We start from the raw sequence: 226,416 nt of genomic DNA, 5'->3' as shown, positions 1-226,416 counted from the left end.
GCTGCATGCCAGTTCTGTGACTGAAAAAATGACGAAATCTTTATTTGTGTTTAAATAACTTGGCAGCAAGAACCCATGTTTACATATGATTCAAAACTAGGGCAGATATTTCAGAGCAACACAAACAGTCTGGTCAAAGGATAACAAACCTGAAAAGATACACAGACACAATATTGTGCCACATTCCATATTGCTTGACAAGTTAATCTCATTTACTGAGGCCAATAAAGCTCACCTTTTTTATATGAACCAGAATGCTGGACTTTTTTTGAGGAGGAATGTCATTGTTAGTGTGCAAGAAGTCGAATATATAGGGACCAACATGATGAGCCATGTTTACAGTGCAGTGTTTGCTGCAGTGCACAACAAGTTATCAAGGACTTCATACATTAACAGAACTTATAACAGAACCCATAGCTACTGAAATAAAAACACAATTTTACCATTTGTTTTCAGAAATAGGTCGAGAATCCTACAATACTGAAATTGACTTCATGTTCTTACTTACACATTTTCACTTTTACATTTTTAACCATCTCTGATCTTATAATCCTCAGACTGAGAATTAAGACAATGTCAGGCTTGTTTCCAGCCCTGTGGCACAAAAAGCTGCTGCTGAAACATGCCAAATCAACTGAAGGCTTAGGAGGACGGCAATATCTTAATGCCAGTTATAAATAGGTTCACATGCTATTGTAAACATTGTAGTAAACCTCAGACTGAACCGAGCCTCGGCTGACCTATGCTGTGTCTGCAGTTTCAAAAAGTGCAATTTTGTTTTGTCCTCTTATCATTTCCGACAGATGCAGAGTTGGTTTAATCTCTCTGAGGTCAGACTGTGTCAGGAGTTTGTGATTCTAGGCAGGAAACAAAAAAATGACACGAAAGCTGAGGTGCAGCTTTACATGCATAAATCAGTGAAGAAGAGTCCTGTGTGACAATTAATACAATTACTATGCATATGTGCATAAAGTGAAATACATTATATCTATAACCGAGTGCAGCCTATTGGGTAAAATCATCGATGGGCTATAGTAAACACCCATCCTCACTGTAGCCTCTGGATGTGACCTGTAGGTGGCAAAAACACGGGGAATCTTCCTCTGTCATGATTTGTTCCTCTTCATCTTATTAAACGTGTCTCTCTTTGGGGTGTGCGCACCTGTTGTAGCGTCCTTAAAGCCACGCACAGAGCCTGTGTGCGCTGTCCAACACGTCGTCTCTCTGTTTGACACCAGCTGAGGCTGCATCCTCACCGGACACCACCACAACAAAGGCTTGTTGTTGTGTAACAATTTGAAGGCTTCATTGTTGCGGTGGACAAATGCGCATTAAGGGTTACGGTTTGTGTGGTTATGTTCATTAAGACATTCCTGCGCGGATTAGAGCGCCAGAAAAGAGAGGGGCTTTACATAATAAAGCGCATACTTTCCCCGTGAAATGCCCCTTTAAAAACGGGCTCTCTACAGTCACACTGAGGCACGTCGTAAAGGAACGGACAGCGAGGAGTGAAAAGTCTGTGACAGAGCTCTGCACTTTGTTTTGTCAAATCGGCTTCAGGATGGTGTCGTCGTACCCGTTACCAGAGGGCTTCTCCGATTTCGATGTGTTTTCCCTGGGATCTTGTCTGCTGGTGGAGGGTGAGTGTTCTGGGTTGGAATTCGGCCAGATACGAGGGCTGTGCCTGCTGTGTGCAGCATTAACCTATGACAGGACCTGGTCAAGCTTCGTTAGGAGATGAGCTGTTGTTGCTTTTCTATTTGAAGTCGCAGATTTTTAACATTTACGCATGGCACAGGAATAAACGCGATATATTTGTTGACATATGAGGGCTGCGACAAAAAGCAAGCACCGCTGCCTGTGCGCACTGACTCCAAACCGCCTCCACTCCAGATTGTAACAATTTTTTTTATTATTTGTGTCCCACTAAAGGTCTGCTGGGCTTCTTTCTAAACGGATTGACAATCGTATCTTTCCTCAAAGTGAGAGAGCTGAGGACTCCCAGCAATTTCCTAGTGTTCAGTTTAGCCATGGCTGATATTGGCATCTCCATGAATGCCACGATCGCTGCTTTCTCCAGCTTTCTGAGGTGAGTGATGTAACTGGCCCCTTTCATAACTATATTAAAACAAATGAGAAAAACAATGGCAATGACAAATGTGGCCTTCTGAACAATCCTTACCGAGATGTGTAATCAATGATAATTAAGGTCAATAGTGCGCAAAAGCAGAGGGAATCATGCTATTTTCAACCCATTGGATGAAATAACAGTTTTTACTTTAAACATGTGTATTGATCCAGCTCTCCATGCTGCTTTAATGGTCTCACTTTGAATGTTTGTATGCATGTTATACTCATGATTAAACATCACCTGCCTTCAGGTACTGGCCTTATGGCTCCGATGGATGCCAGACTCACGGTTTCCAGGGATTTTTGACAGCACTTGCCAGCATCCACTTCTTAGCCGCCATCGCCTGGGACAGATATCACCAGTACTGCACCAGTAAGTGGACACCTGAGAGGGAAGAGAAAACAAACAAAAACAGTAACAAAACCAGATGCTTTACACGTTTCCTCCCGCTCACCACACCTGACCATGAAGCACTGGCTCAGACACATGACCTCAGGCAGCCAGCTGAACAACAAGTGGTCTGTTGTCTTTACATTTATGAGCGCTCTGGTCATTCTGGTAGTAAATAGTTCTTTTAAGGAGAGTTAAAACTGCTACCCATGAGGTACCCATGAGGTGTTAATAAAAACCCTTCTTCTCCAGCACTGAGAAATAAAAGTCTATTTTTAGGCAATCTTTACAGCAGGGTATGACGGGGAGGAAACGACCTGCTGGTCATAAATCATTAAGACAGCTAGTTACCAGCTGTCTGAACATTACTGAGGGTGTGTGAAATAGTCCTGATGAATCTCCTCAGGAACAAAGCTGCAGTGGAGCAGTGCCATCTGCCTGGTTGCATTTGTCTGGCTCTTCACTGCCTTCTGGTCCGCCATGCCCCTCATTGGTTGGGGAGAATACGACTACGAACCCCTCAGGACCTGCTGCACACTGGACATCACCAAGGGAGACAGGTACAGCACACACACAATGAATACACATCACATCCCTCTGCAGGAGCACATTTTTATAGCCTTCTGTGCGTGCTTCTCCATAGAAACTACGTGTCCTACTTGATCCCAATGAGCATCTTCAACATGGGTATCCAGGTGTTCGTTGTCATGTCGTCCTACCAGTCCATTTCACAAAAGTTCAAGAAGACCGGAAACCCCAGGGTGAGTAGAGATGTGTCCAATAATATGATGGGTCTGCCTACAGAAGATGTATGCATGTAAACACAAACACATATTTCAGATACAGTCATTTACATATTTGCACACATCCAACTCAGTTTATCTAAAAACCAAATATGCTGCAGGAACATTATTCTGAAGAGGCTGACAGCAGCACACAGTCCACATACAGTAAGAGACTTTTCTTGCTTTCAAGTCACCCACCGGAAGGAATCAGAGGGATTCTTCTCTCACATGGCCTTTATTCAGAGCAACAAAACAGACAGTGAATGAGGAGCGTGCACTCTGTGTCATATGTAGGTCAATGCCACTGGGGGAAGACAGGATGCTTTAGTAAATTCAAGGGACGAGAACAATGTATATCTGTGATTGTCCAGTGGAGTAGTAGACTTGGCGGAATCGCGTGTTGCATAAGACTATTACTTCCAGTCATCTAGGTCAGATGGAGTGAAGAAGCTTCCCACCAGAACAATGCAATTATATAATAATCCAAAAGCATCTCATTTTTGTTGAAAAACAGAGATCCCATAAACATTTCCATGGCCTGGATAACATTCCTGGCTTTAGGAGGTTAATATAATTTCCTTCACATTTGTTTTAATTCAAAAAGCTACATTAAAAGTTTCAATGAACAAGTGGTATAAAAAAACAAATATGAGAGGAAGAAAATGGTGTAAATATGTGTTATGATGTTGACTGTTGCTTCTTGTATCGGCCTCAGAATAACTCTGACCTTTGCATTACAGAAGGCTGCCCCTCACTGTTCCTAGCTTAGCATTAAGGACTTTAGCACAGATACTCTCTTTCTCTCAGACATTATTCCAGGCATGTGACCTGCCACTGTGTAGAAAACCTCATGACACAAAGCATATTTGTCTGCTTCACTCTTCCGGTCGATGCCTAATCGGTCCGTCTTCTGATCCTATTTTTTTCCTCCCCAGCTCTCATTCCTTCACATATTTATGCTTTCTCCTCTGTAGTTCAACCCCAGCACTCCTCTTAAGGCTATGCTGGGCTGTTGGGGACCATACGGCATCTTGGCCTACTATGCTGCTGTGGAGAATGCCAACCTGGTCTCACCAAAGCTCAGAATGGTGAGAATACTTATACTGCATATTTTCACACAGATCCACTCCAATATGACTTTATCACATTTTGTAATACAGCTCATGTAAGCCGTTTGTTTGTAGATATGGTACATACAGGTAAAGGCTCGGGTTGTAAGATTTCTGTGTTTTTATTGTGTGTTGATCATGTGTGAATGGGTTGTACTGCAGCTTTTAAAAAAATAAGACCTTTCCTAACTTTTTAGGTTGTTTATAAAAGCTTATGTGAAGGTCCTGTTACACTAATACACCAGCATAATCCATGATACAAATTTCTAGGAACAAAAGTGTGGAATTACCCAACAATAAATTATATAACGGCACAAATGTGTAACACTAATGCATGGAAGACAAGTGGTTTGCTAGCTGTAATACTGTCCAACAACAGTAGAATCAAATCGGTGCTCAGGCAGTTTGCTCACTCTACATCACCATTCTCTAACAGAAGTATCAGATATTTCTCCAAAGACATGCACCATCTGACCAATTTAAACAAAGTACTGACATCCACATTATCTCTTCCAGATCGCTCCAATCCTGGCAAAGACATCTCCCACTATTAACCCCTTCCTGTACGCTTTGGGGAATGAAAACTACAGAGGAGGCATCTGGCAGTTCGTAACCGGGGAAAAGATTGATGTGCCTCAAATTGAGAATAAGTCCAAATAAACTGAGCATGCAATAGTCACACACACACTTACTGTCCTGGTGGTTTCTCACAGGTACCTCTGTGTTTGTGTCTGTGAGTGTTTGTGCATGACTGTGTTGTGTATTGAACAGTGGTAGCCATTTCCCCCTGTGCAGTAGACATCTGTCCTCAAGTTGCTCTTTAAATGTTTCTGTAGAATTCGGATATTAAAGGAGAATATTGTGTAATAACTTGTAGTGATCAAAGGGGCCAGTGAGAGCAGGTCCACTCTACCATATAGAAAAACTTTGGACTTGGCTACTTCTGTAACATGTGATTTCTTTGCTTTATCAATTTTAATGTAATTTATTTATTAAATAGAGGGTGACTTTCATTTTAAGTTCAACTTAAGAATTGCTGACTGCAAACGGATGTCTTTCATGTTGGTCAAATATCCTATTCACTTATAATTCCCTTTAAAAAAAAAGTCTGAACACTGTGAAGCTTAAACCAAAATATTTGAAGCGTGACACAGTTAAGCAATCAGCATGTCTGCAGCTGAGAGACCAGCACCTGGGCCCTGTCAATCTTTTTTTAAAAAAAATCTTACTTTGATTCTTTGTTTCCTCAGACATAGACCCAAATAATGAGGAAACAGCCTCTGAATAAATTAATGTAGCTAAAAAAATGGACAATCAGGACGACACTCTTCATTGATCACTGCTGCCAGTGAAAGTGTGCACATGCCACTGATCTCATCATGCTCTGCGAGGGGTGTGAGTGATCCATGTATCCAGGGTACCGCTGCATTAATCCTCTAAACAAGAGGACCATTCTTCAGCACACAGCCCCCACCAGAACTTAGAGATTAGTCGGTGGCTGTAGATTAACTGAACATGCTTCTCGCCTCCAGACTCGTGTTTCATATGAAGATGGGAGTCCATAAAACATAATTAAACTAAGAGCGCAGGTTTATTTCTTGTGTTGAATATTTTGATGATGCTTTTAAATGCCTTCTATTACTGAGCCTTTACCTATTAAACTTTTTCATATCATTATTAATATGTTGTCCAAACCTTAATAATTTCTTCAGAATGTATTGTCTAACCACAGTGTTAAACAATAAACAATAAACTGGTTATTATATAATCACTATTCTTGCAGTAGGTTTCAAAAACCAGTCCACCCTTTTAGATTGAATGCATAATTTACAATAAAGGAATACTCTCAAGACACACGACAGATTTATTTCTAGTTTTCATGTCAGCTGGCCCACACACACCCTGACTCTTCTTATGTAGTCCTTTGAAATTGTTCCTATTTTACAGAAAGCTAAAAAGACATTTGATACTAGAAGCCCGGATGATGATGATCGTTTCTTTACAATGTAAGTAGATATATAGTAGGCTTTGTGTAGTGATAGGTGCCAATGAATTCCTGTAAACACTGTTTAGAAGTGGATTTTGTGTCAAGCCCATTTGATGTATGTAATTTGCAGAAAGTAATAGAAATGTAGATACCCAGAGGTTTTGAAGTATTTGTGTGAAGTCTAATCTAATGCCTCTTCCCAGGCGGATTTAATGCAGCATCATTTTGGTTGGTACAGGCCATGAAAAGACAAAAGTTGAGTACTATGCAGGTATCTCGTGACAGATTGTTATTGTAAATTCCTTTGGCAAATGATAATTGTGTAGTGAAAACCTAGTGGTGTGTAACCAGCTGTGAAAGCAGTATGTTTTTATTATACTGTGGTATTACAGCACAACTGTAGTTCAGCGCTGGTTGTGTGTCAGTGCAATTACAGCAAAGTGTGTCTTCTACTAGCATGATGAAGACAACACTCAGAGGATGTAACATACAGTAGAAACCCCCAGTTGGAGGGTTTCTAAGCAGATTAATTGATGACAGTCTGTCACAGCAGAGCTGGTTGTTGCATAATAATGTGATAATGTTGAGTGATCAGTCAGGAAAATGTGTAGATTAGGCTCTTCAGATATGGAATTACATTATTATTTTTTCCACAAGAGCTGCACAGATTATTTTCCTTAAAATCAATGCCAAAGTTGCACCAGAACCTTGATGAGGTTTTTATTAGATTCCCTACACACTGATGAACATATGGAGTCGTCATCTGGTGGGAAGCATTACTTTGACCCCACTTCCTAAACCGCCACAGACCTTTAACATGAACGGACTGTTGAAGCTCGTCTAGCACCATTTTTAAAATCTTTTTTCTATCACTGTTCTAAGGATCAATACAGAAGTGAATCACTGACTCAGCAAATCAGATGTAATATTAAACATTAGGGAAATAAAAACATGTAACATAATTGTGCTGGATTACTTCAGATCTTAATGTCTGGCTGGAAAGCACAGTTAGCTTTTCCCCCCTCTCTATCAGCTTCCCCTCTCCTACAATCAAACATATTCAGGTACTTAGAGTTCACTGAGGATTATGTCTGGTCAACCAATGAATTTTCCATATGGGCTTTTGGAGAGGATTACACAAGTGCAGGAGAGCAGGAAAATCACAGAGAGTGGTCAAGAAAGAAACATGAATCAGCAGTGAGGGAGAGGAAAACAAATGCAAGGGATGATGGTTGTGAGACAGCCCCCCACCCCCCAATCCCAATCAACATAAAGCTGCACATCATGTGATCCACATAGATCGCATTGTGTGGCTTCCTCAGTCTTGTGAAGCTCAGATAAGAAAAGGAACTTACTGCTGATGAGCTGCTAGAGGAGGAGGCTGGTTTCTATTAGAGACAGAAAAAAGGAAACAGAATAAATGTAATGTATCAATCAGATTCACTATCAGAGCAACACTAGATTATACAGTGCATCTGAAACTGTCAATCATGCCAACAATAACCTCAGACAGACAACAGAAATGAAATCGATGTTCATGCTACAGTTTTACCGAGGTCAGACACACGCAGCAACAGATACTGCTGCCATCTTAGAGTCGTTTTTCCTCTTGGTGCATACTTTTGTCTTATCACTGTCGCTTTGACTTGATTGAATGAGGCAGCGATAACAACACCTCATGACTGACCTCAAGCCAGCCAGGCGAGAAAACAAGGTGAAATGTCTGCTGCCTCAGGTCGACCACACTGTCAGATGTGAAGCCGATTATATAACCCTGACATCATAAGACTACACACACACACGCTCTTGTTGAGGAACCACAGGACAATCAATGGTAATGCTAAAAACGGCTGCTCTTCCAATCAATTCAACCATACCGTTTGTATGCAGCATGATTTACATGACACCAGCTGATATATAGCAACACTGTAAGTCTCTTTAAACCATAAGATAACAATAACCACCTAACACGCTGCATATTAGAAAAACATATTTGTTTTGAAGAAACAGTATTTTTACAGGATTACTGCCTCAGTGTAATCTGGATTAAAGTGGAGCTGTGCGTCACTGCCCTTTAGAAATCACTGTTTTAAATCATTAAACCTCACACACTTTGACCAATAAGGGGTGGACACTTTCACACTATTCACACCCTGACTTACATCAACACACATGCTCACATCTCCTGATGAGAAGTGAACTCTCTGCTGTCACGAGCACAATGTTAAAATCATTTTAGGCTTCATAAATGTTCTGCGGGTGCTGCTTTGATTCCACGTGAACACCTGGAATAGGTCCACTCACTCTCTCCTTTAGTCTTACCCAAGTGCATCAGAATTCTTTGCAGTAGCCTGATGGTGCCAAACAGTGTCAGACATGTTCAAATCCACCATGTTCAAGTCCTCCTTCCTGTTTGATAGAATGTTGTCCTGCTGTCCTCTAAGTTTCAGCCACACACATAAATCTTAATTTTCTGCGATAGCTGTCTTAAAGTTCAGTGTAGGTGACCCAAATATTGTGATACTTTTACTGGCAACCCACCAGCATGACTCACTTTGTATCCCAGACAACTGGACTTTCTTTGGAGTGACAGGGTCTCAATCATGGTTACAGATTGCTGGTGAAATCTCTTAGGCTCTGCATCAAAATGGCAGATTGTCTGATTTCCTGTAGTGCAGGCCCAGTGACCAGCTGTCTCCTGTGTGAGGACAGGGGTGAGGTCAGCCTTCTAGGACAGAGGTCATGCTCCGGGCTCTCTATCCGCCATATTTGTATTCAACAGTCCACCTCTCAATACACTGTAGGAAGGATCACCCTGTGTGAACCACACTTGCATGTGCTTAGTACTGTGTGACTTTTCTCCAAGCCAGTCCCTGTACTCTATATTAATTATGCAGTTCTCTTCTTCATTGACATTATGTAAGGCCACAGATAGCATGAGCAGCAGACATGCTTTGATTAAATGAATGGATTTCACACATAGGGATGATGCTGCTTTTAATCCTCTCAGCTTCATGGATTATGCTACCAATCAACTTTTCTTGTTTTTCAGATGCTGTACCAGCTAAAGGATGTTTATTTCATTTTTTATTGCTCTCCATTTCCATCTGTGCACAAAACACACTTACATTAACAAATCTATTATTCCACTCACATGGTGTTAGCCACGTAGTCAGACCTAGCTGCAGTCCTGAGTAAGTGAGGCTCACCGCTGGTTCCCTTCAGGCGCCCTTCATTATTCAGCAGCTGATTGGCAGCAGTTGGCCTGTGGTTGTTCATTTCAATGATTCATCTTTTAATAATTTCTTCTTTCAAACCCTGAAATTTCTCAGGCAAGCATCAGACTATCAATTATTATTTCTCAACCTGCTTCAACAGCTGGAATGCAAACAGTCTGAACTCTGATAGAATAAAATTTGTTTTTGTTGGATGTCGGTTCCACTAAAATAGCAGGCAACTTAGTTATGGAGCCTTTTTATATTACATGTGACTGTAGTTACAATTTTAAGAGAAGATAGTTTTGCTAATTTTCTGAGCAAGCCTTACAAACAAAACAAACATAGAATTTGTTACATGTATGATGTGTAATATATTTTTGTCCTATTTGTCCTGTCTTCCTTCTTCCTGCCTCCTGCATTTTCTATTATAGAAAATCCCTTTCCCTATCAATAAGCATGTTTATTTTGCACTGTCAGTGTTTGCTTACATTTTACTGATGTGAAACAGGAATGGATGTCTGTTATCGGTAGTTAAATATGTGGATATTGTGGGATTTTTGCCTATTTAGACAGGATTTCAGCGCAGCTCCCACCACTGCAGGCTCCACAAAGAATTCAACCCCTTCAAACTCTGATAGCCTTTCTAAATGACCAGGCAACTTGTGCAACCAGTCCACTCACACTCACAAATGATGCATTTACACAATCCAGTCTATTAAAAACCCTATGCTGTAACTGTTCAGCTGCTACAGGGTTATATTTGACGTTGATACTGTGTGCTTTAGGTTGCAGTGGATTGGGATTTTGTACAGCTGCTAGAAATTAATACTTTGGCAACCGCTCAAGATTACGTGGTGATCTTGAATCTCCTGAGCTAGTTTCAAATCAGATCAGAGCAGAATCGGCAGACACAAATGTTGATCCTCTAACACAGCCAATGCAGTTATGAGGATGCTGCTGCTGGCTCCGCCTTCAAAAAAAAGGACAGAGAATTAAAACTGAAGGGTGAAGAAATGTGTGTACACTGGCTGTGTGTGTTTATCTGTAACTTTTCCTGTGTCACAGGCTCTGCACATACTGGTGTGTGTGTGTGTTTGTGAGAGAGAGAGAGAGAGAGAGAGCGAGAGAGAGAGAGAGAGAGAGAGAAGCTCAGCAGTCTCTTGGGTGAACCAGAAGCCAGCACCGGGTTCCGGCCTACATGACTCTGCTTAAGCTTCCCAGCTACAGTATGTTCACGGAGGGAAATAAATGTGATTATCAAAGCTGTTCTCTCAATAATGTGATGTAACATTGAGTCTAAAAATATAACAGAAACATTTTGAGCTCCCCTTTGGTCAGATTCCTAACATTTATTAGCTGGATTTAACCTTCTACGTCAAATAAAGCTCTGGGGATCAACGACAGTCTGCATTTCTCTGATTTGTTTCACACACTGGAAATGAGCAGTGTGTTTGAAGCTGAAGTCAGAGTATTAAACTATTGAACCACTTCAGAATATTTGTCTTCGCTATTATGTCTGTTATTCTGAGAAGTAAAAAAAAACCCACAGAATTACATTTATTATGCGTGCTGTCTTAGTATACAATTTCATTTAGACATAACCATTTTTCACATTTTCTTAAAATGCATGTTTACGCATTTTAAAGGTTTGTTTTGTTGTTTAAACTTGGCCTTCGCATGTTGCTGTATCAGAGCTGATAAATGAAGTTTGTAGTATACATGCAGTAATGGCTACATCACATATGTGATGCAGCTGTTACTGTGAAAAGGTAACCATGGTCTATTCTCTGGAAATATATTGGGACATGAGGACACCTACTGGTTGAGCATTGACACATGATGCACAAACAGCAAATCCCCCCAAAGACAATTGTTAGACATGTCTATCAAACTGAGATGTCAACACTCAAATCTCTACTTAAAAATCTCAAAAATATTCATATTCATTCATTCGCTGCATGCTCACATACAACACGAACTCAGAAATACCAGTTAAATCCTGCCATCTAACATTAAACCCACAGATTCTTATCATTCTGTGTTCAGACCCATAAGGGATCAAGTAGAGCTCAGCTCTCAGGTTCCTTCACCAACTCCTGCTTCCTCCACTAGATGTCAGTGCTGCTCTGTCTCATGTTTCTGATCTACCTTCCATCTACAAACCGGAGCTCCTAAAACAAAAGGACCAAAACAAAAAGAAGAAAATACTTCTTATGGAAGTTAAATCAAACTTACTAATTTCTGATTTAACTTCAGTTTGTTTTAAAAGTCACATTTTTTCATGTTTTAAGAGACACCACTGTGAATTTCTTTAAAGAGGCTGATATCTAATATCCTTTAAAAATGACTGACTACAACACATACTTGTGACAGCTGCTGTAGCCGGTCTGTACCGGTAGATGGCAGTGTCCAGCAGAGTTTAAAACCCAGGCTCATCTATGGTCTGCAGGTTTTAAGCGAAGTGTTTTCTTTAGAAACACTCGTGAAATCAAGCTGTATTTGCATAGAACAATTTATCTCTAGGAGATTCAACATGCGTTACAAAACAATACAGCAAATAAAAGGACATCAACAGAGACAGATTCGTTCCTTAAAAACAAGATTAAACAATAGGTATAAAAAAAACAACAGAAAGGTTTAATAAACCATTGTGGAAAAAGAAAACTTTTTAAAACTTGGACCTAAATCTTGCAGGTCGTTCTTGGCTCTTGGGTGTTTCAAAATTGAGGTTGGAGCCAGGGTCAGTGCTGCTGAAAGCTTTTCTGTTAGGGGATGAAACTACAGCAGAAGTAAATTATTACTTCTCTATCTGTTCAATGACGGTTTCAGGGAGTGAGCCTCTGAAGGTGGGACACACATTCCACAGAAAAAAAGAAAGTGCAATAAGAGCTTTATCGATTTAGGTATTTTACTTAGCTCAGTCAAATAAAACTAAAAATCTAATGTTGATTTCAAAATGAGGAGGTTAATTAAAGATAAACTGAAACAAACATCTTCTCTGCTTTGAAGCAAGTGACTGGACAGCAGTGTGCACTCGGGATTTTGTGTTTAATTAGCATAAAAGATCTGGTGGAAAGCAGCAGGACCGTGCGTCACAGCCATCGCCGATGATGGGAGGGGGGAAGGGGGGATACCTATGGGAGTAAGCAAACTGCAGTATGCATTCCCTCCACGGCCGACAAAAAGCAGTCCGGCTGCTGTGAAATGATGACTTAGCTCGCAGCGATACAGGTGACTGGAGACAGCTGGGAGCGTGTGGGAGCCAGAGGGGTGCAGCAGACGGACCTTCAGCGAGAGCGCGGGTGGACGCCGGTGGCACTGCGAGCGGTGGGTGATTCCCTCTAGCCTGTGATCGCTGTCCAGGACAAGCACGTCACCTGAATGACGGGATATGAGACAATGAAGCAACGAGGGACGGCGGGGATAAAACGAGTCCAAGTCACGAGAGCGGAAAAGCGCGTACGATGACGGACAGCGCAGGGGAGAGGTAAAGCAGAGGAAAGTTCTAGTCTAGTTATTCAGGGCTCCCACGGTGCTGGATAAGAAAATAAAACCCAGATGTGCCAAGCGTGCGTAATTCTATAGACAAACTGGGGGAAGTGGAAGTTTATTTTTCTTAAGACAACACTTGAGCCAGAGAGGGAGGAAGTCATGGAGCAGCCAGAGGGACAAGCCCCTAACATGGCACAGTCTGCCGCCTCCAAATTGTCCCAGATAGGCGAAAGAACTAAACAACTGGGCAACGCAATCCAAGACCCAGAGCGGCAGAAACGGATTATTCTAGTAATAGTCTGTATTGCACTTTTTTTAGACAATATGCTTTACATGGTAATTGTGCCAATTATACCCGACTACCTTGAAGGGCTACAGAAAGCAGCGGATCATGCCCAGGCAGCTGCAGTGCACACCAACTCCACCAACAGCACCACCCACAAAGTAGAGAAGGGCAACTTCGACCTACAGATAGGCGTTCTTTTTGCCTCCAAGGCCATCCTGCAGCTGCTGGTGAACCCGCTAAGCGGTACTTTTATAGACAGGGTCGGCTATGATATCCCACTCTTCATCGGACTCAATGTCATGTTTCTTTCCACTCTTATATTTGCCTTCGCTGACAACTACGCCACTCTGTTCCTGGCGCGCAGCATGCAGGGCCTCGGCTCTGCGTTCGCGGACACTTCAGGGATCGCTATGATCGCAGACAAGTACTCAGAGGAGAAAGAGAGGAGCAAAGCGCTGGGTATTGCCTTGGCTTTCATTTCTTTTGGGAGTCTGGTGGCGCCCCCCTTTGGAGGGGTCCTCTATGAGTTCGCAGGGAAGCGGGTGCCCTTCCTGATCTTGGCCTGCATCTGCCTCACTGATGGCATTCTGTGCCTATGTGTGCTCAAGCCCTTCTCCAACAAGGAGAGGGAAAACATGCCGGTGGGCACCCCCATTTATAAACTGATGCTGGATCCTTACATAGCTGTAGTGGCTGGTGCTCTGACCATTTGTAACATCCCTCTCGCTTTCCTCGAGCCAACTATTGCCAACTGGATGGAGGAAAACATGCACTCCAGCCAGTGGGAGATCGGTATGACATGGTTCCCTGCATTCTTCCCTCATGTCCTGGGTGTGTATCTTACTGTCAAACTTGCAGCCAAGTACCCTCACCTGCAGTGGTTTTACGGGGCTATAGGTATGGTGTTTATAGGCGCCAGCTCCTGCACGGTCCCGGCCTGTAAAAACTTTGGACAGCTCATGATCCCGCTGTGCGGCATCTGCTTTGGCATCGCCTTCGTGGACACGGCACTTCTGCCCACACTGGGGTTCCTGGTGGATGTGCGGCACGTGTCAGTGTATGGCAGCGTGTACGCCATAGCAGACATCTCCTACTGCGTGGCGTATGCCCTGGGGCCCGTGGTGGCTGGACAGATAGTGCACGACCTGGGCTTTGTCCAGCTCAACTTGGGCATGGGGCTGGCCAATGTGCTTTACGCACCGGCGCTCCTTCTGCTGAAGAACGTGACGCAGATGAAGCCTTCTTTCTCCGAGAGAAATATGCTCCTGGAGGACGGCCCGACGGGACTGTACGACACCATCAAGATGGAGCAGAGAGAGAAAAAGAGGAAGGGGTTGTGCACAACGATTGATGAGAATGGCATTGAGACTTTTGCTCAACGGTCGTACTCAGAGGAGGAATCCTCAGGAGGAGAGTACGCGTAAAAAACCCTCTAAAACTGTGTGTAAAACTATCAAAGTGCCCATGTCGAGTTGTGTGTATCCTGTCCGATTGAAATCAATTGCATAACATGATTAGGACTGTGTAACGACATCAATTATTCACGGCTTCTGGTGATAATTCCTCTGGGTTTTGTCAAATCAAAGTTGCTTCACAGCTTTTGCAGTAGAAAGACGCGCGCTGGCGTTTTTTAAACTTTAAAGTGAGTTTTGTGGAACATATGCTGAAATAAATGTCTATTCATTAACAGTATTTATCAGACTTCTAACGTATTCAGGGATCGTGTGTAAATGTATAATAACGAATCGTTTGCGTCTTTCAGCGTGATCTGTGTTTATTTTGCTGCTGAACTCAATATGCAACATATGTGACGGGGCAGTTTTAGAAAAGGTGGAAATCTGTGTGTTGTTGTTTGTTTCGTTTGTTTTTGGATGATGTATTTTTGGAATGCATAGCCTTGTATGATCTGCGACTGTACATACATGTATATTCATGTACATAAATAAATCAATATTATGTGAAAGCGATGGTTTATTGAAATCATTTCTTTGGGTCATAAATGTTATTATTTATTGCGGCTTATGGTATTTTGTTTTGTTTTATCCACAAAAAAAGTATAATAAAAATATATTTTTCACATTAATGAACCCATCTAATATAAACTAATTAAGAGCTTAACGCGTGACGTTTTGAGATCTTTAAGGGTAATAAAAAAAAGGAAATGCTCCAATTAAATGAGAGCAAAAAAAACAATCATTTAATATAAGATCCTGTGCTGTCATAAGGATTGTCTTCGCAAATCTTTGCAAATATTAATAACCATCCAACGCCTATATTATCCGTCAGGTAAAAGAAATCTATGAACCCATCTAACAAAAACTCTCAGACACAGAAGAAGACAAATCCGTGTTCTGTAAAACTGGGTCCTAATTGTTCTGCTGCTCAAGCATGTGTATCAGCGTCAGGCGCGCTCAGCCCGGCGTCTATATAATAAGGTGGGGTTGTACATGTGAAGTGCCAAATAAACTTCTCGGCGAATAGCAGGACTTCTGGGAGGAGCCTCACTTGGAGGCTGAGGTACCCTTCTCAGCATCTCTCTTGAGCCAGCTAAGGGAGTTGTGCTCGTGCCACGCAGGGGGGAGAGAAAGATGCGTAAAATGATAAAAGATCCAAGAAGCCAAATCTTAAAGGAATTCGGCCAGAAATGGATTCAAGGGAAGATGGACCAACCTGAACGACTTGTTTGAGAACCAGGACGAGAGGACAGTTTCCCCCTTCTGCCATCTGAGTAAGACATTTTATTTTTATCGCTCTTTTTTCTTTTTCTTATTTTTTTTACTTATGAGAGCATGTTCAAATTTATGATGAGAATGGAAAAAGAATGCTACAGATTAAAACCTCACAAGGTGCGCATGCAATCTTTTTAATAGTTTTAATCCAATTCACCATTTCCACTTAAATTTTAGAAAGTATCAACGACTGATTTCATTTCATATACGTACGTACATATATTCTTATTCTCATTCTTATTATTACAGTATTATCTGTGGACACAGGCGCTGTGCCACATCAACCTGCCTGGCTGACTGTCCCTCTGCGCCGCCAACATGCCAGTCCTGGACCGAGAGCCCTCCAAAGATTTAGGGGGCGAAGATGTAAATATCTTCTGAATTATATCTGAATTATTATGCATTTTTGTTATCATGGTATCTTTTTTATTTATAACTGCATGAGAGAAGTCAGTTTTTACATATTTTAGTCAGACCAATGAAATCCATGTAAGTGATTAAATTATGAGAATGAAGCGAAACATTTAGTTGTTCTTATGTTAAAAGCGCAAGTTTGATCAGATGTTTATAATATTGTTGATTTTAGTGTTGATACATAATGCCTGCATATAGGGAGACTTGGATGTTAAAAGTTTTTCCTCACTGTTCAGGATCTCCCAAAGCTGCCGCTCCCCAGCCTCACAGACACTATGGAAATGTACCTGAAGTGTATGAAGCACCTGCTCACAGAGGAACAATTCAACAAGACGCAAAATATAGTGAAGCAGTTTGGAGCCCCTGGAGGAGTGGGGGAGCTACTACAGAGCAAACTCGAGGAGAGGAGAGAGAGAAAAGCAAACTGGGTATTTAAACACTAATCAAAGGAATTAAAGTGACTTAATTCATGTTAGTTCAGTTTAACATTAGGCAGACATGCATATTTGTCTGTTTATTAACTGAGATTCAAAAAGTCTTTTTACAAACATTAAAGTACAGACTGTAACAGTGATCTCTATCTCTTCCTATGGATGTCACAGGTGTACAACTACTGGCTGAATGACATGTACCTGAACAACAGACTGGCCCTACCTGTCAATTCCAGTCCAGCGATGGTCTTCCCTCTCCAGAACTTCAGGGCCCCCATTGACTGGTTAAGGTGTGAGACACTGCACACACAGAGACAGATGAATGACATGTTACAGAGTGAAAGAATAAGACAGGACAGATGAACACCCTGGAAGGGATCCTTCATCCCACAACATTTGTCAACACTCATCTTCAACAACAGACACCACAACAATAAGCAGTAAAAATCTTCAGGCTGCATGGAAATTTGAGAGGTGATTGTTCATCTTTGCTTGATTATTGCAACTTGAACACTTCCTTGCTGACGGATAGGGTCATTACCCAGAAAGACCTCGAGGGCTCAGAGGCCAGGCCGGGTTACTAGAGGCGAGGGTAATGGACGGTGAGAGGTTTGGTAAAATGGTATTGATCTGAAGTGGCTCCTTAACCAGATGATTTACATAAAGCACTTATGTTGTTAAGTGAGACAAAGCCACACACTAAATCAAACACCAAGTACAATGTGGGTGTCTTGTGAGCACTAACCAGAGTTATGTTCTCCTGTAGGTTTGCTGCACACTTGATTTCAGGAGTTTTGGAGTACAAGACCCTTGTTGATGCGTAAGTTAATTCAAACACAATCACATCTTCACCTGGTCCATGTGCAATCAAAAGGCATAACAAAGCTGTGTCTGTTTGTGTAGTCGAGCTCTGCCTGTGGACTATGCCCGAGGCCAGCTGGCTGGAACCCCTCTCTGTATGGAGCAGTACTATCGCCTTTTCACTTCCTACCGCCTGCCGGGACCTGAGAGAGACACACTCGTGGCCCAGGAGAGCAGCGTGATGCCAGAACCTGAACACATCATTGTGGCTTTTAAAAACCAGGTCAGAAAAACAAATCTTAACTAACCAGCCTGATTCCATTACCCCCTTCACTCAGGGCTTCTACCACACTACACTTTATCTGTAGCTGATATAGGTTGTCAGTTGACATGTGAGCTCATAGTGCTTATATTTCCAATCTGCAAATACAAATCTGACACATTATCTGAAATATTGGTGAAAAATTAACAGTTATTTTTTTATATTCACAGCCTCTAAAAAACATAAGCAATTTCAGATCTCACCACCTCGAATAAAAATGCAGTGTCAAAGATTAAAAACTAATTTTGACCTGAAGTGATAGTTCTTTAAACACAATGCTTCCACTGCAACTGTCTGACTGGCCAAGAAACAAAAAGACAATCATGCAAGCTTTAAAGTTTAGATAATAAAAATGACAACTTTGTTTTTTTTTTTAGATCAGATTCTTCCCTGAAAACTGTTTGTGTCCAATCTGAACTTTTGTCCAGTTCTTTGTGCTGGATGTGGTCATCAACTTCCGTAAACTAAATGAGCGAGACCTGCTGACTCAGCTGGAGAAGATTGTCAAGATGGCCGACAGCGAGGAAGAGCAGCACCCACCTATAGGTCTACTCACGTCAGATGGACGGACAGAGTGGGCTGCATCTCGCAGTGTACTAATGAGAGGTGCATATTTTTTTAAACAGAACTCTCTTTAAGTCAGGATTTTCTACCAGACTAACCGTCTTTTCCTGTAGAGTCCACCAACAGGGACTCCCTGGACATGATTGAGCGGTGTCTGTGTCTGGTCTGTCTGGACGACCCCAGTGGTCCTGAGCTGAGTGACACAACTCGTGCCATGTTGATGCTGCACGGAGGTGGAGTGGCCAAGAACGGAGGCAACCGCTGGTATGACAAGCCTATGCAGGTCAGTGAGCGCAGGAAATAACACAGTGTGCTGTTCAATAGTAGCTATTGACTAATAATAGATTCATCATAGATAATTGTCAGATAATGTTGTTCTAGGGAACTAACTGACTGAATAAATTCATGTTCATCCCTCACAGTGGGTGTTATAAGACAATCCCATGTCAGATTAAAAACATTTAAATGAAGCTAATTAATGTACATGCATTACTTTGTGTAACTAGAGATTAACTGGATCTTAACTAATCTAAGAATGCGCTTCAAAACCATGTTTCTGTGTCAGTTCGTCATAGGAGCAGATGGCTGCTGTGGAGTTGTGTGTGAACACTCACCCTTTGAAGGGATTGTCCTTGTACAGTGTACAGAATATCTCCTCAAATACATGTGAGAGCAACACAGATTCTGGAAATATTTACTAGTGTATACACATTTGCTAAATTCAACTCTATTTCCTGCATTTGATACCAGGATCGGCAGTCCATCAAAGCTGGTCAGAGCTGCGAGTGTGAGTGAGCTGCCTGCACCGCGCAGACTTCGCTGGAAATGCACTCCTGAGATTCACAAACTCCTCAGCTCGTCTGCCGACAAACTGCAGAGGTCTTTACAGTACTTTTTTGTACAATCAAAGAAGAAATGCTTTCTGCTCATGCAAAATTGTGCTCTTCGGTTTAGGTTGGTGAGAAATCTGGACATGAATGTGCATAAGTTCTACAATTATGGAAAAGAGTTCATCAAGAAGCAGAAAATGAGCCCAGATGCCTACATCCAGGTCGCTCTTCAGTTAGCCTACTACAGGTAAGAAAGACACGAGTATTACAGGACAGACTCAACAAGTTTGTTTCTGGTAATTTAAAATTGCATGTCAAAGCTGAAGACAAACAAAGCAGACAATATCCTCTCCCTCAGTCGCAAGGACTTATCACCCAAGGAGATCCATGAGGACATTGTAGCAACACTCAGGGCGTCCATAGTCAAGAGGTGCTGCTGAATTCAAGTGTGGCAGAGAGACGCTGGAAGATGACCATTGTGCTTGAAAGCCGCCCACAGAGACCATAGACAAGATCCATGACAGATGAACAGTACATTGCCACAGAGCTCAGTATCTCCCACAGGAGCAGAGGCAGTTTTCTGAGACATTTCTCGATGGGTTTCTAACCGTGGATCAGGCTTCACCATATTCAACAGGAGACGAACCAAAACCTACTCTAAGTCTCCAGCTCCCAAGAAAGACAAAGCAGTGAGGCAAGGGAACGGTCTGTTCTATGGGATGCAAAGGGAATGCTTTTCTCTTGAGTGTAGGAAGCTGACAAAAATGACATTGCTGCAGCTCAGAGTGGGATGGCTGCCACCTGTGTGTACTTAAATTCCTACAACAATATTCACCTTATGTGGCACCTCAAACTGCTCCCACCTTCCCAACATGACTCGGTGACTGGCATTATGACAGCGACGATGGTACCGGATCCATATGAAACACGACTCCTTAATGATTTGTGTACATATAGGACCACATAGTGCTGAGAAACAAATGTGCAATGATTTTTAAATTTGACTGCTTTTACCCGGACTATGAGATACCAGGCTGTGTGTCTTTGTGCATTACTGCAGGTGTCATGGTAGACCAGTGGCGACCTATGAGAGTGCTTCTATACGTCGTTTCAAGGAAGGCCGAGTAGATAACATTCGCTCAGCCACACCTGAGGCCCTGGCATTTGTCAAAGCGATGACTGATGGGAAAAACAGCACAAGTGTAAGATGTTTACTGGACATAAAGTCCTGCTTTTAAACAATTAGTCTGAACACTGAAACGATCGATTGAGTTGATCACCTCATATTGTCTGTTTTTACATCCGCAGGACATGGAGAAGATGGAGTTGTTACGGGGTGCTACAGCTGCACAGACAAAGTTTACAATTCTGGTAAACAATCTCTTTTTTTTAAGATTATGGTGTTTTTTTATATTAAATAAAAATACAATAACAAACTTGATGTTTCTCAGGCTATTACAGGGATGGCAATAGACAATCACTTACTAGGACTACGTGAGATTGCACAGGAAATGAAGATGGAGAAGCCAGAAATATTCAAAGATGAGGCCTATCTCATTAGTAACCAATTCATTCTGTCTACAAGTCAGGTATGTTTAACTCTGTCAGCCCAATGGTTTTTATAACTTAAGAAACATTGATATTAGACCCTTGAAATTACTGTACTGGTACATCATCACATCATCAAACTGAATGATCTACACTAGTTAAACTGTCAGCATTTACTCTTCCCTCAGGTCCCTACTACAGTTGAGATGTTCTGCTGCTATGGTCCTGTGGTTCCAAACGGATACGGCGCTTGCTACAACCCTCAGTCAGACCACATTATCTTCTCTGTGTCCAGTTTCCGTGAGAGCCCTCAGACATGTTCAGCGGACTTTGTGAAATGCTTGGTGCAGGGACTGCTGGACATGAGGGACCTCTGCAACTCTAAAACCAACAACGGCTCAGCTTCGACTGAGCAGAGACAGGGGGAGATGCTGGAGACACACACGCAAACGGAAACAAACTGGCAGAACAAAACACCTCAGAGTCCATCTGACTTGATCAAGAATCAGCACACCGTTCCCCAGGTTCTGGTGAAGACGCCGGAGCAGACTACAGTGGAGGCCCAGACACAGACTGCCTCACAGGTAGAGGCTCAGGCGTGGAAGAATGGCAGTAAATCATAGTGGTGATTTTAAATGTGTGGTTTTGTGTTGCTATAATGTCAGTCATTAGATATACTATATAAATGTGATACAAATTTACTGTTGTGGTGTATAACATATGAAGTCCTGACAACAATGAACTATTATTAGAGAATATTTATGGTTTTAAATAATATATTTTTGGTTGAGAAGAATTAGAGCCAGATCTCTACTGTTGATAGTTATATTATAAACACAGAAAATGAAAAGATAAATACATATATATAGTATATATCTAGGCTATATAGAGATTGTATTGTTGGACAGCCAGTGCAAAAGCTTAGATTACCCTCTAGATGAATTCAGATTTCCACATCTTCATTACTTTGTCTATGACATCTGTCTATCAGACTGTCATTTATGATAAATGGTGACCGTTGTCCGATTGTGACGCAACTGCAGACCGCATGCTGCCATCTAATGCTTGTGCAGTCTTCTATGCAAATGTCTGTTTGTTTATGTGGAGTTATTGCAGCACCCGCTCTAAAAGTATCCTTTTATAAAATCCTTAACCAGAGTGTTCTGTACTGTTCTCCATATACTGGGACTCACACTGTGCTTGTGTACATAATAAATAAAATGTAATTGTGTAAGATTTTAAAAGGATACTTTTCAGTCAAACAATGTATGTGTGTAAAAAAACTGTGTTTGTACAGGGTAAAATATAAGTATTAAGTTATTTATTTTTTTATGATATGATCTAATGTTACAGGGACTATGTTTAAAAAAAATCACTTACCAGAAGTGATCTCTGACTGTGTGACTGTGTGGTGGTATTTATATTGTGGATGATTAAAAGATATGTGCCAAAATCAAATTAAGGTCACCTGGTGTTCTCTCAGTCAGCTTCATGAGGTTGTCACCTGGTTTTCCAACAGTCTTGAAGGAGTTCTTAGGGTTGTTGAGCGCTTGTTGGCTGCTTTGCCTTCACTCTGCAGTCTAACTCATACCAAACCATCTCAATTGGCTTAAGTCATGTAAATGTGGAGGGCAGATCACCTGACACAGCACGCTACCACTCTCCTTCTTGGTCCAACAGTTCTTAGCCTGGAAGAGTGTTTATGGTCATTGGTTCCACTAAGCACAATCAGATGTGATGGCATGTTGCTGCAGAATGTCTGTGGTAGCCATACGGATTACATAAATACACGAAGCACCCCTACATCATCACATCTGACCACCACTTCTGTTACTGGAAGGAACCAAAAATCTCACATTTAGAGTTAGTAGACCAAAGAACAGGTTTCTATTGGTCTAAAGTTGACTCAAGTTGGCCCAAGCAGTTCTCTTCTTGTTGTTCTTTCTCTTCAGTTTCTTTTTTTGCAGCAATTTAACCATAAACCATGACTTCTGAACAGCTGATGTTGAGATGTGTCTGCTTCTGGGCTCTGATCTGAGGTGCTGTTAATTTGCAGATTCTGAGGCTGGTGACTAACTTCTTTTCTATAAAATAGGAAGGCGCTTCCAAATGTTGGGAGAGACATCATGTTTGTTTCTGTAGTTTAACCCTTAAATAATGTTTAAACTTTAAAATACACTACAAATATCTTATACACTACAAATAAATAAATAAATAAATAAATAAATAAATAATATATAAACTCTACCTCCATCCTCAGCCTTTAAAATTTTCACCCATTTGTGATGTCAGAATGTGACGCAGTGTGTGACAGTCACCCAAGTGACCATTGTTCAATGTGCACAACAAACCAACAATGCCAGCCAATGCGCGGGTGACACTTTGCTACGGACCGTATGAATCCAGCGGAGTGGTGCAGCACAGGACCTTCCGCCTGCAGGGCCTCCAAGGTACGTTACGTCCCCAGTCAGATCGCTGTTTGTCCGGCTTCAAATGTCAGTCTGTCATCTTTACCGTCCAACATGTCCCCAGCTGCTCTAAGAGCGCGCGGCCACCGCTGCGTCCTGGAGGAAACGCACGAGTGGAACATGGTGGAGCTGGTGGTCAGCGGGGAGGTCGTGTTCAGCTGTGAAATAAAGGAGCTGGAGTTTGGTGAGTTCAAGTATAGCGGAGCTGCGTGTTACCTCATGGTGATGCCAGTCAGTCAAGTCAGGTAACCTGGTGTTTGTCCTCAAAGGTGGAGATGGAAAACTGGATCCTGTCTGCAAAGAGGCTGTTGCTGCTGTGGAGAACGCTTACTGAAGACATCAGAGCAGGAAACAAATAATAAAAAAAAACCTGTTTGCAGCATGAATATAGAACGAATGAAAGCTGAATGTTTTGTACATATTTTATTTTTAATAGTTTATTTAATGATCCGTTAATAGGATGGAATAAAAGTATGTGAAAACTGTTAATACATACCCTCACTCATTATAAAATTTACATTACATGTGACGCTCCAACACAGCTTAGAGGATATTTCCCCTCATATTGCATATTTATTTATTTTTTGTGCAAATCTATCAAGTTGTGCATAAGTTTCATTGGATTTGTGGCTGTATTTTCCATTTTAATAAACTACTATACATAAACCCTTTGAATATGTAAAATTATGTTTGTGCACTTATGGTTAAACCTCCCAGCTGCAAGTGGAGGCTGAGTTACAACACAGCCAAATAGGAATCATCATTTCATGGAGCTTTTCTAAACACAGTGGTAACTAATAACAAGTCTCTTACATACCTGGAGATTTTACAGTGACAACCAAGCATCAGTAATGCTCTCAGAGCATCTAGGGCTGTGCTGTGTTTGTGTGTCTCTCTCTTGTGTGTGTGTGTGTGTGTGTGTGTGTGTGTGTGTGTGTGTGTGTCCCTTAGTTTCCAAGGAGGAAGTTGAGCCTTATGTCCTAAGCAGAGAATGTAGCTGCAAGTCTCTGTGCCAGCTGGCTCATGTCGTCTGGTGAAGTGAGGTGTGACAATAAATATACTCTCCTTCACTAACAGCTAAGGTAGCCCAGGCAAACACAGGCACTAAACCTACTGATGTGGTAAATTTTAAAACTGTTTCATACCTGTGATATGTGATTCATATTCATTGTTTTTTTTCTTTGTGCGTCTGATAGCATCTAATCTAAAGCTATCACTGATTGTCACAAATGAATATTTTCTGGAGATCTACCACAGAGCAGTCATTGTTAAAGTGACCAGTGAGTGGCTCAGTGATAATGCTTTCATATTGTAACTGAGGAACTTTGAGATGTTGCTGCCTGCACAGTCTGTATTTAAATTAAAGCTAGAACTTGCATTGTGTTTTTTTTACTGATAATTACCACTGATGTGCAGATTGTCACAAGTCTAAATGAAGCAGTGCCACACTGAAACCATCGGATTTGGGGGAAAGTTCACCTCCGGCTTGCTTTGTTTCAGATTTCTATTACAAATCTCTCTCCTGGAAGGCGCTCAGGTTGAAAGCAGTGTCCATGAACCTCTTCAGCTCATTGACGTGGGTGGATTTGTTCCCAGTGGCAGGTGCAGCTGCCGGGTCCCTTCCCACATACCTGAAATGAAAGACAGTTTCACAACAGCGACGGAAGTTTGAATGCTTCCTCTGCTGACATATTAACAGAAAGCCTTCTTACCAAATGGGTTTCTTGTTGGCGACCACAGTGAGAACCCGTGGCCGGACATAATCAAAGTAACCCATGTTCTTGTGCTCCTCCTGACACCAGACCAGCTCCGCATTGGAGTATTTGTCAACCTCTTCTCTGACCAGGTCGAATGGGAAAGGAGAGATCTGAGGGTGGGAAAACACAGAATGAAGAAGAAAAACTGCACCGATCAACTTCTAAATTTATCAGTCAGGGGATATGGATGAAAAACCTGTTCGAGTCTGATGATGGCAATATCTTTCTCCATGTTTTGCTGTTTCCTCTCTTTAGCCAGTTCATAGTAGACTTTGCCAGTGCAGAAGATGACCCTCTTCACCTGGCCTGGGCTTTGACTTGCAGGGCCCACATCCAGAATCAATCTCTTGAATTTTGTGCCTGCAAACATTGAATATATGTACATTTAAAACCTCTGTACATGACATATTCTTACTTTAAATCTTATGGAGATGAAATAATGTTTTAACCTTTGGCGAGGTCGTCGAAACTTGACCTCGCATCAGGGTGCCTCAGCAGAGACTTTGGAGTGAAGATGATCAGCTGTTTGAAAACAGAAGTTTCTGTCAGTAACAAACAACAGATTGATCCTGTCATCCGTATCTTGAATGTGCGCACTGAAAAAAAAAACTCCAGAGATAAAAGTTTTTATCTCCTTTCACGCTAATTTGTTGCCAACATATATCATGCAACAACAGCACTGGGAAAACAAAACATTTCTTTAACAATCAAATAAATAAACCCCTTTGTGCTCAGTCAACCAAGTCCAGAATTTCAGAGGCTTTTATATAAAAAACAACAATATTATCCCCTGATGGCCCCCCTCACTAATTTGCTCAGGAAGTCATTTTCTCATGCTTCGCAAAGCATTGCATTTATGTGCGACAGGGGATCAGTTAAGACATTCACTGTGGCTGAAAACTGTGAGACAGAAAGAAGAGCAAAAAAAGAAGAAGACTGTTTTATACACTGTAACTTTGAACCATAGTTCTACTTTAGGGGTTCAAATGGGGTTAATAACATACAGATCACAGCTGTACTCTGAACCAAGACACTGTGTAAACTGTGTAATATGAATGCAGGCTATTTAAAATGTAACGGCAATCATCACAACAAAGAACATAATTGAAAAAAAATAAAGAAGACAGAAAGAAATTGCAGCACTGATGATGCTACACTTTACCGGTTTTCTGAATGGCAGCAGAATCTGTCGTCTGAGCACGTGACAGTAGTTAGCAGGGGTGGAGCAGTTGACCACAATCCAGTTGCAGTCATTCAGCTGCTGGACTTCGAAATCTCCACTGAACTCCTTCATAAAATAAATCACACAAATTAGACTGATTATAAATGATAATGGCTACAAAAACAGAAATACACCAGTGCTGGTTGTAGCCAATGTTTTTCTTCCTCTAATTGAGCAGAAGATATAGAACATAAATGTGTCAATGAGCTGCATCTCACTCTCTCTCACTTACATTTACACACACACACACACACACAGAGACAGAGGACAGAGAATGTAATCCTTCGGTATACTCCCACTAATAGTTTGATCAATACCCATTTGAAGATGAATCTGGCAAGCATCTGCTGATACAGCTCAAAGTGATTTGCTCCTTAAATGTTCCCTGATACCAGCTGACCCGTGGGGATATATGAGTTACTGCTGAATACTAACACTTTCAGGCCATAATGAAGAGACTTCTCAGCTCTAGAGACACAGACAATCATCACTTAAGTGTCATGACATCAGCATGGCCAATAAAACAGCAAGCTTGATGTTAACTGCACTACAGTGTGAAATGAACTGTGCGATCTTTTAGAGTACCTTGACAAACTCTCTCTTTGATAAAAGTATTGTAACCATGTGAGCCATAATGTAATTATACAAGTGGACATACAGGGAAGTGATCTGGGTCATCTTTGCTCATTTGCAGGAAGCGCTCAGGTCGAGCCGATGAATGTTCTGGACCCTAAGGAGACACATAATGACACAATGGAAGACGGATTCCAAAAAAATAATAAAACCCTGGATTGAAATTGATTTTTCCTTCTCACCATTCCTTCCATTCCATGTGGCAGCAGTAGGATGATGCCATTGTTGCGTACCCACTTAGCCTGGCCTGAGCTGATGAACTGGTCAATGATACACTGGGCTGTGTTGTGAAAATCTCCAAACTGGGCCTCCCAGAGGATGAGAGCATTCGGACTGGCCATGGCAAAGCCCAGTTCAAAACCTGTAGGCACAGTGGTCATTGTACAGAGGAGAAAGGTGACTTACTGTTGCAGGCAGTGCAGCTGGAGCGGATTCAGTCTTACCCAGAACTCCGTACTCTGACAAGGAGCTGTTACAGACGGTGTACAGAGCCTGGTTCTGCCACAGGTGGTTCATGGGAACACAGATACGTTTGTCTACTTCTTGGTCATGCAGGACATGGTGACGGTGACTGCAAAAAGAAAAGACAGTAAAACTTAACATCGGGACAGGATTACGATTACTAGCACTGCTACCATTTTTAATATGTTATTGCTGGACACAATGGCGCTGTCCGGTGCTGAAGTCTTTCTCCTCTTTCAGCACCGCCTTGTGGTTGCTTGTATAAAGCTACATTTTTAATTAAATTTATATTAAAAGATTGGTGTGTGACTAATTAAAAAAATGACAACATTCTAATCAAGTCACTAGAGACACAGCCATGCTTTAAGCCAAATGCTAAAATCAATGAGAGAAAATACTCTCACACTAGTGTTGTTTACCATGTTCATTCACTATATCAATCTACCATGCTAACATGACCACCAAAGTCACAGAGAGCCATCCTCAAGGGACCATGCTAGCCTGGTAGCTGTCTAATAGCTGTGAATGTGTTTCAGTCTGGGCCAAAGTGACTGACTGGTAAACATACCAGAGCCACACTGTTCCCCAGAGCCACACTGCTAGCACTGCAAAAAGCATGTGGCAAGTCATTCAATTGTGTATGGTGCTTAAAGTGATTGTGGAGTATAATTGCATCTATTACTAAGACAGTATCTGTATCACATTTAGCTAAAATATATGGATCAAGTGCAATGATAGAAAAGAGAAAACAATGAGTTAGGTATAATTACTGTAAAACAATCCTGCCACAAAGGGAATCTATTCTAAGGGGTTTTTTTAAGAATCTAAGCCCACACTGCAGTCCAAGAAGGCACTCCATGAAGAGTCCTCTCCTCCCTTGTGATCTTCAGTCAGTATGAGGCTCAACAAGAGTTGATGTGAGCAAAGAGCCAAGTGTTAACAAGCTCTGCCAGCCCACTCACTTCCAGGAAGGAATCAGCCTTCAAAACCAGCACGATCAGACAATCACTTAAACCCCTTTAACATCACTTTAATGACATCTACACGCAGACATATATATCATACACACACACACACACACGCAGTGCTGGAGGTTATATAACAGTCAGGCAGAAGAACTGCTGGAAAAATACCAAAATTATCTTGAATTTGATAAATTTCCCAGCTTGGGATGAATTAAGTATTTCTGTTGTATTCTGTTCTATTCTAACCTAGGAGACAAGACTATCATGATATAGTCGTTTGAACAGTATCTGTAATTATGGACTAATGAGGGCACATAATGTGCAGCATAACTGTTCTGTTTGATCCTTGATCTACATTTGCATCATACATATTTTCTCTTCCAGAAAGCCTTTAATGAGTGAACAAAACTGAGAGCGTCAAGCGTTAATTGGGGAGACACACCTAATTTCATTTTCACATCCACCTGCTTACGGTCCAAACAGGACCAAAAAACGAATGAGAAAAAGGTCTTTCTCTTGGATTGCCTCATAAACTGCGTGCCCACCTCTATTCACTTTCACATATACACACAAAAAATACACACACATACGCACACACACACTTCCTCTGCCTGGGGGCCCCATTAGTCAAGGAAAGGGGTGCACAGCGCAGCACATGCAACCCATCCAAACACGACGACTGAATCCATTAGTCCACGCTGTTACGTACATCACAGAGACGCAAGCAGGGCCACTCAACTGTAACATGCCAATATGCTCAGCTCCTAAGAACTATGAAGCAGAGTAGTGGGGGATGAATGAAGTGAAAGGGGGAAGAAGAAAAAAAAGCACAGAGGGTAAGAAACAGGGTTAAAATGCCACTGAATATCAAGACAAAGAAGGTAAACACAACACTAAAACATGTACTTGCAACTGACACCACAGGGATTAAAATGAACAGGTGAGACGAGAGTGAATGTTTGACTGCTGTCATTTGTTTTTAGGTGGGCAAATTACCCTGCTGAAAGGGACAGCGGAAGGGCAGAAGTAGATGTCACTGGTAAATGCAAGTCAAAGAAAAAGCCCTGCAGCCTCTGCTTAGTTAGTGTGATGTATGTCGCTGTAAGCTGAGAGGGGGGTTGTTGTCAGTGAAGATGGGCTGGTGGAGAAATGATAGGGGACAGATGAGACAGGCACAGTAAAAGGGAGGCTGGTTTTGTTCATGTGTCACTCGTTCCCTCCATACCATGACAACACCATGTGGGCTTCACAGTTCCCAGGAGACTGTGCTGACGTCTTCTGTCTGTCAAGATCACTTTGACACTCTCTCCGCACCCCAAGTTACTCAATTCAGTATCTTTAGGAGAGTGCCATTTACCCTTTAAGCCTGGCCAGATATGCTGACACTGAGATACTCAACAATATAATCTCAAAATAAACTTGAGTCAGTAGCACTCTGAGTTAATATAAGGCCGGGTGGCATAGGTAAATAGTTGTAAGCATAAATTACAATCTGTCAAATCAGATCGCGAGTTATCCCAGACTTACCTAAAGGTTCCTCGTTCAACATCTTGCCCGCTGAGCCGTACATGTATGCCGTCTTTTAGAAGGGAGCCGAAGGCCATGTACTCTCCTAGAGCCCAGTCCAACTGACGATTCTTCACCAGGTCAGCTCGCCCACGCAGGATACGGGACACACCTGGAGATCACCCATACACACATGCAGAAGAATAAAAATGAAACTTCTCTGGTCTTCTTAGGATAGCACAGGGGAGACCCATTTACAACAGTACACTGTGGCTTTCTGTGGAGCTCAAATTTTGTAAAATACACTAAAAGATGTAGCATTATTTATTATGTCTTATTACTAATTGACTTAACCAATGTAAAAAAATGATAACAATACTCAGGAGTATGTGTGCCTTATATGCTTTCCTGTGATACAGCTTAGATTACACAAAAAAAGCATCACTGTTATCATGACTGCTTCGTTCTTTGGCACAAACTCACCAGGGTGGATCTTAAAGTCTTCCAGAGGCACAGAGCTGGCCGTTGTGCCAATGTGCTGGAGAACATCCTCGTCCAGTCCTGTGGGGAGGCAGCTCATGCTCCTGGGCTCCCCCTCTGCTGTGAAAAAGCCTACACAGAGACAGAAATTACTTACAGAAAAAGCACAGAGTCTGGGTTGCATTACATTATATTGTTGTGTATAAATGAGGTATAGTTTTATAGTAACAGCACAATTTACCTGGCCAGGGTGAGTCAAGCCAGTGTCTAATGTGAAGAATTTTTTCATCCTTGGAGCTGGTGTATGCTTCCTCACATATCTTGTCATATTTGGCAACTTCCTCCTGTAAACACATTTTCAAACAGCTTGACATATAATTTGTTTAAATCAATTAAACAGACTTCAGCTGACTAACGTAGACTGTGTGTGCTGAGTCAGAGAGAGACTGAGAATATTAGAGGAGACTCCAGTGCTTCACCCTTTAGTGTATTACAAACAATGTCCATCAAAAGCCGGGACACAGCACAACAGAGAGGTGCTGCGGCATTTCTCTGGCATGTGGGATGAAAAAATGTTCACAGTGGATGTTATGCTCTAGGTTTCTGTTTTGGATGAAGAACCTCAGCAATTCCACTGAATGGCAACCAAATCTGAGATATACTTCAACTTCATTGAGCAATATAAATTCTCTATATGAGGGATTGTAAGGCTAGGTGATTGAACTGAGGCAGTAAATTGAAACTCAAACACAGCAGTGCTGGCACAACATATTTACTCGAGGGCTATGGGTAATATCTAAGTGTGATTTAATGCTCACAGCCCAGCAGATGGTGATATACCAAATAAAACAGCATACAGTAGCAGCAGGCACTATACAGTCTATTTAACAAGAAAAAACAGCATTAGATCAACAACAACAAACCTCAAATTCCTGCAGCGTCACCACTCCCTCAGCAATAAGCTTGTCAGAGTACTTTTTCAGCACGTGCTCCTGCCGGCGGATCTGTTTGTACATCAGCGGCTGGGTGAACATTGGCTCGTCCATTTCATTGTGGCCAAACCGCCTGTAACACACCTGTAAAAAGACACATACCATAACAGGATATGCAGCGCAAACAGCTGTTAATCTATTAATATGTTTGAGTATGACTTACCAGATCAATGACAACATCCTTGTTGAAGGTGGTCCTCCACTCTGCAGCCACCTGGCACACATACATGACAGCTTCAGGATCATCAGCATTCACATGGAAGATGGGTGCATTGACAACTCGCGCCACATCGGTGGGGTACGGAGAGGACCGAGCCACCCGAGGATCTGTAGTAAAGCCAATCTGAGGGGCACAAACCACAGGACGAAACTAAATCAACAATCAAAAATGCACTCTACCTTTATGAATGGTATGTGTAAAATAATTTTGTAGTTTCAGTTTTCCCTCTCAAATACCTGGTTGTTGACCACCACATGGATTGTTCCATATGTGGTGTAGGAGGGGAGCTCACTCAGGTGGAAGGTTTCATACACAACCCCTTGTCCAGCAAACGCAGCATCACCGTGCATCAAGATGGACATCACCTTAGAAAATAATTACACTAGACTCAATAAGACGAAGCATCTTTCCATCATGTTTTGAAACATCTGGCTGAGTAGTGGTCACCTTCTTTCCCTCGGAGTCTCCTCTGTAGAACTGCTCAGCTTTGGTCTTTCCCTGAACCACTGGATCCACGGCCTCCAGGTGGGAGGGGTTCGCCATGAGTGACAGCGTGATGTTCTTGTCTGTCCCACGGTTAATTCTCTCATGGTACATCCCCAGGTGGTATTTGACATCACCTGAACCCTACATGTGCATAAACACAGTGAAAACAAAGTGTCATCTGAATAAGCAGAATGCTTGTCTCAGGTTCTCTTTCCATCACCTCATCAGCAGCCTCTAACTTGGGGTCAAACTGACAGAAGATCTGATCCAGGTCCTTACGGATCACATTGGCCAAGACATTAAGTCGACCCCTGCAAGTAGAGTTGAAAAAGTCTCTATCAGACATGGAAAATGAAGGCATCAGCTGTAGCAAGGGACTGAAGAGAGAAACAGGCTTAAGCACTTTACCGATGAGGCATCCCCATGATCACACTGTCGATGCCTGCAGTGCTCGACTTGTCAATGATGGTTTTAAGAGCAGGAATGAGAACTTCACAGCCTTCTAGACCGAAACGTTTCTCTGACGACCACTTCCTGGCCAGGAAGTCCTCAAATCTAGATGGAGTAACAATCTACGTTTAGGTACATTAACTATTTCATCTTGACTGCATACATTTCTTTCAATTTAATTCCCAAAATGATATGACAGCACAAAACAGTGCAAAAGAAGGATGTCCACATAAAAACAGACCACTTCCTCCCGACATCAGAGATCATTTATCAACGATGAATAGGAGCTTACACAAATAGCAGGGTGTGTTAATTTCCAAATATATGTGTGTAAGTCCCTGACGCAGGCTATAATTAAATGTGAGGCATTGTGCTGTCACCAGAGTGAAAGTGTTTATTCATTGCTGACCGTGTAGATCTGATCAGACGGGCCAGCAAAGTTCTCTTCTCAGCATTAGTGAACTGCATAATTCCTGGAGTTTCAAATTTCTGTCGAATCCACTGACACTGGTCCACATTGTTGATGAACATGAATTCAACGCCTATGTGGCCGCAGTATGACATCTAAAAAAAAAAGAAAGAAAGAAAGGATACAAATGTAAATATTATGGTAAAGTGTTGTTTTAAATAAATGTACTAAGACAAACATTTCACCTCGAGTCTGCGTATGATTTCTCTGAGGGGAAGAGTAGGCTCTTGTCCGCCAATAAAGGTGGTAGGGGGCAGCTGGAAGCTCCTGTCCAAGTCAGACTCATCAAGACCATAAAAACCTACAACAATGGCAGACATCATAGGAACCATAGCTAGCAGTTTGAAAAGTAATTAGAGACATTTTTAAACCTTAAATGTATTAGTAAGCAATTCTGCCAATTGATTTAAGCTGGTAATCAAGCATACATCTCTAAGATAACCAACTTCTAAAAAGTGACTATTTGTAAATTTTATGTGTATAATGTCATTCTAAATAGACTTTTAAATTAAATAGCAATCAGGCAAAAGAAATCCTTTGCTCTCCTGGGAATTGCGATACACATTTTTCACATTTTATAGACTAAGAGATTGATTGATCTCTCAAGATATAATAACCAAAAGATTAATTGATAAAGAAAATGATCATTAGTTGCCCTAAATGAGACTGTAGTGCTCAGAGCACGGGCTGCAATGAATTAACTGACAAAATTCTGATCGATTGTTTTGACAGAAAAACTAAAAAAATAAAGCCTTTAAGCTAATATAAAGATGTGCCTATTTATTAATGCCTCATCAGTCTAAGCAGAGCCATATACAGGTAAGTCTCTGTGTTGACTAAGCCCACCTGACAGAGCTGGTCAAGCTCAAGATTGCTGGCAACATAAGAGGAGACAGGTGCAAATCATATTAGGAACACAGCAAAGACAAAGGGGGCCAGGAATAGACTCATACGCTATCAGCTGACCAAATAAGGGAACATGGAGGCCATCATTAGCTTTCATTAGAGAGCTATACTCCCGGTGACAATACATAATGCGATGCTATGTCCTGACACACACTGATCACAGATAACAGCATCCAACAGAGACTCCATCTCTCTCTCTCTCTCTCCCTTTGCTCTTTACTCGCTATTACTGTAGACTTCGATCGCTTTCTGTGGCCATCCCGCATCCTCCAAGCCCGGCCTACTAAATGAAATGGAGAATGACAAGAACTAGGCATGAGATTAATGGCAGCATTAGGCTGACCAACCAGTATACGCACTTGCTGGAGAATGTGATGGGGCCCTTTATACTGAAAAACCATTTCCACTCTGATGAGTTATGCAACCCTGGATTGGAGATATACGTATGCATAGCTGCACTGGAATCTACTGTTAAACCCTCAAAGGGATACAACAGTGCTACTGACATAATGTGAGAGAAAAACACAAATTACATAATTTGATGATGAAAACGCTAAAGCTTTTGAAGTAAGCCTGCCGGTAAGACTGAACCACAAGAATCCGCAGAGTTAATTAGAAGAAAGGACTTCTATAGTAGGAATCTCATCAGCATATATAAACTGCCAGTGGCCATTAGATGGGATAGGGGTGAGTTCCAGATCCCTTCTCTACACCAGACAATAACAGAAATTGCTGCAGCTCACCTAATTTATCGACAGTGGTGATCAGGTCAGAGGGAACAAAGGAGTCTAGGTCAGCTTCCAGGATTCCCAGTGGGTCTAACTGGGCAACATGGTGACCACGAATCTGTCAGACAGGAACATAAAGGGAGGGAAGAAAAACACACACATGACAGGGAAGAATTAATAAGAAACAACTGGGCTTCACGATGATGTTCATGAACAGATGGAGAATAAGCTAACACTCAGTTACAGATCAACCTTTCTGAGAGAAAAAAAAGAGACTCTTGGGAGTGCTTTTATGTCTTCGTGTACACACACACACAGACTTCCACCAGGACTGCAAGCTGGGAATAAAAATGACGCCTTTGCCAAAAGACAGAATTTAATAAATCCCTCGGATAGTTCCTCGAATTAATTTGAGGGCAAGGGAAAATGTTACCACCTGTTTTGTTTAAGTAGTCTCTTTGATATTTCCCCTTTCAAAAAGCAGCCAGGGTAAGTAGGTTAGAGTTAATCTTGCAATTTGCATAACCTCATGCAGTGACAAACAAATTGCGTATTCCTTTTAATATCAGGACACACTGCACAACAGCTTTCTTTGCCAGTTGCGTCTCTCTTGGCAAAGTCTGAGAGGATTTTGTTTGATAGATTTTACATGTAAACATCAGAAATACAAATAGTCAGTCAGCTGTGACATCTTAATTCTGTACACAGGCGCTGTTTATGATTTAAATGGATGGCTATGTAATGAATAGTTGAATTAGTGAATATCATTATGATGCGTGTGCATGCCCCTGTGTGTGTGTGTGCCCATCACAGGGAGACTGTGGGGTACCTGGTAGGCTCTAATGAGGGTGTGCACAGCCAGGTGGTCCTCCACCACTTTCTGTGCCATGTCATGGGAGTGGGACAGCACTCGACCCTGGAGCAGAGCGGAGGGCCGTCTCTCACCCACCTCACCAGATGGACTGGAGGCCTGGATGTTACGGAAGAATCCATCCCAAGACTATGGAACACAGAGAAGGTCTATGATGAACACGCATCCCTGCAGCACACTGACACTGACAGGATACTGAAAATAGTGGACAGGAATCGAGGAAAGTGCAGCAACAGCATATTTGTACATGCTCCAGGCAACAGAACTATTAATAACACAACTTAAATCTAATATAATTTATTAAGTTTCCTCTGGCCAGACATAAGGCAGCACTGGCAACAGCTAAGTGTAATTTCACTTCTACAAATTTCTTTCTGACGTGGGAAGACATGTGACATGTGGCACTCCGTTACCTCGTGGACGTTTTTATGGTCCTCCAGCCAGGCACAATACATCTCCTCCACATAGCTGGAGCTGCTCACCATCGCAGGGAGACGCGGCTCAGCGCTGGAGGAGCAGCCTCTCCAGCATCGCCTGGAGGTCAGGCCTCCCCCATAACCTCGAAGAAACTGGCTGCCTCCAACGCACCCACCCTTCAGGACACCTGCGAGCACCCGAAACTGACTCATGTCTGGAGTAAAAGTAAAAGTGTGTGAAAGGACACTGAGTGCAAGGAGGAAATCACACATAGTCGCAGTTTTATTTTTGCACATCGAGCATTAATTTCAGCGACTGGAACTGACCCGGTTTGGGGATAAAAGGCGCATGTGGCTTTTAGCGGAACTGATTGGTCTTTACAGCTATAACCTACATTTTAAATGTAACCTACACTGGTTTTAACAGCATACCAACTATGAATTTGTAAATAGGCCTGTGCGTCCGTTCTGCGCAAAATATCTGCAGCTGTAAACAGCGCGCAAACGCGAACGTCCCTTGCAGGCTGCAGCCTGTGACGGTCTGCTGCACCGCTGCGTCTTGCTCACCTTCTCCCGCAGAGTACTTCACGGTCTCCTTCACACTAGAGCGCCGACATCAACTCCAAAACGTTGCCCATGTCATTCTGCATCCTTTCTATCTGGACCTCTAATCCCTCAACGTCAACATAAATCCTCATAATCTTCCCTAGGCTCTGTCATTACAAAAGCGCACCGTCACGGGGAGAAGCAAAGCTGCAGTTTAAAGTGTAAACTATGCGCCTTTATCTCTGTAAAATTACATTTACCTTAGAGTGCACCGCTTTTTTGCATTACTGTCATCGCCCGATAGGTGCAAGTAGGACAGGTACCAGTGAAGGTGACACGGATCCGAGCGCAGCCATGACTTTGGGCGCGCCCCCACCGCGCCTGTCAGGTGGTGTTTCCTCTGCACAGCCACAGGGCAGCCCGCTGCGCACAAAGGTGCCTGTGGAAACTTAACCTGCTTGGGCACAGAAATGGAAAGACAAACACTAAAACAAAACCACAAACAAAACATATGAAATCATCTAAATGTTTGTTGTGTTTGTTAGATACCAGCACTTTTGTACTTACTTGAATCCTGCCTGGGTACACACACTCCTCAACCTGACAGGCCATTTTTCCTCTGAAGATACATCACACATATGTCTTTGCCTTCAGTGTTAATTATATGAGCCAATTAAACTTTTATAAAGGCTGAAATGAGTCACTGGTACAAGTGCTTTCAGATTGATGGGCTTCTACCTTGAGTGGGTTAAACAATTAGATAATTGGCCCTCCAGCCTCTCCTTCCCCCCATCTCCAATTCTGCCCTCCTCCTCATTTGGATTTCCATCATTCATACTTGCTGGCACAGAAGGAACAATATTATCAATCATGACAAACACACCACTGAGAATTGGAAAATAGAGTGGGCACAGGGTGAGAAGAGAATGTACCAGACAGAGCAGGGCATAGGTCGAAATTTTAGAGCACCACCAATCACAGTCATAAAAAAATACAAAAATATAATAATTTACATTAAGCTGCCGCACCATGGATAAATTATTCTTAAAAAGAAGGCTCTGCATTCCCTGAAGAAGAAAAACTGTTCTCCATTATTTGCATTTGCACAGCATGTGTTTGCTGCTGCTCTCACGCTGACCTGGAGAACGTAGGGTCAGGCAATTATGAACTGAAATGCCATTTTGTTGCAGTGACTTTGCCGCCTGACAGAGATGGAGTGAAGACCGGTAGCTTTCTGACGTTTTATTAACAATGTTCATCGATGAAAAGACTTGTGCCGCCGGGAAACACATTGCAGGCTTTGTGTTAAATAACATCCTGTTTAGAATAATTATATCACAGTATTGGATAAAACTAGACCAGCTGCTGAGCATTTGCAACATTCCAGGTGTATCGGGAAATTTCTGGTGACATATTAAAGAGCAAACGTCAATCTAAAGATGACATCAATATTGCAGAATGTTGTTTATAGGATCTGCTTGCCACATTTCAGTGTTCAGCCTCTACATAAGTCTGTTATTTAACCCAGCAGGCACAAGTAACCTAAGTAAAGTTCACATCCAGGTAACAGAGGCTCACAACACACAGGTCTGCCAAAGCAAAGTGTCTTTGTACAGAAGCCCACAGCTCATTTGGTCAATGCAGAGCTCAGTACAAAGAGCGGGACGGGCAGATAATGTGTAATCCACTTATCCTAGCCAAGCCTACACACCATTTATGGAAGTCCACGTCATGAGGTTATTTAGAAACACTAATTCATCTAATAAAGCATGTTTGAAGGCGGAATTAAATTTGTCTGAAAACCCTGGATACACGTGCTATCTCAAGATTAAATAATGTAAGATTTCATAAAATTAACTGACAAAATTGCAGTGCTGGGGAACTTGGAGACGAAAAGAGGCTGCAGTAAAATCTGTTATTTCTGAGGGTCTCCAAAAAAATAAATTAAACTTGATGTCAAGAAACCTTTTTGGTTCATGCTTAAAAAATCCAATTAACCTTTTCTGTCATCTTTTGGTTTGAATCCATAAACAGCATGGATCTAAGCAAGAAATAATGCAACCTTATCAGGATATATTTTAATAGTAAAACCTAAAAACCTAAAGTACAGTACAATGCAATACATTTTCAACCTATTTATCTACTCCTGAACCCATAACTCAATGTCAATCAGAAAACACAGAGAATAACTGAAAAACCATAACCTCTGAATAAATGTGAGCAAAAACATTAACAAAAATATGTTTCGTGCAATTTTTTTTCTGTCCCCTGTTTTATTCATATGTACAATATGAATACTTTGCTCAATGCTTGATAAATTTGAAAATGAAGAGTATAGTCAATGGTCCTAGATGACCATGCCTTGGATCTGTCATCCATAGTAAAATAAGCCTTAAGGACTATGTGTATATGTTGAACTTCAACATCATAAAGGATATAAAAGAGCAGCATATAGTAGTTGTAGAGTATTTGATAAATAAATGTAACCCATGCATAGACTACAGTATGGCATCTCATCATCTCTCTGCATTCAGGAACCTCACCACAGCCTCAGTATGGTAAATAGAGATCCAAAGTAGCAAACACAATATAAGACCAAAAAACCAGGTGGGATTAAGTCCTGGTTGTCAGTAGTGAAAAGTGAACCACAACCATGCATATGTATAATATTTGGCCATATTTGTAATAGAAAAAGAATACCACGATACATTTAGACTAAAGAAAGGCCTAACAGCAACCAGGATTTACTATTGCTATAAGTCTCTGAAACATTTCACCACATTTGGTGCCGTACTACAGGGCTCCTATAACACCACCAGTGAGAAAGGCAAAACCGTGTTTTGGTAGTTTGTGTTGGGATCACAAACTTAAAGGGAGAGTGTGTGTGAGAGAGAGAAAAGGTGATTGTAAGCACAAGACTGAGAGCACACTGAAATTTCGGAACCTGGAGTCTCTTTCACAAAGGGAGGTTAAGTTACAGTCCTCCCCCGTGTTGACAGAGAGTCTGACGTCACAGGAGACATCCCAGAATCCTTAGCTGAGTCCAAGGTGTCAGTGGTTGTAGGGGAGGAGACTTTCTCATAGATGAATCTGTAGAGAGTGATGTCAGGCCGAGCCGTGTGGCAGTTCTTGCACGCCACGTTGAAGTACTGGTTCAAAAGGCTGTAAAGCTTTCCTGTGGGAGAAAAGAATGCGGAGACAGGAGAAGGAGGAGAGAAGGAGGGTCGAGAGGATAGACAAACATGGCAGATATTTAGAGAGGTACACAAAAAGGACTTAGCATCAAGAACATCAAGAAGAGAGACTGAAACTACAGCAGAAAAAAAAGAAAAATGAAAGTATGTTTGGGCTCATTTAGAAATCAAGCGCACATACACTTGCGTGAGCTTTTTTTTCCCTCCATAGCTCCACTTTAGGAAATGGATGGCTGGAGGGGAATTTCTTTGAAAGGCTTCAATAAATGTCAGCAGAAGAAAAATGAAAAGAGGGGGAGGGGAGAGGCTGGGGTCAGTTCAAGCAGTAATCCACTCTGCAGCTGAGGTTGAATGGATTGGCTGCAGAACAAGAGATGGCCCATAAGGTGGAATACTTTAACACACAGATGGACTGCCAGCAAGGACGACCTCTGCATGGAGCTTCATGAGCCCCGCAGACTCAACAGTGGCTGCTACGGTACCCAGTCTTGCTCATTATATATTCTGCTGTAAGAGCTCAACAGAGGCAGGGCTAATGATATAACTGTACACCACCTAAAAACAACAATAGCACAAACTTTTTTTTTGTGATGAATCTTACCAACAGTGACGTGGTTCTCTGTGAGAAAAGAGTGCATTTCATTGACGTCTCTCATAAGCTGAACATCTCCAAATGTGAAGTATGCCACGTCTCTCCCGGCCTCTGCTGCTGCCATACACTGAATCAGCGCTGGGAAAAAAAGCAGAATGCTGTTCAGGCAACAATATTACATTGTACTATTACATTGTATTAGTTTCAGAATTAAATCAGAAAGGTGTAATGGACCACTGAAAGTGATTGGTAAATAAGTCTGCTATAGTTAAACCCTGACAAGGTATGGCTTCTGGGAGAAAATCTAAGTGACAGGGGCAATTTGTATCAGAAGAGTAAATAATCCTCATCAACAGCACTCAATCTTTGAGCCAATGCAAATGAGGTGTAAAGACTTTAAATATTTAACACAATGGTTATAGATTTCAGATTAATGAACACATCAAACAACACATCAACATAAGAGCTTATGTAACTACCACATCTCTAGTCAGCTTGGGGACTCTAACATGAATTATAGTTATTGGCTTATAAAACAGCTATGCTAATTATAATGGGCGGGCCCCGGAAAGCAAATATAATCCTCAGGGACTTACTAAGGTCCTATCTATTCATATGCTGTGGAAGAACAGCTCGTTTTAAATTTTAACTGTACAAAAACACACCCATGTGAAACCAGGCACAACACAGCAGGTGCTCTGTTGGTAGCTTGCAACATAACAGCCACATATGAATTTAAAAAGATTACCGAGCTACACAACTGGGCAAAATACTGTAGCCTGGTGTACTCAAACAGACAGTAAATGGGCCTCTGCTTATGAAGAGTGATGTTGTGTGAGCCCACAGAGACCAGCATCAGCCTGGATTTATGGTGTCCCTTTCTTGTAATCAATCGCCCTTTTAATGGAAAACATAAATGTGTGTCAGCTGATCAATAAAGGAGGGGAAGGAACCGCAGAGTGACACCATGGGAGAGCTACTAATTGACTAGAGGGGTCTGAGAGAGACCAGCTTCTGTGAGCTTCAGTGCTGTACAGTATATGCTGAACGAATGATGCAGAATGTCCTACAGCTGGGGCCCGATAGCTGGGGAAAAAGCAGCACAGATTAAAGGCTGAGCTACTCATATTTACCTACTGCTTGAGTTTAAATCTTTACGCAGGTAATGTGATACATCTTAACTGCTGTGTTTTCAGACAATTGTACCTTTCAGCCGTGTGTCTCCGCCAAAAGCTCCACAGCCCCAGTTGCCTGTGGCTATTGCAGAGAGGTGCTTGGTGTTAGCATTGTTTCGATAGAATCCACAGTATGCCTGTATGTGATCAATGCACAGGGAGCACAGAAAAAACCCACAATGTTAGATATTATAATTAAGTTACAAATGTATGTAAAAACCTTCAAGCTGTTTCATAGAACGTATATAAAAAAAGCTTTTCTTCAGTGTGTGCAGGTGTATATTTTATTTCTTCTTTTTATTTCTGCTTGTGCTGGTTGGTAGTGTTAGTAGCCCTTTAGTTAAATTCAATGGTGATGCAGAGTTCACCACCCTAAGCTTTTTATCAAAACACTATGATATCATGTCCTGTCTACTTCTGACAATAACCTAATCTGAAAAATGATTAGGCGTCTTGCCTTTCACAAAGGTGGCTATATTTTCCCTCACCTTGTTGAGCTCTCTGGTCATCTTTTCAGGAAAGAACTGCTCAAGGAAGTGCCGATATTTAAGAGCATCAATGGCGACAATCTCCGTGCATCGTCTCTGCCAGTCATCCCTAGGAAGAACAAAAATGCCACCTTTCTTCCTTTCTCTTCTTACAAATTTAAATTTCCAGAGCAATGATTCTTAACATAACAATAGAAACCAATACCTGGGCGTCTCATCTTTGTAGCTGCCCTCCCATTTATAACTCTCAGCGTATCCAGAATATTTACTGTACTGTTCAGTTCCTGGAAGAAAAAAAAACAAGGTATAAACGACATTATTCAAGGCTCGGCAGTCAGAGCACACAGTGGGCCTAAATCTGTTTCAGCGCCTTATTTCTTAAATCAAATTTACTGCCTTCTATGGTCCCAATGTGAATACGCAGCATGTGTTTGTATTGGACTGTCATAAATAAAACCTACTTATTTGATAAGTAATCTAATTTGGTTTTTGAAATTAAAAGCAGGGAGATGGTTAGAAGAGTAGAAGGTAACCCTGGTTACATGTGAATAATACATGCAAAAAATTAAACATTACTGTATCATTCATTCATAACATCTACTGTGCTCAGGGTTAAAGTTCGAAAAATTTCATCCTCCATTATTTCAATTGAGCTGTGCTCATTTCAGGAAATGATGCCTATTAAAGGCTCCATACATTATGCATTAGGTATGAGGTGGTTAACAGCACTTCAGTGGTGAACAGGAGTTAACGTCAAGGTTTAACTGCATGTACTAGTACAGTAAAATATGTGAGTAGAGTGAGGGAGATTATAGAGAAACCAATGTTACATGTCCCTTTTAAGCATTTACCAATATTGTCTCCTATGTACTTTTTCTCTGATAAAGTATGATATAAGTTAATTGTCTGGATCTAGAAAACAACGGTGTACAATAGTGCAAATTACATTTCTGTGTCTATGCAGTCTGTGGTCACATAAAGGAAGAGAGCCAGTCGAAGTTCTACAACACTAGCGACTCCTAACGTCAAAAAAATGACCACCCCTATCACTTCGTCCATCAACAGTTGTCCTCTTCCTCCTTCACCTTGAACCTATTTAGCCTGGCAATCACCCATGACAGCATCCTGCCATATAAGCATCCATCACAAGATTACAGCATGGGTCTCTGATTCCTGATATAAAACCCCCCTGTACTGCTTAGACTTTGGTTTTGTTTTACTAGTGACACTATGCACTTGAGGAATCATGTTAGGACACCTCTTTTCAAGGAATATGATTATCCTGACAACAGAGAAAACAGAAATAGCCAGAGAGACAAGAGAAGAGAGTCCAGAAACAGAGACGAGACTTTAAGAGCAAACACTGCATGCGTGCAAGGAATATTCCGAAGGTTTTAATGAATCTATGGCGTAACTGGTCCATTCCATTAGTGGAGCAATGACCTTAGTTGGGCTATAAATTCCTTTCTGTCCAAATGTAATAACGTTAAGTGGAGAGGAGGAGAAGGAGGAGGAGGGAGAAAGAATGATATGAGGCAGGGAGGGGGGCGGTGACTAACAACTGAAGGTCACTTGGGAGAGATGGGAGTTTTAAAGAAGACAACATGGCGCCACAGCGAACAGGCGACACTGGGCTTGTCGATTTTTAGACTGTGTGTGTATTTTGTGGCATTACCAGCATGGTTCAGAGACTCCAACACACACTGTTTTACTGTTGTTTCGCAGTTTTGATCGCAACTGCACAACAACATACTGTTAAGCAGTATTTATTTAAAAATCTACTGACTTCTAGCTTTTGTCTCCAGAAGGGTATATTTAGTGCTCGTTCCAGGTAAACTGTTTTAGTAATGTAATGTGTCGGACAAAAAAAGCAAAGATGGCAGGAGGAGTTATCATAGTCACATAAAATCAAATCCTGAAGTCTAGGAATAATAATCAGCATTTACGTGCATGTGACTGATCACCTGTGATGATGAGGCATTCATTGTGTTCCAGTGCTTCAGTGAAGAGGCGAGAGACAATGAGCTCAGGGTTAATGAGAAACCTGATCTCTTCCTGCACCAGTCCATGTCCTGTGACTCCACCTCCTACAAGCCTGTTTGCAAAGTCCACCTAGAGAAATACAAGGAAAGTTCACAAACATCAGTCAACCCCACCGTCTACTCACTGTGTTCATTTTGGGTCATTCCTTAAACTATGGGATGTTCATTATTTTTTTCCATCAGCACTTTGTTTGACCCTGGCAGACATGATAACTATAAGTAAGTATAAGTTTCCACTGAATTTGAAGAAACAACTCTATTAGTTTCTAATTATCTGTCCACCACTGAGTTATTTACTCATTTAATGCAGACAAATGTCTAAGCACAAAAGCACTGTTTCCTGCATGGGAATAATGAGATCAGGAAATCGGACAACATGGCTGTACTAACTTTTGAAAATGACTGCAAGTCCCAAAATTCTGTTTATTGCCTAACATTAAATGGAGCGAAAGACAATAAAGTACTGACTGTGTGTGCTCATTTCTCTGGATACTGAAGCCTCGTGCTATGTAAGCTCATGCCTTGTTTTTGTGGCACAGAGAAAAGAACAGCCCATTCAATCACAATGCTGATATTTAAACAGCCTGTCAGGGGTGAAGGTTCTGCTCAGTGGCCCACAGCTACGTCAATCTTTGTGACAGTGTGTTTGTGTGCACATGTGTATGTTTTTGAACCAGTCGCTCAACTCCTCACCTTCACTGGTTGAGCCCTAACCTCAACCCTCCCTCCCCCACACCCTTCAATATCACCTCCTGACAGGATGACAGCCCACTCTGCCCTATCAAAACTCAACATACAGCCACTGCCCAGCCTGCTGAGGTAGCCATCAATCCACCAGTAGGACACCAGGCCCACTGGGTCACCCCAGTGAGATGGCTCATCCTCTTTTTCTCCATGTGCTTTCCCTCATGCCCCACCCATGGGTTTTCTCCTCCTCTCGTGCCACTCTGAGCTACTCATGTGTATACATCAACTGTCACCTAAAGTGCAAAATAAAGCAGCTGCCCAGGAATACAGATACATCTATCTGAGAGAGATCAGAGGATAAAGTGAATTATTGCAGAGAGACCCAAGAACCTTGGTTATTGAACTAAATTATTTTACTAATATCAAGCTGAAGGTAGTCGCATTTAGAGCAAGAACAAGGTGGTTTATTATTATTATTACACAAGAAAGAGTGTCTTACAGTTACTGAGGGACAATGACTGACATTTATTACGTTTAATAGCCAGTACTTGGCATTAGATGCTGTAGAGAAAGTCCTACCTGCAGCATTCCGTATCCATCATTTTCAATGGTTCCTTCATAAGTGATATGTAAGCGTGTCAGCTGAGTCTGAGAGCTTGTTGACAAAGAGAGAATGCAAACATTTCACTGTTTATAGACTGCAAAGACCATCTACAATGCATGAATGCAATTTCTAAAACTGTCAAATATTTACTGCAAATTGTATTTAAAAAATCATTCTAGTTACCATTCCTTTAATTTACAGTGTTTGTGAACTGTGGCATGTGTTAATATTTGGCTAACTTAGAAATCACTTTTGACATGACTTTTATTTGTAGTTGATGTAAATTTCACAAATGTTCTACCTTTCCCAGTTTGGAGGATTGTTCAATGCTTGTCTTGTGAATGTAACCAGGCCTTTGGGCTCTTGAAAAAAAAACAGAGGGAAAAAAAATCATATGAAATGTTCATCAAAACAAAGCCAGCATTAAACAAACAACATCGTTGGTGCTTACTGGTTTGTGTTACTCTCCTGAAGTAACACAGCAGTGTTTTCAACTTCTCAATTTTTCTTGGTGAAGATCCTTCAAAAAACCTGAAAGGGAAAGGAATTAATCTCATTTAGTACAAGTAAAGACCAGAACATTTTAATGATGTGTTACACCTTAGCAGATGAGAAGTATTAATGTTTTCACTCAGTCATTAACGCTAGCTCACTGCACAACCATGCTACAGCAACATGAGAGAGGTCAGGCTTTCAAACTGACATGATGTCTCTCCCATCTACCTACATCGTTCATACAATGACACTGCCTGAGGCCCCTTCTCTGCTCTTCAGAGTTAGGATTGAAACTAGGGTAGGGGAATGGGGAGCTTAAATCATCTCATACTAGTACCCTCCCTCCATTTAATCTAAGCCGATGACTAATCACAGTTGAGCATTCATCTTTTCCCCCACTGAGCTCTGCCCATGAAACAAAAAATGCAGTAAAAGTCATTCAAAGAATAAAAAAGACTAATCTGTTACAGATTATTTCTACATATTAAGTGCCTCACTACACTAACTGCTTCCATTCCTTTTGTCAGTGTCAATTTAGCATTACGTACCCTGGAGGACAACATGTCTATGTGACAGTGTGAAGGGAAACACTGTGGATAAGGCTGAAATTGTTTCTAGTATAGCCTCGCTGAAGAGGGAAGGGCAACTAATTATGAAGGATTTAGTTACAAGATATACTGCAGCAGTTTAAGGATTAGTCACATCAATTAGTTGGCTCTTCTCCACTAAAACCATTTCCATATATAAAGTGGACATTTTTCTGACAGTTTCACATTACTGGTTATATCATTTTCTTAAAAATTAGATAAGCTGTCTCATATTGACAACACAAACACTACAAGAGAAGGGTTTATTTCTTGGTAATGAGCTTTCATGGTTGACCACACTGTTAAACAAGTTCCCAATGTCATTTTCTTCTTAAACAGAAAAACACAAACTAAAGAGATGAGTCCTCTGCCTTCTCTCCTCCCACTTGAATCTATCCATCACTTAGGAGAGGACAAACCTTGACAGTTCTGCCAAAACAGCAATCAGCAGATTGCTTGCTGCCCTGCTTGTCCAAGACAGAGCACTACTGTAGCCGATAAGCAAAGTGACGGACACTCCCTCAATTACAGCGAGAAAGGGAGGGCTAGTAACGATCCAGGGCCCATTTTAAGCTGCAGTGGTTGTCTTGTCTTGTCTCATCTTCTCAGAAACACCAAGCGTTTTTTTTCCTCCTGCGTTTTGCTGCAGGCATAATTGCTGATAGCTAAGGGAGACCAGTTCTCAACAGCCAACTTTACATCTGAATCAATGCTAACATTATTACAGCACTCATACAGATGACACATAGACGATGGTGCACGTACGTTTAGGGTTTAGATAAAATGCTGGAGCTGAAGGTCTGGGGAGGAGGTGGAGCATCTGGACCCAATACCCACAGATAATCAATAAGACCATAAAATGTAAATAATACTACTAAACCCTGAAAGGACAGCATATAGCTAATTAGATATTGGTCAACAATAAGAGATCATGTCAAAATAATATAGTACGAAGCCAGCACTACTTCATCATCATAATCATAACAAGGAGCATCTCCAGTACGTCAGGGACCAAGCAGAAGTTACTGCAAAATACACTAATGAGGAGAAGGTTGCCTCACTAAAATTGGCTAAAATTGAGTTGAGGTGATATCTGGACAATGTTCAGGTTACACGGAGGCATTTACTGTCCAAAATACAATTCTAAGGCAAGGTAACAAAATCTGCTACCATCCCCTCCTTACTTATAAACAACATCTCTACAGGCCAGGTACCAAGAAAAAAATACTTGAAAACATCCCAGCAGATTTCATTAGCAGCCTGCCAAAGTCTTCATGTCATTAATTTCAAGTATGCTGCACATTTGAACACTCAAATAGGGTTACTTATGCTAGTCTTTAAAGAGATTTCAGTGTAAGTGACAGGAAGAAAAAAAAAATCAAGGGACTATCTTACTGAGTTACTGTCTTGTTAGAGCAAAATTCTCTCTTTGTGTCAACGTCACTCTACTTCAAATCTGCAGGCAAATGCTGGATACTGGAAGTTTTATACTTAAAACAATGCAGCTATTGAAGATATCTACTTGAAAGTCATAAACTCCAAATAAACTTCTGAAACAGTGAAAAAAACAAGTGTAAAGTAGCAGGAATCATGCATGCACCCAGAGTTATACTGAAGCCATCTCACAAGTTTACCTTTCTTCCAAACAAAATGACACATCAACATTATGAGGGAAAAAAAGACAAAAAGGCAAGTGTGCACAGCCTATCAACACAATTTGTTTCAATTAGCTACTCCAACCTTTCTTAGCGGACCAATAGTTTTGAGTGGGTAGAAACAGAGAAAACCAATTTAACACACCAACTCTGATGACCCTCCTACACAAACACAACAAAAACATCTGCCCACAGCGCCATCCTGAAGCCACTCCAGTGAGAGGGGCAGTTAAAGCACACACACTGTGCAACTTTTAAAAAAGCTCAACCATGTGTGAACAAATGAGACTTTACACAGTATTACTAGTGCATATTGTGATCCAACTGCATACAAGCCAAAAAGGAAACTTCAGCAGCGCATTTACAAAATGAGCCGAGTAATAACATTTATTCATCTATTAAGGCAGTAGTGCCCCCTGATGGAAATCCGTTTATTAAACTACAAACTGACCCACTCAATTAACCACAGCATTGTAATAGATCTTTCATTATATATACATCTGAATGTTTTTAGGCTCCAGAAACACTAATAAAAACACATTTTATGATGCCTTCAAAATCTGAAACACTCAAATAGGAAGCAACAGACTCGGTAGAGTACAGCATCTACCTATTCTCCTGCTCCAAGTAATGGCTGACAGAGGGACTCAATGACAAAATCTCATTTTATGAAGGAAAATGATAACAGCCCACTCAATTACTCACTACTGAGCTACTGATTATTATGTGCCTTCCTAGATTTCTCTCATGGGCAATATGTCTTTACCTGTTGAAGTTGATCTCAGGATAATTGCAGTACTCAGACTTGCGAGAGTTGCGTCGGGGGAATGTGCAGAAGAAGGCATTGGCCAGCAGACAGGCTATTTGATCCTGAGACAAAGTGAGGGAATGGTTCATCCTTGACTTTAGGAGAGGAATTGGCTAGAAAAATAAAAAAAAATGTCTCATATCAAAACAGTGTAAATGTGTAGTGTCAAAGTACAGAGACACGGGAACACAGAAACAAGGACAGATGCTGAAATGACATACAAGTGTATGTGGGTGCAGTGGTGTAGGTTGGACGATAATGAGGGTAGATAATTAGTTTAGCAATCGAGCAAGCAGAGGAGACACACAGAGTTCCATTAGGTAAATGGGTGGTAGTAATTAAGGTCCTGGTTTTCTTGATCTCCCCCAGGTTCGTTCAGTCAGACACACGGGGGTTATCCATCTTCAGTGATTAGCGCTAAAGAGCCTCCCAAGGCTGCCCAGTTAGCAGATCAATACCAGCTCTAATAACACACACATAAACATTAGCCTTGACGCTAAACTGCAAAACGAAGCAGAGGGAGTCAGAATGCTTCATTAACAAACTGCTACAAAAATAGCAGTTAGTGGAGATAACTATGCCAGAAATACATTTCTTAAAGAAGAGCATCCTGCCCACTGGTTTCTGTCTCCAGCGGGGGTGAATTTATTTTATTCGATTAGACTCTGAATCGTAATGTGATTACAAAAAATACCAATCTTGTAATTCTTGAATTACAATAACTGATGACAGAGGATGAAAACAGAGACGAATGGAGATGACATTTAAGAAGATCCATGACATGGATAAGCTCTATTTCAGAGAGGCCTATTAAGGTTCTATGTGGCTGATATCAGACCAGGTTCAGCTCACAGGAGAGGGAAGCTTAAAGAAACTGTCTATTTTTATCATTTTAAAATGCAGTCGATGCTTAGTGCACCGAATGCAAAAAGTAAGAGGAGTTTCCTCAAGTGCACAGGCATGACACATGAAGTTGGCGACAGGCATGACATGGACCTCTCCTCTGTGGGCCTTCTTTGCTAATGAAGCAGCTCTTGGACCTAAAACGGGGCATTCATTATATACCAGTCATAACTCATGAGTCGATCTGTCCTCCTTGCAGCAGTCACTTGCATGCTTCCTCCTATATACCTGTCATTTTAACAACTACTGATGCCTTTCTACAAAGAAACCCCTAATCATAGTATGTGTATCATACATGTTGATAAATAATAACACTTACCATAGTGCACAGACGAGTAGCGCTGAGTGCCAGGTCTACCATGGAAGGTAATACAACCTCAAACAGGTGCTGTACTTCACAATGCTCAAGATACTGGGGAGGGAAAGAAAAACATACAAGCTGAAGTATTGTTAAATGGGATATCTCTGTGGAGCTGACTGCCTACTTAGGCAGGCAGTTACTCGGAGCCAGCAGTCAGGGTGACTGATTATATCTGAAGTGACATATTGTTTTTTTTTTTTTTTAACAGCACTGGTTTTTCCAACTGAAATGTTAGGCAAAATGAATAAATTAAGGAAGTGAAAATGTATGCTATTATTATTATTATTATTTGTTTAATTCAGTGATACATATTTATATTTAATAATATTTATAAAAAAGTTACAAGATGTGTATCTCGGTTTTGAAATGTGAAATTTAACCACGCCAAATGATTTCCACCTGTACCTGTGCAGTAATGAAGTCTAGTGTTATCTTAAGACAAAGAAACAGGATGGCACTGAAAAATACAAGGAGCTGCCAACAACTCAATAACAAGTTGAAACTGTCAAATAACGACTGTCTGAGGTTATAACCTATTACCAGCAGCCAATATCTAAGGAGGGCTTTCTCATTTCTGACGTGAAAACTTTCAATGAAGGAACCACAGGGTTATTGTTGTTACAGGGTGAATTCCTGCTCCATGGATATCAATAATCCCAGGACTACAGAGATGAAAAAAGAAACAGAAATCCTGCAGAGCCACTCACAGCAGAAAAAACCACCATCAATCTGAAAAGAAGCCCAGCACGGCCGAGACACCCATACTTCAGCCTGTAGCTTACCTCAGCATCCATCTGCAATTCCCTCTAAAATAAACACCCAGTTATTCCATCATACACCTAGATTTACAACGCAATCATTTATAAGTGTATTGGCTTCGAATGTCACTGTCATCAATCACTTGCCTTATTCTATCAAGGTAAGCAGGGGAGCTAGTGCTGATTAAATGGACCTTCTGTAGCAAATGCAAATGGCCAATTGTGGAGACAGTGGCAGGGTGGCTTGATTTTCCGCGGGAAATCTTTGGTGGTTGATTTGGCCAGCGGCATTTATATGGCTGCAGAGCAGGTCTGACTAAACGCTGTCAGAAGTAATGAGCTGGCAGGCATCATAAACCGCTCCTGTGGGACTAATAGATGGTAGTGGGTGATGCGGCAGGATGGGGGCAGAAAGATGATTCGTCCACCCCCAACTCACATCCCCACCCCGAGCTTTTCCACATCTACAGCAGTGGGCCACAGGGTTAAGCAACACACATAAACTATACATTTCCCACCCATAAATATGACAAACTGAGTTCCTTTAGGACAGTAGAGATTCAGTGCTGCATACACTAATCATTGATTACACATTGATCTGCTATCCATTCAGGTCTTATTATAGCTACAGTTTAATTTAGAAATCTTCTAAGAATGTATTTGTAGTGTATTTTGTGTCAAACTCTATGATACTTTTTCACTACACCGCACAAAACTAAGAGGAATAGAGTGTGCTGTTGTCTTGGTGTACTCCTGGAGCCTCAGCTGTACTTATTCCTGCACTGCTTTCCTGCTCTGCCTTCAGACATTCATCAGAAACTGACACAGTGACAGTTTCATTTGCCGGGGGAGAAATACTAAGACAATTTACAGACAAGCCGTAATTTGGATAACCCTTTTTTTTTTTTTGCTCCTATGGCTATTACACATTGAGCGGAGTGTCAGTCACCGTACCTCTTGACAATTACCCCAGTGCTACAAAAATGTTGCTCTAGATTTAATTAGGTGTTCCTGGCTGAGGAGAGTGACAGTAAGCATTCAAACTCACCATAAATGGAAGGAAATAGGAGTATGTTCTTAAGAAAAAGGTATGATGTGTGCACTTGTTACTCACCTGAGCTGCCAACTATCACAGAATATTATTTTAACTGCACTGGACTGTGCATGTATAAATAAGAAAATATAACAAACTTCAAATGGTGAATATCTGATAATCTTTCCTCTGTCAATCCTGTCTTTTCAAGTCCTGCATATTGTTCTTCATATTTAATCATCCACCACCATCACTAGATATTCTAAATCTGTACACTGAGAGTACAGTGTGCACTACAGCACAGTGTACCTCTCACATTCTCAAATCCTGGATTTAACTTTTAACTTGTGACGTTCAAACATTGAATCATCATCCTTCTCCTAAAAGTGTCACTCTCCACTGCAAAATGCCTCAACAGGAAAGAAATGAAAAAAGTCGAGGGAATACTGTGTTCAGGGCAGTGAATAGACAGTTGAGTAGCTGATGCAATACGTTCCTGGAAGAGCGTCTTTCTTCCTGGCCTTACTTAGCATCCTTACAGATTTAATGGGCCCTTTTAATTAAATTGGATTAAGCTATAAAAAGGCTTAGGTGGTTATTGATCTTTGGAGCACTCCGACTTACTCTGAGAAATTATTTCAGGGAGGAGAAAAAAAAGGCCATTTCGGAATTGTCTGAATTTTGCTGAGTAATTCACAATAGGAAGGATGACGTTCTAATACCTGGCATTACATGCAGGGGCAGAGGCATCGTTTCAGAAGGGGGACTGGTTGTTTAGGCGTAGGGCAATTTCAATCAAATGACTGAGACAAGCTCTTTCGCTTTCCTTAGTGAAAAAGAAGGAAACTAAACAATCAACACATGAAAACTGGGGGAGGGTCATTGTCTGCAGTTGGAAGCCACACCACAAATGTAAACAACTTTAGCTACAAATGAACAACAATGTGAAAAGATGTTTTTTTCTAAAATTTAGAGTAGACATTTGAAGAACAGTTCAGTTAATGAATGAGTGAGTTCATTTCTAACATGAAACTAGCTAAAAAGTAAGTCATCTAACCTTTGTAGCTTATATGCTTATTAACTGAGCATCTAAATTATTTGATGTTATTACACTCATTTTATTAAAACCTGTTCACCTCAACTCACACTGAAAATAGCGTCTTGCTGGCTAGTGTGCTGCACAGTGGTTGCAGCAATTAATTTCTGCACATAATAATAATTGGCTACTTCTCAGCTCACATCTTTCCTCCTAAGCGCTTACAGCAGCATCCCAGGAAGTGCACGTCTCTACCATGATTTAAAAAACAAACAAACACAAACAGCATATAACATGCTTACTCTGGCCACGGTGCATTCCAGACAACTGAACTCTATAGCTGGGACAGAGGGGACAGATACAAAAAGGATGCGGGACACATCCCACACATATCCTGCATCCACTATTTTGTTTTTAAAATCCAATTTTAAAAGCAATCTTGTTATACTGAAAATCAGGTAATATTCAGCCCACATGGAAAGAAGCGGCATGTAATTATAGTCCCTAACCGATTGCACAAAGGATAAGAAGTGTTAAATTAAAGAAGAAGCACAGAAAAAAAGGAAGAGATTCCCTTGGTTCACCTGCAACATCTGCTGCTGCTATGCTCTGTGCTCATCTGTCCTAACTGTGTGCTGCTCCCCTGAGACTCCCAGGTACCAAGAGGGGGTGACTCACACTGATGGGCTTACAGCCAAATAAATTAAGGCAGATTTTTTCTGTGATGACAACTAATTCACTATCTTTATAAATACAACCATGGAGAGTAAAACAAACACTTCCAACATGTGGGAGATTACCTCGAATGGCCCATTACATTAAAAAATGTCACCCATCGAAAATAATTCTATTTAGAATTTATTAAAATTTACTTTTATTCATTTGAATTGAATTCCATGACCATAAAGATCATCTTGTTTGGAAGCACGTACCTCTGTGCAAAGAAGGTTCAGGGCAGTGAAGTCCCATTTCTTTACATGGGCTGTGTTATACCTCAATATTGCATCCTGAGGGAAGGAATAAGAGGCTTATTTAATTATAGTAGATTAAAATTATATACAATTAGATTACCAAAAAACAAAGCACATAAACAATAACAATTACAGATTATAGGTCTAGTTACATGTCATAAAATACAATTGTTGTAAACTCTGCCACCTTGTGGTCATTTATGGAATAACTTTTGGAAAATGAAAGGCGTGTTTCTCCTCACTCAAAAAAGAAAACACAAATATCAGAGGACAGACAGTGAGAGTATAGTAAGAAAATGAAGGCAATACACTTCCTAAGTTGCTCACCCTCACATCCAGGCAACTTTTGAACCCTCCACGCAAGGCAGAGTGGATTAGCTCCCACCGACTTTGGACTCTATCCTACAATACGTAAAACATGATAAAATTACATAATTTGAACTACAATTTTTCCACTCAAAACCTTGTTTTGTTGAAATGATGCCCTGATACAGCCAAAGAGCTATAATTAGTATACCTCAGTTTCTGTAGGAAGTGTGTTCTTCTCAGAACAGGGCATCTTCACTGACACGTCATCCCATGCATCTTTGAACTTTGTGGGGTATGGGACAGGGAGCTCTCCCTCCCGGAGGAGATCTGTCTGTAACAGAGACATGAAAACACAGAGAGAACAACATATCCTTACAGGTTACTGATGTTTTTAATGATTTTCTCTGGTAATTAACAGGTATGCTGAAGGTTCTTGTCATCTTACATCTAAAGGCATAGAAAACGAGCTTGACTTGTGACATTTGTCATACATTACATTGCTAGTTGACTGCATTTAAACACAGAAATCCAAACTGTGTTTAAATGCAGACGTCTTATATTAATCCAACAGAAGTAATTAGTGATTAGGTGTGTAGAGTTAAGTTTCTACGGTTGTGGTCGTTGATGTTAAAGACAGTTGTAGCTACATAGCAGCACTGACAATGTTCCCGTGGGACTAGCAGTGGAAGAGAGCCTGATACGACCTTTACTGACAAGAGGCCCTGAGGGGATCATGGAGAATGGCTTTACTCGGCCCAGCACCATCTCCCGTTTTACCATTTAGGCTTCTCTCTCAGGCTTTCCTCTTAATAAAACACAAAGTGAAGTCCTATCATGCAATGCCCTGTCACATCTGCATGCACAGCCTTGTTATGACTGCAGTCTTCTTCGCCACACACACACAAAGAGAGCCACCAAGGACAAATGGCTGTTGACTCACCCTGACTGTCACAGTGTGACTAGGCACTACTTTCAGGTGAGACAGAGGAGGGGCACACTGGGGTATTCTGTTCAGCTCTTCTATGGGTGTCCCCAACCATCTTCTGTCCATGTTTTGCAATCCAAATGAAACAAAGGTCAGAACAAAAACAGAACATGTCAATGTATTATCATGTTATGAATGACACAGAAAGTATATTAGAAGAAACGTACCTTCTAAAATGAGGGTTTGTTTGGCTTTCAATTATATCTTGGCTCATATTACAGGGGCCATTGCACTCTGTTATCTGAACATCCTCAGCTCCTGTGGCAACTAGATGGACTCTTTCTTTAGACAAACTTCCACAATCAGAGTCTTTGAAACTCTTCTGCAATTCCATCAAGTGAGCCTTTGTAAAGCCAAAGTCTTCTGGACAAGAACTGCCATCACAATCATTGCCTGCAGAGTTGTTGGTCATCATGGATTTACAGACTGGACTGTCAGGGCTTAACATCTCCACGTCGCTGGATGTAGTTGCAACCTTTCTGGGGCTATTACTAAGACAGATGGTGAGTTTTGAATTTGAAGTGAGTGCAGAAACACATGTTGTTTTAACAGGGTGTGGGCCAGGTGAACTGGGCCTCTTAGATTTCTGCACACTAGAGCAGAGAGTGTGAGCTGTGCCACCTCTGCTGCCTGCAGGAACAGATTCACTCATGTCACCTGCAAGTCCAAAGTCCATCCATCCATCCACAGAATTTTGAGACTCATTGTCACCCTGTGTTTTCTCTGTTAGTACAGAGTCTTTTGAAGTTCCACAAAAGAGTTCATCTCTTTGATCAGTTCGGGTATTTTGTTCATGATCAGTCTTTAAATCATCAGGCTGGACTTCACCAATCAAACTGCAGCAGAATAGAAGCAAAGTGAGAGAAGTTTGTTTGGACATGTTCTAAACATAATTAGCAAGTCATGAAAGGCACAGACAGGTGCTCTGAGCAGTTAACCTGATGTTTGCTTTACCTTCTTTGAGAATCCATCACTTCATCCATCTTTCAGGTTTTATTCAGGAGGACCCTAAAGGGACTAAATAAGACAAATAATGATACTTCTATCACCTATGTCCTAAGCATACATCATACATTTTAACAGCTCCTCTTCATACAAATCTCTGCTAATGTCTACTCTTGTTCAGATGATACATTCAGCAAGGAAAACTTTGTGATTTCGCTACACTCTTTCCATAATATGGCGCGATGCAAACGCTGGGATGAGTTTTAGTACAGAGCTGCAAGTGACAGTTTACCCTCTTGCTCGTGTTTTCTTTTCTGTTTTGTACACATTAACATGCTTGGCGAAAATATCTGCTTCTGTCAGGTACTACGAAGCTTTAGTAAGCTAGCTAACTAACTGTATAGGTTACTGTTGATATTACCTTCGCGTTCAAACACAGCAAATAGGTAGCATAAATAATAGTCCGAGGATTTGACATAGCTTAGACCGCAGCACATCTCGCGGCCCTTAAAAACAAGTCAGCTTGAGTTAACACAGCTTTTATCGAACCGTTAGCTTTTATTCGTTAGCTTCGATTAATGTGGGCTCCACAGACGTATTCCTGCCTGGCCATGCTAACACTGCAGTCTCAATCACAAGAAAAAGAGATACGTCACGACTTACAGGCATGTCCGTCTACATGTAAGACTTCTGACTGCAATGCCTTCCACAGTTATTTATTTATCATGTATAAACTATTTGCTCTCTCACTCTACATCACTCCAAATGTTACCGTTCGGTTATTGGTTTACGTTCACTTGTTTATTGCAGCTGCTACAGCTTGACGGCAGGAAAAATCTGACCAATCAAAACACTTTTCAGGGGACGTAGAGGCGGGACTTCGATTTGGTATCCTAGCAACTAGGACAAAAAGCAGTTTACTGTCGTAAACAATATTGAATTATGAAAGATGCTTGAACTGTGTGTACACTTTTAGCAAGAAAGTCTATTTCAAATTAGTTTATCTCTTACTTATTCATGTGAACCCTGTAGTTACTTTTGTTTTATCTGAAAACAATTTCTGTTTTATAACTCAACAAAAGAAAAGTACTACCTGGATTGTATTTTGTCTTGGAATTGAAGTACAAATATTAATCTAATCATTGCATCTTCTTAGTGTTGACAATACTAGCTTAAATTAGATGTACTGATGTGGGTTTTAGTTGAACCAATCTTAAAACAGAATACCAAACAATATAATGATTTTTTTTAACTGGACTTTTTATTTAACTGGAGTTTTCTTATATCAACATAAACATAATTATTGATTTATATACGAAACCAATAAAACAGACAAAACAATAGATACCTCTGATTATGTGAATTATGTGTTGTTACTGAAAATATTAGTATCAGCCTGCTATAGCATCAGCATAGAAAGTTATTTCATATTTATGAGTAGTGACAATGTCTGTAGAATTTGCAGCAGTTTGATACATAGAGGTTCCACAGTTCTTCTCAGGAGAAAGGCTTCACAATCTTCATTGAGATGTAATTCTGTGGATTAAAAAACAGAATTGTTTTAGATCAAATATGTTTTATGTAAATCAGTTATTGAGCTTTTGGTAAAACAAAAAAAAGAAAATATTTGCAAACTGAAGGGTCTTACAGGTAGGGAGTAGAACAAGATCCCAAGGAACAAGACAACCAGCAGAAGTAGAATCACCCCGATGAAGATCCACTTGAATCTGCGCCACACTATGAATTTCATGGTCTTACATGGATTTGTAAACCAGAAGAATGAAGTGTCCGGACGACTGTTAAATGGAGATAGATAGCAACATTAATATTAAAAGTAAAAACATATAGTTTTATCTTTGACAGCTATATTCATACTTAGGTGGCTCCAGTTTGGGGTTCATGTTGGGCTCATCTCTGCCCTTTCCAGCAGGTCTTTCCTCCATTTCCTTCTCCTCTACTATTTCTAGTGTCATCTCCACCTTCCCCTGTAACATTTTGAAACTCAGCTTCAAACAAGAAATCAAAAAAAAAAACATTATACAAATGTTTGTGCCAAGAACATACACCAAGCATGGGTTTTCCATCCTGCTCAATTGCACATGGCCACCAGCCTCGCACAGACTTCTGGAAGAAGAGTGAGTTGGGTTGTGGTTTTTTAGCTGAATTGGATCCCGGCATTCCTGGCAGCATCTTCAGGGTGCACTTTTCTGGGGTTTTAGCAGGAGGGATCAGATTGAGTAGATCCAGCTCAACTGAACCTGTGTGCAAAATATGTTTAAGTATTTCTGTTCCACACATGCCATACATGGCATAAATAGGTGTGAACAACAACACTGTTTCACCTAAGTAGTCATCCAAGGAGAATTTGTCATTGTCCCATATCTGGATGATCAGTTTAGGAGGAATCCTAAATTCAGTTTTGTCCAGATTCCAAAAATGCTCCTGCAAAAAAAGTTTAAATCCTTACCTGTGAAACTAATGTCATTACAAAGGCCAATACTTTGCTTCTAGTTAGTAACCTTACTTACCTTCCTTGAGACAACGCACAGCTGTTCTGCAGGCAAGTACTCAAACCCAAAGATGAACCTCCAGTTGAAATTTCCATCTCCATCCAGGGATCTGTAGTGAACATCAGTCTTCTGTTTGTTCTCCTCCATTCCTGGCATCCATCTGAAAAAAATAATAGTGTTTTAAATGAGGTATATAGGAGCCCATACATACATATGTTGTAAGTACAGAGCACTATGTACCCTTTAACATAGATATCGCTCATGTTTTCTCCAGTGATGCTTGTTTCGTCCAGAGTGACATCAGTTGTGTTCCAGATGATGGCCCGCAAGGAGAACCTGTGTTAAACACACTGTTATACTGCTTATCCTTCAGTGCATCATGTTAGGACATAACTATTGTGTCATGTCATACTTCTTGGCTTTGCGTGGAGTGATATCACAAGGAGGTCCAGGCAGGCCAAGGCTCTTGGGAAAGATGTCCACCCACATTTGAATTCGTCCCTGTGTTAGAGGAAAAAAGAAATGGAAAGATATTCACTATATTTCCAGAGTTCTTATTGTAAATCTACAGCTTCTAAATGTATTCTGCAATTTAACCTGGGACAGATTTGGTTGGTGTGAGCTGTACAGGGTTCTGGTCTCCACGTGTTCCGGCACCAAGCCTTGGTTTCTGAGGACATCCAGGGCCAGTCTCTCTCTTGCTGGGCCCAAGTGTGGGTGGACTACAGAGCTTGACTCCAGGTTGTATTGTTTTCCTGAGAAAAACAATGAGCTGCCATCTCCATCTATTTGTGGAGGAGAGACTCCCCTCACTTTGGCTACATTTTGGAGGATCTGTGAAGGTTTCAGTTGATCTCTCCACTTATTGATCCCGGAGCTGCAAGAAAATGGACCCAATAAAGCCTTGGACATCTCATTTTACCACAGCAAATTAGCAATTAGTGTGTTCGTTCCACCCAGGTTGGGTGTTAAAGTTCAAATCAAACAAGTCAATGGACTTTTCCAGCATGTTAGCTGTGTTTTTGTTTTCCTGTTCATTCTTCACGTGCACAAAAAGTACATACTTACACACAGTAGGACTGCGGCAGGCCACAGCAGGGTCTGAAACGTGACAGAAGTCTGTTCTCCAAATCGATGACAGTCTCACCCACTTTTTCATCGCGGCTCAGTAAGTCATAGTCATACACAGAGATCTTGAGATCCTTGTCTTGAGGCAAGAAGCAGGACAGCTCAAACATCCTGGACATCAATGGAGGAAAGCATTTTGAGTATTTCTTTCACTGTATGTTCCTAGATAATGAAAAACAACCAACTCACCTCCCAAACTCTGGATTAAGGGTGTTTGGTTTGTAGTTATCTCTGTCATCCAGTGTTTTCCTCCCCAGTGCAATCTTAATATATGGGTCACACTGTCAAGAGAAGTAGAAAGATACTTACTTCAGAATCATCAGTTACTTCTTAATCATAATCTTCTTGATGCTACAAAACAGCTGCAGGGGTCAAACTCACCATCCCATTTGTGTCTTTGGGCTGCAGGTCGATGCAGCGCACCACATATATTCTGATCAGGCACTCTTGTGGTCCACTCTCAGGAAGCTCTGTGAACTGGCGAGGTGGAGCTGGCATCCCAGGGTCATCAGGCAGTGGATAAATCTTGAAAGAGCCCTGGCGCACACCAAATCAAAATGATCATTTATTTAGTATCAGACGCATATAAAACAAGAGGTGATTAAAGATTTAGTAACATAACTACCACATTGTTTGCAAATCATCCCTTCAAAGGCTGTAGCATTTTGTAGCTGCCTAATTACATTCACTCCATTTAATTGAAATTCTTGAAATATCCACAAGATGGCAGAAACAGACAGGGAAGGAAAGAGAGCTGTTGCTTTTACCATAGTGCAGCTACTATGGAAAGCTGCAGTGACAACAGTGACAGTCACACCTTACCTTGAACTCTCCCACCACTGTGGGATCATCTTCATCATCTTCGTTCTTTCCTCGCCGAAGTTTAAAAGTGCTGCAGAAATCAGTCAGTCCCTGGAACTCTTCGAGCTCTTCTAATTCAGAGTTAAACACCTAAAAACAATCACAAAACAGGGGCTAGAAAATTTCACAGAAAACATTGCATTTTTTTCTTTCTTGTTTTCTTTATTTATTTTTTAGAACAGACTACTAAAACGTCTTTAAAACTGCTCATGGCAAATTGTTTTTGTCGCAGCCTGGTCTGAAAGTTATAGCCAACAGACAAGAACAGATTATATCAGTTTGTTTTTTGTGGTGGGTACATGTTGTCACCTGCAACTTGTCGTATCCCTTTTGTAGATAAGGTCCACATTTTTCCTGCTCTCCAACAGAGGCATAAAACTTACTCCACCAGTCTACAGCCTCCACCTCCTACACAAGAGAAAATAACGACAAACTTAATATTTTCAGAGGTGGGATCTATCAGCAGAAACACTGTAAAAGGAGAGAATCTCACCTTTTCTGTTTGAAGCTGCAAATAGGTAAGAGAAAAGGGAATTCTTATCAATACAAAGAAGTAGATGTTAAAATCTGGCCACAGTACTTTTGTGTCTGTTTTGTATTTACCTCAGTTTTCATGATGGGTCTCTCATCAATCTCTATAACAACATCTCCCTGGGCAGCAGTTATCATTGCCACTGTAAAGATTTTGGAGGAGAATAATAAACCTCCACTCCACTGTATGAAGCGATGTGTCTATAAAACTAATGCTTATGTATGAATACCTCTTGCAGACATGCAGGCTTCATTGCTGAGACGAAACGGGTCACAGCGGTATTTCTCCAGACAGTCAATGGTGCACTGACCCACAACAGGTTTCCTTCCAAACGGTCTGTGGTCGATTACCTTCAGCACAATGGGAGGGGTGTACATCTCCTCTTTGGGAAGCGGCTAGGCGAGCGAGCAGGTAAACAGGCCGTGTCAGCAATAATTCAATTAAATCTGTGTGTATAGCAAGTTTAGAAAGTTCAAGGCTTAGTACCACTTTGAGGAGAAGCACAGATCCGGGAAAGTTGGGGTTCTTTTTGAAGTTTTTGATTAGACCAGTTTGAACGATCTCACCACCACATTCCACTATCAAACTGGGAGAGGAGACTGTGGCCAACTGGTAGGTCTTCATGTTCCTCAAACCCCAAGTCAAGACCTGGGGTCAAATAAAAACATTAACACAGCATTGGCATTAAAGGACTACTATGAGTTAAGTTAAAGGAAGGGATCTTGGGTTGGGCTGATCATGTCTGATCATGCCATGGGTGCAGTAAGTATTTAAAGGAGCTGAAAGCTTGAAAGTGTACCTCAATCGCAGTGTGCTGCACTACTGGCCTGATTCCCTGAGGAACCATGTAGAGTTTCTCCCCACGTCGGGGAGGCACCAGAGGCAGATCCCCTTCATTTGCCTTTAGGGTAAAGGGAATACAGTTATTGTGTTGTCTATGAGGCTTCACTACACCATATCTGCTTCCTTTCAGTGTCTTCTGTACCTTGTCCTTGAGAAGAAGCTCAGCAGCAAGCAGTACCTCTCCTGCATTGCGACCTTTTTTGGTGACAGGGAACCACAGCAGCTTAGGACTGAGAGCCACACCAGGGTTCAGTTTGACCATGGGGGAGCACGTGCAGCGACCCATGGGCTCATCTTTACCCTAATAGATAAAGCATACAGCTTACAGCAACACAAACTCGACTCCCAGTTTATTTTCTGTCTGTGATTATGTGATTTATCAGACATTTGGTAAAGTGAACACACCACTTGATCACTGTCATACAGCTCCAGCACCACATCAGGGGGGTTTTGGGCAATGGTCCGCGGGTCTCCGTAGATTTCAATGTCCTCAAAAATGAGAGTCTGATCCCATGTGGGGTTCAGTGTAGCCCTTATGACCTCTGTGGTCTTACTCATATGCAGAAATGACACATGGGCATAGGGATCTGGAGAGGAAAAGAGAAAAAAAGATTGATTTCTTCTGAGTGGGGTTTGTCTGCTCATATTGAGACTTTAATCGTTTACCTGAGAAGCTGTCTTTGTCCATTGCACAGAGGTTTCTTGCCTGATAAATGTACACTCTCAGATGGTAAATGTAAGACCCTGCAGGAAAATCATTTGTATCAACATGTCAAACCTCAACTCATATGACACCTGATAAGCCATGTATTTTTCTGATTTTTGCAGACCTCCAGATATCAATGTTATCTTGCACTAAGAGCAGCCAGGAAGTAGGGTTTAAAGACCAGGAATTAATTTTATCAGACCCAGCTACTTACGGTTAAAGTGGCAGGAAACAGTGGGTGTGTTGGCACCAAATAGTTTGGCTGCATCCGTTTTGCAGGCCTTCTCATCAACATCAACACCCTATTGAAAAATGCAGAACTGAAATAAACTTCCTGAGTTCTGTGTCAACAGCTGACATGAACAACAGGGAATATAATGACAGGATGTGGCCTTAAATGGCATAGAGTACTGTTGCCATGACAACTGCTTTTTGGGGGCACACTGAAGATACATATTTAGCAAAATTACTCAGAGTTGTTAAGCAAGACTCACTAATGCCCCCTCTAGTTTGAAGATGGCTGAGGCCCCGATGCAGTCAGATGGGACCATCTTCCTCCTCCAGCGGCGGCGGCGGAATGTGTCTGAGGAGCGCTCCTTCCTGTGGAACTTCCAGCCAATCAGGGAAGAGTATTCCCAGCCTTCCCCTGGTTCTCGTCTCTGAAGCAAAAGCAAGGACATGAAAACAATGACATGCTGTGCCAAAATCTACTGTTTTGACTCAACCCAGTCGCTGTTCCTTACCTCAGCAGAAGCCGCTTTATCAGATGTCTTCCTTCTCGGTCTTATGAGTCTCTTTCTGCGGTGGATGTGATACATCTTCTCTGCTGCAACCCAGGATTTGGGTTTATCATCGGGGGGAATGGTAACTCCATATTCCCAACCTTAGTGCAAAAATACACACATGTTAAAATAAGCACAGTATTTCAGACATAAAAGTATAATGAAGATTGTGATGTCATATTTCACTTGTTACCTTTCTCATCTACAGCTCTGTTGCTGTCAAAGCTCCAGTCATCCTCCCAGCTCCATCCAGGTGGACACTCAAACTCTCCTGGACTTAGAGCTTTTTCACCATTCTATGCAACACACACAGACACACAGGCATTCATAAATTTAGTGATACACTGATTGATTATTATAGTAAATAATTATGTAATGTAGGTGAAAGTAGCACATCGTACCACATCTGTGTATGGCTCTGCAGCAGCTTTCCACTCGCCACCAGGAAAACGTGTTTCATTTTGAAAGACTTCATCTGTGAACTCGGTGTGGCCGGCATCTGCTTCTGTCAACAGACTTTAGAAAGCAGCAGCACAGCATACAGGTGAGTCAAACAGGAGCTATGTGGGACCACTATAAACAAACCAGAGCAGCCAAGGCTTCAGGGACTTAAGTATTTACATGAGTCTCGGTGGGAGAATGTAAGCACTTCAATATTAGGAGCCACAAAGGGAGGGAAAGAAACCTCCTTAAACCAAACATTGACAGTTGCCAAAATTCCATTCCAATTCCCTTCATTTCCTGTAATTGTGTTAATGATAAATCTCTAAACGGTGCCTGGCACATTTATGGTAAATACCTAAAAGTTGTGCTTTAACAGGCTTCATGATGAAAACTAAAATTTGATTTTAAATCATATTTATGTGAATGTGTGTAAATTTAAGGGCCAAAATAAGGTTAAAGATGTTAAAGCTGGAATCCCATATCTGCAGAAGAATGAGGGGGTCTATGACCGAGGTGGATAAATGAAGTTTATATGGTGACAGGGTGCAATTTTTATGCATTTTTATAAATGCAGTCACAGCAGAATTTGTTCTCTCTAATTTGGTGAGATCCTCTTTGGTTAAGATGGTGGAACTTATAGAAGAAATGGAAGATACTTAAATATAAACAAAAATCTCAATCCATCCTCCTATCCATCTATAACAGTTAAGTCTCTTAAACTCACCATCGCTCTGGGTCAACAAACCAGTCTTCCTCCCAATCCCACCCACGTGGTGGCAGAAAGCGCTCCTGTTTGAGTTTCACCTTTCCAGTCACGTCTGAGAATTTGTGGCGACCAACCAGGCCGGTGGTTCCCCACTTCCCAAATACCTGAGCCTGGTTCTCATACTGCAGAAGGAGAATCAGAAATGTGTATTTTTATTCATTTATGTATTTTTTTACAGAGTGAAGTGTTTGTGTAGATACCCTACCATTTCTGCATACACGCTAAAGTTTCCCTCTGAGAAGCTGTTGAATTTCTTTTCATGGGCAGAGAGGCAGAGCCACATGTTGACACGCAGCTGAACGGGGATCTTCACACTTCTCTGTTTGTCCATGGGGTACTGACAGACCAATAAAGACGTGAGTGAGATAACCATAAAAATGACTACTTTGATTGTAGGTTGTTTGGTCTCATACCTGCATGAAGATGGTCTGGGTCTTTCCACAGTGTTTGCCACAAGCCTGTTCACTGAAGTCAGAGAACAGGATCTGGTTGGCTGGCACCCGTGCATAAGCCACCCTCTTCTCCCCTCTCAGCATCCATATAATCACATCTGGCATGCTGTTCTGAGGCTGATGAAGACATTTCAGATACTTACTTATTTTTTTCAGCTACATAACGAGATATCATCCAGTAAACAATATAATGTTCCTGACCTCTTCTGCCAGCTGTTTAATTCTCTCCAACCAGTCTTCAATGTCACTGATGGTTGCCTTGACATCTGTGGCCTCTTCTTTCATGCGACTGGCCATCTGTAGGATACTGCCCACAGCAGCATCACGCAGATTCTTCATTTGGAGGTCTAGTGCTGTGATGTTGGAATGACCCTCCAGTGTTGGAAGCTGGAGACTGTCACAGTGTAAAACTACAATTTAGCATCTTGTGGTAATATGCCTATGCTAAACAAGTCAGGTTTACAGTCACACCTGCCCAGACATATATTATATGTAATGAAGACTGTTCTTCTAAAACAAGTAGATATACAATATACAATGTCACCACTTGATTTTTATTATGTATCCATATAGAATTTTGTGTACATTTCTTCCATAATTTACTCAACTTTCAGCTTTAGTCACAATGACTCTTGACCATCAAATTGTGAGGAATGGCACAAACATGATCAGAGATCATAACCTTTGACCCACAGAGTATAATCTGTTTATGCTTGAGTCCAAGGGTACATTTAAAATTATGTCAAAAAATTCTTAATATTCAAGAACCACAAAAGCAGATGGACAACCAAAAAACATAATGTATCTGGTGACAGAAAGCAACTGAACAATCTGAAAATAAAGCTGACCTCACACCAATGCATCCCACAGGTCTTTATGGTATTACCTGTTTAGGTCCTCTATCATGTGGTTGATGAGTTTGAGCCAAATCTCTAACAGGCGTGTCTCAGGCATTTTGGCTAGGATGGCTGTTTTCAGAGATGTAAGATGAGACTCCTACAATAAATTACAAAGACATGAAATAAATTAGCAGCACAGCCTGTGTAGACATGTGCAACACTAAAGAACAAGTTGCACTAATGTTCCACTGTGACCTATTCTCACCAGTCTGTCAGCAACGAAGAGGAGGACATTGACAGAGTCCAGGCGGTGGCTGATGTCTTCCCAGTATGACGTGAGAATTACTACAGGCTTAGTGTCAGCCCAGGGTAGGTAATAGTAGTGATTACCTGTGGAATACACACACACTATTGGTTTAAACACATGCTGTGGAGCTGACCACAGACTATCGGGGCACAGACTTAGTGTGGCAAGATAATACTGACAACATTATTTCATACCATCAAACACAGCAAAGCTGTACTGGGTGGTGGATGCCAGGGGCTTGCAGGTGGAGTCCAGCTTGTTACCGTAGTTACCAATGCTGACCTCAAACTGGATGGGCTCTCCTGGCTCTTGGAGCATGCAGGCACTGTGGAAAACAGCGCATAGCGAGTACCTTCTCCTACGCTGATATTTCTGGATGGATGGAGGATGCAACAGTATTAGAAGTTAGGAACCAAAGACTTGTTGTTTTTTTGTTTTTTAACTTACAGTAAGTTTACAGCAGTTAATTCATACCTGTGCCACAAGGATGTCATCACTGGAGATGTCATCCACATTCTTATCAACCTTTCCATCCAACTGAGTGGACAGCTCAACGAGAACCCTCCCTCTGTATGCAACCCCTTCTCCCTGGAAAAGATCAAAATGAATAAAAGAAATCATATATAAAAATGTAACAAAACAATGCATCCACACTCTTATAATACCAAACTGATGGGATGTCTTACTTTGCCAAAGTTTAGATCCTCATATGGGTCTGGTAGGCCAGTGAATTCTCTTGGGCTACCATACAGGTTGACATAGCAGGGCCCAAAGGCAGGGAGGAAACCGACCTCTGATGCTGCAGTGCTCACTGTAACACACAGGGCCTCCATTTAAAAACCAAGATACTGTGTAAAATGATGTAATGACAATAGCTCAGAAGCAGACAGTTAACACTCCCTACAGTGCAGAACACAATATTAGTGCAGAACACAAATGAGGAATGCTGATTTTGTACGTACATTCAGAGACAGCACTGGAATTTTCAGCTTGTGCGTCTGTTTTAAATAAAAAAAAAACACATATAGGGGTGAGAAAAAAGACGGGACAATTTTTCTGTTTTTAATAGAGCTTGTTCATTAAAAGGAGGCACATCCCAGACTAACTAGATTCACTAGATTCACTAAGAGGTGAAGGGAGACACACCACAACATGGAACAGCTAACACAACACACAGTTAACATATAATGAACATAGAAATGGTTAGTATAAGCAGTAAACATGGAAATACAACACACAACAAAAATCACCTTCAATCTCTCCACCAGAGGAAGACATTTTGCTCAGATTCAGAAATGTGGTTCCTATGGCATCATTCTTAGTCAAACGATCCCTGATGAAAACAAATACGTGTCAAATATTGAAGGAGAAAGTTTCACCAGTGCCGCTGTCTGTGAGTGAATATCAGCTCTTACCAGTCATACATGGTCAACTTGATGCTTTCACACATGGATGGGAACTACAGACACAGAGGTCATTTGTTACAATGTTGTTTGAATTTTAAATGTAATTACATTTAATTTAATTATATGTAACTTTCTTACTTTGACTTGAAGATTGATGAGCTGATTCCACTCTGGATTAGCGTTTTTCTCAATTATTTTGGTGTGCAGCTAAAACAGGAAAATGAGAAATATTCACACACAAGTAACAACTAAAATGTTTATGTTTAAATAAACATGTAATACAAAATACCTTCCTCCCAGCAAAGCTGACTTCCAGAAATGGATCCACCAAGTTTTTCCTGTCTCCATCCCCTCCAAAGACTTGCTTGACCGTCTGAATGAAGGCATCATCCACTGCAACACAAAGCCCTCTTTAAATAAAGTTTTCTTGAACAGACTTGAGACAGAAGAGGCTGCACTTACTCTGTGGCAGGTCTTCAGCACGATAGACTTTCAGGTTCAGAGTGGCCCAACGCATGGTGACACCAGCCGGCACTAACAGATTACTCTCTATGTCATCCTGCTCATCACTTACGTCTCTTCTCTCAGTCTGTATGAGAGGAGAGGAGAGGAGAGGAGAGGAGAGGAGAGGAGAGGAGAGGAGAGGAGAGGAGAGGAGAGTTTGTCCCTGTTGTTGTTTTAACAGAAAGAAATTATCTTGTAGGTCAGGAGGTTTTCGTACTGGTGGCTCATCTCCAGTGCCCACAATAATTATGCTGACTTTCAGGTAACCTCTTGCCCCCAAGTTGGTGTCATCTGGATCACTTAGGAGGAGCCATTTTCTCATTATGGCATGACCAGGTTCTTCATAGATGTAGCCAATATCCACCTAGATTTTTCCAGGAAAAAACAATCAAATGTGAAGATGAAATTACACCAAGGTTAGACTAAAAATAGTTGACTGTGCAGACCTTGAACTCTCCCATTAGACTATCAGCTCTGAGGGAAAATGAGTCATACACCTGTGAAGAAAAATATATACAATTTGAATGTAACTTTATTTCAACATATGGTAGTTTCATTTTCCCAGAAACAACAAGCAGTATACATACCCGCAGACTAATGCTCTCATCAAACAGTTCAGAGGGGAGCATGTTGACATTGTAGAAAAACATCTGAGGAGTAGAAGAGATGAGATTAAATAAGCCTGTGGTCACTGGATACATTAGGTATCAGCACTTGTAGTAATTATGGAACTTACACAAGTTTCTAGAGATAGATTCTTGATGCATTAAGAGGATAAGGTGCAAGCAAAAGCTGTGAGTGTCAATCTGCAAAGAAGGCCACTGAAGCTCAAAGGGATTACATGGCTAAGAAAGAATATAAGAGTGTTAAAAGAGACAAGCAAGGCAAACCCCATTTCTGAACAAGCGGAGTACTTTTGCGTGCTGACGGCCTCTTTACCTCATCAAAGAATGGGTTGTTTCCTCGTCTAATTCTTGTCCTGTGTGTCTGTCCACATACGTTCACTTTAACTACTGGTTTGATGTTGTTGCCAGGCAGCTGTCGACCCTCGATGACTCGGACTCGAATCTGGTCATTGCAATTAACAAGACAGCTGAACAAACAGTGACACAATTTACCTGGGTCTTTTCTGAAAAGGTGCCATTGACTCAATACCAACTTAATCAGTGGTCACACAAGCCTGCTCAAATACATTTCCCGTAGAGAGATTAATGTTTTGATACACAGTCTATATGGTGATGCCTGTACTTGTTGCTGTAGGAGCAGAGTTTATAAAGAATACCTGAAAATCCTGAGGCTTGTGGGCCAGGGCTCTGTGCTTCTTGCGGCTGAGACGGAGTGGCTTATGGCTGGGCTTCCTGGGCTGGTTTGGTAAAGCTGGACTTCCCCCTTGACCTCCTCCCTCGATGTCTGCCTCTCCTTCATCACCCTCCTCACTCACTGCTGTGATGAAAAGCCAGATAATTACCTAAAATCAATACTCCAACTTTCCAACTCTTTACTGGAACAAGTTAACTGTAGGCTTATTACCACCATCCACAGGAGGCATGTCTCCTTCAGACTGATCATTGAGGTTTGGAGCAGAGTTGGCAGGTGGCTCATATCCAATGAGTAAATTGATGGTTGCCTGCAAAGTAACACATTAATAATTAGCTATAGTCTCTAGATGTAAGTGATGATTCTACAACTGTAAATAATTCATATGTATGTGCATGCAATTGATTCTGTATTTGTATGTATCACCCCAATAGGCTGTTGTTTCACATTGATCAGTGGCACATTCTTAGATGGGAGGGACTTCACTTGACCACTGGCAAGGTCCCTCAATGAGATTTTTGCAGAGCCAATAAATCTGAAAAGCAAAAGAATGTTATGGAGTTATACATCCTGCGATGGTAACAGTAACCATGAATGACTGTAACTGGACTTCCCCGTTTCATTTCTTCACTTTTGAAAAACCCAACTCCACCTACATTGTCCCCATGCATATAAAAGAGAAGTGATTAACCTGGGATTAACGGTTCAAAATGTCACAAAATGTCACAAATTATAATGTGCCGCCATCATTCCAGTTATTAAAAGATGTCACAGGGGTTCAATACAGGTATTCTGTAAATATTCTAAATTGAATGGCTCCTGTTGTGTTTTCTATGTGCACAAATATGTGGCAAGGACAAGCTGGTTCAAAAGAGGTTTAAAAAGTACAAGAGGAAAACCTATAAAGATGGAACTTATTAACATGTACCACAGCTATGCACCCAGTTTAAATATAGAGCCAAAGATTCAGGAAAACAGGCCTTGAGAAAGCAACATGAGAACAGACCCAGTCATCTTCAGGCTCTCTTTCTTTTCTTTCTAAGTATCTCTTGCAGAATCAATGGAGTAGTGAAAGATAGCATGTTTTTTTTCTTTGCACAGTTTTGAGTAATTAGTTTTTGGTTTCTAAACATAGCTGAATTTAAAAAAATAAAGGAAGTAAAATGTCAACACTGCCAGCCGAGGGGCTGATTACAGTTCATCTTGATTATGCCACAGAATAGATATTCCTCTTTCTCTGTCTTAGTCACGTCTTGTTCTTGAGGTGTGTTGGCAGCAAACGGTGTGAATTTCCATTCTGTCTCATTTTGTGTGCAGAAGGCTGTTACAGGCACATCGCTGATGTGTCAATGACAAGCCAGCGCAAGCTCTCTTATTCAGACTCACGTGTTTGCAGGGAGGGATCACGAAAAAAGAAATAGTTAAGTGGCTGAGGTAGACAACCACCTCCCACCTCCCATGCCTTTGTCAGAGAAATGTATACTCTAAACAATCAGTCACTGCAGTGATTCAGAGGAAATGTTATGACTCTAAAGGTTAAGATAAAAGAAGCTTGCATTGTTTTTAAGTGTGACCAAATTAAATCAAGCAAAGGCAATAAATCACACAGTATAAGTCTGAGAAAGCTTTTTTTTCCCTTTTAAGGCAGCATTCCTTCACAGAGCAGGAGCTTTATTGTGAGAGAGATAAAGCACCTTCTGTACAGCAAGTTCAAACACAGTCACGGTGTCTGCTGCACATGTACAGCTCACAAATGTTACAACATGCTGCTCTGCTCCTTAGGAAAAGATCATAATAACACTGTTTTAAGCAGGAGTCATCAAAGTATAACTGCTGTGAAGCACAGTCACTGTTTCTAATCACAGAGGACGAGCTGACCAGGGCGGAGGTTTTTTCCCTTTCAGTCACCACCATCAGTCTTTACCACAACAATACAAATACAGACTTATACAGCTGTGGACACGTCCTTATACATACTTGTCTTTTCCGATTGTTTCATAGTCTTTCACAATCACGTCAATGAATGAAGATTCATCCAAAGCAGAGCCCTTCAGGTCAAACTCAAGGACCTGTGATCACAGGGAGGGGCACAATACATGTCAGGTCACAAGATACTTTAGATAAAAATAAAAAAAAAACATACAGATAACTTTAATCACTCACTTCATTCCAAACTGGATTCAATTCGTTGTCAACTGCTTTGGTTTTCTTCTTTTCTCCTGTAAGGACAATAAATATTTTTTTAAAAAAGCAGTCTCAAACAAAAACTAAATCATTGAATCCTCTAAAAAAACAGAGTAAAGCATCTAGAAATAAACACAGCTCATGCCTTGTGGGTATGATATGCTGTTCTTTGGAGATGCTGTTATCTTGACCATATAAGGATGACCTGTCTGATATATGAATCACTGCCAAAATATTCACCTCAGACTCTGGGAAACGTGATAACCGAAATAAAAAAGACAACAATGAAGATGAAATTGAAAAACAAAGTGCATGAGTGATCAGACTACAAAGATATATATATAGCTAGAGGAAGAGGGAAAGAAAAACCAAAGTAATAAAGACACCCCTCACCTCTAAAGACAACTGCAGCTATTGGATCTGGGTTTCCAAGTTTCTTTTTGGGGATCCCGTTCGCGGACTCAACAATGATCCGCAGCATATTGAAAAAGTGCAGATTTATTCAGAGGAGCGTCTCATGTTCCGTCGTGGAAGCCCTCAAAAAAGGGAAATGAAGCAGATCTGAGGAAGAGATGAGGGTGTACCACTCAGACCCATTCATGAGACACACCCAGCCTGCGCTTGCTTAAAAAAAAAAAACACGTAAAAGTGATCTGTGAGTGACTGAGTTCCTCTTCACACCGTCAAAAGGCTTCATAACTTTACATTTTTGACAGGTAGTCTTTCTTTCTCCATCTCTCGCTTGCTTTTATCCCCATTCATATCGCGGCTGCGCACAATGCAGTGTGAACCACCTGCAGGATATTGACAATTTGGTTAGTCATGCACTTCAAATAACCGTGTACAAGTAGTTGTTGGAAATGCTGGTGCACTATAATAAACAGAGACCTGTATTACAAGCTCACAAGTAGCCTATCTTTAGACATTTTACAATGCCTGAAGCTTAAACTTTTATTTACTAGGCCTATGTTAACAAAGACCAGTGAACCGATGACTTTTTTAAAGCCATGGAAATAAAGGTTAAAAGGATGAAAAAAAGCTGCTGCTCAGAAACAACTTGCGTTTGAGAAGATCTTGGAACATGCATGTGATGCATGTGTAATTGATCAGAAGGGCTTTGGTGCCCTCTTGTGGTGAAACGATGACACTGCTATCTGTCTACATGCCTGCTGACAAGGTAGTATTACAAGAAGAATAGGATAGAATATACTTTATTGATCCCTTTGGGAAGGTCCCTCGGGGAAATTCGGGTACGGGTGAAATGAAAAAAAAGTATATCGTTGCCACATTTATTTGTTATATTTGTTGTTGTCGTCCATCCTTAAATGCAGTCTTTAGTGTTTGGTGCCGTCCATTCTGTCCTGACATGAAGGAGGCAGGGTTTATGAGCTATAACTGCAGCCAGCCACCAGGGGGCGCTACCAATGTTATGGCAGTGCTTTTGGAGTCATGCCCATGTGTATGAAGAGATGGAGCTCAATTTAACATCTATCGTACCTTTCAGTAGCTACGTCATGTTTTATGATTTTTTTAAACGTTTGAATTCTGAATGTGGAACGAAATGAGCTTAAGTTTAAAACTTTGGTTTAAGTATACCATCAAACTTTTTCCCCTCTGCACCTTATTTATAACAACTAATTAAAAAGTAATTTTTAAACAGGCATAGGCTCTAGGAGAAGTTTGCCCCTGGCAGCTCCACCGTGTCCGCTGTGTGAGAGCGGGGGAGGCTGGCCCCTCTCTCTCTCCTCTCTCCTCTCTTTGGGTGGAGCTCACTAACAGGAAACGTGAAGCTGTGAAACACACTGTAGACCCGCGTTGTTCACATGAGGCTGCTGCTGATGCTCTCACTTCACCATCATGCACTCACGTATGAACACCACAGAGGTAAGTGTACCAACTTTATCTTTACTTCTCTTTAACTTTAGGTAAGAGCGAGTCCGACCTAATAAACATTGTGTTCCCTACAAATAATGCATCGCATGTCCGTGAACGCCTCAGCTGGTCGCTGTTGTGTTCAGGCTCCACACAGAGTAGCGGTTGTTAGCAGGCTGTGAGGTGACTCATGTGTCTGGAATAATGTTTGTCTTCAGACACTTTTCCGTGATGAACAGCTCTGTATTTTGTTGCTAAGACAACGGAGGCAGTGACCATGTTTGAGTCCAGGCCACGACTACACAGCTATACGTCATACCTACACTGTTACTTAAACAGTGATGGACACAGTGGGAATAGTCACATCGTTGCTATGGTGAATAAAAACACTATACTGAGCAGCAGGTATTACACACTACATCAAAAAGTGGAGTCAGAGATAACTCCAGAAAATATGTAAATACTGAAATGCAAAAACAAAAACCTCTGCTGTAAAACTGCTGAGCCACAGGCAAATTCATTCCATGAAGAGAGAGTAGCTAATATGAATATTGTCTTTATCTTGTTGTCATACTCTGCAACAAACAGTGATCTTAAATAAGCTCCAGCTCAGGCCTCCTTTCTGGCTCAGTGTTTGTTTTGATGGACGGACCGATGTATGTGTTGGAAAGCGTCCGACTGAGTAAGTCATGGGAAGTTTCCCGGGCTCAGCTCTGTGGCCTCCCTCACTCCACCTTTAATGCTGTCTTTTTAAAACTTTAAGAACACTTCATCTTCTCATGTTACAGTGAGATCATGATGACTTCCCTTTTCTTGTTACCCGTGTAAAGGGAAGTCCCCTTTTTAGCACAGTTTTTTCAGTTTTGTCTTTATAGATGCTTCTGATGTTTAACATCTTATGTACAAGCAAGTAACCAATTACTTATTAAAGACAACCTGGGCTATTTGAGCATGTATGCTGCAGTCATGTGACACAACAGTATAAATAGTGAATGAAAACAATGCTTAGGGTTAAATTCTTGGAGCAGAAGCAAGGCATTTATGTAATTTCCTGTTCTGAGCAGTATATTGCATTAGCTGGTGACATCCAGGAAAAGAAGAGAATAAGTCACAGTCAGTACCCTTCACAATGTTAGCTGCATTTCAGACTTTACTGTTCTAAAACAGGCCACTGTTTCACTGTTTGCTGGGTGAAATGTTAACAGGATGTGAATGTTAACAGGCACAATGTGTAGTAACTAAATACAGATATCAGAAAAGGGCATGTTCTAAAGGTCTTCATCTTCCTTCCTCCCGTGTTTCACAGACTGATACGGGATGAGTGCGTCACTCAGCACACTGCCTCTATATTTAGAGGTACACTTTGTGCTTCCACTGATGGGTGGAGCACTTCATTAACATAACTAGATTTATATATGTATATATTGTTTTCTGTTTTGAGTGTAACTACTAACTGCTCATTTTTTCCTCATATGCACTTGTATGTTCACTAAAAACACTCTTTATGTCCTCTCTCCAGGATTTAAACTACAGCTGCCCAAACATCTGTGAGGTGTTTGCTGGAAACTAGCAGAAGATGCAGGGAGCCATCGCACGAGTGTGCATGGTGGTGGCTGCTGCCATATTAAACCACCCTTTGTTCTATCCACAAGAAAATGCCACTCTGCCGGACCAGGACGAGGAGCTAATGACTCGCATGCAGGAGCACGAGGAGATGCTGAAAATGGAGCAGGCCAAGCTGGAGAAAGAGTTGTTGCAGATGGACTCTGAGCAGGAGGAAAGCAGTTCCAAGGAGGATTATAGTTGGTACATCTGGAGCACTTTGTCTTTTGTAATATTCTTTGCTATCGAGATGTGCAGGGTGGATGTTGTTGATACTGAAATCCGTGCAGTTGAGGATGAAGACATCTATTCAGAGAGTGGATCTATCACACCCAGGATGTTGGTACTAGATAAAGACATCCTGAACAACTTCTGTGACAAATGCACGTACACATCAGCTCATGAAAACTGGAGGGTGAGGGAGTTTGCGGTGGGCTTTGCCGATGACTTGCTGGAATCACTCCGGAGCGTGTGCAACAGGGAGGTAGACATGGAAGTGGGTGACTTTGTGGGGATTGGAAGCATGTTTGAGTCTTGGAAGATGTGCAAGCCTTTGCTGTGCGACCTCATAGTGCCTTTCTCGCCTCCAGTTCCACACTCCTTCCAGTACCATCTGTGGTGCAGCCGCTCTAGTGACATTCCTCCAGACATGCAGGGCTGTGGCATGGTAAAGGTGACCAGGTTTGGGGAGAATGAGGAGGGCTGCCTCTGCGGCTTGGCGAACATGGGAGAGGATATGCTTTGTCTGTTGCATAGCAGGAACGACACGGTCAAAGCAGGCCACAGTCCAGATGAACTGCTGTGCTCCAAGAATACACATTTCTTAGCCAAAGATCAAGTCATGAGGTGGTTTCAGATCTCTGTGACCAAAGCGTGGGGACGCATCGCTCACAAATACGACTTTGAGGTCACCTTTCGCAACCTGGATGCGGCTGGAGCTCTGAAGATCCGATTTCGCTCAGGGAAGGTTATTGTAATGAACATCATCCCTGTGGTTCAGCTGGGGGATACAGACACTTATTTTGTCTCACACTTCCCATCAGACTGTGACAGCTGCCCAGACCCGTACTGGCCTCTCTCTTTTGCCGTCTACGAGAAGAATTTGCTAAAACATTTTGCTAAACGCCTTCCACCAAATTCCTGTCATTTACACTGCCTCCAGATTGTAACATTCCTCCACAAAAAGCAGTCAGGGCTCACGGGAAAAAGTGGCCTCACTAACTACCACTTAAAGACCGCCCTGTTGCACTTGTTGCTGAGCACCCACTCCTCTCTGTGGGGGGCTGAGAGTTTGGAGACAAGACTTCAGGATGTGCTCAGCTTTTTGCAGAGGAGCCTGCAGGAGAAGAGACTTAACCACGCTCTGATTGGGAATAATAAAGTGCCAGAGGAAGTCCAGCTTCCTGAGATGATATGCAGGGCAGAGCCCATCAATCTCTTCAGGCCTCTGGTGCTACACAGAAAAATTCATGCAGCAACAGTCAGACATTTTCAGGAGATGTTGAGAAATGCACCTGCGCTCTTACAAGAGTACACACCTTACTTATCTAATGGTGGCTTACACCACAGCTTAGATGAAGGTTTATGAGTTATCGCTTTAGATGTAATGTCAACAATAGAAGGTGCACGTACACCAGTTATTTCAGTTGTGGCACATATGTAGACAGAAGTGGTTTTGTTGCTGGCTTATTTTCTCCTCACAGCAAAGCAGAGTATTGAGAAAATAGTTCTCAGCTTCCGAAAACACCTTAGCAGCCAGACTACTTCTTGCTGTCACTGCACTTACATACCTACAGCAGCCAGGTCAAGGTAAATATATCACTCCTTAGATAATTTGCAAATAAAGTTGCAGTTTATCTTACATGCTTGAAATAGATCCTTTATCTCTTACGATATTAGAAATATGTAAGTTCCCATTGTGCTACACTAGCAGAGACTTCACCTGCAGCTCTGACCTTGTATGTCATATAACTAAGAGCAGTATTAAACAGTTATTTTAACAGAATTACCTCTCATACTGTACCAGTTTGAAGAGTATACCTTTTCCTAACAGTGTAGCAATATGTGGTTTTTCATGCATTTTTGTTGTAAATCAAATGGCAGCTATTTTTATGCATTCTGGTTAATATTTCTGTGTTGATGTCGAATCTTTTTTAGAGCTCCAGCTCACTAAGTGGAATTCCGTGTATTAAACTAAACATTTATCAGAAAATAAAAGATACTGGCTAGTCATTACATATTCAATTTTATTCAAAAAAGTGCCACATTTTCAAAAAGAGCAAATGATGATTTTACTTGAAATGATTTAACTTGTTAAATCTTATACCAAATATGACTCATGACATGAACACAAAGGGACGGCTGTAGGTTTTGTTCGGTGCTTTCTAAAGGCCGTAGTCGTAGTTGGGATTTCCTTCGGCGTAACTCTTGTAGAAGGCCTTGAAGGTGTCCACACTGTGTGCAGTGGCTTTGACAGCTGGGTCCTTCATCATGCACTCTGTCCACTTCTTAAGCTCAGGTGTCTTATCCAGGCAACTGAAATGACAAAGGGAATCAAATTACAGTACATGTACAAAGTAACATGAAAAGGTTTGGAAAAATAACCATTTGCGAAAGTGAAAAGATGTAGAAGTGCTTTAGCAGATAGGTAATGTAAAGATACTTTCTTTAAATGTTATTACCCTATTGGCTTTTATGTTTTATTTATATAAATGTCAGAAGGCAACTAACATACTTAGAACTGTTAAATTGGTACATAAATTGTTTGGTTTGTGAACAAATCATTGAGATTTGAAGAAAGGCCACAACTCATTAAAAATCAACAAAATATGTAGTGTAGGTTTTCATCAGATTGCATGAGTGCCACACTCATCAAATGAAGGAACACTGACTAGTATCTGTAATTCCCTGCTCCTTATAGTACTGTATCTACTGCTATTATTTACTGGATTGCTCCTCTCAAATGACTTTGAAAATGTATTTAAATGCTTCATTAATAAAAAAAAATATATTTATTTGTAATAATTTTCACAGACTATTACTCACTGTTTCAGCTCAAAGATCTCCAGCCTCTCAAACCACGGCCACATCATGTAGTCAATCATTGTGATGGAATCTCCACCGAAGAACTTTGTCTTCTTTTTCAATAGGTCCTGAAATATAAACATTACAGGTTAAGCTTTACATTCTTACAATATTTGTCTAGTGAATGTAAAATTTATATGTAACAAAAAAACAAAGCCTACTTCATTTAATTTGGAAAACTTCTCTTTCAGTTCAGCCTCCAGTCCTGAGACATCCTCGCCATTATTTCTCCCTGCTGGGATCTTGTAGAAGTATGGTACTACCTGTGGAAATAGTGGCATTTATTTATTTATTTATTTATTTAGTGTAGATGGGCACACCAAAATGTAAGTTCACATACCTTGGAAAATTGCTCCAGCATCATCTTCTGTTGAGCTTTACCAAAAGGAGAAGAAGGCAGAAGCTTCTTCTCGGGGTAGACCTCATCCAGGTACTCACAGGCGATGGGGGACTCATATATCACTTCACCAGCAGGGGTCTCCAGTGTGGGAACAAGGCCGAGAGGGTTCTTCTCAAGGAACCAGTCAGGCTTGTCTTTCAGGTGGATGTTGACTGTGTCATGCCTGAAACACAAAGGCAAGGTTAAGGTTTAAAGCAAAGACTACAATGTGTTATGATTAGTGATGCTATCTTTCAACAGTATCTTTACTTGATCCCTTTGGCATTCAGAACTAATCTGGTCCTCTGGGCGAAAGGGCAGAATCGCATGCTGTAAAGTCTGATATGGCCTTTGGGGACAGGACCAGGAGCAGCACTGCCTGAAACAAAAAGGCAATGTTAATGTGTGGGTTATGTAACTAGGAGAAGATGTTGATTTGTGTTTGTGACCATCAATATCAATATTCATACAAAAATAATTAGCATATAAATCTAGACTTATGTAGCTGTAAATCATCCAGATTTTTGTTTTTTATATTTTATAATAACAATTCTAACAATTTTCTTTAAAATCTAAATTCGTTAATTGACTGAATACCATAAAATTTGAATACCACATAAAAGCCCGAGGCGTTGTTCTCACCTGCAAATCATCAGAGTATCCACAATGAGCCGCTGTTTGTATGTGATACAGGTTTAAATGGTGCATTATGAAGTGTTTCAAATAATGCTGAGAGTTGATAAAATATGTTTGGGATTGTTTGCAGTAAGCTCCTGTTACGTCTAGATTTAAGAGGCGGTTACAAGAATGCACAATCATAATGACTTTGCAAAAATTCTGCTTCCGTATTCATTTGTCTGTCGTTATGCAAGAACTCAGCGCGGAAAAAATAAATGGAAGAAGCTCAGCACGTTGAGTTTTCACCAGTTTCTCCCAGATTAGACTGTAAACTAATGCAACCAATAGAAAAGACGATGCACCTAAAAAATATTTTAAAAGAAGAAGTGCAACTTTTTCCTAGTCGTATTTTAAGCATTGCTACCGAAACATTACAATGACCCACAAGAGGCTTTCTTTCTATGCGCCACGTCTTACCTTTGGCGAAACTCTTCTCAGAAGACATGACAACACTTTCGTGGAGAAAAGACTGACTGTGAGAATCGACTTTGCACAAACGCTGTCAACGACAGAGAAGACAGATGTGATCCTTGATATCAAGCAGAATAAAACGTCTGATACTTCCGGGTTGTTTGCGTCAGACCAACAATCAGCCAATGGCATGGAAGGGTGGTTTCTTGGGAGTGTAGTGGTAACCAGGGATACGGAATAACTCGCTGTGAGTTTGTGTGTTTTTCCTCAATGAAACAATTGTTGAAATTGTGTTAAAAATGTACGACAGCGGAAGTTTGGATGTCAGGTACGTTTCCGCTACAAGTGCACTTTACTCTGTTATTTTTACTGTATGCAAAGTTGTCAATAGACGGAAGCTAATAGTCGCTAATATGTGTCCCTTTCATTACCTCCAGGTGGATACAAGGATTTACAAACAGAAGTATCGACTTTGTGGACAATAACACAGTATGTTATAAATGTGGAAATTACATCTGTTTCCTGAACCTGGAGACAAAAACTCAAAGCGTGTTTCAGAGTCCTGGCAGAGGCGTCGGTGCATTGACAGCCAATGGAAACAGTGGGGTTTTTGCTTTTTCTGATCAAAAACTATCCCCATCTATATTTGTGTATGTTTACCCTGCACTTCACCTGAAAAATGAACTAAAGGGTAAGGGCCTTCAGGTGACAGCATTACCCAAATCGGGTATGATTTCATTTTAATCTTGGCAGATGTTCTGTTTATATAACCTCTGGATCTTTTATGTAGGAGCAGCACAACTGGACTACACATGTCTGGCACTAAGCGATGGTGGTCCATACTTGGCCTGCTGTTCCTCTCTTCCTGACCACACCATTACAGTGTGGTAAGCCGCTGAAAGCTTCACACTACCTTATATTTACAGTTGTGTTTATTTAGGCGGAGCAGCTATTTTAACCGACTGACTGTGTGATACAGGAACTGGGAAAATGCGGAGCCAATTTGTACACAGCTACAAGCTGGGCGGGATCTCATCTCCATGGTGTTTAACCCCCTGAACTGGCTCCAGCTTTGTGCTTTAGGCACTGCATCCCTCACTTTGTGGAATATTGAAAGGAGTGGCAGCTTTCATGTCCTGAAATCAAGGTACAGCATAGGCATGTTGTTAAAATATAGATGATACAGAATCCAACAGTGTTAAGTAATTTGTGTGTGTGCGTTTTTTTTTTTGCAGCATGATAGATCTTCCAGCAACTGATGGTTCCTTTGTTGAGAGAATGACACCCATGTCTCAAACTAGCAACCAACCACCAGCAGCCATCTCAGAGCTCATGGCAGACAGTACTGGGGTATATCATTCAGCTGTCACTCACACCTATAGAAACATTTCATAGCATAGACAAACACGACAATATCTAAACTGTCCCCAAAATTCACATGTGTTTACACAGCCTAACCCCTGCAACAGAGCCAGACTAACTCCTACTGCCATCTGCTGGACACCCACATCAGAGCTTTATGTGGGCTGTGCAGAGGGCTTCCTGCTCCTTATTGATCCAGAGAGCCTCAACATCTCTGTCCTTATCAGCCCCACATGTAAGCAAACATGTCCACAGAATGGTGCCAGATATTTTAAAAAGTGTTGGAAAAAATGATGTTTCTTCTTTGTTCAGCTGCTGATGCCACCCCAGAATTTAAAGGCAACTTTCAAGGTTTAACCCTAAATAAGAATGGTCTGATCACTGCAGGAAAGGTACCACCCTATGCACCTTTTAATGTATGTATCACACTTTAAACAACAGAGACTCACTTACAAAATGTGTCACAGGAGAGTTTGGTGCACTGTCTGCAAATCAAAGGAACTAAGATTGACATCACACAAACATGGCATTTAGAAGGACCCGTCACAACTGTGAAGTACTCCCCAGATGATGAAACATTACTTCTATCCTCCAATATGGTAAGTGTTGTACAGCAGACACAATATGAACATTTCACTTGAGATGAGTGATACATCTGTACACCTTCAGGGGCAAATCTATTTGCTGAAACCAACCCAGTCAGATGAGGTTGTGAAGGTCTTGGATGTTCTCAGCGGCGACTTTGTGACAGCAGCTTTTCTGCACTCTGACAGGAACATTTGTGTGGTAAGACATACATGTTTGCATTGCCCCCATTTGTCTTCTTTTTCCTACAAGGTACAGGGTGTTTACATGCACATACAGTGCAGATCTAGATTTGGTTTCCTATCCTGGTTTTAATTCAGATGTAATGTTTCCATAAGAAACTTGCACAACATAGAATGTTTAGTAACTCGAATAAGATGTTTACATGCAGCAGCAAATAGGCAACCACTAAGCTTCTTCCTCATCTTGTGGAGTAGTCTGTGGGTGCCAAATGGGGTGAATAGCTTATGGCATGATACATTTTTCTCCATTCTTCAGAGCTGACTTTAATTATCTAAACAGAAATGCCACAAAAAGTTATACTTATCTTGTTTGTATCCTTTAATACATGGGAGTGATTTTTAAATGTTCTGTGATGTTTGTGTTTGTAATGGTTGCAGTCTTTGAGACACTCCGGTGAACTGCAGCTCTGGTCTTCAGATGGTGTCTGCCTCAGTTTTCTGTCTCTTCAAACTGAGGTCAGAGTGTATGAATGCATCAGCAAAATTACGTACTACCATAATTTAATCAATTCCATATACTAAAAGAAAACAGTGCATCTGTTTAGGTGACAGCTCTGGCTTGCTGTCCTATTGCCCTTTATGCAGCAGTTGGAACAGCTTCAGGAAACATCCTCTTTATTGACATGAATAAGGAGCAGCAGCCTCGCCTGGTGCACCAGGTTCATCTCTACCACGCCGCTGTGGATCACTTAGTGCAAGTATCCTCCATCACTGTGATGCCATGAAAAGAGGATGACTGCTTCTATGTAAATGAAAGTAACGATATGTGTTTGTACAGTTTTGATCAAAAGGGCCACTACCTTCTCAGCAGCTCCTCAGATTCACACGTCTATGTTCTGGATGCAAAGCCGTCACAGATGTTTTCAGTCATAGGATACACAGGTAAATACTGCAAAACTCAGAAGAATGAAAATGTGCATACTAACAACTAACACATAGTTGTTTGTAACATCCGATGTTTTTTTCCTTAGTTATTCCAGGATCCATCTTGTCACTTTCCACTCAGTGCATCAGTGACAGTGAGGAGGTGAATGTTCTCGCCCTTTGTGCTGGACAGGAGGACAAACATCTGGATGGCAGTGTGCTTACAGTCCTCTCTCTGCCCACCAGGAGCCTCAGAGGTACAGCATTGTTGCTACTCATAAATATTGTTTTTTATATAGGTTTTCTCTGAACACTCTGATGCTGTCAGTGTCTGAAAACATCTCATTAGCCATTAAATGAGGCATTTTAAACCACCACAGCTTCACTACAAGGAAACCAAATTTGCCTTTTAAGGCTGAAAATCTCTCATCAGAGGACTTCCCGACCACATTCATCATGCACATAACTGATTAAAGCTATCCAGTTGTTTTGATGTGGTGTCACTCTCAGTGTTAAAAATAGCACAGCAAACCTTTGTTTATACAGCAGCCTGGAAAACCGTGTTGAACAACACAGAGGAGTCTCCAGGGAAATGTGCAAACTTTAAGTAGACAGTGTTTATAGTCATTTTAAATGAAAGACCACAATAGAAATCCCAGGAGCAGCTACTAAAGAATCCTGAATGAAAGTGAGCCTGACACTCTCTGATCCCTTATTTATCTGCATCTGTTGTCCTGCAGGCCCAGATTGTGTAGACCGACATGGTTGTCTGTCAAGTCAAGTCGTCAGAGTGTTAAGTTACAAAGTGCCTCATCCTCTTCAGTCCTGTGTTCTGGGAATCAGTCAGGTCTTCGCTTACTGTCACGAGAGGAAAGCCCTTCAGCGGTTTCAGCTTCCTGGGGTAAATAACTTCACAGCAAAAATGACAGCATGGCTCCACTCTGACTTTTTGTATTGTAAAACAAACTGTGGTCTCAGGTGTTAATTTTCATATTAATACACAAAACTCTGATTTGTCCTCTCAGGTCACAGATGGTTTCTCCAGTCAGCAAGTTATTCAGCTGAAACCAGAGCAGGAAGTGAGGGCTCATCTGCTGGGCCCTGCCTCACTCATTCTGTCTCCCCATCACTTGTGGTTGGCTTCTGTTGGCCGGGATGGTTTACTGCAGATTAGAGAAACAGAATCCATGGTAAGAGCTTATTTCAATTTGTTGTTCTTGTACATGTTTTACTGGTTTCATGATGAAGATGCTTCACCTGCAGGAGCAGTACATGGAGCTGCATTGTCACTCTTGCCATCTCGGTGGCGTCCGGAGTGTGTCCTTCTCCACGGACAGTCACTTACTCCTCACCACTGGCTTCACTGATGGCTCTCTTGTGTGCACTAATCTCAGGTAAAGCAACAAGCAGTCTTTCATTCTTACATAAGGCTTAGCTGTGACCACTGGAGGGAGCTGTTGTTTGCAGTAGGTTCTCAGTATCACAGCACACTATTCTTTATTCTTTTTTAATCACTGCTTATGTAATATTTTTACTATGCCACATTTGTATTCACCAGTTTGTCTAATCCACTGACTGCCTGAATAGATTCTAATGGTAAAACTTAAAGGTCAAGTTTAATGATCGAGATTTTTCTTTTTTTAAAATAAAAGTAACTTCTGCATAACCAAAAGGCAATATAAAATATGTCTCTATTGAAATGATTAAAAGCAGAAAAAATGAGTCACACTGTTTTCCTAAATGTTCCCAATCCACAAACAGTCTGTAATTTCTTTGATGAGTGATGAGTTCATTTAAAATCCAACTTTACACTGAAACAAAAACGCTCATGTGGCACTGATGGAGGAAGAAAGTCCTGAATTACAGACAGAAAAACACACTGTTGGTTTTGGGCTTCTTGTGGAAAGAGAACTAGTAAATACCTTCACATAATTATTGTGTATATTTGTGTTCCATGGCTCCATACAGAACTAAAGATGTTGGTGCCCATAAAGTGAAAGAAGCTACTGAGTATATCCAGCCTGAGGCTCATTTCTTGAAGAAAATGTTTGATACTGAAAACCCTATTCTGGATGGCTTGCCAGCATGGGAGCAAAGGTCTTTGACCAGCACAGAAAAACCAAGGGTAAGGGAGGAAAAAACAATCTTATATTATATTATATTATATTTTAAATAATCTTTTTTGTATAAATTTCACATCCCAGAGCACAAACTGTACTGGATCTTATGCTGCAGGAGCTTTTAACGGAACACTACAATTACAGATAGTGCTCTTGACTCCACTGAAGTGATTTTCTATCACGTTCACCAGGGTTGATTGTACCAACAATAAAAGAGATGCATAATGATGATATTTATTTACCAGCATGGGGATATTTATTGTTATTTCTATTATGCCTCATGCATTACTTTCCATGTGTACCAATGCAGCAATGTGTCTATGGAAACGCTTTGATTTATCTACCATGTGTCTCTGGGTTATTTCCATATGTGTGGCTAACACTCTGCAGGTCTTGGGTGGACCATCTGTGGATGTGGCCGCGCAGGATGAGAGCAATGACACACCGCTGTGTGCTCCTCCGTCACATCCCACCTGGCTGGAAAGCAGGCGAGAGGCGGTCAGTGACTAGCACGCTGTAATATTTGTGGCAGTGACACAATATATAGATACACAACTGTGTTTATACGTGTTCACGTTTCTCTGCAGTTCTGTAGTTTCGAGGATAACAAAAGTGCCCTTTGCACCAGCGTGTAATATTTGCTCCAGAAAACAGCTGTGTTGTTTTTGGCACACAGCCGCTCTGTGCTTGATTTATTATGTCTTATAGAGTGAGAAAATCTACCCATTACCATGTTATAGTGCTGCAAAGCAGATAAGCTTTTTCAGAAGCCTGCGCAGTACTTCATCAGTTGACAAAGCTTCTTAATAACCAAAGATTGATACTGCAGCACTGGCAAGTTATAAAATGTTAGATAGCATTTTATTTTTCTTGTCACGCTGTCATATTTATTACTATATAATCACTGTTTTTTGCTTACTGTAGTGCTGTAATCAGTGCCAATCAAACTGTATGTTGTGAACAGGTTATAAAAGAAGATACTGAGCAATTTTCTGAGACAAAGGAAATGCTAAGGGAGACCATCAGACAGTTACGTGACAGTGTAAGTGAATTTTATTACATATTTGGTTGTTTTCAGTCAATTTCGTGTCTTAAGAACATTTGAACATTTTAAAATCTAGACCTTTACAAAAAATTAGTAAGTATGAAGTCACACAGAGAGATGTTAAAATGCTCTCTCTGTTGTCAGATTCAGGAGATGGTGCGTGAAAACGACAACCTCCCAGAAGAACACTTTAATTTAGACGTTGACGAGCAGAAAAGACTTGAGGCCATGGCAGAGGAGGAGGCCAGGAGGGTACTGTACACACAAAGACATAAATGCACTCTTCAGTTTTGCTTTGTTGTAATCCTTCATGTTTCCTCAATGTAGGTGAGAAGTGAAATTGAATGGGACATAGTAGAGAAGTGTTACCTCCATGATGTCCTAAAGAAAGAATACTGGGATTCAGTGAAAGTCAAAGGCAGAGCCATTAGGGTAAATAATAATAATAATAATACTGAGATGTCAAACAGATACGTTTGTGTTGCTTAACAGCACTTTTTGTATTCTGGATCTCTACCACAGGCCTTTCACTCTGAACTTGAGGTGCAGAACTATCCTCTGAGAGAGCAAACAGAAAAGGACTTGGAGGACCTCAGCAGGGTTCAGGACATGAGGAGACTTGAAAACACTGCTGTAAGTGTGGCATAAATTGTGACTAAATGAAGTGTGATGAGTTAGATTTGATTAAAGTCGCATGTTCATCACATGAGTGTGAAACAGAAATGCAGCATCTTCAGAGAGCTGCGAAACCTTAATTATAGAAATGTTCACTTTCTAAAAAGATTCATTTTATGGGAAAACCATTCCAAGTTAAAACAGGTTTACCGCTGGAAACAATTTGATGCTTTATCTCACAGTCCTTCATTTGACCTTCCATGGTTGCAAAGTTTTGAGATGCTTGAGCACGTGCAATTACACCCAGTGTGTTGAAACTCTGTTTAGATTTATAGTCTTGTGGCCTATGTTGTTTCCATGACTCTCTTCTCTGCAATATTCTGTGGATCAAGTTTTTATTCTTATGGACACAGATTTACTACTTATGTAATGTTTATTTTGCAGCTGACCAGCTTAAAGAAAAGTGACGGCGCACAGAAGGAAGAGCAGGGGAAGGAAGGCCATGAGGCGGAGAGGGCTGCTCTCACTGAAAGTTTTTCCACTCGACTAGGATACTCAAACCCTTATGTCTATGATCAGTTCAGCCTGCAATCCACAGAGCAGAGGATCAATCAGATAATCCTGCTGCAGGTGGGAACTTGTCTCAACACAAGGGGATTAATAATATCTTTCTGAGAAGTGATATGAGGCATACAGCTGCCATTACATGCAGTCAATAACCTTTGTGAGGTCTCTGTGTTGGCTAAATGATAATTGTAAGACACTTTCTACCGTAGGCCACAGACTTATCAATCACCCATTGTGTACTGTGCTTTTTCCGCACTTAAAGAAATAACTCAGTCATTTGCAGTATTTTCATATGGATCGTAAATAACATTCCTTGTTTGTCATGTTTTAATGGTCTCTGAATGCAGGACACAATTCACCGCATCAAGATGGGTTTCAATGTTGACTTTGATGCGCTGCACAGCCAGAAGGTGCAGGAGCTCAAACGCATCAAGGACAGGAACAGACAGATCAGAGAGATCATGCAGGATCTGAACATGAACCAGGAGCTGTGGGAGCCCAGCTTGACCACCAGCGAGTGGCCAGAGAGTCTGCTCCGTGTTAACGACTCTGAGGTTACTGTCCTCACTAAACATCTAATCAGTAGACAGAGTTCACATAAAGTTCAACAAACATAGCGTGTTTACATACATAACTACTGTGGTTGTTTGTTCTTTTACTGAAACGTGGAATTATATGTGGTTATATGAGATATTGTCTCCGCACCCAGGATATCTCCTTTGTCCCACTCTAGATAAAAGCAGAAAGGTACCTCACCCCAGAGCAGAGAAAGGAGCAGGAGAGGAAGAAGCTGGAGGAGCAGAGTCGTTTAGCTGCTCAAGTATGTCGCCATAATAAATATCTGTCAGCCCTTGTTTGTGCAAGTTCTACAAGTACTTTCATATAGTGCAGCACACAGAGATACACAGAATAGACAAGGTGGTTAGTTTGTGAGTGTTCATCAGTTCTTGTCCTTCTGTTGCAGGTGGATGAATGCAGAGATAAGGGTCTGGATGACATGATGGATGGAGTGCTCGAAGTGAAAAAAGAAGACATCTTGAAAGTGGGGAAATTATTTATGACTATTTATTATTTTCTGTTTAAAGAAACAGTTTGAGCCCAGATATAGTACATCCACACTAATATATAACACCATCTGATGATGAATTTAGATGTAGATTCTTTCCCCCCTTTTAACCTATTAAACTACAGGAAGCTGTGTGCAGTGGTTAAGGGCTATGGGCTAGTGATTTTTAATCTTCTTTAAATAGTACCATGAATTACACAGAGGTTTGACAATCAACGATGTCTACAGCATCATATGGTTTTGTAGGTCGGTGACATCTCATCCAACAAAATGTTACCAACACTGATTAATTAATCAGTTAATTTAGAAAATGTAAGTGTAATCAATGTTTTTAGAGTGCTTATCTTATTTTATAATCTGGTGTTATTGTGTTTTTGTCCCTTTCATCTAATGATGTATACAGGACTTTTGTAAACTTGAGGTTTTTGCCAGTGTGTCCTTCAATTAGAAGAATCAGCATGAAGGGCACATAGTTTCTATTGAATTTACTCCACAGGATATCCCTCCGCCTGAGTTTGTTTTGACCAAACCTGAGATTCAGTGGAGTGAGGAAGAGAAAAAGGTCTACAAAGAGTATGAAAAGAAAAGACAAACGCTCAGCGAAGAGAGGGAGAAATACAAAAAGGTATAACCTGGCAATGCACTGAACAGAAATGATATTTATTTCTGATCAGTATGAACCATCTGTGAACTATGTGGTTGCAGTCACTGGAAACTGAAATAAAAAAGCTGCAGGATTCCATCAAGGAAGCAACTGAAAGGTTTGATGAAGCTTTGACAAAGCTGTTGGAGACGAAGGTGAGATGTACAGTAGCTATATACCAGGTGAGCCAACACAGACATACACACCGACAGAGTGAAGAACTCCCATTCCTGATTTTCTTTAAAATAAAATACTGTTTTTTGTGTAATTTACAGGAAGAGCTCAAGATTACTTATCTCGTTGGTTCAGTCCTTATGGAGGAGGAGATGAGAAACCAAGAGCTGGAGTTCAAGCTTAAACTTGAAAAAATGTTGGCATACAAGGTCAGAGCACTCAGTAATGCTGGAGGAATTTATGGCTGCCAGCTTTAGAGTTTGTGAGAAGTGGCAGAAATGTTCAGCTTCACTGTGTTACCTCCCATCATTAGGGTGTGTTTTGCAAGAGCTAACCTGCTAATTAGTTAGGTTCGAATGCTGCCACTCAATAATTTGGATAAATGCTGCTCTGGTCATATTGATATGTACGTTTCTGACAGGAAGAAATTGGAGAAGTAGTGAGGACATGTGAAGAAGAAGCAGAATTGTTTCACCAGGCCTATGAAATCCTTGTAGGAGAGGACAAAGTAAGCCTGCTAATTAAATACTGAAATCATTATGACTTTGACTTACATAAAACAATATAATACATGTCTCCCAAGGTTCTTGACAAAGAGTTCAGGAAGGGATTCTTCGATGTACCAACTAGCATGGTTGATCACCTCTATAAGCTGTTCAAGCGTAGACCCAGGTTTGTTGTCATGGCTTCACACAGAAACTGCATCATTTGTGTTGTAACAACCTCTATAGCCTTTTTTGTCTTAGTCTATAGTCTTTTATGCCTCAGGGTTCAAAAGATGAGGACCCAGACCGACAACAACTCCAGCCTATTCAAGGAGCCTCATCTGTGCAGTTCTTTGGCTCCTGATGGGCTCAGCAAAATGCTTCAGGCCATGGAAGAGCTGGATGCTCCAGAGAAAATGCCAGAAGGCCTGAACCCGACAATCTGGGAGAGATTTTGTGTTGTCCGCAGAACAAAAGTAGAAAGTGAGCAAAAGGTGACATGGACAAAGACGTCTAATTCTAAAACACAAACAAATATAAAGTTAAATATGAAGACTAACGCTGCAACTTTCTGTCTCTTTGTGATGAACACATCCTTTGCAGGTTAAAGCAAAAGCACTGACTCTGGCTGAGATGCAGGCATTCCTGCAGCGCAGAAGAGACGAGGACAACACTGCTCAACAGGAAATTAAAAATCTCTCTGAGGCCCTTGAAAGGTACAGCAGTAATGTTGTCACTCACATGATTTGACAGGTTGCCTAACAGCACCAATAATAAAAGGTAAATACAATACAGCCATTCTTATTTTTATTATACAATGATCCTTTTTTGCAATTTCTTCTACTCTAGTCTGCATAAGGAGAGGAACTACCTCTTGATGGACACCATGGTCCAGCTCATACTTAAACAGGGCCAGGTGGAGGTGCCTGCCACAGACCTGACTTCAGAGTGCACTGACTTCATTCTGTATCACAGGAGTGTGGTGGACAGCCTCAGATCAAGCATCAGGGTCAGCCTTAAACACCAGACACAAACATGCACACACATCACCTCTTGTATGGCCTGAGAGGCATATATATATATATACGCTTGATTGCAATTAGTTTGATAAAAGGAGCCAAAAAGAGTGGTATGTTTTAAAGTTATTATCTCTCTGATTAGACACTTGCTGAGCAGAAGATAGCCTCCATGGTGAGCTGCAAAGACTTCCGTAAAGGCATCATCCAAACACAGTGGGAGCACAAAGTAATGAGGAAGCAGATAGAAGACCTTGGCGAAAAGATGAGGGACATCAAGATGATACAACTCTCGGAGGAGCAACATGATATGGCTGTAATGTTATCCTCTAAAACATCTAACTCTGTCCTTTGTTCTCACAGGCTGGTATTACTTTCATTTTGAATTGTCCGTCAGTGTTAGTGATGATAAAACTATAGGGTGACGATTAGATTTCACTGTCTATATAACTCTTACATGGTAATTAGATGCCAGACATATCTGCTTCTGCTTCAAATGACAATGAAATATCTGCTGTTAGGGTGAAATGTTAATCCCATCAGCATTTCAGGCCAAAACCTCAGTCGGTGATATCAAGGCAGGTATTTGGTTTTTGGCAGCATCGAATGTTTTGAGAGCAGAAAATTACTACCATCCTGCAGAGCAGATGGAGAATCTTTTATTGAAGACACACACACACTATTCATGCGAGGTTCCCACCCTGTTTTTTCCTCCTCTTTTTTAAAACTCTTACCCAGTCAGCAGAGAATAGTAAGCATTCTATCTTTCTTGTTTATTTGGTTTTTGCGTTTTTTTGCATTCTAACAGCTGCTTTGTGCCTTAATGTTTAGTTTACAGCATTACCAGTTGAATCAAAAACAGACCACATAAGCTGAAAGGATATGTTGCTCTTGGTTGAAATCTGTTAACCCCTTACTGCACAATGTAAAACACATGAAAACCAAATGCAAATCAATGAGTCATGTTTTTTTTTTTATTAAGTCGATGTGCATGGCACATGAGTTTCCAGCCCTGAGTGCCAGTTTCCTTTGGTTCAGGTAGCTCTGCTGTGGTGCAGCTTCCTCTCATTGTTAAGCCCCTGTAACCATGAGAAAGAAAAACTGTGAATATAAACAAATGCATCCTGAGGGATCCCAAATGTTTTACATTGGATCCCTCATCAAAAGGTGTAGAGGCGATATAAAACTGTGTTATTCTCTTTTCATTTCAGTATCTCACCAAGAGAGATCACAAGAGTCGTATGTCCAAGCAAGTTTCTATCATGGAGAAAAGCATAGCTTTGATGAAAAAGGTAACAAAACAATGAACCGTCAGTCAGCTCTGTGTTGTTGTTTACTTTCCATATGTGACTGAATAAACATATTATTTCCAGACTCATCTGAAGAATGTGCAACAGCGCATGAAAAAGATTGAGCAGATCAACAGACAGGCAGCCTTAAAAACCAAGAAGAGTGTAGTTTTAGAACAGCGGGTTCCTGACACACAGGTGACTGTGGCAGAGCTGAAACACAACAGTGACGCAACAGGTAATGTACAAACAGTTGTTGCTCTAATTACACATGTTACATGTTGGAGTGCTTGGCTGGTAATCTCTCATTTTGGCATTTAGATTCAAAAGTAATTAGGGCAGCTAAACGAGAAGCGCGCTACCAGCAAATCGTTCGGAGGAGCAACTTGGAGGAACTTGCCAGAACACAGGCAGACGAGCTCGCTGTCCTCTGGTCAGAGGTTGAGCGACTAACGAGGAAGAACTTTCCATCCCTTGATCAACTGACACATAACTGACAAAAGCCTTTTCTTCACCATATAACACTTTTATTTACACTTTTTAGACAACTAATCTGGAACATGAAATGTACAACTTCAACAAAATAAAAAACTGTAGCTGCAACCAATGAAACAGCTTTGCGTTTTTGTGCCTATAATTAAGAAGTGAAGTCCTCTTCTGTTCGGTCAAAGTGCAGAATGGCGTCATCCAGGCTAAAGAGGTCAATAAGTTCAGACAGGTTGGCCTTTCGTCCATTTATAGGGACATTTGACTGGAGCTCGTACAGTGCAGCCTGAGCACAACTCCGCCACTTGTCAATCAAGCTTTGGAGCTGTGCCAGATCATTCTAGGGGAAAAAAAACAGAGAATGAGTCACATAAGCTTTTACATGCATGTTAGGCAAGCACAAATCTGTTTATGTTTATTATAAACACAGCTGATACCTTGCTTCTGTACATTTTAACCATCTTAAGTCTGCGCACAGTCTCTGTTTTCTGTTTAACTTCCTTCCTGAGTTGTTGTACTGTGTCTTCTGAAGGTGTTGGTTCAGGAACGGGTCCAGAAAACCTTTCACTCAGTGATCCCGTTTCATTTCTGTTTACATCAACACTCTGGGCAATGACTGGAAGATTATTAACCGTCTCTGCTGAAACTTGTTGGCCATCCTCCTCCAAATCATCAACACAAAGGCGTTTGGCCACCGAGAGGGGCGAGATAAAGGACCGCCTTGATCTCTTCAGCCTCTCCCTTAGAGAGGCACTCAGCTTTGGATGGTGCTGTGAGATGAAAGTAAAAATGACTCACATGGGGAAGTGTATGGACAAGAAACAATAATTAATGTGAGGGTACATGTGATGTAAGAGAAAATGCCAGGCAGGCTTAATGGAAGCAAATGTGGAAATACTAGCTTACCTTCTCTTCTTTATATTCACAGGGGCTCGACTCTACCGAATCACAAGGTGAAGAATATGCAGTTTTCATTCTGGCCGTTTTAGGAGTGACCTCCATTGATGAAACTTAGTTTGACGTCGTTGTAACTGTAGCTAACCTCATATAGTTTCTTCAACAAACGTGAAAACAACCTCCAGACAACAAAACATAACACAAACACTTTTAAAAAGTATCGATAAACTCAAAAGCAACAACGACTCGACAGCTAGTCTTTCAAATTAACGCTAAGTAAAGAAAATATCCCTGGACGCGATGTCAGGTTTTTGTTTTTCCGTATTTTTGCGGCACAAAACTTTCCGAGCCTTTGATTGGATGGAGTTTGCTCACGTGTTACCGAAGAGCACGTTGGGAACTGTAGTTCATAGTGAAACTGGATTCAAAATAAAAGCGTTATTTAGAAAGCTAATGCTGTAATGTTATTTGTCAAAGCACATTATGTCCACAATGTTATATTACACCTCTGTGCTGTTTTTAGTAAAGCTGTATTTGTAAAAAATAATTTTAATGGCACAAAGATGACACAACGACTAAATAACTGACTACATAAGCTATATTTATAGTCTACATGCCATCATTTTATTACCACAGCTCTACAATCTAATAACATCAAATACATGTAACAAGAATTTTAAATTAAAAAAAATAGGAATAATAAATAATAAAAGTGAACAGTATTATACGGAAGAGGATTAGGGCAGTCCACAAGACCACAAATAACTTTTACTTCCTTTGAGCACACAATTGTTAACCCTTTAGAGCAGCCTACCTAATACTACAGAGGATTAGGGCCACTGGAAAAATAAAAAAAATTGTCATGACAGAAAAAATGTATTCTACTTTAATCTCAGAATTCTGACTTTGTTTTTAGAATTCAGAATTCTGAGAACAAAGTCTGAATTCTGAGATTAAAGTTAATACTTGTGTGCTCAAAGGAAGAAAAAGTTATTTGTGGTCTTGTGGACTGCCCAGTGTTACCCCTGTTACCAGGGTTGAGTCACACTGTGATTCAGCTCCTCTCATTAAATGAATCATCTCCTTTAAGGGCTTTATTTATAATTGCTCATGCCTTCAGAGTTTGTTGTTTTCAGGCTTGTGTGTGATTTCTGTGTCTTTGTGCAGCCGTAAGGAAAAAGGTGTGAATTAAAAAACGGGAGGCTGTCTGAACTTGAACATCGGTTCTTGGCAGCCTGATATTACACACCCGAGGCCACTGGGGATTTTTTACATTTTATTTTGATGATTCTTACTAAGGATTGAAGATAATTACTATGTTTGTGTCAGGAGACCATTTTAACTTTTGAGTAGCTGACATAGAATACTGCACTCGCACTGTCTCAGCAGCAACTGCAGCCATTATGTGGCTTTATAGAATCTAGAGACTATGTGAGATAGAGGGTTGCCAGGTCATTTTGTCAAATACAGGTGTGTGTGTGTGCTGTGCTGGTCATAAATTACACACATGCCGTGTTTGTGCAGGCTGTCGAGACACACGCTGGTCACCAGTCAGTTATAATTGTCCCCAGTGTCTCATACTAAGAAGCATATTAGCAGGGAGTGTTATGAATGGGGAGATGTGAACAGACTGCAGTGGTGTTCCTTATAGACTTGTCACACAGTAGAAGGAGACGCCCAGGTGTCAGTAATATAAATTATGACAGACTATAACTGAGGACCTAAAATAAAGCACATTCAAAATGGCACTTTGACCTTTAGTCTGATGATTTTCATGCCAGCTGGGTGATTGTGGATATTGCACATGTTTTCTCAGTATCCACTCCGAATGAAAGATGTGTTGTGTCTCACACTCACGGAGTAATTATGTCGACCACACATATGAACATTCTCATTCCTTTCAGAAACAGTTTAGCATTTTTTGGAAAACAAACAAGTGCTTTTCTCAGAAACTAGCACACATGTTCTGTTACTGTGCTGCAACATGTATTTACACATTTTTTTCTATTAGTGTATTGATTATGTACTCAGTTATCTCATCATAAAGCTATAAAAATGATCCTATGATACTGTGAAAACCTAAAGGATCCTGTTGTAGATGAGGCATTTAACAAAAGATGAACTTCAAAATGTTGATGCAACATTTCTTTCAAAGTTTTTAATATATAGACAACATAAAGGAAAAATTCTACAAAATACTCAAAAAAATACAAGTAAAAGCCAAGTACTCTTTCAAAATAAAACAGGAAACAAAAACTGACTCAAAAAACACATTTTGAGCTGGAACTTGTTTTAAAAGTTATGACTTTACATCAGCATGTTTCTGTCAGAACCTTGTGACAGACTGTTGACCTGCAGTGTGCCCATTGTTAGCATAGAAGCCATGACCCTGTATAAGGTTCAGAGAATGGATGGATGGATGTCTGTCTTTTTTCAGCCCCACACTTTCTGAGAGCGAGAACAAACTGAACTGGAAAGAGGTTTAAAAATAAAGTGTTGCGTGCTCTCTCCAAAATCTGGCTGTACTTTCTCCACATAAGTGCCCTGCTGGAATTTATTTATTTTACCTGAGAGGTTTATCAAGTCTAACTCCAACAGAACAACTTTTGAGCTTTTCTTTTGCTTAATGATGCAAACGTGCAGAATATCTCTTCAAAACTTTGCCACTCTCCTGGGTGTCCTAATGTAAGTTATCTTTATAGTGATAATAAAGACTGATGTTGTCTGGCTCACCTGAGGAGAACAGATGATTGAGTTACACCCCTCTATTGTTAATGTACTTTTTTTTCCTGAACCCTTTGAAGCTGTTGCCCATTTGTTCCAGACATATGATGAGGCCTTATCTGGGAAGACTGAAACACAAACAGGAGTGTGTTCACAATCCAGTCAGCTCCCCTCCTTTTTTTATTTTCTCTCACCCTCCTGGAATCTGTTGCTTTCCTTTAGGATTTGGCATCATTCACGCTCACACATTGATGTGAGCGGAGGGGGCAGCTCCTCCTCCGCTGTTCACTCTCTCCTTGGGGCCATTTGTTTTCCATCATTTGAGCCGATTAGAGTCACACTCGCGCTGTGAGTCACGCAGGGTGGGTGGATGTCTAAACGCTCGCAGGGTGTGGTGGGTGAGGGAACCTCCTGGTTGCTTTAGTGGAGGAATAAAGCGTCTAATTTGGCCCTAAATTACATAAATGTAAATGAATGGATGGGAAAACTTTTCTTATTATCGTGCAGCTAAAAACAAACTCGTGTGTGCGTGTCCTCTCATTTGTGGGAGCGTGCATGTGGCGCATCCTCTGAAAACACTGTCACATGAAATATATTAGGATCCCGTACAGTTAAAGTCACTCTGAGAGAGTCTTTGCGTGCAGCTTCGGAGTGTGTTACTGTTTATAATCACACAGTGGCTGAGACCATAGCGTATACATTAAATGTTCTGGTTCTTCTTCCAACATGCGCTCCAGATGTGTTCCAGCTGATGGATTTGCTGCACCACAATAGGTCCGACAGACCCTGAAATGGTTACACTTTAAAGAGAGAAAAGAAAGAAGGAAAGGAAGAAATCCCACCTCCCAAATCACTCCCTTTCCACCTCCTCCCAAAACTTTTCAAAAAGTAGTGACTAAAGCAGAAGCAGCAGCAGCAGCAGCAGGAGGAGTTCATCACTCAGTCGACGGCTATCTGTGTCTGCAGGGCTGAAACTGACACATTAATTGGTTCCCTGCAGGCGCTGTTTTATTCTCCTTTCCTTTTTCTTTTTCTTTTTTTTTTAATCCAGCTTTTTCGTTCCGTCTGCTACACCTGCCTGCCAAGCTGCAGCAGTGTTGATGGGCGCGGCTGGGACCTGTGCCCAAATCTGTGTTTTGACTTGCCTGGGAAAGTTAAACTAAAAAAGAAAGAAAGAAAAGAAAAGACTCACAAAAGGACGAAGGAGTTAAAGAACATCCCTGCGAGGCGCGTCAGCTCCACATAAACACATTGTTCCCCACACGGAGCGCTCCTGGGAGGGTTGGCTGGTAAACTTGTTGGCTGGAGCCAGGTATGGATCTTAACAATATATTTACACTGGAATAACCTGGAGACTTGTTGTTTATGCTGCCTGGATGTTGCGGATGAACCTGGCTGCTGCATCTCTGCACTAACAACTGCACTCTGGGAGTTTGGTGATGGGCTGTCAAGCTTTTTTATTTTTTTATTTTTGGCTTTTAAGGTGGAAAATTGCTTGAAGTTTACGAGTCTGTGTTTCTATAATTCTCCCACGAGGAGATTTATAGAAACACAGACGTGTATAGGCTACTTGGTTTTAGATGCTGTTGGGGGATTTTTCTGTTATAGTGATCTCAGGATAGTCTTACATCTATTTACACCCACGGCTAATTATACAGCAGGATTAGGCGGTATCTTTATTTACCTTCAGCTTTTTATAATTGTTGTTCAGATCAGTTACAGGCTAACTTTATGTGAGCTATCATCAGGTATATGAGAAGAAGGGAGTCTGTGGCTTTTTATATTTACTTTTCTCACCCATGTTGAAGAAGCCTATAAGATTAAGAGGATAAAAGTTTTTCTAATATGAATAAAAGTGGCATCCATTCTGTGTTGAAATGTAAAGTTGAAGATGAAGTTAATTGTCCCTGGGTGTGGTGAGAGGATGGTTTTTCAGCGCTGTGCACTGATCCACCTCCTTTTGTTCCTTTGTCAGCTCTTTACACACACAAAGGTACATACAAAGTCTGTAGATGTGGCTCTATAGCTTTCAGATTCACATAAAAAAGGCCTGTTTTAGGCCTGTTGCAGGTTGTCCAAGAGACTAACAAAAAAACAGTTTCATAAGATTGTGGTTTTTTAAAATATGATCATGAGACTGATGTGGTGACATTTTTCTGTCTCCATTGGGATAAAAAATGTTAAGAACCCTGATCTTTAACCCAAATCATTTCTTACGTAACTTTTTATTCCCCTCTTTGCCCTCATCAAATGTTTGTTTATAAATGCCATTTAACCACAATTAAGGTTTAGAACGACTGCATGCGTGACAGTGGTTTATCTTCACCAGATAAGATGGGATGGACGAGTTAACAAGGCAGATGGACATCTCAGGAGAGACGGGTGAGACTTCTGTCTTTATTCATGGGGTTTTTAAATGACAGACGAAGCGACCATGTGAGAATACATGAGTGGTTCACACACTCAGTGCTGTGGATGTATCATCTACAATCATCCATCATAGTAACATCTCTGGTGGATTAAATGCCATTTTGTTGTTATCATATCATTCTTAACCCAAACCACAATCTTTTCCTCTAACTCTAACTTTAACCGACATGAGTGAAAATGAAACTTGACCACCCGCAAAAACTACTGTGACCTTTTCTGCAAGTCTTGAAGTACTTAACTAAAATAAAGGAATGCTGGTGTAGAGGACACAAACCCCAGCATCCTGAGCAAAAGTCTGGAACAAATAAATGAAGAAAACATCTCGAGTATATAAAAAAATCAAATAAATGTGCCATTCAACTGAAAAATCAACTCTATGTGAAGGGACGTGTGTTTTCCAGGTTATTTTTTACGCATCATCCTGATTGTTAAGTAAAATGTAACACAGGTCACATTGGTGACCTCTTGTGATCGTGTGAATAAATGATGTCTGGTAGCCCTGCAGTAGACTGGCGACTTGTCCAGATTGTATCCCAACGTTCGCTCATTGACAGCTGGGATAGGCTCCTGCACCCATCTAGCACAGGATAAAACATGTTCATAAAAAGGATGGATGGATGGTGTGTCTGGTCTGACTTTATTGAACCAAGATCTGTTAATAAACCTAGTAACACTGAAAAGTAGCCGTGAGTGACAGTGGTCCCTCACTGGTGGTCAAACCTCCTAATACTCCACAACACAAACTTCTTCTCGCAAGTGTGGAAGGCTTTTTATAATGACTGATAACGCACCTACTGGACCCACTAGTAGGACATTTAATGGTATAAACAAACAGGAATTAAAAGTGAAAGCAGCATTTTAAATTGTATAAAAACAAGAAAACCGTCTTTCCTCTACCTTGGTGGTGTCTCTCCTTTTTCGGGATCTTCTCTATCACTAACATCATTGCATGCCTTCACATGATCTCACTTTCCATTTCTCAGGGTGTAAGTCATACTCTGGTGTTTTCCTTCTCTAGCTGTAGTCACAGATAAATCTTAAAAGCACAGCCTAACATTTTCTGACACAGGATGGAGAGGTCAAGTAAGCAACGCCTGATTACACGTTTGACGCAGTCACACAGACACACACTCAGAAACATAATCAGCCACGCTGTCCTCATGTTTTATGTCACCGTCTTTATTTGTGCTCTAGTTAGAATGTGTGGGTTTGAAAGATCATGAAAAAAGCTTTTGAAAATGATTTTAATGTCGTTATTTTGCTCAGATGGTGTTGAAAGATTTTTTTAGAGTTAAGGAAGGACAGATAAAAAAGAGCATGGTCAGGTTTAAGTTTTATCTTTGACCTTGAAACCAGCAGAAACCCCTAAAAGGAAGGAAGACAGAAGCAAAGCAGAGGAGGAGGCAGCGTGAAATTGAAATGGAATTTATAACAGCCTGTATAACAGAACAGGCTGTAGCAAGAGAACAAAATGCCTCCTGGTGGAGGAAAGGTGTTCATATTTTCATCACCTATAATTTACAAAAACCTAGATTTTAGCTTCCTGCCCTAATGAGAATGAATGGACAATGTTTCGGAGAGCGCCACAAAGAGCAAAGTCTAAGTTGAGGCTGAAGGTTCCTTGTTGACATTAGAAATAGTCCTGTAGTATGACGGGTCCACTAACTGGAACTGTTCCCAGTCAATAATGTTTGCACCCTCCTTACAGTAACACTGTGTGATATCCATGAAGTCATCAGGTCTAGAAATGAAAGCCTTTACAGGCAAAAGTTTAAATACCAATTTTAAATTGAGTTCTTAGTTTTACCTGCAACAGGTGATTTATTGCCAAACTGCCTGAACACATACACTTAATCAAGCTTTCAGAAATGTTGGCAGGAGTTTGATGTTGTTTGGGAGGGGGGGGGTTATCAAAGGAGCCGCCTAAAGTCTAGGTTCTTCCTGAAGGAGAGGAACACCAACACTGCACCCAATAATACATCATTAAATGCAAATAATAGCAATAGTAAAGCCGTGTAAATGTCTTCCCTTACTGCAATAACTCGAATGACACAAACTCACTCTTTGTTTTCTGTTTTTTTTATCAGTTGTGACAGAAACTAAAACCTCCACCACCAGACTGACGTCTCTCCCACCAAGTGAGTCTCTCTTTCTGCCTGTCATGCTAATTATTGTTAGCAAAATAGCAGCATAAAGCAGTAATTATAGCTGGCCACTTCTGAAGGAAGTACCCGATGAGTAACAGCGTCTCCTTGTTTTGCCGTGTGTCTTCTCGTTGCTAGAGGGAACCAGTGGATCAAATCACAGGAATATGTCCAGCGGGGCTGGAGGGCTGGGCCTGGAGAAGAATGTCTTAACCCAGAACAGCAGTCTAACTTACTTCTCCTCATGTGAGAGCAAATTTCCACTCGTGGGCTGAAACTGGGAAGCTGTGGCTTTGTCTTTTGAGATGCCAGATGTTATATTTGTAACTTCAGTAGAAAGAAAGAGGCAGCAGGGGAGGAAGTGTTTGATTTCTTTTTTACTCATGTGAAAGTAGCACGTATTCCAGTGCAAAGAATTGTACATGTAACGTTAATTTAAGAACTTAAGTTACTTATACTCATTTTAACTTTAATCTGAAATGTAATCTCAATCTCAGTGTGATTAATTGTGCAATTTGGTGTTGGTGGTATTTGATGAGACACTTGCACAGTTTGCAGTAGAATGTGCAGTATGTGCAGTGAAGTATAAAAACAGAAATGGTGTAAAGCACGTCATCATCACATACTTCTGCTGAGAAGATACAGTTGCAAATAATCAAAAATAACCTGTCTTTATCTTCCCTTCAGCCTCCGCAGGCGTGACCTCCGGTAGCTACAGCTCCTCTTCGGGAGTCTACCTGGGAGGAGACTCCTCAGGAGGAGGTGAAGGAGGAGGAAGCTACTTGGATGGAGAAGGCTTTGGGGGAGGAGGAGGAGGAGGACTAGGTGGTGGTGGAGGAGGAGGAGGATTAGGTGGAGGAGGAGGAGGAGGACTAGGTGGAGGAGGCAGTGGCAGTTATCTCGTGAGCTCTGTGTCAAAGGTCAGATCCAGCTCGTCTGGTGGTGCCAGGAGAGCGCAGACTGCTGGCTCATCAGGAGGCCTGTCGCCAGCTTTCCGTGAGAGGAAGATCATATCCAGCCGCTCAGGGGGTTATGACGGTGAGATCCTATTAATATAACACTTGAAACAGAAGCTTAAAAAAGCAAAGGAAGCTGGCACTACTCAGGGGTGCCATTTATACCTCTGCTAAACTATTGTGTTTCTTTGCAGGGAGTTCCAGTGCAAATTCCTCTCCAGAGTTTACGCGCAAAGATTATGGAAACTATTGTGAGTGAGAAGCACAGTTGTATGGGATGGAATTCTTTTTAGCGATGTGCACAAGATCTTTACCCTAAAGGTGCTTTTCTGTGTGTTTATATTTTGCCCTTTTTTCTATCTGATCTCCTTTCAGGCTCAAGTACCACAAGAGGGAGGAGCGAGAGCCGAGGTATTCAGTCTTACCCTCCTGCCTCCATCATTACTGCACCATCTGACTCTGAATCGTCTTGACTTACTTTTTATTAAATCAGGATTCTATTGTCCCCTGTTGTCTGTTGTTGATATTTTCCAGAGAGCGAGATCAGAGCCAGATTACAAAGTGCCTCCCCCACTCCCTGCAGATGTAAGACCATTTGATCCTTTCACTCTCGTTATGCAATTCCTCATAAAGCATCTTTTTTTTTTCAATGAAAGGACCACGTGGATAGTAGAGGATTTTTAACTGCTGGGAATGTGTCTTTGAATTATGTTGCTGTCAAATGCTTTGGCTCAGCTTTCAATATATCATGAGTTCTGCTTCTCACATGCAAGAGCTGTGTCCATGAAATCTCAATTAGTAACACATGTGCAGCTAGTTCCACCCCCCAAAAAGAACATCTATGCATCAGCAAAAAAAAAGGGGGTGAGGCTCGAACAATGTTGATCAAGCATTTGTGTGCAGAAGTTGAAGGGCAGAGTTGCGGTGGTAGCAACGGCACACATGAGTCACTGTTTGCAGCACCTCCCGTTTGTTTTGAAGCAAAACTGTGGAAACTTAAAAGATGCTCACAGCTCCCCCTGCTGACTGAAGCCTGTAACTGCTGTTATTTAATCCTCATTTTTTGACAGTGAGTCATTCTGCACAGCCTTAAACCTCCTCATCTCTGACTAGTGTTGTAGAAGTTTGAGAAGTGATTTTACTCCAATTAAAAGTGATCAGTGATCCACTTTATAGATCAGGTCATATAATGTGCTAAAACTATGTATAACTGAATTATCAAATATTTGCAAATTATGGTTTAAGGTTTATGTGACTGTGGTTTTATAGGGGCAGAGCTGGATGATGTGAAGAAGCTGCTGAAGGGACGCTCCAGCAGTGTCAGCCCCACTCGCTCCTCCAATGCCTCCATCACCCTCCCTGTCCCTAAAAAATCCAGTGTAGAAACTAAGACTGTCTCAGTGGCTACTCAGTCAGGTAAGTGCTGTTATTACAGAGAGGCATAACATGGTTTAAAGTGGCCTTGGCCTCTTGTGTACTGCAACTGGTTCTTTTGTTTTTTACCTGTTTTACATTTCATTAGTCATAAGTATAAGAAGGGAACATGAGGGGGCAGGGGTTAAATTTGTTGTTTTAGAGTTCAATTCAGAGTGGAACAAAAAAGCCCATAAGTCCAACAAAAGACAAGGGAGAGAAGACTTAAAATAAAACAGGAAATGAAAGGAAAATGACTCAAAAAGCAAGAAACTAAACAAACCAGAAACTGAGACAAACCCATACAGTACAGTAAACCAAGAATATACAACAAAATAAGAGCAGAGATCATGACAAAATCTGTGAAATCACGCACTTTTTAAATAATAATTTCTGCCTTTTTTCCTGCAGTTTCAACATTTGGCTCTGGTGTGAGATCAGGCGGGTACACCACTGATATATCAGGCCTGTATGATACCAGACTGACCTCTGGGCAACGTGGCACTGGTGTGAGATCAGGCCAATATGACGTCACCTTAAAATCAGGCCAGTATGATGCTGGTGTCCAAACAAGCCTGTATGATACTGGTGTCCAAACAAGCCAGTATGATACTGGTGTCCAAACAAGTCAGTATGATGTTAGTCTTAGATCAGGCCAGTATGATACTGGTCTGAAGTCAGCCCAGTATGACACCAGTCTGAGAACAGGACAGTATGAAACAGGCCACAAATCAAGTCAGTATGATGTTACTCTTCGGTCAGCCCAGTACGACACCAGTGTGAGATCAGGTCAGTATGACACGCTAGACTCCATACTCCCCTCCTTCGCTTGGTCCACCTCCACACTACCGTCCGCCTCCACCAAGGTTGTCGCTGGCAACACCAGCGGCTACGGCTACCAGGTCGGCCAGGTCAGCACCAACAACATGTCAGGAGGCTCTCCACCACTCAGCCCTGCTGCACCCTCATCCCTGTCAGGTGAGACTATACACCCCTAAATATTACATGTAGAGAGTATGGGCTCTGTACCTTAAAGGTCTATCTCCATACCAAGTTTATGTAAGTTTCACATGACAGTTTCAGCTGAAAATATCACACAGATTGTTCTTTACACAGTGGTTACAGTCCTGGTTAGGTACATCCCAGAGTGTGTTACAGTATCTGTAGCTTTAAATGCAAATGAACTGCTGTTAGCCACACCCCTTTCAGGAAGAAGGTTGGTAGTTAGCTCTTTTTGATTGGTGGAGAGTGGAAAGGAATGAGGAAATCCTATGTTTACCTTTTGTGGGTGTCTAGACACACTTAATAATTATTTACAAAAACAAATGTGTGTCTACTTACAATGAACAGAAAATAATATGCAAGTATGCAGATAACTGCATGCTTAATTTATTATATTAATCTTTAATCAAATCTCTGCCTTTCAGTTTATGGCTTCCAGAATAACCTGGCACCCACTTGTGGCACTGTGCTCACCACTTGTGGTGCCAATGCCAATGCTAACCTTGGAGGTGCGACAGCATGTTTGATAATAGTTTCACTGAATCGTAGTATTATTATCGCACTTTAAAACCATGCTTATTGTGCTGCAGGGTATGGTGTTCAGAAGAATGTGTCTAATGGTGGTGGTGTCATCAGCACTGGAGTGTCAACAAGTAAGTGTGTAACTCTTTAAACAGGTGTGATTTTTGACCTGAAGGGATTTGCTGACTGTCTCTAATGCTGTTGACAGCTACTCGATCCCAAGCTGATGATGCCTATAAGAGGGACTACAAGTTCATGGTCTCTGAAAAAGAGAACGTTCCGGTCAAGAGGGACACAGAAATGCTCATTTTGGCAAAAGACAGTGGGAAACAGTTCACCAGCGGCACCGGTGTTCGCATGGGAGGAGGTGAGGCACATACACACTGCCCTCTAATGGAGAAACATTGAAGTATCACTGCAAGGGCTTCCTTAACCTTTTCCATGACAAGTTGTAGGTTTATACAGTACATGAACGTTCAATTTCAATAATTCCAGCAACAACACTTTGAGTCTCCTGGATTATAAAAGGATTTCTGACTTTACAGGGTCGCTATCGGGAGACTCGATAAAGAAGGAGAAGTTTATTTCTAGCTACGGTGAGAAGGTTCCACTGAAGACAGAGGCTGGCGATTCTTACTGTGAGCAGACATTTTTGAACTTACTGAGCTTACATCATAAGATCACTTACAGAAAAGTTAAACACATCTGTGCCTTTCCTCATCAGATGGATCCTCTGGGGTTATAATGAAAGACAAAGCTACCTATGCAGGTACATTGGTATATTCTTTAAGTAAGTATTTATTTAAAGTGCGATTTTAACTCTTGACTCCATCTTCAGAGATTCACAGGGACAGTGGCATCTTCGGAGGTGGGGGATTTTGCTGCTGCTCTGACGCCTGTTGTTCCTGGTGGAAGTGGCTGCTTGGTCTTCTCCTCCTTTCCCTGCTCCTGCTGGGACTCCTCTTTGGCCTCATTGCACTGGGTAAAGTGTAACTTACGCAACGGTTTAGGAGTAAAAGGGGAAAAATAAAAACAAGAGTCATGTTCTGCCCTGAAGCATCTGGGAGTGAGTATTTTTGAGCCAATAAAACACACTTTTTAGCTTTTACAAGCTAGGGAGCAGTATTTCTGAGTGCTGGGAGACGGTAAATGCACTCCTCTTCTTGGAAATATGATCTCTGGATACTGTCCCACTCCCACAATGTCTGGCATTCATTGTTCGTGGAGCAGCTTTTGGAAATTGTTGCTCGATGACATCACAGACTCCTCTTTCTTTTCCCTGCAGAGGGAATTGTAAAAAAATGACAATAAGAACCTGAAAATAATATCTGTATTTTGATTTGAGGGATATTATAAATTATATAAGTGCAAACAAGACGTTTGTTGAGCAGTTGCAGTGAACACATGTAGTGAATTCATTAGGTTCAGCGTGAGTTATACCTTCTTGGATACATTTGCATCTTAAATGACAACTAACTTTTTTTACATGTTTTAACAATGTGAATAAATGCAACTTTACTTGAGGTAAACTTGGATTATGCATAAGTACAAGTATAAGTCACATAATTATAATAAATGAGAATAATAGCACTAACACAAGATTAAGAAGGAGTTCTTAATGCACAGTTCACAGCTTATATGCCTTTTGTCATTCATTCAAACAAATGTTTCCTTTTCCTCAGCTGAGGATGTGAGAAGGCTGAAGAATCGAGTGGCGGCTCTGGAGACTGGGGCCTCAATCGCATCTGCACGCACTGGCCAGCTGCCTTCCAATGACGTCAACGTCTATGTGGACGGGGCTGGCACTGACAGTGGTGTGTCCATGGGCGCTAGAAGTGGAGGCGCAAGCTCCAGTACAGGTTCTGCAGGTTCTGCAGGTGCTGTTGTTGCTGGGGGTGGCAGCAGTGGGAACAGCGTTGATGCGGCCGCTGGAGGTGGTGGTACTTCTGATGCAAGTGCTAGAGGAGCCGGAACTGGCTTCGCTTCTGGTGGTAGCAGTAGCAGTAGCAGTACCAGTGTAGGTTCTGCTGGTACCGGCTACGGTGGCGGCACAGGTTCTAGCAGTACCATCTTCACTGGGGTTGGCACAGGGGGAGGATACATAGACGCTGCTTCTCTTCAGATGACCATCCAGCACATGTTGAAAACTGAAATGCAGTCACAGGCATTCAGAGGTACTGCTCAAACACACACACACACACACACACACACACTGTATGTGTACACTGAACTGTTGTTTCCTGTCTCAGCTTTTCTAGCATCCTCAGTGCAGGGAGAGAGAGGACTACCTGGACCTAAAGGTGAAATTCAAATATTGATTTCATAAAGATATAATCATCTGTGTGATTGTCAGAAAAAGCCATGCTCAATTTATGTTATGTTGATTTGTTTTATTCTTCTCAGGGGACCATGGATCTAAAGGTCAGAAACCAAAGTCAATGGCAGAAGTCTTCTTTTTAAATTATGCTTAATTATACTTCATATTTTAATAAAATATGTTTTTATTACAGGAGATTCTGGTTTCCCTGGAATTCCAGGTAAGGAATGATTATTATTTTGCTTCAGTCGTGACGGCATCATGATGTGTTTATTGACTGTTGTCTTTGACATCAGGTCCTCCAGGTGTGATGGGACACCCAGGCCCTGAGGGGCCTAAAGGACAGAAAGGAAGCCAAGGTACAGCGAGAGCTTCAGGGTAACAATGTAACTGCTTAGCTGATTTAGAGTGAGTGAGTGACCTGTGTGTACGATATCTAATCAGGTGAACATGGACAAGAAGGGCCACCTGGTCTCAGGGGTCGTGAGGGTCCTTCTGGCCCCAGAGGTGAGCCAGGACCTCCAGGCTTTGGAGTGAAAGGTGACAGAGGTATGGTTCATATTCACAGCAGGTGACAATGACATCAGTGTATGTACTGACAGAAATGATGTGACATCACGATGGGTTTGGTTTATGCAGGTGCTCATGGAGAACCTGGTGCACCGGGACCTGTGGGAATTGCTGGCCCACCTGGACTAAAAGGTGAGATCAGAGACTTTTTTCTGTTAAAACAGAAATTAAACACGAATAAATCACAGTTGTCAGACCATGTCAGGGTGTATAAACCACAGCGAGCAGCAGGTGGCAGCAAAGAGTCAGTTTTTGAATTAGGCCACTAATCTATTTACAATTACCGGTACACTATATGTAAATATATGTTTTGTTTTTCTCAAAGTGATTTTTAGGACAATGAAAGATTTGTAAAACTATTACCACTTAAGTTTGTGTCAGGTCTGTTTATTTAATTCCTATCATTTTTTTGTATTTTTATCAATGTGTTTGAACACTGTGGTTATTCCTATAATATGTGTAGGCGCACAGGGACTCTCTGGAATACCTGGTCCACCAGGTTAGTTTCTTTCATTCATGTACAGCATTTTATTACATTAAATCACAACATTACATTACATAAACTGTTTTTTTCTGTTGTTGTTTTTTTTCCAGGCCAACCAGGTGCTCAGGGCTTCCGTGGTGAGGCAGGACCACCCGGGCCAAAAGGTGTGCGAAGCTGCCTTTCTAAATAAAGTTAAAAATGATATTCAGTCCTCTCTAATGCCAGTATATCACTCTGCAGGTGACAGGGGGCTCGCTGGATTTCAGGGTCTTAAAGGTTTGTTGTGACTTCATCAGTGTTTGTGAGGTCATTGAATTTTTGAGCCATTGTTTAATTAGTTGTTTTCTTTTTTAAGGTGAAACTGGTGACAAAGGTGTCAGAGGTCTGCAAGGTCAGTGAATATCTGTGGATAGTCCAATGTGTCATGTATGCAAATGAATTTCCTAACACGGTTGTTTTCAATTGTCAGGTGAGCCAGGATTACCAGGTCTGCCTGGCCAAGCTGGAGAGAAAGGCTCCAAAGGATCGACAGGTGAGCTGCAGGAGCATGTTCATTCATTCTGATTGCACTGTTCTGCTGGTCGATTTCTTGGAAACTGCCTAAAACTTGTTATGTGTTCTCTTCTGAATTAAGCTGATAGAGAGACATGTTGCGTTTTTACATGACTTTAATATCTTTATATTATTATCTCATTGTTATGTAAAATCAGAACCTGCACTTACAAGAATAATTACTGTCAACAATTATTTTCAATTAATATATATTTATTATTTATTTTTCTCCATACTTTATTGTATGAATAAATTAAGTCTGCAAATCATCAAACCCTCAGGTGATCAAGGACCTGCTGGGCCTCCTGGAATCAGAGGTGCCGCTGGGCCTCCTGGAGATGCTGGACTTCCAGGTGAAGTGGCTCCAAGCTAACATAATCTTTAAGTATATATAATTATTGTATTGGTGTGAATAATTAAATATAATATTTAATCATCTCTTCCTCTGTCTAGGAACACCTGGGCTTCAAGGACCACCAGGTTTGACTTTGTTATCAGTACAACACACATTGTCGTTGTCTTCTAATTCTTTGGTACTAAAAAAACAAAAAAACAAAATCTTGTTTCAGGAATTCCAGGGAATCCAGGACAGTCTGGTGCCAAAGGTAGAGCTGCTGTGTTCCGTCTTACATCTACAATACAAAAAACATAAATCCCTGTGTCTGACAGCATGTGTGTCTGTTTAAGGTGAACCCGGTCAAGCAGGAAGAATCATCAATGCAGGTACCCAACCATGATAAGACTAGATATACACAGGAATGATTAATAATTTATTGGTTTATTATAGATCCCCATTAGTCACTCCCTCAGCAGCGACTATTCTTCCTAGGGTCCACAATTACAATAATAATTTAATGAAATTAATTTCATTAATAAAACAAGAATTTCCTTCAGGATTAATAAAGTTTTATCTTATCTTATCTTATCTTATCTTATCTTATCTTATCTTATCTTATCTTATCTTATCTTATCTTATCTTATCTTATCTTATCTTATCTTATCTTATAAAATTCATACTGTATACATTGGTGAGACTACAGTTTGAGATCTGACCATTGACTTTATTTCCCAGCTGGCTCCACTTCTATTGGCATCCCAGGACCACCTGGGCCTGCTGGTCCTCCTGGCCCTTCAGGGCCTCCAGGATTATCAGGTGGGACTGTTGTTAAGCATGTCATAAGTATGTCTGAATGACTGTACAAATGTCAAACTGATTCTTTATTTATTATCTCCTCAGGTCCCATTGGTCCTGCTGGTCTGCCTGGATCACCTGGTCAGTCATTGTACTTTATTTATTTTGTTAGATTTACAGTGCAGTGAGTCATAGATGCTATTATTGTGTCCAATTCCAGGTCCTAAAGGTGACAGAGGATATAAGGGAGACCAGGGAGAGTCAGGAATATCAGTACGAACGTCTGAGACCATAAGCTCGACGAGGACTGGGAGTGAGTACTGTTTATCATTATTGTTGTCAAAGGCATTTTCAATACACAAACTTCCTGCATATAAACTTTTATTGAGTTATTTTTCATGTTTGGGGAAGTCAGTTTTCTGTATGTTTACCACTGTTTGACAGTCTCCTTATTTAAATTTTTTTCTGCTTTAGGTCAGTTTAGTTCTGCAGGAGCTTCTGTACTGTCCGGTCCACCTGGTCCACCAGGCCCACCTGGCATCCCTGGACGTCCAGGTAAATAAACACACAACTTACCCCCTGTTGCAGCGTTATGAATTAAAAGACATCCTCCTTTGATGATTTTGTAGGATTTGTTTAAAACCATCTGAGAAGGGTTTCTTGCTCTGATTGTTTCAAAAATATTTCCATCAGGAGATGCAAGACAAGGACCCCCAGGACCGCCCGGGCCTCCAGGCCAGCCAGGCAGGAATCTGTTTTTAATATAGATGCCCAGGCACAGTGTGATCTCAGCTCATTCCGTGTTATTTTCTTTCCAGGATATGGTAGACCAGGACCCAAAGGAGAAAAAGGAGACACTGGCTTTGTGTCCGGCTCTGGTATGGCCTAACCTTTTGGTTAATTTATCAGTAACATGTAGACATCACTGATTTCAACACTCTTACAGGGACATTTTCTCCTGGCCCACCAGGACTACCTGGGCCTCCTGGGCCTAAGGGATCAACAGGTGACCAAACTTTGTAAAGTACAATGATCTGTTACCTCTGTTGGTTTTATTAGCTCTTACTCATACCATGTCTCTCATATGTTTAGGTTCCCCTGGGCCAAGGGGATACCAAGGTAATTGATAAATGACACCCACAATTGTGACACTAGAGAAATATGTGAGGGTCAACAACTGTTTTTTTGTGTCTCAGGTGAACCAGGTATCCCGGGAAGACCAGGAAGCTCTGAGAGAGGTCAGGCCTCATTTCATTTAAAACAATTTTATATTAGGGGGAACTACCTATGTGGTGTTTGTGCTGATGACTGACATTGCAACTATGCTTTTCACAGTGTCCACTTATACAGACGGACATGGGGGTTCAGGACTACAAGGACCACCAGGCCCTCCTGGACCACCGGGTAACCCTAATCAGACTGTAAAACTGTTTTCTGTATGTCTGTCTGTGTACATCACTTGCTGATAATGCTTCTGCTGTTCATCTCGTCTACGGCAACACAGGAGTTCCTGGGATTCCAGGCACATCAAGAGGTAGAGAAAAGCATCACGACTTTTGACAATTATTCACAAGTCAAGTGTGTTTTCTCCTTGCAAAGGTGCCAGTAGCTTTAAAGAGTCCACTTGTCTTTTTAACTATTAAACTTTGCCTCAGTCACCTCAGGTCTCCCTGGTCCCCAAGGTCCTCCTGGCCCTCCTGGCCTGCCAGGCTCTTTTGCTTCTTCCAGTGAGATGCACTCATACATCACAGACTATCTAAGTAAGAATCTGTCTGAAGGAGGACCACTCTCAGAAGGACAGAACAAGAGTATTGATGTACTTTATTTGTTTCATGCAGGTAGAGTAAGACAGAGTGGTATCCCTGGACCTCCAGGTCCACCTGGACCTCCAGGGGTCCCTGGAAGCTTCTCAGGCTCTCTGGAGGACATCTCTGCTCGTGTCATCGCATACCTGCAACGTAAGGCTTCATGTTGTAAAATGGAAGTGATTGATGGTAGGTCAGGCTAATTTTAACCGTGTTGTTTGATTTCAGGTTCAGGCTCAGGACTTAACTTGGGTGTTCAGGGTCCTCCAGGGCCACCTGGTCCACCTGGAAGCTCAGGATCCTTGTCAGTCAGTGCTCTCATTTCGATGCTGCAGAGTAAGTACAAATTTAATATTAACCACACTGCACTCTGCAGATGCCTGCTGCGTCTGTAAGTGCCTTTTCATTGTCTTGTTAGATTGTGAAGTTTCTCTGCTGTGATCTGTGTAGGAGACGATGTGAGGAGGTATATGTCAGGGCCACCAGGGCCACAGGGACCACCTGGACCACCTGGAGCATCTGGAGGACTATCTGGCAGTTACAGAGTGGAGGAGGTTGCCACATACGTCTTTAACATCATGAATGGTATGCATGGACTGCAATGGAACGCTTTAGCATGACCTGGACTTCAATTAATTGATCATTATTGTTATTTCCAGAAAGAGGAATCGCTCATGGTCCACCTGGGCCACGTGGTCTTCCTGGGCCTCCTGGGCCTTCTGGTGGAGGAACGTCTGGCTACACTACTGCTACAATCGACTACTCTGCACTGATGAGAAGTGAGTGTGATTTTGTGAGTTTAATTGGTATTGGGCGTCATATGCAGAATGAGTAATTTATCACCCTCCTCTCTCTTCTTCACCTACTTAGATTCGGAGTTCCGCTCGTGGATCTCTTCTGCTGTACAACATGGTCCTCCTGGTCCTCCGGGTGTCCCAGGTCAACCAGGCCCCCCTGGTCCACAGGGGCCACCAGGAAGCTCCACTGCAACTGTGTATGGGTCAGGAGGTCGTGGTTACAGCTTGGAGGACATCCAGCGATATCTGCAGGGTAAGTCTGGGTTGTAAAATATAACAAAATGGAGATCTATGGGCTTAATGTGTTAAAATTGTATAATGCTGCTTACTGATTGTGTTAAGTTATTATGAAATAGCTCATGGTATGCTAATCATCTCCATGTATTCACATATTCTTTCTTGTTTTAGCCAACATCTGCAGCTGTTGGTGAAGAAAAGATACAGGAGGAGGAAAAACTTCAATATAAACACACATCTCCTTATCTTGATCTTCTTTCTCAGGTCCTGGTTTCAGAGGACTCCCTGGCCCTCCTGGCCCTCCAGGTCCACAGGGACCACAGGGTCCAGCTGGCACTTTATCTGGATCAGTCTCCTACAGTGGAAGCTTTCCGCGGGAGAGTGTCCGTGCTGAAATTCAGGAGTATCTGACCAGTAAGCTCCCACACAGACACACACCTGAAGACATGTGAGCAGTATCTGACTACAGATGTGATAGATGAGCTCTGTTTTTCAGGTGACAGTGTTCGTCGTGCCATCACTGGACCTCCAGGGCCTCCAGGTGCAAGGGGTCAGAAGGGAGATCGTGGAGATTCAGGTTTGGTCCAGGGCTACTTGCAGAGCCAGGGCTATTCTCAGGGTCACTCTCGCCATGGCTCAGAGCGCAGAGAGATTGACGTCAGCAGCCTCACTGAGAATCTGGACTACTCCAGTGTCGCCATGAAAGTCACAGACTACATCAAGAGTGAGTTCATTACAGGCGCCAGCTCCCTCATTATTTGCCTGAAGAAGAATTATTTTTATATGACCACATGATTTTCTGCAGATCAAGGTCTGCTGCAGGAGTATCTGGGTGAGGGTTCTTGGAAGACGAATGTACGAGCCATTCAGGGACCACCTGGTCCGCCTGGCCCTTCTGGACCACCTGGGCAGAGTCGTGTCTTTGCATCCTACGGCAACATCACAGCTGACCTCATGGTCTTCTTCAGAAGTGAGATATGATTTTCCACACACTGTATCAGGAAAATTATCCTGACTGCTGGAGCTGGAAAATTCAGCTTCATCTTGACCGAATCTGTTTTTTGCTCATGCGCAGCGTACGGCACCATCCCCGGCCCTCCAGGAGGCCCTGGACCAAAGGGAGAGAGAGGGCACCCCGGACCCAGGGGAGAAAAGGGTACATTTCAACAAATTAGATGAAACAAAGCAGATTGCTATTTTAGCGTATTAACAAGCTTTTGTGGGAATACAGGGGATCCAGGGCGCCCAGGTTTACCTGGACTTCCAGGACCATACACAGTCCAGATTCCACACAGACTGGAGAAGAGGGATACAGGTGAGTCAAACTACAAACTGCACAAAAATGAAGAGGATATGTACCTCATTGATGAGCTGCACTTTTGTTTTCATCTGCTGCAGGCAACAAAGACAAAGTGGTTGGTCGTCGTCAGCAGTACCGTCGTCAAGCCGGTGGTGCCTGAGGGACCAACATACTACTGGATCATTTCAAATTTGCTCAACTTTTTTAATTAGGTGTTCAACTGTTGCAATGCAAGTAGTTATAAAATGCATTTTTATCTGTAGAAAAGCCAGTTTGAGAAAATAAAAGCAGCCAGCCTGAGGATGTTGCTGCTGGTCAGTGTTTTTAGTGACACAGACATGTGGGTGTAAAATGTTTACTTTGCTTTGTTAGGAGCTTGCATCTTTCCAGGGGCAGCTTTGTTTAAGAGAATATATATTTTGAAGCAGATATTTTAATTACACTTTGCTTCTCTTTTCACTGAGTGTCAGGCGTGCTTTTATTTTGTAATTAGTTTTTGTCATCAGAGGATTATCTTGTATTGAGGATTATATAGGTGTTATATGTAACCATTAGCAAAACATTCACCCCATATATAAATTACAAAAAATGTTATACTCAGAAAACAGTCAGAGGAAGGGTTATAGTTAATGTTGCTGCAGTCAGGTGGGTGACTGAAACATTTTTTTGGCCTGAGGTAGAAGAGGTTGAGCTGTACAGTTAATGCACTTGCATCCAATTTAGCAACCTCAGAATACTTGAAGGTCTCATTGGCTGTGGACTTTTGGGGGTTAAAAGACAGCCGGTTCAAGAAAGAAGGGATTGATGTGCTTCATGTAGACTATAAATGTACAAAGGAACTAGACTGAAAAAAACTGAAAAGTGATTTCTACCTTAGGCCACAAACTAACCAATCACCCCTTGTAAATTACATCTGCATGGTTGAGAGAGCATCTAAGAGATGATGGGATTGTATATTTTTGTTGAAAATAATCGCACTGAATTTGATATATTATCTTTGTCCTTTTTTAAGTGTTGCAAAAACTAAATTATAAACTGTTCCCAGATAATGTTTTACATGACTGAACTTACTGATCAGTATACTGAAGGCAGTAAAATAAATCTATTTTTGGATTTGTGAGTCCAAACTTTCTGAGTCCAAATAAAATGTCACTCAAGGTGTCAAATAAACAATCAATATTTTATTTACATGAAAAAATGGTCAATTTATAAAGACACATTAAATACATTTGATCATCTGACATCAAAATAATGAATATACTGAGAATATGAGATCAAAAATGCTGTAACTGAAACTAAAATAAAAAAATATCTGAACTCTATGGGTCGAATGGTGTAATTCACATGACACGGTCAGATAAAAATCCAGCATTCATGACAAAACACTAGTTAATGTTACAGCACAGCATGAGTAACAGCATTGATTACAGCATCAGTATATCAGGAGTAGAGGCTTAGAAAACTATATGTGGTCATAAAATAATACTAAAGGGCATATTTGGGAAAAAGTATTAAAAAAGCAGGCAGAAACAGACAAGTTTGAATAGGCTTGGGTGAAACAAACTGCATATTTTTTTTCTTTTAGCTCATGTGGCAAACAAGTGCAAATTAACAGCTTTACATTCCATTAGTAATCATACAGTACAACAAATCATTCTTTTGTGCTGCTCAAAATAACTCCCAGAAGTGATTATTTGTAAAAAAAGAAAGGATTCTCCAACACGTAACAGGTCACCTGTGTGTTAGAACTGTGACTTTTACAGCACTGTCATGACATTATGTGCTCAATAAATAGATATATTTCTGTTCATTCATCTTTCCAAGCACAATATTTGACAACACAGTACATTCTTTTTGTTTTGATCCCAACACGGCTGTTTTTTGATGACTCCAGATGATCAGACTACACAAGGCTGTGACAACAGTCTTACAACTAGACACAGGTTTCTTTTGACGCCTCTCCCTTCAACTACTTTACATGCAACAAATCTCAAAGCTATCTTAAAACCACCAACAACGGACTAAATGATCTCAACGTCTATTGTTTATGAGCAGAAATGATAATCGACTATTTGTGCAAAACATCCAGGGGGGGACCGTATTTACTGCAAGCTGTAGAAAATGAGAAAGAGAACATAAGAGGCACTGGAGATCAATTACACTGTAGCAGGCTCAGCTTAAAATAATCTGATAAGCATGACTGACCTTAGCTACTGCCCGCAGACCTTTGAAATCTGAACATGCTCAAAAAAAGTGCATATTATCCATTGGAGACTTCCTTGTGAGGGGAACCATGTGTAGGCACATCATGCACTTTAATGTTGGACTCAAAGCAGTAAAAATATTTTTATATGTAATGTCGGTGATACTATGTCGCCCCATGTGTGAGAGGCTGCAGTTTAATTCTGCCTTGTTGTACAGACACACATACACACACAGGAGGCTATAAACCAGAGTTGTGCAGGTTTGGGATTGGGTAAAATTTGGACACACGGCTTTGAGTGGTGGGATTAAGGCATTCGGATTCACCGCTCATTTTGAAGAAGACCTCCTGCTCCTGCAGCTTCCGTGTGAACTCCTCCTCCAGCGCCTGCAGAGGGCAGCAAATACAAACAGCTGAGTCAAAGTCTGAGGTTCTTTAATAGAGAATCTATAAGACATGTAAATTCACCTTCTTCCTGGGTCTTAGCTTCTCTCTCCACTCCTTAATCTCTTGGCTGTGCTCCTCATCCAGCTCCTTCAGCTTTTGGGTCTCATGTTCAATCAGAAGGTGGCATTTCTCATTCTGAAAGACAGTGTGGGTCAACACTGTGGTTTAAGGATGAATCAATCCTGGTTATCAGTGCTGTAAAATACTTCTCTCTCTTTGCTTTCATTCTTTTATTTCCTTTGTACTTTCTTTATAATGATCTTGTATTTATGATCTAGGCAATAAACCACAGAGGTCACATGAACAGGCATGCTAAGGTTAAATAAGGAAACACTTTTGCTTTTCTTTCTGTGACCTATTAAACTGTTCAGGACAATAAATAATTTATGGCAAAAAATATAAACACGGCTAATGTTTTACAAGTGTGTGAGTGTGTTTGTCCTACCTGCAGCTGCTGCAGCTCCCTGATGTTTGAGTCACACTGCAGCTGCAGATCTCTCATCTGGTTCTCGTGTTTCTGGTGTTGATGGAGTCTCTCGTTCTTCTGCCTCTTGTCCTCCTGAGAAGCAAACTGGACAACAAAAAGAAAACAAATGAACAGATGAAACTGCAAACAAATCCCATCCCATCCTCTAAACAGCAGTGAACTGAAACATCCTTGTCTGGAAAAGCAGGTATCCATACCTGTTTGACCCTCTCCCTCTCCTGTTCAGCCGTGATGGCTGCGGTGGCGGTGATGCGGAGGCTCTTCTTGAACATGGCCATGCGTGTTTTGGCATCGCTGCGCTGGATCTTAGGCAAACGCACCCTCTCTTGAGCCTGCTTATTCTTCATCTCCTCAATTAAACGCTGATTGTAGCGCTGCATCTGCTCCATTTCCTATAAAACAGACACACACTTTTGTCTTCAGCTGGGTAATATAAATTAGACTCTAGGTTTTGATGTTGGTTTCCTACCTTTTCATGTCTCTTTAGCAGCTGGTGTCTCTGCATGAAGTATTGGTCTTTCAGCTGCTGCTTCAGCTGCTGGTGCTTCTCCTGGAGGTGGCGCTCCTCCAACTCCCACATGGCTGCCTCTCGGGCTAGACAGAACACACGTGAGGTCACACACACTGAGTTAGTGAACATGTACATGCATGTTGGCTGATGGCAAGAAGACAGATGAAACCAAGTCAGGGAGGCAATAGTGGCAGCAAGGTGGACAGGCTGTAACATGTCTACTCAAACAGAACGATGATATTCTCAGCTGAGTCCATGTCAGAGTCCATATTTACACACTTGGCAAGCAGAGAAGTCATCCTTGACACACCATGTACTTCCTTTATACACTCAACAGTCAATCAAAAGTCAGTAAGAAAACTTACCTTTAGGCAGCTGTTGGTTTCATGTCTGTTATGAAAATACATTTCGGGGACCATGCACAAGATGCTTCAGAAGCCTCCACAACAGGCTCAAAGGTGGAGGTAATAGTACTCAGTTTCATATTCACATAGTACACTGCCTTTGTAGCTTATGGAGGTACAGTAACAGTAAAGTTTTAAAATCACTTGTTGTCTCCAGTGTTACTTTCCAATCACAACAACACAGACAAAAAAAACCCTATAACGGATTGATCCGACTTTCTTTGTACATCTCCTACCTCTTAATAACTGTTGCTTGTGGTTGAGGCAGTCTTTCTCAATAGTGGCTATCTCCAATTTATGCTGCTGTATGATCTTCTTCAGCTCTCCATCCAGCTCTTGCTGCTGCTTCTGTAGAAACTCCTGCTCCTGTGGAGCCAGAGAGAAGATGAGCAGTGAGGAAGAGCCATGGCGATCACAGAGAGGGACAGTACAGAGCAGGGAGAGGAAGGATCTCTATGTTGTGTTTAAAACTAGCCAGAAATAGAGTTACATATTTGAGTCATCCACTTCAAATTCAGCACAACACTGAGCACTAAGAGGAAGAGACACGCAGAGATCATGGATGGCAACGATCCACAATGGAATTGAGGAGAGGAAGAGAGAAAAGTCAACAGTTCAGTAGAGATCCAGATTCACAATTTTATGTAAGACAACATCGACATAAACATTTACATTGTCCAGAGCCCAGCCTACATCCCAAATGACTCATTATATAAGGTTTCTGAATTAATAATCGCTTCTCATTAGACTTCATTTAAAAAGTTGTAATGATCTGTTCTTACAGTACCTCGCTCGTGGCAAATAGTAGGTTATTATTTAACTATGATTAGATTTAATTGAGCATATAATTCAGAATTCACAGTAGTAAGCCTTTGTAACATGTATTACACTGCTGAATCCAAATGAGGATGGTTGAAAATCTAATATCAATTATTCAATTCACCATACAGAAGACTTTCATCCATCCTGTAAGGCAGTTTGTTTGTGTTTTGGCCCTTGGCTGACAGAGACAAACATAGATTTAGACCACCTCAGTTTCACTTTTACAGAAACTGTGAAATACAACATACCACTTAAAATACACAAGCTAGATGTAGAACGCTGGTGGAGGGAAAATACTGAGCAAGAGAGGAAGAGAGAACCACTGCACAAACACAGTGAGGACAACACTCCAAAAATTAAATAGAAATGTGAAATAAACACCAATGTTGCCCATGCTTACATGTGTCGCAAACTATCCTTTCACTTTACACACAGTTAAGTATGGGCCAGAGATGATGAAAAACGGGGCGGGAGAAGAAGGAGAAGGTAGGGGTGAGGGTGAGGGAGGGGGTGGGGCACTTACATCCTGCATCTGAGCGTTGAAGAGTGCGCATGAGGACAACTGAAAAGACTGTATCATAACCTGGGCCACTGCCTGCGGAGGAGAGCACACAGCGCACTCGCCCTGATCAGGGACAGACAGCACACACCAGGCTGAGGATGTCTCTCACATGCACTCACACTCTCACACACTAACGTCCTCATGTTATGAATGAGATGGGGTTTTCTACTTTGGGGTTGTCGGTGAGTTTAAGGCACACAGCACATTCGGGATTAGGAGTCAATTCATTAGTTTTTAAGACTGTTCTCATCTTGTCATGCTTGGTAGCAGTTCATAAATCCAGCTTCTTATTTTCCATGCTGCCAGCTCATGGTGTGTTAATACTCTACCTTTCAAAGAGAACAAGGCTTTTCTCCACATGTCTCATTTCTAATTCATAAAATATGCACAGGAGAAGAAAGTTTAGATAAAAGGCTTTCATTAGAGGAGGAAAGGAAAGACAAGCTGTGTGTCCAACTACTCCCTCCAACGTGAATTCACTGTTCCCTCATGATAAATACTGAAGGGTGCTCAGGTGAACTGAGAGTGGACTCTCATGAATCATCACCACCACTGGCGGGAGTACTTTGACATACTGTAACTATCTTATGCACAGGTACAACAAAAGTGACGAATTGGATTGTGGGATATTTTAGTAAGTATTCAAATGCTAATGATTTCATTGTGAACATTTAGAGAGCTCAAAAATGGAACAATTCAGCCCTGCTATAAATTTTGTTACATCAATTAGCTGTTATTGTGTGCATTGTGTATTAGTGTTTATTAGTGATACTTAAGTGTTGTTGTACAGCAGATGTTTCTAATTTTTGTCCTTATCATTTCAGTAGCTGGAGGGTACAGATTATTAGAAACACCTCAATCAATTGCGTATAAACTCTCTACAATAATGAATAAAGTTACAGGGAGAGGGAGAAAGAGAGAGACAAAAACATAAGGGATATAAGGAGAGAAGTTTTCACAGAGTAAGAGATGCTTTACCTCTGCATTCCTGAGGAGTGAAAGGTCCTCCTTTAAGCGTTTCATGAGCTCTTTTCTCATATGTTTGGGTGACTGTCCAACTTCCTGTTTGGCCTACAGTGTGTGTATTTGCAGACACAGGTTGATGCTGCTGTATATTCTGAAAATCTAACAACAAAAGCTGTCCAACAACCCTAGGAGACATGCACAGCCCACTTTGAGAGGAAAGATCCAGCCACCAACTGATTTAAGGCCAGCATGCTTAATATCCCCTGACCTGTGTTTGATGAACAAATCTGAGTAGTTCTTCCTAAGCACTTCAGAACTGTCAGTCTGAGTTAAATTCATGTCAGAAGAAAGATTTGTTACTAATGCATGGTAAAAGATGTTAGTCTCAAAAACAGCTTGCTCTACATTATTTTTTCATTCAATTAGGTGCCACAGCCATCATTATAATTATTTGGGCTCATGTAATTATAGCAGAGTAACTGAGTTGGAATGGTTTCATAATCATGATGTGTAATGGTCCTAATTTGTCTTGACCGCGCAAACAATCAAGGAAGGTGTTCCAAGACATACTTTGACTTCACTACGGCACAACAGAGAACACATTTTTACACATATTTTATAAACCAATTTTTCAATAACAATAAAACCTCTTCCATTTCAGTTACTCCGATTTTAAGGTAGGGTAGGAGATTTCATTCTGATGCACTTTTTGTTAAATTAGTGTAACTTCTCTTTACAATCCGATAGCAACCGATTAGTTCGGCAGTTTCGCTTTAAAACGAAGAATGTGAATCATCTGTGGAAGCTATAAAACGCTAAAAACATCAGCCAATCCTGCGAGGCGCCCCTGCGCGTATAGTTGGCTGGTTGTCACTCTTTTCCTGCTCTGCGCGCGCCAGAGAGGTACGTGCATGATGGCCGAAGTCACAGACTGGTGTGTGTTTACTTTCAAAATCTAGCTGACTCTCACTGAGTTTTCAAAATCTCCTACCCTACCTTTAAGGCTTTTCTTTTTGCACCCATATCAACCCAACACCACTTGGAAAAATCTTTCACATTTGGCCATCCCCTGACCAAAGCCATATCGCACACTCACACAAAACATGTGGTTAGTTAAATACACAATTTCAGCACATTTTGAATAAAAAAGGTACAAGGAGAACAGCATAAAACATACATTTTATCAGGAGGTAAATGTTTTTTTGCATCTAAACAACAAAGCTGAAGCCTGAAGCAACCACAAGCCAACCTGTAGTATAATAGTTTTAAATACACTGCAAACAGAGGCCTGCAAACCAAACTGAGAGCAGCACAACAACCACAAAGGCATCATAGTTCACAATGGATGCCAATCATTGCCATTAAAAGAACACTTAAAGCACCCAGCAAAGCATTTAAGGATCTGCGAAAAAGCAAAGACTGATAAATACCATGAACACGAATGTTTAACAAGCAGCCTCTATGAGGTTATGTTTATGCTGATAAACAACTTTTATTTATTTTCTATAAAAATAAAGTATTTCTTAGGAGAGAAGCCTTAGGGCAGATGAATAATAGATATAACAACATGAAAGGAGCAGCACAGACGAGAGAGACAGTAAGGCCTGTCTGTTGCTATTATTTTGCACACATTCTGTACCAGGCAGAACAGCAGCACACCACTCCCATAGGATTAGTATGACGCGACCAAGTAAGCCACCAGCTAAGTTGTTAAATGCATGCACCATTAAACAGCTGTGACATGCACACCCTATGTACCAGCCCTGCAGGACTGTACCTCTTTCTTCCGGTTCTTCAGCATGTTTTGGAACTTGGACAGCTCCTTGTCCTGATCGCCTTTGATACGCTTGGCTTCGTCTCTGAGCCGGCTGGTGTGATCCTGTTCCAGTCGCTCAATGGTCTGCTTCTGTTTCTTTTCAAGGTTCTCCACTTCTTGGTCATATTGACGCTTCTTAGCCTGCGGCATGAAAAGTCATAGACACAGGACTCAGCAAGGCAAGATGGCTGCAAGTGTTTATTTAGTAAAAGATTGTTTCAGCTCTATATTGCTGTCTACATTCAGTATGGCAGCCTCAAATATTCTGGCACTGTGATCTGATTGAAGAGAATTTGATTATACAGTTGAAATTTAATAGAGAAGCCTACTGTCTGGCTGCAAGTTTCATGTAAACCCCCTCCATTAGATTTAGATGAGCTCTAAGATGAAGGTGCTATTTTCCTAGGTGTTGGCCAAATAAAAATAAAAACCCATCACACCACTGTAATATGAACAAACTGACTCACAGTAGTTTCCTGTTCAAAGCGCCGGTAGATCTGCTCTCTCTGCTGCTGCAGCTTGTTGCTTAGCTGCTGCTGCGCCCTCTGCTCCTCTTTCTGAAGCAGGCGCAGTTCTCTCAACTCCTGTCGCCTAAAGAAACCACAACAACAGGTTGTTACACAGAATTTTTCTTATGTGCGACAGGAAATCACTCGTAAAGTTGGTAGCAAGCGCTGGCCTTGTGTTTTTAAAAGGCAATGTGGGAGATGACAGTAACATAACAGCATTTATCATGGGAGATAACCCATCTGGCATGTGTAAAAAGCTGTGGGAGTTGTGAAATGAATGAGAACTATTTAAGGCAACCATGTTAAATGGGTCATGTCCCATAATTAGACCAGCAGTATGTCAGGCACACGTACCTCAGGAACCGCATCTCCTCATTTTTGGTGTCGTTGTCGGTCACTATCTTTGATGTTGTCACACTGACCTCCACACCGTCCACCATGAACTTCCGTGTCTTCTTCAGAGTCTTCTTCTGACGTTTTGACTCCTATCAAAAAAGTTAGGAATAATATGAGGGCTCAAATGATCAACATAGTGTAATGATGACAATGAATGAAGGAGTCATATTACCTGCATAGATATAGAACCTCCCTCTTTGCTCTTGGACAGGAAGCTAGAGATGGACAGATTCAGGTCGAGGCTGCTGCTATCAGCAGCAGAGCTGCTTCCAGAGTCAGAGTCCTTCTCCACATCTGGCTTGCTTATGGCAGGGCTTCCCTGCTCCGTCTTGCTTTCAGAATCTGTTTCGCTCTCCAGGACAGACACAGCATCTTGGGAAGTGCTCTCATCTGCTGGAGTTGCTTTCTCCTCATCCTCCTTCACAGGGACATCTTTAGTATGGACAACTTGTTCTGTATCTTTAGATATGTCTTTGGCTTCATCACTGACTCCGTTTGTGGATTCAGTTGGTGCTTGTTCTTCTGATTTATCCTCTACAGTGTGAGATTCTTGTTCAGGCTGCTGTGACTCTTTAGGAATCTCATCTGTATGCTTCTCCTCAGGTTGACCTTCTATGACCTTGTTATCTAATGGAACCTCAGCAGAGGACTCATCTACACCTGACTTTGTTTCTCCATTTACATTTGTTTCCAATAAACTTGATTCTATGCTTTCCGTGTCTACATTTACATCTATACCATTAGCCACATCTTCTATTGTCTCCTCTGTTACTTCATGTTGAGGCGTCTCCTCATCTGGTTCTCTGATTTCTTCCTCTGCCTTCACCACTATGGATATACCTTCTGCTTTTTCTGGAGTGTCTTCAGGCTGCTCTTGTGATTCTCTGAATTCTTCTGTGCTTGCCTCCTCCTTGTCTTCCTCCTGTTTAACATCTTCTGTCTCAGTCCCTTCTTCTGATATTTGTGTAGGTTCATCCTCCAGTTTCTTGTCTTCGGCCTCCTGTTCCTTCTCAGTTTCTTGACCATCTATAACAAGTTCGTGGTCATCTGCGCCATCTACCGATTCTTCTGGCTGTGATAGTACTGGCTCAGTAGGAACTTCCACAGATTCAACAGTTTCAGGTTTAGTCTCAGTTGAGTCTTGTGAGTCTTTGTTGACTTCTATCAGTCTGCAGGCCAGGTCTTCATTACTGGCATTAGACACCTCATTAAGTTTCTCCTCCTCCTCTGTCTTGTCCACTTCACTTGTACCAAGTCCTTCATCAGAGAGCTTATCACTGGTCTGGTCCTGAGCAGGCTCCACTTCTATCTTTTCTGTGACAGATTCGAGAGTGGAGGGAGTTGGTGGAACTTTGTCATCCTCCGAGCTAGCCACACTGACATCTGATGGTGCTCGCTTGTGTCCAGAAACCGCCTGAAAAACATTGAACATTATTAAACATGATTTGGAAAATATCTGGAGCTTGTGTATACACACTTATAAAACTACATACCAGAGGTGTATCAGGTTCTTCCTCCTCCTCTTCCTCCTCTTTGCTATCCTCGAGTTCTTCAGTGACTTCAGCTTTGGCCTCGGCTATCAGTTCTCTAAGAGGTCTGCTATCAGTTACACTGGTTACAAACGGATGCTACACAGAGAGAGAGAAATGACACATCAATATAACTCTTTATCTTCTAAAAACTGACTGAAACTGAGGGAAAAATGACCTTTAAAATTTAGTATGAAAGATTTATATGCATTCACTGGGTATTGTAGTTGTGTACTCTGAACACACTGGAAAGTGAGCAGTGGAGCTCACCTGTAGAAGCTGCCCCGCACTCCATCTATTGTCCACATTCTTATCAAGCGCTTTCCGCAGAAAGTCGTTGAATTCTTTTGACCTTTTAAGAACAATTCAAAAAAAGAAAAAGAATCATGAAACAGGAAAAGTGCCCAAGTTCTGCACTGCAGAAACAATTTAATGCCATTCTGTCCCCTGTAGCAATTCAGTTAAGCATTAAAAGTTCATTGTGCTTTCACTCATTAAACACCTAACATAACCTTATCTCCAAACTGGACACATTCCAGTGCCACTGCTCTCTAGTTATCTCTAGCACACCAGCTCACCAGCGAGACGGATGCATGAGGGTGGGCGGTTCAGACTTGGCTATTTTCAGTAGCACTCTCATGGGATTCATCTCGTGGTTGGGTGGTTCAATCTGTGCCAGCTCGATTAGGGTTACCCCGAGGGACCAGATGTCGGCCTTGTAGTCGTATGGACGGTCTTTGGATGTTTCGCACATTACCACCTCTGGGGCCATCCTGCAAGATTTAGTCATTCAGGAAAAAAGGCCATAGAAATTGTTATGTGAAACTGGAAAGATATGATTTTGTGACACTGCATAGTGAAATAATCACCCTGGCTGCTAAGACAATTATCAGATATAAAGAGGGTAAATGCCCTCTTGTTTCCAGGTGGTATGACTTACCAATAGGGAGTGCCAATGAAAGAATCTCTTCTCTGTAACGTCTTCGTATTTTTAGCAGACACCCCAAAGTCAGCTGAAAGTAGAAATATATTATTTTCATCTGTCCATCAAGCAAAACTAAACTTTAATGACTATGGGTGACACTGACAGTCTTATAGGATAGATGATATAAAATAGAATATAGCACCCCCCCCCCAATATTTAAGCTTTCAAATGTAAACCCTAAATGTAAGCAGAAATGGCTAAATTGTATAATAATCACAGCACTCTCAGAGTCCATCGTCATGTCCAGCATCTCTGCTACCTGTGCAGCTATTTCAACATGCTGTCTTTTTCTTTGCATCACTAACATTATGTACCCTTTAGATGGAAAGAGAGATCTATCATTAAACCCCTGGTGACTGGCTTGATAATTATTGTTTGCCAGGCGCCGTCATGACCCTCTGCCTACAGAGCATGAATCATCAGTAAGCCAGCAGCCATGGATGCTACAGCAGCAACATGAACACTTTTACTTCTGGAAATATTATGTAACAACATTCCATGTATCGCCAACTCCAGTTTATAAGTGATGTTTAAAAAAGAATACAGTGCAGAAAGCACATTTCTTTTGTTGTGTTGATGTTTTGAACTTGAAACCACACAAATGACGCATTTTTCATATGCTGGGCACTTGTCACCATCTTCTTTTATACTCAAGTCAGAAAGGGAGATACAACTGACCTAATTATTCAATGTGCTGTATAGGTGTGTGTGTGTTTAATGTAAATACATCTGCTAGATGGAGCTGATTCTTGACTTTTGTTTCTGGTGTGCTACATTCAATGCCATGCACGTGCTGCCAGAGAGCAGGGTCAGTACACAGTGGACAGCAGTACGAATGTCAATAATTATGTGTCTTCAAACTAAATGTGGTGGATAACAGGCAAAAATCTACATACCCACTTAGGATACTTAGGATTTCTGTCACTGCCAAGCAAAACTGGAGCTGATAAATACCTGATGTATTATCTGACCTAGGAATGACTGACAACTACAAACCTAGGGGGAAAAGGGAAAACTATGCCAATTGTTCAATATGAAAGGGGTTTTTGTTAGCAAACAGCATACATCAAAAAGATGAGACGTTTTTACCCAGTTTTACATCTCCTTCCAAAGAGAGGAGAATGTTCCCCGCTTTCAAGTCTCTGTGGATGACCTTATTCTCGTGGAGGTATATCAAGGCCTCCAATGTCTGCTTACACACCACACGGATCTGGGGCTCAGTCAGGGGTCTCTCCAGTTCTATGGATAAGCAAAGGCACACATGCGCGAACATTTAAACGTCCTCATTTTTTTCTAGATTATGTATTGTTGTGGCTTTTGTGATCCACAATTGCAGAGACAGACTGGGCCATCTGGATAGATTAACATCAAATGTGATGGTATCCAATAGCAACAGCAGGACAAAACTCCACCCTTAGATCAGCTAGCATGTATGACTGTATAAATGTAGGTGAGTCAGAACACAGAACAAACTGCATGAATGTCCAACAGTGGAGTGAAATAACTCTCCCTTTGTCCTTGTAATTCACACATAACAGTGCAGTGTTGAGGGGCTTCTTCGGGCTTAAAAACAAGTCAGAGAGACTGCAAGCACTCAAAACAGACGAACCACTCCTTGAAACCTGAGCTACAATAATTACACATTTGGAATAGCCTGTCCAACTGGAAAGAAGAAAAAAATCCCACAGTGGAGGTCTCTGGATGGAATAAAAAGGAGCTGGCATTCAAAAGACGGAGGAAAACTTTACAGTGTTTCCTTTGGTGAATGAGGGACTTACCCAACATGATGGCATCAACTGCACCACCCGCACAGAACTCGATCAGAATCTGCAATGGTAAAAACACAAGTAGTACACAAATAGTTTACGACATTTACGTCATAATAATTATTTTAACAAAGAGCTTATGTTATTAATGTTGGGAAAACAGCATGATATGATATGACATAAGCACAGATAATCTACATTATTGAATACAGCATGGCGAGAAGCCAATCAATCAGACAAGAAGCCAATCAATCAGACACTAAATATCTACACCGAGCATCCTTTGGAGACGTGTTTTGATATTCATTAAAGGATGATCACTTTGTTGTGGATCTAAGGAGGGCCAAGACACTTGTGACCATGCTGAGGATGTTCTATGAGTCTGTGATTGCCAGTGCCATTTTGTTTGCTGTTGTGTGCTGGGGGAGCAGACTGAGAGCAGCAGACACAAACAGGCTCAACAAACTCATCAGAAGGGCCAGTGGTGTTGTGGGGGTTGAGCTGGGCTCCCTGAGAGCAGTGTCAGACAGAAGGATGCAGCAGGTTGTGGATGTATCCTCTCCACAACCTGCTGCTGAAGTAAAGGAGTACTTATAGTGCCAGACTGAACCCTCCAAAATACACCACTGTGCCCCAGGAGGTCATTCCTTCCTGTGGCCATCAAACTGTACAACTCCTCCATCTGAGCTCAGACAATCTGACCTAACACATTGTCTTATTAATTATATTCATATTAGATGATATTATAACAGTGTTATGCTTTACTTGCATGTGGTATTCCAGTTTTATTATATATGACTACCATTTTTTGACTTGAGTTTTTATCATCGTTTAGAATTTTATTTTATTTATTTACTTGCTATTTTACCTTACCTTGTTTTATATTCCTAATCATGCATGGAGCACCTGGAATGTAAGCAACCCCCCCCCCCGGGATTAATAAAGTGTTCTGATTCTGATTGTTTCAATTTTTGAAGACTTGGATCCTCTCTCTTTCCTACTGGGCTGAAATGATAAGTATTGTTTACACAATTTCTACATAATGAAATATAATATTTTAGAGTGTAAAAGTTCAGTTATGAGTCACATCCTGGGTGTTTCAATTTCCTCATTTTAGCAAGCATTGCATCATATTTAGAAGGTAAAGCCAGCACTGTTTTTTTCCCTTTCTAGTGTTGAAACTGTTTAATTTCTGAAACTAACAATGTTTCCATTTCTTCCATCTACTTCAATCTATACCTAAACAGAAAACTAAACTCTTTTTCTCCCTCATTTATTTTCAGTACTGGTAATTGTAAAAATATTATTTACACTTTACAACTTATAGATATGCAGTGCATGCTATTACAAGTTCCCCTTTTAAATGATGACTACTGACTAGTGTCTGATGTTTTTTCCTCTTATGTGGGCCTGACAGTTCATGGTATCACATCCATCCATCCATCCATCATCTAAACCCGCTTTTGTTCTTGTCAGCGTCATGGGGGGTTGTTAGGTCAAGCACAGCTAAAGATGTCTAAAGATGTGCTTGACCTAACAAGCACCCCTTTAGAATGTGGGAGGAAGCCGGAGAACCCAGAGAAAGGTTACACAGGCACAGGAAGAACATGCAATGGTATCATATGATACATAAAAACCAATCAAAGCTGCAAAACACCACCCTCTATTCATGGCCTCAAATAAAGTGGTTATTCCTGTTCTGCATGACAATTACATAACATGGGACTCTCACTTGTAAATTACTTTCTTCTGATGTAATGTACTTATCATAATGATTAAAGAAACCATTTTTTTCTCAGCAAAAGTAATGTGTTACACATTAACTCAACCCCCACTATATGCAAAGCAAAGGCAGTTACACATTCATCATGCTGCTTAAAAGACCAGAGGGACAACCTGCATGCAGCTCTGAATTATTCACAGGCACTTTCTCCAGCCACCCAAACCACTCCATTATCTTCCTATAGTTGTGGCCAGTCCACAAGGGACGGTCACATGACACCACCTGCCAGGACCTAATTGCTCTGGGGCCTCTTAGTACACACAGAATGAGATCTACTGACCATGCATTAAAACTGCACTAGGGACGGAGGCAGACATTTAACTGGTTTCAGAGAAGCACTATTATGCTTTTGGTAAGATAGGAATAAAAACGACGGTAAAATTACATTTGCATGCAAACATGCCAAAAATTAGATGATGTGAGTAGTGTTTTTTATTTTTTCTAGATAATGACCTGTGAGTTCTAAGAGGTCAGGAAATCCTGCAGTAGAACATGCAGTCCTGGCTCTGTATGAGCCTCTAAAAGACTGCGTGTCACACAATCAGTTTAAACCTCTTGAAAATACTGCACAGCTATTATCCTTTAATCGAATGATGTAAGAGTCCTTTGAGAAATAGCATAACAAATAGTGTGATGATTTTGTGCATCTCCATGTGTGACTGGTTCACTGCCTCACTGTCGCATTGGCTTCAAATCAACACACAAAACAAGCACTTCTCTCAGTAATGGACTTGCTTACTTACCCAAAGTTTGCCTTCAAAATAAAAGGCATCCAGCAGTTTGACAATATAATGGTGGTTGCAGGAGGCAAGAATGTCAATCTCGACCATGTAATCCTCCAATTCATCCTCTGTCTTTGTGTCAATAACCTTAGCAGCTGCAAGGGTCCCATTCTGCTTGTTCTGAGCCTGAAAGCAACATTGAGAAAAATGGTAAATTATGTTGTGTCTTCTCAGAACACAGAACAGGAGAGGAGAAGATGACTCAGATCAGTACATGTGCAATATTTCTGATATTCCTGACTGGCTTACAAAACAACATGCTTGCTTCACTTTGACAGTAGAAAAACACTTAATAATATGTACAATAATATTTCAGAAGCCATTTTAGGGCAGTAAAAACAAGGACTGGATAACATGTTAAAAAAAAGAAAGCATCTGAGGTTAAATATTTACAATACAGCTACACTCCTTCTCTCCACCCTCTTCTTTCATTCCTTTTTTAGAGCTAATGTAGACTCAAACCTGAAGAGAGAGATTAAACTAAATAGATCCATGTCTTTACCAGGCAGCTACATTGTAGTCAGAAATGACCAAATGAAATAGGTGGCTGTTATGAGTTGTTATTTTAATGTCACTGACTTAATGTTTATGGATACAGACACAATCTGTGGGAGTAAGGGAAAAAGAAAAGGGAGGGAGTGTTCATGCCAACTGCTGTGTCAGACCCTATATTTACACACTTCTGACCTGACACACTCCCTCTTTCTTTCCCTTTGTACTTCCTGACGCCTGTCTAGCAGAGGGGCCAAAATGCCTGATTCAACATTCGAAAGAGTAGCAACGGTTTGTCACTGAGTTATTCAAGACGAGACTCTGGCCTTGAGTCATTGTAAACATGACATATTTCGCTTTGTTTAGCTGTACTCTTTATAGGAGGAGGGACTGTAATGTTACATGTCCATGCATATTGTGTGGTAAACCTCCCACCTCTCTACCTGAATCAGTATTATTTCAGCTAGAATCTTCCCTTCTTGTTTATTCAAACAGCTGATTCACACTTTGCTGCCAATCTTTGCCACTCCACCCAAAGGAGGCAGCCATCGAAAGCACATGTCAAATAGCTACTGTAATGAAATGCATTGTGTGCAATAATACTAATGTGGCCTCCCCACCCCTCCACTGTATGTGTGGGAACATTTTAGTCAGGGGTGTCTTCTGGCTTTCATCACACTTAGCCAATCAGCTAACAAGCCTCGGAAACAAATGAAGCTAAATGAAGATTTATCGGTTATTAGCTGCATTACTTGATTACAAGAGTTCCAGGAAAGAACAACATAAACCCATAGAGCAGACCTTTGAGAAAGAGAAGGGGTCAAGAAATGAAAAGATGGAAAGTAATCCCACTAAAGCTTTGCTATATGCTATACTACATATATATACATATACATATATGTATATATATGTATATACACACACACACACACACACACACACACACACACACACACACACACATATATATATATATATATATATATATATATATATATATATATATATATATGTGTGTGTGTGTGTGTGTGTGTGTGTGTATATATATTTGGGTTGCACCCAAAACAAATTCACACAAAGATTACAGAGATTACAGGAACTACAAAGTGGAAGCACACACCGCAAACAACACCCTCAGGATAGTTATAATGCAGATACTAGTACTGAATATGATGCAGATATCACCTAAAAATATTAAATTGGACATTGGCTAGTGCAATTTGCCAATAACACAAGGAAGTCCCTCACACAATACACAATGGATAGGACTCCTTTGTTCCTGCAGTGGAAAACCTCAACCTTTTAAAAACTCCTCACAAATTTCATGTTGTGTTTTTGTGCTCATCAAAGATGCTTTGTCAACTTGTTCTGCATGTTGACGAAACAAACCATAAAGCAGAAATGATAGAGCACTGCACTCACTTCCCATACACACCTGTGCACCTGTCACTGTGCAAAGCATATAAACAAAGTTCTTTGTAAACAAATGGCTGCTCTGTGTTATCTGTGCGTCTGTGACCTCTCAGGTCAACACTACACAAGTAATTGTGGCATTTATGAGGCTGTGTTTGTTCTATGGAGGTGAACCACACCTTCAACACTTTTACCAAAGCCGAGTGGAACTCAATGACATAGTAAAGTCACACTTACAAACGACGTCTGCCTTAAAACATCACAAAATGACTTAACTAGGTGACTTTATCCTCATTACGTTTCAAAACATTTCCTCAACAGGAAGATGTGAATGGGGTGCTAACTGTTACAGAACCGTAGCAGCTATCATTGGGAACCAAAATGTAAATGACTGAGGATATAAGGGGGCCTTGTAGCCATGTCTGCTGTCATCATGTCCATCTAACACAATGGTGTGTTAAGAAATGGGTTAGAAAACCAGAAGGCGGATGTAACGTAACACATTAACTTACCTTGTACACTTTCCCAAAGGCTCCATCTCCCAGCTCCCCGATAATATCCCAAATTTCCTCCGGATTGACATCTCTGTGTACATGTTCGTACTGCTTCTTCTTCTTATCGGGCCCTAGCTTGAATATCTTCCGAAAATTGAAGAAAGACATTTTTTTCGGATGAGAACTAACAGCGCAGAGGATGCGGTGTCTTCGGTTTATTTCCGCCAAGAAAATATAGCGGTTCCTCCCCGACACGGAGCTCAAATGGCTATCGGAATAAGAGCAAGCAGGCGTTAAATGAATACGGACAAGCCGGTACTGAAGCCATTCAGCTATGATAATGTCAATTATAACTTCCCCTAACGGCGGCTATTCACTATCACATCGCAGCTAGCTGCCTTCACAGGACGCTGCTATCGGAGGTATAGAAGGAGGAGGAGGAGGAGGTGAGGGATACGGAGAGGAGTTTGTTGTTCCGCTGATAGCTTCCGCTTTAGACGACCACAATTTACAGAAGAAACTAACAGGTATCACACCCGAGAAGACATTTTTTTCTATCGATATAAAAACGCAGAATAAACAGACCCCATGCTTCGGTTGGCTGAGCACGCAGAAGTTAGCGGAGTACCGTCAAGCTAGCTAGCGCGTGATCAACATTTCCGCTAAAACGTGTCAAAATAAAAGAACCGGATGTTTCATCTCTATTAATACATCGAGCAACAAATAGATAATCAATCCCGCATTTCATTGAAACACACAGTGGATGTGATTTTAGTTTTCTGACTCGTTAGTATATTTATTTGTGAAAACACCCGTTTTACGCTGTAGTCACTTTGTCAAACTAGCTTACTTTCTGAATTAAAATGTGGCATAGTTATATGGTCATTGTGTGTATGGATGGTGATAAAATGGGTTGTATTGCAACAAAAAAAAGAGACCGCTTGCATCCACTGTAGACTGAAGGATAATGTGTAGCTGTTTCCGCCGTCAGCCTGTGTTTTGCTGGTTAGCTTGACGAAGCTAGTTAGCGGTGCCTGTTTCCTGGATCTCCTCGGCAGGACGTGCTCTGCTCGGCGCCTCTGCTGGGCTCAGCCCCCTCGCCCTTACCACGCATGCCACTTGTAATCCTTGCAAAGAGCAAGAAATGGTAGAAGTCAGACTAAATTTATATCAGTAGGGGTGAGGCTAACTGGTCTCTTAAGCTAATTAAGCAGTCACAAGCTGAGATAAGGATGCGAGGAATTTGATTGTTTTTGTATTTTTCATATTTCACAGTGCAGCAGTGCTAACTCGCCACATCATTACACTGAGTTTTCAACAGTTTTACTGATGCTTAGCTAACTTCATATTGGTTAACACGCAAGTATGAATACATAGCCCTCTGTCAGAGCCACCCATACTCATGTAGCTACAACTGATAAACACAGCAGTAGATAGCGGAACAACACACACACAAACACACAATAGTAGAATAAAGCTAACGTTAGCTCGTGTATAGTCTTTTCTGTCGAAGTACGTGTATAAGTGTGGTTGCTATACATGTGGTGTCAGTGGTGTCTTCATGTTAAAATACATTGCAGGAAAGGGAACACATGTTTCCTTTTTCACATGACTCCACCCTGTGTTCAACAGCTGTCACTCACACAAGATGTAGATGATGTATTACACAAATGTACAAATGCATTATAAGTCCTGTATCAAAAGTGAGTAGATGAGAAAATCAAAACTAAATGTTAAATGTTTGCATACTTTTTTATGTCTCCTGGTTTGTTTAAAATACAGTCAACTGCTGCGTATACTGTAGTATTATACAGCAAACGTTTTCTTTTTCAATAGGAGGTACAAGTTCCAAAATGTAACTGCTAATGGCTTTTCTGTTGGGAAAAAAAGAGTGAGGTAGACCTTCAGGACCCAGGATGCTCTGATCTGGAGAAACCTGCTCAGCATGGGGAGGAGCTGTGTCAGGTGTCCTGGTGATCCACAATTGGAATGACCGCCAACAAATTGGGAGATGTCACAGGTTTGGGTGAGCCTTTATTCACTAGACATTCCCTTAGATTAGAATCATCTTCTTTGCCAGCACTAAGCAAGGCTAGCAGAGCATTCGTAACAGATAGACTGAGCCTGATGCCTATTGTTGATAGTTGTTTTGTGTAAGGTGGAGGTATAGCACATCATCTTCGCATAAGTTATATACACTTTTAACACACAGAGAGCTTTGAGTCACATTAAAACATTGTAGCATTTGTAGTAAATACTGTCAAAACCTACACATTCTGCTGCTTCAAACTGGCTTGGAAATGATTTTTTACCACAAGAGTGACAGTTTATAATGCTACGCGAAACGAAGTATAGGATATCAGCAAGATAGAGAACTGCAGTATGACCTACTGGGGGTCCAATTAGTTTTTTTATTCAAACAAAAACACCTCTATTCTATCAGCTATTAACTATTATGACTTATTTCAATCATGAGAGACTCAGCGAACTGAATGAGAAAGATTTACTTTAAGTACAAAGTTTAAATGTGCATTGGCGTCCTAGACCCCGTCGTGAAGACCGCATCCGAAAAGGGGGGAAAACGCAAGAGGAGAGGCTGCTGGATCAGAAGATCCCCCCGGGGTCTAGACCTGGTGGTGGTGGAAAGCTGGAGGGCAGGAGATAGGAGGTCTCAACTGGCGTGGATCTAGTGGTGCTTGGGGTGGAGGAGGGTTGCCGGGTTCGATCAGAAGAAAGCTGGAGAGGAGATGGAGACTTTTAAATTGCATGCTAAGCTGTGATTGGTCAGGAGAGGGACGGAAAGCGACAGCTAATTGTTGAGGGAGGTGCTTTGTATTAAGCACCTGACTAAGAGAGGGGGAGCAGAGGAGTGAGGGATAGAAGGAGAGAGATTAGGAAGCGGATAGGGATAAATGGTGAATGATGGGAAACATCATTCCTGATTGAACTTATGCTAAGAGCTACATTTGTGTTGTAGAGGGTTAGGGTTAGAGCATAAGAAACCAACTAATTAATGTTAACACAAATGTTACATTAGTGCACATACTCATCATATTTACAGACTTACAATCATAATTAAACCACCTTTACAAAGACATTACCACATGGACCCTGAGATGCAGTCTTAATATTTACTGGGTTAATCCAACACACCCTGCTGCTGTGTCAGTGTGAGTTTGGCCACATAGGTTTAAACAGTTAATCTAAACTGTTTTCTCATAATGGAATGAAATCCATGTTTCCTCCATGTCAAGTCAAGTACAGTAAGACAAGTAAGGAACAGTAGTTTCACCAGCTGAAACACTTGGGGTCTCCTGAAGCCATTTTGCTGCACCGCATTTCAGGATGGGGTCTTGTATCACTTGCCATGTGACATACATATCAGATGGAAGGAATTTGTGTACCAGCAGCATTTCTTTAATAAAGCAAGGGTCATATTTATCTAGTTTGCTGGAGGGAACAGTCCACTCTAGCGTCCACACACCCATATGAGAGACAGGTGCAAGACCTGCTTTGGCCAGATATAATCCTATGTAAGCGTCGTCAATAGGAAGTAGGGGAAACAGCCATACCTGGCTCCCCTCTTAGATGTAGCAGATTTACTTTGAGCTTTGAGCCTGGATTCATCACACAGTCTAAGGCACTAAAGTTATAGTTGTTATTTTATTGTACATTTTATGCAAAAAAATCTCTTTTTACATATTCCACTTTTACTGTTGCTACATTTGTAGCTTTGCACCTTATGTGCATAATGTGGTCACTTTTATCATTTTATTGTGTGTACAGTATGTTTCTGTGGAATTTTGCACTTTTTATGCACAATTTGTTGCTAATTGCTCATTTCAGACAGATAGTTTTGCTTTGTAATAAAAAAAAACTTATTTGAAATACATATGAAAACTGTTTTTCATGATCTTTCAAATGTTATACATGTTATATGTGCCTAAATTGACCACCCAGTAAATGTATGGTGACCACAGCGGTCAATCTTAACATAGACATGTGAGAAAAACTTTTTGGTAATCAAAATGCTTCATTGTGAGTGTCAGGGTCATAGAAGTGAGAAACCGCATTTGGCACAATTTGGCCATTTGGACACATTTTGGAGAGATTTGGAGATGCCAGTGCCATCACAGACAAAACAGTCCACAGTTTTCATACAGTTTGGTTTAGGGGTGTGAAATTTTATACAGTTGTGGTTGACAAGACCTGTGTATAATTTCAACTGTCAAGCATCTCTTTGTCTCTTTGTCAGGCTTTTTCAAAAATATTACATTATTTTCGAGCACCAAAAAAACTTTTGAACAGATGCAGTTTAAGATGTGCTCTACTCACACTTTTATAATTTTTTTTTTTTCAGAAACTAGAATGAATTATCTTTCATAAGACTGTCTCTCACAGTCTCACAGTTCTCCTGTTATAAGCTTTTTTATGCAAATTAGGCGAGGATAGCAAGAAATCGGTAGATGAGAAGGGGTCAATAAAACAAATTCTACTGATTGTGATTACAGATCAAACACAAACCCCTTGTAATTGATTAGAAATGTCACTAAAATCTCTGAGAAGTTTGTAATCCATCAACATCAGGATGAGATGAATTAATCAAATAGCGTGGTGCAGTAATGTGGTGCCTCATCCACTAGGGGGGAGTAAGGTTGTTTGCCATATGTTAGGTTTAAGTGCTGTCAGAAATGCAAACGTCAGTGTAAAACACACTCTGGAGCAGATAGCACTGATTACAGGTGTTGTTTGTACACTATGTACACTTTTTGTCCATATGGCTGTTTTTGTCATAGTTGTTGTTTTTGTCATAGTTGTTTTATTTAATTTACCAAAAATGATGGAAATTAAAGGAGCACTTGAAGGCAGCATGGGTCATCCTACATCTTCTCCATCCACAGTTAAACGCGTAGTAGCCTGTCGACGCCTTTCTCCTATTGATAATTTTAGCAAAGTGTTTGATGCAATGCGAAGCGTGATAAACAAAGAGCCCCCTCCCCCTCCACACTTCGTGAAGTGTCCCTTTCAGTGTGTCCACTGTCCAGCCAGCTGGAGCGGGACCGCCCCGCGCGTATCGACTCGCTCTGCCCCTCCGTCTGCTCCCTGCAGCTGCAGAAACAGCAGCGGCGGCGGCGGCGGTGCAGCCCCTTCAGGAGGGAGGAGAAGTCTGATTAAACGCCAGTTTTATTGCGTTGTCATGTTTCACAAGGAGTTCAGAAGCTCTGAGAGCGCCTGACACCATCGTTTCATGGATGCTCAAAGGGCCTAGCTACTTTGTCTCCTCCTCTCCACTTTTTCACAGCGCCTGCAAAAAAATAGTTTCATAGTATTTTTGGTACAAGTTCCACTTTGGTCTGTCAAGATGCAGTTCCGCACCGTCCTGGACGTTAACGTTGTGGACGTGCAGAAGAGAAGAAACCCCTCCAAACACTATGTAAGTTGTCTCCTCCTTCTGTGTCTGCCGTCCTGTTGTTCAAGTTGTAACTTGCTTGAGTTAAGCCATGCTACCGCAGCTCTGTGGATGGCAGTGTCACTCTGTTTACAGGCATGAACAGCTACAAGATGGATTCCCATGTAATTTGTACAAACATCATGAATCCCAGAAGACTTTGGTAAACCGTAGCAGTGTCTTCTGGTTCTGCACTGTGTGTTTGTGTGTGTGTGTAATCGTGGGACTAAGAATGTTTTTCTTTTTTTTTTATTTTATATTGATTTTAAGTAAAAGTGACATTACTATCCAGTAGGTCATTATACATGCAAAACGATACTAATAGCATTCTGATTAGCACAAAGCATCACTGTGCCTGTAAGGACAGTCTCAGGGCCCCAGAGCCACATTTTGAAACACATGGAGATGCTTTGTTATTAATTTCCTGGACCAAAAAAGGAATAAGAAATGCCTTTGGAAAATACTTTGGTGTCAGGCAGCTGGATGGGCATATCATTGTCTGTGTTTGATGGCGGCTGGAAGAAAAAGTAAACAAACTTGGGCTCTAGCTTCCAAGTGGTTTTGCAAACTTCAGCGTCTTCAGAGGTTCATAGAGACAGATGTCAAGTGTGCAGATAGATTTAAATGCTGTACATTTGGGCTTGTATTATGTCTGTTTTACCGCACGTCCAACCATCTGCGGTGCAAAGAAAGGTTTTGTGTTATCTGTCTTGGAATTAACCATATTCAGCAGATTTATGCAGCAGACACATCAGACATCCTCAAGACATCTAAAACCTTTTTAATATACCACCTTTTAAATTCCACCACATATCAAACAATCTTGTCACAGTCTGAGTCTCAGGCTGTATAGTGCAGTTTATTGGCTTTGTGTTTAATGTTGGAAAAAACAAGGTCCATGACATGTTGAAGAACAACAATATTATTCATACATGAATGCTACGATATTTTTTCAGACTTACAAACATAATTACAACATGTTAAACACAGACACTGTCTGAATAGAAAGACATTGATAACCAGGTTGCATTAGTATGTAATGTACTCATCATATGTACAGACTTACAGTCATAAATAAACCACCTTAGATACAGATACACCTGCAGTCTTAATGTTTACAGGGTTAGTCCAACACACCCTGCTGCTGTCAGTGTGAGTCTGGCTACATAGGACCAAAACAAAATGAGGCTGCAGCTGAACAATTGTCTCATAATGGAATGAATTCCATGTTTCCTCCATGTCAGGTCAAGTACAGTAAGACAAGTGAGGAAAAGCAGTTTCACCAGCTGAAAGTTACACTTGGGGTCTCCTGAAGCCATTTTGCTCCACCACATTTCAGGTTGGGGTCTTGTATCACTTGCCATGTGACATACATATCAGCTGGAAGGAATCTGTGTACCAGCAGCATTTCTTTAATAAAGCAAGGGTCATATTTATCTAGTTTGCTGGAGGGAACTGCCCACCCTAGTGTCCACACACCCATATGAGAGACAGGTGCAAGACCTGCTTTGGCCAGACATAAACCTATGTAAGCGTCGTCAATAGGAAGAAGGGGAATGGATTGAGAAACATTATAAATGACTGCAGCTGTGTAGCCAGACAGAAGGAAGCCGCCTCCACCACAGTATGGAGGATATGTTTTTGAGTCATACACCTGGACTGGAACAAAATACTTGCTGTTTTCGTATCTTACGGGAAATGACTCCGGAATCAGATAGCCAGCATAGAGGTGCTTGCTCCCATCATTGTCACTGAGGCCTTGTAGATACTCAACCATGTTCTCTGTGTGGGCAAAGACGTCATCGTCACCATTCATCAGGAAACGAACCTTTGGACAGTTTCTGTCCATCCACTCCAGGAAGAGTATCTGCTTCAAAGTGAGGTTGTAAAATGATTCAGCGAAATCCCACTGGAGGATGTCATTGTATTCTTGTTGCTCCAGTTGAAGAAGTTTGTTCAGTCTCTCTTTTTCCAAACCAACATCCATTGTGCCTGAAATGAAGATCCTTCGAATCCACAGGCCTTTGTGGGTCCTCTCTTGACCCCAGGTTTTGCGCAGCACCTGTCTGCGATCATAGTTTGTGGGGGGGCTTTTGATGACGAGCAGAAGGAAGACGTCTGCAGATTTATCAGCTCCGCCACATTTGTCAGGAAGGTCCAGAATCATAGGAAAATGGCGGCAGTGACGGTAGTAAAGAAAGTCCTTAACTTCCCCAGAAAGAGAGCTGAAGCCAGTGCTGTTAGCAGCGGAAATGTCTTGCTGACATCTTGGGTGTGAGTATACATAAGATTTCCTCACTGCTTCTTGGGGGTAAGGTGTTTTGTGGTCAGTCAAAAATAAAGAGAGATACAGAACTAGGAACAGGGCTCCCAGCGAGAAGGATGTTGCGATGTTTACGCACGTAGACATTCTGCAGTAAAAACAAAACCACACTTCGTCAAACATTAAAATCACATATTGTTCAAATGCTTCACTCAACTCAACTTTATTTATAAAGCACTTGTTGGCCAAAGTGCTGTACACCAATATAAAAGCATATAAAATATATAAAACACAAAATAAGAACATACAACAATAAAAGTCAACATCTTAGACCGAGTTAAAAACCAAAGAGAAAAGGTGTGTTTTTTAAGACGATCTAAAAGCTGCAAGATAGTCAACTTGCCTATTGAGTTAATGGTAGGGTAGGAGATTTCATTCAGATGCACTTTTTGTTAAATTAGTGTAACTTCTCTTTACAATCCGATAGCAACTGATTAGTTTGGCAGTGTCGCTTTAAAACGAAGAATATGAATCATCTGTGGAACCTATAAAACGCTAAAAACATCAGCCAATCCTGTGAGACGCACCTGTGCGTATAGTTGGCTGGTTGTCACTCTCTTCCTGCTCTGCGCGCACCAGAGAGGTACGTGCATGATGGCACAGACTGGTTGGGAGGCGTGGCTTCGGGTAGGGTCCGAGAGAAAGAGGCGTGTGTTTACTTTCAAAATCTGGAATACTCTCACTGAGTTTTCAAAATCTCCTACCCTACCTTTAATGCATTAAAGAGTAAAATGAATAAAACATCTGTTACTGAGCTTATTTAATGAACCAAAACATGTTTGTATTACGTTCATACAGTACGTACAATATATTTCCACTGTAGTAGATTTTATTATTGCATTATCACCTCATCTACCGTTATCAGAGTTGTAACACATTGACTAAACCTGTGAGACAGGTTCAGTCATTGTCATTGTGTTGGCTCATGAAAGCAGTATCAGCACAACTGATGAAAGTCTATGCATACCTACGAAGAACTAGTTTATGTGGGTTTTCTTTACTCTTGTATGAGGTTATTTTTTGTCATTCTTTTGGTTGGTTCTTGTTTGATATTTTTTTTGTTTTTTTATTTTCTGTTACACTTTGGTTGTTTTAAAGCAACAATAATACTTGGTTGTCTGGGTTGTCAGGACAATGACTTATACCAGAGACAACAGTGTGCCCTTCTTCACATGGTAGGATTCAATTGTAATCTTTAATTTAAAAGATGGGATTATGATGTATGAGGAATGTTTTTGAAAACATTTCAAATACTTTTAACACTTGTGAGCTTGTTTGCTGTGTCACACAACTATACACACATACACACACAACATATGTTATTTATATTTTTACTGATAATTAAATCATACTCTTTTTTATGATAACAGTGCAGAGGTTTGTCTTTGTTGTTCCCAGTGTTAAAAAAAGTGTCATACTGAGCTTTTTAACATTAATAATCCCCTCTCATCACTCACCATTAGTTTTACCTTTTTTCTTTTGACTGTTTTTGGCTGTCAAAAATACCAAAAGTATAAAAATACAAAAAGACAATGTTTGACATTGAAACAGATTTGTGGAAAAAATTAATGGAAATGAATGCATTTCAAATAAGAACAGTTGGAGATAAGAAAAAACACATGATCATTTAACTATAATTACGGTACCTGAACTTGCTGGTAGATAGAGTTGGCATCCTTTGGTATGGAATATGTCCACAGGTAAACTATTGACTTTAAAAAGTAAATCTTGGAAACCTTTTCTGTTGTGTCCCTCTTCAGCCCTTTGTTACTCTAACACACCTATGTCGATTGTGTGAGTAGAATTATTTCTTCTTCCTATTTCCCTGTCAGACCTGCCCAACTGGGTGCCAAACACAATTTGCTATGGAAAACAGGGCTGTTTTATGTAAACATTTGCCAGCTACAGTCAGGTCAATGTCCACATTTTATTGCTATTAAACAGAAGGACATTGTACAAAACCTGAGGTCAGCGGATTTATAGCAGAATTTTCTATGCTATATAACTCTTGTAGTAATACGGTAGTTTTGAGTCAAGGTGATTTGATTTTGAGCACCTGATATAACATGACCTGGATAGATGGAAGTCTCACACACATTCTGTTCTGTACATGACCATGACAATAATGACTAATTATTTGTTAAACCTTTCATGTTAAGGATGGAGCTTGTGTAGATCACTGCATTGGCACTACTATTACCTTTAATAGTAAACACATTCAGAGTGTTTCTTTCAAGTTGTTAATCTTCAGATTGTTTTTCTGTGAATGTTTGAATCTCCACATCCACCCTGATCTGTGGTGAGGTTTCAAAGTGGACCGATTAAACCTAGAGGTTTAAGCATGTGAGCATGTGAGCAAGAAGACGTCTCTGTAGACACGTAAAAGATGTACTGTGCAAAATATGATGGAGGATTAACTATTAGATGTTTGTATCTAAAAAAAAACAACATAAAATGAAGTTAAAGCATTTAAACACTTCGCATTACCATCAGACACAACTAGTGCTAGAAAGTGGGTGCACGGGTGTAGACGGGTTTTGTTGGAATGCGTAGTGTGTTTGGAGGTTATGTTACTGACTTGAGTAATCAAATCTGACTAACCATCAGACATGCCTCCTTGCGGGACAACAAAAATCAATTAGTCCATCAGGTCCAATTGGATTAATTAACCTGAGAGTTAAGATCAATTGCATCATCCATCTTCTGCTGAGGGACCCTCCCCAAAGGCCCCTAAACAAAGGGCACAGGCTTTCTCCTGGGATTATAACCGGAGGTGAGCTTCCAGTGGGAAGTCCCCAAGAGGATAGAAAAAAAATCTTATTATCTATGAGCTAAGCAACTGGATATGCCTATCCGGTTTGAAAGAGGAAAGAAGCAGCCCTTTGTCTTTTGTTCCCACTGTTCAAGTGTGACTTCCTGGCAGACGATTTGTTGCTATGCATTCAGCATGGCAACAAATCTTATACGTTGCCAAAAAAAGGGAGCATTTTTTTGAGTGAAAACTCATGTGGCACCCCATCACGAACATCACTGTTAAATGCAGACTTATATATTTAGAGTGAAAATGTGGCTTTTGACTACATATAACCACCATCCATTGTAATTTAATGCAGATGAGCCCACACACAGTCATGAATTTACCTTCAGGTCACCTAGAATCTGCTGTAAAACCTTGTGGCCAATTCAGTAAATAATATCAATACATTAATCTGTAATCTCAGTTTATCTCCTGTCATATAAATTGCATTGTCATTGTCATGTTCTTTTGGGGTGTTTCTTGACCTCACACACACACCCTCGTTTTGATTCAGCGTGTTTGGTCAGGCTGTCTGTATCTAATTAGTGAGCTGCTGAAGAACCCGTTCAGCCTCACTGAACACGCTTTCTGTAACAAACCACTTGCAGAATGTAGACTGCATTTCAAAGTGGTTACTGAATGTCCCTGCAGCTTGTCACCATATGTGTAAATGCTGCTTTTGTGAATGGTCTGTGTCATGCGTTTAGTTGTAGATGGAAATACTTTAGGGACAGCCATCTATTTCCAAATGTGTGCAATCGTCTGCAGGCCTTTGTTTAAGTAAAGGATTTTTTTGGAACACTTCCAGCACCAGGGTTTTGTTGCTCAAATGACTGACAGCTGCTAATTCTTCTCTTTCATTATTTGTGTTCATAGATAAATGTTGTTGTCATTATGGGATCAACGTCTGTTACCTCAAACAGTGGACTCAGGTGAACAAGATGTGAAGCAATCATCCACACTCAACCAACTGCAATCAAAAACACATGATTTTTTATTACATAACACTTTAAGTCTTGGTTGGCTTTGTTACGACCCTGGGCTCAGGGGGGTAGCAACATGACAGCACAGCAAGCGGTTTAAAATAAGATTTACATTTATTTACAAATTAATTTACAACAGAACTAACAAAATAAACAAGGTGGTGTGGTGTGGCTCTGCTCCTGCTGGCTGAGAGAAAGAGAGAGAGTGAAGATTGGAGGAAGGGCCTTCTTATACCCTCAGCAGATGACCAGGTGCAGCTGATCAGTAGAAGGTCCCTGTTGATTGGGCATCTGACACAAAGCACAGAACCAACCAAAAAAAACGAACACCCCAGTGGACGTAACACCTCCCCCCATAGAAGAGATGCCACACAAGGCATCTCATCTTTTCCATTAAACATCATTCACATTTCAGCCCCAGCAGAATTTTAATGAATTCAAGTTAGCCATTTCAACACCACATCTACTTAACTTACAAAGAAAGACCTTAAACAAAATGGACAATGGAAAATGGACAAAATGTGTTTTTTTTACTCCAAGTGTCTGCACAGAGTAGTATTACTACACACAAAGGGGCAACATCATGTGCTCTCTTCACTAAAGGTACTAAATTTGCCTTAAACCAAATGAACTTCACCAATAGGTTTCCTTAAACAAATGGCATAATTGCCCACGAATCAGATGCATGCAAAACAAAACCCATAACACTAAAAGAGCTACACGAATGGGTTTTCAGAAACAAATGGCATTACTGCCCACGAATCATCTGAAGATGCACACACAAGGAAACCCAGCTACACAAAGTTCATTAGTAAAAGCCACACAAAACTTAAGCACCATAATGAAGCCGCAGAACTCCCTGCCAAGTTGCAGACACTCAACTCAACAGTTCAAGCCAGCCACAGTCCTCCCAAGAAACAAAGTTGAAAACAGAATACTAACAAAACTCAAAAAGGTAAACCCCAGTCCCTGACATCTTTCAGGACTTCCTTATGCCTAACGGTCTTCTGTGAGGCGTGCCGGGCTCGAGGCAAAGGGCTACACAGTGTGTCCGGCTAGTCTTAAGCAGCCACACTGTGCAACATACCCCCAACAGAACTGATGTTCCCACCCAGGATTACCTCAAAACAAAAAAGGCAAAACAACAAAGTAGTAAACCGACGGAAGAACTGACAGATCAGTCCAGCTGGTTCACTCGGCACCTACCTTACCAGGGTTTACCACAAAAAGGGAAGGACAACCTACACACCACACCACATTAAAATAAACTCAATAACACTTGCCATGCCTCAAAAAGTAACAAAATGGTTTCAGAAGATCCCGGACGAGCCCCCATATGTTACGACCCTGGCTCAGGGGGTAGCAACATGACAGCACAGCAAGTGGTTTAAAATAAGATTTACATTTATTTACAAATTAATTTACAACAGAACTAACAAAATAAACAAGGTGGTGTGGTGTGGCTCTGCTCCTGCTGGCTGAGAGAGTGAGAGTGAAGAGTGGAGGAAGGGCCTTCTTATACCCTCAGCAGATGACCAGGTGCAGCTGATCAGTAGAAGGTCCCTGTTGATTGGGCATCTGAAACAAAGCACAGAACCAACCAAAAAAACGAACACCCCAGTGGACGTAACAGGCTTGATAGTTTTTTAATGTGTGACTAAAACAGAGGAACTTAATGAGTTCATTTGACCTTTGATGGCCTTTTAAAGTAAAGTCAGCCAGGCCAAAGTGTCTTTGACCAAGTGACTGTTCCTAATGGTGCTCTTTTGTTTGGTCTTTTCTCTAGGTGTACCTCATCAACGTCACTTATTCAGACTCCACTTCACATGTCATCTACAGGAGATACAGCAAATTCTTTGACCTACAGGTATGTCAGCCTGGCTGCATTACAAAGTACTTTTACATGTTCTGTTAAGAATGGGTTTAATGTGCATGTATTCTTCATGCTACCATGTTAAAATCGGGGCACGTTTATCTTTTGGTCCAGTCTTTCTTGTTCAGCTGCGGAGGAGGCAGTGTGCTCAATGAAAGGTCTCTTTTAAAGCCACTGCTTGGAAATAGGGGAAGTCCAGTCAGCAGATGCATGAAAAAAAAACGTGACCTCAGTCAGAATGCAGCATGTAGCCTAGCCAAAGCACTTTTTAAAGGATCCAGTTGCCTCCAGTGAAATATATTTATTCCTGTCATTTAAGTTTACATTACAGCCTCACAGCCATCTGTACTTGTACTTTACTACATCTGTGCTTGTTTGTAAGGAAGATAAACAATGAAGTGGCCTAAACAACACTATGAAACCTAAATGACTGCATACCCTATCAAGTGCTTTTACTTGTCAGTGGTCGTGTCAGGCAGGTTTGTCCGGCCTACATTCCTGACACAAGTTGCGACTTTAAAAAGGTTGGTTTTTCTCCAAAGCTGTTATTAATTGTGAGCTGTTTTTAGGCATGTGGAGAATGGCTTTAAAGTTGTTCATAAGTGTAGCTCTTGTGTTGATTTATTTGAGACAGTATCACCTGATATGTTTATATATAAACATATCAGGTGATGTTTATATATAAACATATCAGATATAGTACCTGCACTTTAATGTTTCCTCCAATGCTTCCTTGTGTATGTGATTCCAGGAAAAAAAAGCTCTTACTACTGAAAATAGTAAGAGTCCAAAAATGTGATCCATGTTGTTTGTAACTTTATGAAGCTGTTACAAGGGGATGTACAGGGCTGCGATAGCCCTTTCAGCCACTCTGCTGTGGCTTTGGTGGTCTGGCTGTAGGAAACCCTTTGTTGTCTGGTCTCTTGCTAATAGCCGGGAAAATTCAGGCGTGGCCTGTTAGATAGAAACAGAGCTTCTCTCCTGTCTCTGTAAACATTAGTCTTGTCCATAGATCCTGCTGCTGGGGTGTGTTTGTCTGACCAGGATAATCTGTGAAGTTAGAAGGCCAAGATAATCCATGTTGCAGCTGTCCATACAAAATAAAGAAAAGAAAAAAGGTTCAGAAAGTGGGCTTTATCTATATCTTTTATGAACATAGTCATATAGATGTCTATGCAGGCACTGCTTTTATTCTCTATAGTAATACTAAGACAACGGACAAAGGTATGTACAGTTAAGGTGAGTTTTGCAGCCTTGGATTAAATTCAAAGAACAGTATCACATAGCTGAGATAGACATGAGATTTTAAATGCCTCATTGAAGTCGTTGGCATCTCTCCAAGAGGAAGAAAAGGTGTTCTTTGTCCTTGCTGACTGACAAGTAGAAGCTGATGACGAAAAATGCATTTGGCCTGTCAAATGTGACAATGAGCTCATCTGAAAACTACACTGTTAAAAAAATAAAGGGCACCCTAAAATAACACAGTCTAGAGCTCGATGAGTGAAGAATGAAGATCACAGGGCGGCAATGGTGAATCTGCTAATCTTGGTGGTTTCTGGCAAATGCCAATCGCCCTGCACGGTGTTGGGCTGTAGGCACAAGCCCCACTTGTGGACGTCGGGCCCTGATACCACCCTCATGGAGTCTGTTTGTGACAGTTTGAGCAGAAACTGCAGAACCTCTCCTTTATAGGGCTTATCTTGATAACTGCCTCTCATTTCCACCTGTTGTCTGTTCCATTTGCACAACAGTGACTGAAACTGATTCACAATCAGTGTTGCTTCCTAACTGGACAGGCTGATTTCACAGAAGTGTGATTGACTCTGAGTTACACTGTGTTGTTTAAGTGTTCCCTTTATTTTTTTGAGCAGTGTATTAAATCAGATTGAAAGCTAAATAAGGTCACAGAAAAGAAATGCCTTTTAAGCAGATCTCCCATATGTCAGACAGCATACAACTGGCCTCATAAAACTCCTAAACAGACAGCGAAGCTGGTCTTTTAAAGATGTAGTATCCCTTTTTATTGCCAATTGGACATCCAAAAATGCACTCACGGCTAATGTTTTAAATCTCTCCAACGCACTAAACATAATTCATAACTACTCCCCCGGGAAGTAATTATAATATATACAATATTTCTATTGTATCTGATTACTGCTCTCTTTGTCTTTTCTGCTGAGTGAAGAGTGCAGCGTGTCAGGCAAGTTTGTCCGGCCTACATTCCTGACACAAGTTGCGACTTTAAAAAGGTTGATTTTTCTCCAAAGCTGTTATCAATTGTGAGCTGTTTTTAGGCATGTGGAGAAAAATTAATGACTGAGAATGGCTTTTCATAAGTGTAGCTTTATTCGAGACAGTATCACCTGATATGTTTTAAAAGTACCTGCACTTTCACGTTTCCTTGACATCATACATTCCTTCTCTCTTTTGTGTATGTGATTCAAGGAAAAAAAGCTCTAAGTCCAAAAATGTGATCCATCTTGTTTGTAACTTTATGAAGCTGTTACAAGGGGATGTACAGGGCTGCATTAAGTTATTTGTGCCATCCTCGGTATATGTCTTCTGTACTCAAGCCAGTTAAACTCTTGCCTGTGCCAAGACTCTGAATGAGATAATCCTGTTATCTAACAGCTTAAAACAAATATAATTTATTACTGCCATGTTTTTTAAATATAACATCAGAATGCATTCCATTATTTATACAGTTGTGTGTCCGAAATTTATAATTCTAATAATAAAATAATATTACATTATACATATAAACAACTCCACAATCTCACATTTACGCCTCCCTGTATCCGCACACTGCACGGCATAACAAATTACTCAGTCAATTGTGAAAAAAATGAAAAATGTTTGGATGACTTACAATCTTCATCAGTACAAACACAAGTCAGAAAATAACTCACCAATCTGAGAAATGAAAATGTAAAACCTGTATACAAATTGAGCACAGCACTGATTCAGCACATAGTTCAATATATATATAAACTGTGACTACTTGAATGTGAGGCAATTTCTGCAGGGCTGTTGCATTGGCTTTGTGCGGTAAACAACTATCAAGTAGATGTCAAAACACAGCCCATGGATGGAATCAGCTTGTTTTCCCACTCAAACATTCCTCCGAACTCCTCCTGTCTAAGATTCCTCTGAGAACAGCTTCTTTGTCTGCTGCACAGTGACTCTTTGTCACTTCCTCCCTCGTTACTCTAGTTAAAATAATAATTCATTCATTCATTAATTCATTAATTTAATAATTCAAATAATTTTCATTTACAGTTTACAGAAGGTGGTTTGTTGGCTCTGATTATTAAACGTGTGGTCGGAGACGTGGTAATCTTATGACATCACAGCACCTGTTGAAAACATGGCACGTTATGTGCGCTGAAGGTTCCTGGGAAGGGAATTTATTATATTAATTACAGCACCTCTGGACCCAGAAACCTCTCAATTACAGGGAAATGCGAGAGGGTGTTTTCCCCTCCAAGTTTTGGTCAGAGTTGTCCAGCTGTTACTATGGAAACGGCTTTCACACCTGTGAGTGTATCCAAGAAGGTCCCTGCGAGTGATGTCATCCTCACTTCTGCACATGAGCTCTCTCTTTCTGTTCCCGCTCCATTCAGGGAGTGTAAGGCTGCACCCGGCCTGTCAACATGATGATTTTGCTGCTTTCTGTGTCAGACAAACAATACTGTGGCCAATGCACTGTTATAACACCTGGGAGTTTTGAAAATTGCAGCCCTCTCTGTAAAATTGTGTTATTGCCATAGTATCCTAAAGAAAAACAGTCTGGTTTGTATATATATTTGACATCTTGCCTTCTCAGTTTTAGGAGACTATATTCTTAGAGATCAGACATGGTACCATGCTTGTGTGCAGGTGTGGTTAACCAGCACTGTTCTTTATACTCAGCCCTTTCTTTGTGCCCTTTAAAACACAATAATGATGCCTGTCCTCTTCAAAGGAAACCATTTTTTTGTCTGCTGTTCAGAGGAGGAGGAGGAGGAGGAAGGGGGAATGCCATGTCTTGAGAAATTTTGAGATTTAGCAAAGGCAAGCAGACGAGAGGAGGAAAAACAAAAGAACCGCAAGATGGGAAACCAAACCACCTCTTACTGGAGCAGTCCTACAAACAACTCCTACAGGCCCAGACAGACTGGATCCAACTTCACCCTGCAAGCTTGATTCTGTTTGTCCACCTGGTTCTTTTTGGCTCAATTTAGACTGAGTCTCCTCCTCTCAGTTGCTTCAGCTTGACACTCAGAGACTCTGCTGTTTAACAGAGCACATCTGGAACAAGGAGCGGCAGAGCGAACAAAGAGGCGGGGTTACATGTGGATGTCTGGCTCTCTCTTACTGTAGGATGCTTTCATATGCATTGATGGTATGGGTGTAATTTATTGAAAGAGGAAACCAGAGGCTCTTGTCCATGATACTCAACACACTTACAGTGCATGTCTTTTTTTCTTCAGTCATGGTCATATATCATGCACAATATGTAGCATGTGTTCTTTTTTTTTGGGGGGGGGGGGGTGCACACATGCTGAAACAGTTACAAATTGCTACACTTAAGGAAATCTGCTGTCATCACAAAAACCTTGACATGACATTCTTTGTATCTATTTTCAATGTCTGTTTAGCTCCAAAGCTAATCTCTCAGGAGATCGATCCTTTAAATGGACAGATGTATCAAGTGTCAACATCAAAGTGCTAATTAGCCCTCCTGATGGCTTCCTAAGCTCTTTAAGTGGTTTGCGTTTGAAGGATTTTTCTGATAAGTGTGGGTGACGTAACCTTGTCCGCTGCCCCAAAGATCAAAGTTAAACTGTTTGCAGTTGCATGGCACAGTAGCTCTTTGGGCGATATGTAATTATACTCTGTTTTGAACTTGTGTAACAAGGAGGTCATCTGTTTCTGGAGACCGTTTGTTTCTATTCTCGTTGCAGTTTACTCCACACTCATTAACACGTGGCAGATAAAAGAGCTTTTGAAAACAGTCACAGCACAATGACCGCTTTGCTTTCATAGTATATATTTCTGTATACAATTTATGACGTCTGTGCTGCACAACTCATGTTTGTGTCATTTTTGCAGATGCGAATCCTCGATCAGTTCCCCATTGAAGGAGGACAGAAAGACCCCAAAAAGAGAATTATTCCTTTTTTGCCAGGTAATTTCTGTGTATTGATATTTTTAGACTACAGGAATCACACAAGACATCCTACACACTACATGCCTTGGCCTACAACATTACAAGCTTTCATTACCTTCCATACTCCACCCAGGCCAAATCAATTTGTGGTCAGCCATGTCAGTAGGAGGCTAGCGGGGAGGGATTTGTCTAATCTGATAAATTCATTGTGGGCCAGAGCAGAGGAGAGAACTGAAGAGATCCTTTGTTAGATAGGCCGTGCTGCTTGAGTTTAAGCATTACTGTCTGGATGTGTCAGTAAGTCCAACATGGAGGGAACTCTATTTCCTGACACACAACACAAAACTCACACAGTTTTAACTGTTTAGTGGGCTTCATGTTGTTCAACACTAATATTAGCAGTTAGACCTAGAAGTGATGATAAACAGACTGGATCAGATCTAGCTAGTAGCTGGGTTAAAAGTGAATCTTTTCCTGTACTCCTAATAAGACTGTTTAACTGCCAAAACAGAAAGACTTTTTTTCATTGTGTTTTTTTTAACATCTTTAAAGATGGATTTACACCTAGCTTTGTTTTTTCTACAGGTAAAGTCCTGTTTCGCCGCAGTCACATAAGAGATGTAGCCGTCAAAAGGCTGAAGCACCTGGATAATTACTGCAAAGTAAGACAGAAGAGACCTGTAGTGCAGTACGGAATGTATTTTGTGTTTTGTCCTTATATGTTGGAGGAGCACTTTATCTGTGTCAAGGTTTTACCATTTGTACTTTTAAGGCAGGCTTCAACATTTATCTCCCCCCACCAGCTTCAAGAGGAAAACAACTGCTCTATCTGCACTGGTCATTTCCTGTCACCAGTGTAAATATATGGCAGCACATGAAGGAAGTGAGGGAAACAGGGACATACAGGGGTAAACACACTAAGAATGAATCAGCAGACCGCTGTGTGTAGACAGCTAGCTGACCCTTTTATATTCGTCAGGTCAGAGGAGGGAATGTGGGTCAGGTTTGTTGCCAAGTGGCAGCAGATTTTTTTAGTGGATCTGTTGTGCAGACAGAAAGGTTTTCTTTAAAATGTTGTTTGTATGATGTTTCTGATTTAGGAGCAGCTCAGACTGAATGTAGCTGTTGGACTATAAATCACCCCTGTGTGTTTTCCTTTGTTTTAACCCTCACTCTGGCTCAGAGCCTTCTTCCTTCCCCTCCACACCCTCCGCCTGGTCTTTTCATCTGACTCACTGTACACTCACAAAGTGTTAGAATCTGGTTACTTATTGCCAAACCCAACATACATACAACCCTTTAAATATGTTGTAACCAGTAGTTCTTCTCTCTCCCTTCTGCATTGCAGGCTCTGATGAAGCTTCCCCCTCACATTTCCCAAAGCGAGGAGGTCCTAAAGTTCTTTGAGACAGGGTCAGAAGACCTCAACCCTCCCACAGAGTGAGTAACTAAATATCAGAAGCCGTTTCAGTGCATTGGTATCCTCCCTGTTACATGAACATGACTGCAGTGTGAGTGTTTGTGTGGGACAGATGATGCTTTTCCAAAGCTTAGCTGTGTCTGAGGTGCTTGACAGATACTGGTTGGGAGGCGCTGCATTTTTATCAATAATGATTTTTTGGAAGGTGACACCTGATGCCAGAACTAATGCGGAGGGTTCAGTGGTGTCATGAGAGCGCGGTTTAGAGTTCAAGTCTCAGGGCAGATAAGATGTTGAGGCTACTCATTCGTCATGGTCAGTTTGTGATTACAGGCTGGTTTTCAATGTTATGTTGCTTTTTGTTTAAACTCTTTCCTTTTGTACATTTATTTCTTTTTATCACTGAGCAATGAAATTGCACTCACACCCTCTGTAAAAAACTGTTTCTACCACAGCCAGGTTCACCACCTCTGACCCCGCCTTCATGTTTGATCCCACTTCAAAGTGAGATCCTCCTCCATTCTCTGAGACAGTCTAGTTCAGATTAAAGTGAGATGTAGAGGTCTAAAAGCCATCCAAGTGCTCCTTCAAGTACCAGGGAGGTCAGGACTATGTCAAAATGATCGTTTACTTCACAAGTACTCAAGTTCTAACAACATGTGTAATAGAATAGTTATACTAATTATACAGCATCAACATAAAACATGATTCAAACATTGTAACCCTCACTGACAGCCTCTGCAGAGATGTGCTGTTTTGCTGCCATCTAATGGTCAACACGAGTAAGTGCACAGATTTCTAAAATGAGTTGATGTAAAGCTGCTCCATCACCAGAGGGAGCCATACAACAGGAAAACCTCTCTCCCTTTAGTTACAGTGAATAAAAGATGCTATTATACTCTGACATGTAGCTGTGTCTTCTGATGTCTCTGGTTTGGTAACAGTACTATCTAATATATTAATATTTCTCTTGCTTCACAGTCTGCAACTCATTTCACAGTATTATACACAAATGACTGAATTATTCTGTTGGGTGAGAAAGGGTGGTATTGTGTTTGTTTCAGAAGCCTATCGGCTCAACAAAAGTAGATATTTTACAGAAAATTAAACATAAAGATGATGAACATAAAGGCTAAAGAGATAAAATAGATAAAAAATGACACATTAGTATGATAGAGGCTTAGAAAAGTTTCTAATGTTGTAATAAATCATCTCACATCCTGGGGTCCAAATACACTCATAACAGAGGATTTGGAGAAGATGTTTGAGTTTACATTTCCTATCTATATGATAATGGATGCCAGTGGCAAGAGTATATTTACAATCAAAACACAAAGTCATTGAAATCGTATCTGTTATTTGCGACAAGGTGATTGTAATGTTACTTCTCTGTAAGGCTTTTGGCTGAGATAATGTGTCAGCCTGTGTTTTCACCTGTTTAATGAAAAGTATCGTTTGCTACCGTATCTGCAATGTGACTTTGCTTTGTGTTATATTTTTAGAACGTATGTAAGTTACACTTTATTAATGCTCTTGGGGAAATGTGTCCTCTACATTTGATCCATTCTAACGGTTTAGAACAGCACGCAGGGAATCAATCTAAAAATCCTCCATCGTGCATTCTAAGTAACATTTCACCTTTCCAGCACCCAAATATCAAGTTAATCCATACCACTGTGTACCGAGTTGTATTTACAGTTGTCAGACATAACAGATCACACAAAAACAACTATTTTGAAAAATGAGTTCAGAAGCGAAGCTGTCCTTTACTATTGTGTGACGTGTGAAAGTCATAAAATTTAATATTACAAAATTATAAGTTGCTGAGCTGAAAATACTAATAAAATCTAAAAAAGCATATGAATAATTTGTCAAACTGTGACCCTGATGAGCTGTTCAATGTAGCTTGCTATCTATTTGTCACAAATTATGTTTACATGACTCATACAACATGCCTCATCAGTGGTGCACTTTACCTGCGTCATGATCCTGTCTTCTGAATTATATCCTTAGTTTCTTGGTTATTTTAGTACAAATGCATTTGTGTTACTTTAGTATTATTATTTATTTAGTATTATGTCCCGTTTTATTTTTGAAAGGCCGTGTCCTACTTGAGTGTCCTTGTCAGTTTTACTTCCTAGTGTTTTTCCCTCCTTGTTGATTACCTGCCCCGCCCTAATGTGTTTCACCTGTGTCTGAGGTGTCTTCCCTGCCCTTGTGAGTTTAGTGTCCTTGTCTCCCTTCACTCTCACTGGCCAGATCATCTTGTCTCCTGAACTCCAGCCTGTATTCAAGAAACTCATTTTGATGAAAATATTTACTTTACTACATTTTTCAACAGCTTTAGTTAATCTAAAAGGACTGTTTAAACAATGACAGGCTTTTAAACAACAACACATTGTTAAAGATTGTCAGTGGTTTTCAAAAAGCAGTGTGTCATCAGGTTTACATTTCAAATGTCCCCATGTTATTAAAAGCTCCTACAAATAGTGATTTTTTTTCCTTCTATGCTTCTCACATGCTTCCATTTCAGCAAATATTCAAATGATCCAATATTTCAGCAAAAAATCAAAGATCAGAGAAAAACTGAAAACAGATTTGCATATCTGAACTTTTTCCATTAATCCTCGGATGAAGTCTCAGATTTATCTGCTGTCCCCATGTATGAGATGTAAAGAAGCCCAGCAGCTACGTTACTGCATTAACACTGATATTTCACTAGTAATGATCCAACCATATCATGTGTAGTAATGCATACGCTGCTATGTACTTGGCATGCACAGTTTCACACTGCTGTGTTGGTAAAGGTCTGATGTTGTTTCCGTCACTCGTGGATTTCATTTGTATCTGAAAAAGATTAGGGTTAGAAATTACATAACAGTCATTCGATCTTTAACAATAACAGCACTGCAGCTAAAAAAAAACCCTACATGCTTGTTTATCTTGGTAAAATCACTCATCTTTTCTCCACATACTCAATGCTGCAACTACTCCCTGCATTTGCATGTAAACAGATGCACGACTCATATATCATATTGCAAGTGTGAAGGCACAGGCTGATGAATACCAATGCACAGCAGTGCATTTTAAATGTTGAGAGAAGCTGCATTTGCCTGAGACTCTTTTCTTTAGCTCAGTGTGACATCAGTGTTTCACCACTAGGGGAGTTATTAACAGCTGATACGCAGTCAAACTAACGTTCTTTCACACTGACATCACTGTGCATTCATGGCCAAGCTTTGTTGGAGATTTGGGCCAGTATGCATGAGTTTACTGCACTATTGTGAGGATTTGAAAAATACGCAGCAGCACATTACCTACAACACTAAAAACTCCCAATTCAACCTCCTCTCTGTGCACATCAGACCTCTGCTCCTTCACTGTAGGATTTTCCAGTAGAAAACTTTATTTCCTGATGTGGGTGTGGGAAGTTTAAGGTACTGTGTTTGACTGTAATAGTTGTTCATGACTGTTAGATGTATACATAATTGCCGCAACTGCGGAGTATGCGCAGTTGTAGTGCAGCTATAGCAACGGTTTGTTTATTATTTCTGATTGCCCGTCGGAACCCACACGATGCGTCGGTGAGTGGGCATTTTTAGTTTTGAAATGTTACAGAGAAAATGTTAGCCGTTAATAACGGTTTGTTCGTGTGTTTTATTGCAGGTTTACAACCTAATAGACCTAATAGATCTAATACCACTAATAGTTCTGATGGAAACTAAAAGTTCTAAGACCTACTAATGGTTCTAAGAGTCACTAAATGTTCAGCTGGAAGTTAGTCCAGCTCACAGTTTATGTAGTATGTGTGCGTGTGAAATAAAGAGTGTGGAAACTACGAGTTGTATCCGCCGTGCTTGTTCCGACAACCCGTCCAGAGTGGGGGGCTAACGAAGAGTAAATCTGGACAATCACTGTGATTTCCTGCTCAATGACGTCGACCCGTTGACCCCCCGAGCTGGAGGTTTCCTCCTGCAGAGGTTAATCTGAGGTCATGTGTAGTGTCTGTGTAATGTGTGAGGCAGATCTTTCACTCCTCTTTGTTTGTCTTAAAAATGTGTGAAAAGGACCAATATCACATTCCTTTTCTAATAGGCCCACCAGCAAAGAGCGAGCTGCACTTATGTGCAAACAGATGGTTACTCTTAATTCTTAGCTTAGGATGGATTCTCACAGGGGTTTGCATTTTTAATGACGTGTTCAGTCCTCTCCTGCATGATCGTCCACATGATGATGAAACCAAACATTTACATTTTCACAACAGGTCTTCTGATTTTATGTTCAGATTCACCCCAAAAAACTGAGGCAAAGTCTTAAATGTTTAATAGTGTTTGGACATATTTTCGTTCCCCTCATCTATTAGGTTTTACTGGTGATAGGAAGGAAAGCACACAGAGTGAGAGCTGCATGCTCAGCCTCCTCCTGGGAGGAATATTACTCCACCTCTGTGCTGTAAGGGTCATAAGCAAACAGGGTAGGTCAAGCATCGACTTTATAACCATTTCTTCCGAATGCTCAGTTTTATCTCCCCCGTAAAGCAGAATTTGGAAAAGCAGACAAAGAAATGCAGAAATATTAAAGATCTATGACAATTAATCTTATAAAAAATATTGAAACTCCTCATAATTTATCAACTTGAGGCTATATGCTTGCTCAGCTCGCCTAAATGTTTATACATATTCATCCTTGTCTGCTAATGCTGTTACCCTAATCTGTTCATTGTCTTTATGTTTGCTTAGATATTGCTCATCTGTTCACGGTATCGTATGGGAAGTTATAATATTCAGCTGGGTGCAGTTGTTTCTTCACAGTTTGAGTTCTGCTTAAATCCAACTCAAACAGTGTTCTTACTCTGTCATAGCCCAATTTAACAGTGTATTCATGGTTGTTTTATTTCAACATTAAGTGCATTATTTATGTTTTTAATGAAGCTATTAAGTCATAAGCTATTACGTGGTGTCGTCTGTCTCCTATTTGCTCAAGCATCTGGAAACAGAGAGGGCTTGTGCCAAAAAATGACTTTATCTAAAGTAACAAAAAAGCAGTTACTGGTATAAATGTTGTGCTCAAGCAACAAGGAGTGGTGCATTGCTTAAACAAATGTAATTTGGATATTCCTGCAATTGCCAGACAGTGACTTAACCCTATTTTGTATCTGTGTTTAGTCCTTTTAAAAGATAAAGCAAATGTTAAACAGCTCCTTTGCTCTAAAGAATCTCCGTCTCAAATTGCACAGATCTCCTTTGCAAAACTATTCCTGTTAACTGGAATGATTGAACACACGGAGTGTAACCTGGCAAATGTTGGACGAGGTTTATCCAAACATGTGCTCACATCCATATCCACATCTGGCTGTGGCTCCAGTCCTGCTGCCGGCCTCTCCGGAGAGCCTGGTGTCTGCTCCTATCTGTGTCAAAAACCTTCAGTTTCTCCTCCGTGTTTTTAGCTCCACACCTTCATTAACTGAATGAGGACATGCAGTCAGTCAGTGCTTCCTAAAATGTTTCGCTTTGAAATGTTTATAACAAATCATCAAGCTGCATTGGGTGATTATTAATGTCATAATTTATGAACCTGTGAAGCATGAGCATTAGCAATGATGTTTCCAAGTCAATTTACAGCAGTCCTGAAAGCATAACACACCATGTCAAAAATAAGGCTTTTTCACCTAGAAGCATGGGTCCATTCACTCTTTAGGACTGTCTTGTGAACTCCTAGATTGAATTGTAGCCTATTTCAGTTCACTGACATTAAGAGTCTCTATGTTGTAAATGGTCTCTGGTAAATTTACATGTGATCAGGCCAGAGCAGGAAGCGCATCCCTGCTGTATTTATCACAGTTTAGTTGTGTTCCTTATGTGTATCTGTTTCTACTATTTCTACTACTGTATTCTCCACTATGCAAAGTACACTGTTTATTTGTTGGAAATAAATGTAACTTTCCCCTACTAATGATAAAAGCACAGACATGCAATTAATATAAGCAGTGAATGGTAAGCTGCTGCTCTGTGACTGTGGTGAGCATCAGAGCACAGAGCAGGTTCATTGACATTAACTCTCTTCCTTCCAGGGTTTTGTTAGATTCCAGCCTTTGGAACAGAAAGAGGCTTTCACATCTAGACATGAATGGGACTTACCAGGGAGATATGATACTGTTGTGGAGTAAACAAAACATCGTTCTGTTTAACAGTGGCAGCTGCATCTACACCATTTGAACAAATGTATACACACATACATGGTGCTATATTAGCTAAAAGAAGCCAATGGTACTGTCCTTGACATACTTACTGCAGAACTCACCCAACTGTATCCCACCCTGCCTCCCTCCCCCTGAGAGTGTGTCAAGTTCTGCATGCATTCTTAGCCAGGGTTTGGCTGGTACTTGTGTGCCAACTGCATTTGGATGGTCCCAGGGCAGAGACTCAGCTGTAACCAGTTAATGAAAGGTCAGTTCTCTGACCTCTGTTGCTCACACACTCATACTGACCATGTTGTTCTGGTGTTGTTTCTTTTCTAGAGACTGTGGAGGCTGTGGAAAACGAAAATCAGGTAAGAAAAATCTTTTGTGATATTAGGGTTGCATGCAGTGTAAAAAAGTTACAGTGTTTTTGAATGTGACAGCTTTCATCATTTTGTATTTGTTGTGCAAAACTGAAGTTTAAAGGATAATTCCACTAGTTTTACACATCAGAGTCATAGGAGAATGGGGACAGTATCTCCACTTTGGTTGGGGATGAAAAGAAGACAAGTTCTTACATTTCTGGCAGTCTTATATCAGAAAAAAGACAGAAATCAGTGGCAGCATGTTCTTTTTATTGTCTTCAATCATAGAATGCATTACGCACAATGTTTGTCAAATCTGAAATAGCCTGGTGGAGTTGTTCATTGATCTTGACTGAGATGATCATCAGTCATTGATCAACATAAAAATTAGTTTATATGTTAATTTAATGTGTCATTTCTAAATGCAAAACATTCATGTTTCAGGGCTGGCCCTAACACTTGTATTATTAATATTATGAAATGGTTTAGATCTGTGTTAGGTGGGAGACCCCAGCTGTTTGTGCCTCTGTATGTGCATCGCCAGAATTGGCTGTAGCATTAATTTTTGTGAAAGACTGAGTGACTCAGCTGAGCATGGGGATATGAGCGTAGGAGGCTGCAGGAAAAGTATGAGAGGGGTTTAGTGAACAGCTGTGCGATCGTTGTGTGTTCATGTGCACGCGCAGGGCTCTGAATACCCACATGCATTACTGAATTACACATTAGTCCTGCAATCAGATGGGAAGTCGCTATGTCCATCCTTCGTGCTGTCTGCCTTGGTTACGTATGACATATCTTCACCATGGAAGTCTTGGTAGATGACCTGTAAGTTGATTTTCTGTGGGTGATCTACTCGGAGGAAAAGCTATGCTGGAGTTGCCACCAAACGAAATAAGAGCCCAACCTAATTTCATTATGTGTTCCATGGTATTGAGGCTTTATGTAAGAGGGAATTCCAGCTAGATAGTGAAATGGAAAAATTGTCTTATTTCAGCTGTGTGTGTGTGTGTGTGTGTATGAGGAGCCTACATTCAGTCTGTGCAAGATATTAAATTGGCTTCCAGCTGCATTCATATCGTCTGTCTGGAAAGTTCGTCATACTGTATAAGTCCGCATGCACAGCTCTAGCTCTTTTATTCTGAAAGGTCTGCATAGATGTGTCATTTCAAAGATGCACAGGTTTATTTATTCAAGTCTCAAGTCTACCAAAGGAAACAATTTAGACATGTAGCACGTAGTGTACAAGCTCTCCAAACTTCATCGGCGAGTCTTCGCCATAGTCCCCATACTGGACATTAGTGGTTGGAGCAGGACAGCAGATAAAGTGCAGTGAGTCTGTGGTGAATTTGTGCTGTAGCTGCAGCTTATGGTTCCCATAATTACATGGTGCAGGTCTCCCATAAGAGTTTACTGAGCCCCTGCCCTACACATGGAGAATGTAGCCTGTTACCACAAAACTGCAAGTGGTTAGAGGGTCGACAAGGAGCTCTGTGTACCTGGCAACGACGAGGAAATCAGAGAAACATCTTAGGTTTACACACTAGCTGGCATCATAGTTGTTACCAATAGTGACTGTGACGATTGATTTTTGTATGTCTCCCTTAGAACTGAGCCTAGATGGTGGAGTCTCATATAAGGAGTGTATTAGAAAAAACAGAGTTATATAAACTGGAGATTCTGTCTGTCATATGTTTTCAGTAACATTCACACCCATATCTCCATTGTTTATGGCTTATGCTTCAGGAAGCATGTTTGGCATCAAAGCCAGACCACTATCTACACAAGGTTAATAGAAAGACGTGTAATTTTCTGCCTAACATATAATGGAGCTGTCAGGATTGACTGCAGATAAATCTCTGTCATAACTGTGACAGATGACGAGACATGATGTCATAAGAAAACCCTAAAGGAAACGGGATTAGCCGCTACTTACACTTCAGGATGGTGAGCGTCAGGAACTTCAAAGCTTTCATAATTTAACTGTTTAGTTAGATGAGCAGAAGACAGTCAGAAATGGAGCAGGAGAGCGGAAAAGAAATGGAGCGCTCGGGGGTGTAGTGCATGTGAAAAGCAGCTGGAGAGGAGAGGAGGTTTACGTGGCAAGTGGAAACCATGTCAGTGTTGCGCACAGGCCGAGTGAGTGTGTTTATGTGTGCAGACTTGCTGTCTTTATTTGAGCTGCAGGTCTCTGGGGGCCCGCAGGGTGTGTAATGTGTGCATGAGGTTGTGTCTCTCAGGGTGCTCGCACACTGTATGTGTATGCTTGTCAGAAAGAAAAGGGTTAATCTGTTAAAGAGTTGGATTGTGGGTGGGTCAAGAGGTCCTGTGTTTGTTTGTATTTACAGATGGATGCGATTTTAAACTGGCATAGGAAATCATTAAGGCAAATGAGCACTTTCAAATCACTTTAACAACCGTGCGCTGTTTCAGCCGCTCGTTTCCCCAATGAACAGCTATTGAATACTGAACCTGCTCCTTTCTACTGCACAATAATGAGTCGCACAGAGGGTAATTTTGTAGGTTAAATCAAATTTTGCTTTTTTCTGTTGTTTTACCAGATGTTGTTACTAGACCTGAATATTGCTGTTTATTTCATCTATACATCATTTATGTGTGGAGTTACCACTGAGGTCTGGCTGTGTCGATGCTCTGCCCCCCACAGCACAGTGCAGAGCCAATACAGGCTGTTCTGTTTCTGATAATCAACAATTTGTCACAGTGGACTTCCAGCCTGCAGGCAGGGCTTATAAGCTTCCCCCCTCAAAACATAAAACAGAAGCTGTACTGTATGAGAATTTGATTCACGTATAAATTGTGATTTTACATACGGTGTCAGTAAAGTTTTTTTTCACATGCTAGTTGTCAAGTGTTTAAGTCGTCAGAGTTTCTACTGGAAAACCTGATGAAGTGGGGGGATTGGTTTTGAAGTCCTGCTCATTAGGTCTGCGGTTTGAATCAGGTTCCAGTGTTTCTGGAAGCCTTCTGTATCGGCCACATCCAGTGCAATGGTATCTAGTGAATGCTTTTGCGGAGACAAAAAAAAAAGATGACTTCAGAGTTGTGAGTTTAGCCTAGAAAAAGTCAGGTAGTAGCATTTTAGTGCAATATTTTCACAACTGGCACCATGTAATCATGTGTATGCAGACACGAGTTCAATATTACACAATGTTATATAGTTGTTGTGATGTTTAAAGAAATACATCAATCTGGAAGAATCTTTAGCAAGAACTTCTTCAGCAGATCTTGACATGTCTCTTCTTTTACTTCTTTGTTATTTCTGTGCCACTGTTCTGTGGGAATCCTCAGATGAGGCGAAGATAATGAAGATATTCGGCAGTAACTCTTGTGTGAAGGCTGCCTTACTGTAAGATGATTTTTGTGGAACGGTTCGGTACTATTTATTTGTGGTCTGCCCCTTTTCCCTCAGGGCCACATACTGATTCAATGACATGAGTACATCTGTACTACATTGAACAGCAGTTCAGTGTCCCCTTTTAATCCAGCTGCACATCTGCTGCTGATGAGCCAAACAAAGGGATTGCACTTTGCCAAATTTTACTTCTCTCAACCTAGCTGTTGTTGTGTGCTCAGGACGTTACCCCCTTGGGTTAAGAAAAGTGCCACTAAACCATTTGGTGCAGTGTCAGCTAAACTCTTAACTAAACAGCACGACCCTTAAGAAACCTTTCACAAAGAAAATATCCTTATAAATGGGAAGACTATAGACTCCCAGGTTTCCTCCTCTTGGTGATGAATTATTGCAAAGTTCCTGACTGTCATCATCTTTGGATGGAGCTGATGACTGGTGAGTGGGGGTGGAGTTTTGGCTTGGATGGAGTTAGGACGTCTGGGAGTGCAAAGGGTGGGAGCAGGAAGCACATGTATAAATCTGAGTGAGGAGAGATAAACACAGAGAGTGGCTAATGGCGTTGCGTGAAGGAAGCCAAAAAAGAAAAATACTTTTCAAAGTTCATAAATGCTTTCAGTCGTCACTGTTAATGTACATTAGAAAACACGTGCAAGCTAAAGTCTTTGTTTGTGAACCCACCCACCCCCCTATTTCTTTTTTTTCCAGGGAGTGACTTCAGTTTTGTAACTTTACTGAAGTTCCACAGTTGATGTGTACACGTTTCATTTTATGCTCATCTGTCTTTATACACGCACAAATTAGAGCTATCCTGTCTGAGGCTGTTTCACCTCATTTTTCTCACACATGTTCTCCATGTTCAGACTCTGTCTTCCTGCTGTTGCAAAACATTTCATTTCCTGAATGAGGCTGAAATATTAGCTTTTGTTTTTCAGGCCTATTGACTTTGCTGACAAAGTCTTTACTCACTCACCTCAGGTCTCAGATTTACTGTTCTCTCACAGCAGCAGTTAATTGTAAGTTTTTTAAAGCCACATTCACTATTTCACATAGATTATAGTTTTATGAGATCATGACCTGCTGAGTTTTATGTCCATCTGTCTTCAGATTATACTGTTGACAAGGGTGTTTTCTTTTGTCCTTTTTGTGTTTTGTTTTGATAAAATTCAAGTTTCAAGATACATAAAAAGAGGACAGGTCATTATTCCCTTCAAGCCCAAGTCCTGTTTTAAGTGGACAACACTCCAGAATACATAAATCTACAAGCTTGAAAATCCCTGCTCATGAAAAAGTAATGAGTAGTTAATTTAAAATGCACTTAAATGAAGCACGGCATACTAAATCTAGACAGAGCAGATTTTTTTCATTGTTAGGTTGTTTGTGTGTCCATTCTTCCTAACAAAAGCTCTGGCTGCATGCTGAGGTGTCTATTATTTCAGTAATTTATCACAAAAGCACCACCACATCGCAGTATCTTAATGCATCCTTTGAAGGCTGCTATTGAAAACTGATTGTGTCACAGCATGACGTGTGCTTCAGTGGAGTGTGGCCCTGCAGGATGCAACAGGTGGATCCTTTACAGACTAATCTTCTTCAAGATTTATTGCATGTTGATTTGATTTTTGGCTCGATGAACCAAGACCCCCAGCTCTCGCTGGAGCGGTTCGCAGCTGAATGCGAAGCGGCAGGGGATGAGAATCAGCACCTCTAAATTGGAGGCCATGGTCCTATGCCAGAAAAGGGTGGAATGCCCTCTCAGGATTGGGGACAGCGTCTGCAGTAATGAGGGCTCTGCTCAGGTCCGTAGTGGTGAAAGAGGCAAGGCTCTCAATTTACAGCTTGATCTACGTTCCTTCCCTCATCTATGGCCATGAGCTGAGGGTAGTGACCGAAAGAAAGAGATTACCAGTGGATGAATTGAGTTTTCTTCACAGGGTGGCTGATCTCTACCTTAGAGATAGGGTGCAGAGTTTGGTCATCCAGAGAGGAGCCAGTTGAGGTGGTTCAGGCACCTGGTAAGGATGTCACCTAGACACAGGCCTGGTGAGGTATTCTGAGCCTGTCCGACTGGGAGGAGACCCCAGAGCAATGCAGGACGCGGCAGAGGCGTTATATCTCTCAGTTCACCTGGGAACACCTCAGTACAGATAGATTTTTTCAAGAGAATATAGTGGACTCTGCAACTATAACTCTAATAGCTGAAGAGTAAACTTGTAAATGATTGTATTATTAACATTGTGAGATAACAGGAACCATGGATCAGGACAGAAAGATGACATGCCTCAGTGAAACACATATGGCCTCAGTGAGGTTACATATGCTGACACTCTGTAAATGCAACTGATAAAACTGAGCTAAAAATGAATACACAGATTATCACTGATGCAATGTTGCTTTAGTAACGTCTAAACATGTCAATCATCTGATGTCTTCATTGAGGGCGAGTTGATCCAACTTCTCAACCACATATTTCTATTAATAGTGTCAAAAAATGTTTCTGTTTGCTGGAAATAAATTAATTTCTATCATATTATACAGTGAGGAACAAGCAGGCTAATTTTAAATAATGTTATTTCCATTTTCTCTGCACCCAACTCTGTGGTTAGGCAAAACATCTTGCATAAATAAAGTGAAGCTTCAAAAACCACAGCTCGACCACAGAAATCCAGCGTCAGACTCTTTGGCAGTTTTAGCATGTCAGATGCTAATGGTGCTGAGTTCATCTTCATGAGTTATTAGCTCCTTGACATTTGAAATGGAGTTCCTAAACTGAATGAAAATATATTATTCAGATTTAGAGTAATGTTAATCTCTAGTGTGGCGGACTGTTGCCAGGCCCACTCTTTGGGTAAATGGCAGCTTAATCCAGACCTTCTTAATCATGTCTTATCTAAGTCTCAAAACTTTCATTTACTGGACTTGTAGTGTTCCTATTTTCCATAGGGCAGTCACTCTTTCCATTAAAAATAACTTTCATTGTTTGACTTGTTAGGTTTTTTTTACAAATTTTTTTCTTGAAATATTTGCTTATTTATGTGAGTCAGCTCACACAGCCTTACAGAAAACTGATGTGAAGCAAAGAGACCATAAAAGAACATATCTGCTGTAGCAGTGGTGTTTGTGGTTAGCAGATGTAATCTAAAGCGTGCACCCAGTAGCCCCCTCTGTTTGCAGCTTTGAACTCGGTGGTCAGCAGAAGTTCTTGTTAATGTGTGAACTGAACGTCAGCTGGTGTGTCTCTTAATTCCAGCAGAAAGTTCTTAGATCTGCTTTAGTTCTTTCAGTTATGCTTGTTTTAAGGATTTTTCATGATTAATACCTCAGCCGGGCTCAGTTAATGTTGTGGGTGTTGGTAACGCACCAGTTCTTTAGATGCCTTCATAAATGAAAACATCTGCTTTTGTCTTTAGAAGGGCATTCCTGTTGTTAGTTAGTAAAACAAAATCTGGCACGTGATAGATGTTGACCCAGTTAGCAAGGCACAAACCAAATGAAAAACTAAGTCACTGCTGGTGCTTACATGGTTAACTCAGTGGAGTAGAGAAAGGAAGATTTCCATTGGCTGAGCAGCATGCTGTAGTCAGAGCTCTAGTGTTTCAGAGAGACAGAGGGCCATCCCTCCAAGCACTGCTCCAGCCCCTTCATCTGGTTCTATTTAAGGCCCCCAGTCCCGACTCTTATGATTGGCGTACACAACCCCCTACTCTTCCTCCAGTTCCAGCCCCAACTGAAGGAGGCTTTTTAGCAGATGGTTTATTTTCCAAGGGAAACCATTTCTTTCTCCCACTCCACTGTCCTGTCCTCAGCTGGCTTCAGCTCACTTTTCTGTCACTGCTACACCTCCCTCTTCTTTTTCATTGCCGCTCTTCTTTAGACTCTGTTCATGTGTCTTATTGCATGTACCGGCCTGGAGTCAGCTTTGTCGGACAATAAGGATGAGGTCCCCTCAGTAACACAGAATGGATTTTTTGCAGTTTACTGCCTGATCCTGTGCTTTTTGGAAGGAGGGTCTTCCACTAGACTTCCAGCATCTTCCTAGATGTTGGGCTGGAAGGGGATGCAGCTCTATGGCTAGAATCTGGGGAAGATGCACTGAACTCTGTGAATATTGTGATTGGCTGAGCTCTAAAGACAAAGTGGCCTATGGCACAGCGAGTGCCCAGCAACCGTTCTCGTGGACCTATGGCTGGCAGCTGGCTGACAGCATGTTTTTTTCCATCAACTCCAGGTCTGGATGCTTCGGACCCCATGCTCCTGGAACAATATGTGGTGGTGGCCAATTATGAGAAACAAGAGCCTGCAGAAATCAGCCTCCAAGCAGGCGAGGTGGTCGACGTCATCGAAAAGAGCGAGAGTGGTGAGTAACCAAAACAAAGACACACAACAATGGTCGTACATGTTCGGCACCAACTGATTCACTTAAAAGTTACTGAAACATTCTGAGCTCAACCCCTTCACCTCCTTTGTCCAAAGCCTGCTAGCTGTTACTCAGCCCCATCTGGAGGCTCGCTTTGGCCTGCAGTCAGCCCTGTTTTTTCCCACTGTTGGTTTAGGCCGGAGGCCAGAATGTTGCCTCGAGTAAGAGGAATGTCTTCCAGACTCATATTAATTATTCCACCTCACTTTAATGGAAAGCCAGAAAGACATGCCGAATTTACAAATGCCAGCTGCAGAGAATCCTTAGTCAGCTGTTTAACCTCTGGAAAGAGCTAGCAGGGAGGGCCAAATTTGTGTTTTAGGGTGTATGTGATTCGATTTTGAATGCTTAACAAGTCAGTAGCATGCTAATGAAGGCTCCCATACTATACATTCATTTTGAAATGAATATAATTAGAAAATTTGGTCAGATGTCACTGACTGACTCAGGTCTGAGCACCTGCCTGAATCCTTTTTTTTTCTTAAATGAAATTTGTCATATAAAGCAACAGGGCTGACTGTAGAGGTATAGGTGCAGTAACAAGGTCTGACATTCAGCTTTAATGGTGTGCTGAGACAGTAAAACAGTAATGGAACTCATGTGTTCTTTAGAGGGAGGTATGGGGGAAAGAGAGATGGAGGTCCAGGAAGGCAATTGGACTTGGGTTTCATGATGGGTGTGAGTGCCACACTGGCCTTAGGGAAGAGGGTCCGTAGAGCAGGATCGCTTTGAAGTGTCACGTGCCCTGCCTTCGGGTCGGTGTATTTGTTTTTACTCCATGCTCCAGTAGGATTTTGACCCAATGGGGAGTCGCAGTGAGGCGGATATTCCAACACCTTGAAGTCCTTTTATCGGGGGCCTTATATGAGCGCTTTCCTCCCTGAATTTGAACTGCCACGGTCCTCTGGTTTTAAGCAGAGGCCCCTCCACTGACCACTGTGCAAAGCTACAACGGCTGATCTGCAGGCACGTCACATCACAGAGTTATGATTTCCAGGTTTCCTGTAACTTTGTTTCCTGTTATTATTGCTTTATTTCTCCATTCTGTGTTGCCACTCTTTTATTCATTCCTCATTTGGATTCTCTTGTGAAATCAAAACAGTAGAATGCAGGCCTTTTAAAACACATCCTGAGGCTGTTTGGCAGTTTTATTACACACCGACACTTACAGGGCTCTGTTTTTTCTATAGAGACCATTTCCAGGAGCACAGCTAGCATTTAGCTTAAATCTCAACACCTCCTGCAATGGAAGTCAACTAAAGCTGCTCCATTTGGTTGTGTTACATCACTCCGCATCACTTTGCCAATACTAACAAGACCAGGTGTGTGCTAAGAAGATTTCAGAGCTCATTTGATTTAGCATCCATTCCCTTGCAGGATAAGTACAAACCCTTTAATGGTTCCTGACAGATTGATCGGCGTATTACAGAGCTACGTAGTGAATGTGCTGAGTTAGAGGTACTAAAAGTGTCTGCTGCATTTGTTATGATAAAAGGCCTGTATGGATTTAAAGCAGCTTAAGTCCCCCTGCAGAGTATGTGAGTGGAAAAACCCCTGTCTTGTTGCCAACTAATTTTGTATCAGCATTGTGTGTCTGATTGGATTTGTGTGAGATTTCTTTGCATAAAGGTGTGCAATACGAGTTAAACACTGAGAGATCTAGAAATGGAAGCTCTGTATTATTTTTGCCAGTCACCCGAGACCTTCAACAGAAGTCCTGCTGTTAAAGCTACTGTACCGTAGACATTGGCTGTGGCTGCTGCCCAGCACAGTTATCGACTTTTCCTTACCTTGGATTAGATAATATATGTCTTTGACAGGGCAGTGAATCTAGGTCAACTCAGCTTTCTTCACTTTTCAAGCCTGCTGCCCTGAGTCAAGCAAGTATTTTCCATTGCACTGGCTTCAACAATACAGTTTGTTTGTGTTGTTGGTGTGTGTGTGTTGTTCAGTTGTTACTGTAGTTTATACCGAGCACTAGTTTGTTGGGTTTGAAGCAGTAGAGATCAATGAGTGCCACATGTTCTGTTGTAACATTCAGTTTCTCCTTATTCAACCCACATCCATAAAAAATGCAGGATCAATCTAATGTGAGAAGAAACAAAATATGTTTTAAAATTACTAATTCTGTCCTTGGTCCTTCTGCTGCTATTTTATTTGTCTTTTTATGAGAGTCTGCCAGGGGGAGATGCTGGCTCAGGAGGAGAGAGGAGTGCAGGGAGAACTCTGGGAGAAAATGGAAAAAGCAATTTCCTGCCAAAGTTAGTGGTTCAGAGAGGTTGGTTCATTATAATGGCTTAATGGATCCTCCAGGATGCCTCCTCAGTATATACTGTATTGGAGAGATGTTAACTAAAGCTTAGCTAGCTGCTGTGTTGGTCAGTTCAAATGCTCTGTATTCTGTGGTTTAAACTTTGCCCTTTAATGGAGCGTGTAGGAAAGAAAAAAAATAATTTGCAGGCATTTGCGGAAATATTGTACTTATTGCAGGCAGTGTGGAGCATTTTGTCCTCTGTGTGGACAAAGTCAGGGTTTAATGTCTCCATTCAAGGCTATGTTATGTGGATTGCCTGTCTGTTTTGGATGTGACAACATTCTCTATCTCCCCCAGGGTCCCAGGCACCCCCTATATACTGTATGTTTATATTTCTGCTGCTACGATAATATTGGATAAATGTTAGACAAAGCTATGGAAGGTAACAGGGGTGTTCCTGCAGGTGATGTTCGACTGACTGGCTTAAAGCCCACAGAGGCTGCATGCAGATTAAACGGGATCTGGCCCTCAGCATGGTATGATTGATGTGCAGGATGTCTGCTTTACCTTCACATGGAAAAAATGTAGCACTACTACAATAACGTCTCTCCTCTCTCCAGCTTCAGGCTGGAAACAAGATGATCTCAGGGTTAAGCTCAGCAGGAGCTCAATGTTCAGAGAGCTTCAGCTGGAGTTCAGTTCAAATACACAGCTTAATGTTACTCTGAAGGGATTATCCCTGTAAAATTTAAAGCTGCCTATAAAATTATTTTGACAATTTATAAATAAGGGTAACAATAGAAGCAACTGACTTTTGTCTAGAAACTTGCGAGCAGCATGTAGGGCTTTTTACCGACAGAAGGACTTAAACCTAAAAAAGCTGATTGCATATGACACCCGTAAAATATAATCCATGTTTTCCAAAGTCATCCAACCTGATGTGTTTTTGTCAAAAACAAAGCACTGTTTGTAGTATTCATGTTGTTCCAATATGAACAAGAAAATCTCAGAAAACAACTTCCAAACTCAAGAAATAACACTGAATGAGCATGTGAATCACTTTGCTTAGTGCTGACTGGCACAGCTGCTGTCAGGGATTTGAAACACAGATTCTGGCAATGTAATGAAGTGTACCTTAAACAAGGAGGATCAGAGATCTTATCCATCCTGCACAGATAGAATGGCATTTCACTTTCCTCTGTATTGTCCCAAGTTAACTAAGAGACTGAGAGAACTCAGCTTCAAACACTGAGTGCGACTGCATTATGTTTACTCGATGTTTTTTCTGTCTCTGTGTGCAGTGGAATAAAGGCGAGGTTCGTGTTGAGCTTCAAGTGCTCAAACCCTCTGTTTCCAAGTTTGGTATGTGCAGTTTCAGCAAGACCATGTTTCCTTGTATAATCGAGGAAAAACCCTATAATTCTTGTCAATGAAGCACCAAAGACATGATAGAGGAAAGCTGCCAAGTGTTAAATGTCTTTTTTAAGCAGAAGTTGCTGCACCAGATGGAAGACACATTATCCACTGAGTGTGATCCCCATCCTTCACATTCTTTGAGCCTAACATAGGAACTACTAATGACCATCTCAAGAAATTAACCGTGTCCGTGTATTTTTAGATAATGGAAACTCAAATGGGATGTTTGTAACAGGCTTTTCAGGCTTCTTCTACTTTATTTTCTATCACAACACAGAGACACAGAAAATGGAGCCATAACAGAGTCTAAGTACTTAGTAATAATAGTGTACAGGACTCAGTCTGTGGAGCCAGAAAGGTACCCCTCTCCCTCTCCCTCTCACTCATTCACTCACTCAAGAATTGACCATTGAGTTAACCCGACGTTTTAAGGGGTGGGCGCCCAGACGCTCAAGGACTGCTGTGTCTCCAAATCAGTGGAGCCTACAGGCTGTGGGCTACAGCTTCGTCCAGACCATGAGGGGATCCTTTCAGACGCTGAGTGAAGGTCGTTCCTTAGGTCAACATTAGCTCTTGAAAGTCGTTTTGTCCCGTTCTCGCTCCCCCTCCCCCCCCTCATACCAGCCACCCAGGTAATTGAAACCCAGTGTTTTATGAAAACTGGAAGCGTGTGTGTTGGGCTGGATGCCTTCCCCCTTGTGCTTTGATACAGGATCTACTGTTAATAAATACAGAAGCTGGAAATGAATGGGGTTTTCTCCTGCTCTACTCAACAGTGGTGTCAGATATCTGCAGGACTGCTGAGCCCCTGCATTCCTCATCATTTCAGGTCGCAAAAAAAAAAGCCAAGCTTTCTTGTGCTGCTGAATCTGTGGTTCTCATATTCATGCTGCATTTGTTGAGCTCTTTTGCGACTCAGAAGGCAATGTTGATTTCAAATTTCATTACAGTTTCAAGCCTATTTGTCTAAGTGATAAATGTGCAGAGATGAGTGCACCGTGCTGTCATAATGTGTGCCAGTGCTTGAATATTCGACTTGATTGATTGTATTCAGAGACTTCAGGTTTGTTTTATAGGTTTTCCATTCACCTTAGAAAAAGAGCAAAGTTGCGTAAATTGAGTTTCTTTGTTACAGCTGAGAATCTGTTGTTGATTACAGTAAAAATGAACCACGGGGTCTTAAAGCTGATAGAGTTTCCAGATGGCAGATACAGAGACAAATAGAGCTTATTACTGTCCGCTCTGATTATACATCTGCCCTGCTGTATCTGTGCTTGCAGCGGTGAGATATACTATGCTGTAGGTTAAGTGTGATTATGAGGACAACTTTATAAGAGCCATAAAAATCTGCGGGTAAGCATCTGTTTACATAAATAAAATAGAACTATCCCTCTCAGCAGTTTGTTTTATCTTGTATTAGCATATTCATGCAAAACAATTGAAAATACAGCAATAGCAAGTGGTTTGTGTTGCTCATTGTTGATACCACATGTGACGCCGAGCTGCCAGAACTCTATTTCTGCATATTTTTGAAAAATAATCAAACAAACGAATGAAACAAAAATCATCATGCAGTGAGTCTTGGGATAAGTTAAAATGCAAAGGATCCATTTGGTTATGCTGATTTTTTGTTACCTATGGACTGATGGCATTTGTCAAACTGTGAAATCTGGAGCTTTTTGTTCTGTGCTGTCTAAATTTAGCTGATACACTCACTTCTTAAGCATCTACTTCATTCCAACTACTTCCTCAGGGCAGCTGAGGTGTAAACTTTGTTGTATTCTTGGTGTTGCAGACAAACGTTTGGTTTCCTGCGACATGATGTGGTAATCATGTGGTAACGATTAAATGCTGTGACGGTGTTATGAGATCCCCTCTAGAGGCTTTTAACTATTGTCTTATGCAAACACTAACCTCAAAACGGTGTAATGTTACATAACTCCACTCTGCTCAAGAGCTTTAAAAGCTGATTTAGTCAGGATGTTGACTAACGTAGCTCTAATCATAATATTGAATAATCTTTAGCAAAGTGTATTGCCAGTCAGCATTTGGCTGCGTTCTTTTTTCCCTTTGTGGTTAAATCTGTGGAGCAGCTTTCCAGGATTTTCAACTTTTTATAGAGATAGGTTCAGAAAAGCAGGTAAAAGGGAGCTGAAAAGCAAAAATAACAGGCAATGTGTACAAAATGTAGGTCATATAGTCTGCTCTTCCACTGGGAAACTGTCAAAATCACTCATACACATTACCACGACAGACATTTCTAGACTTCTTCCTTTGTTTCTCCCACATCTGTACAGATAATGTGGGGAAGAGAGCTATTAGTCTCCTAATCTCATTTCCATTATCTGCGATTTCACCTTTCAGCAGCTGGATTTGCCTCATCATTCTCTCATCTCACAGGAGCTCTGCTGTTTTCATTACACCGTGAGCTCATATAGCACATTTGTAATGTCATCCTTTGTCTGATAGCACAGACTTTTTTTCTAAACCTTCCAGCAGAAAAATACGGGTTAACAAATATCAGACTAACCAGTATGATTTCATTGAGATGTTAGGCATTGTGTAATTCTGCAAAATTGCTGTCTTGGCAGCAGGAGACCCACAAAACAGCTGTTTCTTTTGTAATGACCTAAACTGTAGGTTTGTGTCATCATGCAGAATGTACAAATGATAACCCTGTTGAATAGGCTCACATTCACCTCCCAGCACATATGGAGAAATATTCCACAGGAGTTACCATAAAGCAAGGCATAGTATAACAGTTACAGGCGTGTGACTTTTAAAGTCTGAAGCCCTAAATATAACATGTACATTGAATGAATTTATGTTCTGAACAGGGTCGCTAAAAGCTGCTTTCTTTTTTTTTGAAAAAAGAACAGATGTGATGAAAGAAGTGAGGCAGAGTTTTCTGCCCCCACTCTTTATGTAATTGCAACCTGTTTGATATAAACCTGTAATGGTCAGGAAATCAGCACTTGCGTAATGTGTGTGCATTTTAGGGGATTCTTTTATTGCTTCTTTTGAGGCTCAGTGAACTCAGCCCAAGCACCTGCCATATGGTGGGATGGTTGAAAAATACAGTCCGAGCCATCAGCAACATTATATATTTGCTCAAGCATTTTAAAGTGACAGCGTGAATTTGATGTGTATATTCAGACTTACAGCCAAGTGCTTATAATTAAAGTGCATTCCAACATCATGTTCTTTTATTTGCTTACATATCTGTCTGGTGTCAGTTTGCTAAAGTGGACGAGACATTTCCCATAAGATGGAATGTCATTGTGTAAACACCAGTTTGCAATTGTATTATTTTTTTACTTAATTATTTTGAACCCAGACATTCAGCCCCTCCCAGCTGACCTTTCATGTAATGTTCCATTTGATTTAATGTAGCTGATATTGCTAAGCTGACTAAGCTTAAACCAGGCTATACCTCATGCATCCTGTGTTACCATGAGCCAATAAAGTCATTTGCAAACAGCAAGCTAGCCTGGTTCATTAGTATTAATTTGGATGCCGTTATGTCCTATCTAGAGCTAATTTTGTGGTTTGTTGTAGCTTGACTAAACACTTTTAATCAAATCACATATGGAACCTTTAATAGTTTAGAGACAGCATTTTCTGCTCTTTGTGGCTTGAAGCCTCTGCGTGATTTATTGGCAAGGGGTTATGTTGAAGCCAAAGCTTTGGTGCAAAGACTGAGCACATTACATGGCTTGTTACATCCCTGAGCCCAAGCCAGCTTCATACTCAAGAGCCAAACAACATCCTCCTATGTGGACGCACCCTAACTCAACGCAAAATAATCCACAGTGTACATCTGATAATGTTTTCTATTGTGTAGCAAGTTCATCAATTAAATAAATCAGGCTTCATATGAATCACAGGGGATTAAGACAAAATGCTTGGAAAGATGAGAGAGTCATGCTTTATCCTGTCAACAGGATAGCTGCACTTCTTCTAGATCCATTTGGTGGACAGATAGTTGAATGGCCAGGGAATCGATTTGATTCAGTTGTAGTCTTTAGAATTTGCGATTGGCAACTTTAAACAATTAAGTTGAGTTTTTGTAACCATGACCACATGAAACTGCTTGAGTGAAAGTGACCTGATTCCAAATGCTGTGATCATCTGTGGAGAAATCAGTAAACTGTAGTGACAGCCATGTTGTTTCTGACTCTGAGGGATTGTTCAGTGTTGACACAGATTTGTATCACCACTCCAGGTGTAAGGATTCCTGTATTTTCACTTTCCTACATGGCAGGAGATTCAAAAACACTGATGTAGATCCTTGTTTACCTGGAACACCACTAATGGCATTTTCTATAGAGGCCGTTAATTGCTACCTGTCTAATTGTGATGCATGGCTGCAAAACCAAGGACATAATTACAGCTCATCTCACTAGATCTTTATACATAATAGCTTCAAATAATGTTGCCATCATTATTATTGTGTGCAACTAAATTACCTCATACACACACACATGCACTTCTGTAGAAAAATGTATAGTGGAGGTTTGGACCAGCTGTGAAAGTGTCATGGAACAATTCTGTCCTCTTTATGGGTTGTCCAGACAGCTGTCAGCCATATTGTATTCCCGTTACCACAACAAACAGCATGTGTGTGTGGCAAACCGTGCATAGGACAGTTTTTCTGCCAGCTTTTTCACTTCAGAGTTCACACAGCCATGCTAATGTAAGGGGGATTGATTTAGCACAGGTTTCTGTTGAGTACACATATGGACACACACTTAACTTATTCATTTTATGAGGGTCAAATTCTAAATCTTTGCTTTGCATGAGTTCCTCTCCTGCTGAGGTGTTTGTCATAAAGTTGCTGTCAGAGCAATGCTGTCATACTCCAATCAGCTCAAAACACAGCAAATGGATATTTTGGCCAGTAAGAGCACTTGAGTGGTGTCCTGCTGACTGAAATCAGGAAGGATCCTGATGAAATGCAGCTCAAACAAGACTGCATCACGATACATGCTCCAGCCAGGCCATGTTCTCTCTGATGTTCTTGGCCCCGATCACAGTTATAGATTTTCTTGGCAACACAGTCAAGTTTCTCATGTTTCGGATTCATTTGTAGCTCGTCCCTGTGATGTGAAATATTTATCAAATATCAGATAATCAAGACCAGAAAATCTGCAGTCACATCATCATCTGTGTTTTTTTTCCCACATATTTCAACACATATTAACTCCTTACATTTAAATTACTGCATGTTGCTGTGACAATGCATATTCCGACATGTTTGTTAAACATCAGTATGCCCCTACATAAGCCCGGTGATTTTCAGCCTCTGTGTGTCTCCACAGGTTGGTGGTTCGTCAGCACCTCAGAGGAGCAGGGCTGGGTGCCCGCTACCTATCTCAACTCTCACAGTGGCACACGGGATGACTTGGAGCTGGGCGCATCCAAAACTGGGGAAGGTAAGTAAGTCACAGCAATCGCTCCCTGTTTCTGTCCACACACACACATATATATGCACACAAACACACATATATACGCACACACTCTGTCATATAACCGCACAAACAGACGCCACCTCTGGCCTCAATCCCCAGTCTTTGATCTGTGACAAAATGGAGGAAACTCAACCCTACTTCACCGCTGCCAGCCCACGCTAACAGCTGAGGCTGGGCCGGTGTGAACACCTCTCTCTGTCTGCCTGCCATCATAAGCAAGCTGTAACAGAGTGTAAATTCAGACCTGGGTAAACAACAAGGAGGAGTGCCAGGAGAGTCCAAACCACAATCTGTGAAGTGATGGTCTGTACAGTAACACACTGTACAGGAAAGAGACAGTGCAGTATTAAGTGATATGACTGCCATGGAGTGAGCTCATGAAAGAAGCATGTGTTTTTATCAGCAGTATTGAATTAAGCTGAATTTTTCATGCTCTTTAAATCATGTTTTTTTAGGAAAAGAAAGTTGTGACACGAATTGCACCATTTCATGATCCTGCTTATGATTGTAGATTGCTGATAAGTGTTGATGTTAAGTTGTGTGATCTTACTGCAGTCAGAGATGGATCCAAAATCCTGATAGGAAACACACCTTTGTGGAGATTGGTTTGCCAGAATATAAAGACGGCATCCAATCATCTTGACAGCGCTGTCAGATACAGTTACCCAGCCACCTACAAGCAGCTCAAGCTGTCTCATTCTTCAGGCATTTTCAGTATTAGAGGGGAAAACATTTTAATCTCAGACCAATAGAGCTCAATTAGTGTTACATACTCACCAGTCTGATGGTTTTGACAGGTACCGCACTGACTGCAGCATATTTTTAAGAATACTGTGTAGGAGAAAGCTCAACAAACTGGAGGCACGGAAATAATTAAGTTGGATATTACACTTCCAAACAAACATTAAGATTTTCCAGCACTCTGGCCAAACATCTTTTTTTCTGTACAATTGGTGCAACAATGGGACCCAGGATCCCCTCGGTGTTGTATATCTTATGACTCAAGGATGGAGGGAGTGAGAGAATACAAGAGTCTATGCAGAGTTACTGTTCTACCACATTTTAAAGTTCTGTGCAGTATTTATTTTAATACACACAAATACCTAAATGCAAACGTCTGCACCCAGCACTCTTATCTACTCTGCAGGAGTTAGCTGGGTTGTGCTGCCAGCAGGTTTCGGGAAGGACAATCTGTCAGTGTAATTAGTGTTTATGTGTCTAGTCAGTCATAGGAATGGCATGAACCTCATAAAGCATCTCTTTGTCAATTCTGTAGTCGTCATCTCTCAGTGTGCCACCACATTGTCACAGAAAAGAGCACATTTCACTGGAAAACTGGATTTTGAAATGCAACTAAAACGGACATGTTAAAAGCTTAGAATGTGTACACACATCCCTCTCCACACTTTGCTCATATTTTAAACAAAAATTAACTTATTGCTTCTGGGGGGGAAAAGCTTGTGTGCTCCCTAGCAGGCAGTATATATGATAAATACCACACTAATGGTAGGAGTTGGGTATCTTCACTTAGCATAAAGACAGAAAAATGTTTAAAGTCTCTCTTCCTACTAGGATTTCTCACCTTGGAGTGTATCTCACTTGTTGAACCAAAATCTAGCCTCGGAAAAGTTAAACAACACATAATGAGCCATTCCCAAATTTAAATTTCCTGTGTTTTGTGGAGCTTTTTTTTTAAATTTACATAAACAACTGGAAAGATTCATTAATATTAATGTGTCTTACGTTCTTTCTGTCTGATATTTCCATCATTGAAAGACCATAAAAAGAATATTTGGCTTGTTACACGAGATCTGTCAGACGGCAGGAATTATGACTATTTCCGCTGTTTTACCTGCACAACATAAAGAAATATAGACCTTCTGTGGCGCACATCTCCAGCTCTCACCTGCTCTATTAATTGGGAGGAATTCCTGCTGCAGCAATGTGTGTCCCAGATGCTCTAACGCAACAGGATGGGAAAACCATGCTAACAACATCCTAATTACAAGCCACAGAGAAGATGTCTTGGTTTAACACTTCCTCTGTAACCTCCATCCATCCACTCTTAACTGTCCACCATGTTTTTCTTTGTGGTCCCGTTTTTATGTCCTCCATGTAGCTAATAATGGGGCTCTCTAATAACAGGGGTCTTTGGGGTTGGATCCATGTCAAATCCTTGTGCTGTGTGTTTGTGTGTAACATTTGTGCCTGCTCTTCATGTCTCCATGTTTGTTTGTTTGTTGTCTGGTCACCATGTGTGCGTGTCAGTTACTAAGCGACATAAGGCTCATCTGAAGAGGCTGGACCGGAGATGGACGTTGGGGGGTGTCATCAGCAGGCAGCAGAGCCGAGGTGAACTGAGACAGACGCTGCATCACCTCCCTCCCTCCCTCCCTCCCACCCTCCCTTTGTTATAGCTCTCCTCACCCCCTCTCTTTATTTGTTGTCTCTTATCACATGAATCAACTTGTCCCTCTCCACATGCACACATTTATCAAGTCTTGCATCCAGTCTTGTCTTCCAGAAAATGCATTTATCATGAGCCACAACTAACCACTAACTGATGTTAATATAAAATTAGGCTGGAAAGCAAAGGTGAAATCAGCAACTTTTTAATACGCCAATTATTGATGCTAAGCTCAAATTATGTTACAAAATTGCTCCATGTAAGCGCTTTCGTTAAAATTACACACTGACTGCCAGAACCAATCTTCTCAGAATCACAGAGGTTAAAAAAAAGCTACCCACTCATTTTAAAGCAGATACGTAATACACTTTGGAATGCCTTATTCTGCATTTTAGAGCCATATTTCGCTTTTTTTATGAGCAAATGAAACGTGTATGTAGATTTCTAATGAGTGTGTGTTCTACCAAAGTGTGGCAGAGACATTTACCCTGCTGTGATGCTGATAGCAACCAATTTTGCCTGATAAACAAAGAGCCTTATTAATCTCCCACATATATAGCAAGAACATTACATTCAGTCACAAACTTGTGCATGTTCTCCTGAGACTAGAGGTTTGATTTTTTTCACAGGAGATGCATTTGGATTGCTGACAGAGGAGTGAGGACAGGCTATTGAGTTCAGCCCAAACTGTGAACTTGGCAAGAGTGTGTTGCTCTCTGGAGTAGAGGGAGAGTTGTTTCCACCCTATGACTGAAATTCAGCTTTGTGTGTGTGTGTTTTTTTTTTTTTTTTAAGAAAAAAGGTCTGATATTTTGCTGACTCCGCATGAATAATTTATAACATTGATGCAGGCGATGCATGTTGTGGTTAACATAACATCTGATTCAGAATTTCCCTTCATTGCATGGCTGGATATTGTTTGAAAGAGGTTGGTGAAAGGAAAAACGATCTAGAAGCCCTCAACACAAAGAGGCCGGAAGAACCAAGCAAAAGGAAAATAAAGCATACAGAAAAACCCTTTGCCCGAGGAGTTTGTGCAAGCAAAGGGACTTTCTATCCCACAGCCAGTCAGCTCTTACACCACCTTGGATGGGGGTGGAGAAAAAGGAAAATGGAATAACAGTGTTGATTCCTGTGTACTGGCTGGCAGGACAGCATACAGTGCAGGATTTTGTGTGTGTTCTTCTCTCTGTACTCTTCGCGTTTAGACAGGAATTGCCATAATGACAGGAAGCGATGACTTTGCTCTGCCCCTCGGCCTCATGGGAATGCATAAATCATCATGGTGCCTCTGCTTACCATTATGTGCTGAGGTAGTAGAGGCTTCCTGTCACCAGGCCAAGGACACTGTTAGGACACTTGCCTTGAAAGATGTTTTTGGATAGGATGAACAGCCAATGACTATTACATTTAAGGCAGACTCAAACAGTGTGAACCCACTTTCTACCACCAGGATGCCCCAGTGGTCCTTATTTGTTTTAGGAATTAGACTAGAAGTCATAATACAACACTGACACAATGCATTGCTCATGATAACAAATGACATACATTGCTGGACAATTGTCTTATACAACACCCAATCTGTGTTACTCCAGAGAAGTTTACAGCATATACAATGGCAGGAATTAATTATGTCCTGTAGTTATTCGCTACATTATAAAGTTTTCTCAGTTTCATAAAACATTTATTGACAAATTCCATGTGCCAAAGAACATTAGAACACATCGACTCACACATATGGCAGCTGCACCAACAGCCAGAAATCAGATCCAGTTAAAGAAAGACACACCTCTGCTCCAGTATCATATCACACAATTGGTGCCAAACTAGCACAAGAGGAATCATTATGGATAATACAAATTTTCAGTGTGCTGCCTCAGTGCAGTCTATAGAAGTGATTCATAGAATTTCTTCTCTTTTGCCATGATTAATTTGTTTTCAGGGGTCTTAACATTTTTGTCATTCTCTGGCTTTGGCAGAAGAGAAGTACATAACAGTGCAGCCTTACACCAGCCAGGGCAAAGATGAAATTGCTTTTGAGAAAGGAGTGATTGTGGAGGTGATTCAGAAGAATCTGGAGGGCTGGTGGTTTATCAGGTACGCCTGTGTTTCATTATACTGACTACGCCTTAGACCAGACAGTGTTGTTAATTTATTCATTACAAACTCTTGATGATTTTCCATTTTCACAGGTACCAAGATAAGGAGGGCTGGGCTCCAGCTTCTTACCTCAAGAAGGTGAAGGATGACCTCTCTCCACGTAAAAAGACGGTGACGGGCCCAGTTGAGATCATCGGAAACATAATGGAGATCAGCAACCTGCTTAACAAGAAGGCCTTGAGTGAGAAAGATGTGCAGGCAGAAGGTGTCCCAGAGAGCCCTCAGGTCGCCAGGAAGGAGATCAGCCTGCCGATCCCTTGCACTGACCCCAGCCCCGTTAATACCCCACAGGATGGAAAAAGCAAAGCAGAGCCTGCTTCGCCAGCTGTGGCCCGAATTGCCCCTCATCGGGTGGAAATTGGTGAGTCATGTCACAGTGAATGTTTTCGCTTGTTGAAAACCTTTCATTGTTGACAGACATTCTTATATAAGTCTATTTTTTAAATGTAAAAAGCAACTGTATATGATTTTTTTACAGGTTCTCCTGTCCTCAGGCAAAAACCTCCTCCTCGGAGAGATGCAACCTTGGTGAGGCTGTTTGATATTCTAGTCAGTCAGTCAGTTAATTATTTTATTTTAGATCATGGAGCTTGAAAACTGAAAAAGACATAACACACCGCAAGGCTACAAATACATCAATATACATTTATTCAATTATAAATTCATTTGTTGTACTCCTAATTAAAGGTGCAGCATACTGCAGTGGATTAATTCAAAGAATAATATTTATACATAAGTAGATAATTATTATGTAAACATTAATTAAAAGGAATATGAGTTACATATACAGTTTGACTTTATTACTGAACTTGGGTAAATGCAGTTAGTTTTATTAGTCTTTCTCCTTTGTACTTAGGGATTTCAGTTGCCCTCTCCGCCAGAGCCCCCTACAGTTGAAGCAGAGTATTACACCATTGCTGATTTCCAGTCCTGTATATCTGATGGCATCAGTTTCAACGGAGGACAGAAAGCAGAGGTAAGTATGTCCTCACTAAGACAAAGACTTGTTCAAACTTCACATAAATCATCTTTTTGAACATGTTTTTTAGGTCATTGAGAAGAACTCTGGGGGTTGGTGGTATGTTCAGATAGGGGAGAAGGAGGGCTGGGCTCCCTGTTCCTACATCGACAAACGTAAGAAGCCCAATCTGAATCGTAGAACAAGCACTCTGTGCCGCCCAAAGGTTCCACCACCAGCTCCACCTGTCAAAAAACAGGACTCTGTGGAGACTGCACCTCCTAGCAGTCCTGGGTCTGAGGCCCCAGAGTCTCCCGTGTCTCCTGGCAGGCCAGTGTATGAAGAGCCAGAATATGATGTTCCTGCCATTGGTGATCTGGATATGGAGTCTGAGTTTGAATTTCTGAGGGGAGAAGGATCTTTGGTGGATGGAAAGAATGAGGACACCTCCTCTGAGAAAGGATCTCATCTATCCTCTAAGCCTTCTCCAGCCTCATCACTCCACAGTGCCTCCTTCAAGTTGGGTGAGTCATTCGAAGATGGGCACGAGGCAGAGGCAGACGGAGAGGAAGAGTGTATCTATGAAAATGATGGCTTCCGGCCTTTCAGGGATATCCCAGAGAGACAAAGCAGCAGAGACTCTAATTCTTCCAAGACAAGTGTCTTGTCAGAAACAGGCAAGACTGCAAACCCAACATCAGGTGGATTGAAACCTGCAGGTAACAAGCTCAAAATTGACTTAAATGGGAGCCCATTTTCAACCAAAGCTGATGAGACATCCAGTCCTAAATCTGCCTCCACTGAATCCACCCCAGATCTGTCCAGACCTAAGAAAGACCTAGAGGAAAGCAAGGCATCCTCTTACACTAAGTCTTCCTCTAAACTAAGGCCAGTGGTGAGGCCTAAACCACAGCTGGCCAAGGCATCCAGTGCAGAGAAAATGGACATCAGCACTTTGAGAAAACAGCTCCGTCCAACTGGGCAGCTGAAGAATGGCGCCAAAACCAAAGGAGAGGACTCAGAAACAGCTTCTGTCATTTCATCTGAAGACTCCTTCTCTTCTCAGAGCACATCCGATCTCTCCTCCATCTACTCTAAAGGTAGCCGGGGAGATTCTGACCTGGAGAGTTGCAGCCTGTATCGTACCACAGATCCTTATGAGAAGGTCCAGGAGTCTGAGCTCAGCTTCCCCGCAGGAGTGGAGGTGGAGGTGTTGGAAAAGCAGGAGAGTGGCTGGTGGTATATCCGTTGGGGAAATACTGAGGGATGGGCTCCTACTTACTACCTGGAGCCAATCAGACAACAAGAGGACATAGCAGGGTCTGAATCTGATGGCACCCCAACTAAACCTGGAAGCCTCAGTAAGTCCAACAGCTTGGAGAAGAATGAACAAAGGGTGCGAGCGTTAAACAACATCAACCAAAACCTAAAGAAGGTCACCCCACCTATCCCCTCCAAGCCTCCAGGTGGCCTCTCCAAACCTGCCAGCTTTTTTGGCTCACTGAAGCAGAATAGCACCAAACAGCAGCAGGTTGTCAGACCTCAGTCAGTCTTTATCTCTGCCCCCATAAGAGATGGTCCCAGCCCTGTGGGCTCTCTCAGGAGAAACGAGTCCCTCAACTCAACAGACCACCCACGTGCCAGTCCCACAGTGCGACGCAATGCCTCATTTGGCACTGTGCCACGCAGCCTTGCTCCAAACAATATAGCCCTCCCCAACAGGAACATATCCGGTACCAGTAGTTCTGAGTCCCTTAGCCTCAGCTTACAGAAGAATGCCCTTCCTGTATCCACAGTGAAACCCAAGCCCCACATCATCCACAACAACCTCAGAGAGGTGTACGTCTCCATAGCAGATTACCATGGAGATGAGGAGACCATGGGATTTCCAGAGGGGACGAGTCTCGAGGTTCTTGAAAGAAACCCCAATGGATGGTGGTACTGCAAGGTTCTGGACAATGGCAGGCCAAGGAAAGGATGGGTTCCCTCAAATTACCTCGAGAGAAAGCACTAGCACCCATGAGTGGAGCTGGCAGAACTTTGGACACGTGTGTAAAAGACTACTCTAACAGATGCATTTATTTTGTGAAGAAGTCTAACCCTAAGACGCTAAGTCAGGATTGAAATCTAACCCGGTACAACTGCCAAAACAAGCAGCCAGATCAGATTTTAACTTCGAAATGAAATCAGACACCTGGTAAAATAAGTCTACATGATACAGTGCCTGAGAGATTGCATTAGGAGCAATATTTTGGGCCTTAGTGACATAGCCAAGGAGAACACCAGAGTGGAGGAGTGATTTAACAATATTCTCCATTGTTTACCTTTAACTTGAAATAAAAGTTAATATACTCCTTGAACCCCTTTCTGTCAGTTTATAATAAGTAATTTTTTAAACATTTTTAAAGAATTTAAAGCTTACTGCATGTTCAAAGTGTTTCATTATACTGACTATGCCTTGAGCTGTTGAAATAAAACTTTTTTCTTCTCCTTTTCCTAAAGAAAATCTCGTTGCCAAAGCTGCTTTGTGTCTCATGCTTTGTAGTCTCAACTTGGTGCTGCATGTTTTTTTTTATATCTCTTTATACTCTACGTCACCTTTATGTGAATATTTTATCCATTGAATTGTGTAATAATGTCCTAATGAAACAATTTGTGAGCATCTCTGATTATCACAGTATTATCTTTTACCCTTGAAGTTTAAGTTTTTTTTAATTGTAAATGCAAATTCAAAATTGAAACTCAACTGCAATTTCAGTAAATGGGAATTCTATTTATTCATTAATGAAAAGCCTTTCTAGTCTTTTTTAGTGTTACTGCTATTCTTACTGAGAAGACAATCACCATCGCTTACACTTTTCTAAAGAAAACTGCTCTGTTCATCATTATAACATATTGAATTTCTGCTGGGCAGTAAATTTGACAAAACAGTTTTTTTTTATTATTTGAGATGCTCACTTTTGTTTTATGTTAACTATGTGTGACCAATGATGATAACTGAAGTGCCAAAAGAATGACTTTAATAAATGCACTTTTGAACAACCACTAGTGTTTTTTTTTTCTTCAACTCCAAAGCCAAGAGCCAAATAACTGCAGATTCTGGAGCAGCCGCGAAAGTAGGACTTCTTTATTAATGCTGCCGATATATGCACTACTACACAGGCAATGCATAGTAAATATTGTGAATGCACTTGGTTTTTATTATGTTTAAACCTAAAGATAACTTAATAAGCTTTCACAGTGGCACATTGTAATAATCCATTGACTAAAATTTGCCTCATTTCTTCAGTGCAGCAAGTGCATTTAGAGGCAGTCGCCTCTGCTGTGTGTTGAAGTGATGTATGAAGGGAGTAATTATCATGTGAATTAATTGCAAATTAATGTGGCGTATAATAAACTATATAATGAAAAGTTATCAGAGGCCATAATCACTTGTAATGCCACGCTGCTTAATTCCTTTCAGCCTTAGGATAAGATCTAAACACTGAATGTGTTTATGTGTGCTATGATACCACATCTGTCTATATTCAGCTGAAATGTTTGCACAGCTAGATGATGTTATGCAAATAAATTAGATCATACTGGGCTGCCTGGCATTCCCTCAGTCTCTCATCCACAGCACTGAGCTGGACTCTGCTGCAGGAGAACTGCAACATTTGACATTGGTTTTCATTCTGTGGCTGCTGGGCTGCTTAATTTAGCGTCGACTGACAAAGCAAAAGTTTAAGTTTCCGGTGTGGAGCTGTAGTTATACTGTCGCCTTCAGCTACAATCGGAGAGACACCAAATCAAAACACTGGTGCAGTTTTCCCGTAGTCAGACGCTGCATATAGCAGATATATTGGATTCAGTGCCTGGAATATAATAAGATTTACCACCCACAGGAATTTAATGTGAAATACATCCATCCCACTGGCTGTTTCCTTTACTGGGATCTTTACACTCATTGGCTGGGAGCTAATTGTGGGTGTTTGTTCATCATCTCAATAACGTGATTATCCACAATATGTGTAAGTCCTTGTGTTTAATGTGCTAATTATGTGTGCATGCAAATGATGACAAGCAAGAAGAGAGATCTATGTGTGATTATGGTACAATCAGAAGTTTATAACTTGGATGTGAGGCTTCATTGGTGATTGTAAAAAATAGTAGTTTGACTAATGGAAAAAATGATGTGTAAAATATATTTTGAACCCATGAAACATTTCTGATTGATTTTAATATATAATAGAAAAATAACAAAAGCAGAATATAAACCTTTTTAGGTGGTCAGATTTATATGTCTTGGTCATGCTTTAAAGTATTCATTCAAACAGTAAAAACATGTTAAGATATTAAATGGGTGTTACGTGCCGGTATATGTCTGTTATGTGTCTTTTGCTCTCTCTGCAGGGTCCCCTGTGCACTTCTGGTTAACCCATGGATCATCCACACCTGAGTCCACTTGGTCCTCATCAGCAGTATATCAGCTGGAGGTGTGCACATGGCCGGGGCCAGTGTGGGCCAGTGTGGGCCAACTTGTGGACGCACACACCATGCATCTTTGCTCCGTCCAGAGGGACTAGAGCATGATATTCAGCGCTGATCTTTTTAGTTTTGCTTTTGTGTTTGATTTACTATTTTGTTGTTCATTTAAGTAAATAAATTTAATTAATAGTCACTGTCTCTGACTGCTGTCTCTTCCTCAGGCATGGGTAACAATATTGTTGCTTTCCCTCATCCCCTGGACTAACTGAGGAACGTAACAATGGGCAGCTGAAAAAAATTAAGAGTCATGAAAGCATTTGACGTAATCTGATTTTTTCTGTCCTGTGCATGCAGGACATATTTCTGGCCACTGGGGGGCAGCAGTACTCAGTGTCTCCACACAGATTACTAACAGCATCACAGTCACCTTCACCTGTGTCTTCATCAGTTCCAAATTTGAGTGTGAGGTTTAAACTTCTGGATTGATATTTTGGAGTCAGAACAAAGTTGGACTTTTTGATATAATTGCACTCCCAGTCCGTCCCTTGACACCGAAGGAAAAGATTTTACATCACGCTGAACACCAAAAGCTTAAAGCCTCAGCAACAACAGAGAAACAAGCTCAAATCCAGACGGTCTGATGTCTGGTTAATATTCAAAACTGATAGTGTCGCACTTTTTCAGAATACAAATTTGATACCTTTAATAGACGTTGTGCATGTTTGACCAAACAGCTGTCTAGAAGAGATACCACAACACAGTTCACATAAGTCTGCCAAGCCCTTAAGCCTTCAGAAGGCCGGCAGCCAGGTTCACTGAGAGGTCTGAGTGGAAAGTCTGCGTGTACACCGACACCAGTGAGATATACTGTATTAATGTCACTTTCACAGACCCTGGTTGTGTGTTTGCCTCTCACCTCTGAGAACACTTGGCCAAGAACGACAGCCTGTTTCATGTCTGGACGTCATGGCTTGTATTTGTGCCTATTGGAGTGGAGCATAAAACAGTGCTGCATTAGAGCCAGGCCCACAGGGTAGTAAATAACAGATGATGTTCACTGTGGCCAGGTCTACATACCACGACTCTAAACAGTTTCTTTGTGAGTTATAGCTGTTTACTAAAAGCCCTTGCCTTTGTTATTCATATAGTATATGGCGGGATGTTAGTCAAATATACTACTGTGGAGAGTGATTGTGGTGAGTGTTAGGCTCCTGAGAGATGCCGGTCTTTTTACTCTCAAACTGTGGCACCATTTACATTTTCTTGTATAAGAGAAAATATTATTATTAAACATTTATATATGTATGTATGTATGTATGTATGTATATATGTATATTTCGGGGGGAAAAAATATAGTGCCATCCCCATCTGTGCCAGATTGACTTCATGCTGTGCATAAAACATAAAAAGGACAAGCAGCAATGAAATGGAAACTGTCAGTTTTCACTTTATAATGCAATTTTAATCTGCAACAGAGTAGGGGATATACTTCCCTCTGTATCTAGAAGATTAACAGACACAAAATAATGGCAGTGATTGAGACTTAAATTTTATTTAACAAACAGAAAATAATTAGCAAATTCAAAAACCACAAAGAATATTTTTAACAACTAATAGTCATCATAAGCCCAGCAAGAGTTATGATAAATGTCCAAAACACAATGCGCACCAACCTGCTGGTTTTTGTTTAGTTTGTACTGAAAATATTTGGTCACATTTCTTGAAACAAACAAACAAACAAAGCTCAAGTATAATATTACCAAAAATAGAAAGAAGGCCGACTACTATATTATAGTATTATAAAGATGAAGGAACAGTTTGGCACTTTGGGAAACAAATGATACCACGTGATGTGAAGCTAATTAGCTTAACGTCATATAAACACGGAGAACAGGAGACGTAGCTTCAGCCAGCTGGATTTGCGTTCTAGTTACAGAAGTGCACCTAATTGCATCTCTGTGGAAATCCATCATCGTGACGTCTCACCATTACTGATGTGCAGGATTCGACTGAAGGCCATCTTAACAACTACCTGTTGCTAGGAAACCAACGACGATCCCGGAAGTCAATGCTAGCAGCTAATATCTTCTAAGCTAGCGGCGTCCCCGTGTTTCCAATTTAGCTAGCGGTGTGTAGTTTATATTTATCTTAGCTTATATTTATGGAAAACGTTATCATTGGAAGTCAACAGCAAACCCTACACAGCTTTGGAGCAACAGTATAATGATGCGGAGTCCTGCTTCTGCACATTGTAAATGTAAGTCCGATTTTTATTGTTTTTAGCTCTTTTTTGGTCTCTGCAAACGTCGGAGGGAACATAAACATTTCAAAGTGAGGTACGAGATTAGTTGTATTTAGCTTCGTGCCTCTTATGAGTGGTATTGATCCTCAAGTTAATGACTATTTCCCAAATTGTCAAACTATTTCTTTAAGTGACAGAACAGAGCCTTTAGGGGAAGGGAAGATAAACAAGTTTTTCTCTAGTCTATACCGATCCAACCATAAAATAAACAATATTTTTACATTGTTGGACACTATAGCCACACATATGAAACAAAAACAGTGATACTTCTTTATAGTAGCATTGAAAAATAAATAAACCTCATAATGTACAGTTAATATTACACTCTTTAATACCATGTTCTCCATTTAAACATTCACCACAATGTTTTATTTCTGCTGTTTGGTCAGGAATTAAAAACAAGGTAGACATTGTAAAAGCTGAGCATTTCTCAACAGTTACAAAAACAAAATTCCAGTATTATGTAACGCTGTGACAAACAGTTTCATCTTTAGCTGTGAATAAAATGCACACACTGATATTAAGCACACTGAAGTGTTTGCTTCTGAGCCAAACATGACAGCTCTCTGTGGCGGTAAGGTTGTGTTGTTACGCCTGCTCAGAGACATATCTCAACCACGCAACAGAGACTTGAAGATGAAAATGAACCTCAGTGTTCCTCCTGGTTTTTCACAGTGAGGAGCCAACAGACTACAGTTTGTTCAGACTTCTTCTCTTCTTTTAAAGGCACACTCAACTATTGCGACGTAACTGCTAATTTGTCCTCCACAGTGATGAAAAGACAAACTCCCACACCTGAATCAGAATCAGACCTTGAACACAAGTCAGCACTTACCACTTATAAAAAAAGGACTAAGTAATGTTTCAGCGAGACCAAAATAACACCTGATCTTTAACAATTCAAAAGCAGTACATAATACATGAGATTAGTCAAGTGAAAATGTCCTTGGAGTTTGCTTTTACTGACAGAGAGCAGCACTCAGAAACCGATATGCAAATGAAATACTCACAATGTCCCACAATAACAAGCTACACCCTTGTCACTGACTGCACATGTGTAATTTTTTTATTCACTTGGAGACACAATGTACAAAAATACATCACTAAAAGCAAATATTCATGTTTTAGTTTGATATATTTACGAAACAGAAGTGCGTTAACCTGAAGAAAGCAGAGCCATCTGTAACTTAAATGGGATTTCATAGGTTTCTTGCGATGATGAAGAGGTTGCTTCATCATCTTAATGTGCTCTTTCAGCATTTCAAAAATACTTCACTGCCCACCAATGTTTATTTGGATGACTTTTGTGCAATTACAGCATCTAGCCAGGCTTAGTGCGCAGCCAGAGATGGTGGTGGTGGTGGTGGTGGTGGTTGCCAAGAAGTAGGACATGCTGTCCATGCTGGTCCCACATATTACAGGCTTTCATACAAGCATCTGATGTGTGTGAGTGAGCAAAGACGCCCCTTCCTCATCTGTCTCTGTCCCCAAACATACAATGTCTTCTCTCCTCCTTCCTCCCTTGCTACAATTTACATCCTCAATCTCTAAAAGAGTGACCTTCTATGGTGACAACACTTTTTGTTTTTACCCTGCCTTAAGTTCACATAAGCACAGCAGGTGCTGAGATATTCAACAACACACTTCATTGATTACACAACAGATACACTTTTAGGATGTCTTTACCCGTTAGTCATGTTGTTGCCAGAGGAGCCTTTTCACCACAAATACTCCTTTTCTCTCTTTCAGCTCATTCCTCACTGGTACCTGGCAGCCTTCTGCAAAACACAAATAACACTTTCTTGTCTTGATTTTCTTTTCTTTTCGTTTTTTTTTAAGAACAGGATTGATTCTTTCTCGTAAAACAACATTTTGACCCAGTGCTCCCTGACAAGCAGCAGAGGAGCAGCTGGTAAAACCACAGATTTATTCTCCTGGACAATTTTACTTCTTCTGAAACTGGCTAGCAGCGATTCTATCAGCAGCAGAATGAAGGGTTACTCTGCTTAGAAGTAGGACAGACGCCTCTTCAGATTACTCTTTCTTTTCTGAAGAAGTGGGCCAAGGTGTGATGTTGCGCTATTGTTTGCAGTTGGCACATATTCGATCACATTGTATTTTTTGATAAAACCACAGTGAGCTCACCAATGATGTGCATTTGACAAAACGTAATTTAAAATGTATCAATGATGGAGTACCTGAGCCAGATTACACACACACAAACAAGCGGGGCTTTCACTTGTGCTGTGTCTTTACAAAGTCTTACATGGCTTTGACAAAGTCTTGGGCTTACACAGTCTTGACACAAGCCTACGTGCTCCGGTAGGTCTTGATGATGTCTTTGATTGTCCTCCTGCAGATGGGGCAGCACGCGTTGGCCATCTTCTTGAGTTTGAGTCCGCAGGCGTAGCAGAGACACATGTGTCCACAGGCGTAGAGGACTGTGTCTACCACGTTCTCGTAGCAAATGGTGCACTCGTCACTCCACGAGCCGGAGCAGGATGGGAAGGTAGGGGACACTGGGTAGCTGGAGAACGGGGAGCTTGGGGTTGTACCTGAGGTGAAGAGAGATTGGACATTTGAGTAAGAAACCTTTTGGTTAGTTCAGGCATACAGCTGCTTCCCCTCACACTCAACATACATCCAGTGCACTCTTTATTTAAGCTGTCAGTCCTCGGCTCACTGTTTTCCCAAACTAACGAAGCTTCAGGACAACTTAATGCAAGAATAATTGCGTTTGCGTTCCAATCATCACTCCCGCTGCTGGCATTCTCTGTCAGGAGTCTGCCTGTCATACTGCCTGCAGCTTGGGACTGCAGTGATGTCGGAGATCACTGCTTCCCATCACTAAGGTAAATATTTGCATCATGCACTTACATGCATATTGTGAGTTGAAGTCTTGGTGCTGTTCAGTCAGTGTTTTGTGTGCTGCTGGCTGTTTTATTGCCCTACTGCACGTCCCTGTTTCAATAACTTAAAATAGTATCACAAATTGATCAAACTCGAGGACATACAGATGAATGAGAATTAAGAATAAGGACTATAAAGAAGTTGTAAATAAGATTCAGATTCAGAATATTTTCTGTGCTGTGATGGTAGACTAGTTATGGTTATAGACATACAGATGTTAGTGTGTGTTAGCAGGGTTTTTGTCTGGTGTTACAGAACATAAATGTTGATATAAGCACAGAAAAGCTTGGACCAACCTGTGGAAGAAGAGAAAAGTGTGTGGTAGTTCGAGTTGAGGCTTGAGTTGAGATTAATGTTCAATGAAGTGTTGAGGTTGGATTCAGAGTTTCCGCTGCAAAGCACCGTGGGGGTGTTAGGTGTACATGATGGGGAGCTGGGTACTGATGGGCCTCGGAGGTCAGGGTGGAGAGATGAACCTGGGGATGCAGAGCATATATCTTGGGTCACACCAACGATTTAACCAACATACAACAAACACAAGGCTTTTAAATCTAGGTATCAATGTTTCCACTATTCACATCTTTGAATTGTTAGTCATAGATGATAATTATGAGAGTAGCTGTCTTGTTGCATCTCTCTCACTGCCTCTCCTCTCTCTTCTACACACATTGAATCTGTTCTATCACCGAGCAGATGACTTGTGAGTCCGCAGTGTTTGTGTGTGGGTGTGTGTGAGTGAGTCAACAGCCCATGAGTTGATGTTGTCCCCCCTCCCCACCACTGCCTCTCTCCTCCTTCATGAGCCCATGATCCCTCTGGGTAGGGTACAAAACACTTCCACAGACTATCTGTTGTCTGTCCCGTATGATCTGTCGCCATCCGCACCCCATAACCACCGGCTCTGGCATCAGTTTTTATATTGGCAGCTCATCTCTTTTCACAGACAAAAATACCGACCCTGATTCCACAAATTCTGATCTAGCCCGCCTGGCAGGCATGCAGCATTGTTGTTTACACATTGTCCTTCGACTGACCATGGTAGAATATTGCTACACAGCCTGCCTAGTTGCTTACTTGGCATCGCCAGCGCTCCATGTGTCAAATTAGCTAATATCACTGGTTTACATCCTATACCACAATTTGCTTATCCAAATTTTCCTACAATGACAACATGGAGCTGTTAAAACAAGAACCACAGCTGGTGAGAAAAAAATACTGTAAACTTGCAAAAAGAGAATGTGGTCAAAATATGTATACAGGTCGTTGCATAACTAAAGCTACGTGCGCCGATGCACTGATGCACTGATGCCCTTTCCTTGGATCACTTCAACCGATGCAATCTTAGCCTAGGTAAACAAATAATAGTCATGTCATACAAAATTAGTCATGCAAAAACCAGTTTGCTGCTTTCCTTCTGCATTTACAGTTAGTGCTGGGATTGATGATTGTGCCACTGCTGCTTTATTTTACTTTATCTATATTTTTAGAGCTAATAGATATGCATGCATGTAATAGAATTTGCATGGCCTTCCTTTACCTGCGGACCTATGATGCAGCCTGGCTTGTGAGTAAATGCCTCAGTGAACTCTAATAAGACAGAATGGATAACCTTCATGTCTATTCGTGTACCCTTTCATCAAGGGTGCCTTTCATCTTCCCCTGTATTATGAATTTACTGCTGCCTCTGTGACCATGAATATGTGAGTCTCTAGCTATTTGACGGTGCAGGAGACTTATTTAGTTGAGCATGTGTGCAAAACGGTGGCTTTCAACACCTGTTCAGAGAGTACAGTACAAGTACAGAGATGATATGACCTTCTACATATGTACATATGGCAAATGGTGTTTATCGACACATCTAGCGCATTCAGATACTGGCTTAAATGAAAAGTTCAGTCCTTGTATAGAAATATAGAAATGAGCCTAACCTCAGCAATGGGGAAATACATGACTACTATATGCTATGAAATGATAAAATCTCATTTTCTTAGATAACATGTACAGAATGACCATGCAAGAGCTACAGACTTCCATCTGTTCCACTTCACAGGCTTGACAACACCCAGCCATGACAAACTGTCACTTGCCTCAGTGGCTAGATGTTTCCATGGCAACGCATGGCGTGTGGCTGCAGCGTGGGTGAGCAGAGACGTCACAAATGCACTCCCCACAGCTGGAGTGGGTAATGACTCGAAGAACGTTCATACCCCAAAAGAATCAGAACCGTGTGTATGTATGCATGTGTGCGTGTGTGTATGTGTGAGAGAGAGAGAAAAAGACAATGCACAAGGAAATAGGAAGTACAGAGGAAAATGGAGGACGAGGGTCACAGGAACTGGTTGTGGGTGGAAAACCCAGCATCTCAAATCTCTGTGCAATTACATTTTAATAATGCATATGGAGGGCATCATAAGGAGCTATCACAGGCCTCATCCTGATACATAATGGTGGCTGCTGGGAGCCCACGCAACGACAGAAATAACCTCCTGAGCTTTGAGGCTCACTGTGACTACATGAGCGGAAGCACAAAAGAGAACACAGATTAAGGAAAAGAAAATTAGAAGAATTGACAAAAACTTCAGGTAATTTCATTTTAAATGATAGGTTGTAGCCAAACAATACTGGACTGGAGAAATATTTCTTTCTAAGAATTGAGATGAATGTTTTGATCTGTGGTGACATTAAACAAATCAAAAGCACTCGCGTTGGTGTTGCTGCAGTATCGTATCAATATACAGACCAGTATAGGCAATGCTATCTTTGGAAAAACAGAATTTAATTCCCTTAATTGCAACACTTTTAAACCTGAGTAATAGTAAATATTTCAAACCAAAATGATGGCATGTGCTGAATGTCAGATGTCCATATAAATAAACTTTTTAGGGATATAAGACTTCATTTTACCAATTCTCCAGAGTAGAGTAAAATGTACTCTGTGCACAAAGAATACAGTATGTCCTGAGCAATTAAACAATGAAATAAACTGACGATTTTAGACAGAGCAGGGAAGCAAACCGTGTTTGAGTCAAACCAGAAACTTTATGTTTGTATTTGAGCCTGTGATCACCACAGCATTTCCATAGTACCTCTGTGGTTACTTTTTAAATAGACATTTACGCAACAATCTCAGATCTGCCAACATCTACGCAGTTCTAGTACTCGGTATGTATTTTGACCCTTAAGTGTGCTTGTACAATTCACTGTTCTCCAGGTACGCTTTTTGTTGCATCTCGCATTTCGTTAGTTTCAGTTTCTATACATTCTAGGAAGTTGATTCGGCCGCTGAGCAACAGCAATCTGTGTAAGTGGCATGAAAAGCTTTTGGTCAATTAGAGCGCTGCATTTGAACTTACTCGCCCACCTGCCCTTCATAGACAAATGCTGGCGCTACAGTTTGAGTAGCTTAGCGTAGTCAAAAGAGTTCAGTCAATCCAACTAGCATGTTATGAGCAACAGTGACAACAGAAGATGCGCACACACATGTGCGCACATGTGTGTGTGTGTGTGTGCGTGGGTGGGGGTCTGGTTTTGAGGGGTAGTACTAAAATTTCTTCAAGGTTGGCAGGTCTGCAATCTATGGCCACTAGTTCTCATTGGAAACTCTTGTTGTTTAATTTGAGCACTGAAGTGTGTAGGTCATCCCACCTCTAGGGTGCAAGAATCTCAACAGCAGGCATGATTAACTCCAGAGTACATGCTACAGGTGATATCGCAGTATCATTGTGGGAAATCTGTTGGAACGAAAACTGGGCTGAAAGAAATTCTGTTCTACTGAAAGTTAACATTCATATGCAAATTGTGGGGGTAGAATGTAAATTCCACAGCGATATAAGTGTTGATAAAAAGTCAGCAAGCAGCCCAGACAGCAAAAAGGAAGGAGGGGGGGGACTATTTCATGACTCGGCTGAGTGGGAATTCAGCCTCTAAAAGGTCATTCAAGGATCACAGACTGCATTAAGTTCTGAATGGAAAGTTACAAATGACATTCTCTAAGATCTGAGGAACATGTTGGAATTCCTAGAACTATGATTTCATTAAATACAAATGACCTCTCAACAGAAGCTTCCCATCTGTATTGAATTCTTTCCAACAATTTTAGAGAAAGTGTATTTATTCTTATTTGCTGAGAGAAAGTAAGATGAACATTGTTTAAAAAAAGTTATATGTACCTAGAATCCTGAGTTGGGTAATGGTGCCATGCAGACCGTAGAACATCCAGAGGGGCCTGGAGTTATCAACACACAGCTGCATCCCTGCACTGACACCGTTATGGCTCATCATAACCTCCCCCTCTGCGTTCACCACAAAGCCCAAGATATCTCCGCTGTGGAGTGGCACCGCCACCCGACACACAGCCCAGAATTCTTTGCGGTCAACCAGGGACTCTGGGTTGGATGGGAGATCGCTGGGCCTCAGGATTGCAGGGTCGCAGGATGTCACACCATAAGAAAGACAGCCAGGCCGCGTGGCGCCAGCTTTCACCTTCACGAACACAGTCTCTGAGCAGCGCATTGGCCGGCTGGTGAACACCAGGGTCCTCTCGTCACCGCGGTGGTCCAGCCGTGCCACTGTGTGCTTATCCAATGCCGTAACATGGATGCCATGCACTGAGTGAAAGTGCAGATCATTGTCCAAGTGGCTGGGCAGCAACGAGCACTGCTGTGAGTTCTGAGAATTTTGGGGAACATGACACGAGGTGGAGCTCAAGGGCTGTAGCCGTTCCTCTTCATCCTCATCTTCCTCCAGATGCATCTCTTGCTGCTGCAGGCTCAGGTCACACAGGCTGATGGAAAGGCGAGGGTCATCACTGTTTCGCTGAATGGAGGCCCGGTGGGCGGTGGCAAATGAGCGAGGACGCAGGCAGTCCAGGGGGACCATCTCACTGTCTGTAGGAACAAAGAATAGGGTGATGTAATCACTTTGTAGGATTTTGATTTTGCGAACATTTTTTATATGACACTCAAAGCTTTTATTTTTTCTCTAAAAAAATGATTTAAATAACTTTATCTGCACTGTGGCTAATAGAATATTGGTAAGTGGTATCCAAAGGTATCCAGAGCACTAAATATAATTTATGAACCCACTTAGTATTCTGCATATTTCTGTGTACAACACTGGTATATTTTATATTCTGTCAGCACACTGTTCATTCATCACACCTGCCACTGTAAACAAATAGCTGCTTCCATCTTCCTAGTTTTATAACATTCTTTTTAATGCACCCGTTGTACTGAGGCTTGTAGGTCAAATATGTCAATGTTTACATGTTTAGAAATATATGAGGACTGTTAGTGAGGCATACTGTAGCTGCAGGCCAGTGGCTGCATCACAGTAAAAAGGATGTAACAGCTTTATGTAACACTGAAGGAATAAGAGAGCCTGTGTTTGAGCCGCTGCCTGTGATAAGAAACCGCACTTCTCCCCGTTTCCTATTTCACCTTTAAGTATGCATACAGTGTTGCAATAACTATTTTATAGAATAGGGACATTTTGCTGTTATAGCAGCAATATACAGGCACTCAGCATACTAAACATATATCTCTAAAGGTAAGCTAAACAGTGTAGGCATTACCTACAAGAAAATATAATAATATAATAGGCATTTAGTTTACATTCAGTCTTTGTCATGGAGTAAAACTGTAGTATACACATAACTGTAATGAGCCAGCACAAGTCCAAGCTGTCAACATAACAGACTGCCTCTTCAGCAGTCACTTAATACATCTTTGTAAACTGTTAACATCTTAAGTCATATATCTGGATGCTAAAATCAGCTTTTTTTCCGATCATTGAAAGGGAAAGGCATTCCAAAAACTGCATCACATGTCTCTCTACACCTCGTAGCCTCCCTCACAAATAGCCCTTCCTGTGCTAATTTTGCTCACTGCAAAAGAGAAAACAGACAGAGAGCATGCTTTCCATGCACAGAGTCGGTGCTAACAGATCTGCATCGTAGCACGCTTAGGGGACGTGCTGCCAAATTTAACACGGCCCTCTAAAACAAGCTAAAATTAGCCTGATTGGACATCTGAGGAGACAGGCAGGGCAGGCTGAGGGATGAGTGACATGATGGCTCTCAGCCTCGACCTCCTTTGGGCTTCCCCTATTAGAAGTGGATGGAGAAGGAGAGTGGGGAAGATCGGATGAAAAACAGCATGGGGTGGACACTTGAGAGAAAGGCATACCTCACCAGCTCCTCTTTATCACACAAAGACAGCACATCTCCGGCCAGCTGCTGATAAACTGCCTGGGCTTAATTACTTCCTCAGTCAAGAGTGTCCACATCCAGGCATGAGGCTCTTATTATTAGCAGCCTTATCATCTTCAAGGCAAAGTTAGCCGACTTTGGGATACAAGAGATAATTTCTATTCTAGCTATTATGGCTTCCTGCAGTTCACAGTTTGTGTTTTGGAGAGTCGCACAGCAGTCAAAACAAGCTGTGAGGAGAATAGTAACATTACAAAGAAGTTTCAACCTATTGAGAAAAAAAAGGATATACAAAAGATGAAAGTGGACAAAACAAAGAAAGATAAAGACGTGAGCCCAATAAATATGTATGACCTCTTCCAGGGTGTAGTCTCACAGAAGTCAAGGACAGAATTTTACACATTTGACAAAAATGGGAGTCACACTGAGATGTGACTTGAAACACACAGCACAATACATGTATCTTCTTTATCCCACAATATGCACATATGTTTGTAAAATGCATAGCATATCTGCTCGGATCCCGGGGTACTTCTATGAGTAGGACGAATTGTAGTTGTATCATAAAGTATAACGATATGAATAAACAGGAGATGAGTCAGAGATGACTATAAAGAGTGAGCAAAAGCTAACACGACACACACAACTTAAAATGTCAAAAATGTAATAGTTATATGGAGAAAGCTAAAAGTGATGAGTGATTTAAACAATGTTTTAATAGTTAGAGGTAATGTTTGAATAACCAGCATGTGGTCATGGAAGATCTTAAAACTGCTAGCTAAAAGTAATGGACACATGTTTATATAGTTAGCTTAATGTTATAGAAAAGTAGTTGAAAATAGCAGCAGGTTAGCTATAAACTATGGATAAATAGTTGAAATGGATGCATAATTCAAATTATTTGCCAACAGTAATGAGGAAATAATTGACGAATGAAACCCCAACAAAAACAACAACAAAAATGAATCATGCAGCTGCTCTTTGTTAATAGCCTACGTTTTGTCATTACAGTTAATTGAGAACCAACTTTTCCTCTCCATAATCTGCTGCTATTAAACACACACGTGAATACGTGCAGTCCTGCCTTTTGTCCACTAAATTTTGTTTGAGAATTAAGCATGCTACCAATCATTTCTTCACTGCAGCTTAGTATAACACTCTTTCTGACTTTTAACATTTGTCAATGCTCCAGTAGTTTTTAATAGCACGTACTGAACATAATTATTACTTTGAAATTTTAAAGTTCATGTCCTTGAGATTTTGAATGGCAAGTCTTAATCACTTTTTTTTTCCGGCACAAAAACAATACTGATGTGATTAAGTGCAGGGCTTAAATTGCCCTAGTAACATTAAGTGGTCTTTGAACAGCTCCAGCTACTTAGTCTCAGGAGAAAAAAATCTATTTAAATAAAGGAACACATACCAGACTGACACTGCGGGGTCAATGGCCGACCCTTTAGCTTTGGTTCTTACTATATTGGGGCTTTATTCTGGCCCGAGCATCGAGGATCGGTGCGAAGCCCCATTGTAACCCTTAGGATTATTATCATTAATGATCGCATATTTGCTGACTTTTGAAATGCACATGCAAAAGTGGCTCTATAGCGCCCCCTAACGTGTAGCCCCTTTTGTAGTTGCAAATTATTATGCTAATATGATGATACTGTCATAGTGCAGGAAACGTCTCCTGTACATGTTTTTTGGGAGAGTGCATAGGAGAGGAGACTGGTGGCCCCTGCGGACCGCAAGTTGTGCGAGGGCCCTTTAACGATGCTCGCAGCTATCGTTGTTTCTTTCTCAACTCTTACTGGAAATTATTGAGGAATTTCTTGGCTTCAGTAAAGTCAGAACACACCCATGCCAAAACATACACCCTCAGAACAAAGTAGTCCAGAGAAAGATAAACGTACGTCTACCTGTGGTGCGTTTACCTTATCAAACAAGTTCAAGACTCTCTGTATAGTAAGTAAGTAATGAGTAAAGTAAATGGCTGTTTGTAAAGTAAATGAGTTATTGACATTTGGAGGATGTCCGGGTTATAGTTGGAATCCAGTTTGACTGGGAACCAAATAAATTACTGCAGCATGTAAAGGAATCTTTATACCACCATACCTGGTTCTACCTCATCCTGATATGTATCTTACAGATACATTATATCATTAATCATTTTTTGTCTTATATAGTGCTGAATGTCTCTCAGCCATACAATGGCATGGTACTAAATAGACAAAGAAGGTTTCCATTTATTCCTTGGCCTGGTGAAACAGGATTAAGAGGCATTTGGGGATTTTAATGAAGCTGCAAACTCTATACAAGGTTAGCTGCACCAATTGTGCGCATGTGGTTGTGTGTTTGGGGATTTGCCTGAAGTATGCATACATGGGGGTGTAATCCAAGGCTCTGTCTACAATGAGTGAGTGAAGTCATCCGTTAAGAGGGATGTGGCTGAGGGTGGGAGTTGAGGGGGTGAGGTGTCTGTACCAAAAAAAGGAGAGGGATGGGCTTTGGCTTAACAAATAAAAGAGAGAGAGCTCCATTGGAAAGTATACTTGGGCTAAAGCAGGAGTGCTGTGATAATGAGTTGGACTATCTGAGATGCCATGTGCAACAAGAGCCACATATGTCACGTTTTTTAGACATCAAGTAAAGTTTCTGGTTTAGTGCCAGTTGTTTCTGAGCTTATCATGGAAAGAAAGGAGGACACAGCGAGGTGATAAATGGCAGCAGGGAAAGTGACGCTTAGCACTTCAAGGGCACAGTTTTTTCAAGGCCAGTTATAAACACCTCTGAACTTGAGTAATGTCTCTTAAATTGTCTCTACAAGCACTTTTATACAGCTGTACAGGTCTTCTATGACTTCAGAATGTCCAACAGTTGATAAAGTGTCTTAATCTGAAACATATTTCTCCAATTATTGATTCATCTCTGTGTTTTGGTCAAAGTGTTGTCAAGAGGACCTCGCAGATGGACACATTTGCACACTTCAAGTCCTTACTCAGACTAGACTCTTGGCCATCTGAAAGTGATTAGCCTCCTCTCCGAAGGCTTCCCCCAGTACAGCCCAGTTCCCAGGATCCAAACCTGACAGGCTCCATTACGATTTCTATTTTGATTTCCTGCAAATCTGTTCGATTCCATCTGGGGCGATTAAATCCCAGCTGAGGCACAATAGCCTGTCCAGCAGCATTTATTTTGGTTCAACAAATCAAATAAATTCCAACCCCTGAGATCACTAGCAACACAGCTCTCATAAATACAAGGACTGTAATCCCGATGTGTACATGCTGGCAGATGTTAGGTCAAAGGACAGTCCTCTAACATTCTAGTTTATACCAGAACCTTCTTAGCTCATTGAAGCCAACTGTATGACAGAATCATTTCACTTGATTATAATCAGGACACAAACAATCAGTAAGCAGCTTAGCTAATGTAGTTGTACAGCATTCACACTCAGGAGGAGTAAATGAGGAGGAGTATAAACGCCACTTCTGCTGAGATGTTCTGCTAGCCATACCCAGAAAGCACAAGTGTAGCATTAACAAAGGATCCTTGTAAATCTGATACATGTATTTAATCATTTTCTGCATCTATGTGTGTTGTATTGCCTTTTTCACAGAGACACATGCTAACCTAAAAACAAACCATAGCCAGTTCCTTCTCTTATGTCTGCTCTATGGTGTTCACTCAGCAAGAGCTTCTGTCAGTGTTTACAGTTCCATTTACGAACTGCATAAAAATTATGTTCATAGTTGTATGTTTTGATAGAATTTGATTTCTGACAGATATACAACCCTTAGCATGCACCCAATCACATCATAATGTTACCACCGACATACAGCAAATGGGCTTGCATGTTGCATGGTATTTTTTTGAGCATGTGCACCTAACCAAATTAATTGAATTAATTTAAAGACAATTTTCTACTGATTCTGTTAATTTCTTGGCATCTTGCTGTGTTTGTCACCAACACCAGCCTCACAGACACTGTTACCATGGTTGCCTCGATCCAACTTTTTTCCCTTGTTGATTACACCCACTGTACTGCAGGTATCTGTCCCATCCGTAAGCCTTGTCAGCTCCAAGCTTTACCTCCACACTGTATTTATCTTTGTATCTAAATCTAATAAATTTATAAGAATTGTCTTTACACTGTGCTTTCAGAGCAGCACATAAATTCTGAGCTGTCTTCAATCTTCATTGTGCGTCCTTTTGGCAGTTATTATACAGAAACAGTGACTCATGCACCATAATTACGTATCTGTATTCTCAGGGTATAGTGCCAAGTGTGCAGCTGCAGATTCCAATAAAGACAGAACTATCAACAATCACAAATTTTAAAACATCACATTTAGAAATTAAAACATTAGCTTACTTGTTGTTCTTGTGGATTTAAAATAAAGAAGGTCGGATTTAGCATGTAGGGATTTAGATTTGACTTATGATTGGTTAAATACAGTTGCAGCTTTAAGATCAATCATGCTTAAGGTAAGACAAGGTTACCACAGTCATCTGTAGCCCTAACATTTTTATCCAAAAAAGGGATCAACGTGAGCCCAACTGGTCCTTCTGACCCAGACAGAAGTTGCAGGCTTCAGTAATTTCCATAAGAGGAGAACATGGGACAGAATCCATGGTCTTGCACAATTGTAATGCGACTGTAATCATGTTTAAATATCAAATCCCTCGAAAAAAGATCACTTTTCATATGATTTATTAGTGTTATCAAACACAGAGGGAAGGAAGAAAGAGAGAGAAAAAAAGAGCAGCAGGCTGTAGTGTGATTCATGATTTCAGTCTAATTCGGCCAAAAGAATTCAGCTCAAGGAAATTACTAAATGTTTATAATATGGAGACGTTTAGCATTTCTCGTTGCCTATCTCTCTCAATGTCTGCTGTCTGCCTTTGGCTGGAAACTGACTTATGACTGATGACTTTGCATATTGTTATTACCATGCTGAATTTCCAGTTTATTGTTGTTGGAGGATTTGGCTGTAAGCAGCAGACCAACATTTAAAAGTTTTTGTACAACATCCATTTGCAGTACTTTAGGGTAATCAGACCCCTCAGGTCTATCGTGAGTCTTCATCAATCTAAATTAACAGTTTAGTCCAGCTGCTTCATGATACAGTACATCACACTCTTGCTTTATAATACTGAGCTACGTTTGCCAGCATTGTTGCCATGCTGACCCAACTCTTTATATCTAACAAGTTGTTTTAGACCGCACCTCTGCTATATTTAAAAACCTTTTTAAATTCAACTCAATTCCAACCTTGTGAAAGCAGCAACACATAATCTGTGTTGACAAGTGAAACACTAAGTGAGATCTGTAGCAAGTGTGTGTGTGGCGCGCAGACAAAAATAGACACAAAGAAAGGAAAGTACCACACATTCAGGTTCCTGCAGCCCAACGCTTTTGTGCAAACATCATTTGCCTGCTATGACTCCATGTTTACAAAACAGGTGTGACTCAAAGGCTATCTTTACCTTAGTTTCAGTTTTAATTTGAGTAAGAAATTCAAATAATGACAGGAATGCATTATCATTCATACACGATGAAACGATGCAACTAAGCAAAAGACAAAGAATCTATAGTCAGGTCTACAGTAAGAGTGAGTAAAGGAAGTCAGTGGTTGCCATTTTGACACTAACTCCTTCTACCATAGGTCATGAACTTATTAATCACTCTTAGGGATAAGGGGATTTATTCTCAGAATGCACAACATCATTATATTCCACCTTTGTTTGTTGACACAGACTGGCACTGCCATCCATGGAACAATGCCCCTAACATGGATGAAAATCTAGTTGGTTGCCTCAGGTGGAATTGTTAGTGATGGGCCCTCAGGATGTTAGTAGGCACAAGAAGCATACAGCAGGAGGTTTTTCCCACAATGATGCTTTACAGACCTAATGCATCGCAACGCCATGTACATAGATGATTGATGTCAGCACCCTCCTCTTAATCACCTGAGAGGTACGCAGCCTCCTGACAGTCTGGCAGCCATTTTGGATTCTTCTTTAATGACTGGAGAGACAGGTTGCAGATGATGTTAGCTGACGCCGGTCTCACGGATCACTACCATTCTGTCAGTGATTAAGTGACTCATCTAACTCTAGTAAACAAACCCCCAGTAGAGCATCTTGCATCCATCAAAAGATGCCTTTGACTCGCTCTGCTTATCTAACTTGGAAGAAATCCATCATACCTGTACGAAACGAGGGGGATGCTGTGTGGGCTCTTGGGATTTGTCCCATAAACAAACACATGCTGTTAAGACTGCAGCCATACATGTGTAAAATCCCTATTATGTTTAGTTAGGTATACCATTCCCATATGTGTTTTGCTTGAGGGAAATTCTACTGAAAACACACATTATTTGTGACCTTGTTCTTGGACTTTCTATATCAAACAAGTGCTGAAAAGTTAACAACTAAAAGAAGAAATCTAACCTTTCTACACACAAAACTTTTGAACCTTGGCTGTCTATAATGCTGCTGAGAGAAATACTGTAAACTGACATTTGTGGAAACACAGTTGAGATATTGAGCTTTGAAAGCAGTTGTGATGCTTGCAACATATTACACACTTGAGGAAACATTTTGTCGACCTTTCTAAGGGGTAATGTGTCTCCATCACACACCCTCAGCAGCACAGTCCGTTCTGTACAAAACCCAAGCAAGGCACTTCTAGTCTTTATTGATAGTTGCATGTGGTGATGTAACATTTCTTTCTTAAATTGCATGGGCAGTTGTTGTTGGTCCGGACAACCCCTCAGGCTCAGTTTGATTTCAGCAGATTAATTTAGCTTCCTCTCTTACGCAACACCATCTCAGCTTTCAAGCAGTCTCACTGATCTCAGTGAGTCACCTTTGACTCCTTGCATGGGTGGCTAGCTGCTAAACTGCACTCCCTTGATAATAGCTTAGAGAGGAAACAACACTGCACTTGAAAAGATCCTTAAACACCAGAATAAGACCTGATAGCAGTAAAACTGTTGGCAGGAGGCTACGTTGAGAGACAGCACAAGTGAAAAGGCGATGATGGATAGAAGAGAAGATAGAATCCCTTAATGCAGCATGTAAGGTTGTAAAACATCAAACGGATGCAGTGGTATGAGAATTCTGGGGAGCATGTGTTTGATGCAGATAATCCACTGGCTAAAAAAACAACAAACTTTCATAGGAGTAGGTCACTGCTTCTGAATGAAAAACATGTCTTTATTTAGAAAATAATGGCTATTATGTGCTTAAAATGAATCTAAAAGGTTGGATCACCAAAACCATTAGTGCAAGCAAAACAATGAAAGCATCACAGCCTTTTATCAGAGTAGCAATGAGGCCTCACTGAAGATGTTTACTCTCAGGTGGCACTTTCCAGAAATGTTATGACAGTTACGCCGATATGTGCTGACATGTTAGCAGTGATACGTTCATAATTAATCCGTGAAATATTAAAGATGCTTTTCACATAAGGAATGAGATCAGGCACACAACAAAAAGAAAAGAGAGTGGTTGGACTGCATTGTCAGCTGTGTCAACTGGGAAATGAGGTCATAACAGAAGAATGGTTACGCTTACAGGAAGAGCAGTTAAATTCTGTGGGAAATAGGAAATCTGTTATCATTAGTCATAGATATTCTCAACATTAGCTCAAAGGGGAACTCAGAGACGTTTAGCAGACAGGTGACTTGAAGCTATGAAAAAGTTCTAAAATACATTTTAAACTAGGCCTTCTCACTATACTGCTTCACATGATCAAGGTCTCAAAGCATCACATAATAAAGCCCTTTAGCAATGTCGTGTTGTTACCATGGCAACATGGCCTTTTTACTGCACCTAACCAAGTATTTTGTGCCTAGGCCTAACCAAATAGTGACTTAAGGAGGTCAAGGGTGGTTCCTGAATTATAGTAGTACTGCAAGTGACAATTTTGCCTGGTAGTAGAAGCCAGAAACTTGCTCGACGCTAACTGGCTGGTTATGACATCAACTTTTTTTTTTTTTAAAGGTCCATTACAGGCTTTTTTTAGAGCGAGGAGAAAAAATGGAAATGATTTAAAAGGCAAAAGGCAAAGATTTTATATACAGTTTAATGATGTGTGCTATTCACATGATATCAGTGTTCTTCTTTAAGACCTCAAGGGTATATTGTGACAACTCTATCAACATTATCTCTATGGTTCAGAAATGGATTACCTAAGTAAACAGGTTTCAATTTAGTCAGTCTCATAGTCTTACTGTCCTGCGCGTTTATCTCAAAAGCCAAATCAAGGGCACCTAAACAAGTCATTCTCCACACTCCACAGAGCCTATTCTCAGCTCCACACTCCATTTGTTCTCCTGTTCCCCCCAAAAAAGGGAAAAACTACTAGAAATCTAGAATTCCCACCTGGGCAGACTGTGTGAAAATAAGCCCACAACAGGTGAAATTCGGCTCTGTTTATCTGCTGGTGTAGAATTAATATCAGACCCAAGTGTAAGCATCATTAAGAATCAAAATGCAGCCTTCTGTTCAAGGAAAATACGTGCCAGTTCACAACACTAGACTTTGATGTGTCCGCCCATATTTCAGAGTCTAAGTGTTTGCTGAACTGCAGCCAACTCCTGAGACAATACTGGGCCTTTGAGATATACCATGCTCTGGAGTAGTGACGCTCTCAGGCTATAGAGGAAAGCTGATAGCCAAGTGATCCTTCAACTGACTGAGGGCCCGGGCTTTTCGGTTTAAGCTATCAATGTGGGGATAGAAGTGATCAATGTGGGAAAACTAGAGTGGAAACAGTAGGATTTAGAGCTGCTGACCTCATTCACAGGCAGAATTGCATACATGCCACACAATCCTGGCTTTACTTGTAAAATGTAAACTACTTCTATAACATTTGGTGAGCTCTCATTTACAGTAAACATATAAATGTGAGGTATGGACGACTGCAGGGCGATCATGTGTCCAATGAAGACAAATTCAGACTTGGATCCAAAGAGTGAGACATTCCACTGGTTTGATTGTCTTGGAAAAAACACCCAGCAATGTCATTACCTGACATCATCCCTCTTCTTGTCTGTCCTCTTGGGATGACCAACACACCGCTCTTGTTCTTCGGCAAGAGCTATGTGCTGCTCAGCGCTATGAGGCCAGTGAACCCCAGATAGTCGCACTCTGGCGCTGGATACCACACAGCCCATCACGAGATAGCACGCTTCTCGCTGTCAACCACACCGCGAGAAATGAGGTTAAATGGCACTATCTACACAATATGGGAGCCTCTTCTATTTTTATTAGCGGTGCTGACAGCCTCTATTCTTTAGAGGGAGGCAGTGCAATTCTTGGAAATGGTTATAAATAAGTACTGAATCATTCCACAAGGATTCCCACTCATCTATTCTGCATAGTTTTGTATTGTTTTTAATAATGTTAGACAGCTATTTTCTGTGTCACAGATGCACCTCAGTCTACAGTCAAAACATAATGTATCTCAGAAGGTTCAGTTCAGAGAAAAACTGCTGTGAATAATAGGGAAGGACCTGTTGGCATCTAATTTCTTTGATGTAATGACCCTTTAAACAGCGCAGAAGACTCATTAAAATGGCTTTCAGACATTTTCAAATAACCCCCTTTAGGGAAATTTCTTTGATACTAACAACCGTGGTAACTATACAATCTTGCCTAATCTCCCACCATCTTTTTCCACTGAGCGATTTGGTAGGTGAAAAGTAGTGCAGCTGTATGTAACATCACCTTTTAGTCACTCACAGTGAAAAAAAAACATCAGATGCAGAATGGTTTCCAAGAGTACACAGCCAAGCTACCAGCCCTGTGAGACTGTGCTCAGGAACAGAGGTATAAGCTACATTCTAGCTGATCTTTCACAGTAAAATGTTTACTAGGATTACCATCTTAGCATATTTATTGTTTCTATTTAAAACACAGTATACACCCCAGCTGGAACAGATGGAAATGTTATTAACTTTGAAGATATTTACTCTGGGCTGTCATTGCATCCTGTGGGGCAAGCCAAAAAATCACTTGACTCACCTAACAGCTGGACACCCCTGGTTAAGCCGTAGACATCAATGAGAGCCCACAGAGGTTCAGCGACATGCACCCCACTGAAGAACAGCATGGGGCTAGAGTCAATGATTCGGTAGAACACCGGCCCTTTTATCCACCCAGAAGGAGATGACGTTTCCCTCATTGGAGAGCTCTTCTGGCAGGGCTTTGGCCCAGAAGCCGCTCTGGGACACCAGGTCAGGGCAGGCATACTTGGGCAGGGTGTCTGGAATGATCCTTGATGGGTCTTTGGATGTGAAACCAAGACGCAGAGCACCACTCCAGCAGCACTGCTTTTGGTGATCTGGAGAGAACATATGAAGATAATTAAAAATTAATCTTTACATTTTCTCATTATCTGCATGTTTTGTGAACCAGCCCGATTTGGACTGGTTTATTTATCATAACGTGGAATGATATCAACAGTACCTATACTGCCCAGTGATTAAATTATCCCATTTAGAGTTTGTATGATTAATTAGTAATGGCAGCCATTTTTATCCACATGTTTCATCTGCCTCCTGTTCAGGGTAATGCCCTACTAGTTTAGTAGTTTAGCTTTTGGTATTGTCCCTGAAAACTTAACTCAAATCCACAGATCCCAAACTATATCTTTATGTATGGTATAGAAAAAAGGATTAGGATAGGATAGCTCACCAGGCTAGGAGATCTGAAGTAGTTGAATTAGAATTTGATTATAAGGGTGCACAATGGGCAGCATATCTCCCTAGAGTTATCGAGATAATTTAGTTTGGACAAACAGACAGAACAACACCAGTGCCACACCGGGGCCAAAAACAACATATCTGTTTCAAACACAATACGAATAGTTATCTTGGTATGTTTATCACCTGCAAACAATTTTTGTCTTGTTTCAAACCTCTATTTACTTTGCATTTACTGTGCTGAGATAAGAGTATTCCTCACATGGCAGTGCTTGCCCTGCTCTCTCACTTTCGAGACATAGATGGCCTGATAGGTGAAGTGGAAACTTGTTCTAAGCTGCTGCTGCTTTGGCCCACACAAGAGCAGAGAGAGAAAAGAGAGAAACTCAAAACAGCAGAGCAAAGACGGGGGATGAAGAGACAGGCAGGCAGAAGGAAAATGAAAATAGAATGAGTGAGACAGAAATGAGAACAATTAGTGTCTTCCACTGCTTGAAAGTACATTACAAAGTACATTGTGCTGAGCGCTTTGTCATTAATTTGGAAAACAGTGCAGTGTGTGATTTTGTAAATAAAAATTTTTATAAAGGCCAACAACATGAAACATCAGTGATGTTCTAATCCTGGCATAACTGTCATCTGCTTAGTAGATACAGCATTACAGTGGGTCAATTTCAAACCCAGTGATAAGCTTAGCTCTGAATTCTTTTTGCCACAAACAGTGCATTGTTTACCTTTAGTCGAACTTGCTCAAACACAGCTATGGGCCTGTTACTGAAGGTGATGGCATTACAGAAGCTGGCCTGCCTCTTGACAGTCCTCTGTGATATGTCCATGATGATCTGTGAGCCCTTGGTGCTGGGGTGGAAGAGCAGAGGGAAGGATGACAAATTTCCACATGGCTGGATGGGCAGGCAGCGCTTGGGCTTGTGATGGCATCGGTGGGTTGGTGCAGGAAATGGTCCATTCAGAGAATCTATGTGGAGAACAAAAAGTGTTCAACAGGTCTGAAGGAGTAAATACTAATTGGAGCACAATTTGTTGTAAAACACTTAAATGTGTAGCAAGCTTCACTGAGAATGTGACCTGTATTTTTTTCTCTCTCACTCTGCTTACACTCACTTTAGCAGAAATACATTTAGGTAATCTAATGCTAGGCTTCTCCATAAGACCTGCTGCAGACTTCAATATTTCATTTAAGGCAAATTACATGCAAAACAACATAAAGACAGAACTGCTGCCATGGTTCCATAATTAAGGAGAACAATGCAGCTCTGAGAAGTTCATACAAAACAACCTAATTTCAGGAAATTTCCGGAGAAAGCGATTCCTTTTTGTTATTCTACATCTTGCCAGATTTAAAACTGGTTTGTGTTTCATTTGTCTTTTGTTTCTCTCTGTCTCTCTCTCTCTCTGCTGGAGAACATTTGTACAATAATAAGTAAAAAGGAAGCAGAAGTAGGAGGAGAATGAAGAAAAAAAGCTAGAGTGCAATTAGCAAAGCAAAAAAATGACCTCTAGGATGATGTGTGTATGCTCAACTGTCGAATATAGTATATTTACAGCTACTCTAATAATATTGAGGCATGGCTGTTAACATGTTATTTTCAGTTGTGGTTCTTGTTTTAATGAGCTCATATCAATCACAGTCTTTAGTCATGTACACACTACCTGCTTAATCACAGTGATATAGAGGGAAAACAAACAAAATCATAATGATTAAATGCAAACACATGCACTGTGGTTTTGTTGGGCAGAGGAAGTGGCAAAATGAGAGCCACAGGTACACAGTGACTCACAGCATGTAGCAGAGTTTTTCCCATGTGAAAATGTTGAATGGCTGCCCCAGCCTACTCATACCTATCAGCATGGCGCTAAACATTTCTTTTGGGTTGTACACAGATAAAGATGTCATCGTGAGCCTAGTTTCACACTGACTCCCTTTCATTTAGATGAACTCTCCCCATTCTTTCCACATTCCTCATCAAAGCGAGACACCAAGGTCACAGTGATTTAGAAGAGGAGTTGTTTTTCTCACAGACTTTGGGTTCTCATTAAATGTAAAGTAGGATTATTTATTTGAATGATCTCAAAATGTCTAAGAGCTATGTTGGTCCAACAGAATCCTGGCATGCTTGCATTCGTCTGTGCATTATTACCCAGTACAAAAGGTAACAAATGCCCGTATGAGACTTCCATCTATAAGACTTGAGTTTAATTCCCATGTACACCATTTTATATTATGTGCCATTTAAAAGTTTTGTTTTCACCCACTTTTTACTTTTGTTCTGCTGTTTGTGTCACTTTCAGCTGCTGCTTCAGTAGGTTGAGGTTGTTGGAATAAACAACACCTTTTACACATATGCAAGGAAAAGTCTCTTGTGAGCATTCTCATCAGGTATTAGCCTATTTGGGTTTAGGCCTAGAGTTACACTTATGTCTTGTGAGACTGAGCTGGATAAGTGCTACATTTCCTTTGTCTTACAGTCACATATCAAATACTGTTAAATAAAAAAAAACATTACTAATCAATAATACTAATTCTTTATTTTTAAGAACTGGTTGTAACCTAAAGACAGTATAGGAGCTGCCTCTGTGAGCTTGAGTCTGAGATGTATAGCTGAACGACAGCTATTATTGCTTCCTGTTGATTGACCTTGGAGGGTCAAGGGGTTTATAATGTACCCTGGAGACTAATCAGTCAAGGCTGCCAGAATTGGAAACGAGCAATCATGTGACATCTGAGGCAGAGATGAGAGGTTTGAGCTTTGGATATAGACATTACAGACGTAAAAACCTCCAAATGTTCTCAGCTGGGCATCTCTGTCACATATTTCTGTTCAGTCTTTCCCTTCGCATCACAATCAGAGAGGCTCTGCCAAGTGTTCTGGGCTGAGTACAGTGTATTTGTTAAGCTCTTTGCATGCTCTTGTCGTTGCAGAACAATGCTGAATTGTGCTCTGTGCACGACAGAGGTCTTAAATGAAGTCATAACAAATCCTTCAACCATACTGCATCCATGATGTCATGTCACATGTGATGTCTTCAGCAAAACAATACAGGACTGCATTGTACTCCAGCAGTGACCAGGCCTGGGGACTAAATAGAGTATTTCCTCTGAGGCCTGAAAATAGAAGCAACACCTCACAGACCTCTGCAGACACTGTACTCTGTCTCATGTTTATGCACCTAACAATAGAATCCAATATTTCATTCTCACCAGTCTAATTTCTGCACGCCGTTTTGGGATGTGTTTTACATTTTAGTCAAATAATTGAGTGTGAAGGATACATAAAATACCAGGTGTCGATTTACTGTAAATAAGAGTTGCTTGGAGCCCAATGTGCTGATGATACAGCTGCTTGTGAAGTGTGTTTAAAAAGTCATGCAACCTAACAAGAACATCAGGATAAACAGTGGCCAGAGCCAAGGAGAGGTGCCATGACAAATGGTCAGCATGAGCAAACTTAAGGAAGGACTAATGTTACATCATGCACTGCCACACACACTGGGACTGCTTTTGCAGTCATTAATTGGAAAGGACAAACGGAGCTTAGACAATAAGTGGCCCTGGCCAATGTCACCTGGCTTCTTCTGTGTTGTACCCTGGAGCCTTGGTCTTACTAAGAAGCGGGGACCTAATGTAGTGTGACGTTAGCATCAAGGCTTGCATAATACAGAAGCATCTTAAAGAGCCACAGGGCATGTTTATGTCTTTAGGTTTTGGAATATGTCTTAGCCTGCATGGTTTTGATAAGGAGTAAGAAAATGTTCGGTCTTCTAAGGAACTTGCACGGAAAAGCTGCTTCGTGGAATGCCTGATAATTCCCCAGGACAAGATTTAGTACATCCAGGACAAAGTTATAAATTGACTTTTGTTCTAAGAAGAGTTTGCAAGTATAATGAATGAATTTGTTGAGGACATACAGTTTAAAACAAGAGCCAAACCTTGTGGTTTCTCAAATGACCACAATATGATGTCATCTCCAAATGCAGACATCTACATAGAAGGGCTCCATATGCTCTACGACTGCTAGTGTGTGAATGTAGAGGTGAACTTAGTTGAAAACATGACTGATTTTGTTGTAGCTGACACTCTCCAGTGTGAGCAAAATCAGTCCCCAATGGTAGTGTAGAAAGTGGCAAAGAAGCTAGATGTTTATATTTAAACTGACCCTAAAAAATACATCATCCTTTTGAATAGATGGATTAATGACTCTGCTGACATCACACTGTAAAGCATAAAGGTAAAATGATAGAATTACACAACGTTACCAAATGCGTAGAAGTGAGAGCTGAATGATTCATGAGCCCTTGAGCTGGACAGCAGCCCTGCAACATGACAAGGATTATACATGTTTACATTTTCAGGGCCCTGACTGAGCTCTTGTCAGAGGGCCAAGAATTTCTAGCAGCAGCACCCCTGTGTGCACCTGTACTGTTATTTCACACCACTGGCCCGTACCAGTGCAATTTGAAAAGGAGCTTTAAGAACAGGCTCGTGTCTATGTGTCCATCTGGGAAATGAGATGTTTACTGTAGCCTGCTTATCAGCTAACACTAATAATTCCAAACTTATTACACAGCACATCCAGTCAACATGATGCCATTATTCTTACCACAAGAAAACCTCCAATTATGCCTAATTTGATTATTATTAATGAGATCATAACTAGAGGTTATCTGATAATTATTCTTCTTGATGAATCATTTTTTTTCCATAAATGTCACATCACTGTTTCTGTCTATTACACCAAGAACAACAATGATGAATCAAACATTCACAACTTATAAAAACAAACTTATATAGAGTTCATCACATTAAGTTTAATAATATTTTTAAGTGCAATCTATTTCTATGCTAATCAATTAACTCATAATACAGAAAATGAAAGTAATAAAGGAACTTGTGTTAATAATTTACACACATGAAAGGTTTCTGTAGGTGTTTTCAGCCTGAAGGCTAAAAACAGGCTCTAAGTTAGGTGGGAAAAGTTGTGTGCAGTCTGCCCATTTGCTTCAGTCAGTTTTGTTCTGTGATAACAAGAGAGAATCTTGCATTATTTATTGATGTAATGCTGTACAGGTTTGTCAGTAACTTCATTTTCCTTTATTTTAAAGCAGTCGTGACTTAAAGCAGCTTTCACTTGTCATTTATTTTAGGCTACCCTCACGCCTACAGTTTTCATGCACACTGGTTCTGCGGCGGAACAAGCGCTCTTACAACTCGGATGATATCGTCTCCTGTTATAACATCACCGCATATATAAATATTAAAGGCTCAGCGCAGTCCTGTGATGCCAGATGTTCTTACCGTAGAAGGTGTTTCTGGTGATCTGACCTCCCATGGCTTGATGCAAGGTGCGCGATCACCTCCTCGCTTAAAGTACCGGACAGAAATTCACATTCAGCTGTGCGTCTTCAGCGGCCACATTATACGAGCACGACGCCGTTCACTCTCACACACACACACAAAAAGTCCCGACAGTGATTCAGCTCCAGGTTGTGTCTGTGCGGAGCCTCATCGACAATAAGCAAAAAGGAGGCAGATCCAGTACGCAGCGTGCGCTCCAGTCCCGTGCACAGATCACGCTGAAATTAACATAAAAGGTGGTGGGGAGGTGGGGCTCTCAGTGACGCTGCAGTCACCAAACAGAGGAGTCGCTTCTTATGTTCCTGTAGACGTTGTATATCTGCCTTTATTATACTCTGCCACAAGACTTTTCTTTTCTACCTCTCCTCTCATTCCTGTCTGGTGCCTAACCAGTGATCGTTGCTACCACGGTGTTCCACCCACCTGTTGAATAACCTTGTTGCCCAGACGGTCGTTAGGTGTGTTTGCACAGCCAATTTACAGTCAGAGAAACAAGGCATGGGAGGACTGCACTTCAAATGCAGTAGTGTCTGATTCTTGTATTATGTTACTACTACCATCCAGAGGGAAACTAATGACATTTACCTGAGGTTTTGTGCCAGGCATCTGTATTTAACCCAGTAGCTATTCTGGGCGGTTTATTAAGCTGAATCCTGACCAGGGGCTGTAAGCAGAGATAAACACACATGCAGTGATGTCTCACACTATTTATTTATTTTTTTTAAAACGTAGTTCTGTGTGGGCATGGTCCAGCCGCTGCCCTCTTGGAACGTCTCCAAATATTGGTAAACTGAGTTGAGGTGGGCAGGACAGCACCCACCTGTCCACTCCAAGTGGTCACATCCTCAATTGCTCCCCTCAAACCACTGTAATATATGTTAAATTAGTGTGTAAAAATGATCTATTACACTCGTATTTGAAAAAGACCAGTCTGTAAATATGTTTATTTCTGCTGTAAAGTTGGATATTTTAAGGGTCTAAGAAAGGTTCCTTATTATGAAGCCAGCCACAAGTGGCTGCATGAGGAGCTGCTGTTTTGCCACCTCCATGTTAACTTTTAAAACTTTGGTTAGCTTGAGGAAAAGACCCTAGTTTCCTAGGGTAGACCCTTTCCTAAATACATTAACAAGGCAAACATTTTCTGCAACAAGCTTCTCCACCACTTCTGTTGAAGTCAGACTTCTAAAAAACAATGGCATGAATGTCACAATGGTGACCACTGAGCTCCTTTCTTACATAGGGAATAAATAGTAGTCTGAGAGGACTACAACAAAAAAATACAACAAACCTTTCATTCTCTGTATGTTAGAAGCCTATTATGCTTTTTTTTAATAATAAGGACAAAATGCTACCACTACCAGTGGGGTTTATACAGTGCTGCATTCTTTAAAGTCGAATGTTCAAACAGCTAAATGTTTCATATGTTTCACATCTATGATTGATGTTCTTCCTCTTTTCCGTTAAAGTGACAACTTGTTGCACACTTGTCTGAAGTGTCTGGCTTCTGAGGTTCAGGCTTGGCATGACGGCCCCTCCTCCCAGTGGGCACCAGTGGGGATCTGCCTTGTCGCCTTAGCGTTTACATAACTGGTATCAGGAGCCAGCCCTGTGAGGACACTGCATTGGCTTGGTAGCATATTCTCATGTTGTTTATACGAACTGATTGCGGTTAACTCGGCTGTCTGTAAGCAATTTGTATCAAGGGAAGCACCATATGAGCGGAGGTTTTTTTCATGCAGATTTTTCATAGCGATTTTCTATGAAAACTGATTTTATTGAGACAAACAAAAAATATCAGACAAAAAAAAGTGTGACGAGAACACTTTAAGAATTTTAGCATGGACCCTGTAGCCATCTCAGTCATGCTTAACGGAGTTTGACATGCCACCTGATCACTGGGCTGTTCAAAATCTGATTGGCTGCTCTGTAATTCAAGAAGACGTGTACTTCGCTGTGAAATGATTAAACATGACGACTTGTGTCCTACAGTAATATCAACGCTGATGCCCCTAGCTTATTCATCGAGGAAGCTTGCCAGAATATCTAGTTGTTGCGAAATATCAGTTACAAAACACAAAAAACGAAATATTTCATACAGATTTAAATAACTCTAGTCACTGCATATGTTTATGTGATCCATTTTGCATCTATATGTATTGATTTTGGATTCTCTTATAGTAGTTGTGCATTTTTGTAATCCTGTTGCATTTCTTTGCGTTCAGTTCATGTTCTCACTCTTATCTTTTTTTTTTAGAGGTGCTTATCAGTTTGTCGTCATTTGTATGTTTTACATTCCACAGAATTTTGTAGTTATTTTACAAATTTCTTTGTAGCTGTTTTGCATCTGTTACTTCTCTTTGTTATGATTTTTGAAATTCTTCTAAAGTATTCATTGTCTTTTTTGTCCCTTTTAAAAAACAATACTTCAAAAACCATGCACAGAAGTCACAAGTCATCATCCTTTTTTAAAATCTTATTATTACCACATTCTTTGTATGATAGCTTCACGTAGGTTTGGAAATACACTGTGTATATACCCTGACAGAACAGACTGACACTTCCTCCCACAGTAGATTATTTGTAGATGGGCGCCTGGCAGGCAGCAGCTGCCTGGTGGGGCGCGTGCGTAGGGCCCTCCGCGGACATTTGACAGGCTTGTTTTGAGGCAGCCGTGTGGCACTCTGCTCTCTTCTGGGATGATCCATGTTGAACAAAAACACCATTCAACTCAGAGTTTGGAGTCCTCGCCCTGGAGCCATATGCAAAACATTACAAAGCAACATCAAGAGCATCATACGATCCTCAACAGGGGGGGCAACAGCAGGAAAGGAACCCCCACCCTGCAGGCACGTATCAAAGGTGAAATCAAGTCGTCACCTAGCGTACAGGGTGACATTGACATAAGAAAGACAGCACTGAGAGGTCTGTTAATCGTGAGAGTCCCATTAGTTAAATTGCAGCTTGCATCTAATGTGACCTGAAACCAGTTTATTTATTGGCAAAGTACGCCTGCTAAAAGAATGATAAGAATTACAACCACAGTTGTTATGCTGTCGGTGTGCAGTGCCAAAATGTGTAGATAAACATATATTCAGCACAGACATAGGTAGACAAAAAGTTCCTAGTTACTTGCTTCATGGCTCATTATCCACTTACTGCATTCCACCACTGGGTTTCAGCAGATTTTATTCATCTCATATTGATCCTTTTTTACTTTCCCACACAGAGGTTTTCCAGAGGTTCAGTGTTTTTGAGCTCTGGGTTGTAGATCTAACAAGAAGAACATCACAGCATATGATTGGTTTAGATTTTTTGGCCTGGCATTCAGTGATGTGCAGTGATCCAGCGACTGTGAAACTGAAGGATCATCACTGAGATTACGATGTGTTTAAGGACCTGTGGGACTGTGGATCAACTCACTGGGAACCAACCATCTCAGTGTTTCCTGTAAATTAAAACGGCTCAATATTTATTCAGCCCTTTAATCATTCAGCAGCAATGCTAAATGGTAGCTGAAAAAAAGCAGCTTTTACTGTCATGTTAAGTAACCTTCGTAGTAAAACACTTTTTTTTATAACCGGTAGAGTGTTATCTACATCTAATAAATATACAGTCTCACAGTGTTGAGTGCTATCTATGAGCACTTACCATAAATAATCTCTTCATATACATAAGTTTCTTAAACTTGAAAAATTGCTGGTTAGTTATCAGCAACAAGCTTCATTGTCATTTTTCCTGCTGACATGTATCACACTGATCACAACATTGACACACCCAACATTTATATAAACACAGGAGGGTGCTAGATAGCCTATTTACATCAGTTGTTTCAGTCAACTGTCATTTTTCCCAGTGAGGACTGGCTGGGGTAAAGTTAATATTGTAAAGTTGCCTTCAATAAACTCAAAAAGGAACTTGAGAATAAGAACGCCTGCTGGCTTGTCAGAGAAGTTTCTCTGCTTCCTGTGTGTATTGGGGTGTGGGGAGGGTGCATGGTCATGAACTAGGATTTCAAGCAATTTCAGCAGGGATACAATAAACATAAAAGGGCTCATCTAGACAAAGCAGGTAAAACGGGGCTTTCTGAAGGGAGCTTTCGAAAATGACAGTGCTAACTGTGCAAATGGGGGAATACAGCAGCAAAACAGCAGAACTGTTTTGTGCTCAGTCGGATTACAACATCTACGGTATTAAATTGTGTTGGAAATGTGCAATAGTGCATTATGTCAACTTTGATAATTTTCTGGCTTTGTTTCTGTTCAAATAGCTGAGCTTTCTTCTTTAATATCTTAACATTGCTTACACATGCAGCTGCACTGGTGACTTTTTCATATTACACAATCAAAACGACATTATTGACCAGAACATGGCGACACTGCTTACCTGACTTGGTATCTTTCGTCTACTCGCTCACACATTGAGTGAGTAGATATTATAACTGCAGTGACATTTGAAAAAAACCACAGATGCACTGATTTAGAGCGTAGTTGCATCCCATCTTTCTCTTGACACTGCTGGAGTCAGACGAGCCATCATTTCAGGCCAGAACAGCATAAAATCGGCCATCAAATTTCTCAAACTACCTCCTGCATCTTATCAGGTGTTTGTAGCTACAATTGCACAACAGGGTCTCTCATTATCCCCCACCCTGTTTCTTCCCCAGTGCATATGCATACGCCAGATAACGTCACCAGTGTGCTGTTAGAGAGCAAAATAATGAAGGTATTCAGGAAAATTTGATGTTTGATTTTTTTTTTATTTGCTTTCCTCCCATTTCTCTGTCTAAAAATGCTCTCAGTAATATGACAGTCAATAAAGGCTGTGTCAGTTACTGGAATTCTGACTGATATAGTGATTTAAAGGTGAAGGAGTTAACTTTAGTTAGCTAGATTTTTTGTTATAAGAGTTCTGTCTAAATCTAGTATGAAGGTGCTTTGTTCTGTATGGGCTTGAATCAGTCTGTCTATATTATGGCACTATCTACAAAGAGCTACAAACTACTGTGCCCCACCAGCTAGCTACCTAATATAGCAACCTATTGTATACAAACTAATCTGTTTTGGGTGGATAATAGCATAACATCGATCAAGGGATGATCTGGCCATCAAACTTGCAAATGACTTTATCAGCAGCTACACTGTCTGAGTGTAACAGCAGAATAATAATAATATTAATTCAACTCATTCTTCAAGCAGGATAATGTTTGTTTGCTTGCATTTTTATTCCGAACACTTAAAGTAGAGTGATATATCTGTGTGGATATGATAGTTGGTTGTTGACTTATAACATGTTTTATCATAACTTTCAGTATGTACAGTGTCTTATGTAGGTTTTAGACAAACATTAAGGACCACAAAGCAAATGTGAATAAGGTTTTAATTTAAATATTTTTAGTGTGATGCACAATATGCTACATTCAATCACATTTATTTTTCTTTAGTGCAACAGCTGACAGTGAGCCTGCAGAATTATTAGGCATTTTTTGGGATTGTGGATGTTCATGTGCTCATCAATAAACAGATATGATCATCATACAGCCTTTATTGGAACTTGTGAAAACAGAGCCTGAGTGCAGGCCTTCCATCACTTTCATTACTATAGGGAGTTCAGATGATTACAATTGATCTTCCTCCAGGGAGGATAAAATCCAAGTCACATGGGGAAAAAAAGTCCTCATAATTACAGAACCAGGATCTCTTTGGCTCAGACTATGGCCTGTGTGATTTTCATCACGTTTCCATTGTGCAGTTCAGTTCAGTTTTTCATACACATCTGAAAGAATTCAAGATGAAAAATGAACATAATGTATGCTGACCTAGAAAATGTGCACATTAAAATGGAAACTAATTGTAACAGATAATGGAAGGGCTCAGTGCTGAAGAACAGTGTGTTAACTAATTAGTCCTTTTTTTGAAGTGTTTTTTTCTTCACATTTTGGGATCACTGCAGCAGCTCCATCAATTCCATAGATGTTCCCATCTGTTAAGTTTGCTTCATTTGGCACAACAAAGCAAATCACATGAACTTAGCTGCATTTTTGTATCGGCCCCCCTAAAAAAGGAATTGAATAGGTGTGGTAATAAAGAAATGCATGCTGCTTAGCAGCCCAGCACATACAAGTCCTGCTGTAGCAGAAACGCTGTTGTGTCATACAGCTGTTTACAGTCTTTCAACTATTGTTAGCACTGTATTATAAACTGTTTAAAACTCTGCTAATATATAGCCTGTAAAGCACTGGTGGAGCCCAGAGTGACTGCAAACATGTCAGAATGTTAACTAAAGCAAAGAGTAAATCGACCAATCAATAAAGCAAGTTTATGATGAAATATGACATTTATAATCAATAAATATTTAAGGTGGTCCCTCCAGCTTTGGCTCAGTACATAATTAAAGTGCTTTACATACATTCATAATGATGTAATGACAACAGAGGTAATATAGCACAAACACTGTTGCTGATGAGGTGAAACATTGATTTCATACTGCTGCGTGAAGTGCGTTTTATTGAAACATAAGCATATGGAGCTTTGGATAGCGTTCGGCTGCAGTTCACTGAGGAATTTCTGTAGAAATAAATAACATGGTTCATCATGTAGCTAAAGTTGCTGGAAGTTGCCCCATAAGAGTCTTGTTATTTCTTGTGCAAGTGGATATTGACCTTGAAACCACTGTAGGGATAAACCTGAGGACGTGACAGAGAACCATAGTAAATTGGCAAATAGTTAATTGTGTATATACTAACACATTAAGGTCAGGGCACTGTGTCACCGCAGTTAGAAAATGTATAATTATGTAAAATCTAACAAGAAACAACAAGGTACTTCTTTATTATGGTTGGCAGGATTGTCAGAATGACCAGTCTTACCACGGTGCTGACATGACGGTGTCTAAAGGCAAATAATGATTTTACAATACGTATAATCCTCATTTGACTGGGCCTGAAACTACACAATAAAACCCTCATGGTAAGGACAGCTGAGTATATGCTTTGTTCCATGCATTGAAAATAGCCTAAACTTCATGGTAGGTGACTATGGAAGTGCCAAGAGATTATCTAGTTGAGAGCTGAAAAACCTGCCTGGTCTTGCCTAGTGTCTCAGTGTAATTATTGATATGTAATTATACACGTATTGTGTGTGCCTGTGCTGACAAATGATGACAAGGTTGTATCCTGTTTTAGACGAGACTAACAGGTAGTGTCACCTCGTTTGTTTTCAAATTCATGCTGCACAAGTCCAACATAGATATCACGCCCAGGTAAACACAACAACCTATAAGCATATGATAGTTAGTGTCTCATACAGAGGAGGGACACAAATTGTGACACAACAGCCTTTCAGCTACAAGATAAATCACTTTAAACAGCTCTCAGACAAAGTTTAAACGTATGCCCGCACTTTCTGGGACTTACTGGCAAATGCCCATCTATAACCAAGTGGAGATTGAACTTTATGAGAGCAGAATATTTATTGTTATGATATACACTGAAAATGGACATAGCAGAAAGTGGTAGAACATGTTAACATTATTATTATGTAGAATATGTTAACATTATAGTCATTGCTTCTCGCAGAAATATGTGACATACGCATGGATTGTTAACACTGCATTACATGGCACCAAAAACTCCATAGCAAGTCAATGCGTCTTTCCACTGTGAAAAGATTATAACAACCATGGTGGGGTATAAGTGATCGGCCATACACAGTACTGTAAACTTCTGCTTTTGACATTCTCTTCTTCTTCCTCACACACTGGATAACTAGACAGTGGTAAAGATGAAGGTCTTTTCCTCAAACTCAGCGTCTATAGTTATCCAATGTGAGAAGAAGAGAATGTCAAAAGCAGAAGTTTACAGTAATGTGTATGGCTTGGAGCTTCACATATATTCTTACACAAAGTTGTGTCGAACAGACCCTAGTGTGTACTTATTGAGGATAACACCTGCACGAATGGAGGCAGGTTTACCACATCAATAGCTCAAGAGAAATGTCACAAGTGACACCTCTTTCCAACTGTGATTTTCAGTTTCATGAATATAACCTTCATACAATAAAGTATCACTTCACATTATAGCGGTCTCCTGTTTTATGAATAAAGGTTGTTTTTTGTGTGAAACACATAGAAGTCTGATTAGTTACATAGTGCAGCATACAGGAGAGGCTGCATCATCTCAGCCCTGGAAGTTTCCTCTTGCATTAAACACATTTTATGTGTTATGTGTTCTCCACAACAAGCTCCTTTTCTTGGCCACCATAGAATTGGACATACACTATAATCACACAGCAGGGTGCTGGATATGTATTTTCAAAGATTGACCGCTTACTCTGCTACATTTATTTGAAAGCATAGTTAGTAATTTCACATTCAGACAAGCTAATAATAACACATCATCATTAGGCTGCTATTTGTCGCTCTTTCAGCTCTTTTTTTTTAAACATACATTTTCCCTGAGTTAAAAATCTATAAGAATAATTTCAGATTCATGACTTTATATGATTACATTTTCCTCACATTCAGGATGGACCAGAGGCTTTTATTTTCAAAGTCAGTGCATAACAAGATAAATGACACTTCACTCCTGAGTATTGATTCCTCTGCGCCACAAACAGATGCTCTGTCATTGGCTGTGACTCACAATCATATTAAGCTGACAACAAGGTGAAGGCCATGTTATAGCTGAATGACAGCTTCTGTAGATACAAATTACACTCCTTTATACCTTCCTCTGCCTCCTTCCTCAGCACACAAACATCTGGAACAGCTGTTGCAAATCTTTTCTGTGTTAGTTAATAATACAAGATGTGTTAAAGAAACCTTTTCATATCGCATGATGTGTTGATTTTAATTCTCTAAGTCTTGTGTTTGTGTAAACGTGATTTTCCATTGTTGTGTCTGTTATGGGTAATAATTTGAAGCTGCATGACAGTGTGCAGACTGTCTGGTCCAGATTTCCACTCTTGTTCCGCCTGTTGTTTCAGTGCTCTCCAAACAGATGCTCCATCAAATCTCTTTATACTTGGCTGAGCAATGGGAGTTACGCACTGTCATTTCATGGCCTCCATTCACAGACACCCAACATATAAGCTGTCATTTGCCATGATGGCTTTCACGGGTGTGGGCAACGTGTGTGTGTGTGCCTGCTTTAACATATGCTATTTGAGCTTTTTTTTTAGCTCTTTATTTGGAAGTTTGTTGTAAATTCAGACTGCCAGTATGTGTATATTTATGCACATCTGGTCTTTATCCAGAAATGACAGCAAAGCAAAACATTAACTTCATATGAGCTTTCCTGTGACCTCAGCTACATTTTTTAGAATTTCCTCTCATCCTCTTATCTTATGTTGCTCCAACTAGTCATTAGGACTTTGCTATCAGGGTGGGCTGATCAATGCCTTGTCTCTTTTAAAGAGACGCCAAAAGCTGCATAAAATATGAGCTGCTACATGGGGGCGTTTGGCCTTAACTAATAAGGCTTGTCTATATTACAGTGTCAACATAATCTGTGCCTGCAGAAACTGGCAAAGGTTGCAACCTCAGCTCAAACCCTCACCTGCAGTAAACCAACATTGACCAAAGGTAACTCATGAATCTGACTTTATTTATAGTAAACCTTTCAAAAACTCTCCACCAACCTCTGCTTTATTCTTGTAGCAAGGAATATGTTCACCTACTCTTCAGTTTGTAGAACAGATTTTAAATGTAAGTGCTTCAAAGCGCTCAGGATTTACCCCTGATAGTGCATGTAGGCAATATACAGCCCTGAACTCTGAGCCCTCTCAAGCCAGCTAAATCAATAAAAGGCAGCAGGATTGGGTCAAGACAGGAAGTGTTGAGCCCAACATCGAAAATCCACAGACCTTATGATCAGTAGAGAATAGTTCCTATGTTTACTACAAGATCGTCATGATGTTTAACTAAATCGTGTTGCAGTAGTTTGTTAAAATCATTCCTCTTCTCTCTCCTTTGCTGCCACTTTTTTCTTCTTTGATTGGTGTATTATAGTTTTGCACCTGAGCCCTGTTCTCTCTCCTAAATGTTTGCTTTGAGCCACACAGTAACATCTTTCTAAATTTAGCTGACATTAGCGTAGCTACTAAATGCTAGTGTTTGATGAGTTGAGCATGTGTGCTTTATTTTCCTCTAAACTAATGAATATGTCTGTGGATGCTCTCGCTAAACGGATAAATAAAAAGCCACAGATGATCATCATTTTCTGAAAGTAAATACAGCATTAAATGTTAGAAACCCTTCACATTAAGGGATCGTTTAAATAGTTGGTATTTAAAAACTGTTCTTTTGTGAAAGCATAGCACAGTGTTTCTCTCTGCTGCATATATTCATGACACAGTTTGTCTTCAACACATCTGTCTTTACTCACACTGTAAAGCTGACATCATCTGCACACATGCAAAAATCACTGCACACACACAGAGAACAGGGCTGGTCCTCAAAAGCATGAGGATGGGGGAAGGGTAAATAAATCAAAATCAACAACAGGCATCTGTTTAAAACAACTGACAGGCTCCAGGATGCAGCCCTAAAGCAGGCACAGCGAAGGTCAGTGGAGAAAAAAGGAAACGCTGTTTCACTGACAATGTCTCAGGCTGTCTGACCAATTTGAGTTTTTTGTCTTTTTTTGCACATAAATCACACTAATAAGAATTTAGACTTGATCACCAAGGACACCGATAAGAAAATGGCTGAGATGTGGCTCTCTCTGTTGTCAAGGAAACTGGTCAGTATCCAGGTGGCCTTGGAAACTTGCTGACCATCACATACAGTAACATGGAAACTGCACGAGGCAAACCCTGTAAGCTCCAGTTAGACATAAATTGAATGCTATTTTCAGTTATTAACAGAATACTGGTTTTATTTATCGGTTATTTGACTCACAGAGAGTCCTAAAAGCATCATAAAAAAAGAGCAATGGGAAGATTTTTTTGCAAAAATGTACCTGTTGCAAAAAAATCTACAGCTCTAGATGACATTGCTTTTCTCCTGTGATAATGTAGATCATCTGTGTTCAAAGTATTTTTTTATGCAAATGAAAACTGCAGCAGCTTTGATATTGCTTGCATTAAATGTTCACTTTAGACATTACTGGGACTGTGGGTATATAGAATAATTCATGACTGATATTCCCAAACTCACATCAGTGGGAGGATTCAGACACCTAATAATGTAAGGCTGAGTAAACACATCACAATAAGCACGATCACCGCTTCTCACATCAAAAGTCACTGCTTTGAATCTTTTATATTTAAAATCAAACAATTATGTCACAGTCTTTGAAAATTTCTATTAACATAAATTTTGCCAATTAATAAGATTCTGCTTCCCACCACCACCACCACCACCCCACCCAGAAGGCAATTAAACAATGGACCCTGTGTTCCTGTTTCTGCCAATATTACTGACAGTTCTACTCTATCAACACACAACTATCTAATACCAATTAGTTTCTGTCTTTTCAAATACATGCAAATTAAAGTTGCAGCAAATTAACAGGCTTTTCCAGCTTATCCCAGGCACTCGAGTGTGGACCCACTGTGCTGTATCTTTTATTTTGTCATTATTTCTTCCTACAGTCTGTGTCAATTTGCTCTCCAGGGTAATATGATGGTAAGGGTATTAACCTGACCTAACTCATAATATCTGATTCAGCCAATGCTGATGTAGCTGTTTATCAGTTGTGTGTGACCAGGAAAAATTACAAGTCTGTCTCTCTGTGGATTGGAAAGAGAGAGAGAGAGAGAGAGAGAGTCTTAGTATGGATGTAAAAATGTGGTGAAATACAAGACCAGAGGACTTTCTGTAATCATAATCAGCTTAATGCAACTTGCTCTCAATGATCTAGCCCCCTCTAGTGTGTAAAGAAATGATCACGTAGGAGACTCCTGCCTCAGAGGTCCTCTTTAGACACATCCCTCATTCATCATACATGCAACAGAATGTTGCAGTGTATTATTCAAACATTGCAGCATTTGTAACATGTTTAAACACTTTGGAGAACTGCTCTAAAAGGGAATAAAATCTCATTTTAATGACAGGTTGCATCTTGGCATCCTATTTTTCCCCCCTCCACAGGCAGTTTGTGCCCTCAGCAGCTAATACTCCGTACTGATCTTTGTCTGCTTTTGCATGTATTTGGTTTTCAGATCAGTCAACTTGCTTTAGCATCACAGGGAGAGACTTGTTTTAAACCACTAGGGGGCACTATGAAACAGCCCAGCCATTAGCAAATTAGCAGGGGAGTCATAAAGGGTAGTTATTTCTCTAGCAGTAGCTGTTTATTTCTGTGTTACTGAAAATGAAATCCAAAACAAACAGGTCTGTTTGCAACATTTCCCCCTCATTCTCCCCTGCTATTCTGCCAATTTGCCCTCATACCACTTTTTCACTCTGCATTTTTTATTTTTTCTGAACCAACTGATGGTTGTGTTGTCTGGAATATGCTAATCTGCTATGCACCGGCAACTCCCTGGGTGAAGATCACTTATTAAAAGCATAGTTGGGAGGGTTTATGCAAATTGAGTCAAATCAAAGCAAGCTTTCCCCTGGTTGGTTGCCCCTTTGCATACATTTCTGAATTTGAAACCAATATTTTAGTCCTGGTATACCTTTTCATGTAGCCTGTACCACTTCCACATCACCCCTGAGCTCTTATTGTTGATTATTCAATGCTGAATTTATGTTGCTTTACTTTCTTTTCTTTCTTCCTTTTTTTTGATGCAGAAAAACAGTTTGCTTGTCTACAAAGAGGAGAAGTTTCATTTCCCGTTGAGTGGATTGACAGATTTGTTAGGAGGAAAAGATGGATAATATCCGCTGTGGCCAAAGGCTGCCGTGAAGTAGTCTGACACAGACACTGATTAAGCCTCTTGAGATCTGAAGGGATTGTGGGTCTTAGTTGAGAACGAGAAAGAGTTAGAGAAAGAGAGGAATGAGCGGGCTAAAGAACAAAACTGCAAATTGGATGAGATGCAAGTGTCCTGTGGGTGTGTGCAACATGGCTCTTGTGTAAGTTGTTGTGCAGGTTGGACCAACAATCAGTCTTGCTTTCTTAACTCGAGACCATTAGGTGAAGGGATAAGCAGACCTCAGATCAACAAGGGGAAACAGCATTGGGGATAATGTGCAGCATTGTTTGCAGGCAGAGCTGACATCTGATTCTTGGTCATTGTTTAGGAAAAAGCCATATTGTCTGAATCAGCTGGGCTCATTTTGCATACAGCCGCATTTAGTAATAAAGCACCTAATTGGACCTCTTGACATGCATGTGGGTTTATGTTTATAGCACAGTAATGCAAACACATCTGACTTCTAGTATAACCCCTGCCCTTTAGCTCACCTCGTGCTGTGCTAATTTACAGTGCAGAGGTGAGCGCTC

At 41.0% G+C, this 226,416-nt stretch overlaps 16 protein-coding genes across 35 annotated transcripts; 8 read left to right on the top strand and 8 right to left on the bottom strand.

Annotated features, from left to right (window-relative positions):
* Positions 1-1,363: 1,363 nt before the first annotated feature.
* rgra (retinal G protein coupled receptor a) lies at positions 1,364-6,056 on the top strand. Its single transcript, XM_028423670.1, has 7 exons — positions 1,364-1,640; positions 1,933-2,089; positions 2,382-2,503; positions 2,928-3,081; positions 3,165-3,282; positions 4,281-4,394; positions 4,932-6,056. The coding sequence occupies exons 1-7, from the start codon at positions 1,562-1,564 to the stop codon at positions 5,073-5,075; spliced, it is 888 nt and encodes a 295-aa protein (XP_028279471.1). The 5' UTR covers positions 1,364-1,561; the 3' UTR covers positions 5,076-6,056.
* Positions 6,057-12,795: 6,739 nt separating this feature from the next.
* Positions 12,796-15,225, top strand: slc18a3a (solute carrier family 18 member 3a). The gene has a single exon (XM_028423604.1). It carries the CDS (start codon positions 13,272-13,274, stop codon positions 14,820-14,822), a length of 1,551 nt encoding a protein of 516 aa, XP_028279405.1. The 5' UTR covers positions 12,796-13,271; the 3' UTR covers positions 14,823-15,225.
* Positions 15,226-15,961: 736 nt separating this feature from the next.
* On the top strand, positions 15,962-21,764 carry chata (choline O-acetyltransferase a). The gene is made up of 15 exons (XM_028423592.1): positions 15,962-16,126; positions 16,377-16,493; positions 16,778-16,969; positions 17,144-17,262; positions 17,739-17,792; positions 17,876-18,056; positions 18,524-18,701; positions 18,773-18,942; positions 19,225-19,325; positions 19,410-19,538; positions 19,614-19,736; positions 20,550-20,691; positions 20,798-20,860; positions 20,941-21,078; positions 21,226-21,764. Exons 2-15 carry the CDS (start codon positions 16,446-16,448, stop codon positions 21,658-21,660), a joined length of 2,073 nt encoding a protein of 690 aa, XP_028279393.1. The 5' UTR covers positions 15,962-16,126; positions 16,377-16,445; the 3' UTR covers positions 21,661-21,764.
* Positions 21,765-23,393: 1,629 nt separating this feature from the next.
* On the top strand, positions 23,394-23,839 carry c15h10orf53 (chromosome 15 C10orf53 homolog). The gene is made up of 3 exons (XM_028424139.1): positions 23,394-23,487; positions 23,570-23,689; positions 23,775-23,839. Exons 1-3 carry the CDS (start codon positions 23,394-23,396, stop codon positions 23,837-23,839), a joined length of 279 nt encoding a protein of 92 aa, XP_028279940.1.
* Positions 23,840-24,849: 1,010 nt separating this feature from the next.
* ogdhl (oxoglutarate dehydrogenase L) lies at positions 24,850-36,281 on the bottom strand. Of its 5 annotated transcripts, none has more exons than XM_028423131.1 (23): positions 36,066-36,125; positions 35,611-35,781; positions 34,834-34,899; positions 33,977-34,002; positions 33,333-33,441; positions 33,088-33,242; positions 32,637-32,783; positions 32,449-32,539; positions 32,190-32,369; positions 31,979-32,107; positions 31,686-31,865; positions 31,454-31,606; positions 30,772-30,874; positions 30,534-30,662; positions 30,072-30,222; positions 27,561-27,688; positions 27,300-27,478; positions 27,143-27,214; positions 26,425-26,550; positions 25,712-25,784; positions 25,459-25,622; positions 25,218-25,372; positions 24,850-25,136 (listed from the first exon to the last, which is right to left on the bottom strand). In XM_028423131.1, exons 1-23 carry the CDS (start codon positions 36,105-36,107, stop codon positions 25,013-25,015), a joined length of 2,853 nt encoding a protein of 950 aa, XP_028278932.1. In that variant the 5' UTR covers positions 36,108-36,125; the 3' UTR covers positions 24,850-25,012. The 5 variants fall into 5 exon arrangements, with proteins under 5 accessions (XP_028278932.1, XP_028278931.1, XP_028278929.1 ...); XM_028423130.1 differs by lacking the exon at positions 33,977-34,002 and adding an exon at positions 34,778-34,796 and having other exon boundaries at positions 33,333-33,481; positions 34,852-34,899; XM_028423128.1 differs by lacking the exon at positions 33,977-34,002 and having other exon boundaries at positions 33,333-33,448; positions 34,797-34,899; positions 36,066-36,281.
* Positions 36,282-38,677: 2,396 nt separating this feature from the next.
* On the bottom strand, positions 38,678-57,042 carry parga (poly (ADP-ribose) glycohydrolase a). Of its 3 annotated transcripts, none has more exons than XM_028423919.1 (18): positions 56,906-57,042; positions 56,252-56,314; positions 55,465-56,133; positions 55,253-55,355; positions 54,521-54,643; positions 54,331-54,405; positions 53,965-54,039; positions 50,164-50,256; positions 48,900-49,054; positions 45,848-45,927; positions 45,698-45,758; positions 45,372-45,447; positions 44,028-44,175; positions 42,269-42,347; positions 42,064-42,172; positions 41,607-41,712; positions 40,410-40,538; positions 38,678-39,789 (listed from the first exon to the last, which is right to left on the bottom strand). In XM_028423919.1, exons 2-18 carry the CDS (start codon positions 56,278-56,280, stop codon positions 39,584-39,586), a joined length of 2,316 nt encoding a protein of 771 aa, XP_028279720.1. In that variant the 5' UTR covers positions 56,281-56,314; positions 56,906-57,042; the 3' UTR covers positions 38,678-39,583. The 3 variants fall into 3 exon arrangements, with proteins under 3 accessions (XP_028279720.1, XP_028279721.1, XP_028279722.1); XM_028423920.1 differs by having other exon boundaries at positions 55,253-55,352; XM_028423921.1 differs by lacking the exons at positions 55,465-56,133; positions 56,252-56,314; positions 56,906-57,042 and having other exon boundaries at positions 54,521-54,639; positions 55,253-55,273.
* A 471-nt stretch (positions 57,043-57,513) lies between these two features.
* On the bottom strand, positions 57,514-72,531 carry myofl (myoferlin like). Of its 6 annotated transcripts, XM_028423916.1 has the most exons (52): positions 72,217-72,529; positions 71,803-71,858; positions 71,617-71,708; positions 70,066-70,174; positions 69,853-69,949; positions 69,605-69,765; positions 69,262-69,390; positions 68,910-68,972; positions 68,769-68,819; positions 68,540-68,686; positions 68,281-68,407; positions 68,108-68,211; positions 67,957-68,025; positions 67,828-67,871; positions 67,663-67,745; positions 67,375-67,410; positions 67,099-67,223; positions 66,887-67,000; positions 66,607-66,784; positions 66,371-66,495; positions 66,153-66,262; positions 65,468-65,660; positions 65,228-65,383; positions 65,020-65,151; positions 64,773-64,936; positions 64,006-64,120; positions 63,798-63,900; positions 63,566-63,705; positions 63,317-63,481; positions 63,037-63,124; positions 62,783-62,860; positions 62,522-62,703; positions 62,259-62,417; positions 62,073-62,174; positions 61,760-61,921; positions 61,503-61,668; positions 61,345-61,415; positions 61,235-61,249; positions 61,051-61,149; positions 60,703-60,831; positions 60,262-60,417; positions 60,070-60,161; positions 59,821-59,991; positions 59,350-59,629; positions 59,165-59,253; positions 58,993-59,088; positions 58,771-58,912; positions 58,585-58,684; positions 58,307-58,500; positions 58,118-58,227; positions 57,891-58,038; positions 57,515-57,778 (listed from the first exon to the last, which is right to left on the bottom strand). In XM_028423916.1, the coding sequence occupies exons 1-52, from the start codon at positions 72,302-72,304 to the stop codon at positions 57,740-57,742; spliced, it is 6,144 nt and encodes a 2,047-aa protein (XP_028279717.1). In that variant the 5' UTR covers positions 72,305-72,529; the 3' UTR covers positions 57,515-57,739. The 6 variants fall into 6 exon arrangements, with proteins under 6 accessions (XP_028279715.1, XP_028279714.1, XP_028279716.1 ...); XM_028423914.1 differs by having other exon boundaries at positions 57,514-57,778; positions 62,073-62,417; positions 69,856-69,949; positions 72,217-72,531; XM_028423913.1 differs by having other exon boundaries at positions 57,514-57,778; positions 62,073-62,417; positions 72,217-72,530.
* A 1,057-nt stretch (positions 72,532-73,588) lies between these two features.
* Positions 73,589-77,478, top strand: itprip (inositol 1,4,5-trisphosphate receptor interacting protein). Its single transcript, XM_028422939.1, has 2 exons — positions 73,589-73,707; positions 75,215-77,478. Exon 2 carries the CDS (start codon positions 75,272-75,274, stop codon positions 76,883-76,885), a length of 1,614 nt encoding a protein of 537 aa, XP_028278740.1. The 5' UTR covers positions 73,589-73,707; positions 75,215-75,271; the 3' UTR covers positions 76,886-77,478.
* A 48-nt stretch (positions 77,479-77,526) lies between these two features.
* Positions 77,527-80,013, bottom strand: LOC114446993 (glutathione S-transferase omega-1-like). Its single transcript, XM_028422941.1, has 6 exons — positions 79,856-80,013; positions 79,031-79,139; positions 78,722-78,944; positions 78,543-78,644; positions 78,343-78,449; positions 77,527-77,832 (listed from the first exon to the last, which is right to left on the bottom strand). The coding sequence occupies exons 1-6, from the start codon at positions 79,881-79,883 to the stop codon at positions 77,682-77,684; spliced, it is 720 nt and encodes a 239-aa protein (XP_028278742.1). The 5' UTR covers positions 79,884-80,013; the 3' UTR covers positions 77,527-77,681.
* Positions 80,009-92,431, top strand: cfap43 (cilia and flagella associated protein 43). Its single transcript, XM_028422938.1, has 38 exons — positions 80,009-80,177; positions 80,287-80,540; positions 80,640-80,736; positions 80,829-80,996; positions 81,085-81,199; positions 81,302-81,446; positions 81,524-81,603; positions 81,679-81,810; positions 81,881-81,997; positions 82,417-82,494; positions 82,584-82,732; positions 82,817-82,920; positions 83,010-83,159; positions 83,643-83,803; positions 83,928-84,092; positions 84,166-84,296; positions 84,871-85,027; positions 85,413-85,520; positions 85,987-86,064; positions 86,212-86,319; positions 86,395-86,499; positions 86,590-86,700; positions 87,127-87,312; positions 87,597-87,803; positions 87,983-88,069; positions 88,214-88,291; positions 88,812-88,940; positions 89,021-89,140; positions 89,234-89,341; positions 89,554-89,640; positions 89,716-89,804; positions 89,901-90,111; positions 90,221-90,333; positions 90,467-90,626; positions 90,779-90,949; positions 91,845-91,925; positions 92,007-92,160; positions 92,244-92,431. Exons 1-38 carry the CDS (start codon positions 80,149-80,151, stop codon positions 92,417-92,419), a joined length of 4,899 nt encoding a protein of 1,632 aa, XP_028278739.1. The 5' UTR covers positions 80,009-80,148; the 3' UTR covers positions 92,420-92,431.
* A 1-nt stretch (position 92,432) lies between these two features.
* On the bottom strand, positions 92,433-93,828 carry sfr1 (SWI5-dependent homologous recombination repair protein 1). Its single transcript, XM_028422942.1, has 3 exons — positions 93,315-93,828; positions 92,846-93,178; positions 92,433-92,748 (listed from the first exon to the last, which is right to left on the bottom strand). The coding sequence occupies exons 1-3, from the start codon at positions 93,408-93,410 to the stop codon at positions 92,560-92,562; spliced, it is 618 nt and encodes a 205-aa protein (XP_028278743.1). The 5' UTR covers positions 93,411-93,828; the 3' UTR covers positions 92,433-92,559.
* A 2,862-nt stretch (positions 93,829-96,690) lies between these two features.
* On the top strand, positions 96,691-114,803 carry col17a1b (collagen, type XVII, alpha 1b). 3 transcript variants are annotated; one of them, XM_028423328.1, is made up of 56 exons: positions 96,691-97,341; positions 98,359-98,411; positions 100,547-100,597; positions 100,742-100,849; positions 101,291-101,641; positions 101,754-101,810; positions 101,935-101,970; positions 102,094-102,144; positions 102,829-102,975; positions 103,384-103,648; positions 103,730-103,950; positions 104,400-104,483; positions 104,565-104,627; positions 104,705-104,863; positions 105,042-105,134; positions 105,221-105,265; positions 105,335-105,478; positions 106,179-106,670; positions 106,746-106,796; positions 106,900-106,917; positions 107,007-107,033; positions 107,110-107,172; positions 107,258-107,362; positions 107,453-107,515; positions 107,847-107,882; positions 107,978-108,031; positions 108,108-108,143; positions 108,223-108,258; positions 108,337-108,399; positions 108,701-108,772; positions 108,873-108,899; positions 108,989-109,024; positions 109,107-109,142; positions 109,492-109,572; positions 109,657-109,692; positions 109,772-109,864; positions 110,026-110,106; positions 110,245-110,295; positions 110,370-110,429; positions 110,498-110,557; positions 110,644-110,670; positions 110,748-110,789; positions 110,887-110,955; positions 111,056-111,085; positions 111,207-111,311; positions 111,390-111,509; positions 111,585-111,692; positions 111,807-111,941; positions 112,016-112,135; positions 112,227-112,406; positions 112,655-112,804; positions 112,887-113,114; positions 113,196-113,360; positions 113,466-113,546; positions 113,622-113,705; positions 113,789-114,803. In XM_028423328.1, exons 2-56 carry the CDS (start codon positions 98,369-98,371, stop codon positions 113,848-113,850), a joined length of 5,301 nt encoding a protein of 1,766 aa, XP_028279129.1. In that variant the 5' UTR covers positions 96,691-97,341; positions 98,359-98,368; the 3' UTR covers positions 113,851-114,803. The 3 variants fall into 3 exon arrangements, with proteins under 3 accessions (XP_028279129.1, XP_028279127.1, XP_028279130.1); XM_028423326.1 differs by having other exon boundaries at positions 103,384-103,950; XM_028423329.1 differs by lacking the exon at positions 98,359-98,411 and having other exon boundaries at positions 96,694-97,341; positions 103,384-103,950.
* A 48-nt stretch (positions 114,804-114,851) lies between these two features.
* On the bottom strand, positions 114,852-132,706 carry slka (STE20-like kinase a). Of its 5 annotated transcripts, none has more exons than XM_028423330.1 (19): positions 132,076-132,706; positions 129,620-129,784; positions 127,106-127,154; positions 126,417-126,566; positions 125,283-125,355; positions 124,921-125,115; positions 124,613-124,694; positions 124,307-124,441; positions 122,986-124,227; positions 122,772-122,902; positions 122,376-122,499; positions 121,870-122,049; positions 120,105-120,197; positions 117,979-118,108; positions 117,297-117,421; positions 117,025-117,219; positions 116,786-116,911; positions 116,362-116,475; positions 114,852-116,280 (listed from the first exon to the last, which is right to left on the bottom strand). In XM_028423330.1, the coding sequence occupies exons 1-19, from the start codon at positions 132,223-132,225 to the stop codon at positions 116,134-116,136; spliced, it is 3,606 nt and encodes a 1,201-aa protein (XP_028279131.1). In that variant the 5' UTR covers positions 132,226-132,706; the 3' UTR covers positions 114,852-116,133. The 5 variants fall into 5 exon arrangements, 4 of the variants coding, with proteins under 4 accessions (XP_028279131.1, XP_028279132.1, XP_028279133.1 ...); XM_028423331.1 differs by lacking the exon at positions 120,105-120,197 and adding an exon at positions 119,088-119,159; XM_028423332.1 differs by lacking the exon at positions 120,105-120,197.
* A 4,380-nt stretch (positions 132,707-137,086) lies between these two features.
* LOC114446873 (SH3 and PX domain-containing protein 2A-like) lies at positions 137,087-184,089 on the top strand. 2 transcript variants are annotated; one of them, XM_028422740.1, is made up of 14 exons: positions 137,087-137,491; positions 145,396-145,476; positions 150,577-150,652; positions 151,220-151,296; positions 151,983-152,074; positions 158,572-158,603; positions 166,193-166,321; positions 175,373-175,486; positions 177,791-177,874; positions 179,909-180,026; positions 180,122-180,450; positions 180,568-180,617; positions 180,946-181,065; positions 181,139-184,089. In XM_028422740.1, the coding sequence occupies exons 1-14, from the start codon at positions 137,420-137,422 to the stop codon at positions 183,059-183,061; spliced, it is 3,297 nt and encodes a 1,098-aa protein (XP_028278541.1). In that variant the 5' UTR covers positions 137,087-137,419; the 3' UTR covers positions 183,062-184,089. The 2 variants fall into 2 exon arrangements, with proteins under 2 accessions (XP_028278541.1, XP_028278543.1); XM_028422742.1 differs by lacking the exon at positions 177,791-177,874.
* Positions 138,220-141,636, bottom strand: LOC114446874 (N-acetyllactosaminide beta-1,3-N-acetylglucosaminyltransferase 3-like). Its single transcript, XM_028422743.1, has 2 exons — positions 141,476-141,636; positions 138,220-139,917 (listed from the first exon to the last, which is right to left on the bottom strand). Exons 1-2 carry the CDS (start codon positions 141,502-141,504, stop codon positions 138,786-138,788), a joined length of 1,161 nt encoding a protein of 386 aa, XP_028278544.1. The 5' UTR covers positions 141,505-141,636; the 3' UTR covers positions 138,220-138,785.
* Positions 184,090-187,140: 3,051 nt separating the features above from the next.
* On the bottom strand, positions 187,141-213,296 carry LOC114447328 (E3 ubiquitin-protein ligase NEURL1-like). 2 transcript variants are annotated; one of them, XM_028423542.1, is made up of 7 exons: positions 212,964-213,296; positions 208,384-208,625; positions 206,970-207,288; positions 194,896-195,612; positions 191,023-191,202; positions 190,110-190,371; positions 187,141-189,594 (listed from the first exon to the last, which is right to left on the bottom strand). In XM_028423542.1, the coding sequence occupies exons 1-6, from the start codon at positions 212,995-212,997 to the stop codon at positions 190,127-190,129; spliced, it is 1,737 nt and encodes a 578-aa protein (XP_028279343.1). In that variant the 5' UTR covers positions 212,998-213,296; the 3' UTR covers positions 187,141-189,594; positions 190,110-190,126. The 2 variants fall into 2 exon arrangements, with proteins under 2 accessions (XP_028279343.1, XP_028279342.1); XM_028423541.1 differs by having other exon boundaries at positions 187,141-190,371; positions 212,964-213,295.
* Between the last annotated feature and the right edge of the window lie 13,120 nt (positions 213,297-226,416).

Source organism: Parambassis ranga, chromosome 15, assembly GCF_900634625.1.
Source record: "Parambassis ranga chromosome 15, fParRan2.1, whole genome shotgun sequence".
Lineage (NCBI taxonomy): Eukaryota > Metazoa > Chordata > Actinopteri > Ambassidae > Parambassis > Parambassis ranga.
Note: the sequence above shows the minus strand (reverse complement) of the source record. Positions and strands in the feature narration are given on the sequence as shown.

Bases quoted from the DNA above. Each gene is read 5' to 3' on its own strand.
- c15h10orf53 (XM_028424139.1), top strand. From the start codon at position 23,394: ATGCCAGCCAATGCGCGGGTGACACTTTGCTACGGACCGTATGAATCC. The intron at 23,488-23,569 runs GTACGTTACGTC...ACATGTCCCCAG, and splicing joins CCGCCTGCAGGGCCTCCAAG to CTGCTCTAAGAGCGCGCGGC. The intron at 23,690-23,774 runs GTGAGTTCAAGT...TTGTCCTCAAAG, and splicing joins AATAAAGGAGCTGGAGTTTG to GTGGAGATGGAAAACTGGAT.
- parga (XM_028423919.1), bottom strand. From the start codon at position 56,280: ATGGATGAAGTGATGGATTCTCAAAGAAG. The intron at 54,040-54,330 runs GTGAGCAACTTA...TCCTTCCCTCAG, and splicing joins AAAGTTGCCTGGATGTGAGG to GATGCAATATTGAGGTATAA. The intron at 45,928-48,899 runs GTAAAGACATAT...TTTCCCTTTCAG, and splicing joins CCTGAGATCAACTTCAACAG to GTTTTTTGAAGGATCTTCAC.
- cfap43 (XM_028422938.1), top strand. From the start codon at position 80,149: ATGTACGACAGCGGAAGTTTGGATGTCAG. The intron at 89,641-89,715 runs GTAAGCCTGCTA...ATGTCTCCCAAG, and splicing joins TCCTTGTAGGAGAGGACAAA to GTTCTTGACAAAGAGTTCAG. The intron at 90,112-90,220 runs GTGACATGGACA...CATCCTTTGCAG, and splicing joins AAGTAGAAAGTGAGCAAAAG to GTTAAAGCAAAAGCACTGAC.
- col17a1b (XM_028423326.1), top strand. From the start codon at position 98,369: ATGGACGAGTTAACAAGGCAGATGGACATCTCAGGAGAGACGG. The intron at 108,400-108,700 runs GTGAGCTGCAGG...TCAAACCCTCAG, and splicing joins AGGCTCCAAAGGATCGACAG to GTGATCAAGGACCTGCTGGG. The intron at 109,143-109,491 runs GTACCCAACCAT...TTTATTTCCCAG, and splicing joins AGGAAGAATCATCAATGCAG to CTGGCTCCACTTCTATTGGC.
- rgra (XM_028423670.1), top strand. From the start codon at position 1,562: ATGGTGTCGTCGTACCCGTTACCAGAGGGCTTCTCCGATTTCGATGTG. The intron at 3,283-4,280 runs GTGAGTAGAGAT...TCTCCTCTGTAG, and splicing joins AGAAGACCGGAAACCCCAGG to TTCAACCCCAGCACTCCTCT. The intron at 4,395-4,931 runs GTGAGAATACTT...TATCTCTTCCAG, and splicing joins TCTCACCAAAGCTCAGAATG to ATCGCTCCAATCCTGGCAAA.
- myofl (XM_028423913.1), bottom strand. From the start codon at position 72,304: ATGCTGCGGATCATTGTTGAGTCCGCGAACGGGATCCCCAAAAAGAAA. The intron at 63,706-63,797 runs GTAACAAGTGAA...TTTTGCACTAAG, and splicing joins CAGAGCTGTAGATGAGAAAG to GTTGGGAATATGGAGTTACC. The intron at 59,992-60,069 runs GTGAGTTGGTTG...ATTGATGTCCAG, and splicing joins CTTAATCCAGAGTTTGGGAG to GATGTTTGAGCTGTCCTGCT.
- ogdhl (XM_028423128.1), bottom strand. From the start codon at position 36,281: ATGAGTCAGTTTCGGGTGCTCGCAGGTGTCCTGAAGGGTGGGTGCGTT. The intron at 30,875-31,453 runs GTTTGTTGTTGT...ATGTGTTTACAG, and splicing joins TGACGCTGCAGGAATTTGAG to GAGGAAGTTGCCAAATATGA. The intron at 25,785-26,424 runs GTAAAGTGTAGC...GTTTTCAAACAG, and splicing joins TGCTGCCATTCAGAAAACCG to CTGATCATCTTCACTCCAAA.
- chata (XM_028423592.1), top strand. From the start codon at position 16,446: ATGCCAGTCCTGGACCGAGAGCCCTCCAAAGATTTAGGGGGCGAAGAT. The intron at 18,943-19,224 runs GTCAGTGAGCGC...TTTCTGTGTCAG, and splicing joins GGTATGACAAGCCTATGCAG to TTCGTCATAGGAGCAGATGG. The intron at 20,861-20,940 runs GTAAACAATCTC...GATGTTTCTCAG, and splicing joins AGACAAAGTTTACAATTCTG to GCTATTACAGGGATGGCAAT.
- LOC114447328 (XM_028423542.1), bottom strand. From the start codon at position 212,997: ATGGGAGGTCAGATCACCAGAAACACCTTCTACG. The intron at 195,613-206,969 runs GTGAGTCAAGTG...TTGTTCCTACAG, and splicing joins CAGGGGTGTCCAGCTGTTAG to ACAGTGAGATGGTCCCCCTG. The intron at 191,203-194,895 runs GTACATATAACT...CTGCATCCCCAG, and splicing joins TACCCAACTCAGGATTCTAG to GTTCATCTCTCCACCCTGAC.
- LOC114446874 (XM_028422743.1), bottom strand. From the start codon at position 141,504: ATGCCAACTCTATCTACCAGCAAGTTCAG. The intron at 139,918-141,475 runs GTACCGTAATTA...TTTTTACTGCAG, and splicing joins CTATCTACCAGCAAGTTCAG to AATGTCTACGTGCGTAAACA.
- LOC114446993 (XM_028422941.1), bottom strand. From the start codon at position 79,883: ATGTCTTCTGAGAAGAGTTTCGCCAAAG. The intron at 78,945-79,030 runs GTAAAGATACTG...TTTGTGTTTCAG, and splicing joins CTGAATGCCAAAGGGATCAA to GCATGACACAGTCAACATCC. The intron at 78,450-78,542 runs GTAGGCTTTGTT...TTTATATTTCAG, and splicing joins AGTTTTCCAAATTAAATGAA to GACCTATTGAAAAAGAAGAC.
- sfr1 (XM_028422942.1), bottom strand. From the start codon at position 93,410: ATGGAGGTCACTCCTAAAACGGCCAGAATGAAAACTGCATATTCTTCA. The intron at 93,179-93,314 runs GTAAGCTAGTAT...TTCATCTCACAG, and splicing joins GTGAATATAAAGAAGAGAAG to CACCATCCAAAGCTGAGTGC. The intron at 92,749-92,845 runs GTATCAGCTGTG...TTTTTCCCCTAG, and splicing joins TTAAAATGTACAGAAGCAAG to AATGATCTGGCACAGCTCCA.
- LOC114446873 (XM_028422740.1), top strand. From the start codon at position 137,420: ATGCAGTTCCGCACCGTCCTGGACGTTAACGTTGTGGACGTGCAGAAG. The intron at 137,492-145,395 runs GTAAGTTGTCTC...TCTTTTCTCTAG, and splicing joins GAAACCCCTCCAAACACTAT to GTGTACCTCATCAACGTCAC. The intron at 180,027-180,121 runs GTACGCCTGTGT...CCATTTTCACAG, and splicing joins GAGGGCTGGTGGTTTATCAG to GTACCAAGATAAGGAGGGCT.
- slka (XM_028423330.1), bottom strand. From the start codon at position 132,225: ATGTCTTTCTTCAATTTTCGGAAGATATTCAAGCTAGGGCCCGATAAG. The intron at 122,903-122,985 runs GTAATATGACTC...CTTTTTTGATAG, and splicing joins GAGGTTCTATATCTATGCAG to GAGTCAAAACGTCAGAAGAA. The intron at 116,281-116,361 runs GTGAATTTACAT...TGCCCTCTGCAG, and splicing joins AGCTAAGACCCAGGAAGAAG to GCGCTGGAGGAGGAGTTCAC.
- itprip (XM_028422939.1), top strand. From the start codon at position 75,272: ATGCAGGGAGCCATCGCACGAGTGTGCATGGTGGTGGCTGCTGCCATA.
- slc18a3a (XM_028423604.1), top strand. From the start codon at position 13,272: ATGGAGCAGCCAGAGGGACAAGCCCCTAACATGGCACAGTCTGCCGCC.